The following is a 281,769-nucleotide window of genomic DNA, read 5'->3' on the forward strand; positions in this document are numbered from 1 at the left end:
GTGCTGGTGTTGGGAACACGTGATAAATAAAACAAGGCCTTTCCTTGATGAGCTGACAGGCTGCACCCCAGACGTCACAGCCAGCATCACAGGGGGTTTCTCTCTGCACCCAGCCATGACTGCTGAACACTTTCAATTTCTTGAAAGAAAAATCTTAGAGTCCTTAGAAGACAAGAACCCCCCCAAATAAGACTGTGATCTTTCAATATATTTTGTTACTTTATCTTTAAATATGTAATTACAGTCACATGGTTCAAATACAAAAACAACATTAAAAACCTCAGTGGGAAGTCTTCCTTCTAATTTTTTTCTAACAGTTCTCATCCCCTGATATAAAAAAAATGCTTCTCCTTCTAGTATTTCTTTGTGTAAATATATTTCCTTCATTTTCCTCATTATTATTCAAGAGGTAGTTTATTACAATCATAGTTTTTCTTGACACTACGTGTTAGGGATTGTTCCATATCCACACATGGAAGGTTCTCCGTTTTCTCTTACACTTAACAAAGTGTCCTTTGTTCTAAGCCAGTCCTCCACTGACAGCACTAGATAGTCAGTCTCTAATGTCTTGCTGCCAGACAGAGCAGGATCTGTCCTTTCCCATACGCAGAGGTACACAGGGTCCAAGGGTTGGGACACTTGTAACTTAGAGAGACTTGCAAACTGTCTTCTAGAGATTGTGCCACAGTCATTCCCACCAGCAATATGTGAAAAGGCCTGTTTTCCCACCAGACTGAGATTTTGAAAGAGAAAAGAAGGAGGCAATGTCTAGGCTCCAAAGAAGCAAGGGAAGAAGAAGGCCAAGTCCAGAGCGGAAGCCCAGAGCACTCAGCTTGGCAGATGACGTGCACAGATAGCAGAGGACTGTGTGGTCCAGGCCATGGTGTTTCATTTGTGTTTAAGCCTCAGGACTGATAATCGGAGTGCTATTCCCTAGAAGAGCAAGGGACTCCAGGAAGAGAATCCGTGAAGAAAGCCCAAGGGAAGAGAGCTCAGCTGGTATATGGGGTGCATGGTACATGAACAAGGATCATGAGACCCAGCAGAAAAAGAAAATAATGACAACTATAATATTGTGGGTTTTCACTTTCTGATAGTCATGTATGGAAGTGAGAGAGTTGGACTATAAAGAAAGCTGAGCACTGAAGAATTGATGCTTTTAAACTGTGGTGTTGGAGAAGACTCTTGAGAGTCCCTTGGACTGCGAGAAGATCCAACTAGTCTATCCTAAAGGAAATCAGTCCTGAATATTCACTGCAAGGACTGATGCTGAGCTGAAACTCCAATACTCTGGCCACCTGATGCAAAGAACCAATTCATTGGAAAAGACCCTGATGCTGGGAAAGATTGCAGACAGGAGGAGAAGGGGATGACAGAGGATGTGAAGGTGGGATGCAATCACCGACGCAAGGGACATGAGTTTAAGTAAGCTCCGGGAGATGGTGATGGACAGGGAGGCCTGGAGTGCTGCAGTCCATGGGGTCGCAAAGAGTCAGACATGACCGAGCGACTGAACTGAACTGAGGGAAGAGCTTGTAACTTTGAAGGTGTCTCATCCTGTTTACGGAGAAGGCAATGGCACCCCACTCCAGTACTCTTGCCTGGAAAATCCCATGGACGGAGAAGCCTGGTGGGCTGCAGTCCATGGGGTCACTAAGAGTCGGACACGACTGAAAGACTTCACTTTCACTTTTCACTTTCATGCACTGGAGAAGGAAATGGCAACCCACTCCAGAGTTCTTGCCTGGAGACTCCCAGGGATGGGGGAGCCTGGTGGGCTGCCATCTATGGGGTCACACAGAGTCGGACACAACTGAAGCGACTTAGCAGCAGCAGCAGCAGCATCCTGTTTAAGGAGGTGGAAGGAATTTTGGAAATTCCTCAGTGGGACTTCCTGGAAGCACCATCCAATCATTGGTGCAGCAAATGTCAAGCCCTAACTTGGCACCCAGAACTACCCTGTGTGCTGAAGATACAAACGTTAACAGGACAAAAACCTCCGCTCTAGGGCACTACCTAGGCAGTCCAGTGGTTAAGATCCCACACTTCCACTGCAGGAGGTGCAGGTTTGACCCTAATCACGGCCGTAAGATCCCACATGCTGCACAGTATGTCCAAAAAAACACTCAGAGTTGGACAAGTCAATAAAGGATGAAATTAAAAACCAAAAACAGCTCTGTGCTACAGAGGTCTACAGGGGCTAAAGAGGTAAACAAATAAATATTTCAGATTGTTAGAGATTGCAGATGAGATGGAAAAGAGGGAAATCCTCTCTGAGGAAGTGACATTAGGACAGACACAAGTCCAGAGAAGTGGCCCATTCACAGATCTGAGAAAGAGAGTCCAGGACGGATGAGGGGGAGAGCAAGGTCGGGGTCCTGAGCGTGAAGGAGTGAGACTGCTCACAGCACAGAGGCATCGAGTGAGGCTGGAGGAGGCAGCCAACGAGACAGGCGGCAAGCTGGGGAGCCTCCGGTGGGTGCTGGACCATGGCAAGAAGTTTGGGTCTCATTTTAAGAATAACAGGAAACAGAAACTGGTCACAAAGACATATAGACATGGTTCTCGTTATGGGAAATATCTAAAATAGGCAAATCCATAGAAAGAAAAAGTAGGTTAGTCTCTAAAGTAGGTTCACCCAGGGCTGGGAGAGTTGGGAGGAAATGGGTCAGTGACTACTAATGGATACAACGCAGGGGGCAGTTGATGAAAATGTTCTAATACTGATTACAGCCATGGTCATTCACACGATCCTGTGAATATACTAAAAATAAAACCCCACTAAATTGTATACTTTAAATGGGTGAATTACATGGTATATGGATTATATCTCAATAAAGCTGTTATACAATAAAGCTGTTATAAAAAATGATAATGGGAAGTTATTGGAGGCCTGCATTAATCAGGGAGTAACATTGTCATGCAGTGAGCTGCGGGAGGATAAACTATAAGGGAGCACAAGCAGAAGCAGAGATAGCTGGGAGGCTGCTGCCCTGATGGAGAAGGCAATGTACTCTTGCCTGGAAAATCCCATGGACGGAGGAGCCTGGTCGGCTGCAGTCTGTGGGGTTGCGAAGAGTCAGACACAACTGAGCGACTTCCCTTTCACTTTTCACTTTCATGCATTGGAGAAGGAAATGGCAACCCACTCCAGTGTTCTTGCCTGGAGAATCCCGGGGACAGAGGAGCCTGGTAGGCTGCTGTCTATAGGGTCGCTCAGAGTCGGACACGACTGAAGCGACTTAGCAGCAGCAGCAGCAGCTACTGCCCTGGGCCAGGCTCAAGGGGTGAGGGGTACATGGGGGAATGGTCACTTGGCCTGGGCTGGTCACTTTGTGATAGAAATTAATGAAGAGGTCAGACTGGGGTATTTAGAAACTAGAATTTGATAATGGATTGGATGCAAAGGGAGGGGAAGAGAGATGAATCCAGGCTCTTAAACTACAATGGGGAAAACTGGAGGAAGAGTTGGGTTGGGGGAGGGACAGGGCTCAGAGCTCAGTTTTGAACATGACAGGCCTCTGAGATGTCCACTAGGTAAGGGAGATGTCAGAATCAGAGTCACCACCATGCCAACCGTCACAAGCTGCGGGTTAGCAGTCCAGTGAGGAGAGCTCTACAGTTAGCCCATCAGGACTGGACACAAGGCTTCCCAGGTGGCTCAGTGGGAAAGAATCCACCTGTCAATGCAGGAGACACTGGAGATGTTGGTTTGATCCCTGGGTCAGGAAGATTCCCTGGAGGAGGAAATGGCAAGCCATTCCAATATTCTTGCTAGGATAATCCCACGGACAGAAGAGTCTGGTGGGCTGCAGTCCAGGGGGTTGCGAAGAGCTGGACATGACTGAGCAACCGAGCACACACTGAGCACATGCTAGGCACATTGTGTGCACTACTCCAGATTCCCTCGGCCTCCCTTCTGAAGAGTTGACCCCACTGTGGTAAACAGCTTTGCACAGGCCTTGACCAGCATCAGGGCACAAAAGCACCAACAGCGTCCTGCTGCTTTCATCTTAAAGCCCCCTGACACCCTGGTGTGGTGGACATCCACGGAATCCATTTGGTGTTGACCCATGAGCCACCCAGCAGGGCAGGTAGTTAATATCCCTGGGGTAACTTCACAGGAGCTGATGTACAAGTGACCCCCCCTTTCTTCTGGGAGGTTCTGAAGTACATTTCATAAAGCTTCTCAGAAGATCCTGCCGGATGGAACAGCAGTCACACATAGAGACAGCCAACTAATTTCATGTCTAGACCAGCAACCGTCTATCTGTGATTCTCTCTTCCTCTCCCTCACTCCTGTTCCCTGGGTCATGTTCCCAAATACACTGAAGCCTCTGTCTCAGACTCTGTTTGGGGAGATCCCATTTAAGATACCATCCATTGAGACACAGAAGATTAAGGTCACACAGTTCATCGGGGTGGAGCAGGACTCATATCTAGACAGGAGGTCCTGAGCTGGAGCTGCTGTTTCATCCTCTGCCCTGTTCCTCATTGCTTCTTCTTCTTTTTTTTTTTTTTTAAGTATTATTGATTTATTTCTTTGGCTGCGCCTGGTCTTAGTTGCGGCACATGGGATTTTCGATCTTTGTTGTGGCATGTAGGATCGAGTTTCCCAACCAGGGCCCCCCGCACTGGGAGAACGGAGTCTTAGCCACCGGACCCCCAGGGAAGTCCTCCCCTCATCCTTGCTTCTTAAAGACTCCAACTTCTAGATGGCATTGAAAGTCACAGGCCAAGATGGGATCTGAGCAGGAGACACTATAAGTAGGAGAGAAGTCCCCACACCATGCTAACAATTAAAGGTCAAGAAGAGTAAGGGCCAGTGAAGAAACTCAGGAAAGAGCTGCTATGCAGGTAGGAGGAAACCAGAGCAATTTGTCTACTAAGCAAATGCAGTTGAGAGGTGGGATAAAATGACAGGCAACTGATCGTTGGCTATGCCAAAAAGGAAATCATTGGTGACTTGAACAAGTGCAGCTTCAGTGGAGTGGTAGAGACAAATCTTGGCTGGAGTAGGCCAAGAGGGCATAGGGGTGAGAATGCGGGGTGGGAGGAGACAGGGCAGAGCTGGAGCGATCACAGGGTCAAGGGAGGGTTTGCTTTTAGGATGAGAGTGATGACAGCACATTTATCTGCAGAAGGGAACGATCTGGTGGAGAAAGGCAGTTGGATATGCAGAAAAGAGAAGGATGATTGGGGGCAAAGTCCTGGAGGGAACGAAGGGATTGGAATCTGGTGAACAAGAAGAGGGGCTGGCTGGGAATCAGAGTGGAGGCCATTCATTGGAAGAAAAGAAGGCAGTGACTAGAATATAGTTGCAGGCACCTTGGGAGAGCTGATAGTGAGAAGACAAATACTTTTCATATGATTGCATCTATTTTCTTAGAAAATAAGGAGCAAGGCTGTTAGCTAACAAGGCTGTTGTTTGTTAGGAACAAACAGGAGGTGTTGAGGACTGGAGAAGAGAGATGTGAAACACTCATCCGGAAAGTGGGGCAGTGAATCTAAAAGAGAAACACAATAGGATTACTGGGCAAGCTGAGTGCCCACTTGAGGTTTGTGGTCAGAGATGTAGAGTGGAGCTAGTCGGCATGGCTGTGAATTCTTCCCCACGCTGTTCAGCTACTCAGCACAGGTGCAGAGTAGGTAGGGTGTTGGGGTTAAGTAGGGTCAAGGTGTGTCAGGAGAGTCCAACTGAAGGGAAAGGGCCAAGAGAGTGGAGGGCTTATGCAAAAAGGTGATTACTGTCAGACCACAGACTCAAGCTGGAAAAGGAGGTTAATGGGAGATCAAGGGGCTAACGGACAGCAAAAGAGGGTGAGTTCAGTGGCATGGTGGTCCCAAAGGGGACAAAGTATAGAACAGAGGTGATAGACTAGATGAGCTAAAAACACAGGAAGTGGTGATCAGGAAGTGGGGCCTTCAGAAGTGTAGAGTTCAGGTTATGGGCATGGGAGTGTGTGGCAGAGGTGGGAAGAAGTCTGGTGCAGAGAGGACGTCAAAGACCATCAAGGCTAGGTGTTGGGTTGGTTATCTATGTAGAAGTCCTTCCCTGCCCGTTGTGTCTAAGACAACTCCTCATCACCTGCATTAACCCTCTACCTGCCGTTTTCCCTTTCATCGTACCTCTGCCTAACATTATTTTGCGTGCTCAGTTGCTCAGTCACATCCAGCTCTTTGCAACCCCATGGACTGCAGCCCACCAGGCTCCTCTGTCAATGGGACTTTCCTGACAAGAATATTGGAGTGGGTTGCCATTTTCTCCTCCAAGAGATCTTCCCAGCCCAGGGAGTGAACTTGGCGTCTCCTGCGGCTCCTGCATTGCAGGTAGTTTCTTTGCCACTGAGCCACCAGGGACATTCTTTTATGTAGCACTTACTTGTTAATTGTCCTTACTCCCATGGGAATGTAAAAACCTTGAAGGCTGGGACATTTTCTCTCTAGTTTACTTCTATATCCTCAATTCTAAGAATGCTTCCTGGGCACATAGTAAATGCTCAAAAATATTTATTGAATGAAAGGATGATTGTTAGGTTCTCAAAAAATAATGAAGGAGTGGTGGTGGAGGGGAAGATCATGAGCCAGGCACTAAAATATTCCGGGATTGAGTGGAATGGCCTAGAGTATGGTAAACTTCCTCAAAGGGGAGGTGGCTGATTTGGTCTGATGGCACTATCTTGCCCTCCTGAAATTCACCTGGAGGAGACAGCATTTCTGATGCCTTCAAAGAAGATGAAGTTTTAGGGTGAGAGGGAAGGAGAAGAATCCTAGAAATCCCCAACAGGAGCAAGGAGGACAACTTCCCACCTCCAGACTCACTGGTATGAGGGATGTAGAAGAAAGAGCAACCACAAGAGGTGGCTACAAGGGAGTTGTGTTTTGGGGATTAGGGAGGTTTCCGTTAAGAGCAGGAAGGTGAAGAAATGCTCAAAGAGAAGGTTGAGTATATGGGGAGATTTTGCTGATGATAAAGCATGAGTTCCAGAGAGTAAAGTTAAAGTATTTGGGGGATTGATCTTATTAGGATGATTACAGAGCTTTATGAAAGTAAAAGTCTGGGGTAAGAGGATGACCAAGATTCTCAGACTTCAGGAGGTGACAGGCAAGGGAGCAAGGCATGAATGGGATTGTCCTGATGGTCTTTCAGAGGGAGATGTGTAAGAGGTCTCATCCCAGCCTGGTCCCTTGGGTGGTATGTGACCCTGAGGTAGCTATGTTGGGGTTAGGGGAGGGGAAGTCTTCCCAGACACCAACTGCTCAGAATGGAAAATGAGGGCAGCTTTGGTACTGGAAGGGAAACTGAGTGGGCACTCAAGAGGCTAGAATATCAATATCACCCCAACCTTTCTCACAAACAGTTGTGTAACTGTACAAAATGGACAGCATTTTCCTTACCTATAAAATGGAGAAGAGACAAGGTGAGTCCCAGCTCTGTAAGTTTTGGTCTCTCTCTCTTTCTCCTTTCCCTGACCACCTGCCTTCTCAGACTCCCCACCATTTGGCCCAGGCTTTATTTTCCTTGGGGCCCTTACTTTATATTAACCACATTCCCACTGTCAGGAGAGCTCTCTTTCTCCTCCCTGGCTCTAAAATGCCCCTTGCATGCACTATCCCATGCCACTCTGATCCTGAGCAATCAAGAAGGTAGGCATGCCTTCCCTTGGGCACTGGAGGGAACTTCAGGCATGAGTGAGGAGCCAGAACTTCCCACAGGCCATGGGGAAGGCGAGCAGGGACAAGTGGCAAAGCCACAGACTGACATGGAGAGGCTCCCCAGACTCTCCGAAAAGGAGCGGAGCCAGTAGCCCTGGCTCGGGGATGGGCTGGTCACTATTCAGTAACTCTGGGCACCTGGGGCCCAGCCCAGGGAAACAGCCAGAACAAGGCTTCAGCCAGGGGGCTTGATTTGAAGCTAGTATGTGAGGGAGCCATATTCTCATCCAGGCTTCCCCAAAAGCAAGTGTGATCCTCCCTGACCCACCGGGCAGAGAGAGTTATATCCACCTTGCTTACTTCACTTGTAGGAAAGGCCAACATGCACGAGGCACTCTCCGTGCATCAGCCATTAAGTACTCCTCACAGCGCCCTGTCTGATTCCCCCTTTAGGGATGGAGTGGCAGGGACTCAGAATATCTATGTTACTCATCTGAACTCCAACAGCCAATAAGTGGCAGAGTGAGAAACACACAGTTTAGTTCCCTGGGAAGCAGGTATCATTGTCCATTTTACAAATCTGGAAATGGACATGGAGGGGTTGAGTTATTTGCTCAGGGCTACTGGGCTTGCTGATGGCAGGACCAGGACTTGAACCCAGGCCTGACTCCATAGCTCATCCTCTTCTCACTGGTCCACACAGCATCCCCAGCATTAGCATGTGGGGCAGGGGTCTTCAGGCTGCCCTGCCCAAGGCGTCATCTGTGCAAATACAGAAACTGTACTCTCACTCAGGCAGGTTCTGCAGGGTGGAGGAGGTGGCTAGCCAGATGCTGGCAGGAAGCATTTTGCTAGGATACATCTCCATCATTCAGAGAAGGAAATGGCAACCCACTCCACTATTCTTGCCTGGGAAGTCCCATGAACAAAGGAGCCTGGTGGGCTACAGTCCATGGGGTTGCAAAGAGCTGGACACAACTTAGTGACTAAACAATAACAACAAAATCTCCATCACTTCAGAACTCAGGCAGCAATACCGATCATTTTTTTTTTTTTTTTTTTTTGGCTACACTGGGTCTCCTTTGTTGCTGGGAGGGTTTCTCTTGTGGAGCACAGGCTCTCAAGTGTGCAGGCTCAGTGGTTGTAGCCTGTGGGCTTAGTTGCTCCAAGGCTTGTGGGATCACAATTCCCCGACCAGGGATTGAACCCACATCCCCTGCACTGAAAGGCCGATTCTTAGCTACTGGACCACCAGGGAAGTCCAATATTTATTCCTCTTGAAACTCACCAGGAGGAGGTAGATTTTCTGATGCATAGGAAGAGTCAGACTGGCCCCTATCTTGGTCTTCTCTGCAGACTTCTTTGAGAATCTCTGGAGACTTTGGAGTCATGGTCAGCTGGTAAAGATTCACCTCCCCATCTCTCAGGTTGGATAATTGAGGCATGAAACGGCAGACTCCTTCACCGAGTCCTTTTCTGGTGTATTTTATACGTAACCTGAGGCAGGAGGTGGAGACAGGATGTGTCAGGCTGCTAATGCGCTTCAGAATCCACAGGTTAGGAGTGGGACGAGGGATTATTGGGCCGTACACTACAGGCCTGCAAGCCTTGTAGTGACTAGTTGCACAGCTTTGAGACCAAAGAAAGAGTCTGGAGACAGTGACAGAAGCATTAATGGATTATTGGATAGGGGGATCCTACACAAAGCTTCCTGGAGCAACACCCCTTCGCAGATAGCGGGCAGGACATGGAAGGAGACTTCTTTGCAGGAGAGAAGGAAGCTACCATGTCTAGAGGGAACTGACATCAGATGAACTCATCAGTTACCAGGGACAAATTAAGCTCTATAATTAAGCAGATTGGATAGCCACATGAGGAAAACAGGCACTGGTCAGGCAGGGGATGTACAGAAAGCAAGAGAATAGCCATCTTGAGTGGCCTAACCACACAGGGGGATCTACAGCATCTGTTGCTGAGGAACGCATGCTGATGATGACAAAGCCTCCATTGCCAGCCATGTAGTTCAGAGACCTTAAACTTGTTGTAGCCACACGTTCCGGGAAACAAACTCACTCAGAAGGACAATGCAGATAGTGGAGTGCAGTTTATTACACCGGCGGGCCCAAGGCAGAGTCTCCTCTTAGCCAAGGACCCTGACCAGCATTTGTGAAAATCTTTTATACCCCATGTGTATGTGTCTGAACCCACCACTCCAAATTCCTTGAGACTTACATAAACCAAGGAAAATACAATCCCAATAACCCCATCATTCACGTGCTATGTGCTCATGTGCTCTAACAGTCAAACAATTAGCCAATAATGAATAAACCTGACGTTACACTCCGATTGATACAGAAAAATGTATGGCCTGTCTGGAGGAAGGGATACTAGTGTATGTTTTCTCTTAGGCGATGAGTAACCTAGATAGGATCATCAAGGTTCCCCTGTCTGGAGGGGGTCTTATCCTTCTGTTGTTGTTTTCATAGGCACTAAACACAGAGTTCAGAGTTCATTGGAAACGTGGCTGAGCATGATCAGCATGAACAGGCCTAAGGGAGTCCAGGCCCTGTGAATTCCTTCTTCATTACCACTCACACTGAAAATCTGAGGGCTCCTGTTTCATCTTGTGGCCACAGGACCACATTCCACCATCCATGCCCACCTATAACACACACAATATGTGCTCAATAAATATTAATCAGCTTCATACAGGGCTCAAGAAAGGCTGTGGGGAGAAAGGAGGCAGTGTTTCACCTGGGCCTTGAAAAGTGCAGAGGACCAACGCTGACAAAACAGCACAAGCAAGGTCATGTGATACACTGACGGACGAGGATCGTGTGAGAGGAGATAAGGCCATAACTCAGAGCTCCCGAGTGGGAACCTGGTTACCACATGGTAATTTACATTTCTTGTTCTTGAGATGTGGACTTCTCTTGGGCCCAGAACCATAAACCAGCATAGAGCTGCACCTCCCTACACAGAAAATCCTACAAATTGCCCCTGAGGCACTGGATCAGCTGATAAGGATCCTACATGATAATCTGGCTCATCTCATTCATTGCAGTGACCATACTTCATGCTTCAGAGTCGTCTGCAATGATGGGAACGTTCTCTCTCTGTGCTTACAATATGGTAGTACCAGTCACCTGTGGCTATCAAGCACTTGAAATGTAGCTAGTAACACTGAAGCTGCATTTTACATGTATTTAATTTTAATTAATTTAAACAGCCATATGTGACTAGTATTTACTGTATTGGGCAATGCAGGTGTATTTTGCTGCCTGGTCATGGACCATCAGCTCCATAAGACACAGAGGTGCCCCGTTTTACTTACAGGCTTCTCCCCAGCACCTACTCAGGGCCTGGAATGTGACTGGCCTTCCTTAATGAAGGGTTGTCACATAAACTAATGAGCAAATTCTGTTTCCTGTCACTGTTCTATAATCTCTATAAGAGTAGATACCACCTTTTTTGTGTACAGAAAAACCCATATAAAATGTCCCATCTTCATCATTTTTAAGTGTACAATGCAGTACTGTTACTATACTCACACTGTTGCACAACAAAAGGGCATATCACTTTGTGTTCTCAGACACCAGCACAGCACCTGGCATGTACTCTTAGGAAACACTGGCTGAAGGACTGAAAAACACCATGCTTTTGAGAAGCCAGAGCAGAAATTCCAGTGCCACCTCCTAGCCCAGCCCCACACGCTCCCTGGGGCTTTGAGGATACCTCAGAGTGAAAGCTCTAGAGCACTGGGTTACAAAGAAGCGTGGGGACTAAAACAAATTTCATGTTTTTGATTTCTAAAATAAAATGTAATCCACATAATGTAGGGACTGACAGCCGTATATGTACATAACTTGTTTATCTGAGAATGCTGCCTCTTAGCTTTTGCCAATTGTCTGGAAACCGCTTCTCTAGGACCCTGAGATAGATTGATGCTTCTAATTGATGAAGGTCTCTCTCAGCCTCCAGCCACTTTATTCCCTCAGTTCAGGGAACCCTTGATAAATAATGCTGATAAATAGCAGGTTTCAGGTGGAAGCCTGAGGAAGGCTGGACTAGAGGGAGATGAGCTCTGCTAAGGGTAGTCTGAGGGCTGTGAATATAACAGGGAAGAATCTTTGTATTCTATTAGGCGTCAATTACTAAGGGTATGCTACCCATCAGTTTAAATTGTACAGATTGGCCCATTTCTGGGAACCCTGTCTCCCACGTAATGAGTGTTAAGCTAAAATACCATTGTTAACAGGAAACATCTTAACCAGACCCACCTGTGAATGGCTGCAGGAAGGAAGAAATTAACACATCCCCTACCAAATATGGGGAACCTGGACTTTATTCCCTCCCCTTTTAGTATAAAAGAAGCCTAAATTCTAACTTCAGGGAAGATGCTTTTTCAGGACCTAAGTCTGCCTTCTTCTCAGTCTGCTATTCCTTGCCCCAACACCTCATCTCTCAATGAGTGGCCTATAGTGAGGTGAGCAGTAGGCGCCTGGACTTGGTAACATGAACGAGAGCTTTGGCCACAAGTATCTGTGTGTTTAAATCATGTCTGGAGCTCCTAGCAGAAGAGTCAGATATTAAGCATATAACTTGGAAGAAGTTCAAAGAATTGAATGTCATTCCTGTAACAAAACTCATTGGTTTCCATTTATTTACTTATTTAGGTGAACAATGTTTAAATCCACAAAAATAAAACATGGAATGAAATAGATGCTGAACTTTCAGTTTAGCAGTAAATCATAGTTATTTACATATAGATGCACTAATTAGGAAGAAAACTTGCCCCTGCCACCTCATTAAGAGATATATTTCCAAAAAAAATTTACTTTTTATGTTTAATAGTTTATCAAATTGTGTAATTATTTACATGGCTATGATCAATCAATTAGTATTAATCACTGTGACAACTAAAACCATAACAAAAATTGTTAGCTAAGGAAGTTGTAACTTAAAACCTTTTATTGATATTACTCAAAAGAAGATTTTCAATCATAAAAAATATATTAGGATAAAATGTATAACAGGAGTAGAATGGAAATAAAAGCTCATGGAGACAAAAAACAACGTAAATTTCCAACTGTTGAAAAATTTGTCAATTTTTCTATTTCTTAATGAATAATGGAGGATATCAAATTGCTATGATATTTAGATTCCATTGAACATTTAAAATAGATTTTAAATTTTTTATTTTGAGGTGTCATTCATTTCTCTTTGACTTTTCATGACTATAATATATAATCAAATAAAGGCACATATTAAGTGAAAAAAAATCAATGTTCATAGGATGTGAGAAAGGATATCCTTTGGAATTATTTAAACTTGAGATGAAAAATTTTAAATGTGACCTTAAAAAATACAAGAGGGTACGTAATGTTAAAAATTCTTTTAGAGGATTTGGAGGCCACTGTCTGGAGTTAAGAATTCGGTGTCTACAGCGCCTGCTCCCACCCTACGGTACCGATCAACTTCTGGAAATACATCTGTACTGCTCCGCTTCTACAGGGAATCTTTGATGTGGCCAAAAAAAAAAAAAAAAGACTAAAAAATAAACCAAACCCTCCCCCGCGTGCCCTGCCCTGGGGCTCTGGACGCCGGGCCAAGAGGGCTCAGCCAGCCCTCCGCCCCTCCCCGCGAGCAGCCACCGAGCCCCACTCTCCCCCTCAGCCCCGCCCGGCCCGCCAGCCCGGGCCACCTCCTCCCCGCCCCCGCCGTCCAGCCCCGGAGTAAATAAACCACCGGGCTGGGACCCAGACAATGGGCTTTGGCGAGGAGTTAATGGGCTGGGCCTCTGGCGTTAGCCGAGTGTGACCGGAGCTGGCAGGGGGCCTGGCCTGGCGCCAGCATCGATTACGACTAGACGGAGCCAGGGCAGACTTGGCACGGGCGGGCCCCACAGCTGGCAGATTCAGTCACCCTGGCCACGAGGGCATGAGGCCTGCCCCGGGGGCTGCTGCCACCCGCTGGCCGGGCCCCAGCCAGCTGCAGGCGTCACTGTCAGTGGGGAAGGGCCGCCTGTTGAGGCTCCAGACCCCCGGCTCTGACCTTTGGTCCTCCCCAGGGGACTGCCCTGATAGAGCCTCTTCCTGTCCCTGGCTGCCTTCGAGGCTGCTCTGTGGCCCGGCTGATGGGGGTGGAGGTGGGGGTGGGGTGGGGAGTCGGGGATGGGACGGTGAGAGCAGGAGGACCACAGGAGGTTTCTAAGCTTGGCTGGTGTCTGTCAGCAGGAAGAGCAGGTGAAGCAGCCCCCCTTCTGCTCTCCGGATTGAGGCTTGCTTTTCCTGTCCCTCGAAAACCCTGCAGGGCCACTTGGCTCAGCTCCACCTCAGCTCCCCCACCCTGAACAGGGAGTGGGAGGGGTGGCAGGGAAGCCGACCTGAGGGCTCGCTCTCAAGCCTGGCTGCTGTGAAGCTGTTCGCATTGCAGTTTATGAGTGGGGGCTCGGCTGGGTGGAAGGGAAATTCTTTGCTTTCTTAAGTTTACTTCTAGCTCCCAGACTCCCCTGGAGGCTGTCCCCTGGGCAGTGAAGTATAGTATAACCCTTCACCACCACACATGTCTCCATCTCAAGCGGACTCTTCAGTCTGTTCAGAGGAGATCTATGGTCTCAGTCTTGCTGATTGGGTCTGACATCAGGGAGATCATCCTGCCAGGCAGAGTCTCTAAATTTTAGGGAGTGGTCAGTCCATCTCTCCCCTGAGATGTTCAGAAAAATAAACCTGGGGGAGAGAAAACACCTGACTATGTGCCCAGAGTGACAGTCCCTGCTCCCTGAGGCCTGGGGTGGAAAGCAGGGAGGCCAGGTCCTGCAACAGCGTGATGGTCCCACATCCTCAGAGATGCAGGTGCACGAGTGCATCCCAGCCCAGGAGGCAGTGATAGGCACCCTAACCCCACTGTGACCCAGAGAGGGAGGTTGAAACAGGGAGTGAGAGAGGCATTTGAAACAGCCCTCCGAGAGCAGAGGAAGAACAGCGAGCTCTCATGCCATCTTAAGATCTCTTTCTAACCCTCAGTTTCCCCCGCTTTGCTCTTCAGGCTCTGGGACCGGATCCTCCTGCTTTTCTGTGACCTGTTCTCAGAGGGATCTGATAGTGGAATGACTGACTAGCTGAGGGTGGATAGGTTGGGATGGGGTGGGGATGGGGGGTGGGGGATTGGGAGGGGGATGTGCTGTTCACCCAGTGACTCTCACAACACTGGGGACTTGCAGCCCCTGGACTGTGAAAACCAGATGCGGTGACAAGTAAGAGACACGCTGGTCTGCACTCAGGATAAGTGTCCATGCATTTCGGACAAAGGGAGGAGTGGTGGGAGAGATGACTTTCCTTTAAAACAAGTTTGGATATTTGATGGAGAAGTAGAAATACATACAATTCATCCCCTCCTCAACCACTGCACTGACTTTTTTAGTGTCCTATGAGGACCTACAAAAATCACTTAGGTCATTTAGGAACATAAAATGTGCTGTGTATAACTTGGCTCATAAAATTGTCACCTTTGTTATATGGTTTTAGAGATGAGAAGGCCTGTTAAAAAGTTAAAAACGTGTTGTTAATGGAGAGTCTTTATTTTTCCCCAGTATTTTTTAAAAACCAAAAGACTCCTTAGGGAGTCTGATTTTTTTTTTTTTTCCCCACTCTGCCCTTCACTTCTACAGTCTGGACTCATCCTTTTGGCCCAGGAGCTTGCAGGCCTTTCACAATGGATAACCTCCACATCCAGGGCCAGTTTCACAGATGTGTGACATGAGGAGCCACACAGGGCCCCATGCGTGCTTAGAAGGGACTGCCCTTGGTTTAATAGTCTGCTGTCACCATCTTAAACTTTTTCATCCCATTTTAACAATGGGCCTGCATTTTCATTTTGCACTGGCTCCCACAAATCACATAGTAAGTTCTGCTCACATCCTGCCAGTCCCCCAGCCTGAGGCCAGTGCTGACCGTCCCAATCCCTCACGGCTGGGCCTCATCAGCACAGTATCTCCCCCAGGGCCTGGATGACCTTGCCCTTGCTTAACTCTCCTTCTGTGCCGGCCCCAGCATTCCTTGCCAGATCCCCCGCTGTCCCTGGCCAGCTCTTTGGCATCTACATCTTACACCCCCCTTTCCTCTGGCTCTGGTGATGCCAGGAACCCGACAGCCCCATGAGCCTGTTTCCAGCCTGGGGTCAGTCTGAGCAGCCAGGCTTGCTTACCGCACCAGCTGGGATTCCCCTCCAGAAGCATGCCTCGCGCAGAGCGGGCAACCTTCAAAGGAGCCACGTCTTCCTGGTTGCTGCCTTTGCATCCTGATCCAGTCTGATGGTGTTTTTGCAGTTTTCCTGTCAGCTTGGAGGGGAGAAGTTCAAAGAGACTCTGTCTTCCTTTCTGACTTCCTTTGCAGACAGAGCAGCTTTCTCTCTGCAGCTCCCCTGCCCCACCTCTCTCAAGGAAATTGATGTCTTTCCCACTCCTTCCCTCCCCCGCAAAAGGTTCATTCCTAAGGGTTATACTGAAAGCAGGTATGTTGGCAGGGGGTCTGAAGCACAAAGCAGCTCAGAGTTCAGTCAATACCCTGGCTTGGGGGTCTGTTTGCCAGTACTCTCCTATAGAGTTAGACACTTGGAGGCATGGAGAGAAAGGAGGGAAAGAGAGAGCTCCTGGGGCTAGGAGAGCCTTAGCTCCTCTCACTAGAAGCTCCTGCATCGCCAGTTCTGAAAGGAGGTAATAGATTGTTTATAACTTGCTTCTCCTGTTCACACTTTGTAGGGACCAGTGACAAACAGGAGTTTGCCTCGCCTGCCTCCTTCCTGCGGGAGAAGCTTTGCAAAGAAGTTATTCACTGGGAAGAACCTTGGATCCCAGGGGTCTTGGAAGGGGCTTCTGGGCTCAGAATGTGTGGCAGGCACTCCCAGCCCAGATTGGGAGTTCCCTGGTTCTTTCAAGGTATATGTGCTGCTCAGCACTGAACTTGGCCAATCTAACTCAGAAGACGTAGCACAGTGCTCAGGACCTGCACAAGTGCAGTTAACACTGTGCCCCCTTCCCTGTTCTCCCTCCCTTCTCCTCTGTCTATTAAGATGGTCAGCAGGACCTGGGGGTAGAAGTGCCTTGGCTGCTGTTCCCATGCCAGCCATAACCACTCATCGAAGGAGAGCCTGCCAGGCCCAGGGACGAGCCCAGGGCTTCAAGTCTACCCTTCCAGATCACCACTGAAGCCAGCCAGACGCAAACTGTGTGCTGTCTCTGGAGACAGGAACAGGACTAAATCAGTAGGACTGCAAGCAGGCCAGGAGATGAGGTGAACGGTAGGCCCACATCAGCAGGAACACTCTCTGAAAATCAAAATCCTAGGAGTTGAGGGAACTGGTTTCCAGAGAGGTTCCAAGGGAGAAGAAGCCTCATGGAGAAGACTCAAACGGTAGAGGAATAGCTGCTGGAGCTCCGGGGAGAGAAGGGCAGCACCAAGGGCAGGAGAAGGACAGAGGAGCAAACCAGGGCATTCAGCAAGTTACTTGCCTGAAAGGGAAGAAGAGTAAGGTGGGAACTTCCCTCTAAGCGAGACTGTCAAGCTGCCGGGTAAAAGAGGAAGGGGAAGAAGGTCCAGAGAATAGGAAAATCACACCATGGAATCAAAGTGATTCACTCTGAGCCTAATGAGGAGAGGAGGGGAATAGAGTATTAGGGAGAGGGTGGGGGAGAATTTTAGCCACTTTAGTCAATCGTGTGACCCAGCAGTGCTGGGGACTTTCCTCACTGAATTAATGCAGATTAACTTGGAATACCCTTTGTGGCCAGAAATGGTTAGCTGTGCACAAATTATGTCCCCTTCTATATCATGCAGGCTGAGACCATAAAGAATCTGCCTGCATCGCCGTAGACCTGGGTTCGATTCCTGGGTCAGGAAGATCCTCTGGAGAAGGGAATGGCTACCCACTCCAGTATTCTTGCCTGGAGAATTCCATGGACAGCAGAGCCTGGCGGGCTACAGTCCATAGGGTCACAAAGAGTGGGACACAAAGGAGCAACTAACCCTTTCACTTTCACTTTCCACAGCATGCAGGTGACGCTGGGAAGTGCCCACCCAGCCGGGAGCTCTATCCCTCAGTTTTCCTGGCATAAGTACAGTACCATGTGACTAGAGCTCACTAATGGAAAATGAACGGAGCTGGTATGTATCATTGCCAAGCTGATGTGGTGAAGAAGCAGACGTGCCTTCTTCACCCTCTCTTTACCCATCAGTAGGGGATTTTAAAGGTACTTGCTAAAGCTAGATGAGTGACAAGCTAGAAGGAGTCTGGATCCCTGAATCACCGATCGAGTACCCACATTAGACAGCTGTGTATGAGAAATAAACTTTTGTGTGTTAAGCCCTGGAGATTTGGCCAGGGGGTTGCTATATAATATAGCAGTTAGCATTCCTAATATCTCTGACCTAGATATTACACTTATAGAAATCATCAGAGATGCGAAGATTTAGAGAGCCGAAGAAGAATGAGCAGAACCTTAAATGGTTATGATCTCAGTGATCACTGCATTGGACTTGGAGATATGGGAATGAGAAGTGGGCACCTGAGGAGAAAAAATTAGTTTGGGCAATTGCACTGTAGTACAAATCCTAATAGCTCTGGTGGGAAGAAGGAAGAATAGCAGCTGATAAGAAAATAAGAAAACTGATCAACAAGGCTGGTGGTTATTAATAACAAGTGCATAAACTGAACCATCTGTGCAAACATTTTGGAAGAAGTTGGTGAACAGATCTTGGCATGGGAATACTTTGTTAATTGTGATGAGCAGTAATCAGCATTTTTTCCTAAGAAATCCTTTGGCATATAATTAAATTACCTTTTATATCTTTTATCTTTTATATCTAGAAATTTCCCAGCTCAAGTACCCCAACACTAGTGTTTTCAGGAATCTGAAATCTTTTCTTCTCCTTCCTACAAGTGATCCTTCTCACCATCCTCTGTGGCCCCAGGCAGTGATGGTAGTACGGGTAGAGTAAGCACTAGTCCTGGAAGTTATGTCTAAAATATACTTTATTTGTATATTGCTTATATTGGGTTGGCCAAAAAAAGATCATTTGGGTTTCTCTGTCACATCTTATGGGAAAAACCCCGATGAACTTCTTGGCCAACCCAGTACTTTCAAGTTACTTTCAAATGCATTTTCACTATTTTGTAGAATTGTAATCCCTACTGTAGACAGTATCTTCCAGATTGGTGACACTCATATACACCAGAGTTGATATCCAAAGTTCTATCATGTCATGTTTTTGAAATAGTAACTTCAAATATGGGCAGAGAATGAAAAAAATAAATAAAAAATTGTTCCCCCTTGTTAACTCTGTTAGGCAGGATACGCTAGGGTGTGCTGCAGCAATAAAGTAACTCTGAACACAGTGGACACAACAAGTCTTCTTTCTTTCCTATGTTATGTGTTCATTCCATGTGGCCAGGGGCTTTGCTCCACATAGTCCTCAGGCACCTAGGATAACATAGGTTATACCATGTGGTAGCGGCACTACCTGAGTAAGAGCCCTCCTCAGTCACTGGAACAAGGGAAGAGAGTTAAAAAATGGCTCACAGATATTTTTGCTCCAACCTGGAGGTGGCGCGCAGCATTCCTCCTTCTATTTCACTGCTTAGACATTGTGACATGGCCTGCCTACAATGCAGGACTAAATACAATGTTAGTGAGCACCAATGTCTCTGCCATAATTACTATGTCTTCTCCCATCTCGTCTGCCGTTTCCTCTCTGGGACTGCCTGTTTTCTACTCATCTTTATGTGCGTACAATACTCCTAACTTTCTGAGACTGAACTATGACAGAGACAGCAAACGTGCTATCCTTTCCTCCTCATGCCCAGCAGACAGCACTGGTTAATCGAGGCACTCTTTTCTGCTCCGTCTAGATACACCATCAGAATCCTTCCCTAGACAGGTGGCTGCCAGTTTGTCAGTATTATCACTTGAGATGAAACTTACTTGCCATTCCCTGTCTATGGAATTTCACTGACTCCTTGAACACAGAACTGGTTTTCTTGGCTCCGCCCCCACTGCTTTCTTTGGAGATGGACATGAGACCAACAGACACTCATTTCTGATTTCTATACTGTTTACAGATATCGAATATGGGGCCTCCTATGTTACCAGCGATCTCAGGCTCTGCTATTTTTCTCTTCAACTTCTACCACTTTGATCAGGGTAAAAAACAATCAAAGGAAATTTGACTTCCTTCACAGCTAACATGGGCTAACACAAAGAGAAAGAAAAGAAATCTTTAGGGAAAAAACAGAAACTCAGGTCCTTCTGACCCAGAACTTTGAAATGGATAGGTCCAGACCTCCTCTCCAACAGCCTCTGAAGTTCCACAAGTCACTCCCTTAGACCAAGAAAGGGAATTTTTCTTTCCTATTTTCAGTAGCATGGAGTGAAGAGAACATCTTTTGTTTAAAAAAAAATTATAAATTTAAAAATAAAGATAATATTCCTTTCCTTAAGAGGTTGTGGTTTTTTTTTTTTTTTTTAAGAAAAAGCAGGATCACAATAAGAAAATTCAGAATGTCCTTCCCCTCAACCATTAAAACTCGGCTCACCATTTTCTGTTTCTTGCAAGCTTTGTCCTGAGCCCCTGGGGTCTCTGGTAAGAGACACTTCAGAAAATAGAGAAGTTGGGGCAGGCTGCCGGCTTCCTTGTGTTTTGTTTTGTTTTGTTTTGTCCCCCTCTAAGCTGTTTCCCAAAACTTCTTGAAGTCCTTACATTGTACAAAGTGAAGATTTGCTCTCTTACACCAAGTAGTCGAGAAGTCTCTCCCGACCGAAGTTTCACTACCGTTGCTGTTTGGAATTGGCTCAGCAGACGTAAACAGGGTCATCCGGGGCCAAAGAGGGTGGGTGTTTAGTTTTAAAGCTCTGGGGTTAAGAGTGAAAGCATGTGACTCCAGCCTGGCCAGAAACAGAGAAGCCTTTGTGTGCAAGAAGCAAGCAATAGGCAGTCCTGAGGCTAAACACAGGGGGAACGGGAAAGAGAGAGCTGACACGGGTTTCAGGGGTCTGACAGGATGCCACTGGAGGGAGATTAACTCTTTGTGTCAGGCTCCAAGGCTTCCGTGGGGAGAGCTTCTATTTGTGGCTCATGGTAGAGCAGAGGACCTCAAAAATAAAAATAGAGCTTCTTTGGCTTGCAAAGGGACACAAGTACTCCTATAGCCAGTATGGGGAACAGGCAAGCTAAAGCAACTGAAAGCAAGAGCAATGACCAGGGGGAGAGTTTTTGATAAATTAGGCAACAGAACTTCCTTGGAATCCTAACATCTAAACACTGCAGGCTGTTCCTGGGCCAGTGCTTCCCCCAACTCCTCCCCATCCTTGTTGTGGATGGCTGGGACGAACCAGAGAAGACAACAGGGCAGCCTGGACCACATCTCCCCCTCAAGGCCCCCCTCCAGGGGAGGAGAGTTGGCACTGCCAGAGGAAGGCTGGCAGGTTGCTGATTCAGCCCACCCTGGCTGTACCCTCAGGCACTTGCAGCCCATGGCAGCATCATTCACCATGGGCTTGGGTGGGCTTGGGTGAACTTGGGTTCTGCTCACAACCAGTACTGAGCCTGACCCACCATCCTATACTGCTCATAGCCCGTCTGCCCCAGTGCCAGCATGCCCTTTCCCTGACCCCACCTCTGCCCAGAAATCACTGCATCCAATCTTACTAAAGTGAGCAAGTCAAGTTTCCTGAAAGTCTGCAAAAATTTGACTTCTAGACTTCGGCAGGGGAGGAAAAGGAAACAAGATTCATTTTGCCACTTAATGCCTGTACCCATGGGACTCCAGAGGAGTTCAGAAATACATATGGCGGAGAATGGCCCATCTAGCTAAATATCACATTGGTACTCATTCCATTCCTCCCATTCTCATTCATCACTCCTTCCTTCCACAGAGGTTTCTGAGCAGCGTACAAGTGTCAGGTTCTTTGCTGGATGGTGGGGATAGAGTGGCGAATGAGACAGACCAGTTCCTGCCACCAGAAGTCTGTCTGCAGAGACACACAGTCATTCACATGCTAATCAAGGAAACGCAGGTTCTCATTCTGGGTAAATGGTGGCTGCCAGTGGCGAGAGGCGGTCCTGATGGTATGACAGTCATTCTTACAGGTGAATTTCAGTTTCCTCAGTAGATGAAATATCACCAGCTCTTCTCTACATTTCAGAAGGGAATCACTGAGGTTAGGTCTACAGCAACAGCAGCAGCACATTGAGCAGTATCCAGCCTTAGGGCTCCAGCAAAAGGCTCACTGAATGCAGGTTTGATCTACCAGACCCTGGGCTGATCTATCAGACTGTTGTCGCTGTTTAAACCAGTACTCAGCCCACTTGATTGTGTGTGTGTGTGTGTGTGTGTGTGTGTGTGTATGGACATGTACAGTCCCTGTAAAGTTTGTACCTGGCGTTCAAGGGCACTCTGGGCAAATGTAATGATGTGTTAGAAATGAGGTTGTTGCCAGGCACTGAACCCTCTCCACTTCAAAGGCAGAATCACCAGGCAGAACCCTGAACTCACTCAGGTGTAAAGCAAGAACCTTTTATCAAGGGTGCCCAGAGTTCCCAGGCCTTTCACCTTGGCAGCTCCTGGGTCTCCCATGGCCACAGGCCATGCTCTCCTTCATCGTCAGCATCCAGGTGCTTCCTGCCAGCTCCTTCAGCACGATCCTCCAAGACACCTTCATCAGAAGCCCCTTTCCTCCCTGAGTTTATAGGAAGGTACCCAGATCTCACTGCCCCGCTTCAAGCTGGATGAGTTCGAAGAGCTACAACACTGTCACAGCTTCAGTCCCCTGTGCACTGATGGAGAAGTGGGTGTCTCTGAAATCAAGAATGCAGTAAACGCAGGCCCTCCAGAGATGATGCCACTCTCCCTCGCAGTGGACACAAGGGTGAAGTGTCTGGGAGAGAGGATCACTTCCTGTGGGATAAGCAAAGGCAGGGGAAGAATGAAGAAAGAGCTTGCTTTGGTTTCTGAGTTTTTGCATTACTCCTCCTTTTGCTTTTGTCCTTAGAGTCCTTAAATCTGGAAACCAAGAGACCAAATAACCTGCCTGGGATCTGATACAAAAATCCTTGAGTCTGTGCATTCTCCTGAGGAGAGGATTGGTATATAGTTCCAGCAGAATCTCTTTTAAAAGAGCTTAAAACCCAACAAAGAAATTGCAGAAGAAAATGCTGGGCAGGTCACAGACAGGCAGTCTGGTTCCACCCTAATGTCCAGATGAGGACACCAAGGACCAGAGAGGGGATGTCACTTCCCTGCCCCAAGTCATTCAGCTAGTTAGTGACAGAGTCAGCTTAAAAACCCGTCTCCCTAATCCCAGCCAAGTGAACTTCCCACTGCTTCAGAGTAACTGGTTTTCTTTGGGACCTAATGTTGTGGACAGGGATCACGCGTTTCTTTGAAATCTATGCATGAACTTCCAGTGGCGTCATGCAGAAGGGCTCCTGGCAAAGGGCTCAGCCAGGGCCGTCAACTTGTTCAGTGAACCTTGTTGTCTCACGGGCAGAGCTCGGCATTAGTTCAAACGCTAGAGAGAGATCTGCCTGCAGGGTAGCATGGAGCCAGGGCATCTTTGGATGGTAGCAAAGCCACAGCCAGACTGAATACCACTTACATCACGTACTCTCTACCCTCCCTTCAGGGCAGTTGAAATTCTAATTCCATTCAGACCCTTCCCACTTAAGGCAAAAACTTCTCTAGGAAAGCAGGGGATTAAGGGCAGAATGACTGGTTTCAGGGTCCAGTGGAGTCTCAATTTCCACAGGGACTGCTTCTAAGGCTTCCTGCAAGACCAAAATCACAGGAAGTGAAAATTGCCCTTGAAAATCCTGTCAGACACCCATGAAGTACAACAGGATCACTGCTCAGGAAACCCCAGACAGCCAGCTTTCCTTCAGGTTGGAAAAGGGTCCTCTTGCCTCAGTTGAGCAGCTGAGGAAACCACTGACATTTAGGGCCAGACTGGACCAGAAAAAAAGCATCTTTGAGGGATAAGACGCTGGTGCGATAAGAGGTCGTGCATGCTCCTGTCACATACTATGTTCTATGTTACACTCACTCCAGGTACCACATGTTCCCTGAGTGCAGGGCCAGGGACCCGTCTGCTGCACTACCTTAGTGAATGCATTTCTCTCTCTCCCCGTTCCCCCTGTCTCACTGAACTTGTATAGTGTAAACTGAATGGGTGTTCCAGGAATCTCCACCTTTATACTAGCCTCTCAACATACTGCCTCCTTGGGCTGCCACTTCTGACCCATAGAAACTGAGGTGATAATAAATAATTGAGATGACTGGTGGTTTTAAGAGGTTTATGTGCGTGCATGCTCAATCGCTCAGTTGTGTCTGACTCTCTGTGACCCCATGAACTGTAGCCCACCAGGCTCCTCTGTCCATGGGATTTCCCAGGCAAGAACACTGGAGTAGGGTGCCCTTTCCTCTTCCAGGGGATCTTCCCGACCTAGGGATTGAACCCACATCTCCTGCATTGGCAGCTGGACTCTACCATTTGACCCACCTGGGAAACCCTTTAATCAGCTACATTTAGGGGTAATTTATCATGTATAATACACATATAAGAATACACATACAGTGGAGAAGGAAATGGCAACTCATTCTATTCTGATCCTAGTTTCTATGGGTCAGAATACTCATACAAGGAGGACTGGAGGGGCAGGCTAAGAAATGAATGTGGACTGGATAGAGTAGAATAAGTTTGCCAGTGGAGAGGGGTGGAATGGAGTCTGTCTTTTAGAAAGGTCCCCTGGCAGCAGAGAAGGCACTGGGGGTGTGGCAAGGCAGGGAAAGAGAACAGGTAGGGGCTTGCAGTTGTCCAGGGAAAAAACTGACCCTGAAACAATGTAGCAGAGATAGAGAGAAGACAGGTGCAGGGGCTATTTCCAGATAAGAATGGTCAGAGCTTATTGGTCATCTGCCTACAAATCACAATAATAAAAGCAATAATATTAACAGCTAATATATATTTTTAAATGAACATGTAACAAGCACTATTCTAAGTCCCTTACACAGAGTCACACATTTAATGCTCACAACAAACTTATGAGATTATTATCATCTCATTTTACAGATGAGGAAACCGAGGCACAGAGAGACTATGTGACCTGCCCAGTGTGGCTCTGCTGACGAACAGCAGGGCCTGGGTTCAAGCTTGGGCAGCTGAGCCTTTAACTTCTCACTGGATTCCTGCAGGGATCGGAGAGAGAATGGAGGGCCTGGCTGGGACAGGTGAGCCATCAGGTTTCTAGCTGGGCACGAGTGCAGCCTCACCTGAAGCAGGCATAGATGACTTGAAAGAAAGTCACTTCTGTCACAATCACCTAATACCCCACGAACCTCAGAGGAGCTGCTTTAAGGGCTCAACTGCAACCCCGCACGTGAAACGTAGAATAACATCCGGATATGGCACCAGGCCCCACTTCTACCACATTCCAGTAAAAATAAACCTTGCTGTCCAAATATAGAGTGGTTAGAAGTGCCATGTTTTACAGGAGAAGAGGCAGTTATTTGGCATTAAAAATAGAAGAGTTTTGGCTTCCCTGCAGATCTGGGCAAGAGCACTGCAATTTCCAAATGGAAACCAAGATGGATGGGGTGAGCCCCACTCTGACTGACTCAGCTGTTTAAAAAGTCCCAAAAGAAAACTGCATCCCTTTTCTGGGCCTCAGTTTTCTCCTCCTTAAAATGAAGAGGTTAGACAAGACAACTGACATCACTTCAAGCACTCACTTTCTACCAGGCTAGGAACCCGAGTCCAAGGCTGATCCTGAGAGAGCCAACAGCTTCCCAGGTCACGGGGGCACAGCACAGGCCAAGTGAGTCGGCCCTTCGGTTCACAGCTTACTGCTGTGAGCGGTTTTTCCCAAGGATTTTTATTTTTTTATTTTTTTTATTTTTTTTTTTAATTTTAGTTTTTTATTTTTTAAATTTTAAAATCTTTAATTCTTACATGCATTCCCAAACATGAACCCCCCTCCCACCTCCCTCCCCATAACATCTTTCTGGGTCATCCCCATGCACCAGCCCCAAGCATGCTGCATCCTGCGTCAGACATAGACTGGCGATTCAATTCACATGATAGTATACATGTTAGAATGTCATTCTCCCAAATCATCCCACCCTCTCCCTCTCCCTCTGAGTCCAAAAGTCCGTTATACACATCTGTGTCTCTTTCCCTGTCTTGCATACAGGGTCGTCATTGCCATCTTCCTAAATTCCATATATATGTGTTAGTATACTGTATTGGTGTTTTTCTTTCTGGCTTACTTCACTCTGTATAATCGGCTCCAGTTTCATCCATCTCATCAGAACTGATTCAAATGAATTCTTTTTAACAGCTGAGTAATACTCCATTGTGTATATGTACCACAGCTTTCTTATCCATTCATCTGCTGATGGACATCTAGGTTGTTTCCATGTCCTGGCTATTATAAACAGTGCTGCGATGAACATTGGGGTACATGTGTCTCTTTCAATTCTGGTTTCCTCGGTGTGTATGCCCAGAAGTGGGATTGCTGGGTCATAAGGTAGTTCTATTTGCAATTTTTTAAGGAATCTCCACACCGTTCTCCATAGTGGCTGTACTAGTTTGCATTCCCACCAACAGTGTAGGAGGGTTCCCTTTTCTCCACACCCTCTCCAGCATTTATTGCTTGCAGATTTTTGGATCGCAGACATTCTGACTGGTGTGAAGTGGTACCTCATTGTGGTTTTGATTTGCATTTCGACCCAATCAAAAAATGGGCCAAAGAACTAAATAGACATTTCTCCAAAGAAGACATACGGATGGCTAACAAACACATGAAAAGATGCTCAACATCACTCATTATTAGAGAAATGCAAATCAAAACCAAGGATTTTTAGAACTCTATCAAGCGCTTTAAACTACCCCTTTGAGTCAAACACATTGTTAATACTCAAAGACAAGCCAGGAAGTACTCCTACAACTAGCCTACCTTTTGAGATACTACCTTGATAAAAGGAAAGCCAGGCCTAGGATGACAGGGGTGAGCAGTTGTGTGGAGGGGCCACCAGGGCACTTCTGGTCACTAAGGCTGCCATTGCCAAGGGCTGGCCCCAGGGCAGGTCCTTTGTCCACATTCCCTTTAATCCTGCAGGGCAGGCATACCAGTAATTTACACACAGAAAAACTGAAGGCTCAGAGAGGTTATTCGACTTGCCTATGATCATTCAGCTGGTGGAGGCTGGAACCGAATCCAAATCCAGGTCTGGATCCAAAGTCTGTGTTTTTCCACTTCATGGGGCCTCTGCTGTGCTTCTTGTGTGATCAGAATGTCTCTTCACTAGCCCCAAGAGGGAAAAGAAGTCCTGACAAAAGCTGGGGTCCTGGGCGGGGGTGGGGTGGTGGGGGTGGGGTGTCACTCATGAGGGCAGCGAGAAGCAAGTTGGGAGAAGCAAGTTGGGAATCTCTAATCCCTTAACAAAATCACTGCAGATGGTGATTGCAGCCATGAAATTAAGACGCTTACTCCTTGGAAGAAAAGTTATGACCAACCTAGATAGCATATTCAAAAGCAGAGACATTACTTTGGCGACTAAGATACGTCTAGTCAAGGCTATGGTTTTTCCTGTGGTCATGTATGGATGTGAGAGTTGGACTGTGAAGAAGGCTGAGCACTGAGGAATTGATGCTTTTGAACTGTGGTGTTGGAGAAGACTCTTGAGAGTCCCTTGGACTGCAAGGAGATCCGACCAGTCCATTCTGAAGGAGATCAGCCCTGGGATTTCTTTGGAAGGAATGATGCTAAAGCTGAAACTCCAGTACTTTGGCCACCTCCTGTGAAGAGGTGACTCATTGGAAAAGACTCTGATGCTGGGAGGGATTGGGGGCAGTAGGAGAAGGGGACGACAGAGGATAAGATGGCTGGATGGCATCACTGACTCGATGGATGTGAGTCTGAGTGAACTCCGAGAATTGGTGATGGACAGGGAGGCCTGGTGTGCTGCGATTCACGGAGTCGCAAAGAGTCGGACATGACTGAGCGACTGAACTGAACTGAAGTGAATCCCTTAACAGACCCCCTTGCATTTTTATTACACCTTGGAAAAGACCAGCTTTGCTTTAAATGGTTTTATTAAAAACTGTACCAATTGATGAGGGCAAAGATATATACACATATATGCATGTGAAGAACACAAAGCCAAATATTCTGTACAGGTTTAGAAACAATGAGTTCCCATCCCCTCCCTCTCTTCTCTTGTCTCTCTCCCAGAGGCAGAGCACAGTGAACCCAGGACAGCTAACCTGGGAGGGACAAAATGCTACATTCTCACTAGGTCTCCCCCACAGCCCTTGTGGACCCAGGGATGGAGCAACCTGCTGGGCAATGCTCACGGAGCAGGGAGAGGTGCTGGTCTGCTGTGCAGAGAGAAGGGCAGCACGGACTAGGAGCCTGCAGAGCTCCAAGCACCTTCAGCCTGAGTGGCTGACGCATCTATGGCTTGCTCTGCTGTTCCCTCAAGGCTCAAAGTGCCCACCAGCCTTGGACACCCACTGTTCAGTGTCCCCAGGAGGCTTCACAGGCTAATGAGTTAAGGAGTCAGCCTGAGTAGTCTCTCACCAAGGTGTCCCCACCCACACACAGAGGGACCCTGCAGGACCAATGTGCAGAAGCCCCCACAGAGCCGATGTGCCTGCTTCTGCTATCCCTCACTTGCCCCACCCCACTTCATCAGAACTCTCTGCATGCTAACCAGGACAATCACAGTGGCTCCTCAGCCCCCAAGTGGAGGAGGCCCTGGCTGGACTATGTCCCTCCTTGCCACGTCCAACCCATCCTTGGATGAGGCTTGGCCACTGGGGACAGAGAGACACGTCAGCTGGGCCCCTCTGAGCATTCAGGACATGCCTGTCACATAAGCCCCTTGCTCTGGGGGCTTGAGGGAGGTGATCCTTGGACAGAGCAAGAAAAGGCCCCAGGGGTAGCCTTCTACCAGTCCAGGCTTTGAGGCAGCCAAAGAGAGAGAGGCCCAGCTGAGTCCTAGAACTGTCTGAGGGAGTCAGACAGCTGGCCTGAGGGGGTTCCCTCCCTAGTCCTGCCACTTTCCAGAAGCCCCTACTCTGGGGTTCTTAATGAGAAGAGTTGTTTTGACCCTGAACATCAGGCTTCCCTTCCCTCCAGGGCAATTCCTACCAGGGAAGTTTCCAGTCCCTCTCCCGAACCCCACCCTCAGCAAACCACAAAAGCTCCACAAGTCTTCTGTCGGTTACAGGTCAGGAGCCAGGTCAGACTCTCCCTCCAGTTGATTCTCCACCCCCTAACTGGAGACAGCCAAGCTCCTGGGGGTGGGAGCTGGGGAGAGGGAGCCCAGGGGAGGGATGGGTCTCCTGAGGTTGAACTTGAGGAATGTTCAGACCAAGTCACCAGGCAGAGGGGGAAAAGGCCAGTCTAGATCACTACACCAATTAAAAACAGCCAGCCAGGAGGAACCTCTTCCTCCTGGGACTATTCTACCTGCTGAGTTCTGGCGGGAAGGGAAGGAGGGATGTTTCACATTTGGTCCTGGCTTGCTTAGGATAGTGAATTAGCTTCTGGCTTCATGGAATATGGAGATAGTACAGTCAGACGACCCTCTACCCAGCCCCAGATGCAATGTTCAACTGAGCTTCTCATACTGTGGGCTCAGTTCTCAGGATAGGCCACTGGACATCCTCCTCGGCCCGGCAAGGTCTCTGAGGCTGATGGCTTTGCCTAGGCACCAAGGCCTGGGCCATTTATTTCCACTCTCACTCAGCTCACATGGAAAGTCTGCTAAGAGGAGGTAAAAGTGGCTGGTAAAAATAATCCTGTTTCCTTATGTGTGCCACTCGAGGTATACCGGCACTCTGTCAGTCACAGCCTTGGTCCAGGAGAGGGAAAAATAACACACGTCCCATGCAATTCAAAAAAATGGTGTGAAGACCCACAGGGAAGGCTGGACTTCACAATGGTCAGCCTATCCCAGCACCAGTCTCCATGCCTGTTCCCTGGGTTCCAGAAGGAACCTATCTTCTTAGCAGACAAACCATGGTATACACCCTGAGAATACAATTCTGACCAAGAATAGGTAGGCAATACCTCTAGAATATCCAAGCAGAACAAAACCAAGGCTGATGCACAGTTTGAAGTCCTTCTTCAAGCCATTGTGAGCTCATAGGGTACCTTTGTGCAAATTAGGAAAGGCATCCTTCCTGTAAGTGGACACAGCCCGACACTAGGGCATACAACTTAGTGAGCAGAGCATGGGCTAGATTCTAGCTCCCATCACCTTCTGCTGCTGGTGCCCTTGTGCAGTGAACAACCTGCCTGACCGTACATCCAGATCAGTGTGTCCTTCAACAGGAACGAAGACCTCCTCTCTACACAATCAGAGGAGCGGGGACTTGTTCAGATATGAGAGTCTGCTCTGGACTCCTCCAGCTTCCTTGGGTAGCCCTGGCGCCTTCTCTGCCCAGGGAAGCCGTCTTTTCTTCGGGCCTTGCTTCACCGTTAGCACCAATGTTAACTTTTCTCACATATCCAAAAATGATAATTTAATTTCTAGGTGTCTGGTTAACAGATTCCCTGCATCTTTTTCAGATTCCCTGTGTCTGCTCTCAGAGCTGCTAGGCAGGCTGCTTTAAATTCTCTCCATTAGTGCCACAGCAGGGAGAGAAAAGGAGTTCAGAGGCAGCGGCGATCCTGCTGCATTCCAGCGCTTGCCTTTCTGGCCTGGCTGGAAGCTGAAGGAAGACGGGAAATGTGCACCCAGCTTTGATAGTTCCTCACTCTAATTACTGTCTGTTACTCTAAAAGACACATTTCAGCTGACAAAGCCACCATGCTGGCTTCTTCCTGGATCCCACTAGGTGTGAGAAAGGAATGGGGATAAGAGGGAGGAGGTAACTGGTTTCCAAGGAAACCAAGGGGTCTGGGTTCCTCTAGGGCTTACTCTCATGGGTGGGATGGCCGCCTGGTTTCTGACACCTCCACAGTCCGGTCCTGTCTCTTCTGGCCCTAGAGTGCTGCTGTTGGGGGCGGGACGCAGTCTGTTGGCTGGCTCTTTCAAAAGAAGACCTGACAAAGGCACAAGCTGCTGGCTACAGCACGTTGACTGGCTATTTGGCTCCTCCGTGGTTGACACCCAGCCAGTCCCGGGCAGCCAGAGTGGGCAGTGGTTCTGCACCTCAGGACCAATCCTGGGCTTCTAAGTGGGACCAAGGCAGACGTGAGGCCTACCCAGAAGTTTGGTTCATTTTTGCGGCACCTTTTGAGGGTCCATGGAGAAACCCAACCCTCCCTGAGGTCTGCTGGAGATGACAGGGGCTGGGCAAGAATCCTTTAGCCCTTGGGGCGGGCGATGGCTGGGCCCAATGAGAGCCCAGACATGGAGCTGGCTGACCGACCTAGTGTAGCTGCCATGCACAGCTGGAAAGCCCCTGGCTGAGGCCCTGGGGGGGTTAAAGTGTGACCCGTCAGATAGGGGCTCCATTCACGGTGGAAGGCTGATAGGTTTGGTGGAACCACAAGTCTAATCCAGCCTTCTATCTCTTAAGTTCCTGTGGGAAAACTACAGTCCACTCATGGGAGATCACTACCTGCTCGTCTTCAACAACTGATGACAGAAGGATCTACTCGTCCGAGCCCTTAGGAGGTTCCAGGGAGACACACCAGCCTCTACTTCAACAGTGTTTGACAAAGGCCCCCACTCCTGGTCGAGGCCCTGAACGGGGAAAGAGGTCCTGCTTGGGTATGTCTTATGTACACAGAGAAATTTTTAAAATAAAAACACAAAACAAAACTTCACAAGACGCAGTGTCAGTCCTCATCGATGTTGTTCCATGGTGCCCGTGCAAAGGGGGCAGCCCAGCCTCACCTGGGGCCTGCCCCATTCCTGTTCTCATCTCCATTCAAAGCCACGTTGTGTAGGAAGAGGAGGATCTGCCACCACATGCGATTTCGGTTCTGCTGGTGCTAAAAGAAAAAAAAAAAAAGGTGATGCAACTCCTAAATGCAGCCTGAGACGACAGCTTATTATTTTCAATGCAAAAGTTCAGATCCACACATCCCAGGGCAGCACCTTAATCCCATCAGGACAGCAAACTCGGGGGCATGGGGGATCTGGGGGAGTGATGAGAAAAGTGGCGATGAGGGGGAGATAGCAGAGCTCTCCATATACAATTGCAGTGTGAATGTTAAAAAGAAAAGACCAGGCTCTTTATGCACTGTGCACAAGAGGATTAAACTTTTTCCCCTGCTTGCAGGATTTTCCAGAGTTTAGCCAAGTGCTGCTTTTAATCAGATTGGCTCCTGAGCCCCTCAAACCTCAGCTGCACGAACAACAAACTTTCTTCAGAAAGAAAGAGAAGAAGTGCCCCCCTCTCTCCCCCAACTCCAAAGTAACACAGAGAACAAGGGGGAAAGGGGGGGAGCCTCCATCTGCAAGTGATTTGACACTGTGAAGGTCAAAGGGTTAATCTTCCATTTAAACCACACTGCTGAGGCAGCAAAAATCTGATTTCATCCAGTGCAAACACGCACACACACAGACACACACAGACACACACACAGACACACTCACACACACACACACACTTGGGCGCCTGCCCTCTCTCCCTTCCCAGCATCTTCAGCTCCGTGCTGCCCTTTTTATAGCTGCTCTTGACAGTAAGCCATAAATAATCCCTCTTGGAGCGCTTTCCTACTGACTGGAGCCAATTAAACGTTAAGCAAGAACATACTTGAAAACAAAACAAAAACAAAGAATGCACACTACTCTCTGGAGGTTATCCCAGGTCCTACTGTCAGGCAGGGAAGCTTGGGGCAAAGGTCAGGGGTCAGTGACTCACAGGACTGTGGCTGGTGCCCCACCCACACAGGTATCAGCAGAGGCCCGGAGGGAACTGAGGGGTGCTGGGAGAGGCGGTCTTTGTTCTCTCTTTATCTGCCAGGGCAGGAGGACGAGGCTGGGGCCCTCTCCACGGGGTTCTCAGTGGACAGGGGAATAAAAACCGAGTGTGCAAAAAAAAGGAGCCAGCACAGAGGCTGGACTTGGACTGCTGCAGCAGCCTGGGCAGCAATCACGTTTACGTGAGGTGTGCGTGTGTAGGGGGAGCTGGAGCCCCTGCAGTCTTTAACCACAGCCCCGGCCCCCACCAGGCAACTCCCAGTCAGCTGAGCAGAGGCTAGAGTAAGTCAGTGGCAGAGCTGCAAAGTGAGCCCCCAGAGCTCCTGGATTCCCAGAGCTTCCTAGGGACGTCAGGCCCTGACCCCCTGACCTGTCCCCAGGCAACTGGCCAGGTTGCTGGGTTCCCTGTCATCCTGCCTGAGGCCACAGAGAGAGAGGAGAGGTGAGATGTCAACTGAGGCTGACCTCAGGGCCCTGTCATGTATCCGTGTCCCCCCACAGCCGCACCCCCTATCTGTAGCAATAGCATTGCTCTTTTCCCTGCAGAAGGGGAGACTGGAAAACCCAGAAAGTTGGAGGCACGGCTCCTGCTAGGAAGGGGAGGGAAGTCAGGGTGTGCCACAGAGGAGGCCTGGCAGACTGCGACTGGAGAGACTGATGGCTTCCTTGTGTTTTGTAAACAAAGACGAGTAAAAAGAGGAAACACACCAGGCTTAACAAAATCTGGTTAGAGTAAAGCAGCGTGAAAACGGACTCAGCTGCAAACCTGAAGACTCAGGCTTGCCTGCAGCAGCTGGACAGAGCACCCCCTCCTCCTGTCTCCCCTCCCCAGCTGCTACCCAGGACAGGTGCAAAGGTCATGGGTGGAATAGGAGGAAAATCCAGGAAAAGACTGGTCTCTAGGGAGGCCAGTCTGCTGGAATTTAGAGGCTCCTCAGGTGCCTCTTTGAAAAGGCCAAGTAACAATAACAACCAAAATCCAAATAGTCACTGTAAACTGAGTGTCAGGTTCTGGTTTATGTCCTTGGTTCTCAAAGTGTGGTCCACAGACCAGCAGCTTCAGCCTCAGCTGGGAGCGTATAAGAAATGTAGACGTAATGAATCAGAATGCATTTTTTAAATATTTTTTTAATATGGGCCATTTTTAAAGTCTTTATTGAGTTTGTTACAAGATCCCCAGGTAACTTTAAGACACATCAGAGTATAAGAAGAACTGCTCTACACACATTAAGCTCATTTGATCCTCTCAACAACCCTATGACACATGTATATATTATCATGCCCATTTTACAGATGAGATCATTCAAAGAGCTAGGAAACCTGGCCACACAGCTAGTAAGCAGCAGGGACTGGGTTAAATCCAGACCACCTGGCCCCAATGTCCTTACTCATTACACTGTGCTCCAAGTGCCACCGCACACCTTTCTTTATACCAGAGCAGGCCCTCCATCTTCCCGTTCTCTAAATCATCTCAAAACAGCTCAAGGGCCAAGGAAGGGAGATCACAGCTCTACAGTTTGGGGCCTGAACCAATCCCATCTCTGTAGGCCTCAATCTCTCCCCACATTCCCCTAATGGAGGCCACTTGCCACTCTGGGTAACTTTCTGGGCCCGCAGTCTTTGCGAATAAGGCAAGAGAGAATCCTCACTCCAATCATGGTGGGTTCTAGGGACCCAAAAGACAGTGGTATTAGACTGGAAGGTGGAGACATTGCTGGGAGACACAGACTGGCCTAGCTCCACAAGGGACCAGCCTTAGGAAGGACCTAGGTTCTGTGCCTCTCCCTGGGACAGGCCTTGGGGCTCCTGAATCAGGAAGGAGGCACTCTAGGCAGCGGGTAACTCCCCGGAGCCAGGAATCAGAGGAACTGGGAGGCTGGGGTCTCTCACCAGCCAGCCTGAGTCTTCCCTCTCCTCATAGGTGAAGTGGAGGTATGGTATTAGTGGTTCCCATACCTGCTGTGTCACAGAATCCACTGAGGAGCTATTGTAAATAGAGTCCTCAAGTCCCGCCCAGAACAACTGGGGCAGAATCTTCAGGGAAGGGCCCAAGAATCTGTATACTGAAATGCTCCCCTGAGTGATATTTTTTGAAATCAGAAGTAACATCTATTGTCTACTTTAGTCATAAAAATGATACATCTTAACTGTAGAAAAACTGGAATACAAGAAATTAGAAAGGAGAAAATAAAATCACTCATGATTCTATAGCCTAGAAGAAAACATTTCATGATTTGGTATTTTCTTTAGTCTCTTTCAATCTCCTCCCACCAGAGTAATGACTTGGCGAAGCTGGAGGTTAATCCTGCCCAGGTGCTTCTAAGGCAGCCAGGCCACACAGGCATTTAGAAACCACCGAGGTGATTTCCAACCATAAAGCTTGGTGATTCGGAGTTTGTCACCCACAATCACCTTCAGGATTATAACTCAGAGCTCCAACAACTAAATTCAGCCTGGTGGAGGGTCTGGGTGGGCTTGGAGAACAAGCTGCCTAGTACAGGGTCAAGCTGGCTGCCCCGGCAGCCATAAGACACAGCAAGACCAGGGCCTGGGAAACCACCTATTGCCCCAGCAACCCTTTCTGCAAGCACGAGCAATGCCACGCATACCCCACCCAGCCTTCTCGGGCCACAGGGCGAGCTCCAGAAGGCCCTTTCCTGAAAGGACATCAAATCGCCACACAGTAAGAGAACCAGAAGGCCTTGATTATGAAGAACAATGATAAATAAAATGTTTTTTCTAAATTTTTAAAAAGGACATTACTAGAAAGGAAAGAAAAAGGACATGAAGGGAGGCCAGGGAGAGAAAGAGTAAGAAGAAAGGCAGTCAACATTCACTGAACAGGATGAGGTACACGAAGACACTGAAACATCAGAGCACATGGATCCTTCCAGGAGAGGGTGTCCGGGAGAAAGGGAGAAGGAAAGGGGAACCAGGAAAGAGTGCGCTTGGCCCCTGACTCATCACCTGAGATCAGTGAGTGCTGACCCCTGGCACAAGGTTCAGCTCTCCCAAGCTGCTTGGGACCCCTCAAGTTTGGGAATCTACAAAGAATGGGGGTTCCCAGAATGCATAGCCAGGGTATCCTCAGGGCTAGAAGACGGGCTCAGAAGATGAGAAGCTGATGGGAATTTAAGTGTACACCAGAGCTCTCAAATTTGGTCCAGAAGGTAGGACCAAGGCACGGAAGGCAAGAATCGAGGTAAATGCCCCAAAGGAAGGGGTCCTCACATGGTGGATAAAAATGCTCTCTTCAGTTAAGACAGCACAACCAGGATGACACACCTGGGGTTCTCCTTTCAGCCCCACTTTCCTTCTGTGGGCAGGGGATAAAGGCAGTCAGCTGACAAGTGTTGGAGTCATTCCCACTGTGTGCAGGCACTGTGACTGAATACCCAGTCATTCATCCTGGATGATGGGGAACACGTAGGGCACACAGTAGGTATTCAACAAGCACACTGCCCTGACTATAGAAAAATCAGCGTTCCAAGATAACCTGCTTGTCTGAAGCCAGGAACAACTGATGTCTGGCCAGGTCTGAAGATGTACTTGATGCGATAGGATCAGCCTCTTGCCTAGAGAGAGGCCCAACTATTAAAGGCTTTTTTATTTTTTTTAAGAGCTGGCTGCAGTGTCTGACAAGGTTGTATTACACATATCAAACTCTGTTTCATTCCACATGGCCTCTGCTCTAAGCACAAAGAGGGTTCCCTGCTCTCCCCTGATAAGAATCTCCCTCTGTCTCTCCTGCTTCGTATCCAGTTCACACCCTCTGGGGACTCTGTGTGTCACCGGTGTACCAGATGCTCCAGCAGGAGCCAGTTCACCCTCAAAGAATTTGGGTAAAGAGCAAAGCTACGCTGTAGCCCTGATTTCGAAAAACCAAACACACAAAATGCAAATTGACCAAACAGATCAGTTTATAACAATCTCATACCTGAAATGATTTCTTATCATCTCTTTTGCTCCTCACAAAAATCTGGGCCATAAGAAAGGCTGCTGCTGCTGCTGCTGCTAAGTCGCTTCGGTCGTGTCCGACTCTATGCGACCCCATAGACGGCGGCCCACCAGGCTCCCCTGTCCCTGGGATTCTCCAGGCAAGAATACTGGAATGGGTTGCCATTTCGTTCTCCAATAAGAAGGGCAGGTATTATTTTCAATCCCATTTTACAGATGGGAAAGCAAAGGCTCAGAAAAGTTACCCCTAATGTTAGTTGGGAGGGGGTGATTCAGATCCCTGACTCCAGAGCTGTGTTCTTTCTCTAAAATATTACAGTGTATTTATTCATATTATGAAAATGATATTAACTGTTCAAAGAGAATCACCACCTAACTGCTCCCTCCCCCCAGTACATTTAAAGAAATTGTTTCCAGATCATTAACTAATCTAGTAAGGATGCTATGGACTAGAAAGACAATAAACCTTTCCGAGGCAGAGCTAACTGAAGATCAAACAGAAATAAAGCTAAAACTGGTCTGAAATGTTAACTTCAGATGTTTCTCTGAAACCATGCTCAGTTTCTTTTAAAATATAGGGCAATACACTCTCTATAAAATGTCGTTTTCCTACCGCACTTCTTTCCTTTCCCCATCAACTCTAAACCGACCACAGCAAGGCTGAAGCACAAAGCCTTGCTGTTGACAACAGGTATACAGAGCTAAGGAAGACTTCAGGAAAATTCCACATACCAGAAGTCGGGAAGATGTTTCTGTTTGATTCAGCAACCTTTTATCAGGTATCCAACTGAGCTAAGAGTTACGAAGGACACAAAGATAAGCAAGCTGTAAGCCTTGTCTTCAATTATTTTACAGTCTGAAGGGGAGGAAAGCAAGAACTCAGTTTCACAGGAGGCAAAGGTGGGCCAGGGTGCAGAGTGGGACCTCCATCAGATTCTCACCTTCTGGGCTGCACCTGCTGAGGAGCTGGGGTAAGTGATGGGAAGACCATGGTTTTAGGATCAACAGTGTCACATGGGCATGTAATCCCACTTCTCGGAGCCCTGGCTTCCAATAAAATGGGGGTAATGAGGTGTCGAAGTACCAGGTTGCTGTGGTGCTTAAATGAGAGAAGTATCTGAAAAGCACTGGGCCGTGGCTACCTGGAGCAGCTCCCCAGTCCCTGGTGAGGTCCAGGTTCGACTTTGTGGAGCAACTCCCTTGACACCCTCAGCTGAGAGCAAGTGCCCCAGGAGCACCACCTTCTGGGCAGGCTCATGAAGCCCTGGGGGAATGCCTGACTTTTCACTCTGAGAGGGACCAGGGCAGCCAGGGGCAGCCGGGTTCAGGATCCCAGGCTGCCAGGCCGGGCGAGGAATTCTAAGACCCCCGGGGCCGCCCCACGGGCCCTGTGGGCCTACCGTCCCAAACTGCTTTTGTCCGAGACACCAAGGAATGAGCAATGTGGCAAAATGGAAAAGGAAAAAAATTCGCGCCAAGAGCTTCCTCAGCCCAGCCAGCAGCACTAACAGACGTTGAAGCTATCAGTCACCACCATGGCAACACCAACTGCTTCTCCCAGAAAGGCAGCCTGGGCCCAACTCAGTCCAAGATTGGAGGCCTTCCTCTAACATAAGTGGAGGCCACCGGCTTCAGTCCCTGGGGGTGGGAGATCGGGCTGTGCTTGCCACCCATGCCCCAGAAACTTGGGTTGCCCCTCCGCGGCCTGGAGACAGGAAGTACTGAGGCCCTGACCCAGCTGCCCCTGTCTCCCCCAGTCTGAGAGCAGCTCCTTCAAACTACTGAGCAGCTCCTTAGGAACTCAGGAAGAGGGGTATGTGCGCTCTGGTCACAAGAGAGGGAGACACATATGGCTGATTCACATTGTTATATAGCAGAACTAACATCATGTTGTAAAGCAACTATACTCCAATTAAAAAATAAACAATTATTTTTAAAAAGTGAGGGAGAGAGGGGAGTGAGGAGGGAGCAGGTCCGTTGTGGATCTACAAGGAGGGGGAGAAGGAACCCCCAAGGCTCTACTTCCCGACCTGATGCCTTTGCAGCTGACTGTTCTCATCCCGCCTGGGGCCACTCCCTGGACGGGACGGTCAAGTCGAGCACCGAAGGCCAGACTTTCCTCCTCACCCCACACACTGGCTGTTTCTGTACTGGTCATGGAACATGCCCTCTTGGTTGCCAGACACAGATCAAAAGGCAAACCAGACTTTTTTCTTTGTCCTTCTTTTCTAATGCCTCCTCCAAATCCCTCCCTCCCATCACCCTCCCTGCCCTGGCGGGGAGGAGGGGGGAAACCCAAAGTCAACCCTATCCCCATGGCTTGCCTTGGTGGGGAGGGAATGGCCTGTCCGGAACTACGAGGCCCTTCTCCTGGAAGAGAGAGTAGTCAGGTGCAGAGTTGTGTGGGGAACTCGGCTCTAGTCAGCCACGCTGATGACTCAGAAGCTAAATATAGCGAGCGATATAAACAGAGCCAGCCACAGAGCAAACACAGGGCCCCCAAGCCCCAGCACTGACTCTCACGCACAGCACTCTCCAGAGCCCCTCCCCCAGCCTCACTCTTCCCCAGGCACTGTCCGAGGGGTACCTCCCACTCTGAAGCTGGCTCCTAGGGACCCTTCTTACCCTAGAGAGAATCTCTGGGGCTCTTGCCCCGGGCTTCCCCATCTAGAGCCTGAACAGCTTTATTAGGCATAGTCTGAACTCCAGAAAACCACTCACCAACAAGGACAGCATCCCAAAGGGTCAGGAAGCAGTGAGGGGCTCCCTGAACAAAAGATCCAGGCTGCTGGCAGAGAAGCCACTAGTTAATAAACCAAGAAAACACCAGCTCACGTACAACTTCCAAAAGAGCTCCCCAAGAACTCCAAAACCAGGTCCAAACAAAATCCTAAAACCCATTTTCAAAAGTGTTAAATTGTCGAGGCATTAATAGTTACTGTGTGTTAGTCGCTCAATCGTGGCTGACTCTTTGCGACCCCCTGGACTGTAGCCCACCAGGCTCCTCTGTCCATGGGATTCTCCAGGCAAGAATACTGGAGTGGGTTGCCATTCCCTTCTCCAGAGGATCTTCCCAACCCAGGGATCGAACCTGGGTCTTCTGCATTGTGGGCAGATTCTTTACTACTGAGCCACCAGGGAATTAATAGTTAAACATATTACAATTTCCAAAGGGCTTTCACATCAACTCTGCAAGGTGTGTATGAGAAACTGAGGCTCAGATAAGTTAGTTACATGATTTGCCTATGAACACAGGACTCATAAGGGACAGAGCTGGGATTTGAACCAGACTTTGTGTCTAACCCCAGGATCCTTTCTCTGACCTTACAACTAAAGATGGTTTCCACTGAGTGGCTGAAATTTTTCTCAGATCTCATTTTCCATAAAGTCTAATTACTATTCAGGGAATTTCCAAATCTGACTCTTCTGAATCTGACTCTTCTGAGCTACTCCTGGTCCAAGCGAAAAAGCCATTTCCAACAAGAATTTCAATTCTCCTGTAGCTTTACTCACTCAATGGTCTCCAGTAGCCACTTTTTTTTTTTTTAATGATTCTTGGCTTCTTAACACTGCCCAGAAATACCCCACAAAGTTCAAGAGGGTGCCACTGGGACAGGAGACTTTCCTAAGGGGAGAGGACACCAGCTTTTTCCCATTTTTTGACTCATGTTGGAGGAGACCACGGCAAGGGGAATGGAAAGAAGCTGGGACTCACCTTCTGGGCCAGAGCAGCCCCTGAGCGCAGGGAGGAAGCAATCCTGTACTGCCATGTTCCCTGAAGAAGCTGGACAGACAAGAAACACCAAGGCACCATCACAGAGCCAAGGTCAAGGTAGGCTAAGGTCACCAGACCACCACAGATCATGTGTTGCAGCTCAGCTAAGTTCACAAAGGAGCAAAGAGGGGAATCTTTTACTCCTGACCCAGCCAGAGGAAGTTAGGGGTGTGTGACCAGGTTTGGAAAGGCTTTTTATCTCCACTCACTCTGCCACCAACTCCCTTGCTGCTTTGGAGACCCAAAGCATTGACAGCAAGCACAGCTTGTCTCCAATCCTTGCCCATTGGTCCAGAGAAGCCATCCTGGAGAGATCACTTGGGTAGCCAGGCTAGACCTCCATCCAGCAAGCTCCTCGAGAAACATGCTGGGAGGGTTTACAGCCCACAATAAGCAGCACCAGGGGGAGTTTGGAGCATGTTGCCTTTAGGGTCATGCTGACATACTCACTTTGCCATAATGCCATCCTATAAGGCACTACCATCATCACACCCTTCCCTGTGCTCCACATCTCCTGGGGCTTCCCCTCATATAGAAAAACAATAACTGGAAATGACTGACAGTCCAGTGATTAAGACTCCATGCTTTCACTGCTGAGGGCATGAGTTCAATCCCTGGTTAGGGAACTAAGATCCCACAAGCCTGATGTGGCCAAAAAAAAAAAGAATAGCTGAGATCCCTAACCAGGGACAAAAGGCAGAAGCTTCACCTTCCCTACAGGATTCGGGGACCCATGGCCATTGTCTGGCTCTGGGACACCATCCCAGACCTAAGAAGAAAGGAGATGGCCAGGCCCCTTCAACCTTCTTACTGTGTCTTGAGTTGTCTTCCCTGGTTATCTAAACTCAACCCACAGTGATGGAGACTGATCATCATTCCCCCAGGAGAAATGTACAAGGACAAGGCCCATAAGTGAATAGCTTGGAAGCCAATTTCTCTGAACAGGGCAGGTGGAAGGGAGCCCACAGGAGGCAGCTCTACTTAGGGACTAGCTGGACAGGTGGGCTGGAAGATGCACTGTGAACTGACAAGAACAAATGTGGGGGATGATCAGGATTATAGAGACAAAGGAAACAAGCATTAAAGAATACCTACTGTGTGCCTGGAACTCAGATAGGTGTTTTCTCACTGAATCTTCATGATCAAATTCTGTGACATTAGGTCTAATTTACAGAAGAGGAAATAGGCTCTGCCAGATCAAGTGTCTTCCCAGTAGCTGGTAGATGGCAGAGCTGGCATTCAAACCTGAGCCTTCAGACTTTGTATCTGAAGCCTCAAGACTTAACCCTAAATTACTTCTACCCCTGTGCCTCAGTGTCCTGCTTGCAGAGATGAAGGGAAGTAATAGGGAAAGAAGATGAAGGATAAGAATGTAAGAGTGACGACAGTTTTGTGTGGATATGAAATATCTAGACGTTAGTTTATATTGTAATCAAGTTCAGAAAATGACTCACTTCTTAAAACTAGCTGCTAAAAGGCCCTACACATGCCAGCACTCCATCTGCCCATGGCCATGATCCCAGTCCTTCCCACAGGATGGGCTCCCAGTGAAGTGAGCAGGGTGAGTGGGGAGGAGGGTGATAAAAGTAAGACTCCCATGGACAAAAAGCCTGGCTCTTTGAGATGGAAAATTTGGGAAATCCAGCTCTCGGCCTCATTGGCCGGCCTCCTGCCACTGCACGGTAGGAGAAGGTAGCTGGCAAGATGGTGAGGGGCACAGGGAAGTCAGGAGCCAGCAGTGGAGGAGGTGCAGAGCTGGGGAGACTCTCCTCTAGTTCTCCTCCCACTCTGTGGCTCTGCCCCTCCTGCTCCCAAGCTGAACCAGGCCCTCGAAGAGACAGCTCTGCACTGGGGTCAGTGATGCCAAACAGCAAAGGGCAGGGTCAGACCTTGGGATCAGGGCCAGCTTCTCCTGTGAGGGACTGAGTTGGGAAGAAATGGCCCTGGGCTGAGTTCTAGTCCTGTGCCAGGGCTCGACTGGGCAGAGGAGGCCTCCCAGCCTGCTCCCAAGCCTAGAAGGGCTCACCAGTGAATGGTGGAACATTCTGGGAAACAGCTGTCGAGAGAGATCAGGTCTAATGCGAATGCAGAAAACTGCCTTCCAGGCAGTCCCCCAGGTGAGTCCAGGAGACCCAGAGCCACTGTGTTCTCCATCAGCTACAGCACTGGGGCTAGGAGCTGCGAGCTCAGGCCAACCACAGGCCTACACAACCAGCGTAAAGTGAATGGGTAGAAAGGAGGCCAAGAGGCAGAAATCAAGAACCAGAGTGGACTGAAGGGAAAACCCTAAGCCAAGTTTCCACAGAGCTATCAAAGGAGGGAATAGGAGCTGGAACTTGGAGCCAGAGGAGACAGCCAGGCTGCCTTATCTAAGCATAGGGCCACCCTCTCTTCCTGAGGGACTGGGGGACCCACCAGGACCAGGTCTAACCCCACATTTCCCTCAGAACCCCTTGGCAGAGACTCTCACCTTGGCAGAGAATAACCCCTTCTGTCTGGATCTCAGGAAACTTAAACTCAATTTCTGTCTCCCCACCCCACCTCCCGCCAGGTGCTGGCCATATTTTGGTCCTCAAGCCAAACCTATTATCAATAGCTCTCCTCCGGTCACCTGAATTTCCCCACCTAACCTCAGGGTCTGCCCAATCGTGGTGGATTAATTATTCTCTTGATTTCCTAATATACAGTCATATATAGACACGCATATACACACACACACAGCCGACTAGGCAAGGACACTGTCTCAGAGGCAGGGAATGTGTTCATTTCCAGGTGGCATGACTTTGCTTCAGTGGTGGTTGTACTAGCAGGGATCCAGCCTCAGGCTCCTCTCCCCGCCTTGGCAGCCATCCAGAAAGTCAGCCCAGGGAGGAAGAGTTAAGTGCCCAGGGGCTGGGCCAGACTGCCGCTGCAGAGCCAGGCAGCCTCCAGCCCAAGGCACAGAGGGCTCCTCCACACGAGCCCGCCAGCCGCCGCCTTTGTTGATGGGCTCTGCCACAAGCTCCAGTGACACGCGATGCTCCGCCCTGGCGGGCTGGTGCCAGGCTGCCCGCTGAGCACCCGGTCGCTGGTCTGGAGAGACTGTGAGGTACACAGTCTCCAGAGTCCTGGCCCTGGTTTCCAGACAGAGACAATGAGGAGCGGCCTCCCCAGCTGGAAAGTGTCAGGTTACAACCGGTTCCACCACTTTTCCCAACTCAGACCCGTCCAGGCCTCGGTTACCCATTTCCCACTGCACCACAGCCAGGTACCTCCGACTGTCCAGTTTTCCTCAGCACCATGAAAATCTTCCCCTTAGGTCTGCAAGGGACCATCTCCCACTGATGAACTCAATAAGATACAGTGTGTCAATCAAGGCTGCAAGAAGCTATGCCATTCTCCAGAAGAGATCGGAGCATTTCCCAGGGGCCTGAGCTGAAAGCAGGCAGATAAACAACTTGGATCTCATAGGTGAGAGCAAAAGCACTCATCCAGCCAGGCCCATTCTCGATTTCCAGTTCAAGAGAATCACGGTAACGTGGGGCCTGGCAGAGACAGAGTTGCTGAGGCAGGCCCCAGCCCCACAGACCCAGCAGATGCACACCACCTCCCCCCACCAAGCCCCAGTGCCTACTTGCTGCATATGAAGCCGATGGAACTGGTCTGCAATGCACTGGAGTTTTCGGGCAATCTGTATCTCTGCTCGATGTTGCCACTGCCCTTCAGGGGGTTGCTCACCAAGGGGCAAGCCTGCAGGGAAACTGGCAGGAAGGGGGAGCCGGTAGCCAGCATTGCCTGCAAAGACAGAGGGCCCACATCTCAGCAAGCTCCACCACTGCCCCATCTTCCCCATGCCTGCCACCCCTGGTCAAGACCCGGGGTCAAGGGTAGACTCTAGTATGGGAAGGAGAGGAACTGAGCCTGTCTTTCTCAGGGCACTCTGCCAAATGTGGACAGCCTGACTTGCCTGCTGACCAAGAGTATGAAAGCTGATGCCAGGCTTTCCTCCCTTCACTGGCAGCGCCATGGCAAAGGTAATAAGTATGGCTGAACTTGCCAACCTTCTGTCCTTATTTACACAGCTACGCTTGACCACAATTTATTATTCATTATTCATACAGTAGTAGCAGGCTGAAGCTCTTCTCTAGAAAAACATTGGAGGCAGCTCTCCAGAGATCCTCAGTTGAGCAAAGCAAGGGACAGAGAATGAAAATCAGAAAGTAACCTCACTTTTTGGTGTAGCAGAGAAAGGCTGGTTTCAGGCCCTGAAGCTCTGGGCAGTGGCACAGAAACATAGGGAGAGAAGACTCCTCTGAACCACAGAGTAGCCAAGTTCCTCTCTGCAGCCAGCCCCAGGCCAGACATCTAGACCTGCTCTCACTGACCAAGTGCTGGTCACCGAGCTGCCGCTAGGGGCGCCCGCTTGCTCCCGTCTTTCCCTCCTTCCTGCCCGCCTGCCTTATCCATCTTCTCAGATTCCTGCCAGAACTTTGCCTGAATTGTCCTACAGTGCAGCTCCTTCTGGGAATAACTGCAGCGTCTCCTCAATCCGCTCCATTGGACCCAGCAAGATAGCCTCTGAACCACCCTTCCCTCCATAAGCTTTGTGCTAAATGAAGAACACTGGCTATCTAACCTTGCCCTTTTGCCAGAGGAGGGCAAATTGCTAATAAAACCAACCACTGAAGCCCACAAATGAAAGGGTCTTATCTGACTGAGCCTTGGAAACAGCCCCTTTGTTGGCAATGAGCCTAGGGAGGCCCAACTTCTTTCTCCAGTTCCCCTTCCAAACACAGAAAGTCCCAAGTGACAACCGGGGCGGGGGACCTTCTGCCTCCAGGAAACTTCTCTCCCAGAACAAGCTGGGTTTTCCCCTTCAGTGTCAACAGCGAGTCACAGATCCCCCAGCCTTCTCCAGGGCAACACTAGCCACTTTACGGAAGGTACATCACTATTACGACACAAAAGCCTGGGCCAGTCAACAGGCCATAATATGTAAAAGCCAAGACCCAGGTACCCTTCTTCCAACCCAAGGAGATACCATGGACCCAAGGATCCCTCCAGAAAGGGACAAATGAGCAGAAAAGAATGGCAAGGCAATCTGTCCTGCTTGTGGCCTGAGGAGCACAGACAAGAAGCAGTATATGAGCAGAGAGGCAGCAGGTGAACAGCTGAGGGATCAATAGCCCCTGCTGCTCAATTTGGGGAAGGAAATAGCAAAGAGCAGGTTCGGGGAGGGAAAGTCCCCTCTTTTCCCCCATCTCTAAGGGAGGAGTCCTAAGGCTAAGAGCACTCACCATAAAAGAGTCGCTGGGGCTCCTCAGTCACCCCACAAGGCAGCATGACACCCTGGCTCGGGGAAGCTGGGCTGAGAGTCTGGGTAGCCTTGTCTTCCTGGCTGGTGGGTCGAAGCCCAGGGCCACAGCAGTGCGTGAGAGGGAAGAGCTGCAGACGGCTGAGGGGGCAGTCCAGCTGGCTCTGGGCAAACAGGTCAGCAGAGAGCAACCTCCTGGGCTGGGCCCCTGGCTCCCCATCCTCTGGCTGGAATACGTCATCCTCCAGCTCCTCCACACACTGGGGTGGCTCCATCTCCCCTGTGAGGGTGCAATGCAGGCATCCGGGAGGCTGCCCCCACCCAGGCTCTACCTGGAAGGACTTCCCTCCCTTTCCTTCTTTCCTGCTCCCCCTTCTTTTGTGGAGAAGTGGGCTCAGGCACTGATGACAGTCAATCCTACAGATAAAGCATTGCCAAGGGTGACAACCCACCCCCAAATGTGGGCTGCCTTGCAGTTCCAGGATTCTCCATGTTTCTTCCCTGCGCCCACTTGGAGCCACCTTCCCCTCAGCATCCTCTTCTGACCCAGGCTGGTCACAGTCACACAGTTGGACTGCTACTGACTCATAGCCATAGCAGGGGTATGGTCAGCTGCTACAAGTACGGAGGGTACCTGGAGAAATGTCAACAAGACTAGCCTCTGTGAGTGGCTGTGGGAGGGCAGAGGGTGCTGTGACTGGCTGTACCCACAGTGCTCACCACACACAGACCCCCTTGCTGGCCTGAGGAGTAACCATCAAGTTCTCATCTCAGTCTGAGCGGAGCTCCAGGCTGGGCAGCAAAAACAAAAGCCAGCGATCCTAGCCCTGCCAGGTTCCCTCCAAACCTGCTAAGCCCCGCCCAAGACTCTAGTCTCCACCCGCTGCTTGCTCAACACAACAAACAGGCTCAACGATGTGGTAAGAGTGTGTCCTGGGAGAGAGAGGGGGAGAAAAACCCAAGTTAGTCATTGCAGCTGCCCTCTCAGCAGACTGGAGCTATCTGTCTACCACAGCTTAGCCGAGAGGAGAGGTACGGCATGCAGCAAAGTGCCCAGAGTTCCCCAGCTCAGTGTGGAGTCACTAATCTCCACAACTTCAAATCCTTCCCCACAGCCTACCATTCCTGCCAGCACCGAACCTGAGATGGGTACAACCTGCCTCATAGAAGGAAGTGAAATTCAGCCCTCTCTCTGTGACCTCACTTGCTGCCTGAACTCAGGTTGTTGATATGAGTTTCTTGGTGATAAAGAAGTTCCACTTGCTCCACTTGATGGCTCTTGGAAGTACGAGCTTGCAGTCACCCAGCTTCTTGTGCTCAAAGTTAGTCCCCTATACACACACCAGGAACCCCTCAGGGTCCCTGGGGCAGTCAGAAAAGCAACCACCTGAGTGGTTAAGGATACGGAGAGATGGTGTTTGTCACTGCCAGAATCAATTAGAGGTCCCCTGGGAATTCTGTCTTCCACTCTCTTGCCCTTGAAGAACAAGCCAAATGGTCTGTGGGTTGGTAAAGTACTTAGAGGAATCTCAGTTAATTCAAGAATCTTGGCTTTCTCAAATGCAAGCTTTCTTTAAGGCGCCTGCTTCAACTCTCCCTCCATCCCATCCTGTCCTTGAGCTATCTATGGTCCCTATCCTGCCTGTCCTCTTCCCTGTCCACTTGGATGGCAAAAAAAAGGCACGTGGTGTTCTTGGGACAGTGTTTTCCTAAAAGGTGTGAGAGGACTAGTTTATCAGTGCCAGGAAACAAGGCATCCTGCAGAAAGGACCAAGCGCTGTCCTACCAGTTACCTGGCAGGGGCTCCCCTCCAGCCCTTCCACCTCCTCTAGGCAAGCTGGCAATCCCAACCTAAGATGGGGCCCTCCAAAGCCAATAGCAAGCAACAGTCATTGTCTTGGCTTTTCCTTTGAAGCTTATCACCTCTCCCACCCTCTCCCAGCAAAGCCCCAAAGTTCAGCCCTTGCCTGCACTGGACAGTGGGGGAGGTGCAGCCAGAGAGTGTGGGTCTGCCAGCCTAGGGGGACCCTTCCCACTCTACACAGGAACTACGATGGCTCTTCTGCAGGTGGGAGCCTTCAGAGGGGTGCTGGGCAAGATCAAGCGCAAACTGGGATACAGTAAAAAGACTTCTCCCCTTCCCCTGAGCTGAAGAGGTGGTGTCCAAACAGGCAGCAGGAGGGCACTTCCTAAGTGCACTACCAGAGAAGCAGTCCTATCAAGGAGACCTAAAACCTGCTGGAGCCATCCCAGCCCTTAGGACGCTAACAGGGATGCTGAACTCAGACTCCTCCTCCTCCTGGGAGAAGGCAGTAGCCAGACATTCTGAACCTCTTCGAGGGCTAAAATCTGGGAACGCACACATACACACACACACACACACACACACACACACACACTCACGCACTCACACAACACACAGCAGACCTGGGTGGCTCCAGGGGAGAATCTCGGCCTCCGAGTCGTGATGCCAGGGTTCCGTGCCAGGGTCCAGCGTGACGAGCACTCGGGGGCTTGGCGCCCAAACTCAATTGGGAAGGAGGGGGGAAAACCCAGCTGTTAAGGAGAGGAGCCTTCAGACTCCGCAGGGATGTAGGAGGTCCCACAACTCCCTGCCGTACCCCAATGTCAGATCCAGAGACCGGGCCATTCTCGGGCACCCAGATCTGCTCAGCGGGGAAGCGCAGGTTCCCCTGCCCACCTGGACCCAAGTCATTAGAGACTCAAATGCCACTAGCCCCGCATTCCTTTGTGGAGCCGCGCACCTACATGTGGGTTCGGTACCCCGTTCCCACACCCCAGTGCCCCAGTCCATGATCACTCCAGACGCCCGCAGCCCAACCCTTCCCGGGCCCCCACGCGCAGCGCGATCCTATCCCCACTTCCTCAAGGAGGTGAGATCCAACTCCGCCCGGCCCTTGGCCGCCCAGGCGCTCACCCGGCAGCAGCGGGCGGCGGGAGGCGCGGGCAGGGGCGGCGGCGGCAGGAGGCGGTCAGGCTCGGGTGGAGGCCACTCTGCACCGCGCGGTATTGTTTCCAAAATACGCCCGCTCGGGGCATCCCGCAAACAGCTGATGAGGCCCCTCCTCCGGAGCGTCACACGGATGGCTAGCCAATGGAGAGTGGAGCCCGAAGTCCCGGGCTGGGCGGCTGCCAGGGACTGTCACGATTGTACTAACCTTCCCTTGGAAACATTGCAAGGGACCGAGCCAAATTCCGACCTCCGCCAGAAACGCAATTGGAGCGCCGTCGCCCAAGCAGATTCGGTTCCTAACACGGACTTTGGAAGCACTCGAGAGCCTTTTAGTCCTCCCTGTTAGGAGGGAGATAGGGGGCGCCAAAGTGATTTTTGTCTTCCTTTTCACGAGTATGGTCTGAATAATTTCGGCGCGTCCAGAAAGGGAGACGAAGAGAAGGAAGCGGGGAGATTTTAGATGATGAGGCTGGCAGCATCCAGAGGGCCCAAGATATGGGTGCCTGTGGATCCCGGCCACCTGGTGGCAAAGCATCTTCCCTGGCTGCTGGGCAGGTCAGAAGCAAACTCCAGCCCTCAAAGCTGTAGGAAGCTTGAAAACGTGTGACTGACACTGTTATCTCGAGTGACATTCAGATCAAACATCCAAAGGGACCCACAGGCTCTCTTATTGACTGGGAATGGACAGTCAAACAAAATTAACATCTGGCTGAGGAGAGGAGAGATCAGGAATGCAGGGGCTGCTCGGGCAGTTGACACATCCTGCTTATGGCAACGCTGAGAGATGGAGCTAGGGTTGCAAGGAAAGCAACGTGTCCTGCAGACCACCTACTATCGGCAGGGGAATCTATGGGCTAGTTCACAAACATTTCTTAAACACCCTCGTTGTGCCAGGTACTGGGCTAGGTACCAAAAACCTGGTGCCTGCCCTCAGGGAGCTTACAACCTACTTAGAGAAGTAGACCAGAAGATAATGGAAAGCGACATGAAATGTGGTAATGCCAGGGATAATGACTGCTGGGAAAGCAGAAGAATTCAGAATGCTAAGACTGGGGAAGGCTTTAGGGAGGTCGCTTTTGAATTGGACCTTGAAGGATGGGGCAATTTTTCAATCAGGAATACCAGATAAAATAGCCAAGGCCTAGCTTTAGCACAATCAAGTGCTGAACTGGAGAATTTGTCAAGAGATCAAGGGCAGGGGGACGTATAGGATCATTGGGTGCACACCTGGACTGAGGAAGGGTGAGCATGGGCAGGGAGGTTCAGATCAGATTACAGAGGTGTCCCTGGAATGGCAGCTGAGGAATCTGCACTTTATTCCAGAGGCATAGGTCAGCCAGCAAAGATTTCATAGAAGATGACTGACTTGACCAAGCCTGGATTTTAGGGAAAATAAATGAAGAGGCCAGAAATCAGTGAAAGGGAGCCAGTCCCTGCAACAGATTAGGTGAGGGATGATGGGGCTTGACCCAGGGGACAGTGGGGACTGGTAGTGGGGACCACCAAGCTGCTCTCTCTGAGTTTGTAAACTCAAATTTAAGCTAAGTGGGGCTGGGACTCTTAGCCTAGTGGAGCCTAAAGCCTCCTTGTCCCTTTTTCCTGCTCATTCTGTCCCTAACTCCTTCAAAGGGTACCTAAGAAAGTGGACCAGGCATAATGAGGGCTGTGGTTGCTAGAATAGGAAAATGCTATCCCCAAAAGTTGGAGAAGAGGGAAAAGGGAAAGGGGCAAGAGTCAAGCTTGGTCATCAGCCCGGTCCCCACATAAGTTGACAGATGTCCAGAAAGAGGTGCTGGAGCCAAAAGGAGGTATATTATTTTGCCAGGAGGCTTGGCCAAGAAGGAGTGTCAGAACTGGTCAGGGTGATGTAGCAGTCATGCCATATGTGAGCAGACGAGAAGGCCAAGACCAGCCTCCGTGCGGGGCACCAAGGAGCCCTCACCACATTTGCTTAGGTCTACACACACCTCCTGAGGTCCATCCGTCTCTTCTGACTGGCTCTCCTCCTGGGCCCGTATCTCAGGTGGGCCAGTTGGGCCTAAGGGCATGACTTAGGGTCAAGAGTAGAACTAAAGAACAAACCAGGTCTGAGTCTGTCCTCTGGGGCAACACAGCCCAGGGTACATGGGTCATCCTGACCCACTTGAGCTGCTAAAGCTCTGTCTGCCTTGCCACAGCCCTGCAAGGCAGAATTGGGTCCATGAGGCAAGGAATCTGGTAGAGAAAGCTTATAACCTGGGGTCCATGTATTCACCAGGCTCACCAGGGGCTCCTCAGCTTTAGGAGAGAAACTTGCTAGATTGTATTTGTGAGTTCACACAAGCATTTTTATGTGGGTGTGGTGGCTCTGTAGCTTAGAACAGTTTCCCAAAGGGGTCTGCGACCCTGTAAAAGTTTTAAACTCACATTGTAGGGGAATGGGGCTAAGGAGCAAAGGGGATCATTTTAGTGGGTCTGAGCAGGTTGGAAGACAGAAGAAGGGTCATACCCTGTGGTAACATTTCTTCACAGGCCTCTCTACCAGGCCTTCCCAGCTTGCCCCCCTGGGCTCCCTGTGAAGGACACCCATAACTTGGCCTCCTTTGCTCTCAGCCTCTAAGGTCAAGCAGCAGGGGCCCAGCCTTATGAGCTAGAGGAACCAGAAAAAGACTGTCAGGGATAAAGGGGTCAGGGAGGTCAGAAGCCTCACTCCCACTTCTCATCACTGTCAAAGCAGACCCCTCCCCATGCCCTTTCTCCCCTCCAGCACAGGATAGACTCTGCAGCCCGAAGAGTCAGGACCTGCTGGGCTGGAGGTCTTGGCTCCAAGTCTGCTACCAACAGCAGCACCCTGGGAACAGAAGAACCCTGGACTTGTGGTTCAGAGCACATGCATCTTACATCCGCAACAGAATCTCTTTTCCCTCTTTCTCTGTTGAAACCATTCTTTGCCCATTTTTTTTTGTTTGTTTGTTTTTTATTTTTCCCTCTGCTAACTGATGCTGGCTCTGGGAAGACGTATTTTGCCGCAAAAAAAAGTCAAGTTACTCCGAAAGGCATCAGCTGGGCACTTGAGAGGGAGGCACAGAAGACTGGGGAGGAAATGCAAAGAGTTAAGGGGAGGCTGCTTTCAGCAGAAGAGAAAACCCAGCTCCCTGTAGAAAGCTGCCGAGCTCTCTCCATTGTTTCACCTGGCTATAGGGTTTCTCTCTGAGACAAGGAATGGGCTCTAAAACTCTAGTAACTGGATCACTGGGAAGGGAGGTTTTTAAAAAACACCAGCTGACAGCTGAATAATAGGAATTACCAGGCAGGCTGCCCTGGGGTTACTGAGGTTTGTAACTCAACCCCTAGGGAGGGGTTAGATTGGAAACTGATTTATGTGTAAGGTGGGGGTCTTGGTGGAAAAGCCCATACTGCTCAACTCTCTTGCCTCTTAACTCCCTCTGGGAGGGATCGTGTGTGTTAGAAAGGCCGGGAACCTGGAAGCCATGGTGTCCTTCCTCGGTGGACTTGCTCTAACAGAGTGAATTTATCTCTCTGTGCATTATTCCATCTGTGTGCAAAGGAATAGTCTCTTCTGAGTTGCAGAGAGGTGTTTGTGTGTGTGTGTGTGTGTGCACATGGCACAGAAGAGGGGCAGGGGGTTAGGGAGGGAGGGGAACCTACCAGAACTGACAGAGTGGCTTCTTCTAATCGAGTGAGCAAGTGGAGAGACTTGATTTCCTAGTCACTGAACTTCCTCCTTACCAATCACTGGAGAGTGGGGTTCAAATAGAAAAAGCGTTGCTAAAGAGAAAATACTTAGGAATTCCAAGACCTGGATGTAAAGGGAAATGCAGAGACTGAGGCTACCATGGGAAAGCTGAATGGAACCTAAAAGATTAGGTGAAGTTTGGGATCACATGCATTATGACAGTCAGTACACAGTTTTGTTTTGGGGAATACTCAAAAAATATTTGCTGAATGAGTGAATGAATGTGCCTCTCCACATTTAGAAAATAGGAATAGTCCTGTGTTTGAAGAGTGGAGAAAACAGCTGCAGTGGAAGATTTTCCGTGAATGCCCTAACTACATTGTCTTGGCTTACATGTTTCTTCTCACCAGCAGAGCCTCCCCCTAAGAGGCATAGCTGATGCCATCAACATCTTGATACCTTCAGACTACCCTCCTCCAGGTCTGGCACATGACAGAATTTACTAAGCTTATGGAGACAAATTTACAGAAAAACTATAAGCATGGCCCTCAGGAAGTGTTCTCGCCTCTTGCCTAGTCCAGCACTCAGCCTGCTCAGCCCATGGAAAAGAAGTTGGCTTTAACCTGCCAAGGAATGAAGAAATCCAATCAAAATACTCTGCCTTTTACTCTACTCCTCCCTCGATGCATCCTCTTTCCTGGGCAAAGTTACATCAGTACATTAGTCTCCTTGGGACTGGCATGAACATCTCAGAAATTTCCAGCTGAGGCCAGAGTACAATCAGTTGCTATCAAGGAAACCTGCCACCAGAAGCACCAGGGACCTGTGCTTTTCAAGCTCAGAGCCTCTCAGTTTTTGAATCTGGTGTTCAAGAGGTGCTGGGCCAAGAAATGAGTTGGATCAGCTGTTTCCCAGCCAAACGCTCAACTCCCTGCTGTCCTGGAGTGGGAGAGGGCCACTATCTGAAAACGAGCCAGCTGTTCACTTACCCACGTGTGAGTTCACCAGACATTTGCTGAGCACCTGCCACGTGCTAGGCTCCATGCCAAGAGCTGGAGGTGCAGATAAATCCCTGCGGGGATCACTGAATATATCCGCACCCTTTCATCCCAAACATGAACCCTCATCTGCACACCTATACACAAGCTCAAAAAGAAACTGGGGATAGGAGGAGGGTACGGCAGGAAGAGCTGCAAATGCACGAGGTAAGGGAAACCGGCCTTTCCAGGAGGGTTGAGCATCCCCACAAGTGGTCTTGCCTTTCCTTGCACAGAGTGTCTGGGAAATGCCTGATGCCCCGCTATCATCAGGCCAAGTAGAAAGAATTCAGTTCCCAGCTCTGCCATCAACAAGTGACCTTCCAGCACTCACATTTACATCTTTGCCCCTACAGATTCAGAGGTGGCATAATTTAGGTAAATAGGAAGGCTGGGTAGGGGTTAGGACTTTGGGGCAGCACCAGCCTCTTATCTCAATCCTGCCTGAGGTCCCTGGGCTATAATTAAAACAACTCTCACCTGTTGAGCACCTACTGAATGCCAGGCACAGTTCATTTAATCCTAAACAATCCCAAGAGGGATTTATCAACATCGGAGCCATTTTACATTCAAGGAAGCTAAGGTCACTTCTCCAAAGACAGGCAACAGAACCCTGATTTAAGGTCACATCTGTCTGGCATGAAAGTCAGTGCTCACATCCCCTACATCTACTGCCCCAAAGACACGCCCAGGCCCTCCCGACAGGCAGGATTCATCCCTGTTCCCCCTCAATAACACAGTGTCCCCAGTGCCCCCAGAACTGGAAGGCCAAGCCAGAGGCAGCCTAGCGAGGTGAATTCCAGCCTCTCAGTCGCAGACACTCCCACCACCGCCGCCACCTGCGGCAGAAGCGATTGCATCACCCGCAGGAAGCGGTCCAGCAGCCCAGCCTCAGCTCTGGGGCACGTTTTCAGTTCCTGCTTCTATCCTTGCGTACATTGAGCACACTACCTTATCTTTTACTCCTGCGCTGGCCCTGTGGGTTCAGGCTAATGTGCATGTCTGGACAAGGGACTGTGGTTTGTTATTCCGGTGGGTTTGTAGGGACCTACTGGGGCCACTCACCCTTTTTCTGAACGCTGCTGGATGAGGGAGAGTAAGTCAGGCTGAAGGGGCTTTCCCAGCCAAGAAACAATCAGAGATCCTGTAAGCTCAAAGAAAAAGTCCTCTTGGATGCAGGAGACTAGTCCCAGGAGCCACCATTACCTCACCTCTGACTTTCTGTCTGGTCCACGTGAGCTTCTCAGGTGGGCCAGAGAGGAAGGGGCTGTAGAGCCTGCCAACACAGCTAGGATGTCTCAGGCCCATTAAACAGGCAGACACATGGCTCTGGGCTTTGCTGCGTTCTCTAAATGGTTATGGAATTTTCTGGAACTAAGGATAGATCTTTGCCCCCAAAGTTCCTCTTCTGCCCATCCTGGACTTCCTTTCCCTCTCTGCCAGCTTCCTTTTCTCTATCTGCCATGCAGATTCTGTCTCCTCAATCTCTCTTCCTACCCTGCTTTCTTTCTGCATTTGTCACCTCTCTCTGGCCTCACCTTGGGCCACAGCCACAGCAGTCAGCCTTCATGAGCTCATAAAGTGCTCAGCGTTTTAGTGGAGTCATCCTGTGTGGAGGATGTGTGCTGCTTTCTTTAAATTTATTTTTACTTTATGTTGTTTTACTTTTAATCATATATTGTTTAATTATGTTCATAACCAGTCATTAAAGACAAAAAAGCAGAAAATACAGCAATGTTGAAATAAAAATTAATGAAAATTAATCTGTTGTTTCACTTTAAGATACTCTTTACCATAGGTATAAGCTGCATTCATCCAAAGTCCTCATGTAGACCAATGAGTTGTCTCCAGTTCTAAGATGCTGGTCTCAGAGAAGGAATGGAAAAGGCTAGAGGCTGCTTCCTTTAATGTTATCATCCCCATGTGAAAATGATTTGCCTCCATCTGGGTGACATTTTAAACAGCTCTACAAGTGGGGTTATTACTGTCTCTTTACCCAGAGAGGTAGCTATGCTAAACCAGTGACCACTATATGGATCTTTCCCAGCTTTCAGATGTTCTCTGTACACAAACCTGACTTACTCCTTGGCAGGTGTAAGGACACAGAAATCAGTGATTTGAGTAAGTAGCAGGTTGTTCTCTTAGGACCAGCCCAGCCTTAAATTACCAACACTGGTTAACTTTTTTAAAGAAATGTCAAACTGCGACATGAAATTAGGTAACGATAGGGCCATTTCAGTCTCTTTCCTAAGGATTCAGGGTCATTGAACCTGTTCTAGATGTGATGACCTCTAAGGGATAAAGGGAGAAGCCAAAGACCCTCATCTCTTTCCCCGGATCAGACCAGATTATGGAGCCTCTTCCAGGTTTGACAAACTTCTAAGCATTATCATCTGAGACTATGTAAACTTGTGATGAAGAAACTTAAGTATTGGGGTCAATCCTGGTTTTCACAACTAGAGAAAAATATCAAAAATTCCCAGATACTTCAGAGTAGAATTATTTTTTCCATCCTGATTGCTCTCACAATGAGGATATACAATATACAAAACTGACCTCTGTATAAAGCCCCAGGCATAAATTCTTATTGACTTTAGGGAGAAACTACTTCCCAGCCTAATTCAGCTCCAAGACAGGATCATAGGCTATGACCTTCACTGTGCCTTTGGACTAGGTAAGCTCCCAGAAGAGGATAATAAAACAACGTTGGGTTTAGAATGTAGTTCCTCTAAAAGGATCCCTGGAGTTTACTAGTTTCCTTGTCTGCAGGAAGGAAGTTTTTGCTCGAATGTTTGTTATTCAAATATTCCCTGTAGGCAGAGAGCTTCTGTATTCCATTTCTTTGTACTTGAAATAAAGTTTGTGTCATTATCTTTGAAATATCATTTTTTAAAAAATTAGTCTTATGTTTTGGAGCTCATGTTTTATTTGATCTCTTTTGATTCTTTGTTATTGAAGGGAGATCTCTTCCTATTTCTACACTTCCCCAATAGGTTTAACGGAAATCATTATTCTCTGCAAAGAAATTATCTCCTTTATATTGAATATTTATTGAACACAGACTGTGTGCCTCTAACTATATGAGGGTTACAGAGGCTATGAGGAATAAGACACATTTCCTGACTGCCTTCTCATTGCCTGAGCTAAATAGTCTTTACTGAGATATAATTGAGTTATAATCACCTACCTCAAAATTCATTCATTTAAAGCAGCAGTTCCCAACCAGGGACTGGTTTCACGGAAGAAAATTTTTCCACGGACAAGGCAGTGGGGCGGATGGTTTCGAGATGATTCAAGCACATTACATTTACTGTGTACTTTATTTCTATTATTATTACATCAGCTCCACCTCAGATCATCAGGCATTAGATCCCAGAAGTTGGGGATCCCTGATTTAAAGTATACAACCTAATGTTTTTTTAAATACTCACAATTTTACAACATTTTCATTACCCTCAGAATAAACCCTGTACGCTGATACCCTGTATCAGTCACTCCCCAGCCCAAGTAACCAAGTAGCCACTGATCTACTTTCCATCTCTATAAACTGGCCTATTCCTGAGACTTTGACAATGGAATCATATTCTATGTTGTCTTTTGTAACTGGCCTATTTCACTTACAGTCCTCTCTAGATTTATCCATGCTGTAGCGTGTATCAGTACTTCATTCTTTTTGATGGCTGAATACTGTTCCATTGCATGAATTTATCACATTTTGTTTATCTGTTCATTAGTTGGTATACATTTGTGTTGTATCCACCATTTGATATTATTAACATTCATGTAGAAGTTTTTGTTTAAATACCTGTTTTCCATCCTTTTGAGTGTATACCTAGAGTGTGCAATTGCTGAGTCAAGTGGTAAATTTATGTTTAATCTTTTGAAGAATCACTAGGGGTTTAATTGCATTTATGTAATAACTAATGCTTCATTGGAAGGTCTGATGCTGAAGCTGAAACTCCAATATTTTGGTCACCTGATGTGAAGAACTGAATCACTCGAAAAGACCCTGATGCTGGGAAAGATTGAAGGCAGGAGGAGAAGGGAATGAGGATGAGATGGTTGGATGGCATCACGGACCTGATGGACATGAGTTTGAGCAAGTTCCGGAAGTTGGTGATGGACAGGGAAGCCTGGCATGCTGCAGTTCATGGGGTCACAAAAAGTCGGACACTGAGTGACTGAACTGAACTGAACTGAATGCTGTTAAATATGTGTTCATGGGCTTTGGGCTTATTGGCCATTTGCATATCTTCCTTAAAGAAATGTCTGTTCAAATCTTTTGCCCATTTAAAAACTGGGTTATGTGTCTTTTTATTGGCTGGCTTCCCTGGTAGCTCAGACAGTAAAGAATTCGCCTGTAACGTAGGAGACCCAGGTTTGATCTCTGGATTGGGAAGATCCTCTCGAGAAGGCAATGACAACCCACTCTGGTATTCTTGCTTGGAAAATCCCATGGACAGAGCAGCCTGGTGGGCTACAGTGCACGGGGTTGCAAAGAGTCTTGCATGACTGAGCAACTAACTCTAACTTTCTGTAAGAATTCTTTATATATTTTGGATACAAGTCCCTTATCAGATATATGATTTGCATATGTTTTTTCCTATTCTGTTATCTTTTTACTTCTTGTTTTGATGATGTCATTTGCAGCACAAACATTTTTAATTTTGATGTAGTTCAATTTGTCTATTCTTTCTATATTGCTTATGCTTTGGGGGTCATATCCAAGAAACCATTACCTAACCCAAGGCCATAATGATTTACTCATATGTTTTCTTCCAAGAGTTTTATAAGTTTTAGCTCTTACATTTAGGGCTATGCTCCATTACTAACTTTTGTATATAGTGTTAAAAAGGGGATTTAAGTTCATTTTTTAATGCATGGATATCCAGTGGTCCCAGCATCATTTGTTGAAAAGATTATTCTTTCTCCCATTGAATGGTGTTGGTCACTAAGTTGTATTTCTCTTCCTTTCATGTATGTGTCTATCCTTTATTCCATTACCATACTATCTGAATTACTGTTGCTGTATAGTAACTTCTAAAATTGGGAGGTGTCAATCTTCCAACTTTTCTGCTGTTTTTCAAGATCATTTGGATATTCTTAGTCCCTTGTATTTCCATGTGAATTTCAGGATACACTTGTCAATTTCTGCAAAAGAGCCATCTGGGATTTTGATTGGAGATTGCATTGATCTGTAAATCAATTAGGAAGTATGGCTGTTTTAACAATATTAAGTCTTCTGATCGATTCATGACAAGGGGTATCTTTCCTTTCATTTAGATCTTTTTAAATTTCTTTCAACAATGTCTAATAGCTTTCAGTGTACACTTTTGCACATTAAATTACTCCTGAGTATTTTACTTTTTTGCTGCTGCTATAAATACAATTGTTTTCTTAAGTTTATTTTTATATTGTTTATTTCTGGTGCATTGAAATACAATTAATTTTTCTATATTGATCTTGTATTCTACAATCTTACTGAATTCATTTACTTAGTCCAATAGTTTTTTTTTTTTTTTTAATTTTTGAGGAATCAGGCTTTTCCATGTACGATATTGATTAGGTCATCTGTGAGTAAAGATAGTCTTACTTTTTTAAGGTCTGTATGTCTTTTATTTCTTTTTCTTGCCTAACTTCCCTGGCTAAAACTTCCAGTAAAATGTTGCACAGAAGTGACAAGAGTGAACATCTTTGTCATGTCGCTGATCTTAGGGCAAAAGCTCTCAGTCTTTCACTATTATGTGTGATGTTAGCTGTGGGGTTTTTGTAGGTGCCCTTTATCGGGTTGAGGAAGTTCCCTTTCATCCCTAGTTTATTGAGTGTCTTTATCACAAAAATTTTTTAGATTTTACCAAATGCTTCTTTGTTTCTACTGAGATGTTCATGTGATTTTGTTATTTATTTTATTGATATTGAGTTAGTTATTGATTGATTTTGTGTATAAAACCAACCTTGCAACCTTACAAATTCCACTTCACGTATAATCATTTCTATACGTCACTAATATTAGTTTGCCTGTCTTTTGCTCTGTTATAGGCTTTTGAGGAGATAAAATTTATACAGAAGAAGAAATAGAGGACATTAGCACCAACAGTATGTAACCAAGTACTATAAGGTAGACAGCATCAGTACTATTCTAGTAAATATTTATTGTGTACCAACTACGTGGCAGGTATTGTGGTTTGGGGAGATAAAAGCTACAGGGGCCGAGGGGCCTTGGTCAGTGTGCCTCCCTGCCATTCTAGCCAGCATCTTCGAAGTCATCAAGACCCCTGCTCCTACCCCTTCTCCACTCCAGTCATTCCCACGGTCCATTGAAAAGAGAACCAGGACTCCTTGGGGATTTAATTAGGTGGCCAGAGATAATGCTGTGACTCAGTTAAGAAGCCAAAATAACAGGGTAAGAACAAAGCTTTGGAGTCAGACAAATGGGGATTCAAATTCCAGCAAAGGCACCTACTGGTGATTTGGAACGAGTATATTAATCTCTCTGAACTTAGTTCCAGATGGAGTTCTGTCTGTCAGATGGAGATAATTATAGCACTCATCCTCAGGTAGTTGTTGGGAAGTAGAAATTATAATAAATTATATGAAAAACCTAGCAGAGAGCTTTTGGTACATGATAGATGCTCAGCAAATCATAGCTATTACTATGTGTTCAGTACTGTGTGACAACCATAGACCAGGAAAATAAAGTCCAGAAGAAGAATGAAAAAGTCATCAACTCTATTTTCAGAAGGTGCATGTTCCAGTTAGGGAGTCCAACTTAGCGCATATAAAATAACTGTAGCATTATAAAAACAGCATATAAGGTACCTAAAAAAATCATTGTATAGAATATGACTACTATAGGAATAAATGAGGCTATAATATGTAAAATGCTTAATACCAAAGTGTTAAGTGACATATAATAAGTACTCAATACATGGTATTAGTTATTATTATTAACAGTTGCCTTTACCTAACCTCTCTAGAACAGTGATTTTTCAAATTGTGGTCTCTGGTTCAGCAGCATCAGCATCACCTGGAACTTGTTAGAAATGCTAATAATTCTTTTTTAAAAAAAACATTTATTTATTTACTTTTTGATTGTGCTGGGTCTTCGTTGCTGCACGGGCTTTTCTCTAGTTGTGGCAAGTGGGGACTACTCTATAGTTGCGACGCAAGGACATCTCATTGCAGCGGCTTCACTTGTTATGGATCACAGGCTGTAGGGTACATGGGCTTCAATAGTTGCAGCTTCTGGGCTCTAGACACAGGCTCAATAATTGTGGTGCATGGGCTCAGCTGCTCAGGCATGTGGGATCTTTCCGGATCAGGGATTGAAACTGTGTCTCCTGCATTGGCAGGTGGATTCTTTACCACTGAGCCACCAGGGAAGCCCAGCTAATAATCTTTGATCTTCTCAGACTCACTGACTAAGAAACTCAGAGTGTGGGCCCCGCAGTCTGTGGTTTAATAAAGCCTCCAAGTGATTTGGATGCAGTGGTTTTAAATGCTAGGATTACCTGGGGAGCTTGAAAAAATCCCTATGCCTCTGCTCACCTGGGCATCCCAGATAGTGCTAGTGGTAAAGAACCTGTCTGCCAATGCAGGAGATGCAGGTCTGATCCCTGGGTCAGGAAGATCCCCTGGAGAAGGGCATGGCAACCCACTCCAGTATTCTTGCCTTGGAAATCCCATGGACAGAGGAACTTGGCGGGCTACAGTCCATGGGATCACAAAGAGACAGACACAACTAAAGCAACTTAGCACGCATGCATACTCCCCTCAGACCATCCCCCCTAGGGAGGAGATCCAGGCCTTGGAATTTTGTAAAACTCTCTAGGTTATTCAAACGGACATCTGAAATTTAGGGCTACAACTCTAGATAGAGACTTGCATTAAAAAGGAAAAAAGAAGATTCAGCCTTTAAAATTAATAAATTTACTAATGCAGGTTGTAGATAAAGTCCTAAAATGCCCCTTTTCCATCTATGCCCCCTCCTCCCAAATATGCCCTTCGAGAAGGGAAAAACAAGAGAAAACAGAGCCACTTCTCTAACCTAAGTTTGAGCTAGTGGATGTGGAACAATTGTCCTGCCCCTTTCCCTTAGGGTGACTGCCATCCTGGAGAACAGACACTGCAAGTTTGAGCCTGATGTTCATTTTTAATCACCTGTGTTATTTCTCTCTGGAGGACTAGCAGCATCTCCCTTGAACACAGAGGGTCTCACGTCATTCAAATCCTTACCTTATTCATGAAACCAGAAAAATCCTTCATCAGCCCCAATCGTGCACCACAGAAGCCTGATCCAGATTGTTCCAGCATGTAGCCTGTTCACTGCATGTACGCAGCATGTACACCTTGCCTGATCTGGTGTATTTTTGATGCCTCCAAAGTCCAAGACTACTTCTCAGACAGAAAGAAAACTTGGTATGGAGGTCAGCCTATGAGAGTGAAATGGAAGCCAGGATGGCCTAGAGCTCATTTATCAACCTATATAAATGGTTGTGCAAGATATGGCCTCTGGAGGCAGCAGATATTTGCCCCTAGCTTTGCCAGCAATTATGAGGATAGCCACCAGTCTTGGTCGGGCTTGCCAGTAAAGCAAAAGCTTCCTCTGCTACAGGCAGTTTTAGAGAAGTAGCTAGTTAGTAAAAGAAGGGTGGGGTTTGGAATCTCAGACAGGAAGAAATCCTGCTCTGTCCCTTATAAGTTACTTAACATTTTTTCATCCTAGTTTCTTCATCTGTTTTTAAAAACGGGATTAAAAATGAGATGACGCACATGCTCATCCTTAGCCTGGTGCCAATCACATAGATGCTCAGGAAATGTTAGTTTCCCTTCCCTTTCCCAGAAAAGGGAAGGAGCAGCAGGGGTATGATAGGCCAGCTGCCTGAGTCTGCTCTGTGACCTCCCAGAACCACCAGTGTCCCTGTAACTCAGCATCTGTGTCTTTCAGAGCTACTGCTCATTAAAAACAGGGTAAGATTTACATGTTAAATACCTCTTCAGTAACTACCCAGCCAGGGCTGCAGCAAACCTGTGGTTTAATCCACTTTCAGTTACAATCTACATTCTCAGCACATAATTTAGAGACTCAAATAGCTGGGTATAAACTTTGTTTTAATTCCAAAATGATTATGACATTATTCAAAAAATAATATGACAATCTTATGACCCTATTTCTTTAATGGAGAGACAGTACTTCCAGGCTGTACCCATTCCCATGAAAACTTGGGCTTTTTTTTTCTGGACTTTCAATTTTGGGTTTGGGTTCACATTTCTCCTTTCCCTCACTGAGTCTAAGGCTGAATTTCTACTAGAAAGAAGAAAAGGAAGTAGAGGGAGAAAAGACTGTTTTAAAAAGGAAACAGTTCTGTCCTTTAAATGCCCCCAGCCCACATGAACCCCACATGAACCCTGCATTTCCAGCCCAGGAACCTGAACAAAAATAACACTAAGATTCTTGGGATAGTCCAGATGTTGTTCTTATTTGCATATATTTGCATACACTTGCACAGTGAATTAATTAGGGTGCCCAGTGATGACTGCAATCAACCCTAATATTACAAACTGGTCTGTGAAACAGGTGGCATGACCACAGGCCAGGGCAGGACAGTGCCACAGCCCAGAAGCTCCTACTGTGCTGGGGGGAGCTCCCTGAAGTGAGGCCAGAAACCCAGTGCCACAGAAACTGAGTGTTCTCTATTAACCTCTCACCCTCTTTACTTCCTCCTTTGCCCTGCTCCAGATCCAGATCCATCTGCCCTTCCTTCTTCTCCCTCCAGATCCAGGGAAGGCCATGGCTCAGTGACTCCCTCCTGAAAGCACTGAGTAAAGGCAGGCCTGAGCCCCCATGGAGCCTCAGACTGCAGGGAGTGCCCCAGTCTGGGAAGAGAGAACCTGCCAAGCACACATCCCTTTGGCAGTGCCTACTTCCCCCCAAGAGAATACACACAGCAGTTAGAGCAGGGCAGACATGTAGCAGCATGCCAGTAGTGTGGAGCCTTGTAGGGAAATCTCCTGGAAGGTAGGCAGAGGAGCAGACCCTGAGGGGGCTGGAGGGTGGGGGGTCGGGGCCGGATTTGGCCCTGATCCGTTACACCTGCCCTTAAGGTACACCATTAAAGTGGCATGCTGTTTTCTCCTGCAGAATCCTTCATTCTCTGGCCATTGACCAGCCTGGCTCCAGACAAAGCCAGAGAGATTGTTCTAAAGTTTGAACTTCCATAGACTCTCTGCATCTAATGAGCTGTCACTCAGAACTCTGTCCTAGAAGCCTGGTGGTGCCTGGAGGAAGTAAGAGGGGACAGCATGTGTGGCTGCATCCACAGCTGGGACTGAGCCTCCCGCGGTGAGGAGGAAGTCTGAACTCTGGCCCCAAATTTCACTCTCAAGGAGCTCTGTGCCCTTAAGCTGTTGAGCTACCTGGTTTCCTGAGGGCAGAGCCCAACCATGACTCATGTCTCTAGATCCTACGTGACCCTCAGGCCAGAGCCACCCACACAGCATTGCAAAAGTTACCTTCTCTCGTCACAGGATTGTCCATACTTAGGTCAAGAAGGTAGGTGTTCATGCGGAATGACCTGAGGAGGGTCCCAAACCTCTCAGTTCCCACAGCCTGCTCTGAGGCCTACAAATCCCACAGCTGGGATCCTTTTGGAGTATCGGAAGGTCTTGGTAAGATGCAGCGGTTGCTAGAAGAAAGGCTTGGAGAAAGGAGCTGAGGCCTCCCCTATAGAAGGTGCTCCAGTTTATCTGGGGTAAAGTTCAGCCACAACCTCCTCCTCAGGGCTAAGGGGTTTGTTCCCTCCTTTGACAAAAGCCACAGACCCAAATTTCCCGTTTTACTTCCCTCCACTTCCACATGGGGCTTCACACCCGATGTGTTCAGTTGGCCATCCTTGGACAAACTGCTTTAGTGCAGTGCGCCTCGTAAGTGATTAAGAGGAATCAGCAAGTGGGGTGTGAAGCCTGCTAAGAAGGATGGTCCACTCTAAAGGAGATCAGTCCTGGGTGTTCATTGGAAGGACTGATGCTAAAGCTGAAGCTCCAATACTTTGGCCACCTCATGTGAAGAGTTGACTCATTGGAAAAGACTCTGATGCTGGGAGGGATTGGGGGCAGGAGGAGAAGGGGACAACAGAGGATGAGATGGCTGGATGGCATCACTGACTCGATGGGCATGAGTTTAGGTGAGCTCCGGGATTTGGTGATGGACAGGGAGGCCTGGCATGCTGCGATTCATGGGGTCACAAATAGTAGGACACGACTGAGCGACTGAACTGAACTGAAGGATGGTTGTTACAGCCACAAAGAGGAGAATGACAGGTTCATGTTCACAACCCCTCATCCAAAATTCTGAAATGCTCCAAAATCTTAAAGAAACAAGCAAAAAACCACTTGGCATCAAAGCCTATTAAAATGATGTGAAGCTATTCATAATTTCTATTCCACTTAGGGTGATTAATACTATATTTTTTTCTGCCAAATTAGCAAAGTATTTACAAATGCAGTGCTGGCGCAGACCCTGCTGGAGGTGGTAAAAAAAAACCCATGGTATATGCACCATATTATCTGGCCCCATGGGTACAGATAAGAGATTGAAAAACACATATAGAAAGCTATTACAGGTGGAAAGAAACAGGAGCCTATATAGACTATGTTAAGAAAGTAGGCTGTTCATTACATTTCAAAAAAAAAAAGAAAGAAAGCAGACTGTGACTCTGACCTGCTGAATTCAAATTTCTAGCAGTGAAAGTACAGAGTCCTAACCACTGGACCTCGGGGGCGTTCCTGATTTCACTGGTTTCAATCAAAAAGTGCAGTATATCAAACCTCAAGCTACTGGACAGATTTAATGCCTAAGAAGATTTGACAAGAGAGAGAGCTGGGAGGCATGAGAACATGGAGAAATATGGATGAAACTGACATCTGTGTGATCCAGAGGAACATGCTGCTGGGGTCCTCACTTTTCTTCTCTCCCTTCTAATGGAATTTGCTGGAGAGGAAGAAACCACCATTGTGTCATGGCCTGCGTAGATGTTTTCCCATAGTCAAAGAGGGCCCAGGATGGGCCTTGGGGAGGCTTGGAGAAATGAGTTAGGAAAAGGGGACTGGAGGGTGGCGCGCGAAGACTCAGATGTGGACCCTTCTTGTAAAGGGAGACGCAAGCAGAGAGGACCCAGAGAGGGGTCCCGTGTGACTCATTATGCATTGGTCTTGGATTTTTGCCATTTCTAAACATGGAGCCCTGCTTACTTCTTTCAGATCAGACCTGCTCCAAGGGGTATACAGATTTTGGTGCAATCTTAAATCTCACCCATACCCTGATGATGCAAGGGTAAGACCATCAGTCTCGTCACTCAGTATCTGTGCAGGGTGGGAACCACCACAGAATCATGGGCTTTTAGATATGGAAGTTCCTTCCTTGGACCCGACACCTTCCCTTTAACGTGAACACACACCAAACTCAAATCCAGTCCCGGTGTTCTCTGGAAGAGTCCGTGGTGCTTCTCTTTCCCTGGAAGAGACAGCCTGAACAAGGACAGCTCCACAGTCCTCACAGAATCATCCCTGTACCCCCTCTGCAGGGCACGAAAGGCAAAGAGAAGAAAAGCAAATCCTCTGCCTGGGGTGGAGGGCAACAGGGTCGGTTTATCAGCTTTTGGGGGACCCTTTGAGGCCGGCAGGCAGGATTGTATTCCTGGTGATTCAGTTTCAAGCACGATAGAGGGCCTGCAGGAGGGAGGTCCAAAAGGTACCACCACAAAGTTAGGAAGGACATGTGTTCAGGTTTGCCTAGGATAGTCCAAACACGTAATATATAACTGCTGCCCAGGCATAACTATTAAAAATGTCCCCTTTCACTACCTTGGGGCTTCCCTGGTGGCTCAGAGGTTAAAGCATCTGCACCTAGGTTCCATCCCTGGGTCGGGAAAATCCCCTGAAGAAGGAAATGGCAAACCAATCCAGTATTCTTGCCTGGAGAATCCCATAGACAGAGGAGCCTGGTAGGCTACAGTCCACGGGGTTGCAAAGAGTCCGACACGACTGAGCGACTCCACTTTCACCACCTATCACTGTTATTATTTTAGACAGTCATTTCTCTGGTCATCCTGGAGTAGCTCTGAGTTTCTGTCTGGTGTCTAAGTCTCCACTTTGGTGAGAGTTATGGAGAGACACCCTTGGTGTGGTCAGAAAATTGCTCTGCCAAGTTTTCCTCAGAATTTTTCTCCTTCTCCACATGTCCAAGCTGCATATGCTACTTCTGCTGAATCACTGACCCCACTGTACGGCAATTTTCTTTCCCACTAGGCTGGGGGTGACTTGGAACAAAGATCCCATCTTATTTGTGACCCCCTTGCCCAGTTAGTGCCTGGCATGTAATAGTAAATGCCCAATAAGGATTTGCTGACTGAGTAACTGAATAAAGAAATGGGAGTTGGACTGTGCCCTCAAATTTGCCCCCATTACATGCTATGTGACCTTCTAGCAGATAACTTCTCTGAACCTTGGTTTTCTCATCTGTCAATTGAGAGAGTTGCTTTAGAAGACCTCCAAGATCTCTTCTCATTTTGACATTTGGTGATTTTTTAACTCCCACCACAGACCAAAAAACTCCCGCTTCTGCAGGTGTTTCTTTGGTTTGAGATGTAGCTACTCACATGCATGAATGCGTGCTAAGTTGCCTTAGTCATGTCCAACTCTTTGCTCTCCCATGGACTGTAGCCTGCTAGGCTCCTCGGTCCGTGGGATTTTCCAAGCAAGAATACTGGAGTGGGTTGCCACGCCCTCCTCCAGGGGATCTTCTCAACCCAGGGATTGAACCTGCGTCTCTTATGTCTCCTGCATTGGCAGGTGGGTTCTTTATCACTAGCGTCACATGGGAAGCCAGCTATTCAGATATCCTCTGTTAAAATGCACATCCACCACATGAGGAAGTTATAATAAAAAGCGCATCAACGTCACTGAGGAAAATTCTCTGGTGTTTATAATTATATGGTCTCAGAGACAGGCGTCTGGAGGGAGGGACCATAGGAAAGGTATGTGTTGACGTGGATAGGAAAGAAAGTCTGAAGCAAGGTGAACTGTGTATTCTGGGGCTAACTGAGATTCTGCAAGAACAGGAGGCTAGGAGCCTGGGTAACTGGAACATAGGGGTCATAAAGACAGTGGGGAATTGTGGGCGCATGGAAAGTTGCCAGAGAAAACACCATCAACTGCCTGTGTCTGTCTAGCAAAATAGCTGAACACGACGAGTCAGGCAGTGGAACAGACAGGCTGTGGATCTCAGAGGAGGCAAGGGCTGATAGCTTCCTCCTGGAAGGCAGACCAGGGAACTTGATGGGAGGCATCTCTGGGTGGCAGGCTTTGACCTTCCAGTGCAACACTTCATGGGACAGTCCTGACATGGCTAAAACTGAGCAGAAGATAAAAAAACCTGTCTCCCTCACCTTCCAGATTCCCCTCCACTCTGCACATGCGAGGGAAGAGTCAGACCCGAGGCAAGTGGCATCTTCCCAGGGTGCCTACTTTTGTCATTTGCATAACCTGTCACGTTCTCTCCTCGCAGATAATTTTGCCCATCAATATAATGGCATCATTTTATTATTAGTCAGTTGCCCTGTGTAAATCACCTTTTTTTTTTTTTAACCCCAGGTACACTGGATTAATCATAATCCTTGGTCTATAGCCCCCTTTCTTCACTGATCCATGCATGGTCCATCTTTGTGTTTATTTATGTTTAACTGTTTATTTCAAACTAATATAAGAAACTGTCATGAACACTCAGTGCTAGAACCAAAATATGGACTCCTGCCACCTCTACCTGTGTGCTCCTCCTTCATCCTGCCCCCCTCCTTGCCACCCACTACCCTCCACAGTTGTCGTTGCTTTCTTTTTTATTTGCTCTCCAAGGCTGATGAAGTGTAATACCCACTACCAAGCTTACTCATTAGGACCACAACCCAGTGCTTCTGATGTCTAACTGGCTGGATGTGATCATGCTTAGAAGAGCCCCAGTCTCAGTGGATAACGGGTTCACAGCATCGTGGCTGCAGTCACTAATGCAATGAAGTCGCAATGAAGTCAGATTCCCCACAAATATAGTTCCCATTGTTTAAAAATTTTATCCAAGCCAGGGTTTCTCAGCCTTGGCAATACTGACATTTGGGGCTGGCTCATTGTTGTAAAGGGCTGTCCTATCCATTGGTGGATGTTCAGCGGTATACCTGGCCTCCACCTGCTATAGACGTCAGTAGCACCCAAGCCCCTCTCCCCCACACCCCCAACTCCCCTAGTTGTGACAGTCAAAGTCAAAAATGTCCCCTGAAGGAGGAGGCAAAATCACTAGCTATGGAAAACCACCAACCTAAGCAAATATTTGGCAATATTCAGTTCAACAAATTCGGCAGGTAAAATGTCCTTCCCTAAAAGAAAAGACATGCACATTTGTGCTGTAAAGCCTTGCTTTGAAAAGTGTGTGTGGTCTTGAACCAGAAGCATGAACACCTGGGAGCTCATTAGAAATGCAGATGCTCGGGCCCCTCCCCAGATCCTACTGAGTCAAGATCTGCATTTTAACAAGATCCCCAGGTGGTTTGTGTGCAATGAAGTGTGAGGAGGAACACTGCTGCAGAGATTACGCAAACTGCACCCTGTGAATAAAGTGGGCTCCGATGCAATATTTCCCAACTAGGGAAGTTACTGCCATTTGAGGGGACAATTCATTGTTCTATTGGGTTGTCCCCTGCTTTGCAGGACATCCCTGCCCCATCCCCATTAAATGCACACACGGAGCTCGGTCTCCTAGGTGATCACAGTTACCCTCACCCTCCAGATGCCCTCTGGGGACCAGAACTACCCCGTGGTACAAACCCCCCGAGTGGAATGTTTCTTGAAGCATGGACAGTTTGTCCAACAGCAGGCTGCCTCAGTCTACAGATGAATCCAGGAGGCAAGGAAAGGCAGAAGTTAAAACATCACAACTCTCCACCACAGCCCCAGCTGGGGGAGGATACCAGCTGCTGAGCACTGGCCGGGAGAAGCCACTCCAACCAATGGGAACACGTCAGAGCTGGGGGTGGAGGGAGGAGCTGGAGGAGGGGAAGCAGGGGAGACACAGGAGCCCTCTGGGAGAGACAGAGCTGCAACTGCAGCCCAACCAGTCAGACCAGCTGGGGCAGTCCCTCCTGGTCCTGGCAGCCTCGGCAACCTAGTCGGGATAGAGCAAATAAATGACAACAGTTTGGCATCCGAGAGCTGTGTCTGAGGTGAGGAAGGGAATGCATCCAGGTAGGCGAGGTGCTCATTCTGTGCTCTGTGCTGCCCCCTTCTCACCTGGGATGGAGGAGAGGGATCTTCAGGCCCTTCCCAGAGCCGGCTGGAATACATAGTTCCATAGCTGGGAAACCCGAGAGCTCCATGGAAGAGCTCCAGCTTCTAGACTACAGCTGGACGCCTGCCCTAAACAGGAGCTGAGAGGGCTGGGTTTGCCCTCCAACCTTGCCATTTGCCAGGCATAGGGGGCGGGGGCATCCATAGCCAGATCTCCACCTCACCTCTAAGTTCCTACCTTTGTAACACCCAGCGCACTCTCTGTTGCCTAGGATGACACGTTAGCTATGCTGTTCCTTCTGCCTTGAAGTCACTTCCTCTTCTTCCAATATCTTTTACTCATTTTCCAGGACCCCTCTTCTGACTTCCCCTTCCCTCAGCTCCCAGGAGGGGAAGGAGCTGCATTCTCTTTTGAGTTCCCCTAACTCCAGGCTCATAAGCTGCCATATTATAGAATTTTTTTTTAAGCACAGGACTTATGCAATTTTTCATATTTATATGAAAATGTGTCCATACCTGTCAGGTATGGCACCTGACATGAAATACTTAGGCAGTGTTTGTTGCGTGAATGAAGGACATCCCAGAGGGTTTGGTCACCAAGGTCATGTCCTCGTGCTCATGCTGAGTCGCTCAGAAGTGTCCCACTCTTTGCAACCCCATGGACTGTAGCCTACCAGGCTTTTCTGACCATGGCATTCTCCAGGCAAGAATACTGGAGTGGGTACCCATTCCCTTCTCCTGGGGATCTTCTCAACCCAGGGATCGAAGCTGGGTCTCCTGCATTTCAGGCAGGTTCTTTACCATCTGAGCCATGTTCACTTCCATCAGTCTGGGAATTCAGTGAAGAGCCAGAACCGTGACACCCCACATCATGGTTCTCTTTTTAAAAATATTTGTGTTATTATTATTTTTGGCAGCATTGGGGTTTAGTTGCATCATTCAGGATCTTCCACTGTGGCCAGTGGGCTTCTCTTGAGTTGAGGCACACGGGCTCAGCAGTGGTAGTGCATGCGCTTAGTTGCCTCGCAGTAGGTGGGATCTTAATTCCCCTACCAGGGATCAAACTCATGTGCCCTGCATTGGAAGGCAGATTCTCAACCACTGGACCACCAGGGAAGCCCCACCTCGTGGCTTTCACACCCCACTGAGGGACACAATGTAGAATGCAGAGCCTTTGACTGCTTAGAGGAGCCAGCTGGTCCAATTTCTTTGTTTGCAGTTGAGGAAGAAACTGTCTCCCACAGATGGGAGGGCTGAGCCTCTTTCACACCTGTCTGTGAGGCGTCGTCTTCCCCATGACAGCCACCATAAGTAATACGTATCCAGGGTCTATCTGTCCCAGACACAAGGCTCTCAGTTGGTAGAAGCCAGCCTCTCAAATACCACAGCTCCCCTGGTGAAGTTACAAGGACCACAGCTGGCAGATGTCCCTGGGTCAGTTTTCCTGGAATGCTCACCGTCTTCTCTAACTCCTTATGAAGGGTCGGGATGGAAAATCAGAAACAAGATCAGATTGATCTACTCTTGTCTTTAGCTGTTAGGAGATGATGTTTTTCTAACTCTGCCTGTTTCTGGATTCTTTCTCCCTCTTTCAGTTTGGGAACCTGTGTTGAAAGAAAGACATAGGAACTTCCCAGAGGCAACATGTCCTGAAGACCTCCATGGAAAAAGGAAGTTTGTATGGTTCTGATCCAGCTCAAGAGCTTAGGGTTCTCATCACTGATATGTTCAAGCCCAGGAGTGAGCCTGGGACTCTGAAATGTGAAGAATTTCCCTAGTGTTGCTCTAGAAGTGGCCCAAGTTCAGGTTTCCCACTGGCTCTCAGTCTCAGAACTGACTTAAGAAAGAACAATGTTGACCAGTCCTGTGAGGACCCACCCTTCCAGGCAATGATCAGAAAAGGACAGCCTTTAGAGGAGCAGGAGGAGGTGGGAGCAGAGGTCAAGTAACTTGTCACATCGCTTAATTCTCTGAATCATCTCCTATCTAGCCATGGCCAGCTTTTACTGTGCAATCCAAATATTTCCATGCTTGGCTCCCACATTCAGCCAAACTGAGTTGTTTCCAATCATCTTATCCTGTCCCAGCCTGGTGGCCTCTGACCTCTGGTCATTTCTTGGAAAAGCATAGCATAACCCAGATCCACAGAATGTCTCCCACAGCTGGGCCCCTCAGAATGTCAGAAGCAAACTTTCCAGTCTGCACCACGCCCCAGGAGGCAACAACTGAGAAAGGGAGTGAGGAAGCCTCCCAGGTGGATAAGTAATGGGAGGTGGGGTACCCATGCCCTACACACTCCATCCTCCTGTCAGTTTTCCCACACTGGTTGGCTCTGCCAAGAGCCATCCCAGTTGTTGTCCACCTAGCATGGCATCACTACCACCTTGAATAAGGACAGACCAGTATGAAATTCATTTTTCAGGTCTCAATGCTATAGAGCCACCTGAACATGAATAATGAAAATTCCACTGGCTCTTCCATAGGATCTCTAGACCCAAGGTCACGGTTAACACATACATTGCTTTGGATGAATTAGAGAAAGGAGATCCCTCTGGGCATATTCCTTTTTAAAGTGCCTACTCTGAGTGAATGAAGCAGGAAAAAGCTTCTCCATCCATGCCTCTGGCCAGGCACTCTTGGGCATAGCATAATTTGGACAATTATATAAGAGGGCCTGACTCAACCTCCCTTTCAAAGCCTCCCCCAGGTCATCTGAGTGTTTCCCAGAGATCTGGCACTCAGCAACCTGTCCATTCCCCACTGTCGCCATCCAGTATTTGCCATGCTTTTCCCTTCCTGCTCTAGCTCCCTGGTTGAAGGCCTCTACCTCTGAGACCACTGGAGGATATTTCCCCTCTGCTGGAGCCTGCAGCAAGGGTGCTGATGTGGCACTAGCATGGGGTCCAGGAATGGCCTCCCAGTGCTCTCAGAATGGCCAGAAATTGAGATGTTGGAGCTGGGTTGTGCCCTTGGCAACTGGGCCTGAAGACAGTGCTGCTGGAGGCCAGCATTACACAGTACCAGTTTCTACAGCCTCTGCCTATCAGTCCTTTCTCTACAAAGCCAGGGTCCTTGGGGCCAGGTCAAGAAAGGTCACTGCCCAAGACAGACATCAAGTGGCCCTTCCCATTCCAGTTCTCCCCAAGCCTATGGTTCCACCATTCTTCTTCCTCAGAAACAAAAAAACTGCCTGCCAGGCACCCCATTCCTCTTTTTTTTCTTCAAATATCCAATATGTTGGAATAAGTGGAGGTTCCCACTCTTCATGATACTAGTTTCCTCCCCAAGAATTTGGCACCCAGAAGCTGAAGTTAATTAAACATAAACTTGGGTTGAAAGAATTCAACATAAATTAAGGTTGAATCCCTTAATTTAGAACTGAGGTTTGTGGCACCCAGAGCACCAGTCTAGAAGTAGGACGCTGGCAGCATTCAGATCCTGTTCTGTTCTTCCTATAATGGGTGACTCTCATTGCCACTTACTTCCTTGAGGTTGGCTCACCTCCTGTATAAACTGAGTACAATAATGAATATTTGGCAACTCTAAATTCTCCAAGACCTTCCTGTAGGGTAAAACTCTGGCACTCTGGTCGGGCTAATTCCAGATCAAAACAGCCTGCTTTTGCACTTCTTATTGATGACAAACTTGTAACTTACCTGGTATCTTAATGGCCCTGCCATATGAATGCTTCTGTTCTTAGCTTGTGATCCATTCTGACCTTTTGGCTCTTTTCTGTTGATACCAGTTGATAACTGGCATCTTCTTATTCAGTATGTCTATTTTTTGCATTCATCAGTGTGGAAATTCAGGGTCAGGCAATTTCCAGTGATTTGAGAAGACCCATGAAAAGTAGGGTAGTTCTTCCGAAAAGCAGAAGTAGAGTCCAGAAAGTTTTCATGGAATTGGAGAGAAACCCAGCTCCTAGGAGAGTTCCCTAATACCTTGTCACAACAGCTACTGTGAGATGCAACTAGGTAGCAGCCAGTAGCTGCCAGCCCTGGGGTTAATGCCTCTTCTCTCCCTTCCTCCTGGCAACACAAAGATGGTTTGGATTATTATGGCTCCTCCTCATTGGTTCTTCTACCTCAGGACAACTCATCACTGGTTAATACAAGATGCAACCATTGCCCTGATTGGCTGATCTGTTGCTGGGGTAAAGGGCAGCATGGTGATGCTGCTTTGCCAGATGTGGTTTCCTTCAGGTCCTGAACACACACACCCTCATTCAGCCTCTCTTGACCTTCCTCCCATCCTCAGAAAGTCCCTCTATCCTCCTGTGGTTGCACGGTAAACAAGCAGTTTGTCCAGGGATCCCTGGAGACCCAGAGGTTTTCAACTTTGCAGTGTTTAGCCTGCTAAAGTAGGGTTTTGTATAATTCAAGAAGGCAAAATTGGGGAAAATCAGCCTTTGACAATCAAGAACACACACATCCCCCCATGACCAAGCAAGAGCTCATAGATTTTCTGACAACTAAACTACCACTGATGCAGATAGGTATGGCTTTGCACGTAAATGGGTGAAAATGAGAGGCTTGCTAGTCCCCAACTCCTACCAGTTGCCACTGAACCTGAAATTCCATCATTAAGATTTATTCTGCTATGAATTTTCTTCCCCTGGGACCTACTGTTAGAATACAAAGAGCCAAAATCTGTTCTGAAAGATGTGTGAAAAGGCTTCTTTATGGTCAAATAAGTCTAGAGATGCCAACATATTTTAGTGTCCCCTGTGGTAGGCAGAATAACGGTCCCCAAAGATGAGTATGTCCTAATCCATGGAACCTGTGAGTATGTCACCTTATGTGGCAAAAGAAACTAGGCAGATGTGACTAAAGGTTAGGACCTTGAGACAGAAAGGTCATCCTGGATAATATCAATGGGTCTGTTATAATTACATGAGTCCTTCAAAGCAGAGAGATTTTCCTGACTGTGATCAGAGAAAGAGATGTGGCGACAGATACTGGGTCCAGGAGAGTGATGCTGCTGGCTTTGAAGGTGGAGGAAAGGGGCCACAAGCTAGGGAATACTGGCGAATGTCCAAACACAAGAAAACAGGAAACAAATTCTCCTGAAGGGCCTCCAGAAACACAGTCCTGCCAACACCTTGTTTAGTGTGAGATTTGAGTCAAATTTCTGACTTAACAAATTGTAAGGTAATAAATTTGTGATGTTTTAAGCTGCTAAGTTTATGGAAGTTTGTTAGAGAGCATTAGAAGACAGAATATACTCCCTCCTTCAGAGATTCATGAGTGTGCATTAGCTATTAAGGGCTCTAGTGAATCTTTCAGGACGGCTGTGCAGCTGCTGCTGCTGCTAAGTTGCTTCAGTCGTGTCCGACTCCGTGCAACCCCATAGATGGCAGCCCACCAGGCTCCTCTGTCCCTGGGATTCTCCAAGCAAGAACACTGGAGTGGGTTGCCATTTCCTTCTCCAGTGCATGAAAGTGAAAAGTGAAAGTGAGGATGCTCAGTTGTCTCCGACTCTTCAGCTAGGCTTGTTCAAAAACGCTGCTCCCTAGCCACATCTGAACTTACCATGGTTTCTTCCTCAAGAAATCAGAACTGGGACTAAAGAATGTCAGTAAAGGCTGGTCTGCTGAAGGGGAAAAGAGGCAAAACCTCCGGAGCTGTAGCATAGCTGTATTTTCTACCTGGGACTACAACAGAGAAGCAAGGCGGTGTCATTACCACATTACAGATGAGTTAAAACTTAAGGTCAGAGAGAATATGTCGCTTGCCTAAGGTTACACATTTGGTACGATTTCTACAGAATTAGAATCTAGTTTTCTTCAATTCAAGTGCGGGGCAGGAAACAGCTGGGTCAGAGCCGCCTAAGAACTCTGGACACTTGTGACACTCGGGGCAGACAGCAGGAGGTGGTCATAGCCTGGCCAGCCAGTCCAGAAATCAGGTCAAGCGCAAGCACTCAGAGATATCTCACTATGCTCATTATATCAGAGAATTCTGATGCTTAAAATGTTCCTCGCTTGGCTCAAATATTAGCTCTAAGGCCTGGAGGCAGAAAGCACCTGTTGAGAATTTACACCTCCTGAATTTACACCCGCTAAGCCTGCGGCACCTGGACAGCCACAGTCCCCGGAAACTACCACTCCCACTATGCACCGCGACAGCATTGACTAAACCCGGGATAAACTACAAGTCCCAGGATTCCTTGGGAACGAGCGGGGAGGAGCGGAGGGGCGTAGCACGTTGTCCGCGCGGGACCGTTAAATTTGAAACTTGGCGGCTGGGCGTGAGAGCTTGGGGTGGCTGGTTCGTGAGGGAATTAGGTGCGTGCTTTTTCGGGGAGCACCCTCCGGTTGCTTCAGTGCCTCGAAGGGCAGGTTGCAGAAGGAGGCCCAGGCGGTCTGAGGCTCTGAAGAAAGGCCCGCGGGAGGACGAAGCCCTAAGCCGGGAATGCAGGATGGCGGCGATGCAGAAGCAAAGGGGTGCTCCGAGGTAGGTACCGGAGAAGGGCGGCCGGGAGCTGGGCCTGCGAGCTTCTAGGGTGCCTGGCAGTGACAGAGGCTCCGCTGAGAGCAGTCCAGGAGAAGAGCAGGCCCGACCGAATCGTCCTCCCTGCTGGAACTGGACGTGAGGAGTGGAGGTGAAGGCACTGGGTTAGCACTGACCTCAGTGCGCTGAGGGCGCGTGAGAATCCTGCTGCATCCAGTTGCAAAGCCAAGGAGGCTGTGGGACCCCAAGGGTCCAAAGGGCTTGGAATTTGTGGTCTGTGTTTGTGTCTCAGCCCAGCCATTCGCTAACTCTGTGACTTTGGATACGTCTTTAAATGGAAGATGCTGCTGTTAACGCTACCTACCATTCCGAGTTCTGGGAGAATTCAGGGTATTTGTAAAGTAACTGCCTCCAAATAAGTGCTTAGCACATGGTAGGTGCTGTCTTTAAGTTAGCATAGTTAGAAATCTAAAAAGCCCATTTCTGCATGCTTGCTGCTCTTCCTTATTTATCCATATATAAGCTCTTCTGTGGAGAAGGCAATGGCACCCCACTCCAGTATTCTTGCCTGGAAAATCCCATGGATGGAGGAGCCTGGTGGGCTGCAGTCCATGGAGTCGCTAAGAGTCGGACATGACTGAGCGGCTTCACTTTCACGTTTCACTTTCATGCACTTTCATGGAGAAGGAAATGGCAACCCACTCCAATGTTCTTGCCTGGAGAATCCCAGGGACGGAGGAGCCTGGTGGGCTGCCGTCTGTGGGGTCGCACAGAGTCGGACACGACTGAAGCGACTTAGCAGCAGCAGCAAGCTCTTCTGGATTGAAATTCTATGTGCGTTCTCATTAGGGGGTACACGGTATTTATGAGCTTCCTAGGTGTCACAGTGGTAAAGAATCTGCCTGCCAATACAAGAGACACAAGAGAGACTCGGTTCCATTCCTGGGTTGGGACGATCCCCTGAAGCAATAAATGGCAGCTCCAGTATTCTTGCTTGGAAAATTCCATGGATGAGGAGCCTGGTAGGCTACACACCATAGGGTCACAGAGAATCAGACACCACTGAGCACTACCACAACCACACAGTACTTAGATAAATGTCATTTTACGAGCTCTTTAATTCATGCAAAAGATATATATACTTTTTAAATTTTATATTGGAGTATAGCCAATTAACACTGTTGTAATAGTTTCAGGTGAACAGCCAAAGGACTCAGCCATACATGTATCCATTCCCCCCCCAAACTCCCCTCCTATCCAGAGTGCCACCTAACATTAAGCAGAGTTCCCTGTGCAATAGGATAGGACCTTATTGGTTATCCATTTTAAATATAGTGATGTCATGCGAGATATATTTATTAACCACCTACAAAGTACTAGGTGTAACAAAAACACAAAAATCCCTATCCTTATGAAGCTTAAGTTCTGGGTGGAATGAGGGTAGGGAAAACAAGATAAATAAACCAAAAGGTAGACAGTGGTTGGTACAAAACAAACAAAACTGGGGAGGAGGACGGTTGGTGCAATTTTTGATAGTTTTGAACAGAGGGCCTCACTGAAAAGGTGTCATTTAGGTCAAGACTGGAAGGAAACTCAAGAGTTAGTCATGCATTGATCTGGGGGGAAGTACAAAGGCTGGAGGGTGAGAGTTGGGCGAGGCAGGGGCACTGGCTGAGTAATTGGAGCAGAATGAACCAGAGAATAAAAGGAAATGAAGTAAAAAAGGTGAAGATGCAGGCATTGTAAGGACTTGGCTTTTACTCTGTAGTTGAAAGTTATTGGAGGGTTTTGAGCAAAAGAAAGACATGATCTGACATGGGTTTAAACAGGATCACTTTGGCTGCAGTATCGAAAAGACTAAAGGTAGAAAAGGATGGAAGCAGAGAGACCAGTTTAGACGTTATTGAAATAGTCCTGGCAGGAGAAGATGGTGGCTTGAGCCAGGCTGAAAACAGTGGAGATGCTGAGAAGAAGGTTCATTTCTGGATACGTTCTAGAGGTGGAACCAACAGGACTTGCTGGATGACTGGGGGATGTGAGAGGGATGTCTAGGTTGGCATTAAGATTTTTTACTTGAGAGCTGGATAAATGAAATTGTCGTTTATTTGAGATGAGGGAAGAAGCAGGTCTTTGAGGAGGCAAGAGGAGGAGAAGGGAGGGAGGAAGCAATCCCAGCTCAATTTTGGACATTTAACAGATATTTTAATTGCTATTTTAAGAGAAGAAATCTAGAAACCTCAATAAATATTTATTCACTGCTTACTACTGTTAGATCCTGTGTTAGATTATGAGAATAGAAAAATAAATGACATGGCCCTTACATTTACACAAAATAGTTAAAAAGATAAGAGTAGTTACAACTTGCATTATTAATCACTTACAGTTTGTTTTCCTGAAGGGAGTTTTTAGCTCTCGTCTAGACTGAGGTCACACAAAACTTTCACTTTATTTTTGAAGAATAGTGCCTGTCTGTCTCTGTTTTAAACACAGAAATAGCATCTCTTAGCCAGAAGTAAGCTTCTCTTCGAGAATTGTAGAGCTCTGAAGTTCACAGTATATACCCTTTGTGGTGATTACCTCCAAAAAGCTTTTGCGGATTCCCCCCATAGAATTGACATAATTGGAGGAGGCATTTATGACCAGTAAACTGTATTTTTGTCTGCTTCTACTCTGGGCTACCTATATATATAAACTTCAGTTTTAAGTAATCAGTTGAAACATGGGGTTAGTATGGTAAACACTTTGCTAATTTTAAATTAAACAAGTGATAGGTATCAATCTGACTTTTGTCTGCTTTGCCAAATTTATAATATTTTTTTCCCTTCTTTCTTCCTGTCATAAACTTTCTTCTTAGGATATTGCTCACAATACTGTAGCCATGTTCTCTCTTCCATTAGGTAATACTGCAGCCTTGAACTTGGAAACAAATAGACTCAGAAGGTTAGGAGTATAACATTAATAACACTACTAATGTGCCAGCCCACTGTTTTTAACCCAGAGATCATGAATTATCACTTTTCTGAAAACATTTACAATAATCCAATGTTATAACAATTCAGTGTTAGTATGAGATTTACTTTTGTTTCTCTCTCCACAGTGAAGTCATGTCCTTGGAGGGAGATGAATGGGAGCTGAGTAAAGAAAATGTCCAACCTTTAAGGCAGGGGCGGATCATGTCCACACTTCAGGGAGCACTGGCGCAGCAAGAATCTGCCTGTAACACTACTCTTCAGCAACAAAAACGGTGTGTAGAATGGCTGGGGCTCCACCAGTCATCCCCAGCTGTGGTAGTTAATGTGGGCATAGACCCATGCAGGATGGCATAAGAAGTACTAAACTACTCTTCAAAAATTGGTAAAACTGGTAGTCTGAGAATCTGTTCCTCTCCTGCATTCTTATCACACAACAGCTATCTAAAGATCCCCTCGAGTGCACTTAAGAACAAGAGCTATAGGATTTCATTTCACTGTGGAGCAGCCAAACTCTTGTATCAACAGAAATATTTCTTATACAGGGGGAACTGATAAGTAAAGCAAGTATCATATTATAGTATTTACCAAAAGAATTATGTCATTCTGAATCCTGAAACAGAATTAACTCTTTGAGACTAATCAATTAATGAAATTGCTTCTTTGTGTTCTGAATACTGAGGGAGAGTGCATCTGTTTATCCTTTGTACTCAATTATTAATGTTCTAGGAACATATTTTTGAGAATGTATGCAAAAGAAATAGTGGTCTCCAAAGAAAATGTAAGCCTTGGAGAAACTGAATTTAAGGAACTCAGGGTGATGAAAAGCTGAAAAATACCACTCTATTGTTCAGTATAGTGAACAATAAAACTTGCTGTCCTTTGACAAATGTTTTGATAAATACACTTCTTTTCAAAAAGGTAAACCAAAGTATTGGTTTCTACCTGCAGTTTCGTGACCAAAGAATTCTTGTATTATCAGAAAATTATCATAACTTTGATCTAATGTAATGAATACCCTTGATCATCTCTTTGACTCTTTAAAAGCACTGGATTTTATGGTTTTGTTTCACAGATGGTGTTCTATTATTAAATCTTTTTGATGACATTCTGTGACATTGTACTAGTTTTTCCACTTCACTAACTATTCTTCCTTTTTGCTTGTTGGCTTCCTACTTGATTTTACCTAAGTTTCTGTTCTTTGCCCTCTGTTCTCATTCCATATTCAGATTTTCCAGCATTATTTAACTACTGTCTACATCTCTTACTTGCTTTCTAAATGTCTTTTTATCTACCTGTAACATATGATGAGATAAATATTTCACTAGTGTATTAAATACTGGATCTTTTCTCATGTAGGACCTTCCTTTTTCTACTCCATTTTGATTAATGATATGAATTAATCTGAATGATCTTACCTCACTGCTCTCTCATACTCATTGATTTAGTCGATTGCTAGGGATTGGTGATTTTTTTTTTTAATCTATTTTTTATTATTTTAAACTTTTGACTGTGCTGGGTCTTCGTGGCTGTGTGCAGGCTTTCTGTAGTTGTGAGCAGGGAGTACTTTTTGTTGCAGTGTGCAGGCTTCTTACTGAGGTGGCTTCTCTTGTTGAGCACAAGCTCTAGGCCATGGGCTTTAATAATTGTGACTCTCGGTCTCAGTAGTTGTGGCACACGGGCTTAGTTGCTGCAAGGCATGTAGGATCTTCCCAGAGCAGGGATCGAACTTGTGTCCCCTGTGTTGGCAAGCAGATTCTTACCAGGGAAGCCCCTAATTTTTTTAAGTATAATTTGCATGCAGTGAAAGGCTCAGATTTTTAAGTATGCTTAGGTGATTTTGATACACATTTCAAGACAGAACATTTTTATTTCCTCCGAAGGTTCTCTCCTGCACCTTCCCAATCAATCTTCCCCTCCTCCATGAAGAAACCAGTGATCACATTTTTATCACCATAGGTTAGTTTTATTTTACTATTTTATATAAATGGAATCATATAGTACTTTCAATATGTTTTTAAGGCATTTTCATGTTGCATGTATTAGTAGATTGTTCCTTTTTAAATTTTAACTGAGTAGTATTTCATTTGTTTATCCCTTTATCAATTATGGACAAATGGATTCTTTCCAGTTATGTGTTTTGTGGGTAAAGCTGCTATTTACATTCTGAATAAGACTTTTTGTGGACATAGATTGTCATTTCTCTTGGAATAACATTGCTAGGTCAGAGAATAAGTGTTTGTTTTCCAAAAAGGTTGTAACATGTTACACTCCTATCAGAAACAGATTAGAATCAATTTGCTCCAGATCCATTCCCATATTTAGTGTGATGTTGTTGTTGTTGTTGTTGTTTTTTCATTTTAGCCATTCTGGTGGATGTATAATAGTATCTCATGATGGTTATACTTCCCATCTCCCAAGTGACTACTGAAGTGAGCACTTATTTACTTGTTTATGGGCCATTTATATATCTTCTTTTGTGATGCATTTGTTCAGATATTTTGCCTTATTTTACAATTGGAAGATCCCCTGGAAGAGGGCATGGCGACCCACTCCAGTATTCTTGCCTGAAGAATCCCCATGGACAGAGGAGCCTGGTGGGCTACAGTTCATGGGGTCGCAAAGAGTTGGACATGACTGAGCATCTAAGCATAGGACTGCAAGAGTTCTTTATGTAGTCTGTATACAAGTCCCTTATCAAATATATGTGTTAAAATATTTTCTCCCAGTTCATGGCTATCTATTTTCTTGGTGGTACTTTTTGACAAGCCGAAGTGTTTAATTTTGGTGTCTGATTAACTAGTGTTTTTCTTTTAGTACCTTTTGTGTCTCCTCTAGGAAATCTTTGCCTGCCTAAAAGGTCCTTTTTTTTGAAAAAAGGAAAAAATCCTGTAGTTCTTTTTTTTTTTTTCTAGTAGCTATGTTTTAGCTTTTATATTTAAGTCTGTGATTCATCTTAAATTTATCCTTGTGCATGGTGTGAGGTTAGAATAAAAGGTCTTATGCCTCCGTCCCTACCCTCGTATGCCTATCTAGTTGTTCTGCCTTCATTTGTTGAAGAGAGTTTTTTGTCTTTCCCCATTAAATTGCTTTGGGGCTTTTGTCAAAAATCATTTGGTTGTGCATGTGTGGATCATTTCTGGACTCTATGCTGTTCCATTGATCTGTTTACCTTTTCATCAGGTTGTATGAAAGACAACTTGTATGTTGTCTTGATTAGCTTTATATAATAAGACTTGAAGTCAGGTAGAATTCAAAATTCTTTTAGCTATTATTAGTCCTTTGCTTTTCCAGATTTTAAAATCATTGTGTCAGTTTCTAGAAAAGAGACTGCTAGAATTTGAATTGGATTGCATTGAATCCATAGATAAATTTGGAGGTTTGCTGATTTTTATCAGTATTGTCTTGAATTTTATTTTTCATTTATTTCGTTATCTCATACTTAAATCACCATTTTAGTCACACAATTGTGGCCCCTTTTCTAATTTCTCCTGTTATTATACTGTTGTTATCAAACAGGGTTCTTGGATTCTTTAATCAGTAGAAATTGATAAGAGTCCAGACAAGACATTCAAGCAAGGCTTTACTGGGACTAGAGCTGCAGGGATCAAAAACAAGTAACAGGTTCCCTTGCTTGCTTCCTGAACGTGGGGCCAGCTTGTTCCCTAAAGGGAGTGAGGGTAGGGGCAGGTCCAAGGTTTGGGCTGGAGGGGTGGCTTGGGTGATCTGCCCACCCCCTTGCTTTTGCTGTATGCAGGGATTATACTGCAGTACCCTGCTTTTGCTCTGGACACCTTAGAAGTAGCAGTTGGGTTTTTGGTCTTTTTATATCTTGTTCAAAATTTGTTCCAACTGCTCATGTACACAGTTATTTTTTACTCCCTTATAGTTTCTTTATATTCTGTTGCTCCAGAAAACATTTGTCCAGGTGCAAGCACTGTCGCCAAGGGTCCCAGGTCTCAGCCTTTTTCAGTGTTACCTGATTAATCTTTTTGAAATCTTTACTTAGCATATTCAAGATACTCTCCAACTGAAGAACCACTACTGGCTGAACAGCCAGAATCCAAGCTCTTAAAATTTGCATTTAAAGCATTCTCTTACCTCTTCAGATATCTCCATTTATTCCCAATACTGACTTTATGTTATAGCTGGATAAGCTCTCCGACTTTGACAACTTTATTCAATACTGATTTCCCTCTCTCTTGTAAAACTCTTTTTTTCTTTGAAATCTTATGTTTCCTTCAAAGTCCCACCTTCTACGACTGCTTCTATAACACCTCCTTTTGACATTATAAAGCCTTTACTATCAATTCTTGACAGTTGTAATATACTGCTCTGTATTGTTAGTTAATTTTTCATTTATGTACTGTCTTTCTTATTAGAGTTTAAGGGTCTTTTGTGTCAGGGACTATTCTTATTCTTTATGTTAAACATAACCCCTTATACAGTTATTATTGATACACTGTTTATTTAAATTGTGGTTTATTACATAATACTTCCCCTCTATTCTGACTGGTCAATCTTTAACTTCATCTTAGCCCTCTGCCTTTGTAAGCACTTTATAAAGTCATATTTCACACTTTCTCTGAAACATTCCTCCAATTTTTATATGGTCTAATTCTTCTTTGACTAATGTTATCCATGGAATTCTTCTTTAAGAGTCTTATTTCTGGATATATATTTATGTGTGTGTGTGTATATTTAGCTTCTTCAGTACTATCATATGCATATAAAGGTAATGGGTGTCATTTATTGAGTACTTAACTACTTACTTTGTCTAAATACTTTACAGTTAAGACTAATCAACCTAATAAGATAGATCGTATTATTATTCCCATTTTACAGATGAGGTAACTGAAAGCAGAGTTTAAATAGCTTTTCTAATGTCACTCAGTTAGTGATTAGTGGAGCTGCACTGGAACCTTGGGAGTCTTGTTCCAGAGCTTTAAATGCTGTGTAATAGTTTTCTATAAGTTGTCTTGAAATTTCTCTTAATTTCTTCATATTTTGTCTCTCCAGTTATGTTATCAAACAGAATCCTCATTATTTCTATTCTTTTTCTTTCTGTTTAACAAGCTCTCAAACTCCAGTACAGTTATCTAGATTGATATTAAATACTTAATAATGAATAAAAATAAAGGTGACACTCGTTCATTTGGCTGTTATCACTATTGCCTATGCTAACATTTTCTGTTTAAATTTCAGGGCATTTGAATCTGAAATTCGATTTTATGCTGGAAATGACCCTCTAGATGTTTGGGATAGGTGAGTCTTTTTTATTTAACAGGGCAATAGAAACTTAATAGATGGAGTTCTTATAGCTATGCCTCTCAAACTGAGTTGTGTGAAGCAGTGTGTTAGAGTAGAGAGTAGTGTTTTTGAGACACAAAGAAGCAGAATAATTATAGTGTATCTTCCTAAGGTGTGACTGTGAGCTATACCCATCTGCCACCATCCTCATTTTTTCCCACAGGTACATGTTAGCAATATTTAGAAAAGTCTGAGAGATACAGGTTTAGGACATGTCACTGAAAACCTCTAAATAAACATTGTCAACATATTAGATATTTCTGCTTTGAAAAGTCCAGAATGGATCTTGGAACAAGACATGTTAAACTTGAAAAATAATTCATTTCCTCTCTTCCTATTCAGATATATTAACTGGACAGAGCAAAACTATCCTCAGGGTGGGAAGGAAAGCAATATGTCAACATTATTAGAAAGAGCTGTAGAAGCGCTACAAGGAGAAAAGAGATATTATAATGATCCCCGATTTCTTAGTCTCTGGCTTAAGCTGGTAAGTCTTTCTGAAGTGCCATCTGAGTTTATTAAATTAAGAGATTTTTCTCAATAGGTATCTTATACATTCAAAAACTGAGCTGTTCAGTAGATATTAAACATTCCATAAATACTCAAAATTGTTTCCATCTAGAGATGCATTTTACAAGAATTTTTTTAACCCATTAAAAGTGACCATAAGGCCTGTATATCTCTCTCTAGGAATGGGTTATTTATTGGTTTTAATCATCATTAGGCCGTGCAGCTGTACTCGGGGAGGACATATAGGAACCAGCACATGGTGGTAGTACAATTGTTTGGGAAAATCTTTTGTAGGTGATTCTGCTGTTCCTTTCTCCCTTTTTGTGAATCATCACCATAAAAAACAGTGTTGTTTATATTTTATCTCTTTCATTTTTTTTTCATTTAGTATGTTGCTATAATTAAAACTATTGACCTGACCACTTTGTACTGTCTTACTTGACATGTAGTTCTTTTAAGAACACTTTTGAGGATTTTTTATGAAAACATCTTCTTTATAAAAATGATGACCAGAGTTTCTTAGACATTAACTCTTCTCTTTTATCCTAAAAGAGATTAGAGAAAAGCAACTGGGGACTTGGTGGTGGTCCAGTGGTTAAGAATCTATCCTCCAATGCAGGGGACACAGTTTCAGTCCTTGGTTGGAGAACTAAGATCCCACATGCCATGGGGCAACAAACCCCACAAACGACAACTACTGAGCCTGCACACCACAACTAGAGAGAAGCCCACACATCTGAAAAAAAGATCACCTGATGCAGCCAAAACTAAATAAATAAGTAATTTTTTTTTTTAAAGAAAAAAGGCAAGTGGTAAATATTTAGAATAGAATTTTAGGTAATAGAATTAGATTTTGGATAAAAACTTTAAATAAAATATATAAAAAATTAAAAATAAGTAGTCAAGTAATTCTAAATAATAGACTATTTTCAACAATCATTGTAATATGATAAAATACCAACACTGGAAATTAATAAGCTTTCTGGCTAAAATATACCTCTATATTTATGGCTAAAATATGATAAAATAATTATTAATATCGTTAAATGAATCTTGAAGACATAATTATCTTGATTTCTGCAGGCCATTTGACATATCTTGGCATCCTTATGTAAGCTGGTGACATTACCTTAGGGATAGTAGTTATGGGAATTTATAAGAAAGGATGGCACACGAAGAATGCTAACCAGATTTGTTAGTGAGACTATGGTTCCTGATGGTGAACTAATAGATTTTGTTGTTCATTGTATTTTATATAATATTCTTATACGTGACTTACTAGAAGATTGAACTAAATAAACCTCTAAAGCGACATTTAATCCCAGGTTTCTATGATTATAGTTAGTTGAAGCTATTAAAAGTAGTAATTGGAATAATTTCTCTGTTCACTTGTGTTAATACAATGTTTGTAGTGAAGAGTAATGATTATCGTAGAGTAAAAAGCATAATCTAAGCCAGTGCTCCTGAAAGAATGATCTGTAGACTGTTCAAGGTAAATACAAAAATTGAGAGTAAGCGTTTAGAAATTTTATTGACATTTGATGTTGTGCATCTATGTGCATCATTTTTCTTATAACTTCTATTTTTATTGTCTTTTAAAAAAATATCAGTCCACAACGCAATGGAAACTTTTAAACACACACGCCTAAAATTGTCCCCTTCACTACAGGTAATTGGAGAGGCACTGGTCTAGGTAACCCTCAAATTCAACATTAAAAAAAAAAAAACCCTCAAATTCAAATTATTAGCCCTAGAGTGATCAGCAGTAATCTAAACTTTGTACCTGGGAAACAAGGTGCCTATTAAATTATTTTGCTTTCTTTCTTAGTCAAAAGGAGTAAAGATGGGCTCCTGACACTACTCTTTTGCTTTGCAGAAAGTTTTCTCCAGTCCTTTTTATAAAGGATAACTAAAATCTAGCTAAGGAAAAACTTGTTCTTAGAAAATATCCAGTATTTTTAGTTAAAAGTTTAAAATGGTTTTAATTTGGCTTTTTAAGAGTTACCAGAAAGATATGTTTAACTTTTGAATTGATTAATCTAACCATCTTATCCTTTTATATATTTCTTAAGTGATCTTATTCAGCACTCTGGAATAACCCAAACTGTATTCACTGCCCCATGCTGCACCACAGCTGTTCAGAAAACCATTATTGAAGTGCAGTCAATTTTAAACTTTATTTATGTAGTAATAGATATCAAGGACTTGCTCTTACAGTGATAAACATTGAGAATTATTACTTTGCTTGAAATATCGTCACATGTGGGAAAACATCTCTAATTTGAATAAGCAGAAAAACTCTGTTACTGAATTACTATGAAATTAAACTATAAGATACTAATGGATTTTGTTAAACATAAAAATGGAACATTTCATTTTCTTCTACTAGACCGTGGGTAGGGACTAGAATGTAGTAGAGAGCAATGTTTTCTGCCTTTGTGGAACTTACTTTATTGAGGAAGACAGATGGTAAGCAATTAATTGTAAGTGTAATAGAAGAGAAAGAGGGAAAGTGTTGAGATGTATGGTAAAACATACAAGGTGGACTAAACCAAGGCTAGACAATCAGGAACAGAAAGATATGAATGAAAATACATGTGGTAAATGAACAGGAGAACATGTTATCCTCTGCAGTAGTAAAAGAACTCTTAATGAGAACACTGAAATGCTATTTTTATATGAAAGTAGAAACTTTTAAAAATAAATATTAGCTATGAAATTATATTTGGAAATAACTACTAACATTTTAAATTTGTATAACCATTTAGAAAGCAATTTACTTTTTAACATAGTTCCACTTATAGGAATTTATCTTAAGGGAATAATGTAAAATGTGAAAGGCAATATGCTTAAAGGTATTCATTACACAATTATTTACAATTGGGAAAAAGTAGAAGTGGTTTGTCCAGAAAATAAGGGAATAGTTAAACGATGAAAGATCTACTAGATGGAACATTGTTCACCCATTCAAACATATTAATTAAGTAGCAGCATGGAAAAATGAATGATGCACAGTTAAATGGAATAAAAATATTTAATTATGATTAAAACTATGAAATGACAAAAATCTTTTTATCCCATGGAAAAATGATACATGTTCCTTTTTTTTCCTCAAGAGAAAAATAAAGACTGAAAAAATATATCAAACTTGTTAGTGGTGTGGGATTTTTACCGATCCCTTCCCTTTCCCTTTTTGCTGCTAGAATTATCTGTATTGTGGCTGGTCTTAATAAGGTCCCTTTTAAAATACAGATTTGACCATGTCATTTCTTTGCTTATAGCTCTCCTACCCCAACACATATAACATTGACTATCAGGTATATTTACAATTGATGAGCTTGACTTTCAAGCCCGGTCACACCTTTTTTCCCCAAACTTCTATCTCGCCTACACCTCCACAATCTTAGTCTTCAGTGTCTTTGCTTATGCTTTTTTCTCTGCCTAGAGTGCACTTCATTTCCCACTCTTTACCTTATATAAGTTTATTTCTCCTTAAGGGCCACACTCAAATGTCATGTATTCTTGAAAGCTTTCTTCCCCATTTTTTTTTCTTACAAATTAATTCCTTAATTTTGTCAGGTAAGGGATTAGTGTAAATGTGTTTTAGGTCCTCCCAATATATTCCTTATAATCTTGTGTTATAATAGATAATATTTTTTTCAGTGCAGAAACTACGTATTGTATCTCCAGTGACCGGCACATAACAGACAATATGTGAAGAAAAATTGGTTAACTGCTAATGTTTTTAATTTGTTACAGGGGCATTTATGCAATGAACCTTTGGATATGTACAGTTATTTACATAACCAAGGAATTGGCATTTCACTTGCTCAGTTTTATATCTCATGGGCTGAAGAATATGAAGCTAGAGAAAACTTTAAGAAAGCAGATCTGATATTTCAGGAAGGTATTGAACAGAAGGCTGAACCACTGGAAAGACTGCAGTCCCAGCACAGGTAAACTTCCTCTCTGGAGCTTTTCTTAACTCTTTAATAGGTACAGAAAGTTGTTTTGCATCTGAATAAAGTGCTCTCTGTGGATTGGCAAGTTAATTTCATTACTATTCAGTTTTTTAAAAGACATACTTTAAGTATTTTCTATTTAACATACAGTAAAATCTAGTCTTTGATGTACAGAAACATGTAACCATTATCATCATTAAGATATATTTGAATTATTTCATCACTCCATAAAATTCCCACATTCTATCCCTTTGTGGTCAACACCTATTCACAGTCCCAACCTCTAGCAACCACTGATCTATTCTCCAGCCCTATAGTTTAGACTTTTCCATAATGTCATGTCAGTGGAATCATATAGTATATAGTCTTTTAATTTGGGCTGCTTTCATTTAGCATAATGCATTTGAGTTGTAAGAGTTCTTTAATCTGAATACAAGTCTTTTGTCAGATGAGTGATTTGTAAACCTTTTCTCCCAGCTTTTCTCCCACTTTTCTAGAAGTGACTTTTACAGTACAGAAGTTTTTAATTTTGAAGAAGTTTAATTTGTCAATTATTTCTTAAATGGGTTGTGCTTTTGGTATATCTAAGAATTCCATCTAGCTGAAGGTCACAGAGATTTTTCTCCTGTGTTTTTATCCTGAAGTGTTATAGTTTTTGTTTTTAAATTTGTGATCCATTTTGAGTTAATTTTTGTAGAAGGTATTAAGGTTCTTTTTTTGCCTATGAGCCTTATTTATTCATGTGCCTTTTGTTGAAAAGATTTTCTCCATTGAAGTACCTTTGCATTTTTGTCAAAAATCAGGTGATCATATTTGTGTAGGTTTATTTCTGTTGCTCTGTTTTCTCTTTTGATCTTAATGTCTATCACTGGTATATATTACCCTTATCTAGATTGCTGAAGAGTTATAGTAAGTCTGGAAATCAGTTAATTGTTCTTTTTAACTCTTCTAGTTCATTTGACGTTCTGTATAAATTCTAGAATCAGCTTTCTAGGATTTTGATTAGTATTATGCATGAAGAAGATGTATTTCTCCATTTATTTAGATCTTTTATTTCTTTGAATAGGCTTTGGTAGTTTTTATCTTTCAAGGACTTGGTCCACTTCATCTAAGTGATGAGTTAATAGGCATAGAGTTGTTCATAGTATTCCTTTATTATCTTTTTAATGTCCATAGGTTAGGTAGTGACCTTCCTTCTTTGTTTTTTCATATTGATAATCCTGATATTTGGTCCTCTAGTTTATCAAATTCTATTGATCTTTTTAGGAAATCAACTTTTGCTTCCATTGATTTTTAAATCTTAATTGATACTCTGCTCCTAATTTTATTAATTTCTGCTCTTTATTATTTCCTTCTTTGTGCTTACTTTGGGTTTAACTTGCTCCTTTTCTAATTTAAGGTGACACTTAGAGCACTGTTTTCTAGAGCTTTTTTTCCTAATATAAAAGATTTCTGTCTAAGCACTGCTTTAGCTGTATCCCACAGATTTTGATAATAATACTATATTTTCATTTTCATTCAGTTCAAAATATTTTCTAATTTTCCTTATGTCTTCCTTTTGATCCGTGGGGTATATAGAAGTGTATTATTAGGAAGTGTTTGCAGATTTTTCAGGTATCTCCCTGCTACTGATTTCTAGTTTAATTCCATTATGGTTAGAGAACATAATTTGTATGGTTTCAAGTCTTTCTAATTTATTAAAGTTCATTTTATGGCCCAGAATATGTGAATGTTTTGTGTACACCTGAAAAATGTGTTTTCTGCTGTTTTGGAATAAAATGTTTTATAAATGTCACTTTTAGGTCAAGTAGATTGGTAGTCAGTTCTGGTCTTCTGTATCCTTGCTGACTTTCTGTTTACTTATTCTGTCAGTTACTGAGAGAGGAATCTTGAAGTCTCTTTTATTGTGGTCTTTTTGTGGGATTTTCTTTTTCATTTTTTTTGCCACACAGCTTGTGGGATCTTTGTTCCCCTTCCAAGAACTGAACCTGGGCCTTCGGAAATAAGAGTTCAGAGTCCTAACCACTGGACCACCAGGGTATTCCCTCTTTTATTGTGAATTTATCTCTTCCTTCTTTGAGCTCCTATCAGCCTTGCTACATATATTTTGAAGTTCTATTAAGTATATACACATTTAGAATTGATCCCTTTATCATTATATAATGTTCATCTTTATCCCTGATCATACTTTTTCTGACGTCAGCTTGATCTGATATTAATATAGCCAGTCCAGCTTTCTTTAGTTTTCATGGTACATCTTTTCCTTTCTTTACTTTTTTTCCCAACAGTTTTAAAGGTATGCAACCATATCCACAATCTAATTTTAAACATTTTTAACACCACAAAATGAATTCCATACTTGTTATTATTCCACAGAACTGGAAAAGGTCAGTTTTCATTCCAATCCCAAAGAAAGGCAATCCCAAAGAATGTTCAAACTATCACACAATTGCACTCATCTCACATGCTAACAAAGTAATACTCAAATTTCTCCAAGCTAGGCTTCAACAGTATGTGAACTGAGAACTTCCAGATGTTCAAGCTGGATTTAGAAAAGCAGAGGAACCAGAGATCAAATTGCCAACATCTGTTGGATCATAGAAAAAGCAAGAGAATTCCAGAAAAACATCTACTTATGCTTCATTGTGCTAAAGCCTTTTGACTCTGGATCACAACAAACTGGAAAATTCTGAAAGAGATGGGAATACCAGATCACCTTACCTGCCTCCTGAGAAATCTGAATGCAGGTCAAAAAGCAACAGTTAGAACCAGACATGGAACAACAGACTGGTTCCAAATTGGGAAAGGAGTATGTCAAGGCTGTATATTGTCACGCTGCTTATTTAACTTATATGCAGAGTACATCATGTGAAATGTCAGGCTGGATGAAGCACAGGCTGGAATCAAGATTGCCAGGAGAAATAGCAGTAACCTCAAATATGCAGATGACACCACCCTCATGGCAGAAAGTGAAGAAGAACTAAAGAGGCTCTTGATGAAAGTGAAAGAGGAGAGTGAAAAAGCTGGCTTAAAACTCAACAGTCAGAAAACTAAGATCGTGGCACCCAGTCCCATCACTTCATGGCAAATAGATGAGGAAACCATGGAAACAGTGACAGACTTTATTTTCTTGGGCTCCAGAATCACTGCAGATGGTGACTGCAGCCATGAAATTAAAAGACACTTGCTCCAAAGAAAAGCTATGACCAACCTAGACAGTATATTAAAAAGCAGAGACATTACTTTGCCAACAAAGATCCATATAGTCAAAGCTATGGTTTTTCTAGTAGTCATGTATGGATGTGAGAGTTGGACTATAAAGAAAGCTGAGGACTGAAGAACTGATGCTCTTGAACTGTGGTGTTGGAGAAGACTCTTGAAAGTCCCTTGGACTGCAAAGAGATCAAACCAGTCAATCCTAAAGGAGACCAGTCCTGAATATTAATTGGAAAAACTGATACTGAAGTTCCAATACTCGGGCCACCTGATACAAAGAAATGATTCGTTGGAAAAGACCTGATGCTAGGAAAGATTGAAGGCAGGTGAAGGGGATGACAGCAGATGAAATGGTTGGATGGCATCACCGACTTGATGGACATGAGTTTGAGCATGCTTCCGGAGTTGGTGATGGACAGGGAAGCCTGGCCTGGTACAGTCCATGGGGTTCCAAAGAGTCAGATACAACTGAGCAACTGAACTGAACTGATTAGCAGTGACTCTCCATTCCCTCTCAATCCAGTTCCAGGCAACCATTAATCTTCTCTCTCTGGATTTCCCTATTCTGGACATTGCACATAAATGGAATCCTACATTATGTGGTCTTTTGTGACTGGCTTCTTTCACTTAGCATGTTTTCAAGGTTCATTATAGATGAACGTAGTTGTGGCATATATCAGTATTTCATTTTTATTGCTGACTAATATGTCATTCTATAGATATAGTGCATGATTTATCCATTCATCAGTTATTGGGCATTAGGTTGTTTTCAATTTTTGGCAATTATGAAATAATGCTGCTACAAACATTCATATTACAGGATTTTGTGTGGATTTCCTTTTATTAACAAAGGGGTTTCTTTTTATTGAAGGGTAGTTGATTGTACAGTGCTGTAGAAGTTAAAGGTACACAATGTAGTAATCCACAATGTTTAAAGGTTATACTCCGGGTGGTGCTAGTGGTAAAGAACCCACCTGCCATTGCAGTAGGCATAAGAAATGTGGATTTGATCCCTAGATCAGGAAGATCCTGCATGGCAACCACCAAAGTATTCTTGCCTGGAGAATCCAATTGGCAGAGGAGCCTGGCTGGTCACAGTCCATAGGGTCACAGAGTTGGGCACGACTGAAGTGACTTACTTAGTAAGTGACTTACTGAGCGTACACACTCCATCTATAGTTACTATAAAATATCAACTATATTCCCTGTGTTGTACAATATGTCCTCGTAGCTTAGTTTATACCTAATAGTTTGTACCTTCCTATCCCCTACCCCTATTTTGCCTCTCCCCACTAGTAACCACTAGTTTGTTCTCTATATCTGTAAGTTTCTTTTTTGTTTATTCACTAGTTTGTTATATTTCTTAGATTCCACATTTAAGTAATATTATGCAGTATTTGTCTCTTTGTCTGACTTATTTCACTTAACATAATCCCCTCCAAGTCCATCCATGTTGTTCCAAATGGCAAAATTTCATTCTTTTTTATGACTGAATATTATTCTACTATATATTTATACCACATCTTGTTTTTCCATTCATTTGTTGGTGACACTTAGGTTGCTTCCATATCTTGGCAGTTGTAAATAATGCTGCTCTGAACACTGGGGTGCATGTATCTTTTCATATTAGTGTTTTTGTTTTTTTCAGATATATACCCAGGAATGGAATTGCTGGGTCATATGATAGTTCTATTTTTAGTTTTTTGAGAAACCTCTATGATCTTGTCCACACTGGCTGCAGCAATTTACATTCCCACTAACACAGTACAAGGATTCTCTTTTCTCCACATCCTCGATAACATTTGTGATTTGTGATGTGTTCTTTCTGATAATTGTCATTCTGACAGGTGTGAGGTAATACCTTATTGTGGTTTTGACTTGCATTTCCCTGAAGATTATTAATGTCAAACATCTTTTCATGTGCCTTTTAGCTCTCTGCCTTTCCTCTTTGGAAAAAGTCTGTTAAGGTCTTCTCTCCATTTTTAAATCAGGTTTCTCTTTTCTCTTTTAACCTGACAGTGTCTTTTTATTAAAAGTGGTTCTTATACACAGCAAAGAGTTGGATGTTGTGTTTTTCTCAACTGTCACAATATTTTTTATGTGGTTTACTTAGAACATTTTGATGGAATTACCAACTCTGTGGGATTTAGATATGTTATTTTAGTATTTGTTTTCAGTTTCTGTGTCTTTTGTTCCTTTGTTGCCCCTTTCCTGTCTTCTTTTGGATTGTTGGTTTGTTTTTTCTTTTTTTTTTAGTATTTCACTTTAATTTATTTTATTGACTTTTTGTTTGTTATTTTTTTAGTGGTTTCTCTAGGGTATATAATACATATACCTAACCTTTCACAATCTACTTAGAGTTAATATTTTACCACTTCAAGTAAAATAATAGAAGGCATAGAACCTTTATAACCATATAGGTTCTATATTTTCCCGACTTTCTTGATATACTGGTGTTAAGTATTACATTTACATACATTGAAAATCCCATCAGACAATGTTATAATTTTTGCTTTCAAAAGCCATATGTATTTTAAAGAACTTAGGAGAAAAATAGTCTGTTATATTAGCATTTTTGTTCTCCTTGTTCCTGAAGTTCCAAGTTTTCCTCTGATATTTCCTGTCAGACAAGAGGTTTTTTCTAGCCATTCACTTAGAGTGAATCTTTTCCAATAAATTCTCTTAGTTTTTCTTCATCTGAGAATGTCCCCCCGCCCCCACCCCACCAGCCTCACTGCATGCAGAATCTTGATTTCCTAACCAGGGATCAAACCCATGCCTCCTGTTTTGGAAGTGTGGAATTTTAACAACTGGACCCCTGGGGAAGCCCCTGAGAGTGTCTTTATCCATCTTTGTTTCTGAAGGATATTTTCACTGGATGTAGAATTCTGGTCCAACCATTCATTTAGCATGTTTCTGTCTCCTAAACTCACTGATATCTAATGGGGCATCTACAGGCATTTGAATGGTTCATCCTCCTTTTTGTAATGAGTTTATTTTCTCTGGCTAAGTGTTTTTTTTCTTTAACATTGCTTTTTAGCAATTTGATAATGATGTATCTAGGTATGATTGCCTTTATATTTAATCCATTTGGGGTTTACTGGGCTTTTTGAATTTGTAAAGACGTGCCTTTCACAAAATTTGAAAAGTTTTCAGCCATTATTTTTAAAATGCTTTTCTGTACCTTTTCTTCTGGGACTTCAGTTCCACATATATTAGACTCTCTGATACTGTCCCACAGGTCCATGAAGCTTTGTTCATTTAAAACAAAATTTTAACTATTCTTTCTGTTCTTTAAGGTGAGCAATTTTTATTGATTTGTCTTCAGGTTCATTTACTCTTTTTTCAGCTTTCTCCATTCTGATAATGAATATATCCAGTAAATTGTTTATTTCAGATATTGTGTTTTTCTAAATTTCTAAAATTTCCATTTGATTCTTTTTCATAGTTTCTGTGTGTCAGTTGAGAATTTCTATCTTTCCACTCATTTTATATTATGGAGCATCATTGTGTTAGCTGCTTTAAAATCTGAAAACTCAACACCCGGGTCATTTGATGTTTTTATTAATTTCTTATTAATTAGTTAATTTTAATTGGAGGATGATTGCTTTACAATATTGTGATTTTTTTCTATTATTCTTTGAACCACATATAAAATTTCTACATGAGTACCAATCGTGGTTGTGCTGTGATTTCCATATTTGTATTTTTGGTCACTGTGCTGTAATGTGCTTAGTCCCTCAGTTGTGTCCAGCTCTTTGCGACCTGACAGACTGTAGCCCTCCAGACTCCTCTGTCCTTGGGGGTTCTCCAGGCAAGAATACTGGGCTGGGTTTTTATGCCTGCCTCCAGGGGATCTTCCCAACCCAGGAATCAAACCCAGTTCTCCCACATTGCAGGCAGATTCTTTACTGTCTGAGCCACCAGGGAAGCTGTCATTTGATGTTTGTATTTCTGTTTTTCCTTTGAGAATGGTCACATTTTCCTGGTTTTTTATATGTCAGGTGATTTTGGATTATATACTAGACATTTATACTGGTATTATTAGACTCTAGGTCCTGTTAGTTAATGTTGATGTTTTTGTCTAATTAGGTAACCAGCCTTCAGATATAATTTCTTTTTCAACTTATGTGAGTAGTGGTTCTAATGTCAGTTCAATTTTCAGAGACCTTTAGGTCTATCCCATTTGTCTGTTGCTCCAGGGTTAGTCTAGGGCTTGGACAGTGGTTTATATTATAGTTCAGTTCTTAAAGCCTTTTCTGTGCTGTTTTGGGTCTGCTTTGTGTATGCATAGCTCAAGGGTGGTCCAGGGCTTGTGCCAATTCATGTACAGAATCAGGAGATTCTCTTCTTCAGCTCATCCCCTCCCAATATTTCTCCCATACTCATTGCCCCTCACAGTCCGCTTTTTCCTTTCCTCTGGACAAAAAGATGAGGTTTCTTTAGGAGTTTTAGCTTCCTGCACTGCTAATGTAACAATTCAAAACCAAATGGAAAAGAGAAGGGGAAAAAAAACAGGAAACAGCCTTGAGTGGGTTGTTTCTTTGACTCCTCTCCACAGTCCACTTGCTTTTGTTTACTTTTTAGAGACCTCAGCTGCTTTTTTGTATTTTGTCTGGAGTTTTTAATTCTTTTTTTTTAAGTTTTTTTTTTTTTTAGAGTTTTTAATTCTAATCAGTGAGAAAGAGACTAATATGAGCTTATTCCATCTTGGCCAGCATTTGCAGTTTATTTAGTTTCTTTACCCTTTTGATAATACTTAAAACTTTGGCAACAGCACAGAAGTTTAGTCTTCAAACTTCTACCAGCTTTACTAAAAAGTAAAATGTCATGTTTAGTGCAACTTCATTCATCTGATTCAGGGAAAATGTTGGGGTAGGGAGTTGGGTGGGGATTCTTTGTAGCAAGAGAGACAATAAAATAGATGTGTCAAGATGTTAACAATTAGTTAATCTAGGTAAAGAAGATATGGGTGCTCACTCTTTCAACTATTTTGTGAGTTTGAAAAGTCAAAATAAAAAGTTGATGGGAAACTCTGATCTTAATATATTCTATAATCTTAATCTAAGACACTGATCTAATCCTGAGGTCAACCTGCTGGTGCTCTTCAGAGTATTTTTGATTGGTCAAATTTGGATATATAAATTTGGACCTTCTCTGATTTCAAGGTGGCTTTCTTTGTTTCTGACAGAATAAACACTTTCTTTTGGCTATTTCTATATATTTCTTCCCTTACATCCCACTCTTTTTCCCTGTTTAGCAAATTAGGAAATTGACTCTGGACAGTAGTGTTCATCTCACCAACTGTTAATTGTCCCTTCTCTTACTTTAGACAATTCCAAGCTCGAGTGTCTCGGCAAACTCTGTTGGCACTTGAGAAAGAAGAGGAGGAGGAAGTTGTGGGATCTTCTGTACCACAACGAAGCACACTGGCTGAACTAAAAAGCAAAGGGAAAAAGACAGCAAGAGCTCCAATCAGCCGTGTAGGGGGTGCTCTCAAGGGTAAGTTTGTTAGGTGTTATTATGGGAAGCTTTTAGTTTCGGGTGATAGGCAAATTATGTAAGGAAATCATGTATAAATATATATATGAACATTGTCCTGCTGTTCTGACTACTAGGAAGCAAAAAAAGAAGTCTAAGGAGAAGCTGAGATCAGTGTGCAGTAACACGAAAACATGTCAGCATTTTGTGTCTTTAGTTAAGAAAAACCTATTCTGGGACCCTTATAATGCAAAGAAAGAGGGAAAGACAGAGAAGGAAGGAAAAGAAAAAAGAAAAACTTAATCTAATATGTATCTAGAGTAATAAGCAACTAGAGTTTCTGAGTTTCAGTTACTAGTCGACAGATATGCAGTAATATAGCAAGTATTATCAAAGTAAAGCTTAACGTGTACCAAATTCACAAAGAATGTATTAATTTGGTCTTCAGTTTTGGAGGGTCAGGAATTGGGCTCTCTGTATACTTAAAGATGATCAGCAATAGCTGTTTTTTAAATCTACTATTTTTTAAGGTAAATTTTAGGTTCCCAGCAAAATTGAGCAGAAGGTACAGAGAGCAGTAAGCTTTTATTAACCACATTTATAGCAGTTAGACACGAAGACCAGATATTTAGATCTCTTATCCCTATCCTGATATCAACTTTGTAATACTCAGAATGTTCCTTGGAGATCTGAGAATTAGAGTATAGAGAATATAGTCCTAAAAAGTATTTTATCCAGATCATGATGAAGCTTGACTCTAATAAGCAGCCCCACTAAAGAGAATACCAATAATAAGTGGGCTGCATTGGGTTGTTTTTTTTTTTAGATTCAATACATTTCAGCTGAGAGAAAAATGTTACCTGAAAAATAAATATTAAGATTTCAGTTAATCCTGATAAAATTAGACAATGTTAGAATGATGACTGAAGGAAGATACAGAATTTGTTTTTTGGATATCTATATGTAAAAGATTATAGGTGAGGGAAAAAAGGGAGGGTATAAGTAACAAATACAGAATAGACTTAAAAATTAATAATTTGATGCATTAAGGTTTTTTAAAATTTTTATTTAAAAAAATCTCTGATTCTATGGTAGTAGAAGTAATCTTGATTTGGGAAAGGTTCAAGTATACCTTATTGGGCATCTAAATTGGTAAAGATTTTTAAATTTAGATTTTGAAAGTTTAATATTTTTCTCTTAGCTCCAAGCCAGAACAGAGGTCTCCAAAATCCAGTTCCTCAACAGATGCAAAGTAATACTAGAATTATTGTTTTTGATGAAAATGCTGATGAGGCTTCTAGAGCAGAGTCATCTAAACCTACAGTCCAGCCATGGATAGCACCTCCTGTGTCCAGGGGCAAAGAGAATGAGCTGCAAGCCGGCCCTTGGAACGCAGGCAGGCCTTTGGAATACAGGGTAAGGACTCTAAGATCCAGTTTATTTGCTGACATAACAAAGGCTTCAGAGTTCAAACAGAGGAGTATTTTTAGCATCTCTTTTAATTCCTCTTGAATAATTAGGCATGGTCTGCATATGGTGTGTCAGAATGTAAAACCATGGTAATTTTAGTTTTCTTCTTCATCGCCAGCCTCGTGGCAATACAGCGTCTATGACAGCTGTACCCTCTATGCTTCCAAGTTTTACTCCATATGTGGAAGAGACTGCACAACAGCCAGTTATGTGAGTTTGATTTCCAGATATTTTTAGGTGGTAATTATTAAGGATGGACAGGGGCATCTATCTAACTCCTAAAGCATTTTCTTCTTTGTGGAAATGAAAGTAAACAAAAGTTTTATTTCCTTTATGTCTTTCTTTTTTTTTTTTTAGTGTTTTAGGGCTAAAAGACCACTTGTTTTCTTATTAAGGAATAAAAATAGGTTTATATTTAAATTGGTGTAGTCAAAGATAGTCACTGTTATTTAAGGGAGATGTTCTACCTTTATTATTGACAGTAGTGAGGAGTTATGGCAGTTTTTGCTCATAACCTGCTTTTTCTTTCTGAATGTCTTTTTCTTGGCATTTCTATGAAATATAATAAATGATTAAATAATCAGGTAGTCTAAGATTCAGTCTAATATATAACATTGTGGAGTGGTAATATTAGGTCATATTTTGTGTCCCATTGCAAGAGTTTCTTCATATATAATTTGTAACCCCTCATTATATGCTAGGTGTGATGTTTGTGTAGGTTTTTTCATAGTCTTTTTATCAGTTGAGCAAATTGAGGAAGCCTTTTAAGCATGTAGATGCTTGGACCATTAAAATTTCTGATCCAGTGTATCTGAGGTGAGGACCAGATATCTTTAGTTGTAAAAAGATACACAAAAAAATAAAAAATATATAAGTGATTCTGATCCATAGTCCAGATCCTAGTTGAGGTATGCTCCATTTTTACGCCTGTATTACCACTCTCTACTCTTCCCCTTCAGCTGATAATGTTGAATTTTACATCATCAGTTCCCTAAATGCTGTATTTCTAATTCTTCTGGGTTCAGAACAGTGATAAATGGGCATAAGTTAGCTTCATTTTGTACACTGGGCTCTATTTAGATTTGGTTATTCACCACAGCCATAGAAAACAAACTTATGGTTACCAAAGGCCAAAATGTTAGTGTTAGTCACTCAGTCATGTCCAACGCTTTGCGACCCATGGACTATAACCCACCAGGCTCCTCTGTCCATGGAATTCTCCAGGCAAGAATACTGGAGTGGGTAGCCTTTCCCTTCTCCAGGGGATCTTCCCGACTCCGAGATAGAACCCAGGTCTCCCTCATTGCAGGTGGATTCTTTACCGTTTGAGCCACCAGGGAAACCCACCAAAGGGGAAAGGTATGGGATAAGTTAGGGGATTGGGATTAACATATACACATAACTATATATAAAATAGATAACCAACAAGGACCTACTGTATAGCACAGAGAACAATACTCAGTATTTTGTAATAACCTATAAGGGAAAAAATCTGAAAAGGAATATATACATATATATAATATATAACTGAATCACTGCTGTACATGTGAAACTAACACATTATAAATCAACTATACTTCAATAAAAATATTACCTGCTTTGAAAAAAAGATATGTTATTCAGATTTATTTTTACCTATAAGTAATATAAGCTATTTGATGACTCAACTTATAGCTAATTCCTTCCTCATCATAGTAGTACTTAGAACATAATTGTTGATGGACTATGTAAATTATTTTTAGCCTCTTAATCATTTTTGTTTTTTGGAATCCATCATATATAGCCTTACAACTGACATCATCCCTGTGTTTTGTCAAAACATAAGAAACAGCTCATTTGATCTATATGATAAATAATAATTATCTTGTTTCTTTTAGGACACCATGTAAAATTGAACCCAGTATAAACCACATTCTAAGCACAAGAAAGCCTGGAAAGGAAGAAGGAGATCTCCTGCAGAGAGTTCAAAGTCTTCAGCAAGAGTCTGAGAGGAAGGAGAAGATGATGTATTGTAAGGAGAAGATTTATGCAGGAGTGGGGGAGTTCTCCTTTGAAGAGATCCGGGCTGAGGTTTTCCGGAAGAAATTAAAAGAGCGAAGAGAAGGTATGTGTATTTATCTAGCTCAAGTTTGTAAAAATAACTTAGTTGTAGGAAGACTGAGTTGCTATTTTAAGCCTGAGGAAAGTTACTGCTGTTGTGTGTACCTTTGTGTGATGCTTCTGTGGTTTCTGTATTTCTCTATATAAGCTGAACTTCCATTGCTGCTTTCTATGTAACCCATGAGGGAAAATTTTAAACAACTAAGTTTGTGTTCAAAAGTAAAGAAACTGCATGACCAGTTCATATTTCTCCACAATAGGCAGACAGAAAAGTGCTTTTCCTAATATTTCCTAAATATTTCACTTTACTTTTGATACTGTGCCTGAAATTTCTCCCAGGGCTAATTTAGATTAATGGACTCTGTCATTTAGATGATAGTTGTATGTCCTGATTATTAAAGAATTCTTTCTGAGTTAAGGGAGGCTTATACATTGAAAAACTGGAAATTTGGGAAAAGTAGGAAGTGGTTCTGATTCTGAAGCTTAGAAGTGCTTGGGGGCAAAATGTGCCCCAAACAGGCTGAAAGTAGGGAAGTTTAGCAGTTTAGCATTTGGAATTTAAGGCATTAGAAGATGAGTGAGAGTATAGAAAAGTAGGTTATGGGGGGTGGGGGGAATCCAAAAATAAATTTTATTCATTTAGGCATTTTGCCTAGGATATACCAAGAATGAAGAAATAATTTTTTTTTTTTAACGCAATCATCCAGAGTAACCTGCAGTTTAGCTCACCTAAAGAGATGTGACATTCATAGGGCTAGCTGGGAAACTTAACCGTCACTTATAATTTGTTTGAGAAAAAAAATCATTTCAGAGTTTCAGGTGACAAGTTAGAAGCAAAGGTCTGTAAAGCAGCCTGTTAGTAAGTTTGGAATTGCCTTGTTGCATGAACTAGGGCCTTCCAAAATTGACAGAAGTGCTTTGGTCTCAAATAATATATGGAAAAATGGAATCTGTGTGTCTAGGTAGGAGAGAGGGAATGCGTAAAAGATAAGGAACTAGTTGTGTGAAGCTTTTTAAAAGTGGAAACCACCACAACAAAGAAGTAGGCTAGCAGAATAGCCAAATATGAGCTGGGAAAGGAGCAAGGCACTTAGGTTGAAACTACCGCTTCCTAAAGGGAAGGCTCTAGCTACACCAAGTATATAAAAGTAAAATAGTACATTTTATTCTCAACTAGCTAAAGAAGAACCTGAGCTAGGGTTAGTTGGGATTTGAGTACTGAAAGAAGTATTGACCTCTGAGGATATTGTAATACTCTTTTCCTAATCTTGTCTCTGATTCTAGTTTGTACTCTTAAAATCCTCATGCCTATAAGAAAGTGGTTTCTTGTTATATTCAAAACTGGCTTCAAAGATTGTTGCTGACATTCAACTCTCAGGTAGGGACATGAGAAATGAGGAAGCCACAGGCTGGGTCTAAAGACAAGGCTGTTATCTTTTCTTCCCGTTACTACTTCTAAAGCATTTTCCCCCTTCTCCTTCAAAAAGTTTCTTTCCAATTCAGTTTTTTTCCTACCCATTGAACCTCCTTAGTATTCTACATACCTGGCTCATTTCTTATTTCTACCCTTACACCATCCACTCTATTGTATTCACCTGGCAAAACCTCAGCCCTAGTTAAATCCAGCTATCTCCTCACACTCTGTACCTGCATCCAAGTATAATAGTTTAATGTAGCTGGAAAAAAATGCAGCTGTGAATTGGTCTCATTTTAAATACTTTTTATTGTTTATTTTAGCTATGCTGGATCTTCATTGCTGTGCATGGGCTTTCTCTAATTGTGTTGCACCAGCTTCTCATTATGCTGGCTTCTCTTGCTGCAGAGCGTGGGCTCTAGGGCACATGAGCTTTCCTGGACCAGGGATCAAACTTGTGTCTCCTGCATTGGCAGGCGGATTCTTAACCACTGGACCACATAGGAAGTCCTCATTTTAAATTCTTGACCACAACATTTACCAGTGCCTAACAGTCTTACTAGTTACCTGATAGGTGAATTTCTTCTTTCTGCTAAACAACTAATTTAATTTTGTTTGACTTTCAAATATATATCCCTGTCCCTCCTGACCTAGAATCTCCTTTGTAACCTCATTGAGAAAATAGAAGGAATGTAATGGTAACTCTATTTTCTTCCACCAAATCTGCCATCTCTGCTATCTGTACACTCATTCTTTTTGTTAAAATTAGCATTTCTCTGTTCCTATCAAAGGAATGGTCCTTATTTCTTCCCCCTCTAGCGTTTTCCCTTTCTACTAAACCATTCTTACTAATTTAGGCAAATATAATGTCTCCATCTTTTTAAAAAGAAAGAAAATCTTCATTACCCTTATTCATCTCCAACTACAACCCCATTTTTATACTCCCTTTCACAGCAAGATTTGGGGGGAATTGTAATCTTTTGCTGCCTACTATTTCCTCAACTGAAAAAGAGTAGTCATCTACAGAAGTGAATTGAACCATACAGAAACCTGAGTACCGAAGAATTGATCCTTTCAAATTGTGGTATTGGAGAAGACTCTTGAAAGTCCCTTGGACAGCAAGAAGATCAAACCAGTCCATCCTAAAGGAAATCAACTCTGAATATTCATTGGAAGGACTGATACTGAAGCTCCAATACTTTGGCCACCTGATGCAAGGAGTCAACTCATTGGAAAGACCCCAATGCTTGTAAAGGTTGAGGGCAGGAGGAGAATGGGGCAAAGGAGGATGAAATGGTTGGATAACATCATCAACTCGGTGGACATGAGTTTGAGCAAACTTTGGAAGATAGAGAAGGACAGGGAAGCCTGGCATGCTGCAACCCATGAGGTCGCCAGGAGTCAGACATGACTTACCGACTGAACATTTCCTCAAGCATCTTTTCTATTCCAATGATCACAGTAACCAGAAACTTCCTTTTTGCCGAATCCAATGGCTGTTTCTGAGTCTTGATCTTTATTGACCTCTTGGCTTCATTGAGTACAGTTGATGAAATGCTTTATGAAATGCTTCTCTTTGGCTTCTTCCTTGATGGTGTATTCTTGCCCCATTTCCTTTACTGTTCTTCCCATCCAGGGCCTCTTCGTGAGGCCCAGGAGAGTTCTGAAATATCCCAATTATATCTTCTTTCAACAGCCATCTTTAAGTAATGGATTAAATACTGTTTACAAGCTATTGACTCTCAAATTCATATCCCCATCCCTGACATTTCACCTGATCCCCAGACTGATATTTAGTTGCCTGAATTTATTGGCTGTCCTAATAGGCATCTTTTAAAATTTATATGTATTTATTTGGCTGTGCTGGGTCTTAGTTGCAGTGCACAGCATCTTCAGTCTTCATTGAGCATTATGGGGGTCTTTAGTTGAGGTATGTGGAATCTAGTTCCCTGACCAGGGATTGAACTCAGGCCCCCTGCATTGGGAGCTCAGAGTCTTAGCCACTGGACCACCAGAGAAATCTCTCCAATAGACATTTTAAGCTCTACATAACCAAAAACAGTTACGGATTTATGTCACAAACCACACCCCAATATACAAATGTACCACAGGCTTCCCTATTTCAACAAAAGGCATCACCGTGCACCAAGTTGGTTCAGTTCAGTTCAGTCGTTCAGTCGTGTCCGACTCTGCGACCCCATGAACTACAGCACGCCAGGCCTACCTGTCCATCACCAACTCACAGAGTCCACCTAAACCCATGCCCATTGAGTCGGTGATGCCATCCAACCATCTCATCCTCTGTCGTCCCCTTCTCCTCCTGCCCTCAGTCTTTCCCAGCATCGGGGTCTTTTCCAATGAATTAGCTCTTCGCATCAGGTGGCCAAAGTATTGGAGTTTGATCCTCAACATCAGTCTTTACAATGAACACCCAGGACTGATCTCCTTTAGGATGGACTGGTTGGATCTCCTTACAGTCCAAGGGACTCTCAAGAGTCTTCTCCAACACCACAGTTCAAAAGCATCAATTCTTTGGTGCTCAGCTTTCTTTATAGTTCAACTCTCACATCCATACATGACCACTGAAAAAACCATAGCCTTGACTAGACAGACCTTTGGGGACAAAGTAATGTCTCTGCTTTTGAATATGCTATCTAGGTTGGTCATAACTTTCCTTCCAAGGAGTAAGCATCTTTTAATTTCATGGCTACAATCACTATCTGCAGTGATTACGGAGCCCAGAAAAATAAAGTCTTCCACTGTTTCCCCATCTATTTGCCATGAAGTGATGAGACTGGATGCCATGATCTTCGTTTTCTGAATGTTGAGCTTTAAGCCAACTTTTTCACTCTCCTCTTTCCCTTTCATCAAGAGCCTCTTTAGTTCTTCTTCACTTTCTGCCATAAGGGTGGTGTCATCTGCATATCTGAGGTTATTGATATTTCTCCTGGCAGTCTTGATTCCAGCTTGTGCTTCCTCCAGCCCAGCGTTTCTCATGATGTACTCTGCATAGAAGTTAAATAAGCAGGGTGACAATATACAGCCTTGACGTACTCCTTTTCCTATTTGGAACCAGTCTGTTGTTCCATGTCCAGTTCTTTAACTATTGCTTCCTGACCTGCATACAGATTTCTCAAGAGGCAGGTCAGGTGGTCTGGTATTCCCATCTCTTTCAGAATTTTCCACAGTTTATTGTGATCCACACAGTCAAAGGCTTTGGCATAGTCAATAAAGCAGAAATAGATGTTTTTCTGGAACTCTCTTGCTTTTTCCATGATCCAGCAGATGTTAGCAATTTGATCTCTGGTTCCTCTGCCTTTTCTAAAACCAGCTTGAACATCAGGAAGTTCACGGTTCACGTATTGCTGAAGCCTGGCTTGGAGAATTTTGAGCATTACTTTACTAGCATGTGAGATGAGTGCAATTGTGCAGTTGTTTAAGCATTCTTTGGCATTGCCTTTCTTTGGGATTGCAATGAAAACTGATCTTTTCCAGTCCTGTGGCCACTGCTGAGTTTTCCAAATTTGCTGGCATATTGAGTGCAGCACTTTCACAGCATCATCTTTCAGGATTTGAAATAGCTCTACTGGAATTCCATCACCTCCACTAGCTTTGTTCGTAGTGATGCTTTCTAAGGCCCACTTGACTTCACATTCCAGGATGTCTGGCTCTAGGTGAGTTGATAACACCATCATGATTATCCGGGTCGTGAAGATCTTTTTTGTACAGTTCTTCTGTGTATTCTTGCCACCTCTTCTTAATATATTCTGCTCCCCACAAAAAACTCTGAAAGGTATATTTTATCCCTCTTTCCTTACCATTCCCCCACATCTAATGAATAAACCAACCTTGCCACCAAAAACTTTCATACATCTTTCATTTATCGCCAGTCCCATTATTGCCTCAGTCCAAAGCACAGTCTTTTAGCTGGACTACTGCAGTTAGACTTTCTGCCCTCTTTCTGGCCTTCCCAAAATTCACTGTGTTCACAGCACATTATCATTTTTAGAAAGTCAGGTCATGTCCCTCCTTTATTTAAAATTCTCCCGGGTTTTTTCATTGTCTTAGAATGCAGTACAAATTCTTACAAACCCTACATGATTCGGCCCTCGCCTACCTTTCCAATCTCATCTTTTACTTTGCTCCCTATTTCTATGCTACAACCACGTTGGCCTTCTTTTGAGTCCTTGTACCAATGATCTGTTCCTCCGTTAGGGCCTTTATGCCATCTAGTCCCTTTCCTCAGATCTTTATATGACTGGCCTCTTGTTATCCAGGTTACAGCTTTATAATGTAACTGCCTTAGATGATCTCCCCTGATCACTGGTTTAGTAGCTCCTGACCTCCATTCCCCTACCCAGTAACACATTTCCACATCACCTAATTTTTAGTTTTAACACTGATTATCTTGTTAATTTCTGTGTGTTTGTTTTTGCCAAATTGAACATTAGCATCACATGACCAAGGACTTTGTATTATGTGCCACTAAAACCTAAATACCTTGTTGTGCTTGGCACATAATAGACTTCTGTTTTTTACTAAGTAAATAATAGAGACCGAGACCTCAAGTTGAGGGCTTTGCTCCATCTGTGTCATTCTTATCTGTAATATTGACTGTCCCAAAGACAAGCTTTGACAGGATAAATTGCTATGAGGAGTAATGCCTCAGCCAACTTTACTATTTCTAGCTGAGCTGCTGACCAGTGCAGAGAAGAGAGCAGAAATGCAGAAACAGATTGAAGAGATGGAGAAGAAGCTAAAAGAAATCCAAACTACTCAGCAAGAAAGATCAAATGAGCAGGTCATTTTCTCTTTTCAGTGCATAACAACTAATGCTTATTGAAACAAATTTAAACAGTATGAAAATGTAGAAGGTAAAAGTCCTGCCAGTGCCCACTCTGTTTTTGGTAGTTTCTTAGCTACTAGTATAAGCAAAGTTGAGCAGAAAAGTAATTTTAACAGGTGACTTTAAATGGAATTTGTGGCATATAAGTGATACAATTTATTGACGTCTTAGTTATACTCTAAATCACTATTCTGTTACTTCTGACTTTAGTTTTTTATTCTAGTCATGTTCCATTAAAATGAGATTAGCTAAAGAAATTTAGTGTGTATTTGCTTGCCACTACTTAGTTAAGTACAGCAGTATCAGTTTATACTGGGAACATAAATTTGAGAACTTCTGTGGGACAGACATTCTATATGGTTAGTAAATATCTTGGGAAAGTGTAATATATATAGTAAAGCTAATTTTGGCACTAAAACTTGAAAATAGGTAGCATTTTCTAGATAAAAGGGGCATACTAATTTTGTTTGTTGAATGCAAATAGCAAGAAGAGAAGATCTCTACAAAGGAGACAGCTGAACTGCGAATTGCTTCAGAGTCTCAGGAAATAACAGGAATGGCTCTGTCCAATTTTGTTTGCCCGGTAAACTCTTATGCCAGGTAGGACCACATTGGTGGAAGGAATGATGCTTATAGGAAGGAGGACTCTCTAGACTTGAAGTTTCCTTAACGTTTATAGTATTGAGACATGATTTTTGCAAGTCTTTATCATAACGTCAGCTTTGATGCTAATGAGGGAGGTCTAGGTACTGGCTTTTTTCCATTTAAAAAAGATAACGTATTTCTTATAACAACCAAATAATTTTTTAAGTGATAAAACCACTCATTTCTACCACCAAAAGATGACTAGCATTAACATTGCTTTATTTCTTCTTTATGTGTTGTTTTGGATTTGTTTATAAAAATGAAGGTTTATCATTTTGTAATCTGCTTATATTGTTAATGTAACTTGATGTCTGCTATCAAATATATTTCTGTAACAATTCTAATGATTGAAGGTTCTATCTTAAAGAATTTGGTTTAATGGTATTAGAATATTTTCTTTATCTTAGAATGAAGATTATATTTAATTTTTTAAAAAGCCTCTTGGACTTCTGAGAATTAAATAATTTGTTCCATGGGTAGTAAGCCACATATTTAAAAACAAGTTTCTTCACAGGGAAACATCACTTGCAGAAAACGTTTGGCAAGAACAACCTCATTCTAAAAGTAAGTTGTATTTGACAATCTCATGAAGACCTTACTGATAACAAATGCATTATGTAACAAGTATAAATAATTTTATTGATTGTAGTAAAAGGAGGTGAAAGAAAGCAAAGAGGGGAACTCAGGTTTATAATCTTTGAGTCATGGAATTCAATTTATTAGCATATGATTCAAGATAGGATAGACATTTGAAAGAATATTTTTGTAAAATAACTCATTTCTTAAAAGTATTTCATTTTAAATGTAATTTAAATTTATACTAACTATAAAATAATATTTCGCTTTAGTTAGTGCACTCTAGCTAAACATAGCAGTAGCACCCAGGAGCCAAGACTGGAAAGTGGTTTTTTGATGGAAAGAGAGGGGAAAAAACTTAAAATTAAAGCTATTTTATATTCAAATTTGGTCTTTTTGGAAACGTGTTAAAAGTGGTAGAAACATGAATATCCACCTAGTAGTTTAAAAAATTCAGTAGAATCTGATTAAACCTTTAAGTCTAACCATCAGTGTATAGGAAATGTAAGGCATAGAAGAACATTTGAAGCAAGAATATAATTGGCCAAAAATCCAGCATTATGGGGTAAACAACCCAGTTTCTAAAACAAAAAATTAATAGTAAAAACAAAAACCCTATAAAATAAAAGCAATTTAAGAGGCAATTTCAACTGGTCACAGTGTTTGAATCTACTTTACATTCCTAATTCAAACTTTCTAAAAAGTTTTGGTAAAATGTGATACTTCTGACTGGATGTGTGAATTCAGAAATGGTTAATTCTGTAGATATGATCATGTTTTGAGATTATGCTTTTTAAAAAGATGCTATCTCTAAGAAATGTGTACTGAAATATTTACATATGCGATGATATGGTGTTTTGTATTTGCTTCAAAAATAATTCAGAGTTGGGTTAGATTTGGGGAGTAGTGATGGGGAATAAAGATGAAACAAGATCATCCATGTTTAGATCACTTTTATTAAATGATCTTTACTTTTGTAGTTTGGAAATTATTTATTATAAAAGATAAAACTGTTTTTCTGCTTTCAAACAGCAAAAATGTTAATTGACCTAACTGTCGAAGAGTAGGGCATTTACTCTAAAAAGAGTGTAAATTTAGTCTCTCTTTCTATAGGTTCCAGTGTACCTTTCTCCATTTTTGATGAATCTCTTCTTTCAGAAAAAAAGCCTGTCAGGTTTGAGGGTTTTTTTAATTTGTTTTGTTCCAACAATGAAAAGTTTTCTATTATTATAAATAAGGGTGAAATAGGAGGTTACTGTTATCTGTGTTAAAAGAAGAATTGCTAAGTGGGATATGTCTTTTTCTAGTCCTGCTGCAGCTCCCTCACGGGTTCTAGCCCAGCGAAGACCTCTTGCAATTCTCAAAACTTCAGAAAGCATCACCTCAAATGAGGATGTATCTCCAGATGTTTGTGTAAGAAACAGTATCCCTAAGTTTATATAAATGGGCTAGTGTATAGTTTCATTCATTTCTCATGGAAGTTTAAAGTGAAAATCATTGGCTTGAAATAAGCACATGAAAAGATGCTCAACACTATTATCAGAGAATGGAAATCAAAATCATGGTGAAATACTATACACATCCACTTGGATGGCTATAATCAAAGAGACAAAATAACAGCTGTTGGTGAGGTTGTGAAGTAACTAGAACCCTCATACGTTACTGATGAGGATGTACAGTGGTACAACCTGTTTGGAAAACAATCTGGCAATTCCTCAAAATGTTGACAATAGGGTTACCATATGATCCAGCAGTTCCCTCCTAGGTAAATATATCCAAAAGAATTTTTTAGTTAATTTATTTTCAATTGAAGGATAACCAAAAGAATTTAAAACTTATCATTACACAAAAACTACATAAATGTTCATAGCAGCATTGTTCGTAAGAGCCAATAACAGGAAACAACCAAACATTCATCACCTGATGCTTGGATAAACAACATGTGTATCTGTAAAGTGGAATAGTGTTCAGCCATAAGAAGGAATGGAATATTGACATACCCTACAACATGGGTGACTCTTTAAAACACTTGCCTAAAATGAAAGCACACCTAAAAGAACACAAATTGTATTATTCCTTTCATGTGAAATAAACAGAAGTCTTCTCATAAAGGCAGAAAATAGATTAGGATTTCTGTGGGATTAGGGATAGAGTGGGTTGGAAAGTGACCACAAATTGATATAGTGTGTCTTTTTAAGGTGATGAAAATGTTCTGAAGTTAGATAGTGGTGATGATTGCAAAGCCTTATGAATGTGTGATACTAAAAACCACTGAAATGCACATTATAAGAGTGTATTTTTTGGTATATTAATTATATCTCAATTTTTTTTTAAGTAGGGAAAAATCACTGTCTTCAAAGCCCAGGATCTTTTTTCCTTATAAAAAAAATTTTGTAGCAATGAAAGTTATGTGAACCAACCTTTTTTTTTGTAGTAATGTTCTGTTTTAACCACTGTGGACTAGTGACCCTGCACACATTCAAGTCAAAGTAAATAAACTTTATCAATGACATTTTATTGAAGTTTTAAACCAGCATCTGGAAATTTGTCTTAATATTTAAAGAGAACTGAGTATGTTTAATCTAAAGCTTATAAGGGGAGACATGATCAGTATCTATAGTGATTTAAAACAGTGTTAAATCAGTGTATTCCAATGAATCAAACATGTTTTTCTTTTTTACTTATTTATTGAGGTATATCTTATATCCATGGACCTCCCTCAGTAGCTCAGCTGGTATAAAGAATCAGCCTGCAATGCAGGAGACCCAGGTTTGATCCCTAGGTTGGGAAGATCCCCTGGAGAAGGAAATGGCAACTCACTCCAGTATGCTTGCCTGAGAATCCCATGGACAGAGGAGCCTGGCAGGCTACAGTCCATGGAGTCACAAGAGTTGGACACGACTTAGCAGCTAAAGAGAGAGAGCTCTTATATAGATACATTGCACAAATATTAATTGTACAGCTAGGTAAAATTTTAAATATGTGAATATCCATGCAGCCTTCACATATATCAAGATACAGAAAATTTGTAGCAACCCAGAAGAACCTTGGGAGCCATGTATGACTGAAGGTGCTGAGGCCCCATTCCAACTGGAATTTCAATTGCAATTCCAGTTGGAATTCCCGGAGATAAAATCCAAGCATGTATTTTTGTCTGTTTTAAATACTTGCCCAGGTAATTCTAATGTAGGTAATAGAGATGATGATGTAGAAGAGTAATTTTTACATACTGGATTCTGGAGAATACCACCAGAGAATAAGGCTGGATTTGGAGGTAGTGGTTCTAGGTTCAGATGTTCAAGGATGGACCAAATTATTAAGAGGATATCTTAGGTTTTTTTGTCTTAAACCTTTTACTTGAATTTTGTTAATAGGTACCTACCAGCATTTTTTTCCCTAAAAAAGAAAATCATATTTAAAGTGTCTAAACTAACAGGGCCATAAATAGTATTTGCATAAATATATCCATAGACTACAGACATCTATTTTACTCCAATCTTACGATTCTTCAGTTTCATCTATTCTTTCTTCTAGATGTATCTCTCACCTCTACTTAATTATGTTGAGCCAGAAATTCAGAGTATATGTCATATTGGTAATGATCTAGAAAGTTAATATCTAGTATCAAAGAGGGTTAAATGAAATAGGCACTTTTGTGTATTCAGGTAAATGTATAAAGTGGTACAATATTTCTGAGGGAAGTTGGGCAGTATGAATAAATACCCTTAATGTCCATTACCTTTTTGACCTGATAGCTCTATTTTTATGAACTATTCCTGAGAAAACTAACATATTCCTAAAGATTTAAAATCTATAAGAATATTTAAAATAGTTCCATGATAGTAAAATACAGGGAATAGCCTAAAACAGTTGGTCAACTTCTGATAGACCCACAGTGTTACCAACATGTTTTTAAAGAATTTTTAATAGCACAGAAAATAAACTAAAAAATATAATAACGAATAATATGGACTAGCATATATGCTGTAATTTCACTTGTTTTAAAACCTCTTTTTAAAATGCATAAAATATGCTTGTGCATGTATCCTACCAGACGTATGTGGTCATAGCAGTTGTCTTTGGATAGTGATAACGGGACTTCCCAGGTGGCGCGAGCGGTAAAGAACCTGTCTGCCAGTTCAGGAGATATGAGACGCAGGTTTGACCCCTGGGTCCAGACCCCCCTGGAGGAGGGCATGGCAACCCACTCCAGTATTCTTGCCTGGTAAATCCCAGGGACAGAGAAGCCTGGTGGGCTACAGTTCATAGGGTCGCAAAGAGTCAACACAGCTGAAGTGGCTTAGCACGCACACACCAGTAGTAACTGTAGTGGAGAAGTGGGAGGATCAAGTGTGGGAGGGAGACTTTTTTACTACAGATTCTTTTAAACTAGTTGACTTTTTAAAACTATACACTTGTATTACTTTTTAAAACAAAGGCATATTTTAAGTGTTTTCCATTATTTTATACTTTTTTCCCCATATTTTCTATCATCATGAATTGTTGTTTAGTCGCTAATTCATGTCTGACTGTTTGTGACTCCATGGACTGTAGCCCACCAGGCGCCTCTGTCCATGAGCTTTTCCTGGCAAGAATACTGGAGTGGATTGCCATTTCTTTTTCCAGGGGATCTTTCTGGCCCAGGGATTGAACCAATGTTTCCTGCATTGGCAGGCAGATTCCTTACCATTGAGCCACCAGGGAAGCCCATGATCATGAGTTACCTTTAAGAAATAAAATAAAATATTTAATTATTTGTCATAGAATAAGACCTAAAAGCTAGGAGAATAGTCGATTACCAGAATGTATTCTAGGCCAAAGCCAGAAGAAAAATGGTATTGGTTCTTTGGTTCCTAGGTGAAATTGATTGAGGAGAAAACATTGTCCAGTATTTTTCCTTTGTGTGGAGAATCTTCACAGTGTATTTTCGATGAAATATAGTTTGCTGTTTTCATAATACAGAACCTTTTTCCTCAGATGTAAAAATGTACTTTTAAAAATTGTCTTTCTCTAGAGATTCTGTGTTAAAAATCACTTATCTAATGTCTCTTTCAGTAAAAAAGATAGGCCATTCATATGCTCATTGAAATGTTTCAGCTAAATTTTATGTGGTTTTTATTTCAGGATGAATTTACAGGAATTGAGCCCTTGAGTGAGGATGCTATTATCACAGGTTTCAGGAATGTAACTATTTGTCCTAACCCAGAAGACACTTGTGACTTCGCTAGAGCAGCTCATTTTGCATCCACTCCTTTTCATGAAATAATATCCTTGAAGGATCTCCCTTCTGATCCTGAGAGACTGTTGCAGGAAGAGGATCTAGATATGAAGACCTCTGAGGACCAGCAAACTGCTTGTGGCACTATCTACAATCCACCTCTCAGCATCAAGAAGCTGAGGTGAGTGGTAATTGTAGGTTGCACAAACCAAACTGTTTGAGGGCTCTTACTCTGTGTGTGCTTGTCAATTATAGCCATCAATTATCAAGCTTTTACTACCTGCCGAGTACTGTGCTAAGTGCTTTACGTGACAATTAAGCTCCTTCAGATAAAATGTTAATGGGATTTAGTAATTTATTTGAATATGAGGGTTAGAAGTAAATTTTTCAAAATATTTATTTATTTATTTATTTAGCTGCTCCAGGTCTTAGTTGCATCACGTAGGATCTTCCGTCTTTGTTGCAGCATATGGGATCTGTAGTTGCAGCAGGCAGGATCTTTTAGCTGTGGCATGAGAACTCTTAGTTGCAGCATGTGGGACCTAGTTCCCTGACCAGGGATCAAACCCAGGCCCCCTACATTGGAACCATGGAATCTTAGCCTCTAGACCACCAGGGAGGTCCCATGGAAGAAGTAACTGGGTTTGATTATGGTATCTTTGAGAAAACTCTGAAAGGGTACCTGAGTGGTAGAGAAGAGGCATATATTTTTCCTTTAATATTGAGTTTAAAATAATGATAGAGTAGCTTGATGCTAATTTTAAATAGGCTGTCAGAGATATACTTTTCAAAAGTATCTTGTGATAGAGAGAGAGAAATGAAGACAGTAATAGCGGGAATGGCATCGAGAGCCAGGGACTAATAAGCCTTGTGATCTATCCATACTTAAAAGTCACCTAATTTAAACGAGTTCCAGTTTTAGGAATATTCCTTAATTTGCCAGTTTGTGCTTTTAAAGCTGTATTTTCAAACTTTCCCCCTAACAAACTTTTCTCAGTTTCTAGCCCATAGTCACCTTGATTAGTTTCCTGTTTTCTTTCTTGACCTTTGCTTATTGAAGAGTTAAAAAGTCCAAAGAAGAGATAAAGAGGAAGAAAGCTAGTGTCTTAATCAGTTTTTCTCGGTCTAGTTTAGAATAGATGTAGAATAAGGCATTTGCTATAGATTAGGTTGTTGTTTAGTTGCTAAGTTGTGTCCAGCTCTCTGGCAATCCCATGGACTCTAGCCCTCCAGGCACCTCTGTCCATAGGATTTCCCTGGCAAAAATACTGGAATGGGTTGCCATTTCCTTCTCCATGATAGGTTAGGTTGATAAAGCACAAATTTAATAGTTGGCATTGCTCATCAACCAAAGTAGGTAAAGTTACCTAGATTCTGATTATGAATCTTTTTTTTTTTCCAGGAAAATAATAGACTTTAAAGTGAGATTTGAATAGTGGATACTTTTTTTTTTTTACTTTTGTTTACATTTTTTGTGGCATTTATTCCCAGGCCAAAAGTTTTTGTTTCTTTGGTTTCTTCTAGGGTATCTTTTTCTTCTATGCAACCTCCTTTTCTGGTTTAGGACCGATTTGTTCTTTTTCAGTGAGAATTGATCATCTCAGTGTGGCAAGGAGAGCTCATATATGGGTTGATCTGACCATGAACTCTCTCAAGTCCTGTGCCACATCTTGAGGACCTTGTTCACCTGGAATGTGCTCAGTAACTAGAGAATCTATATCTAAGCCCTTAGGTTCAGAATTACTCTCTGCATTTTTGAGCATGTGCGGTAAAAATTCAGCACTCTTTTTGGGCCACTGACCCTGCATCCAGCCCCAGTGTTTAGCCTGTGCCCACATTACCAACTCTACCATTATAATGACAGAATGGTACACGCTGCTGCTTTAAGGTGACACCCTTTAGACACTTGGCTGCTTTCGGATATGCATACCCTTAATGGCCTGGACAGTTTCACGAATGTTCTTAAAGTGAACTCGAAGATTTGAGCCTCTTGATTTACATGATTTTGTGGGGTTTTCTGGGTCAAATGAATAGCACACAATTTTTAGAGGTCATCTCAGGCCACTTAGGCTTCCCAGGTGGCCCAGTGGTAAAGAATCTGCCTGCCAGTGCAAGAGACCCAAGAGACTTGGGTTTGATTCCTGGGTCAGGAAGATTCCCTGGAATAGGAAATGGCAACCCACTGCAGTAGTCTTGCCTGGAAAATTCCATAGACTGAGGAGCCTGGCGGGATACAGAGGTCGCAAAGAATTGAACTTGACTTAGCATGCATGCAGGTCACTTACTAGAAAAGAGCAAATAAAATTAGAACAAAGATAAGTTGATATAAATTATCCATTTGAAGACTGATTCATTTGTGGTTCTTTCAGCCCAATTATTGAAGACAGCCGTGAAGCCACACACTCCTCTGGGTTCTCTGGATCTTCTGCCTCAGTTACAAGCACCTCCTCCATCAAAAGTCTTCAAATTCCTGAGAAACTGGAGCTCACTAGTGATGCTGCAGGTAGGTTCATATATACCATTTGTGAGGAAATATCTACATCTGTATCCAGTGAGCACTTTTTATCAGAGCAAACTGAGGCATATGTATTTCTTCTCTGGAGAAGTTGCCATAAATTGTGAAATCACTAGACTAAATGACTACAAACTGAATTCAGTATCATAAAGACCTGAGATAGATGAGTGTTGTTAGATTAACAGTTTTGATCATGCAGTCTTGGGGGGGGTTTTGCCCTCCTTTGTTAAAATACCCATTTTGGTTTTAGGGTAATTTTTTTTTTCAACTTTTTTTACCCAGACAGCCCTACTCAGTCACCCTGGTGTTCACAGTATCGCAGACAACTGGTAAAATCGCTACCAGAGCTGAGTGTCTCTACAGAGTTTTTTGTAGAAGATAGACCAATGCCTAATTTGGAAATAGAGAAGGAAATTGAATTAGGTAAGTATCATTGAATGCATGGCCTTTTGTGTGTGACAGTATATAAATAAGTGACTATTAATACTTGAACTTGATGCTTAAGCACAATCAATATTTCTAGAACGTAAGAAACAGCATTATAGAAGTTGACACATTCATAAGTTTATGTCCCAGTAACAATAGGAATTCTGTCTTCCCCTCTTTCAATTTTTCCCCCTTTTCAATTTTTAACAAATGATTTTGAAAAGTGTTTTAGATGCTACTAACTGTCAAATATAAAGTTCCTTTAGCCCTTAAACCAGGAAATAAAACCTAGGGGGCTGTCCATATTCATAGTGATTTTTAAATGGAATCAAACCTTCTCAACAGATAATGAGGAATATTGCATTAGACAAGAATACCTGGTATGTGAAGATTACAAGTTATTCTGGGTGACACCAAGAAACACTGCCGAGTTAAGCATAATAAAGGTAGGACTGATTCTTTGTCATTTCATTTACTTCATAACTAACATCAGTTGAAGCAGTAATTGTGACTCCATGGCACCATCAAATCCCTCTGATAGTCTAGGAGCTGCCTTATATGAGTCAGTGATGCATCAAGAAATCGCTCACCATTATATGCCAAGGGCTGATGTGAAAAATGACAAGGTATTGTGTAAATGTCTTAAATACAACATGTTCAAACATGTTAGGTATTCTATCAGTTTTATCTTCTTGAGGACATCTTCTGAAATTTCCTGGCTTCCTTCAATCTGGAAGGAACACACACACACACACACAATATTACTTTGAAATTTCCATTCACCATCATCCCAGGGATTCATATTACCTCTTCTTTATATTGACTGCCTAGTTACCTTGGATCCCTGTTTTTTTCCTTCTTTCTTGATTTAACTTAGGCACTTGATGGCCTTTCAACCTGGAAACTTCTTTAGTTCTGAGAAATTATCTTCAAAGAAAAAATTATTTCTCCTCTCAGTCTTTGCTGTTCTTGTATCCTAGAATTCCTTTTGTTGGGATTAGGGTTTCCTGAACAGATTTCTTTAAAAATCTTACCTTTTTTTCTGCTGTTTTCTCTTTATATTTTTGCTTTATTTTCTGGAATGTTTTATCAACTTTATTTTCAGCCTTTTTACTGGGTTTTTCATTTCTTTTATCATGTATTAAATTTGTAAACTTTCTTTTTTATACTCAAATTTTTTCATCTTCATAGAATTCTTTCTTCATTTCAAAGATGAACTATTCCTTACCTCTCTGACTATATTAACAGTGCTTTAATTTTGCTTTCTCCCTGCTTCATCTATTTTCTTTTGTCTGTTTTGATCTCCATCTTTCATATTTGAGGCTTTCTTCAAGTCTTTGGTTCTCTCTTCATATTTAAGTATGGGTCTCTAGAAAACCAGTTAAAACTATGTATATTGACAGCTGTAGGCCTCACTGTACAATGATCTCATTTGACCTTGATATTGGAAAAAACCCCAGTCTTTAGGTCTTTTCTCTTGAGCTTATCAGATACCTCAGAGAAAAGTTCTGGTTTCTTACCTAAGGTATATAATCCTGGCTGCTAGTCTCCTAAAAGCTTCGTGGGGAAATTAGTCTGGAAAGTAGAAGGGCAGGAAGGTACATCTTAACATTTGACATATAATAAACTTTTTCTTCTTTTCCTTATGGCATTCCCACCCTCAACAGTGCGTAAGTGTCCTTTAGTCTAGAGCCCTTCTGTTCTCTAGGGAACAGCCCTTATATTCTCTAGGGAACCCTTCTGTTCTAGGGAGCCCTTCTGTTCTCTAGGGAACAGCCCTTATATTCTCTAGGGAAAAAAGTGGTCTTCAAGAATGAAAGAGAGGCAGTTGTTAGGCTGGGCTACAGGAGCTGGAGGGGTAGTCTGGGGTCTAACTTTCTCTTTAACAGAGTTCAACCCCTCCAGTTTTAGCTCCACATTGACCCTTACCTCTGTAGATAATTAGTGCTACCAGTTTTATATTACAGAAAGATGGGCTTGTGATACAAATTTGGTTGCTGTCAGCCTTCTCTACTGCTAGAATCAGCTTTCTTGGGTCTGTTAAGTGGATTGTTACCTCTTAATATTCTGTTTCCAGCTCCCAGAATATCCTACTGCTCTGTTCTTTCCTAAAGGTTTATGCCTTTTCAAATATCCCTCTTCTATTATTATTTCTGTCAGGATATCAGAAGGGCTGGAGGGAATGTTTTCAGTCTGCCAACCATTACCATAGATTCTAATGGCTTTTATTTTTAAAATATATTTTCTTACAGGTATCTTTTCAACCTGTCCCGTGGGACTTTTATATCAACTTCAAGTTAAAGGAACGTTTAAATGAGGAGTGTGATAATTTGTGTAGCTGTTATCAATACCAAGATGGCTGTATCGTTTGGCATCAATATATAAACTGCTTCACCCTTCAGGTTTGCAATAATATGAAAACATACCATTTAAAATCCTTAAGTAGAGAGATTTGTATGACACTTGGCAAAGGAATTTAGTACACAATTCCTATTAATCTTCTAGAAATAGATTAATTAATTTATTTTCCGAAGTTATTTTGACCAAGAACACATTTTAACTCTTTATTATGTCAATTTTCAAACATATAAAATGAGGCAGAATTGTGTAATGACCCGGTCATTTATGATCATCACCAGCTCATGGCCACTTTTGTTTTAAATTCCTGGTCTGATAATTCCAATATCCCTGCCATGTCTGGCTTTGATGATTGTTAAAATTGTGTTTTTTGCCTCTTAGTATGCCTTGTAATTTTTTCTTGATAGCCAGACATGATGTACTAGATAAAAGAAATTGCCCTTTAGTAATGTGATGATAACGTACGTGTGAGGGGAAGGAAAGTGTCGTACAGTGCTATTATTTATCATCTTTTGTAATGCACGTATGCCTTTGGACTGTGAACTTCACAACTTTCTGTTTCCTAAATTGCCCCCCATACCTCCCACCTGCCCAGCTTAGGTGGGACAAAATAGCTGGAGTGGGCTGGAATTGGGTATTTCATTTATCCAGGGTCAAGTAGACTCTGATAATATCCCAGTATGTTAGGCTCTGGTTAACTAGTTTCCCCTGAAGGCAGGCCTTATTAAAAAGAACAGAGTGCTCTGGCCTGTTTCAAATGTTTCTTTTTCCCCTCCCCCTGCTGGAAACAGTAGGGGGATTTTTCTACAATATTTACTGTGAAAACCTGATCTCCTAGAGGTAAAATTCACAAAAATGTGGGTGCTTCCCCTATACTTACAGATACTAGAAGAGTTGTTGATTTTTTAGTTTGTTCAGCTTTTTACATGTTCGGACAGAGTAGCAACTTCCAAGTTCCCTACATGAGGAATGGAAACCAGAGTCTATTTTTGCCATTCTTGTTTTATCTGTACTACCCCTCTGGATTATTTTTAGTACCCATACACATATATCTCTTTTTTGACCATGCTGCAAGGCTTGTGGGAATCTCAGTTCCCCAGCTAGGGATTGAACCAGGACCCTTGGGAGTGAAAGCCTGGAATCGTAACCGCTTAGGCCACCAGAGAACTCCCTACAATATGTGATTTTATTCTTTGGACTAGTCTTAAGACAATTTTATGGCTTTTTTTTTTTTTTGAGATTATTTCTCCTATCATTTTTATTTTATTTTTTTTAATGTCTCTGAAATTATTTCATTTCTCATCTCTTTTTTTAAATTGAAGTATAGTTGATATACAATGTTATATTAGTTTCAGGTATACAACATAATGATGATTTTGCTGCAATTGTGATGGTAATATGAATTCTCCAAAATTGTTGGCATGAGGATAATTTTAAACTACCATTTATATAGAGATCCTACTATGGGCCAGCCTCACCCTGTATGAACAGTCTTACTGGAGAGCAGCATTGTTAAAAATGGGACAAAAACCAACCTACAAAGGAGCCCACATTCTAACAGAGAACCAGGAAGAGTACAGAGCAGCAGTAAGCAAGGTATTGACTATGTCACCCCAATTTAAATAATTTTCTGTCCTTCTATTTCCAGGATCTTCTTCAACACAGTGAATTTATTACCCATGAAATGACAGTATTGATTATTTATAACCTTTTGACAATGGTGGAGAAACTACACAGAGCAGAAATAGTCCATGGTGACTTGAGTCCAAGGAGCCTGATTCTTAGAAACAGGTTGGTCCTTTTCATTCTCTTATAATTCTATCAGCTTTGGCTTAAAACATGGGTAGTTTCCATTTTCTCTTGCCTTTTGATAAATACTATATTAAAGAATACTGTATGTTAAGAGGATATTTGCTTCCTAAAAGTCAGTAGTCACTGAGAATAGTTTAAAAGTATTCAAAGGAAAAAAAAACACACACACATTGAGGAAATAATCCAGAAAAAACAATATCACTCTATTGTGATGATTCCTGTTTAGAGAGATGTAAAAGATAAATACTTGTGGAGTGTGAAGTGGGCTGTCTAGTGTTCCTTTGTGTGGGGCCAGTGCAGTACTAGGTAGATTGCTAGCAAAGCTGAGGCACTGCTCAGTTTCAAAGACCAAAGTTTAAATCATACCAAGCTGAGGTAATTGCTGAGAGGAGTAAGTAAAACCAGAGTGCGAATGCAAACCATGCCAAGAAAAGGGGCTTAGTGTTGAAATCCAGTTTAGCCATCAAGTTCAAGGAAGGAAATTTCAGAGCAGGAAATAAGAGATGAAACCCAGATACTCAATTAAGAAAATATAGAAAACATTGAGGCATAAACAAGGCAAAAATGGTCAACAATTTTTGTTTTATGGAAAGGACTAGAAGACCAGCACACCCTTCTAGTGATCATTGATCTCATGATGTTTGAGTAAGCAGTGTAGTTTAAAGATGCTTTTTCTGTCCCAAGCTTGTGACTTGGGTAAGCAGTTAATTTTCTCTTTGAGGTCTTTGGTGAACACTAAAAGCTGGAATCATTCTCTACATTTCTCCTGACTACTTACTCTGTTAGAAGAAACTGAATTAGACTCCAGATCATAGTTGGCATGGAAATTAAATAAAAGAATCTCCAATGTATTCCTGCAGTCATAACCAAAAGAACTAGAGCTTCCTACCTTCTTTCCTGAGATGGTGGAGTCTTAAAGGCTTCCCCAAGCATAATACAGCAGCATTTCTCATCCAGAGTACCACAGGTACTTAGTGTGAGTCTGGTCCAAGCATTTCAGGATTTTTATATCTATTCCCCTATAATTACCTCCCACCCAATTAAATACAAGTTACAGTCAACCAGTCATTGTGATCACCAAAAATCTCCCCATATGTTTCTAAATGTGAAAAACCCCGGTACAGTTTTTATTTTGATTCTGTTTCACAGCACTGAAATTTCAGAGGGATAGTACTAGAGTTCACAGGGCTTTTCTCAGGAATTGTAGGCAAAGAGATTTTCTAAGCCTTTTTAGGATTGGGCATTTGTATTCTGTATATTTAGATATCCTCTCAGTCCCCCGAGGACTCTAGAAAACCACATAGTGTTCAAGGGACATTGCCTTTTAATATGTCACAACTTTTCAAATTTGATAGGAAATGTTGTATAGATTCACAAGGAATTGAAAGAGCCTTTTGAAGTCACTTAATGCAGTTTCTACATTGTGTGTGGGTAAAATGAGATCCAAGAAAGTGGAATGTCTTGCCCAGGGTAACAGTGAATGGAAGATTAGAGAGTTAGGAGACCTTTCTGCTTTTCATTATTCTAAGAAACATTTTCCTACCTCTCCCAAGTTTTGAAAATATTTGGGGATTACAGTTTTATGGCCAAAACAAAATTGTAAAGAAAAATGGGAACAGTTGTAAATTTTAAAGTAAAATAGATAAGCTGGTGCTGTGGAGGTATATGTGATAGGATTAATCAAAGCCTCTATTTAGAAATATAGGACCTGCCATTGATATCAATCAGGAACTGAGAAAGCAGAGAAAGAAAAGGAACACATAAAAAATAATCCATGTTTTCCTCATATAAATAATTCCTATATCTCTTTGGAGAACAGCTTTATTACATGGAATAGGTAATTCCAAGGAAAATCAGTAGTGATTTAGTGCTATGAAGTTGTGTGTGTGTGTGTATTTTTTAAGGAAATAAGGGTTGGAATTACAGATAAGTATAAGATAGAGTATGGTATTAGTTTACTGTAAACAGGATAGTTTACAGTATTTTGTAAAGGTGTCACTTTACCAAAAAACAGTCTTATGTTGTTTTTGATTAAACTCAATGAAGGAGTCTGAATGACATTCAGAAAGCCTAATCTATAATAGTAAACAAGAAAGGCTATGCCACCTATAAAAGCTTAATTTCCTCCATCGTAATCCTTGGTAGTGTATGAATTATTGCTATTATATATGTTAATATCTATAGTACAAGGCCCAGGCCTGCATTCTGCTTCTGGTACTTAGTTTATATAATATGAAAACTCGGGAAGTGTTCTGTTGTGACCATACACTTTGGCTTCTATAGCTTAGGCCAGTAAACCACTCTTGACATTCCCCAGTTGGGTGGATACAGGCACTTCTCTTACAGGTGCATTTTCACAACTAACCACTTGAGGGAGCTATTGGCATAGCTAAAGCACACCTGCAGTACCTCCTCTTTTTCTTTGCTTTTTTTCTTTAAAAGACCAGCTATGCAGCTTCTTTCGTGGCCTGTTTTTTTAATCTCCTTCTCTTAAATTTGGGCTTAGAATCCACGATCCCTATGATTTTAATAAGAACAATCAAGCTTTGAAGATAGTGGACTTCTCCTACAGTGTTGACCTTAGGGCACAGCTAGACGTTTTTAACCTCAGTGGCTTTCGGACTGTACAGACCCTGGAAGGACAAAAGATCCTGGCTAACTGTTCTTCTGCCTACCAGGTAAGTGTAAAATAAGCCAGAGCAAATATGGAGAGGGTTTCTTAATCTCTTTCTTACCTAAATAAGCCATGAAAGCTAATGTTTGCTGATACTGTCTCTCCTGAAACAGATGACCTAGTTTTCATATATCACCAAGTCAAGCAAAATGTACCATTTTTCTGTCACAACACTGAAGAATATACACATACACGTGCAGACACATGACTAACTCAGTAGCCTAAGTGTCAGGGCCGTTTCTACCACTTATCTGTGTTGTATTTTGTAAATCATTTTCTGTGATCCTCTCTGTAAAATAAAGATAATAGTTTGCTATATGTACATTAGAACTCTTGTGAGGAATAAATGAAATAAAGTATATAAAAAGAACATTAGGACAAATGTAAACTGTTTTATATGGTGGCATTATATGCAAAAATCCCTTTTGACTCAGCTCTGGATATATGGCATTTGCTGATTGAATATATAGCATAACCGTGAACTAGTCACGTGCAACACATTTAGATCACAGCTGGAGTCCATGCATATTTAGTAGGTATACAAATTTGCATTTGACAGTCCAGATATTTTTGTTCTTAAGGATAATTCCTAGAGTTGGCTCTGCTGCTCACTTCTTTGGGGAGTTTCTCCCTTCACTGTAAGGATAAGAACAGTCTACTAAAATGTATGTCATAAAATAAACTGAGCTAAGCACTGTAATGCCTGTCAACTTCCTGTATAAATAAACTGGCATCATAGTGGCAGAGAGTGATTTTAGCTGATAGTGCTCTTTGTGATTTCAGGTAGATCTGTTTGGTATAGCAGATTTAGCGCATTTATTATTGTTCAAGGAGCACCTACAGGTCTTCTGGGATGGGTCCCTCTGGAAACTTAGCCAAAATATTTCTGAGTAAGTATTGCTGATTTCAGGATCTTTGCCTGTCCAAATGATCTTCTCTTTCTCTCCGGTGCTCTCTCAGCTTTGACAGCTTGGTTTCTTAATCCAAATGCCATGATTTCATTAATTTTAACCAGTTTTCATTAGATCTTCAGTGGAGTACCTTGTGTAGGACAAAGGAATTATTAATAAAAAGGGAATCAAACTATTCAGCTTCAGGACATTATTTTGAACCTAGATATATAAATACGACATATAGGTTGACTATGGAAGTCTCTCAGTTTAGACGTCTTAATAGAAACATTTTGTGAGAATAATTTCTAACCAATTGGTGTTAGTCTTATACCCCTTTTTAATTGCTTTTATGAAAAGGTAATAAGCATCTCTTGAAGAGAGTTAAATTTCTAAATTACACAATTTTAGGCTATTATTTATTTAGTGAATAAATAAAACCAAAGCAGAGAATTGAATCTCCTTGGTGAGGAAGTAAATGCTCTCTTAGTAAGAGTTGCTCGGTCTTAGAACCTTAGTATTCCCTCAAGCCTGCTCGTAATACTTGATAAATATCCCATCTTCCATCTTACCTTATCATAGCTGTTAACTTCCCAGAATAAGTATAACAATCTATCACCTACTAATAGATTCTTTAGTTAAAAGAAAAATCAGTATTGATACTTTAATACCACTTTACTTCCATTTTCCCCTCCCAACAATTGAATTGTTGTTTTTCTTTACTCAGAATTGGCCAGTCTTATTTGTCTCTAACATATACTTTCAAAATGGGTTTGAAATATAATTAAGGCATAACATAGGATAGAGTTAGGTATCTCCAGTTGGTTATGGTCCTAGATGAGTCTTACACAAGTGGAAGCAGGTAGGGGCGGGTGGGATTTTCTAACAACCTTGCCTTATACAATAATAGAAGCTTATCTGTTTAAAAAAAATTTTTTTTTTAATACAAACATCATAGACTTAAGCAGTAGTTTCTTCAGTCAAGCTTAAGATTCTTCGAAGGTTGTAAAGATAATGAACTACTGGGCAAGGGGAGAGAGGAAGCTGTCATCTTTTTAATGACCTAGACATTAGGAAAGTTAGAGGAGAGGAGAGAAATTTTGTTTTTCTTCTAGTTGTAGAAGTGCTGCATCTCAGTACATGGAGGAAATTTATAGATTCAAATGAAAGATTTTCTTTCCCTTTAGGTGTGTTCATTGTATTATAACTTTTCCCACTGTGGTAGTCTTTTTTTTTTTTTTTGTAGTTTCACCTTGCGCTTTCAAAGGACACTACTTGAGTGATCTCTAACCCTAGAGTTAGGTATTACCTTAAACCATGTTGGTGCATAAATGTACCATTGAGTTAAACACAGAAAGAATTCAAACTCCTATATGCCTAATCTTGATGAAAATGGTTTTATATATTTTTAGGCTAAAAGATGGTGAATTGTGGAATAAATTCTTTTTGCGGATTCTGAATGCCAGTGACGAGTCCACAGTGTCTGTTCTGGGGGAACTTGCAGCAGAAATGAATGGGGTGTTTGACACCACATTCCAAAGTCACCTGAACAAAGCTCTTTGGAAAGTGGGGAAGTTAATCAGTCCTGGGGCTTTCCTCTTGCAGCAAGATAGGCAGTCAAGCCTCTCACAGATTCCTGCCTAAAATCAACGGTTGTACTGTGGAATGCTGGATCTGTGTATGCTGTGGTTTAATTTAGGTACACTACTAATACTTTTCTACTTTTTGATAGAAGTATATTTCTAGGTAACTGGCATTTTCTTCTCAACAATGTACCTACTCTTGGCCTTGACTAAGCTTAACAAAGAACAGTTTTATTCTAAATGGACTCAATATTAATGGGTACCTTGCTGTCATTTAACACATTTGCCTCAACTTTTCCTTGTACTCTTCCCATTTGTAATTTGTAACATGTATCCTTATGATCACTATGTATTTTGTAAATAATAAACCAGTATTTGTTAAATTTGTGCTTCTAACATCTCATCTACTTTTTGCCAACTAAGATAATAAATAGCCTTATTTTGCAGACAGGAGCTACTTTACCATGGAAATTTGTGTATTCTAGACTTGCAACTGGTATTATAGGATCATAATAATATAGAATAGCCAACCATTCCTGAAGGTGTTCGGGACTTTCCATTAAATGGTCTAGATTGAAAAGTAGATTAAATGGTTTATACAAGGCCAAATTTTCTTAAGTTTCAAGTGGTAAAGTTGTTTTTATTATGTCTTAATGTTTTCATTTTTTTATCCACCGTGCCCCTTGGTCTACTTATATAATCTAGTGGTGCTGCTGCTGCTGGGCCTCTTGATAAGGGCTGTGTGAGTTAGGGGGAAAAAGGTTTTGAATGGACTTATAGCAACCTTTCAGAAATGGAATGATCATCATTCTGTTACATGCAAAATGACTTGTTAGGAGCAAGGTTAATGAAGGATTAGAAGAAGGTTTTTCATCTGAAAAATTTGAAGGGGCAGAATGTTAGAATAAAAAGATGACTTTGACACATGGACTCATTTGGGAGTGCATAGGTCTAGATAAAGTATTAGACCACTAAACAGAAGCTTGAATTACATCAGGTTTGGAGATAGGGAAGAAAATCAGTAGAAAGGGCAGTGAAAACTATTTCATATCTAAATATCAAAATTATCAAATGTGCCTCTTATGTTGGTGCCTTTTTTTTTTTTTCTTTTTAACTCTAGTTGTCACTGTTACTGCTCTAAAATTGCTGGAAAGCAGAAGATTCTAAGTATATCTTAACTAAAAATATTTAAGCATATATACTTGAAGCACTGAAACATGACTTGCATCTGAAGGATAATCAACTTAGAAATTTTTGCTCTTAACCAAAATATGACTTTTGATACATTTTCATGTTTGTTTCTTGTACAACTAAAGATATAAAATTATATACTGTATCTTTTATGTAACTGAACCCATCTATCCCTCTGCTGTTCTTTGATTTCTCAATCCACCGCTTTGACATGTAAAGTCATTACTCTGAGGCTGGATGGTAAATTTAGATTCTTTCTTAACATAGGCTTAGCTTCCATCTAGTGAATTTTTCAGCAGCCTTGACAGCCTGACTGACAAAGCACTGCTTTATGGATAAAGCTTTATTTCTGAAAGTCTGCTCTGAGGAGAGGGAGGGAAATCTGAGGAAGTTAATTTATTAGGGAACTTGGAACTGTTTTGCTGCCTCTTCCTGCATTCCCCATCCCTTCCAATCCTTTGTTTGTAGAGGGAAGAAAATATTACCTGGTCAGTTAGAACCTGTGATGTCTTCATTTTCTCTTGAAGTGACCCGAAGTGACGTCGCTCAGTTGTGCCCGACTCTTTGCGACCCCGTGGACTGTAGTTTACAAGGCTCCTCTGTCCATGGAATTTTCCAGGCAAGAGTACTGGAGTGGGTTGCCATTTCCTTCTCCAGGGGATCTTCCCGACCCAGGGATCAAACCCAGGTCTCCCTCATTGCGGGCAGACGCTTTACCGTCTGAGCCATCAGGGAAGCCCTCATTTTCTCTTAGCCTGAGCATAAAACTATAAAGTGGGCATGTTTGCCTCTTCCTTATAGTTTATGCTGTTTGTCTTGGGAGAAGGAAGCCTCTATTTGGCTTCCTTCAAATGGTTATTTCTTGTCTCACTAAGGCAGTGATAGTGTAATGATGGACCTGAGGAAAAGAACACAGTTGAAAAGATTTTCACTTTTGTTTGAAAAGAAACCATGGAAATACAGTGCCTCACCATTCACAAAGTGTACATCCACTGATTTTCTTCCACTGTTAGAGTCTTCACCCCCTGTGACAGTTGCACAAGAAAGCTTCCACCCAAGTCATGGTGCTCTGCTGCCAAACTTGAATCTGGAAATAAAAGAGCTCCTATAGCATTAGGACTTTGACTGTTAGCTGGGCTGTTATCTCAAGATAGATAAGAAAGCCTTTCAGAGGGTTAGCAAAAAGCTTTTTGAAATGACTCTTGTATTTAGGCTAAAATCTTTAAGCAAAGACAGCTTCTATTGCTTTGGAAAAAGAGGAATTCTTCCTCCAGCCTCACCAACTTTTACACCAAATTTGCTTCCAATCTGGCTTCTAAAATTAAGACTTCCCTAGTGAGGAAAATGCATTAAAAAAATATATTTAGTATGGCAAACTTCAATCTTAATGAGGTTCTTGGTTCCACCAAAGATATAAGAAGCTACAAATATTTAATAGGATAAAGGTGGCAGTTCAGGTAACTGGTATTGAAGCATGGATTAGAGTTTGAACTTAATCAGAGGATGAACCAGTACCAGCACTAGTTCATAAAGTGTGCACGCAAGCTCAGCTGTGTCCTACTCTTTGCGACTCCATGGACTGTCGCCCGCCAGGCTTCTCTGTCCCTGGTATTTCCCAAATAAGAGTACCAGAGTGGGTTGCCATTTTCTCCTCCAGGAAATCTTCCTGACCCCGGGAGTGAACCCAGATCTCCTTGGCAGGTGGATTCTTTACCGCTGAGTCACCTGGGAATCCCTAACTCATACAGCACCCTTGTGCACATTAGAAAAAGGCTGCTCCTCCTAGTGGATTCAGTCCCTTCCTACGCAGCATAGCTTGACTGGACTGCAGTCCCCACTTACCCGCTCAGGCTGGTACGCTTGTGCAGTGAATACATTGCCCTGCCATATGCAGTAGTCTTTCCTGTTTCACAGCTACCTACAAAAAAAAAAGTTAGATCAAAAACATTAATGTAAAAAGCTGAAACTATACTAGATGACTTTGTAATTTTTTGTCTGTGATATAAAACCAAGAATAAACTAAGAAGATTGCTATTTATTACTATAATAGATAAAAAAACAAAACCTAACATAGTCACCTATCTCCCCTCGCCCCCACCAAAAAAAGAAACTCTAAGCTCAAACTAGGAATAATCACTGGCCACATGTTTGTGGCATTTTTTCACTTGCATTATCTCAAGGTCTTATGACTAGTCTCTCTGCTCCCCGCCCGGCCCCACCTCCAGTCAAAGCAGAACACTCCAGTGGCTTTCAGTGTCACGTAGCTCAGAATGGGAAGACTTCTCACAGCCTGCAAGACCCTGCCAGGTCTAACCTGGCCATTCCCTCACCTCTTCCCTGACTCCTTTTCCTTCCTCACTCCACTGTACCATGCCCACCTCCTTTCTCTTCCTTAAACATGCCAACTAGTTTCCTTTATGAACTTTTAGCTTTCCATCTCTTCTGCTTGGAATATTCTCTCCCATAACTTCACATGCATTACTCCCCTACTCCCCTTCAGGTGTCTTCTCAGATCGCCACCTTATCAGAGGCCTTCCTAGCTGTTCTGTACAAAATACCACGCCTACCCTTATACACACTGCTGTTCTGCTGTTACTCTATCGTTCTTTACCCTGCTTTATTTTTTCCATAACACCTATCACCTACCTTTTCCATGGCGTATATAGAAATGTATTTTATCCTTTCCCCCTGTATCCCACTACTAGAATTTAAGCTCCTTAAGGGCAGGGATTTCCTTTGTTTTAACCCCAGTGCCTAGAGCACAGTCAAAACACTATTTTATACCTAAGATACAAAGAACTCTTGAAAAAATGAAAACCAGTAGAAATAGACAAAGGTTATGAACAATTCACTAAAAACACTTCAATGGCCAACATATGAGTTGTTCACTCTCATTTCTAATTAAAACGCAAAACAAATGGGAAATTTTCATCATTCACATCGTAAATGGTTGAACATTGTATTTGTGAGGGTGAGTGAAAATAAGCACTCAGATGTTATTAGTGGGAGTGCAGATTGGTACACTACTAGGAGGTGATTTGGCAATATTTAATTTAAATCGGAGAAGTTTTTCCTAAGATTTTACCTTAAAGAAGCGTTGGCACAGATGCTCAAAGATGAAGCACTGTGTGAAATAGCTGTCCTTCCTGCCTCCAAGTCTCATGAGTCCCACAGGGGTAATCAGTGCAACCAACCCTGGGAGAAGAGGCGCCTGAGACTAATGCAGAGGTAAAATCAGACCATTTCTGTAGGTGGCGGTGGCGCTTGGGCATTGGTGCTGAAGCCCAAGTCTTCCAATTTGGCATGAGCCTGTAGAGATGGCAGAACCTGAGTTAGACTTTGAAAGTAGAATTCCACACATTTCAGCTTATGTTTAAAAAAAAAAACTGAGGGGGAGAAGGTGGTTGTCTTTGAGGAGAGGGGCAGCGAGAGGAATGAATAAAGGCTTGTACTTTTCAATTGTTCATTTCTGAGCACTTTGAACATTCTGATCACTTCTTTTATGTCTGTGGGATAATCTAGGCTAAGAAATTATGGGCTATGGTTTTGTCATTTTTTCCCTTCTCTACATTAAAAAAACAAAAGCCCTAATAAATGTTGGGTTTCTTTTTTTTAAGCAGGAAATTTAGGAGACTTTATCATCCAAATATTAAAAAAAGATTAATTTGTAATTAAAATGAGAGAGTAAAAGCAGTTTTACATTACTGAAGATAATACATCTAAACTTCCATCTTTGGTATGTTAAAAATCCATACATGTTCAAATATTTTATAATTTTCTATTCAAAATGCTCTTTCTAAAATTAGCATCTTCCTACTATTGCAACTTCCTATGTCTGAACTGGGGTTTGTATGACAAAATTTGACTTTTTTCAAAACAAAAAACATAGGTTTCATATAAAAGGTCATTGAATTTCCACAGACTGACATAGCATGATTAAGAAAAGAACAAACTAATAAACTCAGGCTAAATGTCTGTAAACATACTTTTTTCCATCAAAGCATACTACTTCCAATAGTCTTGCTCTTTAGAGGTTCCTACAGCAAAGTCTCAGCTCCCTAGCAGTGTTGACCCCTAATTCAAATTGACTTCTCCATGGGAAGCAGTGGTTGCCCAATCACACTGCTAGTTCTCAAACCCCTTGTGAGCGACGGACTGTCTATTAATCTTATATAGTCGTAGACATTAGGAGTGAATTAAATATGTAGAGAGTTTAAACAAAAATAGTGAATTAAAATGTGAAAAATGTGGCCACAAGTTCAAAAACTAGTTATATCAGAGTCTTGGTGAGGAGGAAAAATCTCTCCTGGGCTGCAGATGTGTCTGGAATCCTCTCGCTTTCATTTCTAGTATGTCACTTTGTGTCTGTTTCTTTAATCTTACCAGCCTGGTCATGTGATACATTTAATTGCTTCAGTCCTACAATTAGCAAAGTGAAGATGGCATTTCATAAAAACAAATACCCATTAAAATCTGTGAACAGGAAGATGAATATACATTTGCCTTTGCATTTTTAAAACAGAATTGAAAAAACCTGGTGATTCTAGAATGAAGTGATAAAAATACTGAAAAGGATGACACATGAAGCTTCAGTGAGACTGGCTCATTCCAGGAAATGAGACAGCTAAAGGTGAGTGAGTGTGTGGTACAGCAAGTCAAGGAGTCCCAGAGAATTGAAGGAATCAGGCAGGCAGAAATATGAGCTGGGCAGAGCAGACAGAAGTTAACTGGCATTGCTAGGAGAGACCTTCCAGATCACCTACCCTGTCACTGAACAGATAAGGAAGCCACTCGCTCAGAACTCACCCAGGCAGGCACATCCAGTTCCCTACCTAGCATGTGGACAAGTAGGGTAGGCAGCTGGGGTAGCCCCGTAGCTCCTGGCTACATTACACCATTAGTTGCCTTGGATAGGTGCGTGTACATGTATCTTTTTATAGTAGAGTTACAACTTATATGTGGTGCTCACGTTATAGGGGGTCAGCTTCACAGGGGTAATAAGACCTACCAGAATCTCCTCAATATTGAGGTGGCCCCCTGCCTATGGTGCCACTGCTTGGAGGTTAGAGATGCTGCCTCTGTGGCCAGAATGCCTGGGTTTAAATCCTGGCTGTGTGGCAATGAACAAGTTACTTATCCTCTCTGAGCCAGTGTTGTCCTCTATAAAGTGAAGATAACCTGAGCGCCTACTTTACGGAGTATTTAGAACTAAATAAAGCTTTTAGTACAGATGCTTGTAGATGTTTATATTGGTTTAGTTCTAACGTGGTCCAAAGTCCTCTGGAAACTTCTCGAGTAAATTGGAACCTCAGCTAGATTAGGGCCTTACTATAATTTACTGTACAGAGTACAGCTAAATCTGTAATAGAATAAAGGCAGTTGAAAGAAACATGATGTTCTGTATTCTAAAGGAGAAATAGTTATTTCTGTTGGGAGCGACCTTCAGGAAACCAAATAATTGTACTTAAAGAAAACAGTCTCAAGATCAGCCAAGTTCTAAGCTTTCAGGAAGGTCCATCTAGTCTCATCTTCACCCCACAGGGCTGTTTCAGTCCTGTCTGCCCTGGTGGTACATATCAGAAAGGGTCTTGCTGCCCACACTGGTGGGAAGCCGGATGCAGATTCCCTCTTCTTTAACCATCTGTAGATGTATCTCACTCTTCTGCCCTCGCCTCTCGTTCACCAGGGGAAACCCCTTCTGGCTTAGGCACAGGGGCTACTCACCCCATTTAAGGCCAAGATATTTAGTCTCTTCCTGAGACTCTTGCTGCTAGAGCTTAGGCTTTCAGAACCATTTCTATATTACCTTCTGCTGCATCCCTCCCCTGAGCCAGTGGATGAAAAGTGACCACTTGCTTGCTAGGAAAAAGGAAAGCTAGAACGCAAGACGTCCTATGAGTTCGATTCATGAACTGGAAAACCTGGGCTGCAACCCCAGGTCTCCGCACTGGCTGCTTGATCAGGGTGGGTCAGTCTGTCATCTGTAAACTAGTGCTAAGCGCTATTGTGAGAATTAACACAATACGGTTGCTAACCTTGAAAGTCCCATGGCTCCTGGTAAGCAGTGGATTCATCTCTGTCTGCCCAGCAGTCAGCCCAGAGCTGGGTACAGGAGGCAGCCAGAGCCAGTGTAACCCGTCGTGGACTCTACAGCACAGTGGAGATACCTGACATTCCTATTCACTCAGGTTTCGAGCTGCAACCTGTTGACTCCTGTTCTGCTCTTTGTTGGAACATGTTCATTTACCCTCTTCAGGACAGCAAATACTCTCTTGGAATGTGGCAAAAATGATTAGCCAATAAATATAAACTCTACTGAGGATCCACTTTTAATGTCAGGTGCCATGAAGGATATAAAGAAATAGAGGCATGCTCTCCCCCTTCAGAGAGTTTATAATTTAATTAGTGGAACAGGATATTATAGGTTAAAGGCTAAGAGAATATAGAGGGGAATATGTCAAAGGACATCTCAAGGTAAGGCTTGACCAAGAGCTAAGGAGTTGAGCAGATGTGTTGGGACACTTCGAAGAAGGCAGGGCCAGCATGGGTGTCCCGGGGTCATCAGGGCATGGCAGGGATTGGAGCTTGTATCAGGTAGTTTTCAGCTGCAAAACTCAGAAAATCTGAACTAGCATAAGGGGTAAGAATATCTGTTATCTCACATACCAGCCTGAAGCCCAGCAGTTCACAGAAGACCCACGCTCCTCCCTATTCCTCCATTCTCTGCATGTTGGCTTTTGTCCTCAAGGCTGGTCCCCTTCTGGAACCCAGTTGGCTCCCACAGCAAGCCAGACAGCTTGGAGCAGCGCAAGGAAATTCTTCCCAAAAACTCTTCAGCAAACTTGCACTCCTGTCTGGATTGTCACATGCCTAGGGTCTAAACCAGTCCCTGACAAAAAGAAGGGAATTACCAAGATTGGTTCAAACTAATTGAGATTACCCCCAGGGCTGGTGCCAGGGAGGAGCCCTTCCCTGAGCACACAGGAAGGGGAAGAGGGTACATGCAAATAAGCTGGGCTTCTTCCAGCAAATCAGAAGGGGGATATGAGATAGATTTAGAGAGGCGACTGGTAGTGTCTTGTGCATGGGTGGTGTTGGGAAGGAAAAAAAGACAGAATTTGGTAGGAAAACACCACCCTGTACTCTGAAATGTTGCCTGGGTTCAAACCCCTGCCCTGTCACTTAGAGACCAAGCAAGAACTTCAGGAGGCCTCAGATTCATCACCTCTAAAATGAGATAGTTAATAGTTCCCAGCTAGATTGTAAATTTCATGAGGACAGGGACTTCTCCACAAAGTTATCCCTAGCGCCTAGCGCAGAGCTTAGCACCTAGCAAGTACTCAATAGCTATTTATTGAAAGGACTCATTAATTGGATTGTTGGGAGGATTTAATGAGTTAATGTGTGGCAAGGGCTTAGCACTGTGCATAGCCTCTAACGTGTGCTCAAGAAAATGAGTGTTTTGGCAGTCACTGAGGCAGTAGGAACCCTCCATGTGTGTGCTTCAGCTGCTGTCCTTTCCCCTGTGCTGCCAGGCTTATCACTAGCCCTTGCTCATTGAGCAGAAGCTCAGGTGTGTCTGGAAGGCTCTCCTGGGGCAATGGGCCTGGGATGGCAGAGGCCATCACTGTGCACTTGGGACTCTGCGGTTTGCAACTTTGCTCTGACCAGTTTCTGAGCCAGCCCCCATGTTACCATTAACGCTTCAGGGTTAATCCCCTAAAGCCTCCAGAGACCAGCCTTACTCACCTCTAAAGCTGTATGTGCCCGAGTGGAGAAGGGGTGCCCATGTCACCGACAGAAGGCTTTTCTTTTTAGCTGTGTCTCAAGTGAAGTTTCCTCTAGTCCCTCTTCCCTGCTCTGACAGAGGGGGTCCAGCCCCTCCCATCGAGGCTGCTCCCAGGAAGTTTCATTTCTGGGAAATGCCACTGCTGGACCTGCTGCCAGCCACTGAACTGGGAACTAGGGGTGGCCCCTCCTGAATTCTAAGTCTGTGTCCTTGCCACATAGCAGTGAAAGTCAGCCAGAGGCAGCAATCAGCCCAGTCAGAGCAGGTTGTGGCCAGACCTTGACTGAGTGGCCCCCTTCAGCCGAAGGGTGCAGTGTCCCCCGGAAACAGTCACGCCAAAGCTTCCTGCCTTGGCACAGGGTGTCACAGCTGGGGCCAGGGCTTGCATGCCGACTCTGGCTTTGCCGCCACCTAGCTGATTCAAGGAAAGTTATTTTAACACTCTGAGCTGTAGACTCCTCATCTGTATGAATTGGGATAATGATACCTCCCCCTTGGTGCTTTAAGGATTCAGTGATCTAACAAGCAGGGAGAACCGAGCCTTCCTACTTTACTTCTAGTCAGAGGGCCGGTGCAGGGCCTTCTGTCAAGGCCAGAAGGGCAGTGGCCAGGCAGCAAGGCTGTCAGCCAGCAGCAATAGTAATTCCTGCTGCTGCTGCTAAGTCGCTTCAGTCGTGTCCAACTCTGTGCGATCCCATAGACGGCAGCCCACCAGGCTCCCCCGTCGCTGAGCTTCTCCAGGCAAGAACACTGGAGTGGGTTGCCATTTCCTTCTCCAATGCATGAAAGTGAAAAGTGAAAGTAAAGTCGCTCAGTTGTATCTGACTCTTAGTGACCCCATGGACTGCAGCCCACCAGGCTCCTCCGTCCATGGGATTTACCAGGCAAGAGTACTGGAGTGGGGTGCCATTGCCTTCTCCGGATAGTAATTCCTATTGGAGTCAAATTGAGTTTTTCCAATTTCCTTTTTTATTTTTAACTTTACTTTACTTTACAATACTATATTGGTTTTGCCATACATCAACATGAATCCGCCACGGGTGTACATGAGTTCCCAATCCTGAACCCCCTCCCACCTCCCTCCCAATACCATCTCTCTGAGTCATCCCAGTGCACCAGCCCCAAGCATCCTGTATCCTGCATCGAACCTTTGTTGAAGAAGCATTCCTAGAGAAAGTCCCTAACAGCAGGCACTCCTACTCCAGGAGCACGGTGGAGAGTCCCACCAGTCACACTCACAGCCCCCGGCCAGGCATTCTCCACACACCTTGCTCCACCACCAGGGCATGCCCGTTACCCTGGGCTTCTCGCCCCACTCCACCCCCACAGGAGGGAAACGGGGTGGAGCGGGAGGAGAGGCACAGTAGGGGCCCAAGCACCCTTATATGACAAGGCCTTTTAAGCTCCGTTCCACTCAGCACCCCCAGGACTTGGCTGGTCCTTCTCCCTTTTGCTACCAGCACCTTGGAAGGTGGGTGGGGGCTCTGGAGGCATCTGCTACGAGAACCCCACCTGCCCTGTGGGAAGCCATTTGGGAAAATCTCTTGAAGGTGGGGCCCCTACTTCTGACCTGGAGGCTGCGGGCTGAGGGCTACCTCTGAGGCGACACCAACCCTGGAATGCAGGACACGGACCTCCAGTGATGACAGCTGCTCGTTCGTCCCAGCCCTTCCTTTCCAGAGCCTGCCCCAGCTTGGGACGGCAGTGGGGCAGGCAGATCTGTTCCTCCCTTCCTGGCCCTTTGGCAAGAGGTGCTGACGAGTGTAGGCAGGTGGAGACAGGCCCGCACAACCGTCAGGAAGGCCTATGTGAAGCACCCTCTATACACACAGCTAAAGGAGGCGGGAAGTGTAGGAAAGAAGCTGAAGAGCTAGAAAAAGCTGGCAGTAAAAGGGCATTTTTTCCCACACGTTAGAACCCTAGACTTTGTTTCTGAAACTTGTTATTCTTAAGGAAAGCCTGGGAAGCATTTGTCTACGAAAATGTGAGGGCTTTGCTATTACAGGGCCTTTCCAAACCAGTTCCCAGATGATTTGTTTAAAGCCATTCGGTGGGATATTTCGGTGTAAGCTTTCAATCCAGTGGAACCTGACTCACCAAAATGGTGCCTACCAGACAAGTTGCTTTTGAGGCTTTAAGAATATCACCATTTTCAACAGTAAAATGGAGAGAAGTGAAAGACTGTATTAATTAGTTGTAAGGACACCATCTAGGCCGATTCACACGCTGCCACTCCCTGAGAGCCAAGAGTAAAAGACAGAAAAACCCACAGAGACAGCACCGCTGCTGCCTTGGACTGAACGACAGATACCTCACTCTTGGGGCTTCAGCAGAACGGGCCTGCGGGGGCAGCAAAGGGAGCATCACCGGCCTGTGAGGAGGAAGGCTGAGTTCCAGTCCCGACTGCCTCCAATATCCTGTGTGGCTTTGCTGAGTCACCTCATCTCTGGGGGCTGCAGTTTCCTCACCTGCGGAAGGCGGGGCAGGGCTGATGATTTGAGAGTCCCCTGCAACTCCATGACTCACTGTGTTCCAAGTACACGGGGGGCCAGAGCACAGAACCTCCTCACGCTTTCGTTCACTCAACGAAGTATGCGTGAGCATCTACTGTGTGCCGGGCACCATGCTAGGGCTCCTGCCCCCAAGAGCTCAGCCTGCTGGGATCAGCAGAGGTGACCCGCTGGGCTAACAAAGCGTGCAGAGCACCCAAGCAATGGCCCAAGAATGCAGGCGTCTGCCCGGCTGCCCCCTACAGGCTGCAGCCAAGCCTTTGAAGGGTTTCTTCCAATGGCTGACAGATTTCCGCTTTTCTACAACCTGTGAGGACAGGGGTCTCAGTTGGCAGCAATTCTCACCAAATCAAGAGTCCCTGTCAAAAAAAAAAGAATCCATGCAACATTACGTAGAGGAATGAATGAGTTCTACTCTGTGCAGGCGTCAGCTTCCCAAAGTCCCTGAAGACGAGACTAACAGAATCAACAATGTCTATCAATGATTATCACTCTCAGAAATTTGGAAGGATGAGCAAAAGTGGCCAAGACCCATGGTGACCCTTGACTGGTCTCTGAACTCCAGTACCCTTTCCTTTGGGGCTTCCCAGGTGGCTCAGTGGTGAAAAGTCCACCTGCCACTGCAGGAGCCACGGGAGACGTGGGTCTGGTCCCTGGGTCAGGAAGACTCCCTGGAGGAGGAAACGGTAGCCCACTCCAGTATTCTTTCCTGGAGAATCCCAGAGGAGCCCGGTGGGCTGCAGTCCATGGGGTCGCAGAGAGTCGGACATAGCTAAGTAACCGTGCACTCATGCACGCACCGTTTCCTTCAGCGCCTGCACCCTACTCTTCTTTCCCACCTCATGTGGGTAATGGGAACCCTTGACTAGGCTACCCTCTGCTCCACCAGACCAGAGACGCACCAGGTGGAGCACACGGTGGGAGCACCTTCCATCCAGGTGGGGGAGGCATGGAATCTGCAGAGTCAGGTCTGATGCCTAGAGACCTCTGCACTGCCTGGCCTCTGTCCCGGACTTGATTCTCCAGATTTCTCATCAGTGCTGGGAGCTAGTTACCTGATGCCTGTCCAAAAAAATCCCTTTTCTGCTCAAGATGACTAGTAATTAGAAATCCTAATTGAGTTTTTATGACTAAACAGGCCACGTGGTCCCACACCGCACAGCTCAATCAAAATGTCTATGTGTGCAGCCTGAGACCTTCACACAGAAGGTGACTGGGGTCATTGCTTTGAAGATTAATCTGACGCCATTTGGTGGGTGGATAAGAATGAGCCCCAAACAGCACAGTCATGAAGCGGAAAGCTGAGAACCTTCATGTTTTCTGAGCTCTCAGGATGAGCAGCTCCTGTGCCAGGAGCTTTGTTCATTTATTTCCCACAACCCTGTAGGCAGGTGAAATCATCCCCATTTTACACATGAGGAAATCAAGGTCCAGGTGGTTATATAACATGCCAAAATTCACTCAGCTGATGAACGGTAAAGCTGGGATGTGAACTCGGGACGGAAAGCTCAGAACCTGGGCTTTTAACCAAATACCACACTGTTTCTTTATGGAAGAAAATTCATGAAGTTTTCAAAAATAACATGAGCAGCCTAGTGCCACCTTGGATGTAAGGGGCGGGGGTGGGGAAGCATCGAGGGGAATGGTGGGTTTCCATCTGGCCATCAGCAGCAGCAGTGGGCACTGGGGTGGGAACTGGCTGGTGAAGGTGGTGCCCATGTTGGCAGCTGTGACTTGGGCTCTGGAATGAGCATTTCCAGGTTGATGGTCAAAACCATGGATAGGATGGTTTTCCAACAGGACCGTGGGCGAGTTTGGGAGAGAGGAGCAGGGGGCCAAGATTGGGCTTGGACACTGGGAGAAGATAAAGAACCAGTAAGTGGATGGGTAGGTTCAGGGACCTGGAGGGCATTGTGCAAGATTGAGCTCTCCCTGGCCCCAGGGGAGCTCAAGCACCTACCTGCAAAGGCAGATACTTCAGATCAGGGGCTGGGAAACAAAGGGTCTTTGCCAAGCCCTGAAGCTGATGCCCCTGCTGCCCAGCACCCTCTATGTGCCGCTTTCTCGCTCTTCACAGCAAAACCAACCGAGACCCCAAAAGGGGCTCAGCCAGCTGTGGCCCAGTAGCCAGGTCTTGCAGCCCTGGGTGCGGGAAGCCCAGCAGGTCTGGGGCTGCAGAGGGGAGGCTCGCTCGGAGAGCACAGGCAGCCCTTCCCCCTCGCCTCCCCCTCAGTAAAGGAAGGCAGGAAAAAACGTGTTTTTATAAATAGCTCCAGCCCCAGCTGATTTGTAAATTCAGTGGGGTTTTTTTGTGTCAATGACATCACCCTCCTCCCCATGGCAACCCCCGACGATATCAAAATTGCCAAGCAACGTTGGAGCAGCTCGGCGCCCCAAACGAGCAGGTCGCTGCCTGAGGATTTAATGGAGAAATCCCAAAGTGAGCCGGGGTGCTCGGTGGAGGAGGGACAGGCGGCCAGGGAGGAAGCTGGAGCCCGCCTGCCGGGAGCCCTGGGCCAGCTGGGGCCCCGTGGCCGCACTCCCTTTGACAGCCTGCTGCTGCCGGCTGCAGGGGGCAGGGCATTGCTCCCAGCCTGAGGTGCTGGGAGCCAGGAGCAGCTATCCAGGTGACTAAGCCGGCCCACGGGCACTGAGTCACCCGCTGGCCTGGAGATTTCTTCCTTCCCTTTTGCATCTGATTATTTTGGGAGCTGGAAACTTGGAGCTGCACCTGGGTCCCGCCCCTTCCAGCTCTCCCCTCCCTACCTGGGGCTCCACGGAAGATGGGACCTGCCACAAGCCTGCCGCCACCCCCTAAGGATATGGAAGATGCTGTGAGGGCCCGAGGTGCCCAGGGAGAGACGTCAGTCGGCAAAGTGCAATAGCGGATAAGGTGATGAGGCGGCCTGTCCTCTGGAGGTGTCGGGAGAGAAGGGGAGTCTGGTCCAGCCGACCAGAGTCCTCCTGCCCGGCTTTGAACACACCTCCTACAAGATATTTCCATAAATGAGTGGCTCCTAGGGTCAGAGTGGCACTTGGAGATCGAGGCTGGATTGGCTTAGGCTGGCCTGGGGAAGGTAGGTGGCTCTGCTGGGTGTGGCCCCACGTGTATGTGTGTGTGAGAGGGAGAGAGAGAGAGGAGCAAGTGTGTGAGAGCAGACCACAGAGGGGCCAGTGAGAGTTGGGGGTGGGGGATCCGGCATCCATTCACCCTGACCGATGCTGGGCCTGCCCAAGACGCGTGCTGTTGAAAAGGATGCCAGGCACCTGGCCTGAGCAGGTGAGGTGCAGTTCCAGCTCAGATGGGCCCAGGACCCACTGAGTCCATGGGGCAGAGACACACAGGGTGCCAGGGCAGGGAGTGGTCCAAGGTTGGAAACAAACCCCCCAGAGTGCTGGACAGCACTTGGGCTGCCCCTCTTCTGGCAGCCCTGGGCAGTCAGCTTCCTACAGGAATTCAGTCCCTCTCCACCAGTGCCAGTCGGCACCCATGTGTGTCTCCCACCGAGCTCGTTTGGGGACATCCCTGGGGAAGATGTTGCTCGGGGCTCCGGTCCCCCATACTCAGGACCCAGAGGGCCAGCCCCTCGGGCCCTCGACCCCACGCGGCACGCTCCGGTGTGTGTCAGGCCGAGGGGCGTGGGCCCCCCGCCTCCCCCACACAGCTGGCAGCCTCACAAGTACACCGGTGAGTAAGCCGCCGGGAGGGAGGAGGCTGTGTGCCCACAGAGGCAGGACGACACCAACCAGGAGCCTTCGGGAGAAGCAGCTGAGTGAGAAAAGCACTGAGGTTTTCTTTTTCTTTTTCCTTTTTTTTTTTGCCTGAAGGGAGTGCCGCTTCCTGAGCTAGAGACAAGCAGCGGCCTGCGGTGGGGAGCCCGGGGCCCAGCTGCCCAAGGACAGCTCAGGTAAGGTCCCTGCGGCTCGGGGCCCCCCGGGCAGGGTGGGGGTGCCCAGGTGTTCAGGTTGCCCACCATCTGGGACAGGAGCGGCAGCTGTGGGTTTCTGGGCTCAGGAGCCCCACGCCCACACCCCACCCCATCTGCCCCCCTTCCCGTGGATTTGGAAGCAACCCTGTCCAAGCTGGCCCCTGGCTCCCCAGCCAGAGAGAGAAATGCTTGTTTCTGCTGCTCCTGCCTTCACCTCCCCTTCCTGCTGGGCGGCGCACTGCCACCAGGACGCCCTTCCAGGAGGCCCCACCACCTCTGGGACACTCCCCTCATGTGTTCATCCCACAAATATTTATGGAGCATCCACTGGGGCCTGGGATCCAAGTCACACCCTCATGCTGAGCTTGACTTGGCACAGATTCTGACCCTGAAACTCGGCATCAACCCAGTTCAGGGGACTGCTGGGCTGAGAGCAGGCCCCAGACCGCATGCAGGGTTAATGACCTAGTCGGCTTCAGGGACACCAAGCCCATTGAGCTCCAGTTTATAAAGCACTGGGGCCACCCCCTCCATCCTGCCCCCACCCCACCTCGCAAGAAGCAAAGCTCATATGGTGTAGTTTGCTTTTTCCCTGGTATCACACACCAAGGTCAGAGGGTCCTGCTTGGGGTCTCTCCTTCAGTGATTTTGGTGGGAACCAGGTTTCTGAAGTAGAGAATGAGCTCTGGACTGCGTGGTCCCCAGGCCTGGTGGGCCTGGGACTGAGCCTCACAGAAGCTCACCTGGCCAAGAATAAGGCCTTTGGGCCAAGCAAGGGGTGACAAACCTGGGAGCCCTGGTGACCAGGGTGCCTTGTGAAGAGGACTTGGCCCCAGGAGCAGGCCTGGGAGCCCCTGATTTGGGTGGAAAGCTCTGTGCACCTTGCAGTGGCTACAGGGGAGGAAGATGGGGGCTGCATGGACCTTTCAGTCCCCCAGGGACAGACATTCTTGGTGAGCTGAGCAATCTGGAACATGCCAGGCTCAGGGAGAGGTGCAGGTCAGTGGCCTCCAACCAGGGCAAACCCGCTCTGCGCACAATCCCCCAAAACGACCAGGAAGGCCCCTATCCCGGAGGAGCTCAAGGGACCAGAGTCAGGATGAACACCAGTGTCTCCCACTCATTTAATCCCCATACGTGGCTCCAGGGCAAGGAAAAAGGGAGTCTTTACGAGCTGTGGCATTACCAGCTGAGGGGTATTCCCACTGCCTGGGAAAAGGCCGCTCCACGCCTGGCAGTACCCTACGTATGCAGAGCTGAGCAGCAGCTGGTGTCTGGCTGGGGGCAGAGAGGCAGCAGCTGGGGAGCACCAGACAAACAGCAGGCCAGCAGGGTGGTAGCTGGCTGGGCCCAGTGGGAGGGCCAGACAGGGAGGAGGCACAGACCCTGAGACACTGCACTGCTCACCCAAATGGCCCCAGAGCCCTCTGTGCACTCTGTCCTGGGTTCAGAAGGCCAGAAGGACTTGGGGGAAGCTGACCTGTGGCCGGAAGCAGAGTCTTTCCTGATGGATGCTCCCCACACCTGAGTGGGAAGGAGACTCAGGCGGTAGGAAGCGTGCTAGCAAACTTCATAACGGGCCCTCAGCAGCCTGTCCCTAAAAGAAGAACTAGCCGACAGGTTGGACTAGATCATGGAAAATGGAAGCTTCGGAAGCCGAAGAGCTCTGACTTCCTCAAGGCAGGCTGGCCCTCCTGTCTGGGATTAACAGGCCCACTGGTCCTGGAAGCAGCCCTTTCCAAGCTCAGTCTGAGGGCCTGTGGGCGGCTAAGGTGAGAGGTGTGAGGATGGGATAAAGGAGGGGACTTGTCTTTTCTGGGGAGCTTACAGCCCTTCAACAGGGGAGAGGAAAGCTGAACCGGATGGATTTTCATACCCTGGGGGTAGTTAGCACAGGACAGGGTGGGGGCGGGGGGCAGGGGACAAGTTCCCTTACAACTCCATGGCACCATACCCACCCTAACAAAGGGACACTCACGCTGGCCAGCATTTTCTATAAAACCTCATCACAACTCACCAGGCAGGGCAGAGACTTTACAGAGGGACAATGATGGCTTTTTGTACATCCATGGGCTCTCTGTGGTGACCTTTCACCCTTGAAGTGCTCGGTCAGCGATGCTGACACCTTTCTGCTTGGCTCTGGTTTTCCCAAGTTCACCAAGAACTTGGGGGGCCTCAGGCCTGTGGCTAATGGGGGTGGGTAGGCAGGGCTGTGTTCTCTTGCACACTCAGGCTGCCCAGGATTGGGGACGGGGAGGGGCTCCACGTGCTCAAAGAAGCCTGACTAGGAAGCTCAGGTCTGCTGGTTCCCAATTCTGGTCTCTGAATCCCATGCAGCAGGAACCCAGCCCACTCACCCACTGCAGGGCAAATAGCAAGGAACCAGTCACCTTGCTCAAGGCCCCCACTGCCTGTTCGCCACCCCGCCCCTGAGTGCTGCTGCCGCAGCAGGGTTAAAACCTTAAAACCGGGAGGACTAGTTCTCTGGTTCAGTCCTGGCCTGGTGCCTCCAACATCCATTTCCTTTCGGCTTCGAATGAGGTTCCCTAGGGAGTTGTGCAAGACACAGACGGTGCAGGGAGACAGGGACCAGCTGTGCATGCAGAGCGCACTCCCAGGCCAGTGGACAGGAGCGCAGAGGAGGGAAGGGCTGGGCCAGACAGAAGCTGGCCGCCCTGGATGGACCGCTGTAGAGCATCAAGCCAAAGGGAAGCCCCAAGACTGTGACGCAGCCCTCATCGTTTCGCAGAGTGAAACAGAACCCAGAGAAGAAAAGTGGGGTCCTGAGATCACAGAACTGACTGGCAGCAGAGTCAGTTTCGGGCCTGGGGGTCCCAGCCTTTCCATTAGGAGCATCAGTAAAGGCGCCCCCAAGCAGGGCCAAATGAGAGCTGCCAGGTAACACAATGGTTGGGAGAGGCAGCCGGCCTGACATAGTAGGAGGCCGGACAGGTTCCCTTGCTCCTTTGTGCTTCCAGCCCTAACAGGGCTGGGCCCTGCCCTTCCCCAGCCCCTACTTCTCACTTGACCTGGAGCCCCAGCTCAGCCCGTGCTCTTTCACCAGGTCCCCACAAGGAGACAGGCTTGACCCCTTCCTGGGACCAAGCCACTCTCTGATAAACAGATCCAGCTAACTTGTAAATAGATAGACTCAGCTCTACTTGTCCCAGGAAACATTTTCTATTTTAAACATAAGCCTGTTAATGTCTGAAGCCAAAGGACGGGGTAATGGTGATAGCATCTAGGAAGGAAAGAGATTCTGGAGCTGACTCTGTGACCGGGAGGCACACAGGAGATCCTCTGCCTCAGGTGGTCTTTTCCCTGGTTATATGCCATGACCCCGAGCAGGAATTTAAGTGTCCACCATCAAAGGTCAGATTCCAGGAGCAGGCGGCCTGTCATCTGTCATTTGTCTCCCTGACACCAGGCCCAAGCTGGCTTTTATATCCCATGATAGTGGGTTTTTCTGGGAGATGGTATGTCAGGGATCAGGAAAGGTGGAGGTCTCAGACCCTGAGGAGGGATGGAGCCAGACCCAGGGACATGAATGCAAGGCCAGGAGTTAACAAGCATGCAGGCCTCCTATAGAGAAGAGGTTGGTCAGACAGGAGGTGGAGCTGCCTCTCAGCAAGAACCACTGCGAGGAGAGGCGGGTAGGGCAGTGCACACCAGGACCCTTCTTGTCAGTGTTCACATAAAGGTCCCACAGGCCCACCTAGGACGGCTGAGGTGTGGTCCGGAGATTAAAGAATGAAACACCCTGAGAACAGATGATGGAAGCTGTCTGCCCACACCCCATCCTAGCACCCTCTAAGCATAGCCCAGCCCAGCCAAGTGGCAAGTCATGTCTTCTCACACTGACCCAAGGCGGATGCAGAAGGTGGATTGCCACAAGCTTTATAGCAAGATGGTTAATGCTCCCAAGAGGCCACATGGGCCAGAGTCTGTGAACTTCGTGCATTTAGAGCTAAGGTATCCCCCAGAAGGTTGTAGATGTGCCTTAGGCAGCCAACATCATGCTTCCTTACTCTTTCCTTCCCTGGATTCTGGCCAGAGTTCATACCTACTCAGAGCACAAGCCTTCTGCTGCTCCAGCTCACTTGTCCTTCCTGAAAGTCAGGCCCTGGGCTCCAGGACATGGGTGCCCATCAGAACCCTGCCCCGACCTTACACTGGGGGCAGCTGCTGGAGGTTCCTGGGAGAGAGGAAATGACAATGAAGGGTTTCCATTCAGGAAGCTTCCAGCTGTTAGTTCTGCCAGCAAAAATGCCAGCTAGAGAACTAAACTGCCAACAACAGACATTTGGATGGAACTTTGGAGCCCATTAAGAGCAGGGGCTGCAAAGTGATCATAGTGAGAAGATATTAAAGGAATTCATCATGTCTCTAAAATGAGTGTCCTTAGCATAGAGGTAGCTCTTTCTGGTGCCACCCTCCCCAGTGTAGCTCATGCCCCCATGTACCCAGGAAGGGTGCTGCAGTCTGCCCTGCTCCTGCTCCAGCCCCTTGAGGTGGGTGGACAGTGGCCCCTGCATCTGGGTGGTTCGTCCAGGTCACCAGGTCCCTTTGGGACTCTCAGGCAAGCTCAGCCGCAGTGTCAACTTTCATTTAGAGAAGATGGGCCTATGTATTCTAGTTGGCAAAGGAAGCCCAGTACAGATGCATGCTTGAGGAAAAGGCAGGGTGTGGTCATTTCCTTCAGCTGAGGTTCAGAGTGGCAGTGACCAGGCAGGGGAGAATATGGACTTTCCCCAAACCTAACTGGGCCCAGGTGGCGCTGCCAGATGGGGCTGGGGTTCTCTCTCTGGAATTTGGAGCGATTTAGTATCAAGGTCTCCTGGAAGAACCTGGGATTCTGCCCTGATGGTGCACTAAACTGGGCTCCATTGCTCCCAGTGGCAGCTTGTGCATACATGATGTGTGAGAGGGGTGTTTTCTCCTTGGACCCTTCAGCAGCTGTGAGGGCCAAGAGCCAAGAACTCTCACCCTGTTTGGGGGTGCTGGTCCTTTGGGGGCCCTGTACCCCAATGCTCTAGACCTCATCATTCCACCATCTTCCCAAGGAAGAAGGGCACATGTATGCATGCTCAGTTGCTCAGCTATGTCAGACTCTTTGCTCCCCTATGGACTGTAGGCCTCCAGACTTCTCTGTCCATGGCATTTCCCAGGCAAGAATACTGGAGTGGGTGGCCATTTCCTACTTCAGGGGATCTTCCTGACCCAGGGATCTAACCCACGTCTCCTGCGTCTCCTGCATTGCAAGCATATTCTTTACCCACTGAGACATCAGGAAATCTCCCCTGAGAAGGGAACCCTTTCCCCCTTTATACATATCAAGAAACTAATGCTGAGACTAGCTGAAGTCTAGAAAGGCAGAAGGGCTCCGATCTTGTAGGAACTCATGGTCTCTGTGGCTAGATTCGACCTCCCTCCTGCCTGAAGACCCCAAGGGTTTGGCAATCTCAGCTTTCTCAATTCATTCTCCCAAACCCTCAGAGGTTGCCTCCCAAGCCCATCAGGAGAGGATGGATAGTTCTATCAGGGTGAGGGGCACTGATCCAGGCCACCCCAAGAGCAGGAAGGGACAGGCGTGGACAGCCTGCAAGCAAAGGGGAGGAAGGGATCTTCTCCAAAGAATGCCTCCTCTCCTCAGACTAGGGGCTCAGGGTAAACGGGCTGCTACTCCTCCTAGTGCCCGGCCCCAAGGGGTTTCTCCAGCCAAGTAGCTAGCAGGTGCAAGGCCCCACCTCCCCATGTGGCCTGAGGGTACCTGGCACATTCTGGGTCTGTGAGGGACAGACGGCTTGATGCAGGGATTTCAAGCAGAGTGCTGGCTCATGACTCAGTGAGAGATGGCAGAAACTGAGGCCCTCTCTGCCCCTCATACCCAGGGCCATGTGGGGTTCCTCATCCCCTCACCAGAAATGGAGGAGAGGTCACCCCCGCACTTCTCTGTCTCACATGACTTACCCTTCCTGGGTGGTAGTCAGGGCCGGCACCAAGAGGCAAATTACCAGTGCGTCCCCCAAAGACTGCTGCCATGGACCTGACCCCGCATGGTCAATCATACCTGACAGCCTCTGCAACCAGGGAACTCTGAGCAGTACTGAGTTATAAGAATGGACTGGGGACAGATACTCTTGGGTTGAAATTCTGGCTCCACCGCTCAGTAACTACAAGACCCTGAACCGGCTGCTTAACCAGTCTGGGCCTCATCTGTTTCCTCATCCGTAAAATGAGAATAACAACAGTATAGTCCTTCTGTCTCAGGGTTGTTGTGAAGACTTGAGTGATGATATGTGTAAATAGCTTAGCATGGGGCCTGGCCCATCGGAAGCATTCAAGATTCAGTAGGCATTATTCTTACTATTATTACAGAAGGGCAGTTATCCAGAGAAAGGACCCTGCGGAAGTTGTTCGAGTCACGGAGCAGAAAGGTGCTGGGAAAAGATAATGTGTTTGTGTTTCCAAACCACGTATCGATCTGTATCTCTCCTCCTTGGCCCTAACCCGGGCTCTTGGCTCAGATGTTACAACAGGCCCCGACAGCCACAGGCTGAGAGCCAGGGAGTGCCTGCCCTGCCCATGTGCCCTCCCTGACACCCTCCCAGACCAGGCTGGTTGACCAGTGCCCCAGAGCTGGTAGGGCTCTGAGAACCACAGCCCATGGTGAAATGCCAGCTTTCAGTGCCCCAGTCCAGCACTCCTGCCCAATTTATGGAATGGCAGTGCATGGACAACCCCCTCAACCAGAAGGCCTATGCCAGCTGCCAAGGCTCTTCAGAGGAGGGTGTGCCTGGTCCCTCTCCCTGTGCTTGGGGTGGCAACCTGGCAATAGGCCCGAAGAAGGCTTGTAGATGCTGGAGAAGAAGCTGTCCCTAGACTGTCCCCACCACTTCCGGCACTGCTATTCTGCCTCCTCCTCCTGGGCAGGGCTGAGTTGGGAGTGGATGAGAGGAAGATGGGGAAGGGGAGAGAGTCACACACAGAAGTTACTCACTCAGGATCTATTCTGCGCCTCCCAGCCATCCAGATATGCAGAGGCTCATCCAACCCACCGCAGCCGACCCATCTGTACCCTGCCTGGAAGTGCAGAAACGTGTAGCTATGATGGGCCCAAGAGGCCCCCTAGTCCAGTTTGGTATTCACTATGGGAACCTTTACTCTAGCCCATCTGACAGATAGTTATCTGCTTCTTGAATACCTCCAGAGATGGGGGATTCATTACTTCCTCAGTCAGTCTTACTTAGGTAGGAGTCCTGTCTCTCTTAAGGCCCCAAACCCCACAGCAGCTCTCAAAGATGAGAGGCCCCCCAAGTTTCCCTAGACTTTCTCCCTATGGGGTAAGGATGGGACTTGGCTTGTAGCCTTTCTGGGATACCCAAGCCTGGATCCAACCAAATTAAATACCAGTTCATTTCTGATAATACTGTAATGTTCCCACTTTAGTGTAGCTTAACAGTTCAAAAGTCCTGCTTGGATCTGTGGTTTTGGCATATAAGGTATTTTAATTAAAAGAAAATAATTCACGTGTGTCAATTAAAAAAATGGTTTAGGGTGTTGATTCTAGGTTCAATGGTGTAATGCATTTCATTCTAGCTTTGGTTCCTGCTTCATTTCAAATCCTCAACAACCATTTTCCCCCTCCCTCCTTCTCCTTCTCCTTCTCCTCTTCCTTCTCCCACCCAGCACAACCAGCTTCCCATAGCCAGCCTGTCCATCTGGCATCACCATGCCTTCCCCAGGGAGGCTGAGGACAGACATCAGGGCTTTGTGATGCAGCCAGACAGGGTGCAGGCCTGTTTGGGGTGATGAATTCCCACTGGCAATCTCAGCTCTGTTTGGTGGGAGCCTACAGTAAACTGTGCATAGCAACTGAGCCTAAAATGCAAATTCTTTATCCATAAATTGCACAATGTCTAAAGAATCAGTGAGCAAAAATGTACATGGCAACAGTGACCTCAGTGATAAAGTTTGAGGTGCTCAAAGTGATGAAAATCCCTGCATTGTCCCCAGTGCCTGCCACTGCTTTGGGGGCAGCCATCTGGGGTCCAGATATACTGAATTTCTAAGCTAGAATCCCCTGGATACTCAGTTGGACACAGCCCTCTCTCTGGACCCAAGGACAGCAGGAGTCTGCTCACTTCCTTGTTTGGGGAAGAGACAGATGGTCCGTGCCCCTCTCCCACACATATAAACACAGGACAAACCATCCTCCAATCCAGGGGCAGGGCAAAGAGCAGCCCAGAGTGAGCCACTTGGGATTGCCATCCTAACCCTCGGCCAGGGCGCTGCTGGGGACAACTAGGAGATACTGGCTCTAGAACCATATCTTCTCCTCTGTTTGGCGGGGGTGGGGCTGGGGGTAGGGTGGGGGTCCAGGGCTCCTGGAAGCTTTCTTTCCCCAGAGGTCCCCTACAATCCTGAGACCAGAGGGTTCTCAAAACTGAGCAAGATCTGACAAAGGCGTTGGGGTCTATAATTTCCGCTTTCCTGCCCACACAAGGGGGCCACCCCAAGGCAGTCGTGGGACCTTGTCCCTGTGGGACAGGACAGGCCAAGGTGGCAGGTTTCAGGGCTCCAGCTGCGCTCTCCCCGGTGTGAGGTGGGCACGCGCCGCCCGGGCGTGCGTCTTCAATGCAAATCAGGGAGTTAATTACAAAGAGGCGCTCGGGGGACAGTCCAGGTCAGGCCTCTACGCGGCAGCCCAGGGTCCGAAGGGCCACGTATAGGTCACGGTAGGCAGCGGCCGGGACCAGTACCGGAAGGCAAAGGGCTGGCTGCCGCTGGAGCGGAGCGGCCAGAGAAAATGGGTTGAGCAGAAGGGCGCTCCTCGGGAGAAGAAGCCCCCTGGCCGCTGCCCCTGCGCGCCTCGGCGACTTCTCCCGGGCTCTGCGTTCGCCGCGTCCTACCTGAGGCCACACCCCGAAATCAAACTCCGGGCAGGTGAAGCCGGCGCGGCACAAACATGTAAGCGCGGCCTCTCCTCGCCGTTCCCGGCGCCTCCCGGCGGAGGGTGGGCCGGACTGCCGCGGCCTCTCGGAGAGCTCTGGGGGCTTCCCGCTCGGCAGGTGGGTGTCCCGACCGCCGAGGGGCTGTGAGCTCCGCCGGGGCGGGGACCGGCCTCCCCGCGCGCGAGGCTCCGGGTCCCCGGGTTTTCCTTCCCCAAAGTGCGGGGCCGCCGGCGCGGGCAGAGGGGACTCGGCTGCGCCGGGAGCCGACCTCCCTCGGCGTGTGCGCCCGGCGCTCGCGCCCAGGCTGGCGGGGGCGGGCTTCGTCCAGAGAGCGCCTCGCCCGGGCTGGCGAGGCGGGGCCGGCGGCCGCGCTGGGTCGGAGCGAGGCGGCCAGAGGGAACGCTGAGCCTACCGCCCCCTATCCCCGTGCGCTCCCCTCGCACCTGAGAAGGTGGCTCAGTCGGAGGCCGGGCGGAGGGGGATGGGTGGCGGTTCCGAAGCCTCTGGATTCCGGCCAGTCGCAAAATCCGCGGGGATACTTACTACCTCGGTCACAATGAATTTCTGATCTGTTTCCACCCAGGCCTCGGAGGACTGGCCCTGGAAGGTGCCAGGCCTTCCCTTTCCTCGGTGCCTGAAAGCTCTGCCCTCTAAAGAGTGAGGAGTTGGGAGAAAGAAGAGGCCGGGAAGGCGGCCCAGAGGTGAGTGAGCCCCGGGAGGGTGTCCAGGGGACTTCTCGGACCTGCGTGAGGCACAGGCTGGGACAGTGGCAGGCAGGTGGCCCTCCTGTGCTGGCCCGTTTTCGGTACTGTTAGGCAGGGGTCCCTCCCAGTCCTTAGTGGGCGTCCATTGTTACTTCAACTGCCTGCACCCACAGCAGGCGCAGGGCTTCAAATGGCCCGCCCTTGTTCCTGGCCCAGGTCTGATGCCTGTCTGGGGAGAGGCAGTGTCGCCAAGGCCAGTGCACTGAATTCTTGTTTGGGAAAGAGGTTCCCAAACAGGAAGGAGGGAAGCAGGCCCAGCCTTTGGGCTGAGCAGGTCAGGCAGGAGCTCCAGCCAAAGGTGCTGGTCCGCATATCCCAGCCTACCAGCTCACTCCCCAGCTCTCCAACCTGCTAAAATCTCTCCAACTTTACCTGCACCCAGTGAGTGGATTCCAGTTGGGAGGGAGATGCCGCTGAGGACACCAAGGGCCAAGACATGAAGATTTCCGGTGTGTAGGCTGCATTTTCTCTACCTTGCCCCATTCTGGTGTGTGTGTTTTTTAAAAAGATGTATGTATTTATTTGTTGACTTTGTTGCTGCACTCAGGCTTTTTCTACCTACAGAAAGCAGGGGCTACTCTTTATCGTGGTGTGTGGGTTTCTCGCTGCGGTGGCTCCGCTCGTCGCCAAGCACAGGCTCAAGGGCGTGTGGGCTTCAGTAGTTGTGGCTTGAGGGCTCTAGAATATGGGTTTAGTAGTTGTGACACATGGGCTTAGTTTCTCCGTGACATGTGGGTCTTCCCAGGTCAGGGATTGAACCTGAGTCTCCTGCATTGCAAGGTGGATTCCCAGGCGCTGGACCACCGGGGAAGCCCATGGTGTGAGTTCTGCTGTGAGCTCTTCCCAGTCATACGTAGGACAGTGGTGGCGGGCACAGCATTTGGAACCCAGAACCCAGAAAGACCTGGGTTCGAATTCTGACTCTTTGCCTTTGATTCCTTAGGCAAGTTGCTTTGTTTTCTCTCCTAACTTTAATGAAGTTATCTATAACATGGGGGTGATCATGCCTTCCTTGCAAGGCACGTGGTGAAGTGACAATAATAACTGATGAAGGAGGACAGCCCCAGCAGGAGCCTACCTGCCTCGCCTCCAGTTTTGGAAAACGTCAAGCCACCTGAGCCCTCTCTTGGAGAACTTGAAGAATGGTCTGGCTGTGTGACAAGAGATTGTGGAGGATGTTAGAGCCAAGCAGCGGGAATAAAGTCAAGGCCGAGGGTCTGTGGAGGGTGGGTAGTGAGGCGCCTCTGGGCAGAGGCCATTTCTGGAAGGGAATTGGCTTTGGAGGCAGAAACAACAGCATGCTCTGGGGAGCTTTGCAGGGCTTCACCTGTTCATAGGTGACCCTGGACATGTTGTTACCACCAGTGCAGACTGGGCCAGAGAGAAACTCTGGCTTGAGGCTTCTGGTCCTACCTCTGCCCAGAGGAGCTGTGTGATCTGGGGCAGGTCAGTTAGCTTTTCCATGTGTATCCATCGTGGAAGAGCTTGGGAGTTGGGCTTGAATCCTAGCTGCACACTCACCATCTCAGACAATGACTTCCCTCTGAGCCTGTTTTTCCACCTGTAGACTTAAGCTCTTAAAATCTACCTTGTAGAGTTGTCACTGTCATGACCACAGTGTCTGACACGTGCTGGGCACGTAATACACGTGTATATGTAGGTTCCCTTTTTCAGCTCTGCCTTCCTCTCCTTGGTCACCGGTCCTCCTAAAAAATACACTCAAACAGGTTTGGCCCATCTCACTGCAGTTTTGTGAACTTGGAGTGAGGAGGCGAGCAACGTACAAACGATAACTGTAAAAACAGTCTTTTTGTGACTAGGGGACTCTGGAGGTTCTTTGGCCGAGGCACCAAGGGCTCTGTGATGAGGATTTGGACCTCTCTATCTATGTGGAAGCTGGTGAAAATTGAATAGCAAAGAGGGGCCAGGACTGCAGCCCTGCCATGCTTCCCTCTGCCCTTGGAGATAATCCTGTGCCCAGGAAATCCCAGCGCTGCCGACTGGGGAAGCAGTTGAGATTCTAAGTATGGTGAACAGAAGAGGTCAGAGGGCTGCTCTGGCTTGAGCTGTGGCTGGACCGCAGCACGGCACTTGCAAGCTGGAGCTGGGCCCAGGAGGCAGGCCTGAGTCAATATTGACCTTCCCTGGCTGACCAGCCTGACTCTTCGGCCTCTCATTCAGCTGGAGTGTTGACACAAGTGATTGAATGAGACTTATTATCATATTCTTTTCAACAGCAGCCCCATTATCTTTCCCTTGGGGATTCACTAAGACCTGTAGTGTGGGTAGGATGCCAGGGGTGGGGAACCCAGACATTCTGGTGCATTCTGTGCCCAGGCCCTCTGTCCTGCACACTGGGCTTCTCTCTGGGCCGCTCTGGTAGGGCAGAAGAACCTCAGGGTACTGCTTTGCATCCTGGGGATGCTCCATCCACATTTCCACACAGCACCCTGGGCAGATCTTACGGAGCCTGTGGGCAGGGGCAGTAAGGGGTACAGCCTGGGTCTAGGACCCACCTACACTGCAGGGGACAACTGGGCAGAAGAGCAGATGAAATTGTCTTCAGGCCCTTTGCCTGGTGCATTTCTAGGGGCCAGGAAGGGTGCTGGGGTGCCACCTCTCTTGTCACGTGCAGAGGGCAGTTTGAGGCCCAGATCTCGGTGAGCTGAGGGGGGACAGAGCTCAGCCCTACACGAAGGACGACAAGCTCTGAGGGGACAGAGGGCAGGGGCCTTAGGAAGGGGCACATCCCCATCACTGAATGCATTGGCACTGGCCAGCAGGATGTGGGCGAGCTCCTACAGAGAATGCCACCAAGGGATGGAAAATGAGGCAGGGACTCAGGGGAAGCCAGACCCCAGCAAGTCCTACAGGCAGGCTGTGCAGGTCAGGGGACCAACAACATCTATTTGGAAAAGCCAGCTAAACGCACAAGAGCAAGGATTCTGTTTTGTTCACCACGATCCCCAGAGCCTTGAGCAGAGCAGATGCCCAACAAATGAAATTTATTGAATAAATGAACGAATAATACAATTTTATAAAACTTTGAGAATAATCTTGCTGACGGATGAGAATACTCCAGTGAAAGACTGGCCTCTGTCCAGGGTATTCTCAACCAGGGGGCTGGTGAGGCACATTCCTTGTCATGGAAGGGTGGGGGGTGGGGGTGTTAGCTCATCCTAACAGAGAGCTTACAACATCTCGGAGCTTATGAAGCCAAACAAATCCTATTCCCTATGAGTGGCTGCAAACTCCTTCAGGCTCGCTTTCTGGAAAGCACCTTCCCAGCCTGTAGTGTGCTGTTGTGAATCCCTTCAGTGGGGTAGTGTCCTTTCCTTGAAAAGAATTCAACATGTGGGAACAGCCAGAGCCCACTGGAAGCCAAGTCTGGGGGTGAGGCAGCCACATTGGACACCAGCTCTTCTGGTGAACAGCAGAGACCACAGGTTAAGAAAACAGTTGGCACTGGCTCTAGATGGGCCCCAGAGTTACGTCCCAAGAGGACTTCTGGCAGGAAGGCAGTCTGGGAGCACGTCTGGAGCGGGCAGTTTCACTTCCCAGGGTCTACCTCAAATGGCAGTGCACCCTGGGAAGCCTGTGCTCTGCTTTGAGGTTTAAGCGCAGACACATGCCTTCGGGGCTCTGCCTTGGGTTGGTGGGGTCCCACAACTGGGTGGTCCTGGCACCTCAGGCCTGGCAGATGGGTGTCTCCTCACTCAGAGGAAGAGCAGCTTGAGGGAGTGACCCACCCAGTGCAGCTGTCTGCCGTCCCTGTTATGGACCCTGGACCAGCTGAGCCACAGCACCTAGTCCAGGGGCTCCACCGCCCAAACCCCACACACACACCTGTCACTGTAGAACCTTAGCATCAGCTACAAAGCTCTGCCCACCCTCCTTGAGCCAGGCCTGCCAGTTGCCTGACTTTAGGCTGAGACCCTACTGAGGGGACGTGACCTGTGCTGGAGAAAATACTCTCCCGCTATTTCTGTGGTCTTTCTGTATGTGCCAGGCCCTGCATCACAGCTGCCAAGGCGAGCTCTTTAGAACACCCGCACCACCACCATTGCAAGGCAAAATACAAACAAATCCTGGTTCCAAAGTAAGGGTCAGCTTACAAGTCAGCACCCGTCTCCGTTGGCCTCTGACTCACAGATCAGAACAGGAAAGAACCCAGCAATCTTGGTTGAGAGAGCGGGCCCTGGCCCACCCCCTTTTACACAGGCTGCGCAGCCCCTCCCTGTTCACAGATACCTCTGGGAAAGAGACCAACAACAGCCCGAGTCCTTCCAAGTGGGCATGGTGGATGGAGCAGGACTTGGGAATCAGATCTGCGTTCAAACCTCAACTTGGTCATTTCCTGGTTCTGTGACCCTGGGCAAGTTATTCAGCCTCCCTGAACCCATCTGGATTTGCAGATGATGATAATAATGCCTACCTCCCAGGGTTGTTGTGAGGATTAAATTAGTTGGTGCTTGAAAAGTGGCTAACACATAGTAGGTGTTCAAGAAAAGTTACTTCCCTTTCTCTCTGGAGTCTCCTGCTCCTCTGACAGGAGAGTCCCGCCCCTCAGTGACCCCGGGCTCCCTGAACTCTCCCACCAGCTCCACCCTCAGTGTTACTGGGTGTGGCAGCTCTTCCTCCAGAAGGCTCTGCCAGGAGCTGACCGGCTCCCCAAGTGCCAGGCTCAGCTCGCACTGGAGGGAGCAGCCTCGGCAGGAGCTGTGCCCGGAGCTTCCTCCTCAGACTGGTTGGGGCAGGGCTCTCCCCTCCTCTCCCTTCCTCTCCCACCCAGTCATGGGCCAGCCTGCTGGCTGGAAGGTGACTTCCTTGGCCATTCAGAAGAGGAATGTGCAAAGCATTCCTCAGGCGTAGAGACGCATCCCAGCCTACGGAAGACTCCTAACCCCTCCCTCCTCTGGTCTGGCGAGGTGTCAGACCAGAAGGGAGGGGCTGGGGCAGCAGAGTTCACCGTGAACCAGAGCGGGCACCCTGCCTCTGCCCACTTTCTTCCGCCACTGAAGCCCACATATTTTCTGTCAGGCTGGGCAGAAGGCAAGGCCGGGACTGGCTCTCTGAGGGGACAGCAGCCCTCTTCCTGCTTCCTGCTCCAGAGTATCTTCTTTAAGGAGAGCTCTTCCACTAGGTGAATGAGGTGTGGACTCAAAGAGCTGGAGCTTCTGGGTGACAGTTTTAAACGTGGGCGTGGCCTGATTTGATTTAACCTCAAGGCTGACTCAGCACCCGCTCTCCCTCAGCCCAGGGACTCCTGGGCTTGTCAGAAGGTGGGAAATTGCGTGGAAGATGGAGACCTAGGAATGGCAAGGGAGGGCCCCTGTCTGGGCATTAGTGTGTGTGTCTAGGACACAGAACTGGAGAGAGGCACTCAGGTGATTGATACCCAGTGACCTGGCAACAGAGAAAGCAATGGCACCCCACTCCAGTATTCTTGCCTGGAAAATCCCATAGACAGAGCAGCCTGGTGGGCTACAGTCCATGGGGTAGCTAAGAGTCAGATACAACTGACTGACTTCACTTTCACTTTTCACTTTCATGCATTGGAGAAGGAAATGGCAACCCACTCCAGTGTTCTTGCCTGGAGAATCCCAGGGACGGGGGAGCCTGGTGGGCTGTCATCTATGGGGTTGCACAGAGTCGGACACGACTGAAGCGACTTAGCAGCAACAGTAGACCTGGCAACATCAGAGACTTAAGTGGGTGCATATCTCTTAGGAACTCAGTCCTCATGGATCACTCTTTTCTTTATTTAAAAATATGTTGTTTTCTTTTGGAGAAGGCAATGGCACCCCACTCCAGTACTCTTTCCTGGAAAATCCCATGGACGGAGAAGCCCGGTAGGCTGCAGTCCATGAGGTCGCTAAGAGTCAGACACAACTAAGCAACTTCACTTTGACTTTTCACTTTCATGCATTGGAGAAGGAAATGACAACCCACTCCAGTATTCTTGCCTGGAGAATCCCAGAGACGGGGGAGCCTGGTGGGCTGCCATCTATGGGGTTGCACAGAGTTGGACACGACTGAAGTGACTTAGAAAAGCAGCCCGTTGTCTTCAAGGAAAATTCAGAAGAGTACAAAGATGGAGTAGGAGGAAGTCACCTGGGGCCCCACCAGTCAAACACGAGGATAATGAATATTTTGCTATATTTCCCTTCAGATAGTCATTGTGTTCATACTGCATTTACAAATTAATCTTTGTAAAATATTTACAAAGACCTTTGTGAAATCTTTAGAAAGAAATTACTATTGCTAACCTAGGCCTGCTTTGGACAGAGAAGACCTTGGTAGTTTAATTTGTCCTTGGGACCCATGGGTATGGACAGGTTTGGGCCCCAGCAGGTCAGGGCCTCCAGAAGAGGCCCCGATAGTCACTCACAGCAGACCTAGGGCAGGGGATGGCCAGACTATGGGTTTCCCCTTCCAACCCTCCACCATCACTTTATTATTTTGCCTTTCACAATTAGAGCCAATTAGTTTGAGGTTATGATATGAATTCATTTTTCCAGATTCTTTTTTTTTTCATATGAAGATCTAATTGCTTCAGCTACGTTTATGGAAAAGATCATCAGTTCCCTGCCATATTGCAGTGTCACCTTTGCCATAAATTAAAGGACCTTATGTGAGTGAGTCTATTTCTGGATTCTCTCTTCTGTTCCACTGGTCTGCTCATCAATCTGTGTGCCAATTCCACCCTGCATTAATTATGGTAGCTTTATAATCCGTCTTGATGTCTATTAACGTAACTCTCCAGCTTCGTTCTTGTTCAAGACTGTCTTGGCTATTCCTGATTCTTTGTTTCTCTGTACATTTTAGAATTGGTTTGTCAATTTCTTTTTTTATTGAAGGATAATTGCTTTACAGAATTTTGTTGTTTTCTGTCAAACCTCAACCTGAATCAGCCATAGGTATATACATGTATCCCCTCCCTTTGGACTTCCCTCCCATCTCCCTTTCCATCCCACCCTTCTAGATTGATACAGAGCCCCTGTTTGAGTTTCTTAGCCGTACAGCAAATTCCCATTGGCTATATATTTTACATATGGTAATGTAAGTTTCCATGTTACTCTCTCCACACATCTCACCCCCACCTCCCCTCTCCCCATGTCTGTAAGTCTCCCCATTGCTGCCCTGTAAGTAAATTCTTCAGTACCATTTTCCTAGATTCCATATATATGCGTTAGAACAATATTTATCTTTCTGTTTCTGACTCACTTCACTCTGTTTAATAGGTTCTAGTTTCATCCACCCCGTTAGAACTGACTCAAAGGTGTTCCTTTTTATGGCTGATATTCCATTGTGTATATGTACCACAACTTCTTTATCCATTCATCTGGTGATGGACACCTAGGTTGCTTCCATGTTCTAGCAATTGTAAATAGTGCTGCAAGGAACAATGGGATACATATGTCTTTTTCAGTTTTGGTTTTCTTAGGGTATATGCCTAGGAGTGGGATTGCTGGGTCATATGGTGGCTTTATTCCTAGTTTTTTTTTAAGGAATCTCCATACCGTCTTCTATTGTGGCTCTATCAATTTACATTCCCACCAATAGTGCAAGAGCATTCCCTTTTCTCCACACCCTCTCCAGCATTTACTGTTTGTAGACTTTTTGATGATGGCCATTCTGACCAGTGTGAGGTGATATCTCATTGTGGTTTTGATTTGCATTTCTCTAATAATGAGTGATGTTGAGCATCTTTTCATGTGTTTGTTAGCCATTTGTATGTCTTCTTTGGAGAAATATCTGTTTAGGCCTTTTCCCCACTTTTTGATTGGGTTGTTTGTTTTTCTGGTATTCAGTTGCATGAGCTGCTTGTGTATTTTGGAAATTAAACCTTTGTCAGTTGTTTCATTTGCTATTATTTTCTCCCATTCTGAGGGTTGTCTTTTCACCTTGCTTATAGTTTCCTTTGCTGTGCAAAAGCTTTTAAGTTTAATCAGGTCCCACTTGTTTACTTTTGTTTTTATTTCCATTGCTCTAGGAGGTGGACCATAAAGGATCTTGCTTTATGTCATTGAGTGTTCTGCCTGTGTTTTCCTCTAAGAGTTTTATAGTTTCTGGTCTTACAGTTAGGTCTTTAATCCATTTTGAGTTTATCTTTGTGCATGGTGTTAGGAAGTGTTCTAATTTCATTCTTTGACATGTAGCTGTCCAGTTTTCCCAGCATCATCTATTGAAGAGGCTGTGTTTGCCCCATTGTATATTCTTGCCTCCTTTGTCAAATATAAGGTACCCATAGGTGCATGGATTTATTTCTGGGCTTTCTATCTCATTCCATTGGTCTATATTTCTGTTTTTGTGCCAGTACCATAGTGTCTTGATGACTGTAGCTTTGTAGTATAATCTGAAGTCAGGAAGGTTGATTCCTCCAGCTCCATCCTTTCTCAAGACTACTTTGGCTATTCAGGGTCTTCTGTGTTTCCATATGAATTGTGAAATTTTTTGTTCTAGTTCTGTGAAAAACACCATTGGTAATTTGATAGGGATCGCATTGAATCTGTAGATTGCATTTGGTAGTATAGTCATTTTCACAATATTGATTCTTCCTACCCAAGAACATAGAATATCTCTCCATCTATTTATGTCATCTTTGATTTCTTTCATTAGTGTCTTATAATTTTCTGTGTACAGTTCTTTTGTCTCCTTAAGTAAGTTTATTCCTAGATACTTAACTGTTTTTGTTGCAGTGGTGAATGGGATTGATTCCTTAATTTCTCTTTCTGATTTTTCATTGGTAGAATATAGAACAGTTTGTCAATTTCTATCAACAGAATTATGCTGTGATTTTGATTGATATTGTAATAACTCTGTAGGTTAATTTGGGAATAATTGATAATTTTATAATATTGAGTTTTCTAACCTATGAACATTCTTTATTATCTTTAATGTTTGATATTTTTCCATGTAGAGACCTTGCATCTCTTCAATTAGATTTATTCATAAAAATCTGATATTTTTAATGTAAAGTGGGAAAGGATGGCTGAAGGGTTTTACCTAATAACACTTCTGACATCAAATGAGAAGGTTTTTTTTCCTCCTAAGATCACTTCTCCAACTCTCTGGGATCAACTGGGTGTTCCACAATGCAGTTTGATTCTGACACTAACTACCTGGAATAGCACAGACCCCTCAAGCTCAACCTTACTAACTGCCCCCTATTTTGGACTCCCGCTCCAAAGCCAGTACTTCTGACCACCTGGCTATAAATTAAGTTTCCCACAACCCTCTTCTCACATTTGATAATTTGCTGAGATGGCTGGTGGAAGTCAGGAAAGCACGTTACTATGACTAGTTTACTAGAAAAGAGACAACTCAGGAACAGCCAAAGGGAAGAAGAAATTCTGGGCAGGAGAAGGGAAGGGCATAGAGCTTCCATGCCCTCCCCAGACACGTCACCCTTTTGGCACCTGGGTTCACCAGCCCTGAAACCTATCCCGGAGGGGTTGAATGGCGGTTCCATTAAGTAGGCACAATTGATTAAATCATTGGCTATCGATGGCTTTGGTGGGGGTTGCTGTGCTAGGTCTTCCTTGCGGTGTGCACACTTCCCAGTTGTGGCTAGTTGCCCTGTGGCATGTGGGATCTTGTTTTCCCTCCCAGGGATCACACCCACATCCCCTACATTGGAAGGCAGATTCTTTACCACTGGACCTGAGGATTAACTCAGTCTCCAGCCCCCTCTTCCCTTTGCAGAAGTAGGAGAGGGTGAGGCTGAACGTTTCAACTGTTTTATCACTCTGGGGATTCCAAGAGTTTTAAGAGCTCTGTACCAGGGGTGGGGGCTGGGGGAAGGGTTGGGGGACAAAGCCCAAAGGTCTATTTCCCATGGTACCATAGAATTTTTTTTTATTTCATTTTCTATTTGTTTGTTGCAGGTGTGCAGAAATACAGTCGATTTTTTTTTATACCGATCTTAAATTAGGGACTTTTAAAATTCACATTTAATCCCAAAAGATTATGTGTAGATTTTTCTCTGTGCAAAATCATGTTGTCTCAAGCAGTGTTGGCCTTACTATCATTTTGGATGAGTCCTGGAAGCCTCCCTTTAGGTGTGGATCTCCCACTCACTAAGTGACTGGCTCAGATTCCTAAATCTCTACTTCCCCTCCCCTGAAGCCTGAGCTCAGTTCATTGCTTCTGTCAGCTCCTGACCTCCCACCCCAACTCCTGGGCCCTAGGACCCTGCACTGTCTTCCTTTCTCCTCAGGCCCTTCCTGATACCTGTGGGAAGAACTTGATCCTGGAATAGTTGTTAGGGTGATTTTGGAGTCACATAGACCATTTACTGAAGATGCTGTCTCCGCACATTCCTGCAGCAAATGCTGGGCCCTTGAGTGGGGCCAAGAAGTTAGCGTGGAGGTTGTTCTGGGTGGGGTTGGGGGGAGTATTGTTGTTGTTAAGTCGTTGTCTGACTCTTTGTGACCCCATGGACTGCAACACACCAGGCTTCCCTGTCCTTCACCATCTCCCGGAGCTTGTTCAAACTCATGTCCATCAAGTTGGTGATGCCATCCAACCATCTAGTCCTCTGTGGTCCCCTTCTCCTCCTGCCTTCAATCTTTCCCAGAGGGCCTTTTCTAACGAGTCGGCTCTTCCCATCAGGCGGCCAAAGTATTGCAGCTTCAGCTTCAGCATCAATCCTTCCAATAAATATTCAGTTAATTTCCTTTAGGATTGACTGATTTGATCTCCTTGCAGGAGGGAGTATTAGCCAGCTCTTTTTCAACTCTTGGCTGTTCCCTGCACCCTCTAGAGGAGTTCACAGAGTAGGGAGGAGAGTGAAACTGTCAGCTGAGCTAATCCAGAGATGTCTGGACAGATCCAGAGGGTCTGAGATGCTCTGAGAACAGAATTGCAGAACTGAGATTCTTCTGTAGCCAAAGACCACCAGGAGGAGGTCAAGTAGTACCAAACCATGAAGAGTCTACATTGTGGAGAAGTAGCAAGGGCCCTAGTACCGGAAATCACACATAACCCGTGCCAGGTGACTTTGAAGGATTGGGGCTGAGCATCAATTCCAGACTTGTATCTGCTCATGTTCTGCTGTCTGCAGAGCCCTGAACTGAGAGGATGCTCAGAGAGGTAACAGAGCAAGAGAAAAAGCCCCTGTTTCGTGGGAATCTGCTCATTCAACACTCCCTAAACCTGTGTGTTATCTTTTATTAACCCCACTTTATAGATGAAGAGTGCTGGGGGTTACAGCATTTATGTAACTCACTCAGAATCTCCCCAAATTAGTGGCAGACTTCCTGCCACTCTCCTATAACTCAAAGGTATATTTCATTCTAAAGTCCTTGGTTCTTGGAGCTTCTGCACATGTGGCTTTGCCTGGTGGGAATGTTTGATAGATTACTGAATTTCAAGGTCCCCAAAGTAATGGCCATTCCAAGAGGTATGACCTGGATTCAGATTGATTCATGCTTGGTGAATGTGGAGAGGCTGTGGCTGTTTGAGCCCCCTTCCCTCCAAGTGGGCACCAGCTCCCTCCTAGATCTGTGACCTATTCCAGAACCTGTGAAAGTAACCAGGTTACTGGTTAACCTCCAGAGCAGAAGCAAAAAGAGAATGCCATGTTCTGATGCCATGAACATATTCAGTTCTGTGGATAAATGAAAGACCCAAGCATTCAATTCAAGACACATGTCTTGTTGAAAGTGACCTTTCTATCTGACACAAGCGCCTACTGAGTGTCTTTTGCACACATACCCCCCCCACCCACATACACACACAAACCCATTGAGCTATTTTGAGCCACATCAGACATAAAAGTATTTGAGTGGGTACCCCAACTGTGTCTTCCATCACATGTGGTCCCAGCCTAGGGCTCCCTGAAAGCAAAGCCAGAGCAGCACTTGGAAGGGTCAGTCTCCCTTGCTCAGATCTGCATGCCCATGTCACTCAGAGCTGTTGATGGAGCTTAGTAGGGCCTTAGGTGGTGGTGGTTTAGTCACTAAGTTGTGTCTGACTCTTGCGATCCCATGAACTGTAGCCTGCCAGGCTCCTCTGTCTATGGGATTCGCCAGGTGACAATACTGGAATGGGTTGCCATTTCCTTCTCCAGAGCATCTTCCCAACCCAGGAATCGAACCCAGACCTCCTACATTGCAGGCAGATTCTTTACTGACTGAGCTATGAGGGAAGCCCCTTAACACCTTAGGCAAACCCCTAACTGCAAAGTAAGGGATGGAGGTTTGACTGCAGGGGATGTTTTGTATAGTCAGAGTTGTGAGACCAGAGAGAAAGGAGCCCAGGCAGAAGTGGGCTATCTTTTCCCCCTAAGATAGTGGCCCTCACCCTCCCCAGCAGTGCCCTTGGCTCAGGGCCTTTCCAGAATTAGGGCCGAGCACCTGGGGACCACAAGGGTCCTTTTAGTTTGGCCCCTGACTGGGCAGCATGCCTGTGAATCAGCAGCTTGCCTTTTTGTGAGGGTGCATGTCACATTGACAGGTTTTGTTTTAGAACCATCCTGGGACAAACCCGAGTTGACTGTGATATAAAAGAAAAAACAAAAACCTTTAATGCGCAGTTGGATTCAATTTGCTAATTTTATTTAGGATTTTCTTTTATGTTCATAAGTGAAGTTGGCTCACATTTTCCTTTTCTTGTACTAGTCTTATCTGCTTTAAGAATCAAGATCATCCTCACGTCATACAATGAGTTTGCGGGCTTTCCTCCCTCTTCCCCACCCCCCTTTTAGCTCTTTGACGGTGGAATGATATTTGTCATGTCTTTGGATCTTATAAAAACACACCCCCAGAGTCTGCGTGCTCGGCAGGGGACTTGGCTCAGACAAGAAAGCAGACACCCCTTTTCCATGTTTGTAGTCTGTGTTGGCTTGTTTATGGGGTTCTTGCTACTTCTGGGACTGCTCTGTGGGGAGCTAGCCCATTCCCCCAAGGAAGAGGCCTGCGAGGTGGGGGAGGGGAAGCCTGGGCTGGTACAGGGGGGCTGTGCCCGGGAAGGGAGCCTGGGGCCCCAGCACACGCTGCAGCCCCCTGTGCTTCCCTGGGGCCAGGCCCCTGTGGAGCCGGAGCTCAGCCTAAGCCTCCCCATGCAGGCGCCATGTTCCGCAAGAAAAAGAAGAAACGCCCCGAGATCTCGGCCCCACAGAACTTCCAGCACCGCGTGCACACCTCCTTCGACCCCAAAGAAGGCAAGTTCGTGGGCCTCCCCCCACAATGGCAGAACATCCTGGACACGCTGCGGCGACCCAAGCCCGTGGTGGACCCTTCACGCATCACCCGGGTGCAGCTCCAGCCCATGAAGGTGAGGTGCGGGGCGGGGAGGGCGGAGGGTGGGGTTCAGACCATCCCTCTCCACAGAGGGCAGCTGGCAGGACCACCCAGGCACCGGAGGAAACCGTGACAACCAGTTATCAATTAGTTACCTTGTTTTCTTTCCCAGCTAATCAGCCTCTTCTCTCCCTAGGGAGAAGGAGTCTGGTTTGAAGGGGGAGGGTTATCCCAACCCACAGGGTGGGAGGGTTGCCAGATTAAGCAAATAAAGATACAGGAGGCCCAATAAAATTTGAGTTTCAGATAACAATGAACAATCTTTAGGTATGTCCCAAAGCGATATTTGGACCTGGGGCTCTCACAGACCAGGGGGATTATGTTGTGTAGGTCGGGACACAACGTGATAAAAGCCCCGTGATAAAGGGGTTGGGGTCAGGGCTCTGGTGGGGTTTGGAGGCCACAAAGCCCATGTGTGTGGAGGAGAGCCTTGGCCTGGAGCCTCTCCCCCCAGAGAGCCCTGCATGCCCCCCCAGAAGACCACAGATAGAGCTGGAGAACGGCAGCGAGCCCCAGGCAGGGTCTGAAGTCCCACCAGCTCCCCAGGCTCAGCCACCCACACCATCAGGCATGCTGGATAAAACAGTGTAGTTACTCACCTGCCCTGCCAGTCTGCGGAGCTCTTGAGCCCATGAGAATGAACCTTCTTCCTGTATGCCCACCCCGGCACAGGCCTGGCCCTCTGTGAGCCCTGGTAAGGGACTGAAAAATTAAGGAACAGGTAGATGATGCACCAAGCAAGGTCCTCAGGTGATCCTCCTCCTCCAGGCCCCGCTCTCTGACCTGACCCCCGCCCTCCACCATGAACAGGAGGCTCACCACACTCTTCCTCCACCCCTCCTGCAGACGGTGGTGCGGGGCAGCTCGGTGCCTACGGACGGCTACATCTCCGGGCTGCTCAACGACATCCAGAAGTTGTCGGTCATCAGTTCCAACACCCTGCGTGGCCGCAGCCCCACCAGCCGGCGGCGGGCACAGTCCCTGGGGCTGCTGGGGGATGAGCAGTGGGCCACTGACCCGGACATGTACCTTCAGAGCCCCCAGTCTGAACGCAGCGACCCCCACGGACTCTACCTCAGCTGCAACGGGGGTGCACCAGCAGGACGCAGGCAGGTGCCGTGGCCCGAGCTGCAGAGCCCACGGGTCCTTCCCAATGGACTGGCCGCCAAAGCACAGTCCCTGGGCCCTGCTGAGTTCCAGGGTGCCACACAGCGCTGCCTGCAGCTGGGCACCTGTCTGCAGAGTTCCCCAACCGGGACCTCACCCCCCACGGCCACGGGCAGGCGTGGGACCAAGACTGCCAGGCATGGCCCCGAGGAGGCCCGGCCACAGTCCTGCCTGGTGGGCTCGGCGGCGAGCAGGCCCGGCGGGGAGGGCAGCCCCAGCCCTAAGACCCAGGAGAGCAGCCTGAAGGGCAGGCTGTTCCGAAGCATGTTCCTGTCTGCTCCTGCCACGGCCCCTCCAAGCAGCAGCAAGCCAGGCCCTCCAGCGCAGAGCAAGGTAGGTCAGGCCGGGGTCCCCACTCTCACCAGGGTAGGCAGCTGGGCCCACTGCATCCGCTGGGGACACAGGCCCTGCCCGCCTTTCCTGCTTACATGGTCAGGTTGGGGGAAGGCAACAGATCATCAGCTGCAGATTCTACCCTGAACCAGCTGAGCACTCCTCCTCCAAAGGCTTAGCACGTGTGAGTCAGAGGTTGCAAGCCAGGTCACTTTGCAGGGGTTTCTGAGGGGCTCCAGTATGACCCAGCTGACACTCCTGCTCTCTGGGGTGTGTCTAGGCAGACCACACAGGGAGGCAGGTACGCCCCCTGAAAAAGCAGCACTTTTAACCGCAAGCCCAGACTCTTGCCTGCCCCCAGTGACCGGCAACCCCCACCCAGGCCCCAGCAGAAGTAGGGGCTCTAGGACTTAGGGGGCAGGGTCTCTCTGACTCCCTCTTCTCAGATCTTCTTTTGGCCTCAACCCCCTGCTTATCCCAGGGCTCTCCTGAGGTCAGGCACAGCCTCCCTGCACTGCTTCTCCCATAGACATTCAGAATGCCCTTCTCTAGTGAGGATTTCTTCCTCCTCACTCCCTCCCTTCCTCCTCTCCTTCCTGCCTACCCTTTTCCTAGTGGTTGTTGCTCTGTTTAACATTTCTATAATTATTTTTTTCTCATATTGTGTGCCATATGAAAAGCTAGAGGACTGAATTTGCCTGGGGTCTGGGAGCATCGGGAGAACCGACTTTCAGCATGTGTGACAGTATCAAATGCACACATTTTTCTTGTTAAAAAGGAACCAGTGAATGGAGCCCTAATGGTGACATTTCTTGGCAGGCAGAGGAGAAAGCTTTGCCTTCTTCCATACCCTATGACACCCCGTCCGTAGTGACAGTAACATCCTTTCCCATTTGGCAGATGAGAAGACTGACTCAAACAGTCAGCCAGGGGTGGGGGGCCCTCTGGGCTCACACCTCCTCCTCATGAAGGCCTTTTCACAAAGGCATCTTTTAGCTCCTTCCTAAGGGACAGGCAGAAATAAGCTTAGGCCACAGCACAAGCTTGTTGCTGTTTAGTTGCTAAGTCGTGTCCGACTCTTGGCGACCCTGTGGACTGCAGTCCACCAGGCTCCTCTGTCCATGGGATTTCCCAGGCAAGAATACTGGAGTGGGTTGCCATTTCCTTCTCCAGGGAATCTTCCAGACCCAGGGATCGACATGTCTCCTGCTTGGCAGGCAGGTTCATTAGCACTGAGCCACTAGAGAAGCCCACGAGGGTTCTAGGTCAGATCTAAGAAATAACCACCACAGCAGCGTGAGTGACAGAGTCTCCCCTCCCAGATGGCGCCTCTGTGTCCCGCCTGAGCGTGGAGGACAGTGGGGTTGGGAGTGACCTGGACCCTCAACCCCTTCTAAGTCGCTGCCAGCCAGAGGAGGTCTGGGCTCTATGCCCTCCAGCCCCCACTGGGACAAAGGACAGTGGGCTAGGATCCTCTGCAGGGGTTGGTTTTGGAGAGGAATAGATGAGATGTGGCTTGATATGTCATGTGAGAAAACATGAGTGCCTGTGAGCATGTGGAGGGGTTTGGAAGGCTGTCCCTGGGGAGACATTCCCCAGAAAACTAAGGATGGAGCAGGACAATGCATACCACCAGAAAGTGCACGTAGAGGGTCCTGATGGAGCAGGGAGGTGGTTTCAGGGATTTGGAGAAAGATGGTGTCAAAACTGGCATGCATGGCCCAGGGCTCCCTCCTCCATCCCACAGCAGGGGGCCAGGCCATCCCCCATCTCTGCACACTTCACCAGGCGCCTACTGTGGGCTGCTGCTGCAGGCGGTGCAGCATCTCCCCTATACCTATGGAGGCAGGTGGCGCTTGTCCACAGTTCCCAGTCTGGCCCCCTGGGCACACCCTTCTGGACAGATGTTCTCAAGCCAGGCCCCTAAAAGGCAGGACCAAGACTGCCCCTTAGCCACTCTGGGTCCAGGCTTCTCAAGCTTGTACCGCTGATGTTTGTAGATAATCCTTTGTGGTAAGGACACTTCTGTGTATTGAAGGATATTCAGAAGCATCTCTGACCGCTACCCTCTAGATGCTAGTAGCACCCCTCAGATGGGACAACCCCAAATTCCTCCAGACATTGCCGAGTGTTCCTCAAGGGAAAAAATCACCCCCAGTTAAGAACTACTGCCCTCAGCTCTTGTACCACTTGGCCTGCAGTCACTCACTTTGACCAAAGAGCAAAAGAGGACCTCAAGGAGGGACAGGAAGGCCAAGGAGGTAAGACAGAGCTTGAGGGATTTAGAAGTGGTCCCACTTAGTGGCAGAAGGCCAAGTCAGAAAGACCTCAGCAATCTGCAAACCTGGGTTAAATACCTGCTGTGTATCATGTACTCCATTATATGCCAAGGACCCCCAGTCAGACCACTGCATAGAGGTCAGAGATTAGGCTGACCAGGGCTGAAGTCTGCTTCCTACTGAGTGACTCTAAGCAAGTTACTTAACCTCTCTGAGCCTATTTCCTCATCTACAAATGTAGATAATAATATTACCCATGGCTTAATAAAACAAGCCACAGGGCCATGAGCATTAAATGAGATAAGGCACTTAATGCCCTTGTTAAAGTGGTAAGCCCTCTGAAAACGGCTTTATTATTTCTTAAATATCATGAGATGGCCTCTGCCTGTGCAGCCCCAACAGAACAGCCTCCTGAGCCCGTAGCTGGAGAGCCCGGCCCTGTCCCCACAGCCCAGGAAGGGGACATGCGGCAGCGTTGTAACTCCACGAACGACTCTTTCTAGTGGCTTCCTGCCCTGCAAGAGGCCTCAGTCACACAAGTAACTCCAGAATTAATCCAGAGTCCTTAATTAATTCCACGTTTTGTTGCCCTTTCGCTTTCTTGGAATGGTTTAACAAGCTTCACCCAGTCCTTTCTGGTGGCTCTGTGAGGTAGAAGCTCCCTCCTTGTGGAGACAGGCAGCAAAGCCCACAAAGGGACACTTGGGACCAGACCCCGCAGAGGTGAAGACCAAGCCTGGCCCACCACCCCCATGTCCTAGACCACATGGGTGCTGGCCTCTCCACCAGGTCCATCTACTGCTTCCATCCGCCCCCTGTAACCTTGGGCCCTAAGCTCAGGGTCTCCATGGGGGCCTTGATGGCAGAGAAAGATGAAGCCCCCTCCTCAGCCCCTCTGCATGGCCTGTCCCCACCCTCCCCATGTCCACACATCCTCAGAGCAGAGAGCTCATGCAAGAAGCTGAGAGGCTGGAAGGAATGGGAAATAGTCTGACTTCCTTAGAGATCCACGGTGGAGAGAGGTCAAGGGCTGAGAGGATGAGGTTGAGGGCAACATGAGCTTTTCATGTCCCCAAGCTCCGCCCAGCCCCACACCAGCGCTGCTCAGAGAGCACATTTTCTGTACTAAATCCGCCTTGGCCAGCAGGCAGCCTTTTTACAGAGCCTTGGGCGCTGCTTCTGGGTGACAGCGTGTGATACTTCTGTTCCTGGTTGTGGCCCCACAGCCTCAGTGGTGGCCACGCTCCCTCTACCCCTAGTCCCCGCCCTCCCATGGGCTCCCTGCAGCCATGGAATCAGAGCAGCTCAAATTGCGGTTCGAGGTTCCTCCCACCTCAAAACCCAGTGCTGGTGTGTTAGTTGCTCAGTTATGTCTGACTCAATGTGACCCCAGGGATCAAGCTTCTCTGTTCATGGAATTCTCCAGGCAAGAATACTGGAGTGGATTGCCATTTCCTCCTCTAGGAGATCTTCCTTACCCAGGGATCGAACCTGGGTCTCCAGGGCCTTGTTAAAATGCAGAGTCCCTTCCCTCAGAAACCTACTGAGGCCATTCCCAAGGCCCAGGATTCTGCATTTTATCCAGCTCCCCAGATCAGAGGAAACTGGGGCTCAGAGAGGGGGACTGGCCTACGATTCATGGCAAGTCAGAGCAGAGCAAGACCAGAATCCGGGTCCTTTCCTGACCCTCAGCTGGAGGTCCCACTGCTTCACCACAATAGACTAGGGAAGGGCAGGTGAGGGTTGGGTACTGGCGGGGACATGGGACAGTCTACCTGCTGCACGGAAGTGCTCCCCAGGCAGGAGTGGAGTGGTCTCAGCGGTCCCAGGAGGCGTTCCTGCTCCTTCCCCTCGAGGACTGAGCTGGAGCCAGGCACAGCCTGCCTGAGGCTGCAGCACGCCCAGCGTGCACACGGGGCTGGGGCTGGCAGAGCGGCCACGGCAGTGGCACTGTGCACCTGCTCAGCCCTAGGCCAGCCCAGGCCGGGGATTGGGGTGGGGGCTCTGAAGTCCAGGGGGAAGGGCTGCTGAAGAGGTTGAGAAGGCTCTGGCTGAGCCTGGTAGGACCCAAGGCCCAGACTGACGCAGTCCAGCCCAAGCTGAGTGCTTGAGCAGATTCTCTGGATGCTGACTCAGTTGTGAGGATAAGGGAGGGCCAGCACCCTCTAGGCACCTAGACAAACCGTCTATGAAATGGGCTCTGAGACATTCTCAGAAGGTCCCCTTGCAGCTCCTCAAGTGTCCCCCAGTAGGTCACTTTGGGGGATGGCCCTCTCCAGGTGCCCCTGGGAGGTGTTGTGTGGTACTTTACCAGCTTCTTGGGGAAAACCCAAGGATGGGACCCTTTCTTACGGGGGCTGCCAGGAGGGCTGGAGCTGTGCAGGGCTTACTGGGGGCCCAGTCTGCACTCAGTTCCACCTTCTCTCCCTCACTCCCCACCAGGAATCAGAAACATGGGCTCCCTGCCCTCTCTTCCTTGTTGGGGGATACATGGGGGTTGCATGTATCACCCAGAGGGGCTGCTCCAGGGAGCCCTTAGGAAACCCTTTCACCCCAGCCCCAAGGCTTATGTTTGGCCGGACCTACCCTCCTGACTCCACATCTCTCTAGCACCAAATCCCCAGTCTAGGGGACACCCAAGGATCACCCCCCCACACACCCCTAGGTAACATGGCTGTGTGGCTCACAGCACAGACACACAGACTCCCCATTGTCAGGAACGAGCAGGACTATCAGACCTCAACTGGGGTTTTCCTTCCCTGCCCTAGGAGTCAGTCACAGCTGTGCTGCTGCGTTTGCCACCCCCCCACCCGATGCCCAGGGCCTCTTCTGCCCACCTGAGCCCTTGGATGGGAGAGACACAGCTGTGAATCCCTGTGACCCAGATTCCCTGTGCAGCCCCACAGCACAGAGTGGGGATCGCCTCCTGGTGGCCTCCCTGGGGCCTGACTGTCCATCACCCAGGGAAGAAACACCGAGCTAGGACACTCCAGGGACCTGGCTTTGTCTTCCCAGGAGGGGCAGAGTAGATATAAACAGCTGTTATTTTTTTCTGCTCACTTGGGAACACTGAGGGTTGGCTTCTCAAGCAGGACTGTGGTTTGACTTCAGTTCCATTTGAAAATCTTTGCTTGAGGCATCTCCCACATTCATCTGATGCCCTGCCTGACCCTACCCTTGTCCAGAGGTCACAGAGGCCACCCCCTGTCCCTGGGAAGGGTGCTCCAAGTGCTCTCACAGCCAACCTTCTTTCTGTTTCTTTCTACAGCCCAGCTCCTCCTTCAGACCGGCACTGAAAGGCGGCCCCCCCAGCCTGGTGGCCAAGGCCCAGTCCTTGCCCTCAGACCAGCCCGTGGGCCCTTTCAGCCCTCTGACCGCCTCGGATACCAGCAGCCCCCAGAAGTCCCTCCGCGCGGCCCCAGCCGCCGGCGCTCCTCCAGGCCGGTCTTCCCCGGCGGGGTCCCCCCGCACCCGGCATGCCCAGATCAGCACCAGCAACCTGTACCTGCCCCAAGACCCCGCGGTGGCCAAGGGCGCCCTGGCTGGCGAGGACACGGGCGTCGTGACGCACGAGCAGTTCAAGGCTGCGCTCAGGATGGTGGTGGACCAGGGTGACCCGCGGCTGCTGCTGGACAGCTACGTGAAGATTGGCGAGGGCTCCACGGGCATCGTCTGCCTGGCCCGGGAGAAGCACTCGGGCCGCCAGGTGGCCGTCAAGATGATGGACCTCAGGAAGCAGCAGCGCAGGGAGCTGCTGTTCAACGAGGTGGGAGGAGAGGGTGTGGCGGCCAGTGGCGGGCCTCCGGGCGCAGGGGCGCCGGGAGCGTGCTGGCACTCAGGCATCCCCTCCTGCCCCCAGGTGGTGATCATGCGGGACTACCAGCACCTCAACGTGGTGGAGATGTACAAGAGCTACCTGGTGGGCGAGGAGCTGTGGGTGCTTATGGAGTTCCTGCAGGGCGGTGCCCTCACGGACATCGTCTCCCAAGTCAGGTGGGCAGCTGGAAGAGCAGGGCCCTGGCACTGGCTGCCCCACTACTGTCCTGGCAGGGCTATCAGATAGCCTGAGTCCCAGATGATTGAGGTACCACCTGTTGCATTGTCCTGAGCCATCCTCCCCACGCCCATCGGCTTGGGTAAACCAACCTGGGGGTCTTAGGGGAGTGAGGAAGATACTGGGTCTCCAGCCTAGGCCCAGGCCCTTTTCCACCAGGGCTCTGACCTGACTTGGCTCCTCCACACATTGCCCAGGAAGCTATGGGGCCCAGTATTGGGGCACCCACTCTGCCCAGCCCCTCTGCCCGGCCGCCCTGCCAAAGCTAACATTCTCTTTTGCTGGTGGCCGTGTGTTCTACATCCAGGCTGAATGAGGAGCAGATCGCCACCGTGTGCGAGGCTGTGCTGCAGGCCCTGGCTTACCTTCACGCCCAGGGTGTCATCCACCGGGACATCAAGAGCGACTCCATCCTGCTGACTCTCGACGGCAGGGTAAGCCCTGCCCATCCTGGCACACCCACCACCCCCTTCGCAGCTCCCTCACCTCTCATTTCCTTTCCTCCCCTTTGCCCTAACTCCAGGTGAAACTCTCGGACTTCGGGTTCTGTGCACAGATCAGCAAAGATGTCCCTAAGAGGAAGTCCCTGGTGGGAACCCCGTATTGGATGGCTCCAGAAGTGATCTCCAGGTCTCTGTATGCAACTGAGGTAACCACTGTCTCCACCCCCCAGTCCTCCCAGAAGGGGCTTGGAGACACATGGTTCTACTTGTGGTCCTCCCCAGAGCTTCCCACCAAACATTGCCCCCAGTTCTTAGGTTCCCGCTTAGTCAGTCCTGTCCACTGGCCCCTTTTGGATGGTTCTTCTCTGGCCTGTGAGTTTGCTGCCATAAGCTGGCCCCCCAAATGCTCTCCCCCAAGCCCAAGGGCAGGTCAGGGTGTGGCCAGGCTTTCCTGTGTGTGATGGCCTTTCTAAGAGAGTGGCTGACAGCTGTGACCCTGCAGCCAGTGGTCACTTAAGCAGGGCACTGGGCGGGTGGCCAGGAAGGAAGCCAACTCACCAGGGAGACCTGGGACCAGCTGCTCCTCTCCGCCTGCAGCACGCTGCTCACTATCAAGAGGCCAGACTCTGGCCAGTGGAGTCAGGGACATTCTCCTCTTGCAGGTAGATATCTGGTCTCTGGGCATCATGGTGATTGAGATGGTGGATGGAGAGCCACCCTACTTCAGTGACTCCCCAGTGCAAGCCATGAAGAGGCTCCGGGACAGCCCCCCACCCAAGCTGAAGAACTCTCACAAGGTCAGTCAGCACACAGGCGTGAGCCTGCAGGCCCCGTTCTTCCTGAGGCTTCAAGGATCAGAGCCTGGCTCTCAGGCCCAGCTGCACCTGGGTGTGGAGCCTAGTCACAAACTCTTACGGTCACTCTGACAATGACAGGAGGCAATGACAGGAGCCGAAGAGAACAGAAGCAAGGCTGTGGGGAACCCTGACGTCCTGGAAAAGAATCTAGAGAAGCTAACTGAACAGGACCCCCCTCTACACCATGCGTTGGGGAGCTATACCACAGCACATGTTCCCAGTCCATCCCAGAGAACTGGCTTGCCCTCCTTGGCAGTGTATATGCTAACCACATCTAAGCCAGTTTCCCCTTAAAACCAGTGTTCGTGTGTATGTGTGTGTGTGTGTGTGTGTTGAACCTTTTTCTGCCAAATCCACCCAAACCAGTGTTCGTGTGTGTGTGTGTGTGTGTTGAACCTTTTTCTGCCAAATCCACCCAAACCCCCAGTCTTACCTGTGGGTACCCCCTGCTGGTGGCCAGCTCAGCACAGAGCTGCAAAATGGCACTGCCATCTGGTGGCCAGAGTAAGAAATGTCCCAGAGGATTGAAGCTGGGTGCCTAAATGGCAAAATAGTTTCGTAGCCCAGCTGGATGAGAGGACAGACAGGAAACACTTTGAGACAAATGGTCCTTAGAGCCTGCACTCCTGACCCCTAGACTAGCAGATAGTTCTAATTAGCTAATTCCCCAGAGGATGCAGCTTTCTGTAACAGCCTAAGACTCATCCTTATCCTAAAATATTTCTCAGAATGAACTGAGGCAAGCCCTTGACTTAGACTCCAAGGCATCGAGCAACAAAAGAATCTTCTTTTCAGGTCTCACTTTTCTAGTTTTCAAAACACTTCTTCATCCCTGACCTCTTTTTTTTTTTTTTTAATCTTCACTAAAGCCCTGTGTGAAAGACAAGGCAAGCAGATATTATCATTAGCCCATTCTACAGATGAGAAAACTGAGCTGTAGATAAACGTGCAACTTGTCAAGGGATCAGGGATAGACCCAGAACTCAATCACTGGCACCTTTCCACAGAGTCTGAACACAGAGCCCTGAGAAGCAGCATGGTAGATGGGCTGTACTAGGAGCCCAGCTCTCCAGGTACCCTAATTCCATTGCTCAACAGCCCCCTGTGGTGAACTGGCCACTTTTCCTGGACTGATGCGGACTTTCCTTGGTGGTTGTTTAGTTGCTAAGTTGTGTCCCACTCTTTTGTGATCCCATGGACTGTAGCTTGCCAGGCTTACCTACCTGATAATCCAAAAAGTGCAGAGCCTGGGAGGAACCAGGAATAAGAAACAAGAGAATATAAGGCTTTCATATGATGGTGGAGCCAGGCAGATTGGGTCACCCGAAAGTGGCTACCAGCTATGGCTTCCTCTCACTGCCCTGCCTCCACAGGTCTCCCCCGTGCTGCGAGACTTCCTGGACCGGATGCTGGTGCGGGACCCCCAGGAGAGAGCCACAGCCCAGGAGCTCCTGGACCACCCCTTCCTGCTACAGACCGGGCTGCCCGAGTGCCTGGTGCCCTTGATCCAGCTCTACCGCAAGCAGACCTCCACCTGCTGAGCCTGGCCCCAGAACGCGCCTGCCACCTGTGCCCACAGGCAGGGGACACTGGGCCGCCAGCTTGCCAACAGGCCTGCCTGCCTGCCTGCCTCACTCTCTCAGTATTCTCTCCAAAGATTGAATGTGAAGCCCCCAACCTACCCTCCTGCCCCTCAGCCCACTGGGCCAGGCCGGACCTGCCCCTCGGTCACTCTCCCTCCCAGGAGTCCCCAGTTGCCTTTGGGATGATGGAGACCCCTTCTGCGGGATGACCCTTTGTTATTTGCACAGGGATATTTCTATGAAACATGGAGACCAGCGCTTCTGGCCACGGCGGCCAACACAGCAGAAAAGGCTGCTGTGGTTCTTTTTTATATATATATAACGATAGTTGTAAACGAGCATCCCAGGTCACCCAAGAGGCAGACTGCCTGTCTTCACTAGGATGCTTGCTGTTCTCAGCTCCAGCTCCAAACCCTGGGGTCTGAGAGGGCCACAGGGAAGGCGTTTATTGCCCAAATCCATCTTCCTCCCTTTGTGTCTGACTTCCTGAAGTTGCAGTTCCACCTACACTGGCTTCCTGTCCCACCTGTGATGACAACATGCCCCTAGCACAGCCAGCACCTGAGTGTGAACAGCCTGCTCGAAGGACATGGGTGAGGGAGGGGCATTTTCTGGGTGAAAGAGGAAGGAGGCAACTAGCAGTGAAGGTGGTCTCCCTTGACAGGGTATGCGTGTGGTTGGGGGGGAAGGCCACCCACAGCTGGCTTCGGTTAGGCTTCTCCATCTTTTCTCCCACTGAGTTCTGCTCTGAAGGCAACCTGCCTGGCTTCCTATCACTTAAGTCCCAGGTTTCTACCTGACCAATGAAGAGGTCTATATTGTCAAACATATCCCAGGTGCTTGGCAGTTTTCTCCTGTACCGTGGAGTCTGAGAGCCAGGGACCAGTATGGTGAGAGAACAGGCTTTGTGAGCTTCATCTCAACAACCAAGTCATCAGGGACCCGCTCCTTTTGTGTATGCACGGGGGACCGGTTCATTTCAAAATCCTGGTCTGGGGGAGGTGAACCAACTCCCAGGGTCCATCATGTCACTGGAGTGGGCACCCCACCTGTGCAGACCACCCACCCCTAACTCCTCCTCATACACCTGTCTCCTTGTCCTCCCAGCCTTCAGGGCTGTTGTGAGACAGGGAATCCCAGGGAAGAACTCCAGGTGTCTGGACCCTGTCTAAATAGTATTTTTAGATTCCTCTGTCCCTAGAGCCCTGCTTTGGGGCAAAAAGAAAAAATTGCAAGAACTTTTTTTTAAGGGTCAGAGTTTTAAAAAACAAAGCATCTTCCCTTTTGTGAATTGTTTGCACTTGTGCCTGTTTTAAATTAAACTGAGTGTTCAAAACCTCTGGCCTCCCTGTTGTCTCTGGGAATGTAGCCAGGCTGTCTTCAAACTAGACACACTCTAGTGGGTGTCCAGGGTGGTCCCCCTTCCTCCCTGATGTGAGTCCCCCATGGCCATTCTGAGTCACAGAAAACCCAACTCTCTGGTGGCAATGAGGGCCGAGAAGGAGGGAAACAGGAAGTGAAAGGCCCTTGGGACTGAATGAGCTGAAAAATAGACAAGGCTCCTTCCCAGGGGAGAAGAACTCAACCAGAAAGCCAGAGCCATGGGCCGTGCTTGCTGCCTCCACGGGGGCTCTGGGGCAGCCGCCAGGGATAGGGACAACTTTCTGGAGCAGCGTCTCCCTTTCCCCGTTTGCTTCTCCCACCCCCAGAAAGCTGCGGCTCTCCTCAACATGTCTACAGGAAGTGGCCTGGAAATGCCTCTAGTGAGAAAGCGGTCTCTGTTTCGGTTCTCAGAAAGGAAGGAGACCATGAGGAGCTGTGAAGAGCACAACTGGAAATCAAGAAACCCGGGTCTTTAAACTTCTAGCTCTGACACTGATTCCAGCACTTCCTTCCTGAGGTCTCATCCTGCCCTCTCTCTGTCGGGGTCACTGAAACCTCTAACCTAGGAGGAGCAAGGAGTCCCACAGACTTTCTCCCCACAGCTCCTTACCACAACCCCACCCAGACAGCTGCCCTGGTCTGAGGGTCCCAGTCCCAACCACTCAGCAGCACCTGATTCTTACCTCCAGGAGGCAGCCACAGTGGGCTGGGCAGAGAAGGAGGCTGAGAGAAGGTGGGACCTGCCCCCTCCCAACGGGAGCCCACAGTCAGGAGTGGTTGGCAAGGCAAAAAGACACCAGTTCTCTTAACTGAAGAACACTGGATTTATTAACTGTTCTGAGTTCTAAGAGTCCTTCCACTGCAGTGTCATTGCAAGCCTGTGCTTTGTGTCATTTAGCTTCACACACAGACCAGTTCTTAGCTTACATCAGCTCCAGTGGCACAGGTGACTTCACAATGATGAAAGCAACAAGAATTTGGAAAAGCAAAATGTTTCGAAAAGTCTCTGCTGGACCAGAGTGAGCTCAAGAGGACCGCAGCCTCAATGTTCTGGGGCTAACAATGAGAGGAAGTTCAGGAGAGCGAATTGTGGTGAAACGTCAAAGTTTTGCACAGAGCTGGGCCAGGTAAGTCTGCAAGAACAGCAAGGCAGTCACAATACACAATTTAGTTCAGACAGGAAAGATCTGCTGTGGTTTTTTAGAAACAGCACTTTCAACCATCAAACCCTTGGCAACTCCACAGAGAGGAGCCCTTGAAGTTGTTTACCCAATAAAGAGGACCTAAGGTGACCTTCAACCAGAAATCCCCATGTTAGTGACACTTAAAACATGACAGCACCTTCAACACAACATGCAACCCCAGACCCACGTCTTCAATGTGGTATTTTGAAGAAGCCAAAATACTTATATTCTTACACCATTAAAAACTTCATAAAAGTTAAACACAGTTGGAAAAGGATAAGCGAGCAAGCAAGGATCAGGATAAAAAGGAGTTTGCAGTTGGCACATCCAATTACCACCCGCATCCCACCCCAGATCCTCTCCCTCTGGCTTTTCAGGTGCTTTTTCAGAACTTTTCAGTTCACCCACCACTCAGACAGTGGGATATTTAGGGAGAGAAGAGTGGGGAAAGGGCAAAACACCCCAGAAACGAAAGCAAATCTCATCAGAAGAAAACAGTGCAGAATCAGTAGGCCCCACAGTTCAGAAATCACAAAGGACCGGTTGGAAGCTCCCAGTCTCTCAGAAGTCAGCCGGAGCTCTCCACATGCAGCCTTGGAAGATCTTGGGGTCCTAAGTGAAGGGTCTGGGCTCCTGCTACTCCACATGCGAGTTTTTTGTTCATTGTCCCTCACTTCACTGCTGTGAAATGACTTCAAGTATCCGGATTTAACATACTACAAGAGGAAGAGGATTCCATGGGTAAGTGCACAGGAACGGAGAAGTACACAGCGGTGATTTCAAGCAAAACCAGAAGTCTGAACTCCGAGCCAGGAGGCAACTAGAGCGCAGTGTTGCCACCAGGGGGCACCAGAGATCACGTCCAGAGTCTGGGCCCTGGCGGCCTCGCGGACCCTGGAGGGGTGGAAGCCCTGCGCAACCGTCTGACAACTACCTATACGAGGCCGGCCTCTGATCACCCACCCCTCACCGCAGGCCCTATTTCTCATCACAGGTTATTCTCGCTCTGGGCAGTTTCCTTAGAGTTACTGGCGAGAACCCCTCCGTTCTGCAAAGATGAACACATCGACGTCTTGAAAGGACCCCACTGCCGGCTCCTGAAGCGGCTGCAAACTCAACCTCTGGGGTTCACAAAAAACCCCCACGCACCGCTACCGCAACCGCTGGGCGCGCGGGTTCGTGTGCTGGCGCTTCCGCAGGGCACGCGATTCGCCGGACCCTCCGGACCCCTCCTGCTTGGCTGACACAAAGAAGAGGGCGGGGGAGAGGAAGGAGGGGACCAAAGGCCAGGCCAGGAAAGGGCCTTTAACCACCTCTCCATGGTTGCCTCTGACTCACTAATCTGCCCAGTATTGAAGCTGGGCCGAGCCTGAGTCCCACGCGTTGGGGCAGAGGCAGGGGTCCTTGGTCTCGACCTCTAGCATCCATCATCTGCCCTGCCCTCCATTAACGGCCCAGCAAGAAGCAGGAACCGTTTAACAGCCCCCTTCTAGCTCTCGCCAGTTTGATATAATTTAAACCCGGACCTGAGGCTCGTGTGGGCTTCAGACTCCCTCGCGCCGCAGCCGTTTACCGTGGCAAACACTTCAGTCAATTATCCCCCTCGCGGAGCTTCTATTTAAAGAGACATTGTCAGGTTCTTAAGCCTCGGATCAGACCCGCTGCTTTCTGCTTCACATACAAAGACTTAAAACATGAGTTCTTTGAGGATTGGAAGAAATACAATTAAGCAAAGCCTTCGCAACCGTTCCACCCTGCGGGAGCACCCACGTACGGGACGGAGGAGCTGGGAGGCGGTGGGGACGGGGGAAGGGCTACGTTCTTTTCCTTTCAGGTCTCTGAAAGTGAGAGGAAATCACTCAAGAGCCCAGAACTGGGCTGGGCAAGGGGAGGGGGGCGGAAGACCCCACATTGTCAATGAAGTTGAATCTTTGGATCAGGCAGAGGGAGCTAGAATTACTCAGCTGCTGGTTCAAGGGACAACTGGCATTCCTGCCACACACCCCCCCCCCCAAAGCTGCTTTCAGTGTACTAAGGCAGGAGTTTCTCCCCAGAAAAACTAAACTTCCAGATTTCTTCCCTCCTGTCCAGAAGGGCTCCCCTTCTCCAACACTCCAACGTGTAAGGGGAAGGAAGATTTAGGTGGTGTGGGGCATTATTGTCAGCATCACTGGAGTTGGACGGGGGAGACTAGGCCTTTGTTCTACAGGTCAACTCTTTCTGCCTGGCTGATGAGGGTGTGAGAAAACCCTCCAAGGGGAAGGAAACCCTGCGGGGGCCAGAACGACTCTGGACTACACCTTAGCAAGGAGAGAGAAGGAAGTCCAGCTGGAAGGTTGTAGCCTATGCAGCTTTCACAACAGGAACAGCAAGCCTTCAGAGAATGTGAGACTTAGGGAGTATCAACAAGCACAAAAAAGAAATAAGATAGGGGTCCCTTTCAGAGAGAGGGCTGAGGGAGTGAGATCTCATCTCAGCAGTAGGGGCAAGTTCTAGTCTCAGGGTGAGAAACTGCCAGGAAAGTGAGGGGCCTAGGAAAAAGAAATCCCAGTAGAGCAGAGATTGGAAGGTGGGGAGAGCAGGACTCAGCCTCGAGGCTGTTTACCGCTGAGCGTGCAGCACCACGGCCTCCGTGCCCCCCTGCCAAGGCTGAGGCCCGGGCACCGAAAGTGGCAGAGCATTGGGCTCTAATTCCTGGCCGCTCTCGGGCCCAGACGCCTCCCCGACCAGGCTGGGGATGTCTGGAGCTGTGGAGCGTCGGCGCAAACCCAAGCGGCCAGAGCCGGGATCACCTTCGGGGTGGGGGCTAAGACCAATGGGGGCTTGCACTAAGGTTGGGGGTGCTCCCTCCAGCACCTCCTGCGACAGCCACCGTCCAGCCCCCGAAGACTGGGGCGAATGCGGTAGGGCCATCAGGGCTCCCGCTCGCAGTCGCGCCGCCTCCTCCTCGGTCACGGCACCCAGCGCCAGGCTCATGCTCCGGCCCAGCTCCGGCCGCTCGCAGCCCTGTGCCCGGTGCCGACCGAAGCTCTTACCCCCCGAGCCAGCCTCGCCGCCGTGACCATGGCCGCCCGCCGCTCGGGCAAAGCGCGCCAGGAGAGGCCGCGGTAGGCGGCGGGGGCTGGGTCGTCGGCGCTCCGGGCTGGGAGCGGGGACTGGACGGCCAGGGGGGCTGTCAGAGTTGGAGCCCCGGGCCGCGGCGGCGGCGGCTGCGCGGCCCCACGGCCCTGTGAGGGCCTGCACACAGGTCCCGTGGCCGCGGGCGGCCGCCAGCTGTAGGGCCGTGAGGCCCGCCCGATTAGTGCGGTCGAGGCGTAGGCCGAGGCGGCGGAAAGAGCGCACCAGGAACTCGAGCACCGCCCCGTGGCCGCACGCGGCCGCCCACATCACCGGGCTGTTGCCTGCCGAGTCGGCCGCCTCGGGGTCGCCGCTGAACTGCACCAGCAGTTGCACGGCGTCCAGGTGGCCGCGCTCGCACGCCAAGCTGAGCGCTGTGCGGCCGCGCTCGTCCCGCAGATTCACTGCCGCACCCTGCTCCAGCAGTAGTCGCACAAAGCGCGCGCGCAGCGCGGGGTCTGGTAAGCCCACGGCCACCATTAGCGGCGTGCGGCCCTGCTCCGCCCGGCAGTCGATGATGCTACGGTCCAGCGCATCCAGGACAAAGCGAGCCAGGTGCACTTTGCCCGCCTGCATGGCCTCCAGGAAGGTGCGCGTACCCGCTCGGGGGCACAGGTCCTTGGGCTTAAGCATGGCCTCGGCCGCCGCGCCCAGGAGGCCCGGCAGCTCCGCGCGGGGGCGCCCCTGTTCCCGCGCCCCGCCGGGCTCGGGGGCGCTCCGGTATAGCCCCCTCCTTGCGTGGGCAGCTGCAGCTGAGGGTCCTGAGGTCCCGGCTCGGTCCCCAGTTGCCCCGCCGCTCCTGGGGTGCACCCCTGGTGTCTCGCTGCTCCTTTCTTGAGCTTCCCGCCTGAAGGTGTAGATTGCTTGCTACTCCGGGCTCCGCGCCTGGCCCGCCACAAGACGACGGGAACCGAAACTCAGGCCCCTCCTGACTCTCCGGCTGCTTTCCCGGTGTCCGGCGCCTCTCAGTCCCTCGTGGCTGGGAGCCGCGCCACTCACCCGCACCCGGGGCAGCCCCGCTCCCCCGATGAGACGGTGGCGCCCGCCGTGCGCGCCTGCCTCTAGCCCTGGCGGGGCGCGCCGCTCCTCATCTGCTGGCGCCGCTCCTCCGCCTCCTCCCCTCTCGCGGGGGCCGGGCCACGCCAGGGCGCTTGCTCCTTACTTGGGGGGCTCGGCGGCGCGGGAGCTGCCGCCCGCCTGGATACCTGGTTTTATAGCCTCGGGGGTCTCCATGACAATGGCTGCCCTAGAAGCGGGCTGAGCTGTCTGGGCCAAAACGGACCCGGCGGGGGAGACCGCCTCTGACCGCCACCCACCCCTTCGTGGGCCACGATGTCGGGGAGCAGCTCCTCCTCCGCGCTTCCCTGGGACTGCGGCAGCGGGGATGGGGCGGGGGCTGCTCGCCGAGGACTATGTGTACCCAACCCGGCCAATCCCAGTGTCACAGTCTGCTATCCCCACCCTCCGCCCCCACCGGAGTTGGTTCCCTGGGCTCCTTAGAAACTGGCGGGACCCCGAGCCCGTCGGGGAAGAAGAGAGCTACCCCCAGAAGTGTGGGTGGAAGGAAATGGAACCCCATGAGGGCAGAACTCGACCATAAGCGAGCTGGGGGTGGCGGCGAAAGGCGGACTGGGAGTAAATCACTCCCCAAATCCGGGGAGGGGGTACCTGCGCTACGCGGGGCTGGGGCCGCTCAATCTGGCTGGGAACGGCCCCTGGAAGTGTAGCGAATCACGCGCGCACACACATTCGTTCCTCCCGCACACACTCATTCGGCGCGGGGGTGGGAGGGGGAGTGCGCTCTCCAATCTCAGACGTTTCAACCCCGACAAAGCGCCCGCCCGCCAGCTCCCGGCGGCTGAGACGCTGGCGGAGCTGAGACGCGGCGACCGGAGCGGGCGTCTTAAGATCCGAGAGTGTGGCAGCCGCGTTAGCAACTCCTCGGCACTGCTCCCCGCTGCTTCAGGACCCGTCGCTACCCCAGAAAGAGCAAGGGACATGCAAGCCTCGCCCCAGGGTCCCCTTCTCCCTCTTGAGCACAAAACCACCCCCAGACCACAGGACTCTGACCTTTACCACTAGCTGACCTCTTCCGAGAGGAAGACAGCACGCGTCAGTGTGGGAAAACCACCACTGCCTCTCTCCCTCTGGCCCGCTGCTCCACCCTGGGCAGGGAAGGAGGGGTGTGCAGGCCTCGGCGGGGAGTCCGAGCGCCCAAGAGCTGCTGGGGGTGGCGGTGTATGGGGTGGAATGAATATTTGTGAAGAAGTGAGTCAGGAATCCACTACAGAATTCACTGAGACTTTTAGTGAGCCAGGTATTGTGTGTTCCCAGGTGTGGGAAATACAAAGGCGGAAATTTGGTCCAGGATGGAAGAGACCTCCCCTCTCAAGATGGAAGACAAGACCAGGACATAAAAAGCCGAGTTTATGGCCTGGGGGCTGAATAGGTCTGTAAAATACAAAACCGAGACAGTCCCTGAAGGAGAAAAGGGAATTGTGAAGCAGGGGTGGGCCCTAGGATCTTCCCAGGATAGGCCTTCCAAGATGGAATCTGGCTGCTAAGAAGCAAGGTAGACATCCTTATGGGGTTGCTGAGGCCAGGGCATGGAGACAGGAAAAACACCTTTAGGGGACAGTATTGAGGGCTGCTTTTCGGGGTCCTTTTATATGAAAGACAGGAAAATACAGGAAGAATGAAGTCCAGGCTGAGGTCCTCAGCCTGGGCAAAGCAGTGACCAGAAGCTTTGCAGCAGAATCTGCCTGGGGAAAGGTATGGGCAGGGAGATTTGTCTCTGGGAAAACCCAGTGGGCCCAGATGGCAGAGAGGCAAAGTGGATGCCTGGCCCTGCACCCTAAGCATCTCACCTCTCTCCAGCTCCCAGGCTTCCGAGATGTCCACCTGGCATCAGGGCCAGTCATGGAGCTGCTGCTGTTGCTGTTGCTAAGTCGCTTCAGTTGTGTCTGACTCTATGCAACCCCATAGACGGCAGCATGGAGCAGGGGCTCCCAACTCCCCTCTTGCCTGCGGGGAGCATGTGATGTATAGCTGCACACACCATGAAGCCTCCCCTTTTACTTTTTGCATTTTTTAATCCCCCTACTCTGGGATCTGCCGATTTTCTCTCAAGGTGTCACAGAAAGGGCACAGTATTTGACAGTAAAGTCCTAGCTTGAAGGCATTCACTAGCAGTGTGGCTCCAGGCCGGAATACTCTCATCTGAAAAAGAAAGCCGATAACACCAGCCCTGCCTGCTGCAAGCAACAACAGCAAGCTAGAGAGTGTCAAGGAAAGAGCTGCTCAGTTAGAGGGCAGAAAGTCCAAACCCACCCCCAGACTGGGGCAGGTGGCGGTGGGGGGAGGCATCCTGGGGTCGGAATAGACTCTAACCCTAGCAAGAATGCAGGAATTATCTCCCTGTTTTCTCAGGCTGCAGAAGAAAGGTATTCCTCTCTTCATGACTCAATTTCCCTTTTCTGCAGCATGAAGGAAATTGCTGTCTTCTCTTTCTCTGTTTCCAAGACTAAGGGAGGGGGTATCCCAGAAGTCTGTGTGGCAGGCCGGCCTGACAAGCCAGGACCTGACACCCCCAGGTGGAGGAGAGAAGCAGCTATAACACAGAAGGGGCACTAGTCCCAAAGAGCCACGCCGTGCCTCTCCTCCCTGGGCCACCCAACCTTGTTTACATCCTTTTTCTCTGTGGTGGATGAAGAGTTCGAAGGAAGGAAGGGAGTTGAGGCAAGGCCTCTCTCTGGCCTGTCAGGGTGTGCTGAGCTGTGTGCGCTAAGGGAGGAGCAGCAGTTCCATTGCTTCAGCCCGTGCTACCAGCCCAGCAAGGCCTATGGCAGGACGGTGTAGAGGTGGGGTAGGATGGGGTGGAGGGGGGTGGGATGGGGTGGGGAGGGCAATGCCAGGTCTCATGCCCTAAAGCCTTTGCTCTGACTTCCCTTGGGCTCAGCATGTTCTGAGCAGAAAAGAAATAGCAACGATGAAAAAAAGCCGAGACTTTGCTTTGGAGCACAGAGGCACCAACAGCCGGAATTAGAAGCTGTCGCTTAGGGAGCTGAAGGCTGACAGGCGATGGAGCTGAAGCAGGCAGGGGGCAGGCAGGCACGCCACACTCCCCTCCCCTCCCACCTGCTGAGCCTCCCCCATTGCAGGCCCCAGGCTGGCAAAGGGCTTCCTCCCAGAGGCGGCTGGGGTCTGCAGTCTGTCACTCTGTCTGCAGCTGCCCCCCTCTGCAGGCTCCCTTCTTTCTTCCTCAAGTGTCACCAGCCCCCTCATCCAGTCACGTTGCACCAGCTCAGCAGGGTTGGGCCTGGTGGCACGTGGCTGGGAGATCCAGAGAGCTGGGGGGAGGGGGGTATAGGGGATGGGGTGAGTCAGCAGGGGACTCTGGCAGTGAGTCAGCAGTGGGACTGGGAAGGGGGTAGGGACCTTTCTCTTTGTGAAAAAGGTGAAACTGAGGCATGCCGCTGATGGGGAATCTGGCCCCAGCCCCCTAGATCTGCAACAGGAGTGGAACTTAGGTGCTCTTCCCTGGCCCAGAGCCCTGAGAGAGGGCATCAGTTCTTCCTCTGCACATCCCTGGGGGCCAGAAACTAATGCACCCCCAGGGTCCGAGGACTATGGCATATTCCCAGGGGCACCCTGCCATTTTTCCAGAGGACAGAAAGCAGGAAGGTGGATATTTGCCCCCTCCTTCTGGGAAGCCCCAGCCTCTCCAGGAAGCAGGACTGCATCCTCTCCCCCATTCCTGGGCATCTTAGCCCCAGGCTGGAGGCCTAGGGATGTTGCCCCAAAGTGACTGAGAGGCAGAGAGAAGGAAGTCTACTTCCAGTGAGCGGCCATTGACCAAAGCTGGGAACTGCCCAGGGGGCCTTATTTGGTGCTGGCTCTGGCTAGGTCAGTGAGTTCCTTTAGGCCTGGATGCTCATCCCTGTGAAGTTCTACCCCTGGGCTGAGGAGGAGAGGGGGCAGCTGAGTGCTCAGCTGGAGGGCTGAAGACAGAACACTGGCCTGGGATGTAGATGTCCCAGGCTTAGCTGCCTCCAGCGTGTATGCAGGTTGATCAATGACAGGACTTACTTCTGTGAATGAGCAGGGCCCCAGCCTCATCGTGCCATGAGAGACTGCTAGCATCCCAGAGATCGGCCCCCAGAGGAATGGGGGGAGGGGCTCCTGTTTATTTTCCAAAGGCACAGGTGCTCATAGCTAATGGCATTTGCTATAATTCTCTGATAAGAAAACAACCTCTTCCCAGAATCTACCCCCCCCCCCCCCCCCCCCCCCCCCCCGCACCCTGCCTCTTCCAAGCCAGGGCCTGTCTTCATGTGGGATTTGAGACTGTGTCAATAGGTGTTAGGGAAATCCCTGGTGGCTCAGAGGTTAAAGTGTCTGCCTGGAATTCAGAAGACCCGGTTTGATCCCTGGGTCCAGAAGATCCCCTGGAGAAGGAAATGGCAACCCATTCCAGTACTCTTGCTTGAAGAATCCCATGGCGGGAGGAGCCTGGTGGGCTACAGTCCATGGGGTCTCAAAGAGTCGGACATGACTGAGCTACTTCACTTTCACTTTTCTTTCACTTTCAATAGGTGTTAGGCTTCCCCGGTGGGTCAGGGGCCGCAGAGACCCGGGTTCAATCCCTGGGTGCGGAAGATCCCCTGGAGAAGGGCATGGCAACCCACTCCAGTATTCTTGTGTGGAGAATCCCTGTGAATCCCCATGGACAGAGGAGCCTGGCGAGCTACAGTCCATAGGGTCACAGAGTCAGAGACAATTGAGCCACTTGGCAGATGCAAGCACAAAGCCTCCTACAGCATATGGTGGGGTCAGCCCTAACTGCCACAAGAGTCTAAAAATCTGACCACTAAGTCTGTCTCAAGGGGCCCAGTTGGCCTGAAATATTCTGATTCCCCAAGAGGGTGGGGGACACCTTTGCTCTTTGCCCCAACCCTGAGGGCAGAGCCAAGGAGGCCACATTTGGGTGGGGAGTGGAGCAGAAGGGTGATGTCATTTTCCAGTGGTTATGGCATCAGGGCTGGCAGAAGGCGAAGTGAATCCTCTTCAAACCCAGAGGCAGGGCTTTCCCACTGTGCTCTGGAAGGGACCTCGCACCCCTAACCCCAGTGCACTTCAGTTGAGGGGCACTCTACTCTGCTGCCTGCCTCCCATTTCTCAGCCAGAGAACAGAGGCCAGACTTAGGCAGAAAATCTTGGGACAGGGTTCTTTAGTAGGAGTTAGAGAAAAATAAATAAACCTCATACAGTCAGGAGAGAAAATGGTGCTGACTTTGTCAGACAGTCTGAGTCGGGGGCATATGCTGGGAAATGCCCCCAGGTCTTGGAAAAGGGGTGATTGGGCTTTGGGTGGGAGAGAGCACAACAGACCGTCTTTCTCCCCTCTCCCCCAGCCCCGGTTGTCTCAGTGGCCTGAGGGTCATACAGCTGAGGCAGCTTTTCCACATCAGCCTCCCATCCCCCACAGGCAGGAGGCAGCCATCCATCCCCAAAGAACTGGAAGGAAGTGCCAGACTCTGTATCTGGGAACTGACAATGAGGTCAACACAGGGCAAGCCGGAGATGGGGCCTAGGAGCCAGGCTAAGCCGTCCGCCTTAGGTTTGGGAGTTTGGCCCTGCTTGAACTACAGGGGCAGGAGTGGAGGTTCCAGGTGGCCAGGTCTAACCCTCCAGGAGAGGAAACTGAGTCCAGAGTGGCTCACTAGGAAAGGCAAGAGTGGGGGGCCAGAACACCATTTCCTGCCTCCCCGGTCGTATTTTTCCCCTCCACAAATATGTGACACTTATTCAGAGAGGAGGGGAGGAGGAGCAGGATGTTGGCTTGGAGAGGGCCTCAAGGCCCCAGAGAGGCCCCACATGGTTCCAGCCTCCACCTTTGCCTGCAGCTGAGGGAGGAGCTCCAGTGTCCAAGGGAGCTCCAGCTTCCTGCACCTCAGAACGCAAGGGGCCCTCTCCTCCAGGGGTTGGAGCCATGTCCCAGAAAAGAATGAATGTCCTCGCAGGATGTCCCCATGGGATGGGAGCATCAGAGGTGGCTCTCCTGGGTCTCTGCCTGCTCTGTGAGTGTGTCCTGCTCACACAGCTCCCTGGAGACCACACAGGATCTCTCAGGCTTGTCCTCCTCCTCAGAGGAAAAGCAGGCCCGGAGGCAGGTCCTCACTGATTCCTTCACTTCCATCTCCAGGCCCTTCATCTTGACCTCGTACTCTGCCATCGCCTCCTGCTGGAACTGTGGGGACAGTGAAGAATACCCACTGTCTCAGGATGGGCCACCTGCCCCCCTCTCCCTCCCCAGGACAGTGGAACTGAACCCGGAGATGCCTGGTTTGTTCAGACTGCCCAGGAGATCAGGGTGGGAAATGGAGCCCATCAGGCAGGTTTCCCAGGGGAGGGTCGGCCAACCAAGCGAAGAGATCTGCAGAAATGCCTCATGACCCCCTGGGAACCAGAGCCCTGACCCCTCAGGAGAGGGGCCAGTTCCTCTCCTCCCACCTCCTGACTGGTAGCTCCCCAGAGCCCGGTCCCTTTACACCCTGGAGCCAGGCCAGCTCTGCTGTGGGCCTGGGTAGTGGTCCCCCCAGCCCCTCTACACCCACCTGTTTTTCCATCTCCTGGATCTGTTCCAGGCAGGCTGCTTGCTTCTCCTCCAACTTCTCCTGGTGCCTCTCCAGGTTCTCCTTCATCTGGGCAGGAGTAAGTGGCAGATACAGACCCCTTTAGGCTGGTGTCCCAACCTCTGTACAAATACTAGAACCCCAGATGGCCAAGGGGCAGCCCCTCCCCCACTGGCTCCTGCGCCATCCCTAGCTGCCTGGGCCAACCGAGACAGTGCATCTCCTAAGGGCAGAGTAAAGGCCTGGGACCACCTCTTCCCTCAGAGAGAGTGTGTTTGGGAAGAACATAGCTCTAACACACCTGGTTGATCACCTGCACCACCTCCTGGATGTGGGAGTTGTTAATCTCTCTCTTCAACCTGTTGGGGTGATCAGAATCTCAGATGAGGTAAGAGGCCGCTGAGAAGAGCTGGGTAGGACAAAGTCTCCACAGGGTGTAGGCAAAATGAGAACTTCATCATAGAATCATCTGTGGTTGGAAGATCTATGTCTGGTCTGGGAACCAGCTAGAGGGGTAAGCAGACAGACCCACGGAGGACCTGAGGAGCCTTTGGGAGCCCTGGGGGCCTTCTGAGGGAAGGGGCTTCCTCACTAAAATGCACTGTTCCTCAAGGCATGCATGGGAAAGTGTAGGTGGAAATCAGTTGTCCCAAGGTTTCGCTTCCCTCTTGGCATGTTTAATTTCCCCTTAAATTCTCCTCTCTGCTCAAACAGTGGTGGCATCTGCTTTTTGCCTAAGGAGGACATTCTTTGATTCAGAGGCAACAGAAGTGGAATCGCCTTTCAAGAACCAGCAGACCGAGAAGCAAGTCAGGATCCCCTTGTAGGGAGGCCCCTTCCCACTGGAGTGGTTCCTGTTCAGCACCAGGCCCGGAGTTAAGTCCTGTGCCTCCCCTCCAGGGCTCACCTCTCCTGAGCCATCTTGTCTGTGGTGACCTTCATCATGGCCTGGATCCGCTCCAGCCTCTTGGCCTCCAGCTTCTTCTTCATCTCTTTGGTGTCACTGCAGAGAAACAGGCATCAGGAAGACGTTTCCTGCAGCCTGGGCCTTCCTAGGAGGTAAGAGTCAGGAGTAGAAGGGAGGCAGGCATACGTCTCCAAGGTCTCCTTGAGGGTCTTCCGCTCTGCAGCCTGTTTCTCCCTGGCCAGCTCCATCATCTTGGTCATTTGCTGAGGGAGAGGAAGAACCGGCTAAGCCAAGCAGAAGAGAAGCCCTTCGATGTGCAATGCGCGGAAGATGTGCAATGCGCGGAAGGTGTGGGGTCTGGCCGTCGCTTCCTCTCCTTCCCCTCCCCTCCCGGACTCTGGCACCTGGGCCGCGTGCTGCTCCTTGAGCTTCAGGACACACTCGCATTGCTCCTCGCCCAGCTGCAGTAGCTCCAGCTCCAGCCTGTCCCTCATCTCTCGAAGGCGCACGTCCTCGCCCTCGGGGCCTTCGGCCGACGCCGCCCCGGCGGTGTCCTCGCCTGGCAAGGTCCTGAGACCGCCACGTGGGAACAGGCTGTGAGCCCCAGGCCATCCGCGCCGCCGAGGGCAGGGTGCCGCCGCCGTGGCCACCGCCACCGCCCTTACCTCTTTTTGCGGGATCCCTTGCCCGGGCCGAGCTTGCGGCCCCTGCACCCGCCGCTGACCCCCGCGCCCGGCGGCCGGAGCCCGGCCAGCTGCGCCGCGCCCCTCTGCAGCAGCTCCTCCCAGCGCCGCACGCCGCGCCGCCCCAGTTCCCGCAGCTCCTTCTCCTGGCGTCGCTGCAGCTTCACGACGCCCTTCAGCTCCCGCAGCTCCTCCAGGCTGGCGGTCTGCGGTTCTGTGGGGGCCAGGGTGAGGCGTGCGCCCCCCCGGGAACCGCCCCGGGGAATCGCCCCCCGCCACAGAGTCCCCGACCCTCCCCAAACTCGACCCCAACGTCTCTCTCGGACTCAGCAGGCCTTACCCGCAACTTCTTTCGTGGCCTCCTCCCTGGCCTTGGCCCCGGCTGCTGCAAGAGCCAAAGGCGAGGCTCTTGGGGTGCCCTGCGGGCCCCCGGGTTCGGCTGCACCCCGCCCAGTCCCTTGACCATGTGGGCCGCCGGCTGAGCACTGCCCAGCCCGAGGCTTCACACGCAGCTGTTCCCTCCCCAGGTCTTGCCTTTTTATTTTTATTTTTAATGAAAAGCTGCCCCCAGGCTGGGATGTGCCTATGCCCTTCGGATGGGTGGGAGGACACCGAGCGCGTACCTGCTGACCCGTTGCTTGTTGGAGCCGATGCCCCGTTGACCTGGCTGGCAGGGTGATTCCCAAGAGGGAAGGGACCCTGTTGCAAGAGTGGGTTGGGAAGGTGCCTCTCACTCTGAGCCCTGGAGTCCGCCCCCACCCTCATCATCCTGCAGATGGGGCAGGCCTGTGGGGGGCCCTGGCAGGAGACCTGGTGACACAGACCTCGGGCTGGCCTCCCATGGCTTCCTTGAGCTTCACAGCCTTCTTATCATGGGCACTGAAGAACTTGATAGGATTGGCGAGGGCCACCGTGAGATCTGGGTGCACAGGGATATGGTAGGCCTGGTAAGGAGATGTGCCTCGGAGTCTCTCCTGTCCTCGCCTGCCCCAGGACGCCCTGTTCTACCTTCCTCTGGAGGCTGGCTTGAGGAGAAAGGAGAGAGGATGGATAGCCTGGGGCTCCCGGCATTCCATGGGCCTCCTACCTGCCCAGGTGTCAGGCACATAGTCCTTCATCTCCAGGAAGACAAAGAGCGCAGGCATGGTGAGCGGCATGTTGCTCTCGTTGTGCAGACAAAGATGGTGGTATCCTGTGGGACATACCAAATGGCCAGTGAGCCAGAGCCCACTGCTTCCAGCGCTGCTCGCCAGCAGCCCAGTACTCAACACTCCTGCCTTTAGTCTGGTTCCTGGCTGTGTGATCTTGAGTAGATTACTTTAAATCTCTGAGACTTTCCCCATCTGTGAAATGGGGTAACAGTGTCTACCTCATGTGGTTGCATGCATGCTAAGTGGAGTCAGTCATGTCCAACTTTGCGACCCTATGGACAGTAGTCCATCAGGATCCTCTGTCCATGGGATACTCCCAGGCAAGGCTACTGGAGTGGATTGCGATACCCTCCTCCAGGGGATCTTCCTGACCTAAGGATCGAACCTGTGCTTCCTGCAGCTCCTGCATTGCAAGCAGATTCTTTACCACTGAGCCACTGGGGAAGCCCACTTCATGTAGTTATTCTCAAAATAAAGTGAGAATGTGTTATAAGCCATTAAAGCATTTTAAGTGCCCAGTGAGTGTTAGCTGCTTGGGAAACTGCGCCAGTAATTCCGGAAAATTAGAGACATTCAGTTGGGTGGGCAGAGGTCTCAACCTCTGTCAGTTTCCTGGAGAGGTACTATTCCTGCCCCACTTTCTTGGGCTGATAACATGACAGGGCTACCTTCCTGAAGCTGCCCCATCCTGTGGACAGGATCCTAATACTGGTCTTGGTCTCAGACCCATTGGGAACAGCAAAGAAGGACCCCTGTCCTCACCAGAATTCAGGGCACTGATGGGGATGATGCGGTGTCCAAGAAACTTGTTGCCTTCCTCCATCACAGCGACTCTGAGGGAAGCCAGCTCAGGCATCAAGATCTGGGGAGAGTTCAGGACAGGCTGGAGTGGGGAGGGGGCAGCCAGGCTTTCCCCCTTCCTGGCTCCAGAAATCTAGGGTCAGTGTAAGAACTTTACCAGGTTTGCTGAGGACAAAAGGCCCACTCTAAGCCATGCACACAGCCATCCTAGCAGCTCCTGTCACGGCTGGTCCACACAGGGCAGAGAGCTGGGTATATGGCCTGGGCTCCGGGGGCCTGCTGCAGACAGCCCTTGGCAGCTTTGTCAACAAGTATCCAGTGGGCGCAAAAGACCCCCATGATTCCTTGGGCCCCCACACCCTGGTCTGAGAGGGCACATTTCTGCCTCTAATCCTAACATGAACAAGCATGGGCATACACACCTGGACACACACACAAAACCTGCCCACCAAGTAAATTTCTGTAAACTTGGTTTTTGAACTCTTGAAACTCAGGAGGCACAGGTGAGGGGTGGGGAGAGGAGGAGGTTCAAAGAACTCCCTTTATGTATATCCTCTTCTACAAGTAGAGACCAAGGAGGAGGGGCAGGTCCCAGCCCCTGCCTGCCCTAGGCCCCGCCCCCACCTTCTCAAAGACAAAGGGCTCCTCCTTCCAGACCGGATTGATGGAGTTGGTACTGGGTGACAGCTTGGTGCGATAGCGCCTCTTGGGATCCCCCGGAAGGCCAAACAGCTCCACTTCCACATAGGTGCGCACGCTGCGTTCTGACAGGAACTGCCCAGAGATCACCTGGAGGGGTGGGCCGTAGCACGGGAGATCAGTATCAGTTTCCTACTCAGGCCATGCCCAGAACCTAAGTCCTCCAGCCCCTTGGCTGAAACATCCATTCTTGGGTACTGGGAAGAGCCCCGTTCAATTTTGGCCACAGAGTAGAGGCTGTGTGGCTCAAAGGTTACGGCTAAGCTCTGGCATCCAGGGTGTTTCCAGCATTCAGGGAAGAGGTGTGGGCTTCCCCACCTCCTTCCCCAGTGAGGAAGGAACAGGGCCCTCCCCCAGGGCCTGGGGCTCCTGCTGCCCCACTCTGCCCACTCTTCTCCCCTCCCCCAACCCAGCCTCAGCCCTTCCCCTTGGTTTCCATGGGGACCAAGAGGCAGCCTCCAGTGCAGAGGAGGAGGCAGTTTCCAAGGCAACTTGCTACTGCGCTAAACTGGCTGGGGCTGAAGTTTTCAGGATATCAGGGAAGGGGGTTGGGAATGGAGGGGTGGGGCTCCTGTGTCTTTTTACTCAAGACCCCAGCCCTCCCGGCTACTTGTCCACCTCAGGGCCTTGCCGTAATGGAAAGGGTGGTGGCTACCACCACGTCGATGCGGTCCACTGAGAAGGGATTGAACTGCTTGTCCAACCGACGCATGAACTCATGCTTGAGGAGGTAGCCACTCTGCCCGTTGAACTCGAAAAGCGCCATGTTCTGCTGCATGGGCAGGTCTGGGGGGACAGGGACAGTCAGGCAGGGAGCCCCAGCTCTGAGTCTGCACACAGCCTCTCCACATTTCCCCGCCTTTCCCATCTTGTGAGCAGGGAGGTTGGGAGGGCTGTAAGGATGAGGGTTTCTCATATCCCATATTGGTTCCTTAGGGTCTCATCTCTCAGGAAGGGCCCCCAGCCCGAAGTCAGCAGGAGCAAAACCACGACCAGACCTCACACTCAGAGTGGGAGCTGAGACCAGTGGAGCAGGGGTTCCCACAGCCCCACTCAGGCTGAGCGGCCAGAACGCCAGAACCCTTGCCAGCACTCTGGCATCACCACATACACACTGGTGTACCTGCAGTCACACAGGTATGAGCCGAGGCACTAAACGCTCACACACCTGCAGGTGCACCCACCCAACTGCATCAGCCTAACTGAACATCAGCTCCCCCAAGTCTGTTTCAAAGACCACCTCCTCCTCCCCAGGGAAGGGGTAAAGGTGGGAGGGGTAGGGGAAGGTTCTTAAGGGCCTGATCATGCCCTTACCCATCGTCTGGAAGTTGAGGGCAACCATCTGACAACCGGCATTCCAGAACATCTGGGGCATGTAGTTGGAGGAGTCCATGCGGGTACCCTTGGGGTAGATGCGGCTCATTTGGCGCTTGTTGTAGCTGCCATGGAGTATAGGAACCGGGAGGACCACAGACCCAACGAGCCTCGTCCCAGGACCCCCGCCTCTCCACCCCACCAGGGACCCTGGCTACAGAGATCTCGAGGATACTCCACAAACTGCACGGAGGACTTGGAGAGCAGGTCGTAAGCCTTGAGCTCCGTGAAGGAGGAGATAACATAACTTCGGTTCTTCTCTGCATAGAGAATGATGGAGAGTCCACATCAGGCTGTCCCCTCCCATAAACCTGTCCTCCCCTTTGGTATGCTTGAGGGTTGAGGGGCCAGTCCCAGGGCAGGAAATGTGCAGATCTCTGTGGGTAGCGGTGTGTCCTGGGATAAAGGGTATGCACAGTGGATACACAACAGGGGTGGATTGTGAATGCCAGAGCCCTGGAGGGTGGGATGCATGCCCTGGGCACACACAGGGACTGTGGGGAACACACCGAGATGACCCCAGAGGTCAGGAACGTGCCATGAAATACAGGGCACAGAGGTTAGGGGCCCACAGCAAGAGTGGTGCACAGGAAAGGGCGCAGGCTGGGGGTTCAGGGATGAGAAGCATCGCAGAGTGGACACAGAAACAGGTGTTGGTGATGGGGACGTGCATAGAGGGTGAGAGGAACTCGCTGTGAGCATGTCCAGAGAAGATAAAGGTAAACAGCACGGGTGCGCTCAGAAAGGGAAGGGGACAGGCACTGTGCTCTGGCTGGTGTCTTTGCCATCCACCCCCTCCCAGGAGTTCTCATGCCCCAGAGACCACAGGAGCCCCCGGACGCCCAGCTGAGGTGGCCTGCTGTAAATGACCTGCCTGTCACCGACACATTCCAGAGCATTCTGCTTGCTGCCAAGTTCCCAGTACAGTGACAGCACACTGGGAGCCACTGCCACTTAGACATGCCCTTTGCCTGGCTCCTCTGCTGGGTATTTATAGACAGGGCTCCCAGCCCAAGGGAGGGGAGGACCTGCCTGGCTCTCACCCCCACCCATCAGGCTGCTCTGGTGTCAGGACACACGTCCAAAGGGCCTTCTCCTGCATCAAATCTTGACTTCCAGCTTCCCACCACCCCGTGCTAACTCACGGGCAGAGAACTCGAAGGAGATGAACTTGGTGGGCTGGATGTAATTGACTAGGCTGGACATCTCCTTGTAGGCCGTCACCTCCAGGCCCGCTGTGCCCTAGGGAGGAGGGGGAGGGTAGAGAAGAGGCCAGAACAGAGCCCGGCCCCACACCCCCGCTTGGAGGACTCCCCACACACCTCATCTGATTGCATCTTCTTTATCTCTTCTTCATCCAGGTTCCCTGACTCCTCCTCTTCCTCTTCTACCTCCTCCTCTTCCAACTCAGCCCCTTCCTCACCAGCCCACACTGCCACATACAGCTCCGTCAGTACTGGGGGCACCAGGAGACCCCACACCAGGCTGGCTCTCCCCTTCAGGCCCAGCCCCTCTCTCCCATTCCAGATGCTCCCCCATGCCCATGCCCACCCCCACTCCTCCCAGGCCAGCTCACCTGTATCCTCACCCACAGGGCCATTGGGTGGGCTGCTACCCTCAGCCTCCCCATCCGGCTCCGTGCTGGGGGATGCAGGGCCAGAAAACTGGTTCTTCTTGTTCTTTATTAGGATCTTGCCTCGGAGATCCTCAGGGCTGGGCAGGGGGATGCCAGGTTTCAGCTGTGGGAGAAGAGAGAGAGGCCTCAGCCATCTCCTCACCTTCAGGGTATAGCCTAAGCTCCTTCAGGCCAGGCTGCCCTCCACTTGCGCCCTGCCTACTTCTCCAGCCTCGTGTCTCCTCACTCCACCTAGGGCACCAGTCCTCTGTCTGACCCAACTTATCCCAGCTCCTCAGTGATGTTTTCTCACCTTATTCAGTCTGCCTGGAACACCGTTGCCCACTGTCATCAAGATAAATCCATTATCTCCCTTAAGTTACAGCTTAATAATCACCTTCTCCAGGAAGCCTTCCCTAATCCCCAGGACCAGATCTGGAGCCCCAAGTACTCCTAAAGCAGCCACTGGTTATAATGGCATGGTTACTTGTCTGCCTCCCAACTAGAGGGTAAGCAGTCTGAGCGCTGGGACTGGCCCCTTTGCCACTGACATGTCCCTCAAGCCCAGCATGGTCTGACATGTGGTAGACAATAGGACCCAACAATCCTTGAGGGGAGTCCCAGCATCCTGGCACCCTGCCCTGGGTCCCCAGCCCTTAGCCCCAGATGCCCCACAGTGAAGTCTTCTCACCGGGAACTTCTCCAGGGGTTCTGTGAGCAGCATATCCCCAAACATCGTCCGGCAGTACTCGGCCATCTTAGCCTGTTGGCGGGGTCTGCAGGGAGCAGATGTGGGTCGTGTTCAGCTGCTCCTCTCTACCCTCTTATCCATCTTTTTGTGCCCCCTGATGACCCAGATCAGGGGCTCAGGAATTTGGGGAGGTAGGGACAGAGGCAGGAGAGCCCGCAGTCCCAAGGAGATTGTGAGGAGACCTGGGAGGGAGCTGGAAGGCATGGCTAAGAGGCTGGGGAATGACTGTGGAGAGGGTAGCAGCAGGTGGGAGACAGGGCCAGGGAAGAGAACAAGGCTGGGTGGCCGGGATACACACGAGTCCACGTGGTTTTCAAATGACAGGATGACCGGATAAGGGGAGGTCTTAAAGGCACTTTCTGCAATGGCTTCGATTGCTTCCTGGAGGAGAAAGGGACCCCGTGGGGAAGAAGGAGGTCAGTGCTGTGCTTCCACTCCCCAAAAGGCACCGTTGTCCACTCTCCAGTTTCAACACACGTATAGAACTGGAGGGCGACTCTTGGCCCCTGTCCCTTCTGGTCCCTTCTGGTCCCTTCTATTCCCCACACTGGTCCAAGGCCTCCCAGCCATCCCTCCTCTCCTGCTTCACCACCCCCAACCCCCAGAGGCTCTTGGCCCAGGGCCCTTCAATAGTGCCCCTGTCACCAGCCTCTGCACACCGAGTCTCACCTTGAAATAGATGTCTGTGGTCATGGTGAAACCGTGGGTGATGATGGGCTCCTCATCGGGGGGCTTCCCCTTCCAGCAGTCCAGCTCCACGCAGCGGCAGCCTGCCAGCAGCACTTGGCGGTACATCTCAGCAGAGGAGAGGCCTGAGAACTGGCCAGCTGAGCCAGAGGAGGGGTGAGAGGCAGGGGCTTCACTCCAGGGCAGTCCTGCTCTGCCCCGCCCCTCTCCATCACGGGGGGCTGTCCTGTGGGCAACCCCTGCAGGGGATTCAGGGGACAGGAACAGGGCCCAGAAGAAGAGAGGTTGGCTGTGAGGTCGCCAGGGCCCACCTGTCAGGTAGGTGTTGTGGGAGGAGTTGATGAAGTAATGGTTGAGTGGCTGGGTCATGTCGTGGTGCAGCAGCAGCTTGTCCTGGGCCAGCACACTGTTCTCTGGCCCGCAGAGAAACCACACCATGCCCTCGGGGGACAGCTGGCCTGGGGGATGGGGTGGTTGTCAGGGTTGCAGCCTAGTTACGGGGACGGGAAAGGTCCATGGAAGGCCCAAGTTTCCCTCAGTCCTCACCCCGCTGCACATTGATGCCGCTGGGCTCATACTTGTCGATGAGGCCCTGCACCTGGTCAGGCCGCGCTGGCGGAAACAGCAGGGAATTGAGCCTGGAGTCACGCTGTTTCTGGTTGATGAATTTGGCCAGGTGCTCCTTAGTCATATACGGTTTGGCCTTGGAGTGGCTGCAGGCCAGAGAGAGGAGCACAGGTCCCCCTCTAGATCCCCTGGGCTGGGGTGAGAGGGGACTCAGACAACCCCCTTCTCCAGCAACATCACCTAATTATCAGCATGGCAGGTGGGAATTTCAGCCAGCACCCCTTCCCCAAGCCCAGCCCAGCCCAAGAAGCTCACTAGGAAGTGAAGATCTCATCTATTTCTGGACGAGGACAGAGGCTCATGAGGAAGCTCTTGTACACGGACTCTGGGAAGTCCTCGGGATTGATGGCATCGTTCTGGGAGATAGAGAGTCACTGATGACTCCTGGGTCCACCTCCCAACACCAGGAACCTCAGACTAGGCCCAGCCCTGTGCAAGGGGACCTGGGGAGAGGGATGGCTCAGGGCAGACAGAAGAGCATCAAGGGTACCCTGAGCCCCTACTTTTCAAGGCCCTTGTTGCTGAGCAGAGAGCATCTTAGCTAGTTTGATTTGCCCCTGAATTGACCTCAGCTAGTCACTTCCCAGGTGGCTCAGTGGTAAAAGAATCCGCCTGCAATGCAGGAAACACAGGTTCAATCTCTGGGTCAGGAAGATCCCCTGGAGGAGGAAATGGCAACTCACTCCATTCTTGCCTGAAAAATCCCATGGACAGAGAAGCCTGGAGGGCTATAGTCTGTGGGGTCACGAAGAGTCAAACACGATTGAGTGAATGAGCACGAGTCTCTTGGCTAAGACAGAATTTGAACTAAGAATGACCAGAACAGGAAAGGAAAGAGGTGAGAAGCAAGTGGGGCTGTTTGTCAAAGCTGTGGGCTATCTTTTTCTTTTTAAGTGAAGGATAAATTTTCAAAAGAAAGCAATTTGCATATAAACAATGTACCTAACAACAGAACCTCAAAATGCATGAAGCAAAATTGACAGAATTGAAGGGAGAAATAGACAGTTCAACAACAATAGTTGGAGACACAAAAAAAGCACAAGGAATGATAATGAAACATAGACAGATTGGACTTCATCCAAATTTAAAATTTTTATATTCCTTCAGAGAAGGTTAGCATGGCCCCTGTGCAAGGATGACACATAAATTCATGAAGTACTCCATATTTTTAAAAAAATTGTATTCCAAAGGACACTGTCAATAAAGTAAAAAGACAGACCACAGAATGGAAGAAAATATTTGCAAATCAATATTTGACCAATAACTGATATCCAGTAACTGACCATGCCACAGTAAAAGACAGTCCAATTGAAAGATGGGCAATGGATTTGAATAGATGTTTCTCCAGAGAAGATATGAAAATGACCAATAAGCATATGAAGAGATGCTCAACATCATTAGCCTTGTGTTCTGTGCTTAGTTGCTCAGTCGTGTCCAACTCTTTGCGACCCCATGGACTGCAGTCCTGCAGGCTCCTCTGTCCATGGGATTCTCCAGGCAAGAACACTGGAGTGGGTTGCCATGCCCTCCTCCAGAAGATCTTCCCAACCCAGGGATCAAACTCAGGTCTCCCGCATTTGCCATCTGAGCCACAAGGGAAGGGGATTCTGCTGGGCCAGTTTCTGAAAATCATCAGGACAAGGAACTCCTTTCTATGTCTGTTCCATTTTCTTCCTTCTGGAATAAGAATGTCTATGACTATTATCATATGCCTATCACACCACTGCATTTTGGAAGCACAAGCCCTGTTGTCTTTTTCACTGATTCACAGATGTAATAGGGCTTCCCTGGTGGCACAGAGGTTAAAGCGTCTGCCTCCAATGTGAGAGACCTGGGTTTGATCCCTGGGTCGGGAAAATCCCCTGGAGAAGGAAATGGTAACCCACTCCAGTATTCTTGCCTGGAGAATCCCATGGACAGAGGAGCCTGGTGGGCTACAGTCCACGGGGTCCCAAAGAGTCGGACACAACTGAGCGACTTCACTTTCACAGATGTAATGGAATTTTGCCCCAGGATTTTGACCTGTTGCTGATTTAGCTGATCTAGATGAGATTTGCCTGGAAAACCCCATGGACGGAGGAGCCTCATAGGCTACAGTCCATGGGTCACAAAGAGTCAGACACAACTGAGCGACAACACACACAGATGAGATTTAGGAATTTCGAACTGATGATGTTTGGATGAGAGTTTAAACTTCAGGTTTGAGACTTTGGGGAATATTAGGGTGGGGTGAATATATTTTGCACAGGGGACAGACATAAATTTGGGGATCCAGAAGGCAGACTGTAGTGGGCTAAAGGTCACCTCCAAAAAAGATATGTCCATATCTTAATCCCCAGAACCTTTGAATGTCTCCTTATTTGGAAAAAGGGTCTTACAGATGTAATTAAGTTTGGGCTTTTCATATGAAATTATCCTGGATTGTCTCAGTGGACTTGAAATTACAACAAAAGTGTCCTTATAAGACAGAGGCATAGGGAGATTACACAGAGCAGAAGGCAATGTGAACACAGAGCAGAAAGAGAGATGCGGCCATAACCCAAAGAATGCCAACAGCCGCCCAGAGCTGGGAGAGGCGAGGGGAGAGTTTCCTGCAGAGCCTCTGGAGGGAGCGCAGCCCTCGATTGTGGACATCTGGCCACAACAACCAAGAGAGAATACATTTCTGATATGTCAGGTCACCTAGTTTGTGGAAATTTATTGCAGCAGCCAGGGAAACCAATACAACTAGTAAACATTTTAAAGGGTTTTGCACTTTTAAAAGACATTCTGAAGAAAATCTGGATAAACTGTGTGTACGTGCTTAGTCGCTCAGTCATGCCTGACTCTCTGTGACCCCCATGGACTGTAGCCCGCCAGGCTCCTCTGTCCATGGGATTTTCTAGGTAAGAATGCTGAAGTGGGTAGCCATTGCCTTCTCCAAGCTAATGCCTTCTCATTATCCTTAGGTAATTGCAAATCAAAACCACAGTGAAGGGCAGTCCAGTGGTTAAGATTCCACTCTTCCACTGCAGGGAGCACAGGTTCTATCCCTGGTCAGGGAACTAAGATCCCACAAGCCAGGGGGTGTAGCCAAGTGGAAAAAGAGCATAAAACCACAATGAGATACTGTACACACAGAATGACTAAAGTAAAAAATAAAAAAAGAGAGTAACAAGTGTTGGTGAAGATGTGGAAAAATTGGGACACTTGTGCAATGCAAGTGGGATTATAAAATGGTATGGTCGTTTTGGAAAACAGTCTAGCATTTCCTCAAAATATTAAGTATGCTGCTGCTGCTAAGTCGCTTCAGTTGTGTCTGACTCTGTGTGACCCCAGAGACAGCAGCCCACCAGGCTCTCCCGTCCCTGGGATTCTCCAGGCAAGAACACTGGAGTGGGTTGCCATTTCCTTCTCCAGTGCGTGAAAGTGAAGTCACTCAGTCGTGTCTGACTCTAGCGACCCGTGGACTGCAGCCCACCAGGCTCCTCCGTCCATGGGATTTTCCAGGCAAGAGTACTGGAGTAGGGTGCCATTGCCTTCTCTGAATATTAATGAACGATTTTGTCTGGACATATGTTTTCAGGTCACTTGGGTACATACGTAGGGGTGGAATTTTGGGGTCATACTTAATATTAAGTATAGAGTTACTATATAACCCCCAAATTCCACCCCTAGGTATGTACCCAAGTGACTTGAAAACATATGTCCAGACAAAATCATTCATAGAAGCATTATTCAGAATTGCCAAAAAGTGGAAATGACCCAAATGTCCATCAACTGTTGAACAGACATCTACACCATGGAATATTATTCCACAATAAAAAGGAATGAAGTGCTGATAGATGCTACAACATGGATGAAGCTTGAAAACATTGTGCTAAATGAATGAAGCTTGATATCAAAAATCACATATTGTATGATTCCATTTACATGAATTGTCCAGAAGAGACAAATCTATAGAAACAGAAACGAAAAGTAGATTTGGTGGCATTCAAGAATTCTGTGCCTTTGCTTTTCATTCCAGAAAAACCCATCAATTGTTTTCCAGGTTCACTCTGAAAAGCCAATATCGGTCTCAGTTTGGAGCAGAGGCTCTGAGCAGACGAGCTAGACTTGAATCTTGGACCCACCGATTACAAGCACAGATGGCTCAGGGGCTCCTACTGCGACGCTGGAGAACTGATCAATAAGGAGGATGTGGTCAAGGTGGGAGCTCAGGAGGTGGGAGTAAAGAAGCATGGATGTTACTGACAGCAGCCATGGTGCCCTAGCAGGAGCCCACTCACACCTTCTCCCCAACCCCCAGCTTGCATCCTCTGTGACTCATGGCACCAAGGGGTCCCCAGCTCCATAGAGCTGACCGCAGGGAAGGATTCCTCCTGGGATTCATGTGGACAGGTGGTCAGTGAGGCCTGAGTTTTATTTATTTATAACATTCCAAATTCTTATCAGGAGACAAGACTCCATGGATTCCGGGTGGTACTCTATACTGAGGCACTGACCAAGGGAGAATGGGGGCCTGAGATCCACCCCCGCCAGGCAGGAACCCTGGCTCAGAGCTGTGTTTGCCCAGACAGCTCCTTTCTGTAAGTCACCTAAGGGTGACCCCGCATACAACTTGTAATTCAAAAGTAATTACTTAAGTAAAAAGAAGGGGCTTCCCTGATGGCTCAAGTGGTAAAGCATCTGCCCGCAATGCAGGAGACACAGAAGACCTGGGTTCAATCACTGGGTTGGAAAGATCCCCTGGAGAAGGAAATGGCAACTCACTCTAGTATTCTTGCCTGGAAAGTTCCATGGACAGAGGAACCTGATGCGCTATAGTCCATGGGGTTGCAAAGAGTCAGACATGACTGAGCATGCAAGCACACCAGTGGAAAGAAAGATGTTTTCATGTGTTGAGCTGAAGGAATGTAGACCAACCTACTCTGAACTTGGGCACCTCAGCCCCCTGCCCTGGTTCTGTCACTGCTCCTGATGTCAGGAGTCGGTGGCTCCAGACTTACCTGGTTTTTCAGGCTGTTGGCCAGGACTGTACCATCATTTCTGCCCTCCCCACTCCCATGAGGCCTGCCTAAGTTGCCCTCCAGCCAGAGGCAACTCAGGTGAGGAGGAGAATGCCAGGAGTGGGCTGAGAAAGGAGAACCACTCACCTTGCCTTTGGGGAGGTGGCAGGCGCTGAGGGCAGCTTCCACCCGCTTGCGGTCAGCAGGGAACATCTGGAAAAAACTGAGAGCAGAGAAAGTGAAAGTGAAAAGTGTAAGTTTCTCAGTTGTGTCTGACTCTTTGCGACCCCAAGGACTATACAGTCCATGGAATTCTCCAGGCCAGAATACTGGAGTGGGTGGCCTTTCCCTTCTCCAGGGGATCTTCCCAACCCAGGGATAGAACCCAGGTTTCCTACATTGCAGGCAGATTCTTTACCAGCTGAGAAAGGCATCAGGCAAAGAAGGGGTGTCGGGCCTGGAGAGGGAAGGCTTTGAAGAGCTTGGAGGAGGGGAGGGGAGGACATGGGGAGGGAATAGGGGAGACTCACTTCTTCACGGGAATCTTCCCCTCAGGGTTAAGCTGCATCTTGAGCTTCACAAGGCTGGTGGGCAGAAAGCAGCCTGTCAAGGCTCAGTCCCGCACACTTAACCCTGAAGGCCAGGCAGGTGGGCACTTACATCTTGTCCAGGAAGGTGCTGCGGGAGGCATTGGCTGTCAGCGGGTGCTTGGCCAAAGCCAGTACTTCTTCAGCCCAGTCCTGCAGGACCCCAAACACAGCAGTCAGGTCCCCGACCCCAGAGGTGCCACCACACCCCACAGCCCAGGCCCATCCCTTGGGATTTCCGGGCAGTCCCCAGGGCCCTGACCTGTGCTCCCCACACACCTTGCCCACGTTCTCCTTGTAGGAGACGAAGTTATGGAAGGTGAGGTCCACCATGTCAGGGCCGGATACCACTGTGAGCGTCTTCAGCAGGAAGTTGTCAGGGGTGTTCATGTTGAAGACTTCCCGGAGCTTCTGACTCTGCAGCGGGTGGTGACACAGTGGGGATCAGCAGTGTGCCCCTGGCCCTCTGCACCGTGGATCCCCTGTCTCTCCTTCTCAGCCACGTGAAATCTGGCTCACTGGAGGGCATCTCATCTGTGCCCATCGTGGGAGCCACGGAAGGAGAGGCCCACAGGAAGAGACAAACCAAGGCCGTGGGGCTTGCAAGTTCTGTGTATTTTGTTTGCCATTTCTCATTTGAAGACAGATTCTTCGTCCCCAGGTTCAGGGAATCTTGCTTCCCACCAATCCCTTCCTCCAACTTCCTTACCAGCATTAGGCAAAAACAGGCAAAGCGTTTGGAGGGCAGGGGAGAGGGGGCTAGCCACACCTCCCAGACAGCCTGGGGTGCTCTAGGGGCAAGAGCTTGCCGTGCAACATCTCCATTCACTGTGTCCTGATACCAAAGCCCCAGCAAGCCAGGGGGCAGTCACACCCCTTCATGGCTGAGGGAGAGACCCTTGGCTCGCTCCAGAGATCAGGCTCCCCGCCCCCACAGGGACCCCTACCCTATGGAGCTGATGGCTGTGCTGAGCCTGGTCTCCTCTGGGCCCACTTACCTTGGGCATCTTGGCAAACTTCCCAAAGCGGGTGTCCCGGATGCTGGTGATATCCAGAAGCTCCATCTCCTAGTAGCAGCAAAGACGGGATGTGGACCAAGACATCAGATTGAGGATGAAGGGCAGGAAGCTTTACACCCCTTCACATCTTGGCCAACTGCCTTTTCTAGATGCCAAGACTGTGGGGTCTCCCAGACTGCAAACTTCCCTTCTCAGCAAGTGGTTCGCCTTCCTCATACGACCCTCCTCCCTTCCTCTATAGCCATGCCTCTCCTGGCCACTCAAATTACTGGGCAGCTGTGACCTCATCTCCCCACCTCCATCCCAGATGCACTCTCTCCAGACTCCCCCACCCTTCTTTCTGCCCATGTGCTGAGACTTCTCTGATCTCTCTGGACCCTCAAGGTTACCCAGAACCATAGACAGGGAATCAGCCTTTGGCAGCAATTCTAATTCCATTCTCTCTCTCCAAGAGATGCTAAGGGTGGAGCACTGGGGCCCAAGGCAGTCGTGGTCCTCACTGGGGTCCTCCCTCCCAAAGCAGCCAGACCCACCCACAGGGGGTCCCATGGAGCCACCCCTTCAGGTCACTCTATACTGCTGGCATCCACACCTTCACCCCTGTGTCAAGAGGCTGCTTGGATTCGATGGGTCGGCAGGAGTTCGGGGCCATGGTAGACAGGGGCTGCCTCACCTTACTCTGATATGTCCAGTACAAGTAGTAGCCCTTGGGATCCACACGGAGGATAACCGGAGAGGCTATCGTCGTTTCCTACAGAAAGAAGGAGTCAGCCCCCTGCTCTGAAACTTCAGGCTGAGCACTCCTGGCTCTAGCCAGGGGTTTCAGAATTCACCATCTGCCTAGGAGGTGGCTGTCCCAGGGGTCTGTGGGTATTTCTCTTTGTTCTCCAGAGCTAAGGGCGGGGTATAAGCCTTAAAAGCTCTGAACCAGGGCTGGGAAGGGGTAGAGGGTTGGAAATGACATTTCTGGAAGAGAAGAGGGTTTCCCCTCTAAATCTCAAATAGAAGTTCTCCCTCTAGATCCCAAGCAAGAGTCTTGGCCCCCACCTTACCCTGTTTTCAAGGCCCACAACTCAACCACTGGAGTAGAATGTTCCTCACCAAGACTCCATGCTACCTCCAGGAGAACTAAACACAGTGAGAGCCGAGAACCCAATCCCTGCAAAGCAGCCTAGCTCCTGCCTGCCCAGTCCTCCCATCCGTGGATCCCAACCACCCAACTGTCCCACATGCCTTCCCACCTCCCAACACAAGCACCCAAACTTTCTTGCCTAAAATATCATCAAAGACGAGGTTCTGGAAAGCCTTTCCTGAGACACGCTGCAGCAACAGGGTAAGAGCCGGTTCTCAGATGTAGAACCCTATCTAAGAAATCCCCAGGGGCTCACAGACTCCCAGGAAACAAGCCTCTCCTAGACCATGAGCTCTGTGCACCGCGTTTGCTGAAGGAGTGAGTGAATGAAGAATGAACTCCCTTCTGAACTCCTGTTCCACTCACAGAGCACACAGGCTGCCTTTTATCTTAACGGTCTTTGCATGCACAAATAACAAGATACGAAAGTTGAAGTTTCCAACAAGGCATGGTAGTTGCTACACACCAAACCAGAACAAATGCAAAACTTACAAAGGAAATGGTCCAGAAAAATGTTCTCAAATCCGGGGTGGTTAGGATATGAGAGGGAAGAGAACACTGCTAATTCTGAAAAAAGCTATGTTGTGAACTCCGTTCCCTTGCCTCCCCAAGGGAGGGTTGGGGGGCCTGACCCCTCACCTTAAACCTCCTGCACTTGGAAAGCTTTTGTCACCCCTGAGGTTGTGGGGTCTGACACCTACCTAGGTGACATACGGGCTGACTATTGGAGAGAGAGAGTCATAGTGGTGTGATAGTGAGCCCAAACCCCCAGAGTCTGTAGGGCAATAAATCCGTATTTTCTGGGTCCAAAATGGGCCTGTGTGGGAGAGGGGCAAAGCCAAAGTTGCAAGAAACTGAAAGTGGTAACTGGATTCTGAGGGGCTGAAGAAGTAATTTCAAGTGACCTCCTGAAATAGAAATGATAGGAGGACCTTGGGCTTCCCTGGTGGCTCAAGGGTGAAGAATCCATCTGCAATGAAGGAGCTGCAGGAGACATGGGTTCAATTCCTAGGTAGGGAAGATCCCCTAGAGGAGGTTATGGTAACCCATTTCACTATTCTTGCCTGGAGAATCCCATGGACAAAGAAGCCTGGCAGGCTACAGTCCATGGGGTCGCAAAGAGTCATTCACGACTGAAGTACTTAGCACAAACCCAGGAGGCCCCTAAGTAAGAGATCCCCAGGGTTTTCCCTGGAAGGTCTGGTGATTAAGATTCTGCACTTTCTTCGCAGGGTGGGGGTGCAGAGGTTCCTTCCTTGCTCAAGGAATTAAGACCCCCACATGCTGTGTGGTACGGGCCAAAAAAAATTTTTTTAATTAAGGAAAAAGATTCCCCAGTTTGGGGAAGGTGGTTGGTGGGTCTCCTAAGAATCCTCAAAAATATGCATGAGAAAAAAAAGAAGTCTTGACCTTTTTGCCAGGCCCAATCCATGATAGCAGCTGCTCCGTTAAGAGCATCAGTACCTCTTTGCCCCATCCCTCTGTGCACCCCACTCCTAGTAGGCATAGAGGAGGAGCAGGGGATCCCCCCACAGGCCTTCGCAGAACGTCTGCAGCTCACCTGAAACCATTCTTGGAGGTGGGGTAGAAGATGTCATTCTAAGTCAGGTTGGAGTTTTGAGATAACTAGTCTCTGAAGTTAGACTGGGCTTCGTGAGGAAAAGAGTCCATAGGCTTGTTTATTCCCCAAGAGCAGATGAAATGTCTCATGACTGGCTGAGTGTCCTTCGGGGGTCATAGGGGAGCTTCTCCCACAGAATACATTGTAAAGGGGCTCTGGGACACGAAATTAAGTTGAGAGCTCATTACACGCACTGTACTTATCCAATACCCAGGTTATCTGCCAGCTGGACCAAAGGCAGTCTGAGAGCAGAGCCTCATCTGGCAGGTGCATGTGCCTGAGACCGGGAGCTTCCTGCTCGTGGGAGGCAGGGTCCGGGACCCTGCAGTGCCCTGCCTCAGGGAGGGCAGCGGGCCCGCTGGGTACACGGAGGCTGGCTTGCAAAGAAGGCCACATGGCACATCCCCGTCCATAATGACGCTAAGGTTACACACATTTCCCGGAGGAACTGAGAGAGGCCACTTCACTTTTCATTCTGAGCCACTTCCCTCGTCCCGCAGACTCCTGGGACATACCTCCACCATGCCGCAGTGGCTACACCACTCCTGTCAAAGCAGAAGGCCCCTTACCACGGGCCACTCCCCACAGTCATGGCCACCGGATTACTCAGCCGAGCCCAGTCCCAAAGGCCTGAGAGCCGTAACTCATGGCCCCCCTCATCCCACCTGCGAGGAGGAGGAACCAGCCCTAAGGGCCCACCCCTCCTGCCCCACCACCCAGCCTTCAGATTCCCTCCCTGGGACCAGCCAGCTCTGACTCTCACACCAGGCCAGCCCAGCAGCCTCCCCTCCCTGAGGAGGACCCCAAATCCTTCCCCTTCCCTGCCCAGAGAATGCCTGGCCTGTGGCCACACACACATTTTCAGGGTCCAGGAGAACCAGAAGCTAGGAAGGAGGCCCAGTTTGAGAAGGAGCAGACACATGGAGACAGAGGTGCAGGACAAAGCGTGGTTTCCCCATTCCCTGCAGACAGGCAGGCGTCAGGGAGCCAGGCAGAGAGCAGCCGGCAAAAGCAGAAGTCTATAAGTTCCCTCCCAGGGCCGGGGAGCAGAGCCTCCAGGTCTCACTCGCTCAGGGTCATCCCACAGCCGCTGGCAGGGAGCGGGACATCCCCAGGACAGGCCGGGGTGGGTGCAGAGGAGCAGGTGCTTATGCTGGGAGCAGAGGCCTGGCTCACCTCTGCTTCTGGTCCGGCCTTGGCTCTGGGGCACCTTTCCTCTCTCCCTCACTGAGACCAGGAGAAACACACCCTACTCTTCTTGGGGGTTAGGGAGAAGGGGAGACCCAGACCCAAAGAGGCTTCCTCCTGCGACCACCCGAGCAGCCATCCTCCTCTCACATCCACACACAGAGCCTTAGCCCCTGGCCGCCGAGGGACACAGGCTTGGGCACATACCCTCACCCCCAGGTTTGTTTATCTGGGCAGCTGTATCAGCTGCCTGGCCAAGCCACACGGGCGCCTGAATCCTGGCAGACATAAACCAACCCAGTCCCCCTGGCAAAGCCCGCAGCAGCCCATCCGCCACCCCATCACCGCATCAGCCCTCTCCAGCCCCACTCACATCATCCCATTTGATGAAGCGCTCCCCTTGGCTCAGATAGGCCTTCACTGTGGGGGGCAGCAGGACAGGGTTGAGAAGAGACATGGTGCCAAGAGTCCCTCTTTGGAGAGGCTGGGCAGGCAGAGAGCTCGGGAGGAGGGGAGGAAAGAGGGCGGGCAGGAGGGGAGCCTAGCCGGGCTCACATAGCACCCGCCCCAGCTAGTCCGGAAGTCTGGTGCTCTTACAGCCCACAGGGTGCAGGACGAAGTGTTTCGGCCAGAGGCCCATCTGCCTTTTAAATCAGCCTCCTCCCGCCAGCCTGCAGCGGGGGGCTGTGGTCACCGCTCCTGCCCATGGAGGCCGGGCTCCCCTCCCCAAAGCCCCCGCCCTCACCCGGCGCCTCAGCACTTCCTGCTCAGGGCTTCCTTCTCTGTGCTGCTCGGCACTGAGAGACAGGTCATGAGGTCTGGTCGCCTCAGAGCAGGGGCCTCTTGGTCCCAGATGAGATGCAGCAGGGGCATGAGCTAGGGGTACTGTTCCCCAAGTGGACACTTTGGGGGAAGGGGCCCCCACAGAGGTGGGGTCCTGAGCGCCAGAGTCTGTCTCTCAGAGGCTGAAGAGAAAGCTGGGACCACCCTGAAGATGGGAGTTGAGGGTGGGGCAGGGTCCAGCTGGGATTGAGTGCTTTGAATAAGCAAAGTTTGCTGAACACCCAGCTCCTCTTTCTCAACCCTTCCTCCCCATGAAAATGAGGTGCAAGTGAGGCAACTGCACCCCTCACCTGTCACATGACTCCCTCCTCTCAGCCCTCCAGAGTGGCCAAGGCCTGGACCCTCACTGACTAGCCGCCACTCAGCACACAACTGCCCTGAGCACCCTTCAGCCACCGCCCTCCACTGTGATCTCCTGCAGGCCTCCTACTCTGCCCTGCACTGGGGCCTGTCAGAGGGAACACTTAGGGCAAGGGGTGCTGTTCAGAGAGGCCTCTGCTTGGTCCACTCAGGACGCATGACCCTAACTCTACTCCAGCCCAGGCCCAGGCCCTGGGAGCTGTCATAGCCCAGGGCAGTCCAGCCCACTTCCTCTTGCCCAACCTGCTCTTATCACCCTTCTTAACCCAGCTGGGGGAGCCAGAGCTCTGACCAGGACTTCCTTCCCCTCTCAGGGCCCCACTTTCTGCCCCAGGTCCCATCATGGTGCCACCCCCTGGTCACCACGGGACCCTTGCCCAGGCCCTAGAACTGCCTCCGATGGCCAGTCTGGCCCAGGGCAGGAAGAGGGGGGCCCTTTGGGGGCTGGAGCTGAGGGGATTCCTAGCACAAAAATAACTCTCAGAAAAACAATTGTAAGACCACTGGGGTGGAGTAAGGCCTGACAGCCTATGAAATCAGCTTGGGAATCCTCCATGCTGACCTGCCCTCTGCCAAAGCACTCAGCCAGGCTCCCTTCCCTCTGAGTCCTGCTGTCTCTCGCCTCTCCTCCCCCATGCCTCCAGCCCGGGCCCATCTGTGGGCCCCTCTGGTGTCTCCTGCTCTTCCGATGAGTCCCTCCCTGGGATCAGGTTCCCTCTCTGTCTGTTTGAATGCATTTTGCAAGGGAAATCCTTGTCCCTTCCCAAAGCCCCTGCACCTGTCACCTGCAGCCACCCTGTTCCTGCACCCAAGTTCCTCCCTCTTGTCCACCTTGCTGAAGCCTTCTCTCCGAATCTGGAAAGACAATCCCCACCCTGTACAGACCTCCCCCCGCCACACCCGCCATTTTATGGGACTGAGGCAGGGATTTCAGGGCTCTTTACTCTTTTACCCTTTCTATCTCAGCCTCTGAATGTTGAAGGTCTGAATCCACAGAATAAAGTTTCACTCATCTTTACCCAGTGATGACATTCACTACCTGGACCCAGTTCTTTTTTTTTTTTTTTAATTGTAGGATAATTGCTTTACCATGTTGTGGTGGTCTCTGCTGTACATCAACTTGAATCAGTTATAATTATATATTTCCCCTCCCTCCTTACCCTCCCTCCCCACCACACACCCAGTTCTTGAGGCTCCCAGCTATAGCTTCAACTGTCCTCTCCTGCTCACATCTTGCAAAGCAGCCCCCAGAATGCAGGAGACCCATGCAGTGAAGGGAGGGGGGAAAACGTTCATCAAAGAAGGTTTGAAAGTGAAAGTGTTAGATGCTCAGTCATATTTGACTCTTTGCAACCTCCTTGGACTGTAGCCCGCCAGGCCCTTCTGTGCATGGAATTTTCCAGGCAAGAATATTGCAGCAGGTTGCCATTTCCTTCTCCAGGGGATCTTCCTGACCCAGGGGCTGAACCCGGGTCTCCTGCACTGCAGGCAGATTCTTTACAGTCTGCGTCACCAGGGAAGCCCAAAAAGGGCTTCTTTTCCTTCAAAAATATTTAGGTATTTTAAAATATGAACGACAAAAATATTGTGTAAATAATGGTAGAGTGGATATAGAGAAAATCAGAGAGGTCACATGAATACCCAGTTTGACAAACTGACTCCTGGGCTGAGCTGAGTAGAGAGTGCCTCACACCAGCTCCCAATCTCACCCCCAGGGCAGAAGGAGGAAGGGTGAGGATGCCCCCTGCTGGGCGCACTAGAAAGCACGGGCCTCCTGGGGAAAGGCTGGGAATCTGAGCAGGGCAGATCCTCAGGGAAGTCTCTGGAGGGTCTGTCAGTCGTGGCGATGGGTATGCTGGAGAGTTTGGCATGGCCGAGCTTTGGGTGGTAGCAGACTGTGAGAAGTTAGCTGCAACAGGGGGCTATCTCCCAGGGAGATCCAGGTGGCCTGGAGCCCCATAGGCAGGTCCTGAGGTCACTTGCTCACCTGGCAGCTCTGTGTGAGGACCCCATGCTTTTGGTTTTTCAACCTGTTTATCAGAGAAGTTTAGTGCTGGAAGTCGAACTTAGGTCTTTGGGTGGCCCAGTTACCAGACAAATGAGAGAGTCAGATTAGGTGGGTTTCTCACCTGCTGCCATGACTTACCTGATGAAGCAGTGGGGTTCAGGAGCCCGGAGGCCTGTGGTGAGTCTTGGGCCAGTGGCCAGCCTACTTTTGAAATGAAAATGGCTCAGATGTTGCATCCTTGAAGATCGGTTTCCTAGTCAGGCACGGGGAGCCAGGCTGGGATCACTGCTCTATGAACCCAGCCACCTACTAGCTGGTTTGTCTTGTGATAGCTAACCTTCCTGTGCCTCAGCTTTCTCACCTGTAAAATGGGGATCGTTATGCCTCACAGGACTCTATAAGAGTTAAATTATACAATGGATGTAAAGTACTTCATACATGGCCTGCACATGAGCACAATAGTATTATCATTATTTTTGTTGTTTTGTTGTTAATATTATTACTTGTTAGCAGACACAGACAGGAGAAAATCAGTTTCTCATTACTATCTCCTCAGTATATATTGCTATCGTTTCCACAAGCATCTTTACTGACTTGCTCTTTGGATTCTTTTTTGGCAGTTTGTGAGGATCAGGGGCTGATGCCAAGGTATGATCCTACCCTTCCCAGGGCAGATTGAGTTAGGGGTGCTCCTGGTTTAGACCTGAAGGAGACTGTCCCCCAAGCAGCCTGAACTCCTGACATCATAAGCACAAGGGCTCACATCATGGACAAGCACCAACCGCCCACCACCTTATCATCATCACAGCCCCCACAGCTGATGAGGCAGGCATGACAGTAAGGACCAGGGGCTGTCCATTAGTCTGGCTGTATGTCCAGCTGTGGCTCCAGACCCAGCCACCAAAGGCATGCTGAGAGCTGGGTATGAATGGAGGCAGGGACAAGGCTGGGTAAGCAGGTGCTGAGCTGCTAATCCCTTAGGGACGAAAGCAGGTGATCAAGAGTTCTCTGCAGAAACCCAGAAGGAAGGTATTGCCTGTCCTCCCATGCCAATCCCTGCTAGAATCATAGAAGAAACCATCTGGGACTTCAAAGTGGAAAAGAAGCAGTCCCGTGTGTGTTTCCCTTTGAAGTGTCATTTTGAATCAAACTTACATGGAGGTATAGCTAGGGGAAGCCTGGATCCATCCTCAAGAAACGTTGATTTCAATCTCAACTGGAGAAAAGGTTTGCTATGAGATTGTAACAAGTTACCTAAGCTCTCTGATCTTTAAACTTTTGATCATTTCCAAGATTCATTCCGCTCTAAAAATCTTTCCATTCAGAAGGGCCAACCTTGTCACTTTCCTCTGAGAGATGACAAACCTAGAGATGAGAGCTGAAGACAGCAGGAGAAGGATAGCCTCTTCCTCCTATGGGCTGTTCTTGGACACATTTCTCGTTTTCTCTGCCGCAGTTCATCTGTCTGTGAAAAGGACCTGTTTTCATAAGTGTGATGGAAATGAGTTAGACACATTCTTCTCCAGGCAGGCATGGTGACTTGTGCATAAGGAATGCCCTCAGAACTGATTGATTGCTTCCATCCTTACTCCTATCCTGGTCCATCTTTTTATCAGGACCTGGGCAAAGTCACAGTGAACCAGCCCTTCAACTTTGCAAGTAGCAGGAAGCCAGTAAGGACAGGGAAGTTGTTGAGAGACATACTCAGGATCCCCAAACATCCTAACCCGCTGGAGCAATAGCCTGAACCTCACAAGGTAAAATGAACAGGGCTTAACTGAGAGATCTGGGCTTGGCTCCAAGGCACCGAGTGTACAAGGACAGGGTGGGGAAGTAGCGGCTTAGCAGAAGCATGTGTGAATAAAACTGAGGGTTTTCGCTGACAGGTTTTCATTTCATGAGTCAAATGAAAAGGCTGCCAAAAAAGCGGACAGACTCTTAGGCTGCTGAATTAAAGTAGAATACTGAGCCCAGTGACTCTCCATTTTGATATCAATCAGAATCGCCTGGGAAGCTCTGGAAACGCTGCCTATTCCTTGCTGTACCCAGACCTTCTGAATCAGGACCTGGGATGTGTGGGTGGGGAAGGGGAAATGAGGAGTTTGGATATCTGAAGAGCTTCAGCCTTGGTTCCAATGTGTAGCCAGGGCTCTAGAACCAAGGAAGACTCACGCCTATGCTCATTCTTGGTACGTCAGACCACATTGACTGCACTCTGGGACTTCAGTCTTGGTGGCTTTATGATGGGGGAAAGCAAGCTGGAGGACATTTGGTGGAAGGTGGCCAGGGTGTAGGATGCACCCGACGCTCTGTGAGGGCTGGCAGAGGGAGCCATGGCATAGAAGAAGATGGTGAGTTCCACCTTCAAATGGATGAGACTTGTTCACCTTTGGGTCCCAAAGATTGGAATTTTAGGTGGTTTAGGTGATTGTCTTAGATCAAGTTCCTCATGAAATATTATGAAACGAAGATTTGCTTGTAGGAAGTTTATTGGGAGTTATTTAGTTATTTAGTGCTCTCAGAAACAACATATCTGAGGGAGTGAAGGAAACAAGATTGAGCAGAGGAAGAAAAGGATCAAGGATGTGGTCACAATCAAGGACTCCTCCACAGGCAGCTTGAAGGTGGGGAGGACCTTTCAGAGTTGGTCCTGACTGAGGTTGAAAGCCCTTCCTGCAGCACTGACCTGGTAGCTTATCCTTCATGAAGTCAGGAAAGACAGCTCACTTTGGCAGTTGAAGGAAATACCTAGAGAGAAACTCAGCTGTGAGCCATCAGCAGCAACACTCCTACCAACTTGGGGATAAGCTTATTGGTCCCAGAGGCAAGATCTGGGTGGTGCACCCTACCAACCAGGACAGTATTCCCCTTTGCACAGCTCAGAAATATTTGCATCATATGGTAAGCACCCTCTGCCTGGGAAGAGCCACTCCAGAATTCTGGTGATTGTTTCCTTTCGGGAACTTACAGGGAGGCAAGTAGGATGAAATATAGTCCTCACTACTGAAGCTTGTCTTGGTGTCAGGCTGATATTCAGCGTCCCTCCAATACCCCCTTCTAGATTATCTTTCCCTTCAGTTGGTATCTCTCATGATCTAAGTGGCCCACCTGGCTCAGGAGTCTGAGCTCCTAATCACCATGCCCTTTTCAAGCCATGCTGCCAAACTTATCAAAACTGGGCAAAAGAGTATCAAGAGACACCCTAGAGGATCACCTGGGTGCCAAACATATCCTTCCCTGGCCCCATGATAGAGCAGCAGCCATCGTATTCCCAAGGATCAAGGTCAAGTACCCCCAGCAGGAAGTGACTCCTTTTTCTTGCCTGCTGGTCTCTTGACACAAGGAAACTAAGAGGCGGGAAGCAGCCACACTTAAAGTCCATGAGTTTTTTTTCCTGTGCCCTCATGGGAATGTTCCACCTCTAGGAACGAGATTCTCTAAACCCAGAGATCCTAGAACTGTAGGAATAAGAACCATAAATTCTCCCAAAGTATCATTGGGAGCGGTGGTGAGTGGGGCTGCTCCAACTTCAACCCCATGTTTATTAGGCTTCTGTATCCTACTGCTGGGCCATATTATAATTAAACAGGGTGCATACTTCATCCTGTAGCATGATGTCCCACCATCTCTAAAATAGTGCTTCAGCTGCACCTTTGAAAGACTGTTCCTTCACTCTATCAGCTCTTTTCACCAGTAGATAGGTAGCAAAGAATGTGGTAAGACCAGAAGATTCTATGTGCCCAGAAGATTCTTCCATGACTATGTGCTCATTGTTTTGCTGTGAAGTAGGACTCTTGGTCTGATGTAATGTTGTGTGAGATCCCATGTCTATGAATCAAACACTCTTTAAGCTCTCAGAGAGCAGTGCTACTTGAGGCCTTTAGCAAGAAAGAGAAAACGATCCAGAATACATGCCGATTCAAGTCGGGATAAATCACCAACCCTTCTACATTAAAACCAGTACAATGTACTGGTACATTTCAATGTACAATTCATCACCAAGTAGCTGGTTGGTTGTCAGATGTTGGCAGGTTGGAGATTTGGCAAGAACAATAAAAAGTCAGCCTTGGTGAATGAGAGCCCATTCTGTTAGGCCTATCCCTGCCACCATACACTAAGTGTAGCCTCCATCTATGCCAACATGGCCACTTTATCCGTGTACCCATTGGGCCAACACAAGTGGTCAGTGACAGAGACTGACTGATGTCAACTAGCCAAACCATTATATCTGCTTGACTATTTAGCCTCTCCTCCACGGTGGGTCCCCTCCGGTGGCCATTAACATACAATGTGTGGGTCTTCACACTTTGTGTCCACTCCTATAGCTACAGCCGTGTGCCTCTTCTTGTTTCCAGTTTCCCATTGCTTCTCTTTCTAGGCCAACTCATCAAGCCATTTGCTACAGCCCGTGGGCCTGCACATATTTTTATGTAGGGCTACTCTACCAGGCAGCCATGAAGATAATTCAGGTCTCCAGATATCAGTGTCAACTCAGACACTGTATGACCTTAAAAAGTTTGGCTATTCCACTTTCCCCCCTGTACAGTTACCCAGTAAACGGCCATGGTCCCTTCGGGGAAGGAGTAGAACAATCATTACTGTATTGCCACAGTATTACGGAGGCCTTCCTCCTGGGACCCAGTCTCTTCTTCAGTCAAAGGGTTTTGGATCTGAAAATGGAGTCAGGTCTAGAAACCAGATAAGGTATTGTGCCTTTTTTTTTTTTAAGTTGATATTTCTAATTCTTTTATTGATTGACTGATTTAAGTTGTACTTATGTACTGTGGCTGTGCTGGCTCTTGGTTGCTGTGCAGGCTTTTCTTCAGCTGTGTGAGCAGTGGCTACTCGCTCGGTGTGATGTGTGGGGTTCTCTCTGCAGCCACTTCCCTTGGTGTGGAGCACAGCCTCTCAGTGCATGGGCTTCTGCAGCTGAGGCCCGTGGGCTCAGTAGTCCCAGTTCCCAGGCTCTAGAGCACAAGCTCAGTAGTTGTGGGTCATGGGTTTAGTTGCTCTACAGCATGTGGGACCTTTCAGAATCAGGGATTCAACCTGTGTCTCCTGCTTTGGCTGGTGGATTCTTTACCACTGAGCCACCAGTGAAGCCTGGTATTGGGATTTTTTATTGGAGCAACCATCACCAGTCTCCTGGTCTTTCATTCTTGATTTCTTTTCATTGTACAACTCAGCAATTCTGTGTGTGGTCTGTAGATCCCTGGGAGTTCCTGAAACCACTTCAGGTATTTCACAAGGTCAAAATATTTGCATGTAAGACATTATTTATCTTTTTAACTGTGTTGACATTTGCACTGAAAGCAATGTTGCGCCTTATCAAACCAAGGCAGTGGAACCAAACTGTTCTGGTAGTGACCAGGGAGGGAGGAAAGGGAAGGAAGGAAGAGAAGAAAACAATCAGTTTTAGTTAAGAATGTCCTTAATGAAGCAATGAAATTTGTTAAATGTTATTAAATCATAACTTGTAAATACATGTCTTTTTAATTTTCTCTGTAATTAAATAGCACTGTATTGCACACAGAAATAGAATGGTTCTCTCAAAAAAAGTACTTGCACAATTGAGAATAACCTAAACTAGCCTTTTTTTTTTTCATGAAACATCACTTTCACTTGAAAAAATAACTGACAGATAAACTATGGTCATTGGACTTGGTTATTTGGCAGATATTTTCTCAAATTCAAGCCAAGTAAGCCTGTAACTCTGAGGAAAACAACTGATAGTATCTATTGTCAATGATACAATTTGAGCTTTCAAATGAAAATTAGAATTTTAGGAAACTTGTATGCACTATCATCAAGTTGACAGATTCCCAATATTTCTGATGATAATAACAAATTTGAATTTTAGTATTATATAATGAATTGTATCAATATATGAAAGATCTGTATAAGTCAATGACCTAATATTTTCCAAATGACCAAAGGATGTAACAAAATCATGCACAGGTTAGAAAAGTCATTCAGAATGCACGATATTTTTTTTATCGAGTATATATTACCTTCTAAAATAAAAATAAAGCTGATGAATGCTGAAAAAAAAAAGAATACAAGATAGATCAATAGACTTTAATGTGATTGAGTACAAAAGTTCACTGAAAGAGTTTTATAATCTACATTATAACTACCATTTAAGAAAATACCACTTGTTGAGTTTGGTGTAGTATCAAAGAAAAATACCCACAATTAGTTGAAAAGACTATTAAAATGCTCCTTTTCCAACTACATATCTTTGTGAGGCCAGATTTTCTTCACATATTTTAAACAAAATAACATATAGCCAACCATAGCTGATATGAGAATCCAGCTGTTGTCTATAAAACCACATTTAAAAGACTTGCAAAATTGTGAAAAGGGAACTCTTTGCACTAATTTGCCCCAGTAATGTTACATCCTATGCACTAATAGGATGTAATGTTACATCCTATTTTATTAACCATCTGCATGGCTCTACCGTCAGGACCCCCCCCCCCATTGCCAGTCCAACTTGCTGCTCCTCACAATGGTGTGACAACCTCTGGTCTCCATCATTTTGTGGTCCCGTCAACCCCGCTGTTATTAGGGAGCCAGTTCTGTGTTGGTCTCTTGCTGTCGGCCCTGACCTGCAGAGGACAGCCAAAACTCAGCTTCTCAGTAAGTGCACTCCTTCTTGCTCTGATAACAAGAGTATCCTCTGGGCCTTCCTGCAGAACTGAAGTGGATTTCTGGCCTTACACAGAACATCCACTAGAGCATGACCACTTCTCTGGGTTTTTTGAACCCTCCTTCCACATTCTGCCATGGTACTTCTGGCATTTCCGTTTCAGTTGGTAGCCTATCTCCCAGGATCCTTGTCAGGATATGAAATTCTGTTTCACGGGAGAGTGCTCCTAAATCAATAAACTCCCCCTCATTCAACTTAATAGTATTCAGCTCCCCCTTGATTCAGCCTATACATTCTCTCCTGGCTCCTGTCAATACATACTGGCTACTTCTGCAGCATTTTGGAGATGGAGCCCTCCTCCTTCTCTTCCCAGGTTTGTTGCAACTTGGCTCTGTGTTTTGGTCTTGTGAGCCAAGAGAAAGATGCAGCTTCCTTTGGTGCCTACGGGCAATGCCCAGAGACAGTGGCAGCTGTGAGCCATCAGAAGTCAACATCCCTAATAGCTAGAGGAATGAGTGCCTTGATCCTGAGGGTGATGTGGGCGGTACTCCCAACATTCATTACAGAGACAACTTTCAGCTCTACCTGTGAGGCAGAGAGAGATCAGGATCTAAGGTCCTAGAGTCAGAAAGACTCAGGTTTGAATTCTCTCTAGTTATGAGACTTTGGGTAAGTTGTTGAACTTTTATGGAGGCAATTTATTCATCTCTAAAATGAAGGTAAATAACAACTACCTGGTAGATTATTGTGAGACAAATGAGACAAGGAATGTAAGTGCTTAGTATAGTGCCGGCTGCATGCATGTCAGTTGTGTCCAACTCTTTGCGACCCCATGGACTGTAGCCCACCAGACTCCTCTGTCCATGGGATTTTCCAGGCAAAAATACTGGAGTGGGTTGCCATTTTCCCCTCAAAGGGATCTTCCTGACCCAGGGATCAAACCCGAGTCTCCTGAAGCTCTTACATTGGCAGGTGGGTTCTTTACCACTGAGCCACCTGGGAAGCCCTAGCATAATGCTGAGCATATAATACAGATGTGGATGTCGCTGCTGCTACAATTGGTCAGAACTTTCCAAACCCCAAAAGGGCTGCCTTAGGGAGCAGACAATAAGGTACACCAACATGGAGGGTCTTTTAGCTGATTCTGGAGGGTGCTCCATAGGATGCTGTGGGCAAGATTCTAGGGTATTTACAAAAGAGGACCTTTGGGGCCTATTCTGTCCCCAGGCTGTTTTGATTCTCTGCTCTGACTGCCTACCCTTAGTCCAAGAGAGGCTCTTAAAGAAGCATATTCACTTTCAGGCCACTAGGGGGCCATTTAGTTGCCTGCAATAGGAATACGCTAATGGTTTCTTAATGGCTCAGGCACCGCAGAGATCAGGCTCAATTATATCTGAAAGCATTTTGAGTTCCTAGGGTAAAAGACACTGTGTAAATCCAGATAATAAATAGAGCTTATTGATGACAGGTTAAAGAAGCTGGCACTGTTTAGTTTGGAGAAGAATAGGGTGAGAGGATTTGAATAGGGGCTGCAAGTATATTTATTTTTCGGTATGGAAAAAAGTGACAGGCTGTTTTCCTACTTCACTGGGAGCCAAACAAGAAGAAAGAAGTTTAATTTGCAACAGAAGAAACTGAGTGCATTCAAGGAAGCAGTTGGAAGGAGGCTTTGGGTTGGATGGACTCACTTGGAACCTTTACTAATAATTCACCTTGGTATAGCTGGTACAAATAGTCCTACCAGGAAGGTCAGAGAGTAAGGGAGAGAAGAGAGTTCAACATCCAGAGACAATCCGGGAGGTTTGACTTAACAGGTCATCCTGCATGATAGGCTCTGGCCACCTTGGGAGCAGAATGGGGAAGGAGTGGTTGTCTTTTCCCCATCAGCCTGCAGAAGGCAATAAGCACTCCACACGTTCAATGTCCTTAAAATTTCTCAGAAAAGTAAAGGGAATGCTGTTCTTGGAATAAGTCCGGTTGGCCAATGCTAGCGGCAGACTCGCACCTGAGCTTCAGGAATCACCTGGCTATGGTGTTGCAGTTCCAGGCACTCATCAGCACACTCAACTCTGGTAGCCACTTGACTTTTGTGCTGCTGAGGAGGCAGGGAAGCAGCGTTGAGGTGGGACTTCGTAAGGGGGCATGGTGTCTTGAAACTAAGAAGCTGGAGAAATGGAAAAGATAAAGATGGCGGGGAGGGGCGGTTGGACCGCGGAGCTGTCAACTCTGGCGCCTCCCCTCTGTGTTCAGACTGCCCGAAGTGACAGGTTATGTAGCAGCAGCGGCTCCCGCTCCCAGGCCTCAGTTTACCTCCAGAGGCGGGGGTGATTTCACCTTGGTGCTCTCGACTCGCGCCCGGTCCCACGTACCCTCCGGGCGGGTCTTTCAGACCCCTTTACTTCTAGCGAGCCTGGCCCACAGAATCTGAAGCCAGGAGCCAGGAGGAAAGATTCACCCACAGAACCCCATGAGGACTGTCTTCTCCCCACCCCACCCCCACCACTCCAAGGCAGTTCTCCCATACCCATTGAGATACCCAGGCGGTCCATAGACCCAGCTCTGGGAACAAAGGAAGCAGAACTCAAGGAGGAGAGAACCAGAAATTTTAGAAAATCTCACAAACGGAATGCAGTCGGGGGCGGAGAGAAGGCAAAAGAGAGAAGTGGCTACTGAGAGTGTGAGCTTGGAGACAGACTCTCCAAGGGATGACAAGCCCCACGTACGAAGGGTGGCAAGGGATCACCGCCCAGGCTGAGACCTGAATTGGGTCAGAGAAGGAGAAAACTCTGTAAGCCGCTCCACCGGTTCAGTGGAGCCTCTTGAGTCCATGGATCAAGCCTAAACCCGGGAGCCAGAATCCCCCTAAAGCGGGATCTGGGACCTGTTGCGAACTTCAGGACTAAGGCGGGGGGAGAGTCTGGAGAACCAGCTCAGCACGTGTACTCTCCCGACTCGGGAAAGGACAGAGAATCGGGAGAGCGCCTGAAGTCCGGGGCGGGATGCGGCTGCGGGTGGGAGTGAGGGCTAGGAAAGAAACCGACCAGCTGCAACCTCAGTGCATTCTCCAGGTTCCTGGGCTGCCTACGCCAGACGTGGGCCAGGCTCGCTAGAAGTAAAGGGGTCTGAAAGACCCGCCCGGAGGGTACGAGGGACCGGGCGCGAGTCGAGAGCACCAAGGTGAAATCACCCCCGCCTCTGGAGGTAAACTGAGGCCTGGGAGCGGAAGCCGCTGCTGCTACATAACCTGTCACTTCGGGCAGTCTGAACACAGAGGGGAGGCGCCAGAGTTGACAGCTCCGCGGTCCGACCGCCCCTCCCCGCCCAGCTTCTAGTTCACCACTCCGCCCCAAAAGACGCTGTTCCCCTTTTAAAGAAGCGCCGGAGGCTCCCACCCTCGCCGAGTCAGCCCATGCGGGGCTGCGGCGACGTTGCCCTTTTAAGAGACAGCCTCTGTTAACCCTCTCTTAACGGGGCGTCCCGGCGGGGGGCTCCCGGCTCCCGCCAACAGCCAGCCTCCTCCCCGCGCGGCACTTCCGGACCCCCGCCGTTGCCCTTTTAAGAGGCAGCCCCCAGCAGCTCTTTCCCCCGCCCCTTGTTGCCGGCGCGCGAGGCGGGGGAGCCCGGCTGGAGCGGAGAGCGCTGTCCGCGCGGCCACTGGAGACCGGGCGGCCGGCCGGGCAGGCGGCGGCGGCGGCGGATGGGGACTTGGAGTCGGGCGACTGTGGCGGCTGTGGCTGTGGCGGCAGCGAGGAAGCAACTGACGGGCCGGCGGCGGCGGCGGCGCTGGCGGCGGTGACTGGTCCAGGCCCCGGCGGCGGCTGCAGCGACGCAGTGGCGGGCTGCGGGCTGGCGGCGTGAGGAGCGGCTGCGGAGAGCCGAGCGGCCGGGAACCGAGGGCGCCGGGCCGCCCCTTGCCCAGTCCTTGCAGGCCGCCAGGCCCCCTCCAACCGGGGCCGTGGAGCACCGGGGCAAAGGCCGGGGCCCCCCCATGAAGGAGCGCGACGCGGCCCCGGCCGAGCGGGGCAAGCCGGCCACCTACACCGGGGACAAGAAGGCGAAGATGGCGGCCAAGACCAACAAGAAGTGGGTCCGGCTCGCCACCGTGTTCGCCTACGTGCTCTCCGTGTCGCTGGCCGCCATCGTGCTCGCCGTCTACTACAGCCTCATCTGGCAGCCGGTGGGCGCCGGGACCTCGGGGGGAGCCGCCGGCCCGCCCCCCGGCGGCTCCAACGCCACCGGCCCGTCCGGGACTTCGGGGGCGGCGGCGGGGCCCAACAGCACGGGATTGTCCCGCCGCGAGGCGCCGCGCGACGCGCCCCCGCTGCAGGCGGCGCGGCCCGTATCTCCGGAACCCTCTGCCGACAGCCCCCAAGCCGGGCCGCTGGAGCAGCCGCGGGGGGCCGAGGAGGACGAGGAGGAAGCGGCGGCGGCGCCGGGGAGTCGTTGAACCCCTCGGTGGCAGGGGCGGCCGGAAACCATCCTCCCCAAGCCCGGAGGCAGGACTTTGCAGCAGGACCGGGCGGGGAGCCCGCGGAAGTGACCCCCACAGGAGTGAACGCCTCTCTTACCCCGATGATCGCCGGCTCGCCCCAGGGGTGAGGGCCCTGCAGCTCATCTTCAGCCAAGGGACCACTATGCCCCGGGGGTTCCGGGTTTGGTCTTCCTACGGACGGTGCTGCGCCAGGGCCCTGAGCCATAAGGGGGTGGGGGAGGGGTGGGGAGATCCCAGCACTGAACCCTTCTGCGCCGCTAGCTCTTATGTATCCTACGTGGAGGGGTGACTCGGGCTCTCCCCCAAGACTTAAAGAAAGGAGGGAGCTGTAGGGGCTCTTCTTTAATAAGCCGAAGCTCTTGCAAGGAGGCGGGCACCGAAAGTAGTGGAGCTCAGGTACGTCAACCTAGTTGCAGTGGCCACAGATGCATTTAATTTATAGATCCCTGTATATAGTTGTTGACATATGCACTAGAAGCTATAATTACATAGAACTACATGTATCCTCCCACACCCTGGGTAGCTACTGACTGGTGGGGTTAAGCAAGGGCTATTTGCTGGCCCCCAAAGTGCAGCTAGCCAGAAGGGCACAAACACTTTTTCATTACCCACTTTTTTACCTTTTCCCCCTCCTATTCCAGAAAGATAGGTTTATGACACAAAAGAATATAATCGTTCTCAAACCTGTTGAAAGGACGATGGAAAACCTTTGGAGAAGTAGAAGCAGTTTGGGGAGGGTGAGGAATGTACCAGTCTCCTCCTCTTCCCACCCTAGTGCCCCCACCTAAGAGGCTTTCTATTGCAGCCCCAAGTATCTGGATACCCGCCAGGGAAGAAAGGAAGGGAAAGAGCAATGTCTCTGTGCTTCAACCCTTGGCCTTCTCACAGAGGTTAGGAAGAGCAAGCTTTTGTAAGTAGAATGGCTCACAAGTGTTTTATCCTTTTTTTTCCCCTGCTCTTCAAGGTCAGGTCTTGTTCTGTAATCACCTTCACCTTCCCTCTTGCCCTGAGCCTGTAGTGACAGTGTAGCCCTGTGATTAGAATGAAATCTGTTGTAAATCCAGAGCTTTGAGCACATCCTCTGGTTTTGAGTTCTACTGTGGAACTCGAAAGGCTGAAAGATGGGCTTCAAACTCAGTATTGTGTTTTGATAGCCAGATAATAGACCACCCATGGGAAAGCTAAACTGCCTAGTCTTTACCTCTCCTGATAAGCCCTACTTATATGCAGCCTATACTTTCTTTGAGATGAGAAGCAGCAAGTGAAATGACAGATGGAAAGCTAGCTCTGGGGCCACAAGAATTCTACATCCTCAATTTGGATTCCATTTCCTTCCGCCACTTGCTTTTAGGCAATTGAGTGTGGGTAGTGACAAGATATCAAACCCGTTCGTGTTTCCTTTTTGGGAAATGAGGCACTTTAAAACAACGACAACAACAACTTATCCACCTGAGTCCTGAAACAATTTGTCTCTCCAGTTTTCTGGCCTATACTCCAGTTAGCTCTGATCCAGGTTTACAGGACCACAGCCTCGATTTCAGCCATGTCCTGCTGTGGGCAAGATAAAAGCAGCTGAGCTGTCATTGCCTAGGGGCAGGCTGGTAGCACCCCCAAGGTGTCTTGGCTGAAGGAGATTTCCGAGCACTTGACTTTGGTCATTAGGAAGCCTTTGAGACCTTTTTAAATTTTTGGTGAGGGCCTGGGGGAAGAAACATAGAATGCCACTTTATAACTTCAATAATAGCCTGTAATTTATATTTATTGTGTGAATTTTTAGTCCTATATTTTAATAATTTGTAAATCGATCTCTTATTCCAAGAATCCTTTGAACTGGCAGGAGAACATCTGGGAGTCCAGTCCCCTGTCCCCATTCTGACCCCTGCATTCTGGACTGTTGAATCCACTTTGGGATGGATCGGCATCTAGAGAGACCACTTGTGGGTTCAGCTGTTGGCCTCCTGACTCTAACGCCTTCACTGGAATTGGGACATCAACTCCAGCCCCAGCTGTGAGCATGCCCAGAGACATTATTTATAATTCAGCCATTTAAGATATACCTGTACTCAAAAAGTCCTGTATATTTTTTAAAAGTTTTATTTTTCAGGTGAACAAAAATACATTCTAAGAACTCTACGTCAGGCTGTGTAAGTTGATCGTTTCTCTTTTCACACTTCTTGGGGAAGGAGTTAGAGTTTGGAAGAGGTAATGGTCTAAGGTGTGGTGGATGGGTGATGATAAATAAGTGTAGGAGGGAAAAGAAATTGCTCTAATGTTCTCTGTGCCTGATGGTTTGACCAAATGGATCAGTGAAGGGAGGCAGGAATCCATCTTAGTCCAGAGCAATCACGGGGTGGGAAGAACAGTGATATCTAGTTGGGCTACCTTTGGCTGACCTCCAAATGGTTGGAAAAAGTTCTTCTTTTAAAGGACTCTGAGCAGATGCCCAACTGAGGAAATTAAGGGACCAGTAAGCATGCATTTAAGAATTATTACAAACACTGAGCTGGCTGAGACCTAGAGGATCAGCTGCCTGATAGAATCACTGTTCTCACCTTTAGACCATTGGCCCCTAGAAAGCTCAAGAAGCACTAATACTGGGGGAGACAAATGGATGCATCTGCAGTGGTTGGTCAGAGCGTTGTCTACAACAGAGGAGGAGGTGAGAGAGCCACAGGGCAGAGAGAAGGTGTGGGTTGCTTCAAAGGTGAGGCTTTTTCTTCCCTAGAGCAAACAATAAAAGACTTGTGGGTGAAAAGCACAAATATGAGGGATTAGTTGTGCGGCAAAATACACAGCAAGCAATTGAGCTCAGCTCATTATTAGACAATGCTGCCCTGCGCAAACCAGAGTGAGAAGCCAGTGTCGGTGGAGCCCCCTGAGGCCTGCACTTCTCCAGAGCTGTTGGGGGTGGCTGCTGTGCTTTTACATGGCCGTGTAGTCCGCAGGGGAGCCAGGAAAAGTCCGCCCTTCTTTTCTTTCTTTCTTGAACCTACACAATGGCTTTCTGTGAGAGGGCTTGGTAAGGCAGAGCAGAAGGGGAGTGAAAGAGTTTCCAAGGTTCTAGCGAGCCCCTCCTTTCTGGAGCCAGGAACATGTGGCTTCTGCAGTTGCACACGGCTTCACACTTTGGGCGCGTATAGCAGTGTGTGCAGCAGGACCCTGCTGACCAAAGTGAAGGGCACTGCTCCACCAGAGCAGGGCCTGGTGGTGGGAGCAGCGGCCAGAATCGTTTTATTGTCAAGGGTTAGAAATTAGCTGCAAAATTGCCCATCAGGTTTTGAGCCAGGAAGAAGTCTGGGCAAGATTTCTTTTCTTTTAACTGTTTTGCACCAGGACTACCTGGACCATTTCTAGGTATTTGCTTATATTACAAGTGACTGTATGATTTATTTCCTGACAGCCTGAATTTGATGAAATAACCACTTCTTATGAAAGTGTATTTTGGAGAATGAAGGCTGAGGGGTTTGCCGAGCCGTTTAGACTGGGCTTGTGTGGGTATCATTTCTGTCCCCCATTGTGCTGAAGAAGGGTTTCTCTGAAGTTTCCAGTATAAGAAACATTTTTCTTCCTAACAGCCCTAGATTTCCACACATATGAGACCACAGCTTTGGAATTTTTTTCTGTCTACCTTGTTTTTTGCTTTTCACTAGGGAGTCCTAAGATAGTGTGTTCTTGCATTGAGTATTTATATCCTGTTTTGAAATGCTGAGTGGAGAGCATCAACTTGTTTCTACATGTTTCTTTAAGGGGAACTGAAAGGTCAGGTCCCAAGCTTTAGGGCTACCAGAGCTATTTAAAAGAGGTAGTAACTGTCCCCACCCCCCTTCCTGTCTGCAGAAAATGGAGGGATTTCTGGAATTGCAGGGCAGTTACAGAAGGGCCACCACTGTACTCTTTGTTGGTCTCCCTCAGCAGAGGGAGGGACCACAGTGGCCTTGTTCGTCTCAAAGACCAGCACTAAGCTCAGGGCCTGGCACACATGAGGAGGCACTCAGGTTTGTTGATCCTCTGCCTGATCTGTGCTGGATAGAGCTGGTCCTAGTCTCACTGTGGAGTCACCATCATGGTCCACTTGTGTACCTGCATCCACAGTCGATCACCTGGGTTCGGGGGTGAACTGCTAGATGGCAGCCTCACTGGCCACTCCAGTCAGTTTCTTCACTGCCAAGCTGAGGGGCTTGGGCTTGGCCGCCTGTTCTGGCCAGGTGCCGGAAGTACACAGTTGGGTTCCACGTGGTGCTCTTAACAGAGCAGCATGGGCTATGTAACCGCTCCATTGTCCCCTTTGTTCTGGCTCTGTGGCCTAATCGTGAGTTATAAAAATATCTGCTCTACAGACAGTTTTTTGGTCACATTATGTCCCACAGGACATAGCCTGTGGGTTTCTACTACCAGAGAACCTGTGTTATGCTCTTTTTTCCCTCCAGTAAAAGACAAAGAAAAAATTCTTTTTTTCAGCCACACACCCAGACTCTACCAGGCCCTCTATCCTGAGTGCAGAAACAGCCACGGCTCCCAGCAGCACACTGAGCACGGGAACCACCGGAGCCCAAGCGGCTTCCCTGTGCCCATGCCATTCTGTAGACAGTTGTTAAACTACTGTCGGACCGGAAAATGACTGTGCAGTGTTTGCCCACAAGGAATGTATAGTCATTCCAACAGGAATCTACTCTTGTTACTTCTCTGTTTTCTTAACTTCAGTAATCTGTTTTTGCAATAGCCTATCCGTTAATCAATGACAAGATTCTCTTTTAAAAAAATATTGATTTGGCTTCACTGGGTCTTTAGTTGCAGCTTGCCAGATCTTTGGTCTTCATTGCAGCATAAGGGATCTTTAACTGTGGCATGTAGGACCTAGTTCCCTGACCAGGGGTCAAACCTGGGCCCCCTGCATTGGGAGTATGGAGTTTTAGTCATTGGACCACCAGGGAAGTCCCAGCAATAAGATTCTAACTTTCCTTGGAACATTTTCCATAAACTGCTACCATTATTTCAAGAACTCTTTATTTACCACTTATAGTGTGCCAAGCGAGCCTCAGAAGTCCCCAAACCAACTTGTTAAAAAAAAGTGGTTATTGGTTACCAAGGATTTCCTTTTGGCCATCCCTCTCTGCTAGCTCAGTGTTCAGAGGATGAATTGAGGTCTCCTCTCACTTCGTCCTCGAGGCCACTTGTCCCCTTAAGCTCCCTGCTAGTAGTCTAGGTGTCTGGGCAGTGTTGAGTCACAGCCAGTCTCTGAGCTGTAGGCAACTCACAATATCACCAGGACCCAGGCTGACCCGGCAGCGGGCTATGGGTAGGGACCCCTGAACTGGAAGAGACACAACCTACAGACTCAACATTGCATTAGTTATCACCCTTGACCCCTCTCTTTCCTTCTCAGCAAATGGGAATTCATGAAGCTGCTAAGTCGCTTCAGTCGTGTCCAACTCTGTGCGACCCCATAGACTGCAGCGTACCAGGCTCCCCCATCCCTGGGATTCTCCAGGCAAGAACACTGGAGTGGGTTGCCATTTCCTTCTCCAATGCATGAAAGTGAAAAGTGAAAGTGAAGTCAGTCAGTCGTATCCAACTCTTAGCGACCCCATGGACTGCAGCCTACCAGGCTCCTCTGCCCATGGGATTTTTCAGGCAAGAGTACTGGAGTGGGGTGCCATTGCCTTCTCCGAGTCACGAGGGCAGATGGAGCTAATAGATATGACAGGGCTTGGAGATCTTGGGAATAAAAGTACAGTATATCCATATGAGATAATATATTTTCAAGGGAGTGTCTGTCCCTTTGGGCAAAAATGCTGCGTAGAAAGAAATGTGAAGGAGCAAGGAGTAAACATTACGCTAGAGCCCAGACCATCAACATCAGCATCACCTGGGAACTTATAAGAAATCCCATGGCTTAGATCCCATCCCACAACTACTGAATGAGAAAGTCAGGAGATGGAGCTGGGCAGGGTGTTAACTAGGCTTCCAGGTGATTCGGATGCACACTAACATGTGAGAAGCACTGGCCCAGTCTTTCCCTCTGATTCAGTAAGTTGGGGTTAGGGTATTACTGTTTGGACAGATGGTTATCAAAGGTGACTTTTGACCTTCCTTCTTGCTTGAAGCCAGCTGCCCTGCTGGGGGAAGAGGAAGCACTGTGTCCCTAGAGTTTTAAAAGGGAAAAGGCCTTCATTGTTGGTTCTTTTTGAAGGTTGCAGGAGAACTTGCCCTGGAAAGCTTGTTAAGAAGGAGGAGGCAGGCCCGAAAGAGTCCTCTCTCCCTGTCCCACAAAGATACTGATGTGTTTGCCTGACCTCCTGCCTTGGGGCCTGCTGTTCCTCGAACCAGTCCTTAAAAGGAGCAGTGGGTGCCACATTTGTTCTTTCTGGTGCCAGGTCTGTGCTATTTCACTTCGCTGGCGTCAAGTGGATGCTTAATGAGAGGCTGTGACGTAGGCCAGCAGACTCGTTGAGAGAAAGCAGCCTCGGACTGTGCTTTCTGCAGCTTCTCTCACTGCCTTCCCCAGCCTCACATTCTCCCCCCACCTCCTGTGGGGCTGTGGTCACCTTCTGTCTGCTCTTCCGCATAAGCCCTGATAGCCCTCGCTCAGGACAAGATGCTTGTAGGGTCTGTGGACACTGATAAATGACTCAAGAGGCAGAAGTAAAGCGGTGCCTTTCATTTCTCCTATTCCCTTGAACTCCCTGCCTGGGACTTAATCCCCCAGTTAAGAAGATATGGCCATATTGGGATTTTTGGCATTTCCTTTATTATTTTCTGGGGCCAGTGCCATCTTTTCCTTTTATTCCTGTCCCTGAGGCTAGGGTTTGGGGCTGGAACTGATTGGTGGTCAAACCTTCCAAACTTGGACTTTGATAGCTGGGGATCCTCCACTTCCAGGGATCCCTTGATTATATGAAAATACAGGCATGCTACTCCTTCGGGTGGTAAAACTTCAGGAGGCGTGAAGGCAACTCCACAGAGGAGTCTGTTTCTGGGGAGTGAGTTTGTGAGATTGCGGCTGATGTAAACAGAAGAAAAAAGGAAATGCCTGAACTGCAAAAGCCAGTGTCAAAGTTAGGGGGAAATGTTTAGGACATCCTTGTGATCCAGTGGGTGGATGAGGGCAAAGAACATTTCCTGTAAGAGGAGAGTCGCTTCATGATGCTTTTAACTCACCAAGACCACCCCAGGGAAGTAAAAGCAGCTTACTGTCCTAGAAGGTTGAGTACCCTTTCAGACCTTCCCTCCTTTTGAGAGTGTGTTGACCCCAGTGAAGACGAGACCAGAAGAGAAGGCAATGGAAAAGATAGAAAACAAAGTAGACCAAGATCACACCAAATCACTACTTCATTTATTCAACAAATATTTACTAAGTGTTGTCTTCATGCCAGGCTACTGTTAATAGAGTGCCTACTGTGTGCCAGGGGTATTTTGCATATTTTCATCTTTAATTTTCTTAACAATCCTTCAACATAGGTATTACTAGCTCCATTTTGCAAACAAAACTGAGGCTTTTAGACATTAAAATTTACCAGAGTTGTCCAGCTAGCAGGTGACAGACCTAGAATTCAGATTCAGTCTCTTGGGATTCCAAGGCCCATGTTTGTTCCGCTCTACCATGCTGCCTGTCATCCCCCAAATACCTCCCTCACAGTGTGGTCTGCCGTGCCCCTCTGTAAGGTGATCGGCGCCAGGATAGAGATGCTTTCCACCTCTTCTGCCTTGTTTTGAGGCCTTGGGTAAAGCTTTCATGTCCCTGCTGGCCCCTTACTGCCCTGTGCACTTTCCCTCATCAATTCCTCCAACTCTGTGCTTGGGCTCCTGAAGCCATGTCCCATGAAGAACTTCCCACCTTTGAGAAGCAGTCTTGTCTGTTGGTTGGAGAGGAGAAGGACATCCAAGAAGGCTCCCAGCCAGGCCTTTAACGAAAGGATCCAGGAAGAAACAGAGCAGCCTTCCATGGCCCTGAGCTTTGTGGAGGGATGTTTACCCTTCCCTCCTGCCCCTTAGCTGGTTTCATCCTGGAGCAGGGTTTGTGGCCACCAGAAGTGCTAGCTCATTGGTCCTGAAGAAGGGCTCCCCTTTTCTAAGGAAAGCTCAGTGATACTTGCCTTGTGCTACAGTTCTTCCTATGATGAAGATACTCTATGCCAGACTCCATTCTCTCCAACTGCTAGTGACTCACTCCCATGACATCCCTTTCTCCTAACACCCAGAAGAGAGAGAAGCCCATTTTTCCTTAGCCCTTTAGCCCAGCTTCCTCTCCCGCTTAGGTCTTGTCATAAGGCCTCAAGCAGACCTCTGCCCAAACTACATCTCCAGCCCACAGTCAAACATGACTTGGCACATACCCTTTAATGAAGGCACATCTGTATAGTTGGCAGCATTGGCAGTTGGGGGAAGTTTGTAATTCTTAGAATCCAAATTCTGGTTCACAATTTGGGAGACATCTGAATTCAAGGGCTCTGCTTGAACCTGCTCTACTCCAGCTCCATACTTGGGAGTCATGGGTTCCAGAACTAGTTTTATGCTCTGAAGTCACAAATGTGTGACCGGATGGCAAGAGGAAAACTTAAGCTTGGAATCTTTCACCCTTGCCTTTTCGTATCTCACAGGGGTCTTCTCCCTACATGCACAGAATGTTCCCAAGCCTTTCCAGAATTCCTCTGATCAATCCTCACCTCTTCCAACCACCTTCACCTCACCCCATTCCCAATCAACTTTCTCACTCCCCACTACAGGAAGTTGGCACCACCAGCTCTCAAGCCTTTAACCCAAAGCCTCAGCTTCCCACCTGACTCTGAGACCAGGAAGCTCTCACCTGGCAGGGGCAGCCTGCCACCACCCCATGTAGAGCCAGCAGCCAGCCCTTAAGAGTCTAGAGTCTGTCTCTGTCCTCAGCCCTCCATATATTCTAATCCAAATCCTTCCTCTCAAAGTGTGGTCCAGGAACCTGCAGTAAAGACAGCACCTGGAGCCTATGAGAAATGCAGGTTCCCAGGCCCAGCCCACAGTTAAGAGTCTGCATTCGTCTGCACCTTTATGTGTAAGAAGCACTACTCAAAACAATCTGATCTGCTGAAAAGTCATCCCCTCCACCCTCCTCCTCAATAGAGGGGGTGGCTCGTAGAGTAAGAGCCAGTGAGGAAGCCTGGCCTCACAGTTGAGCCACAATTCAGACCTCTCTTTGACAGTGGAGAGAAATGCTGGGGATGATCTGGACACTCCAGAGAGAACCCAGAGAAGCCACTGAAGCCTGGGACTTTCAGCAGAGAGGAACAGCCACGGCCTGGCTATGTGGGGAGATCCAAGCAGGGGTTTGGGGGCAAAGGGGACACCCAATGAGAAAGAGAGGCGTGCCCACCTTTGCACACAGCAGTGGGATGGTTCCCTCTGGGCTCCTACCACCATCTTCAACACCTGTCAGGCACCTACAGCCAAGAACAGCTCCTGCTGTGCAGCCTGGATCTGCCGGATGACGAGGCTTCTTCCCTCCCTCTTGCTGGCAAAGTCACCATCGCCCACCGGCTGCATTGCTGGTAGTGGGTGCTCAGGAAATGTTTGTTGAATTGAGAGGAAGCCACAGCTTGTGCGGAGTCTGGATAATTCACCAGACGTGGGTCTCAGTGGTGGGGGGTGGGGGGAACAGAGACTAAGTAGGAAAGACGAGTCCTGATGTCGTACTTAGCTGGAGTTGCTGTTTCTCTGCCTCTTGAGTCCCTGCCTGAGACCTCGCTTTGGCATGACACAGTGCAGGGAGGCGGTGGGAAGAGGAAGTTGGAGATGGCAGAAAACGACCCCGGGTGGCAGGCTCCCCCTCCCCCATTCAGGATGCACTCAGGTCTAACCTAGGGGTGGGGGAGGAGGTCCCTGAATATGAGCTCCCCAACCCTGCTGTGGGGAGAGACAGCCATCTGTCCCCTCTTCACCCCACCCTGCTTCAGAGACTTTCTCGAGATCCTTCCTTTCTTCTGTCCCTAGCTCCGTCCCTGCCGGCTGTGGCCTCCCTTCCTCTGGGCCTCAGCCTGCTCTTCCCGAAAGGTAGCAGGCAGCCCGGTAATTGTGAGATTCCCTCGTTGGTCATCCAGTGATTCTGGGACTAAGAGTCACATGGGTGCAAGACAGGGGAAAGCGTAGGAAAGGGACCCAGGCCTGGGCTAGCCATGCCAGCTGCTGAGGCTGGCAGCAGTTGACGAGCTGGCAGTACCTGACGAGCCAGGAGCCAGCAGCTGGAGGGAGTGGCCAGGCCCTGGGGGTGACGGGAGCTAGGTGAGCCGGCTGCTGAGTACTTCCAAGCCTTGTCCTCTTGTCATGGCAGGGAGCCTGTGGCCTGGGCAGCAGTAGGCTTGGGACAGAGTTCACCAGCCTCACAGACCAGGCGTGGCGTGGGCATGCACCAGGGGCTGTACCTGCAGGTGAGAGCACACGTGTGCGCAGGGGGTGCCTGTGAAGGCAGGTGCTGGCTCCTGGCCTTCAGGGTCTCACTCCCCTGGAGAGTTTGCCAAACTGCTCAGCCAGGCCGCCACAGCCACCAGCCACCACACACCCATGGCGCAGACTCTGGACAGCGCCTTCCCTCCTCTCCCCAGCCTGGCCTCCTGCTCCCATGAACTTTGCTCAGCATCTTCCTGCAGGGCCAGGACCCCCTGTCCTGCTCCTCACACCTCCTGCACCCCTCACCCTTTGGCTGCCTCCTCTAGGGGCCCTGCTCCGAGGTGTCAGGCCCTGCTGGGCCCCAGCCTTGCCAGGCCTGTCTTCTCTGGACTCCAGGGGCTCTGCCCCTTTGGGGGGCCCAGAACAAGTCTGGGCTTCTGGCATGGCCTGGGGCTCGGTTGACCCAAGGGGCTGCTCCTGGCCCTCCAGCCGGGATGCAGGGCTCTCCTGGGCCCCAGGCTTTGAACTGAGCACACAGGCACTCTCCTGAGACCCAGAGCTACTGGCGCCTCCTAGGGAGAGATCGAGGGGAACCAAGTCTAAGTTTGGTGGAGAGCCCGGACTGGCTGGACTGGCTGCCAAATCTCCCGACTCCTCTTTCAGCCCCTCTGGTGATGCCGATGCTGGCGTGGGGGTGGTTCCCGGGGCACTGGTGGGTCCGCCCGGCTCCATCCTGCTCTGAGTCTGCTCATGTTCCTTCCCATTCGGAGTCTTTCTGGTGCTCTGGCTTCCCTGAAAACAAGAGGTTGGCTCTACTGGTTGGCGAATTTAGGGCTCATGTCCCTAGCCCACCCCATCCTATGTCCAAGTACCCACCTCCTGGCTCTCCGGCTCCTCCCTGTCTTCCTTCATTTCCCACCTGCAGAAACACAGCATGTGGCAGGCCCCACTCCTAACCCAACCCACCCCACCTCACTCCACCTGCTCCGTAGCTGGCAGCCCACATCCCCCAGGGAGAAACAAGAGCCCAGGGGTCTCAGAGGAAGGTCAGAGCCACAACGAGGCTCCAGGATGTTTCCCTTCCAGCCTGACCTTCCGCCCCAAACCCAGCCATTTCCTCTGAACACTGCCCACTATAGCGGGTCCCCAGCTGCTGTTTATGGCCAAGCCCGCAGCACCTTGAGTTCTGTGGGGACGATGGGCGTGTCCCAGCCTGTGCTGCCTGGGAAAGGCGCGCCTGACTTCCCCCGGGAAAGGAACTGCTGTAATTACCGCCGGCCTCCCAGGGCACCCGGCTCTTGCTGCAGCTGCTGTTGCTGATGGCCTCTCCCCGCATCTCATTAACCCGCCACCAGGCAGCAGTCAGCCAAGAGGCAGAGGCCCTGGGGGCTAGAGCAGGCACCTGGGCCAGGCGGCCTGACCTCCCAGAGGCCAGGAAATCCAGGAGCCCAGAACCTCCCCCGATTTTGCTCCCTGTCTCATGTTACCTGCGGGCCCTGCCAGTCAGCCTCTCTGTCCCTCGAGCCTTGCTGCGGGTGGCCAGCGCCACCACGGGTCTGCCCTGTTGCCCACCCCGAGTAGCACTGCCTGCAAGAGATGGTACACATCAAGAGAGAAGGGGGTCATGGCAGCCTGGTTCCCTCACCAGCTCCTGGGACCTGATCCTCCTCCTCTCTCAACTCACCTTTGCCTTCAGGGGGCAGTGGTGGGGGCTGTAGCTTTCGGTGACTCCTGGGACCTAAGAGGGAAGAGGAAATTGGGAAAGGGTGGGATCACAAAAGAGCCAAAGCAGCAACATCAGCTCTTTCAGGACCAGGAAGTTGTCAGTCCTTCTCTTGGTCCAGTTGTAAGTGTTCTGGTTCCCAGAAAGATGTCTGGCCTGGGTGCTGGGGTTGGGGGGTGCGGTTAGGGCCGCATCAGGGGAGCTGCGTCCCTGTACTTGCTTTGCCACTTCTGGCTAGGTGACCAGCAGAGCAGCCTCTCCAGCCTTGGCTTCCTCATGTGTAAAATGAGGGGCCTGCGATGCAGTGGAATTATCCCTATAATAGATAAGGATCAGCTGTCACCCAGGAGGGTGCAGCACCTCAAAAGGACCCCAGTACTGACTTCCTAGTGAGCCTTCTCTCCAGACCTTCTGGGGTCAAAACCCAGGACAAGGGTTGTGGGTTTAGAGGATGCAAAGGAAGGTCTGATAGGGAGCAGAGGAGAGAAGACGTTCTTTCATGCTTCTTTCCAGCTCTGAAAATAGGTGGTAATCCAAGAGACAGAGGACAGAGAGGGAGCAAGGGGTGAAAAACTCCAGGAGGGGTGGGGGTCGTGGGGTTTTGGCTCACCCCTCGTGCTGCCCACCCTGGCTGGGCCCTCTTCCCGAGGCTTGCTGGAGCCCTGTCGCCTGCATTGCAGAAAGAGGGAGTCAGGCTGGCTGGTGGCGGGAAGGACAGAGACTGCAGAGCTGCTGGTGGGCCAACACCCCCTCCCCCACTCTAGCCCTAGGCCTAAGGACAGCAGGGAGAGGGTGGGCCCAAGAAAGATGGGAAACTCAGCGCCTGCACAGAGCCCTTAGCCCAGGGCTCAATCGGAGGGCCAGGGAGATCCTCACCACCCTGAGGGGGCCCAGCCACCCTCCAAGAGGTGCCCACAGTTAGCCTGACACAGCCCCACAGCACGTCAACCCAGCAGCTGCCGGGCCCTGCCACCCACGTGGGCTTGGCCTTGTCCACGTCCCACGGGCGGCGCCAGTCACCCTGTGCGTCTCTGTGCCGCGCCAGGCGGGCCTGGTCTATCTGCTCCCGCTCCTGCTTCCACTGGGCATAGTCCCAGCCCACCTCCAGGGGGCCCCCCAGTGCCCGGCGGGGAGCTGGGCCTGGGACCGGGGCTGGACTCCGGGGCTCCTGGACACCCTGAAGGGAAAAGACACTAAGCACCATGGGGTGGAAGCAGAAACAGCCCTGGGTTTGGGATGGGGATCCAGGGAGTCTGCTAACCCCTTCCTCTCTGAAGGTTTTGACGACCCCACCCCCAAATTAGATCCATTCCATGTCGGTTAAATCCTGTTTGCCATAGGCATAGTTTCCATCCAAGGTTAGCTGTGTCTTTGGGGGAAGATGACCTCTTCGTTGGTCATTTCCTCATCTGTGAAATGGGGATAATAAAAGTGCTATCCACGGGGTTGTTGCTGGGGTGTGTGGTCAGGTGGAGGGTGGAGGGACACCCAGCTGCTGGGAGCAAGAGCCAAGACTAGGGACTGCTGCCATCTAGAGGTCACACCTGGCACGCGGCCAGTCTCTCACACCCTAGACCCACCTCCAGACCCCACCAGATTGCACCAGAGGTCCAGGAGGGGTTAGGGGCTGGGACACGTCTCTCGCTTGCACTGTTTCTCACTGCATGACCCACCCGCTGTGGAGACTGGTCAGAGAAGGGAAGAAGGAGTGGGAATTCTTGCAGGTGCTGCCTGGGTCACGTCTCCCCAGATGGGGACATATGCGACTCAGCTTCCATGCCTCTCCCAAATGGGGACCACCACGTTCATGTCCCCACCCCTTCTTGGGGAGGTACCCTCCGTGCAGAATCTGAGCTGACGGCCGGTGGCACGGAGGGGCTCCGGCCCATGCCTGCTCCAGGTGATGCTTCTGCTCCCTGGTTCCGTGCCCTGGTGGGCTTCTCACTTACGATCCGCTTGGCCTGGGGAGGAAAGGTTGGGCAGGGTGGCGCAGGCAGGGAAGAAGCGGAGGCTTCCTGGCTCACAGGCTTCCCCTACCCGCCCTGCTCACCTCGGCTTTGTTTTCCATGGTCACGGCCAGATCCACCCGCTCCCCCAAGCAGAAGGTGCCAGTGTGGGCCTCTGCCTGCTCATCCTCAAGCGTCTCACTGGCTGCTCCAGGTCCAAGGGCACTCCTCGCCCAGTTCCGGCTGACCACCCGCTTCCCCTGCAGAATGAGGTGCCATGCCGTGAGACCACATGGGCAGCACTAGGCAGAAGTTGGGGGTTGGGTCCTTTGGGTGCTTCCCCAGGCTGGGTTCCAGCCCTGGCCCTCCCTGGAATGCCCACTGAGGAGCTGCCTCTGTGAGGCGTTCACATACCAGTGGCATTAGGTTATCCAGGCCTGGGGCCACCCAGGGGCCCAAGACGCCACAGTGGCCCATCTCTGAGCTGGGAAATCCAAAGCGCTCAGACAACGAGGCTCTGTTCTCAGACGCTGTTCCTGGCATTCAGCCCCAACGTCCCTGTGCCCTGGGACTTGGGGTTTAGGGGCAGCCTGTGCGTGGGGGCACAGGTGCAGAGCTCTGGGGCTGGAAAAGGGCATGGTCACCTTCCAACTGTGGCTCTTTGGGGTGGGGGCCAGCAGTGGCCTGGGCTGCATGAGGTTGGTAGGTGCGCCGCTGAAGAGAAGTGGGAGAGGCAGAGGAGCAGGGGCGGCTGTGCTCCCCCGGCACAAGCTGGGCCGCCACCTCCCTGCCACCCCACCCTGTCTCCCGGGTGGGTCTTCCTCCAGGAACCTGGCTGATGGTGACAATGAGGCCGTCAGGACGAAGGGGCTCCGGTGTGGCCGCAGCCATGCCCCCCTGCTCTGCCTGCCGCCGGTCTTCCTGGATCTCCTGTGGGAGGGCCCCGGGGTCAGCACAGGCCACGGCCCCTCAGAGGCACAGACACACAGGCGCCGGCAGGCCTGCACAGAGAGACACCAGTGGGGCACCAGGGGGCAGACACACCACATCGCAGAGTCCCCAAGACCCCCGCAGAGCCTCTGAGATGGAAGACACCCACCCTCACCCCGGTCTCAGACCCATGCCTGCAGGGAGAGACCACCACGCCGGAGTCTGCAGGTCAGCCTAGGAGTGCTGGCCCAGTCGGTCCTCCCGCCTGGCTCAGCCCACTCACCTGGTACCTGCGCAGCAGGGCCTGGTTCTTCTTGCGAAGGGCGACTATCCTCCGGTCCAGCTCTGCGTCCTTCTCTTCCTGCTTGCTCATCGGGGACTCAGCCCCGTGAGGCCCCTGCAGAGGGCAGGGGCCCAAGCTCCTGACTGCTGGGCCCATCCCTTACCAGTTCCTCAACTTTTATATCCGCCCATTCTACCCTATTCTTACCACCCAAGGAACAGCCCCAGACCCAGAGCTAGGGCCGCGTGGGGAGTCAGCTCATGGAAGGCCGTAAGCCCCCACCCTGCTAGGCCCATCTGCCATCTCCCTGCGTCCTCTCGTGGGGCTCAGGTCAGAGCCTCATGCCCAGGCCCGCAGCTCCCAGCAGTGGCTGCCCCTCCCCCCGGCTCTCCAGGGAGCTCAGCTGCGGAGCAGAGCCCGGAATGGGAGTTATAAATGGCTCTGGCAGCGGAACCTGCCGTGACTGGGAAGTTGCCAGGGGATTCAGGAGGTCGAGGGGGGAGCTGTTGGGCTCCCAGGCCGAGAACCACAGTGAAAGGAGAGGACCCTGCTCTGTCCTGGGCTCCTAGGCCATGGACCCCACTTCTCAGGCCTGCGCCCAGCCTGTGGGAAACAGCCGCTCCCACAGGCCCAGCCTTTCCAGGCTGAGAGCAAGAGCTGCCGGCAAGAGTCAGCTCCATGGGTGGGCCCCACTGCGGAGCCCCCCAGGCACACAGTGATCCCTGGGTCCCTCCTTGTCTGGCTGCAGGGACTCCTTCGTGGCCGACACCCCTGCCCAGCACCCTCCCCTCCCGCCTAGGCACAGCCCTCTTCCTCCCGGGCCCAGCTGTCCCTAGCTGCCCTCAGAGTGTGGCCGCCTGGCGTCCCAGCCCCAAGAAGCCCCCCGCCAAAGGCAAGGTGCCACTCACAGCTGAGTGCATGGCAACAGCGGGCACGGAGAGAATTCCAGAGCAGTCCTGGGGGGAGCTAGAGCGGGAGGGAAGCCGGAGCCACCGGAGCTGGGCCTCCCTCCGCCGGCCTCTCCCTGCCGGCTTCACTGCTCAGCACACGAGATCATGTTGTGATTACAAAAGGCTTCTCTGGGCTCCCAGCCAGGAACGCCGCGGCCACCGCCCCCACCATCCACTCTCAGAGGGCGAGGACCAGGGCACCGGCAGGCAGCTGGCCCTGCCCAGCACCTCTCCGTGCCCCGCCCCAGTGTCCCCAGGCAGACTGGCAGGGACTTCTGCCTGGCAGGGCGAGCCCACACAGGGGGCCTCATGCTCCAGTAGGACCCCAGCCTGGGCCTGCCTGCAGACAGATGGGCAGCCGAGTAGGTCTCTGTCCCTCCCATTAGTGGAGAGAGGCCTATAGTCCAGTCCATTGCCCTCCCTGGTCCGAAGGCCTCTGCTCAAATGAGTGTCCCCTGGCCCCTCATTCTCCTCATCAGTTCTGGTTTAAGTAATGCGAAGGGATCAAAGAGTTCATCTCCCCTAGGCCATCAGGTACTACCGCATACCTAAAATAACACCATTAGTCATTCATTCCTTTGGGTTCAGCGTTGTCTTCCCTGTACTTTCAAGTACAGTTACTCCTGGGATGCTCAACTGTCCAGGTCACCGCTTGGTGCGGGGCACCTCCCTCAGGGCCCATGCCGCCACAGCTCAAGCCTGGACAACAGCCTTTCCCCTTGGCTCCTACTTGGGAGCCCTTCCTGGCCTTGCTTTCCAGGGCTGGCCCTCTCAGCCTCTCTGACCCTCAGACTGGAAGCAGCCTTTTCTGGGAAAGTCTCCCCCCAGATCTTGCCGGTACACCCGAGGCTGCTGTCTCTGCCCTGGACAGCAGCTTGCCTGGCAATGCCACCCCTAGTGCCTCTGAGACCAGGAGTTTGGGGGTGCCAGGGGGAGAGGTGGTCTCTGTATCAGGAGCACCTGGGATCTGGTTCTCTAGTAACAGGTCCCCGACCTCCAGGCCCTGAAGGATAGGTCAGAGGTTCCTGCATTCCCCCTCAGCCCTGACTGACCGGGATCTATTTCCCTAATCCCGTGGACAACTTGTCCCTTCTGTCTCCAAAGCAGAAAGCCCTGCTGCCCTCTCCTTCCTACCCAGACCAGCCCAGGCAGCCAGAGATCCAACCCTGCTGCCCTTGAACCACCCCTTCCTATCTGCCCTCCCCTGCGCACCACACTGAGCCTCTTTCCAGGCCAGGCCTTGGAGCAGCGCCGCTGACCCGGCAGCCGATCTCCGCCACCCTAGAGTTCCCATCCTGCTTGGAAATGCCACTGCGCTCTCTCTTCCTTTCGTGCCGGATGTTCCCACTGAGTCAGACTCTGCATTCCCAGCTACAGTGACGCACCCAGGCTACACACACACACACACACACACACTTCTTCTCCTACCCTCTCCACGTGCTGCCTACTGAGTTCCAGTCTAGTCTCTGACAGCTGGAGCACGGCCCTGGTGGGGTGGCAGTCAGGCCTCCTGTCACCTGGCCCATGCCCTGTGTTTGGAGCTGGAAGGCCCTTAGAGCACCAGCCTGGGAGTGAAGGATGCAGCTGAGACCTAATGTTCCTCATGATCTTTGGAACCCAGGTCTGGGGAGGAGGAATGGAGGTAGAGGAGACGAGGTCTGCTTTCCCCATTGCGCCTGTTCCCAGCCAGGGTGGGGGCCAGACAGCAGTGAGGAGCAGCAGGCTGGGTAGAAATCCAGTCATCCTGCAGGGTGGGCAACCCAGATCTCTAGAAGGGCCTGCAGGAAAAGATTCCCCTAACCTCATGGCAAAGGCCTCTGCATCTAGCAGGCTGAAGGCCCATGTGACCAGGACGGACCAATAGTCAGACAGCCCCACGGCTGCGGGCCACTTGTGTCCCAAGTGTTACTCACACAATGTCAGCCTCAGAGCAGCCCCCATATTCTCCTATTTTCTCCAGAGTCTGTGGTGTGCCTGTCTGCTCCCTACTGGAGAGAGGCTCTCTAAGGGCAGGAATGGTGTACTGAGGGCCTCTAAATCCCCAGGGCCTGGCACAGTGTCCCTGAAAACTACAGTGCCTTCCTGGGGGCCTGCAGAATGAATATATGAGTGAGTAACCCACGCCGTCCTGCGCATGGCTCTGGGTACCTGTGCTTCGACTGGGGCTGCTGTTCCCTGCACCCAGAATACTCGCAGCCCTGAGGGAGGAGGTGGCCGGTAACGTCGCTAACTGTGCATTTCCTTTCCCTGTCTGGAGAAGGTAGGGCGTGACCAGCCTAATGGTCCCCGGTATAGGGGATCGGGACCACGCCGCTATTAGTCTGTGTGACCACTAGGGGGCAGCAGGCCTTCAAAAAGCCTGGTTGGAGGTGGGGAATGGCTCTTCCCCGGCTTCTGCTGCCCCCTCCTCTCCAGCAAGTCTGAATCAACCCCGCCTCCCAGCTCCATCAAGCTAGCGAAGTCACACAGGCTGTAGAAGCCGCATTTTATTGGTGATGAGACGGGAGAGGTAGCACCCAATACCTGGGCTGCTCAGCCTGTTTGTGGCTCAGAAGAAACCAGCTGCTAGACATCCGCCTCCTGCCCGTTGTTCTTCTGGCTGCTACAACAACATTGTTTCTGCTGACCCCTCCTGCTGTGCCCTCCCTTTCTTTGCCCAGGAATAGGCCCATTGTCCCAATACCTCAACCACAGGTCTAGGTCATGTCTCTTCTGTGGCTGGTTCACCACCGTCTCAGGCAGCCTGCCAACTGGGCCCATAGCCATAACTACCCACCTCCAGCACCTTCTTGGATCAAGAAACTGCTGTTACAATTCCTACTGACTAGAGATTTAGTTTAGGCCTCTCAGCTCAGGCCAGGCCTGGCCCTGGGTAAGGAGGACTCAGAGGGCGTGATGTAGGGGCAGATGGATGAGCTCTTGTCAGGCTCCCGCTGCCAGGGACAGTCTGGGCCCCATGGCTCCAAGAACACACATGCCAGAGCAGTTGTTGTTGTTGTTGTGTCTGATTCTTTGTGACCCCATGAACTGCAGTACACTAGGCTTCCCTGTCCTTTACCATCTCCTGGAGTTGGCCCAAACTCATATCTATTGAGTCGGTGATGCCATCCAACCATCTCACCCTCTGTTGCCCCACTTCTCCTCCTGCCTTCAATCTTTCCCAGCATCAGGGTCCTTTCCAATGAGTTGGCTCTTTTCATCAGGTGGCCGAAGTATTGGAGCTTCAGCTTCAGCATCAGTCCTTCCAATGAATATTCAGGATTGATTTCCTTCCGGATTGACTGGTTTGATCTCTTTGCTGTCCAAGGGATTTCGAGCGTGTTCTCCAACATCACAGTTCAAAAGCATCAGTTCTTCGGTGCTCAGCCTTCTTTATGGTCAAGTCTCATATCCATATACAACTACTGGAAAAATTATAGCTTTGACTAGATGGCCCTTTGTCAGCAAAGTAATGTCTCTGCTTTTAAACATGCTGTCTAGCTTTGTCATAACTTTTCTTCCAAGGAGCAAGCATCCTTTAATTTCATGGCTGCAGTCACTGTTCGCAGTGATTTTGGAGCCCAAGGAAATAAAGTCTGTCACTATTTGCATTCTTCCCCCATCTATTTGCTATGAAATGATGGGAACGGATGCCGTGATCTTAGGTTTTTGAATGTGAAGTTTGAAGCCAGCTTTTTCACTCTCCTCTTTCACCCTCATCTAAAGGCTCTTTAGTTCCTCTTCGCTTTCTACCATAAGGGTGGTGTAATCTACATATCTGAGGTTATTGATATTTCTCCCAGCAATGTTGGTGCCAGAGCAAGATGGAGCCGAAGTCCTTTGAAGCAGCGGGTGGCAGAAAGATGGTCCAAGGACCCCTCTTCCATTCTGCTCTCCAAGGCACACCCTGGGCTGGGGTATCCTGAGCTTTACAGCTCCAGACCAGCAGTGGGAGGAGAGCTCTGATATGGACCGAACTCCTGATCTACTTCACTCGGCCCCTTCAACACAAGGGAACAAAAAGTGACGATCCAGGCTCCACCTCAGAGGTGTTTGAGGATACCAGGCCACCTTAGCCTGAGGCCGGGGCCACATGGGACCCAGGCCAACTGAGGAGTTTTCCAGAAGATAAGCTTCCAGGGGATGAGCAAGACTCAGCAAGGGGCTGGCAGTGAGAATGTTGCACGGATGCAGCCTGAGAAGCGGGAGTGGCTTCTTACCAGTGAGGGAACATCAGCTTAGGAGGGTGCAGTCCTAAAGGGGAGGTCACTGAAGGGCAGACCCAGGGGCAGAGGAGTCCAGAGGGGCTCACTGGAGGTTTCACAGTGGGGGCCAAGGAGTCCATGCAGCGGTTCAGGAAGCCAGGGAGGAGGCCGAGTCCAGATCCTGCAGGGCAAGGTCTGCACCAGGCAGGGCAGGGGACTTTACAGGGAAGAGTGAGCAGAAGCACCTCAGAACATCAGTGTGTGACAGGGGTGGGGTGGGGGTGGGGTGCGTGCATTCAGTGAGAGATGGGGCAGGGCAGCCAAGACAGTGTCAAGGTCTGGAGCCTGGGGCCCTCGTGGCTGTAGGGAGGCAGGCGGGCTTGCCATGCATGTGCCCGGGTGCTCCTTCCTCCCAGTAGGCAGAGAGGCTGGAAGTCCCTTCACACCTTGACACTTACCACGGAGGGCTGGCTCTCAGGGGGGTGAGATATGGGTGGGTTCACACCCTCCAGGGATGAGGAAAAGATCTGGCCCAGTTCTGAGAGCAGGCCACCTGTCCCACTGAGAAGATGACAGGGCCTTTGGAATGGTGGGGCGTGGCATGGGCGGCGTCACCCAGCCTAGAGGCTTCAAGGCTGGAGAGGGCAACTGGATGAGAGAAAACATGCTGCCGTGCCTGGAACACCAGTCACCACGGGGAAGAAAAAGCAGCCTGGGGGTGGGAGGGCAGTAGGGTGACCTGTTGTCCAGGTTTGCCTAGAATAGAGCCCAACTCAGCACCAGAAGTCCTGTGTCCAGAGCTCCCTTGGTCCTAGGTGAGCCTGGCTGTTTGGTCTCTTTCTGGGGAAGGAGGCTGCGGCAAGTGGCTGGAGCCGGCTCTCAGGAGCCTGTGAGTGAAATATTCTGAGTGAAGCTGGAGGCCAAAGGTAGGGATGTGTCCTGAAGAAAGATCCCAATGTGAGCAAGGGGAAGAACAGTGAGGCCAGGAAGACACCTGGGTCATCAGTGCTGATACTACCGATCATCACAGTAACACCTTGCTCTTACACCCAGCACTGCCAAAGCCCTCACACACAGTGTCATTTGATCTCATCAGGCTTCGAAATCTGTGAATTAGTCAGTGCTTGTGTTTTTCACTTTTTGGAGATCAGGGTCAGTGACCTGCCCAGAGGTCTCTGCAGTGAGGTGGAGATCTCCCACCAAACCTGCCTGGTCCCCAAGGCACTCTCTCCAGCCCAAGCCAGAGCCAGCCACCTATGCCCTCCTGCCATGGGAAACTTGTCCACCCCCGCTTCCCCAAACCCTGCAAATGTGCCTGGCTCTGTCTCCCTCCCTACCCTATAGGACAGTCCAGGAGCAGAGGCCTTGCTGGCTCTGCTGAAAGGGATTGGGGGGTCACAGAAAGGGCCGATATCCTGCCTTTTGGCCTTCACTGTCCATCCACATACTCCCTAGGACCGCCACCCTTGGCCTCTCAGCTTCTCCTCTCCCTGAGCCAAGAAATGTCTCTTCTTGTCCCCTGAGTGCCTTTATTCTCCACTTGGTGCCTTTCTGGCAGGGAAGGGCCACCTCTCTCTGCCAGGCAATAAACCCAAGCACTTGGTGAGCGCTTAGTATCTGTCGACTAAAAAGACACACAACGTTAAGAGTTGCAAGTTAAGTTTTATTTGGGGCAAAATGAAGGCTGCAGCCCGGGAGACAGCAGCTCAGATAGCTCTGAGAAACTGTTCCAAAGAGGAAGTGGGGGAAAAAAAAAAAAACAAAGAGGAAGTGGGGGAAGGTCAGTATATATGATTTTGGTGAAGGCGGAAAAGTAAAACTGTTAGTTGCTCAGTTGTGTACAACTCTTTGTGACCCCAAGGACTGTAGCCTACCAGGCTCCTCTGTCCATGGAATTCTCCAAGCAAGACTACTGGAGTGGGTTGTCATGTTCTTCTCCAGGGGATCTTCCTGACCCAGGGATCAAACCTGGGTCTTCTACATTGCAGGCCGATTCTTTACCATCTGAGCCACAAAAGGCGGAGTTTAGTGCAGTCAAGGCTTACTTTACAAAAGGTTTTCTTAGTCCTAGGGCTTCCCTGGTGGCTCAGAGGTTAAAGCGTTCCTGAGGAGCTGATGTCACCATGAAGGGATTTAGTGATTTTCTAGATATGAGGAGATGCAAGGGTTGGGATCTTACATCAGTTCCTGCAAATATCTACCTATGTAAAGACCTGTTCCACCAGTTTGTCTGGAGCACAGAGTGCTTCAGTCTCCACCCTGAATCCTCCTCGGGGTGTTGAAGGTCAGCGGCTGCACAGGGTTCAATCTTCTCTGAAGAGCAGACGGCAAACGCCCTTGCTATTGTTCAGTCACTGGCAAACGCTCTTGGCTAGTGCCAGTTTGTAGCTGACCTATCTATAGTGCACAGTGCCAGAGGGTGGGGACTCACACGTGGTCTAGGCTCTGCTCACCCACAATATCTTAGGACTGGGTAGGGGGATCCCATGAACATCGTGCATGCTCAGTTGCTCAGTCGTGTCTGACTCTTTGTGACCCTGTGGACTGTAGCCCGCCAGGCTCCTCTGTCCATGGGATTCTCCAGGCAAGAATACTGGAGTGGGTTGCCACGCCCCCCTTCAGGAGATCTTCCCAACCCAGTGATCGAACCCATGTCTCTTACATCTCCTGCATTGATAGGAAAGTTCTTTACCCCTAGCACCACCTGGGAAGCCCCGCATCATGCTCTGCTATAAATTAACTACAATGTGCCCACCACTGCTATGGGCACTCTCCTCGCTTCCCAAAGGCCTGCACGCCACCTGTCTGAGGACCCACTCAGACCATCCTCACTTCTCTGTCCACCCCGTCAAGATGGGTCACCCTCCTCAGCCCGAGACCTCAGTACTGCCTACTACCTGCCTGCCTGTCATGACCCAGACCCCGACTCCAGAGACACAGAGAACTGGGGTACTGAACTTCGAGCCCAGAGCCTCTACTGCCCTCCTCAGCCCTGCAGCCCCTCTCCCCTTGGGGGTCCATGAAGTCATAGGCCTCTTTTTTCAGCTTCCAGCTAAAGGCCGGGGCTGGAGGTGACAGTTCATGTCATCAGGGTCCTGGAAGGGGAAAAGGATGGTTCCTGAAAGAGGCATCTGGGAGGACTGGGGAGGACGGGGTGTGGTGGCCACAGGTGGTGCCATTCAGGCAGCCCAGGCTACAGGGTGGAGCATTTTGAGCCCTGCCTTTGTGAGCTTCTGCCCGCCCTCCATGCCCTGGCTCCCTGAAGGCTCACAGCAAATGTGCGCATGATGGATTAATAACTCCCCACCCAGCCGTAAACCAAAGCCCTTTGTCCACAGTGTTACCAAAGCAGGCTGGAATTTTTCAGAAAAGCATTCCTGAAAAGAGAGACAACATAATGTGGGAAAGGGGCCCAGGCTCTAAACTCAGATGGTCCCCAACTGGGACCAACTACACACTGGCTAGGTGACCTCAAGCACGTGTCTTAACTTCTCTGAATCCTGGCTTTTTCTAATCTAGAAAAGAGAAGATATAACACATATCCCCAAGACCTGATATGAGATAATTGGTATTTTAAAAGAAGCTGACACACAAAATACTTTCCATTCCTGCCCACCATGGAAATAAAGGAGAATCACTATTTTCCGCCTCTCTATTTTTCAAATTGTTTTCTGATGTGGTTATGTTGCTTCTGTTTTTACGGCTCTGATGGAAGCCAAGATGATATACCAGAAATGGCACAAACTGTACAGTTTAATAAGTTTCCTCCATGAAAACATCACTACAATCAAGATAATGAACACATCCATGAACCCCAAAACTCTCCTTGTGTGCCTTCCTAATGGCTCCCTCCAGCCCTTCCCCTTCCCACCACGTTTTCCCTGAGCAACCGCTGATCTGCTGTCATTATCAATTAGCTCACATTTTCTAGAATTTTACACCATTCTAGAATTTCATAGACCATTATATAGTGTGGATTCTTTTTGTCTTACCTTCTTCACCAGCAGTGATTCTGAGGTTCCGCCATGTTCTCTTGTGTAGCAACAGTCCATTCCCTTTTATGCTGGTGTTCCATGGAGTTCATGTGCCGTGACCCATTTGTTCATTCACGTACTGATGGATGTTTGAGAAGTTCTGCCATTTTAATTATTTCAAACAAAGTTACTATGAACATTCAAGTATAAACTCTAGTGAGGCCCAGGTTTTCCTTTCTTACTTTTGTTAGTATTTATTTATTTTTTTGGCTGCATCAGGTCTCAGCTGCTGTACTCTGGATACTTAGGTCATATGGAATCTTTCACTATGGCATGTGAGATCTTAGTGTCCTAACCAGGGATCAAACCCATGTCCCCTGCATTGAAAGGTGGATACTTAACCCCTGGACCACCAGGGGAGTCCTAGGCTACTTTTAAAAAATGAATTTAATGCAGCTCAGGTGCATCCAGTTCAGTCAGGCTTTTTCCAGGCCAGCCTGGAGACAGCAGCTGCTTTAACCTCTTTGCTTCCTCCTGTGTGTTCTAGATTTCACATGATCATTGTTCTCCTGGATTGAAGCAGCGCGAGACCGAGCCCCTTGGCCTGTCTGAGGATGGGAGTGTCAGTGGGCCTATTTCATCCAGCACAGTGAGCCCACGTGTAGGCAGCCTGAACTCAGGTCTGCCGAGGAGCTGCCTTTCTGGGAGAGATCCTCCTGCTCCTTTCTCTAGGAAAAAAAAAAAAAAGCTTAAATTTGTAGAAGAGAGAAAAATAAGCACAGAAATCGAGACCAGTTATAACCCAACAGTAACTACATAAAACAGATTCAAGTGATGGGTGTGTATTGATGAACACAAAGATGGCTTCCAGGATTATAGAGTGGACACTTTTCCCTCATGTGTTAAGCTTTTAAATTATCAGCTGTATTGATTTAGTGGCTTCCCAGGTGAAAGTGGTAAAGAATCCACCTGCCAATGCAGGAAATTCAGGAGAAGAAGTTTCCATCCCTGAGTCAGGATGATCCCCAGGAGGAGAAAATAGCAACCCATTCCAGTATCCTTGCCTGGGAAATCCCATGGACAGAGGAACCCGGCAGGCTACACAATCCAGGGGTCGCAAAGAGTCGGACGTGACTAAGCAACTGAGCACACAGCACACAACTACACTTGAACCTTGCCTTCATTCACCAGATTGTTACTGGACACCTGCTGAGGGCCGGGAGATTGGCTCAAGGCCAGTCCCTGGGAATACAAAGGTGAGCAGACAGTCCTGTGGAGCAGGAGACAGAAGACAGAACCCAGGGAGAGAGGGAGCTTGTAACAGGGCCACCCGGTCTGTCTGCAAGGGCCTAAGGGAGGTCAAGGGGTGTGGCACACAGCAGAGGCCAGAGGGCTCAGGGAGCCCAGGCCCCAGGGACTTACAGAGCACAGACAGCTGGCAAGCTGGCAGCCTGGACTGCAAAGCCCCTTCCTGCTTGTCCATATTCCATCTCCAAAGTCCTGCCTTTGTTTTTTTTTTTTTTCTTCTCTTCAATATCCTGGCAAGTGATTAATCTTATCCCTAGTCCTGCTTTAAAACACTTTTTTAAGTTGAAATGTAGTTGATTTACAATTATTTTTGTAGATTATATTCCATTAGAGGTTATTACAAGATGATAAGTATAGCTGCTTATCTTTGTCGCTTATCTATTTTATATATGGTACTTTGTATCTGTTACTCCCATACCCCTGATGTGTCCCTCCCCTCGTTGACAACCGCAAGCTTTGTTTTGTTTTGTTTTTTTCCTGACTCATTCATTTTTCACTCCCAGGCAGCTCCCTGAGCTGGGGTGGCACAAGCGAGAGTTCAGGCCTGGGGTTTGCTGTGCAGGGCAAAGGTTCCACAGGCCCCTCCACGAGGTGCATTGTTTCTTCCTCCACCCATGGGAACAGGCGATAATCTCACTGTTTTGTGTGAGTCAGTGGGTTAACTAAAGAGTGTGAAGCACCTCGTGGCCTGACATTCAGTAGGAGCTCTGAAAGTGTTCAGAGATGGCCCCTGGGTGATAAACAGCCTTGCCATGGTGTGGGCCCCCGGCCTCCTTGGTTCTGTGGCATCTTGTTACCACACTGATGGGGTACTGGGTTCTTCCCTGCTCCCTCCCACCCAGCCTCCTTACACACACACACCCCCACACACATACCCCCCCACACACACACCCACACACACACCCACACACACACCCCACACACACCCACACACACCCTGCTTCCGACCACTCTTTGCCCTGTTTAAGTTTAGCCCAGCCCTGTTCATTCCTCCACACCCTCTGTGGACCTGACCATGCCAGCCCCTCCCCATCCTTTACAAATACTCCTGAGGACAGATAGCGCCTTAGATTGCCTATTGCCCCCTGTTCTGCACTCCCAGGTAAGCGTCCAGCTCTGCGGGCTGTGGGAGGGGACAGGAGGGGCTCTGTGAGCTTGTGTCTTTGTGATCATGGTCTTCCTGGGTATGTGTGTCTGTGTGCTGAACTGGTATCTGTGTCACTGTGTCTTTGTGTGGGTGTCGTGTGTGTGTGTGTGTTGGTCTGTATCTCTCATAAATGCAATGTAGGTCTGTGTGCTATGTGCCTAGGTGCCTGCCCCCTGCCCGGCCCTGCCCCGACTCCTGGGTCTGCTCTCTACTTGAGTTAGAATTGAATTTACAGCCTCTAATGTGCCAGGCACAGGGGCTTAGCTGGTCGAAGGGATTGTATTCGTTTCCTTCCAGAGCCACAAACTCCTATCCCCCAAGCACCTTAGTCTGAACTGGGGAGGGACAGTCTAAGGCCTGTCTTTTTTTTTTTAATTGAGGTATAATTATCAATAATATTAATTATCAATATCAATATCTATATCAGGTGTACAACAGCTTGTACCATTTGACCCCCTTCACCCATTTCACCCAAGCTCTACTCACCACCTCTGGCAACCACCAATCTGTTCTCTGATTCTATGAGCTCAAAGTTTTGTTTGTTTGTGGGTTGTTTTAGATCCCACATATTATTGAGGTTACATAGTACTTGTCTTTCTCTGACTTACTTCATTCGGCATAATGCCCTCAAGATCCATCTATGCTGTCACAAATGGCATGATTTCATTCTTTCTTATGGCTAAATAATATTCATTGTGTATAATACACATTTTATTTATCCATTCCTCTGTTGATGGACACTTAGATTGTTTCCATGTCTTGGCTGTTGTAAATAATGCTGCAATGAATATATGAGGGTGCATATATTTTTTCAAGTTAGGGTTTTTGTTTTCTTTGGATGAATACCCAACAGTGGAATTACTGGATCATATGGCAGTTCTATTTTTAATTTTTTGAGGAACCTCATAGTGTTTTCAGTAGTGGCTATACCAATTTATATCCCCTTTTCTCCACATCCTTGCCAACATCTTTCTTGTTTTTTGGATAATAGCCATTCTAACGAGTGTGAGGTGATATCTCATTGTGGTCTTGGCTTCCATTTCCCTGATGATTACTGATGTTGAGCACCTTTTCATGTACCTGCTGGCCATCTGTTTGTCATCTCTGGAAAAAAATGTCAAGTTCTCTGCCCATTTCTTAATGGGATGGGTTTTTTTTTCCAAAGTCAGTCTTTTCTCTTTCTTCCAAGTCAGATCCTGGCTGGCCCTAACATTTTCTTTAGCACTCCCTCTCCCAGAACTAGTCCCACGAATCTCTTCCAGACTCATCACTCATTAAGGGGAAGGAGGAGGGGCCAAGAAGGATCATAGCATAGCTCAGAGGCTGACCTCAGCTCAACATTTGTGGCCCAAGTAAAAGCCAACGAAACAGATGACTCAAAAGGTGCCAGGGTCCTGTCTTGCAAGAGGCTTGGGCTGTTGTAGTACAGATGTGTGTGCTTGTATGTGGTGCGTGAACATTTGTGCTTCTGTGTTCAACAACCAGAGTACCCTGATGTTAGGCATTTGGTCTGTATGTTACATATTATATTCTGAGTTGTGGGTCAGAAACAAAAATGAATATACCGCATTTGCACTGGGTCCATTCTGGAATTGCCCATTATGACTTATGCACCAGCCCCATGCAAGACAATGCCAGCCTTGGCACCAGAGCACCTCAGAAGCCCAGAAGCTCCATCCTGTGATAGCACACTTGTTGGCATACAACAAATTGGCTCAGATCACCAAGCCAGCTTCCACTCCTAGTGGGAAGAGGCGGGAACAGGCAGCTTGGATCAGGGAAGGTTTCCATTCATTTGTGGCTTGGAGGCACAGGTCTTAGGGTCCCCTGCATCCCCCAGAAGCACCCACCCACTAACCCAGTCCTCCCAGCTCTGAGTGAACTGATCTCCAAGCTTCCCCGCACCACTTCCTCCCTTCCCCCACCTTTATGCCAGACATCACACAGGGACAAAAGTCTCTAGGGACTATGAAACTCATAGGGACTATGAGTACTATGGCCTGACACATAGCAGGCACGCTACACAAATAACTAACATGATTGAAACTGGCCCAAGTAGAAATGAGTTCATTCATGATTGTGAGTCTGAGGGTGGATCTTGAGGGGTCACATGTAAGGGTATATGGTTCAGGGATGCATAATGTTCTCATGTCTCTGTCTACATACCATATGGATAAACCCACTGCATTCACTCAACACCCATGCCTGGCACCTACTCAGTGCCCAGCTCCATACTGAGTCCCAAGCTAAGCTAGAGGGAGCAGTTTATCCCTTTCATCTCTTAAGGGGCTATGTGTGTACATCCCTGGGGGGAAGAAGGAGAGACTGAGGTTTAGATTACAGTAAACTAAACTTTACCCATTGACTCATAGGTGTTCCTTTTGTCATTCCCTGTGCCTGCTCCAAAAACATGGAGCCACGTAAGTACTGTGGTGGGAGACCGCAGCGTGGAAGAAGGAATAAGGAGGGAGGGAAGGTCATGAAGTCAGGGGCAGTCAGTCACATCTAATGCAAGCCGTGTGTGTGTGTGTGTGTGTGTGGTGGTAGGGTTCCAAAATGAAAACAAGCCTCATGTTCTTAATACACTCTACAGTTTAAGAAACATGCCCACACATCCTTCATGTCACTAGGTCTTCGACTTCAGGAATGAAACAGACAGGGGCTCCCTCCACTGTTCACGTGAGCTCCAGGGAAGTTATCAGTCTTTCTCAGGGTGAGGCCCTGGAGGTGTGGCAGGATCTGGGGCTCAGAACTCAGCTCTCGGCAGCTATGCCAATGGCTCCCCTCAAAAGGAACAAAAGACCATGATGGCCCTCAATATAAATCTCATCAAGTAGATGATTCCCACCAACAGAGCACTACAAAATACTCAGGACCAGTCAGATAGGCTATGGCAGAAATGAGCCCACTGGACCCGAAGCTTGGCAGACAAGGCAGGCAGGACGGTCCAACCCAAGTGAACTTCCTGCAGGAACGTAACATAGAGTGAAGCAAGACAGATTTCCAAGTGGCAGGAGATAAGAGCAAAGTCTGAGAGCGGGAACCAGAAGGTTATAAGCATGAGCAAAGAAACAGCTGAGGATCTGAGCAGAGATCAGCCTGAGAAAGGTGGAATCTGGGGGGAAGGGGCAGAGGGGGAAGCTATGTGGGGCCCACCTGGAGGTGGAAATAAAAGAACCAGGGCGCCTCCTTTAGTGTCATGGACTTTGACGTAGGTTGGGAGGGTGCACTTTGTGCAGTTTCTGTGCTGCAGAAATTAACACAACATTGTAAAATAATTCTACTCCAACAATAAAATTAAATCTTTTTTAAAAAAAAGGTTGAGGGACTTCCCTGGTGGGCCAGGTGGCTAAGACTCTGTGCTCCCAGTGCAGGAAGTCAAGGTTTGATCCCTGTTCAGAGAACTAGACCCCACATGCCACAACTCAGAGTCCACACGTTGCAACCATGACCTAGTGCAGTTAAATATATAAAAAAATTTAAAGAAAAACAAAAAGTCAAGGAGGCAGACAGCTAACAGAGTGAGCACTAGAACCCACACTTCCTAACCAGCCCCACCCCACCCAGGAGAACTCAGCCAGCTCTTGAGCAAACAGGGACACACCACTGAGATTGCATTCACACACGCACACACATATACATGTATGTGTTGAGTGAATGAATGAATGAAGGAATGATGGTCAGGCAACTGGTCAAGTCTGAGGAGCCTTGTTGGGGGAGGACAGTGGAAGGTGGGCACAAAATCAGCGCTAGGAAGAAGACAGGATTCTCACTGCAGAACCAAATAACCAAAGCTCTTTGTTTTTTTTTCTCCTTCCTCTCCTACAGGCCCACAGGTAGGAAAGTTCCTTAGCCATCTCCCTTTTCCCTCCCTGCTGTCAGTCCCCTTCCTAGACAGTCTGGTGGCAGCCACAGACATCCCCCAAATGTACAGTAGGGAGGCCTCAGCCCCACGGGTGGGGGGGTGGGGAGGGAAGGAGCATCACAGTACAAGTCCAACCCTGGCGGCAGCCTTCTCTACTCCTCCCCAGTTTTCCCATCTGTCCCTCTTCTTTTCTCACATCCCCTCCCTGCCTCAGCAGCTCATCCTCTCCCCTGCTGCTTCCCCTCCTGTTCCATGCTTCTCTGCTTCCCTGGCTACCCACAGCCCTCTCAGATGGCTGGCTTGCTCCCAAATCCCAACCACACTGCAGGGACCCGTGACCTGCCTGTCTGCCCTCCTCCCTGCTTCCCCTCCACCAGCCCCCCACCACTAACAGACCCAACTCCTAGGCCTGGAATGCCCCCACCACAAAAGAGACATCGAAGAGGCAAGCAGGGTGGGAGGTGGAAATTTCCAGGCGTCACTGAGCCTGGATGGGGCAGCGGCTGCCTTAATATTGTCACCGAAAGACTCCTAACCCTGGAGCCTGTCTCTTTCCCACAGGTTATAAGCCATTATCAGGCCCTAGGAAGCAGCAGACTGGGGAGTTATCCAACCCCTAGGGACTTCCCAGGTGGTGCTAGTGGTAAAGAATCTGCCTGCCCATGCAGGAGACTTAAGAGACATGGTTTGATCCCCGGGTCAGGAAGATCCCCTGGAGGAGGGCATGGCAACCCACTCCAGTATTCTTGGCAAAAGAAGTGTCAGGTCGCAGAGTCAGATACACCTGAAGCGACTTATGCACACACACAGAGTAGGGCCATAACCCTCCACTTCCTGCTCCCTTGGGGGTCCCAGGCCCCCAGTGCCCAGCACCAGAAGCAAAATTGTGTCTCCTCTCTTCCCTGGGCCTGTGCTAAGAGGCAAAGAAACTCCTCTGGCCTTGGGGCCTCAAGAGTGGTTCCAGCCAAGACAGAAAGGTAAACCACCCATTCCAGGACTCTTCTGCCTCAAGAAATAAAACCTTGATTTTACTCTCTGTTCTTCCTGATTTCATGAGTCTGGCACCTGCTCAGGGACAGGCATGGGCTCACATGTACTTCTGTTGACATGTATGCACATAGCCAGGCACATGCACCCATAGGCATGTACCTGTGTACACAGAAGGTCTTTATAGGTTCATGTATATAGACATAACTATTTTTATGTAGAGGTAGTACAGATCTTTACCTGCACACGTGTACTGCCTACATAGAGAACAAGCACATCCTTACCTTTGTCTCCTCCCACCCTTCAGCTGACTCCTCCTTCCCCTTGGCTCCTGCATCTCTCCTCTCTGTGCCTCCTGTCTCTTCCGTGCCCCTGGTCCTCACTGAGTTCTTCTGTAGCCTCCCCCAGCCCTACCTTCATTTCTAAGTAGTCAACATGGCAAAACCTCTAATCACTCTTCATGGGTTCTTGGGTGAAGGAAGGGAGAAGATGAGATACTTCAGCTTCTTAGTCACAGATAAAATAAACCAAGGTCCAGAGGGTGGGAGCCATATCTCAGCTCAAGGAATAGAACTCAATTAATCTAGTTTCCTCCCATTGTGTCTGCTCTGTGCTCTAGTTTCATCAAGGCAAAAGGCCTAAAACTAGGAGCAGTCACTTGCTATCTCTGTCTCCCAGACCTCTACCATGAGCCCCTACTAGTACCCAGGAATCCTGTGTCCTCTAGAGGAGGAGCAGCAGAGAGACAAGGGGAAGGGAGAAGAGGAGTTGATCTCAGGTAAGACTGGCACTGACCTCTGACTCTAATATTGTTCATCTGATTTTCCACAGGGGCACTGCCATGGCCATGGGCACCCCCCTGGCCCTGGGCACAGCCATGGAGGCGGGCACCCCCCTGGCCCTGGGCACTGCCATGGCCATGGGCACCCCCCTGGCCCTGGGCACCCCCACCCTCCATGTCCCCACCCTGGATCAGGGCACTGTCCTGGAAGGGGCCACCCACCTGGGCCCCCTGGGCACCCCCCTGGCCCACATCACTGAGGAAGCAGAAGAAACAGGACCCAAGAATGGGGAGCGTGATCTAGCATGGGGCCTGAACCAGAATCTTCTGTTCCTAATAAACAGCCTCCTAGAGGCCATATTCTACTCTTAAAAGAGCCAATCTTCCTTCACATCCAACCTGACACTCAGGGGGCCCAGTGGTTTCTGAATTTCCTAGTTATGAAAATTGGTCCCAGTCAGGCATACTCAGTAGTTTGGTTCAGTGGTATCCACAGCACACAGCTGAATAAGGTCACCCCTCCTTTGTTTGCACTTCTGCCCCATCCCCCATTAAAGGGTCTCAAGGATGGTCTCATCACCTCTACCACATCACATACACTCAGACACAGTGGGCTGTGCATGCCTCCTTCTAGAAGGATCCACAGAAGCCTTCAGTGGATCCTGAACTAACTATTCCCTGAAAATATGTAGAACTTTCCAGACTCCTTACCTTTGCACAGTTTCTCCATCACTACCACCTCCACCTCAGCCCCGGTCAGGAAAGCCTTCCTTCCAAGCCAACCAAAGCTCTACCATCAACATGAAGCCTTCCTTAAAGCCCTTTAGGATGAGTGAGGTCCTCTCTGTCTTTGCACATTGCTCCTGTCTCTGCAGCTTATATCGACCATTGCATGGGCCCAACCACACCCTACCCAGTTGGCATCAACTAATGGGACAGCTTTTATCTCTCCAACCAAATTAAGCTACTCAGGGCAGGGCCACCACTTCTACACCTCTAGACTCTCCCACCCCCATCCCCTACTGGTCTATACCTTGCATAGAGTGGCATTTGCACACAGTTTAGGGATACCCATAGTCCAGATACTACTGGGTTCTGACTCTTCCCAGCCCTATTCTTCAGCCAAGGCATCTCCCAAACATACAGACAGCCTGCTTGCTGTAAAATCCCTTCTGCTGCTGCTGCTAAGTCACTTCAGTCGTGTTCGACTCTGTGCGACCCCATAGACGGCAGCCCGCCAGGCTCCCCTGTCCCTGGGATTCTCCAGGCAAGAACAGTGGAGTGGGCTGCCATTGCCTTCTCCAATGCATGAAAGTGCAAAGTGAAAGTGAAGTCGCTTAGTCGTGTCCGACTCTTAGCAACCCCATGGACTGCAGCCTTCCAGGCTCCTCCATCCATGGGATTTTCCCGGCAAGAGTACTGGAGTGGGGTGCCATTGCCTTCTACCCATTCAAATTCCACATTTGGGGGCCTCTCCACTTCCCAACTCCCAGGCTTCTCACAGGGACCCTACCTATTCTGGTGCTACTACAGCTCTCCAACCATGCCTCTCCACTTCCCAGCACACTGCCCCTCTCTCACAGCCATTCCCTGACGGCAGAGGCAGCAAGAACTCGGAAATGAGTGGCTAATGATTACATTTCCAGGTTGAAGTGGGGTAGTTCTAAGAAAAGGAGCTGAGGATTCTCTGAGTCGCTTCTCTCTCTTCCGGGTCATACTCGCACTTGAATAACAGAATCGAGGCTCCACATTTGAGGGGCACAGACCCAGGTCCAGACCAACTTGGAGAAAGATCCAACTTGAACAGACGCCTAGCCTCACTGGGAAGGAAATGGTGGGGGTCCGCTGAGGGAAGCTCAGAGAAATATGGGAGTAAAAGTAGCCCAAATTTTCAACCCCTCAGCATTCTGAGCAGTAAAGTGCCGGCATGGAGCTGCTTGCTCTTCTGGGCTTGAAGAATCAGCGTTACAAGTTATGAGGCTCTCGACACGGAGCCTGGGGTCGCGTTTCCTTGTCCCTCACGGAAGACCGATCCACCCCAGAAACGCCGGTGTGCGAGCTACAGCCAGATGGCCAGACTCCTAACAGCAGCTGTCAGACATGCCCTGGGTAGAGGGGCCCACAACAGCAGTTCGGGGGATCGTTTAAAGACAGGGAGCCCCCAGCTCCGACAGCCCCGCGGCGGGAAGCCTCTGTCCCCGCCCCCCAGTGACGCGCCCATTGGCCAAGCTCTTCCTCGGCCCCGCCCAGTGACCGGCCTGCTTGGCGTCGACGCATGCGCAGGAACCCGCCGCCGCCGTTGCCGCCGCCGCTTCAGCACCGGCGCCCGGACAGCGGCGCCGCCCACGGGCATGGACGGTGGTGGCGGCAGCAGCAGCAGCGATCCGGTTCCCGGCCCGGGTCCGGAAGGGAAGCAGCGGCCCGAGGGGGAGCTTTTGGCCCCAGAAGGCAGCTCCCCGGACAGGTAGGGGCGGACTGTTCCGCAGACCCAGCTTCAGTCCTTCCCAGAACCCGCGCCCCAGATATTCCCAGTAGCCGCCATATGTCGCCCCATTCATTCCCCAGACCCTCCCAGAGCCCGTTCTGGCGCCGCCAGACTCCTGGCCCCCTGGCCACGCCCTCTCTCTGCCGATTTTCATTCTCCCTGATACTCCCTAATATCAGCCCCCTTCGCCCTTGCTGCCCCCGGGACCTGCCCCACCCACTGTTTCTACCTTACCTCTAAGACCCCGAGTTCCCCCCGCCCCTCCGGCCTCCAGAACCCCTCCCTCTTGGCCCTGCCCCCACGTCTTCTGTGTAAGCCCCAAGCCTGCAGCAACCTCAGTCCGGGTTCTAGCATGTCAATGTGCTCGAGGGTGCGTGTGTGTCGTAGATGGACTCGCCAAGGTGTATGTCCTAGGGAGAGGCCAGACACTCGGCTGCCAAACTAGGGTCTGTCTTTGTCCATCACCATCGGTCTCCAGTCTGCCGCCCCGCATGGCCAGCTGCGCACGTGTGGGCTGGAGTCCCCACGTGTGGCAGCCACCTGCACCCTTTGGATGTGATGGGTTGGCTGGCTCTGAGAGTCAGGTCGTGGTCAGTACCTTCCCTGAAGGAGCACCAGGCTGGCAGGACAGAAGGAACAGCTTCCTGCTGAGGGCCCAGATCTTGGTGCCTCTCCTCGCCCTTCCTCCACCATATGTGTGAGGGAACAGCCCAGCCAGGTAACAATATGGCGCAATTTCTGTGCCCTGCCTGTTCTGCCGCCCCCAGGATCCCTCACCTGACATGACGCTGCCTCTCTCTCCTGCCTGGACTGACATAGGAAGCATTCTTTGGGGGCAAAAGCAGAGGTGAACACATTATCTCCAGACTGCCCCAGTTAAATGTATATTCTGTACCTCAGAGTGAAGAGGAGACCCCATAAGCAGAGAGAAATGTTTCCTTCCCTCTACTGTCAAACCAGCCTGGATAGATTTAGCCACCTTTCAGACTGAAAGGCACAGAACTTTCTGCGATGGGATGAGAGACAGGATTAATGTGCTCCTTGGACCAGGGGACTGCCTGGCACTATGGCCCGACCAAAGAGCCAAGGATGGCCAAGGCAGAGATAGTGACAGGGCAGGGGCCAGGAGCATCCCTAGAAGGGGCTGGAGAGTCTTTTGCTGCCTCAGATATTTTGCCCAGGATCAGCCCTATCTTGGACTACTCACTTCCCATGCACATAGGGCTGATACTTGAATACAGGAACTATTTGCTGTCTTCTAATAACTCCCTGAGACCTCTGGCCCTTCTCTGCCCCTCCCCAGAGACCCTGGACAAATCAGGCAAGGGGACTCATTTCATTCCAAGAAACAGAAATCATTCCTGCTGAACTAAGCAGCACCCTGGAGAATGAATAAGACAGCACATGCACGCGCTCACGCATGCACGCACACACACACGCGCTCACGCGTGCTTGCACACACACACATACATTTACTAATGTAAAGACAACAGGGCAAATTGAAACAGTTCATTCTTTGTGTCTTTAAAATTACTTTTTATTTTCCTAGTGGCATGAACTGGAGCTCCCTCATCTGTCCTGACCATTCTGCCTGATCACATGGATGTTCATATAGCTATATGTCCGTGGGCTTGAGGCATGGTTAATACTCCTGTATATTTGCCCGTTATGGGGCTCCCAAGTGAGGGTCTGGGGCATTATTAGCCAGGCCCTAACTTCTATGGCCATGAGTCAGACCTGTGTCTTCCCTTTTCATTAACCTTCCTATCTGCCCCAGTCACTTGGCCTACAGGCCAATGTGCCCAGGCAAGCAGCCCAGGAAACTGCTCATCCCAGTCAGAGCCATGGAACTGAGGGTGAGAATGAAAGCCCCCAGGGGAAGCAAGACAGACAGCTGATCCTAGGTTCCTGGAAAGGGATAAAAGGGATTGACAGGAAGGGGCTGGGCTAGGGAGATCCCAGTAGAAGCAAACCAATGGGGGAGACTGAAATCCCCCTTGAACAGGAGCCTGCTAAGCAAGGGAGGTGCTGATGAGATTTGGTAGGCTGGTTAAGGAGGACTGAGTTCAGTTCTCAGCCACTACCCCCTGGAATGCTGGCTTCCCTCATGAAAAAGGAACTGACACTCCAAGTGGGGACTTGACTCCTAAGACAAGCCCAAAGCTCAGTGATGCTTTAAAATCACGGGCAGCTGAAATAGGCACCCTGGCTACCCCACCCTCCTGACTCTGGAAAGCAGGCCCTACTCTAAAGAGGGAGACCAAGACTAAAATGGGTCACCTTGTGCTTCCCTGGTGTCCAGTGGTTAGGATTCCACCTTTCAAGGCAGGGGGCATGGGTTCAATCCCTGATCTGAGAACTAAGGTTCCACACCCCACAGGGTGCAACCAAAAATGTATACAAAATAAAATGGGTCACCTTCATGCCTTCAGGGTCCAACCCAGACCAAGCACAGTGCCCAGCATGTGGCAAGTGCTCAGAAAAGACCTGCAGAATAAAAATCTTAAAGAAATAGATATCCCCACTTATACATATGAAACCCAGGTCATTTTTCCAGCTTCCCTTTGGCCCATGGGGATGGATGTACAAGGGATTTATCTGCCAGGACACTGGTTGCTATATCATTAACTTTATGGGGTCATCTGAGGTCTTGCTTGAAAACAACTTCAGTCAAATTCCTATTTTTCTAAATGTAGAGTTAGTAAAAAAAAAAAAAAAAAGAAGAAGAAGAAGAAGAAGAAGAAGAAATAGTGGTTTAAACCATGAGATACTGTGGTGGATTCATGTCAATGTATGGCAAAACCAATACAGTATTGTAAAGTAAAATAAAGTAAAAATAAAAATTAAAAAATAAATAAACCATGAGATAAATTCTAATGCAGCTTTTGATAACAAAAAGAAAAGTACTGGGACTTCCCTGGTGGTCCAGTGACTAAGGCTCCATGCCCCTGATGCAGGGGGACTGGATTCTGGATCCTGGTCAGGGAACTAGATCCCACATGCTGCAGGTAAGACCCAGCACAACCAAAAACAAATAAATATTTTAAAAAGAAAAGTAATTATAATTATATATGTAGAGAGATTCTTAAGGTGTGAGAAGTTTTCAAATGGAGACATATTATCTGAAGTGCCTAAAGAGTTCAAATTGTAAATATAAATATACTTCTTAATCTACACACTTCCTGCAGCACTGAGTGTGAAGAGGCAGGAAAGCAAATCTCTTCCACATGCCAGGCTCCATGCCAGGCACCTCACAGATCTTACCTCAGTTAATTCCCATACTAACTTGAGCTGCTGCTAAGCTGCTAAGTCGCTTTAGTTGTGTCCAACTCTGTGCGACCTCATAGACAACAGCCCACCAGGCTCCCCCGTCCCTGGGATTCAAGAATACTGGAGTGGGTTGCCATTTCCTTCTCCAATGCATGAAAGTGAAAAGTGAAAGTGAAGTCACTCAGTTGTATCTGATTCTTAGCGACCCCATGGACTGTAGCTTACCAGGCTCCTCCATACATGGGATTTTCCAGGCAAGAGTACTGGAGTGGGGTGCCATTGCCTTCTCCAACTAACTTGAGAGGGAGACCTTATTCTCATACTCTCACTCAACAGACAAGGATGTCCATGTTCCAAGAACTGTGTATCTTTCCCAAGACCCCAGAGCTAAAGGATGATGGGGCCAGGATCCCACCTCCACTGCTCCCTCATTTTAGTTTCAGCATGAGGGTTATCCCCTGCCCCACGACTGCCTGCCACCCAGCTTTCTGGCAGAAAGAGAAGGAGCTTACTTTTTTTCAGTTCCTCTACTTGATTTCTGGGCAGAACCCAGCCTCTGTGGGCAATGTCCACTTGCCATCACAGCCAGGGCCCTGGCCCATGGCCCCTTCAGCAGTGCAGCAGGCAAGACTGGAAGCCAGGGTTGGATCAGCAGACACCTGGCTGTTCCATGGGAGCTATGCAAATTCTAGCAGGCCAGGTGAGCCAGGAGGATGGAAGGAAGGAGACTCACTGTTGGGCCCAGAACCCTCTGGGAATCACCCATGGCCCTCAGGCACTTGGTTCTGTGACCATCTTCTGTCCTAGGTCTAGCAATCCTGCCACTGGGGTAGGACAACTCCCCCTGCACCCAAGGAGTGGGGCTGGGTCCATGCACAGAATACTGCCCCCATGAGTAATTTGGAAAGACAAATCTATTGCTGACTCCTTCCTGGCAAGTCTCTTGGGGGTCCTAACTCCCTCTCCCAGCTGTGCACACCCTTGCAGAGCAAACCTCTTCCTGAAGTCCTAGGGTTGGTGAAAAAGACAATAATTGCTTATGCCAAACTTTTCCTGACTTTCCTTGGCTTTTAAGGTGGGAACAAAAGTGCAGCAGGTGCTTAATTAGTGTCTGACAAGAGAATGAAGAGACGATTGCAGCAGACAGAGCTGGGCTCAAGGCCTGGCTCTTCAGGGCTCACTGAACCTCAGTTCTCAACTCTATAAAAGGAAAGTACTTCCCCTGTATGGTTTTTAAAGGTGCAAATTAATCATATGTGTTTAGGGGTGCAGAGACTGATGAGGGAATGAGACAAGAAACCCCAAGAAGTAGGCTGGAGGTGTAGACCCAGAGGCCCTATCCTCGTCGCCTCCTGCCAGAACCAGTAACAGTAAAACCCAAGCCCCACCCGTCTCAGCTCACTGAACACTGCAGGGGCATGGTATGGACCACCACTGTCTCACCCCCATTTTCCCTGCCTCCTCCTCCCCCAGGTCCCAGAGCAAGGCTGTGGCCCCAGAGGCCAGCCCAGAGAGGAGCTGCTCCCTCCACAGCTGCCCCCTTGAGGACCCTTCCAGTTCTTCTGGACCACCACCAGCAACTTCCACCCTCCAGCCTGTGGGCCCGTCCAGCCCCTTGGCCCCTGCTCACTTTACCTATCCCCGAGCACCACAGGAGCACCGGGGGGCAAGCTCCCTGCCAGGGCTTGGGGACCGGGCAGGACTGTGCTCCCATGGCTCTAGCCTCAGCCCTTCCCCAGCCCCCTCACAGCGTGATGGGACCTGGAAGCCAGCATCTGTGCAGCACCACGTGGTCAGCGTCAGGTAAGGAGGGGTCCAGCAGCTGGCCAGCTGCCCTGGAAGGTAGGGCAGGGCTGCAAAGTGGGGCCAACTCCCGGAGGTCTAGATTCCTTCACTAGGAGGCAGCCCAAGTGTCTCCTGTCTCTGATGGAGGAGGCAGCCTGGAGGGAAGAGGAAGGAAGGGTTGGAACTCGGGAGTGGGGAGGCTTGCAAGGGTCGATGCCAACTTCCTCTACCCTCTACCCCTACTCCAACCTCCCACCTTACAAGAGGACTACAGCAAGCAAGCGTCTTTTCTTCTCTCCCATAGGCAGGAACGGGCCTTCCGGATGCCAAAGAGGTAGGCCTGGGCCTTCTCTGGACCCATGGGGTGACCAGGCCCAGTTTAGCTCCACCATCCCTCCTTGGTGGCTTCTAAGCTCATCTATTCCCTGCTACCATGCCCAACGCCAACTCATGTGTGATCTCTTCCTCTTTCCCAGCTATTCCCAGCTGATTGCGGAGTGCCCAGTGGCCGTGCTGCTGCTGTGTCTGGCTTTCATCCTCCTCTGCACCCTGGCTGGACTGCTGGGGGGCCAGCTACCTGACTTCTCCAAGCCTTTACTGGTGAGGGGCCATGGAGGGATGGGGCCCCCATGCCTGACCACCTTGGCTCGGTCTGGGGCAGAACTTTGGAGTGGCCCTGCTGGGAGTGGACTCTCCAGTGAGAGCTCAGAAAGGGTACAGAGGTGATCCTTGGGTCCAACCATCCAGGCATCCAGGCAGGCAGGCTCAGGTCCCCTGCTCAGGGACCCAAAGAAGCAGAACTGAGAAGGAAGAAGAACTCCCCCTCTTTGTGGTCTGATCTTCTCTGCCCTCCTCCCTGCAGGGCTTTGAGCCTCGGGACACGGACCTTGGGCGCAAGCTAGTTGTCTGGAGAGCACTGCAGGCCCTCACAGGCCCCAAGAAGCTGCTTTCCCTTTCCCCAGACCTTGAGCTGAACAGGTAATGGCTTCCCATCTTTCCACTTTTGGGGGCAACCAGAGATAGAACGAGGTCTCCAGAGAGGAGCCAAAGACATGTCAGGGGACTTCCCTGGCTATCCAGCAGTCGGGACTCTGCACTTCCACTGCAGGGGACACAGGTTTGATCCCTGGTCAGGGAACTAAGATTCCACATGCCATGTAGTGCCGTCAAAACAAAGTTTAAAAAAAAAATCAGGTCAGAGGGCCTTGCTGGAACCCCCTGGGCAATGGTATCTGGCCTTTTCTGAGCCCCTCACCTTCTGGACAGTGCCTGGTATAGATTTTTTCTCTACCTTAGCTCAAACCCCCACACCACTCTGAGCCCCGCCACACCCTGGAGCAGTGCCCAAGAGGGGATGGTCCGGCCTCGGAGGATGGTGGAGTCCTTGGAGGACAGAGGGCAGGAGAGCTTCTTCTGTGGCCCCCCTGGTAAGCTGCAGCCTGGCCAGTTCCTAGCTTTAATGGTGGTTCTCCCTCTCCCCACCTACTAGAACTGGAGGGCCCAGGAGAACAAATCTGGGCAGACAGAAGCGGAAGGAGACTGGCCAGTCACATTCAAACCAAGGAAGTAAGGGTTATAGCTGGGAGGATGAGGCAGGTCTCAGTTGCTCCAGCCAGGAAGGGTCAAGCTGGACGGGGGTGTGGCACAGGGGAGGGATGCAGGCCCAGCATCAGGCAGCCAGGCACAGGTTTGAGGCTCCTGAGAATCTGAGCCTCTTATGGCCCAGAGTAAGCATCTTCCCTTTGGTGGGCCCAGGATCTGGGGCCAAAGCACTGAGCTCTGGGCCGTGTGTTGCAGAGAAGAGCTATGCCCAGCTGGTGTTCATGTCCACCTCAGCGGGCAGCCTGTGGAACCTGCACGCCATTCATTCTATGTGTCGCATGGAACATGACCAGGTGAGCTGGCTGAGGATGTGCTGGGGCTTGGTGGGGGTGGGGAGAGCTAGGGACACCAGGGACCTGATCATAAGGAAATAGAGTTGAACCAAGGTTGCCAGGCTGGGCTAGGAAAGAGCATTCCCTGCTTAGAAAATTATTGCAACCCTGCTAAGAGGCTCTAGGTTGTGGGGGAGAGGAAAGCGAAGGGTCAGCTGCTTCCAGAAGTGCCAAGACATAGCTGCTGGGAGACAGACCCTCAGAGCCCGGGGATTTTCAAAAGGTCCTGAGGCTCCTCCTTGAAGGAGTCAAGATGTAGCTGCTAGAACAGGGGCCTGACCAGTCAGGTCAAGATACCCCTCTGCCTCTGCCCTGCTGCCTCAAAGGAGGTGAGAGAGCCTGGGACAGTGCTTAGAAACCTGGACCCCAGCAGTTCCCCTGAGCTCTCTCCTGCTGTGTGTGCCCTGCAGATCCGCTCCCATCCCAGCTTTGGGGCTCTGTGCCAGCGTACAGCAGCCAACGAGTGCTGCCCAAGTTGGTCCCTGGGCAACTATGTGGCTGTGCTCTCCAATCGCTCCTCCTGCCTAGACATTACTCAAGCCGATACAACCCGCACGCTGGCCCTGCTGCGGGCCTGTGCCCTCTACTATCACCGTGGTGCCCTGGTGCCCTCCTGTCTGGGACCCGGAAAGGACAAACCCCCACGCTGTACCCAGGTTCCCACCAAGTGCTCCCGGAGCAGTGCTGTCTACCAACTCCTGCACTTCCTGCTGGACAGGGACTTTCTGAGTCCCCAGACTGCAGACTACCAGGTGCCCTCCCTCAAGTACAGCCTGCTCTTCCTGCCCACCCTCAAGGGTGCCTCCATGATGGGCATCTACCTGGACCGCCTCGCTATGCCCTGGGGGCTCTCCGACAACTACACGTCAGTCACCGGCATGGACCTGGGCCTCAAGCAGGAACTGCTGAGGCACTACCTGGCCCAGGACACGGTGTACCCCTTGCTGGCCCTGGCCGCCATTTTCCTCAGCATCGCCCTCTACCTGCGCTCGCTCTTCCTCACGCTCATGGTGCTGCTGGGGGTGCTGGGCTCTCTGCTGGTTGCCTATTTTCTCTACCGAGTGGCCTTCCGGATGGCCTACTTCCCCTTCGTCAATCTGGCAGCCCTCGTCCTGCTGAGCAGCGTCTGCGCTAACCACACCCTCATCTTCTTCGACCTCTGGCGCCTCAGCAAGAGCCAGCTGCCCTCCGGGGGGCTGGCGCAGCGCGTGGGCCGCACCATGCACCACTTCGGCTACCTGCTGCTGGTCTCGGGCCTCACCACGGGCGCGGCCTTCTACGCCAGCTACCTGAGCCGCCTCCCGGCCGTGCGCTGCTTCGCGCTCTACATGGGCACGGCTGTGCTGGCGCACCTGGCGCTCACGCTGGCCTGGCTGCCCTCCTCCGCGGTGCTGCACGAGCGCTACCTGGCGCGCGGCTGTGCGTCCCAGGCGCGTGGTCCGTGGGCCGGCAGCGCGCCCCGGCGACTGGCACTGGCACTCCACCGACGGCTCCGCGGCCTCCGGAGGGCGGCCGCCAGCACCTCGCGCCTGCTCTTCCAGCGCCTCCTGCCCTGCGGTGTCATCAAGTTCCGCTACATTTGGATCTGCTGGTTCGCCGCGCTGGCGGCTGGGGGCGCCTACATCGCCGGCGTCAGCCCCCGCCTGCGGCTGCCCACGCTACCGCCGCCCCGCGGCCAGGTCTTCCGGCCCAGCCACCCCTTCGAGCGCTTCGACGCCGAGTACCGTCAGCAGTTTCTGTTTGAGCGGCTGCCTCAGGGCGAAGGCGGCCACATGCCTGTGGTCTTGGTGTGGGGCATCCTGCCCGTGGACACGGGAGACCCTCTGGACCCTCGCAGCAACAGCTCACTGGTGAGCGACCCTGCCTTCTCAGCCAGCGGTCCTGAGGCCCAGCGCTGGCTGCTGGCCCTCTGCCGCGGAGCTCGGAATCAAAGCTTCTTCGGGGCCCAGCCGGAGGGCTGGCCCACATTGTGCTTCGTGGAGGCCCTCCAGCGCTGGATGGAGAGCCCCGGCTGTGCCCGCCTGGGGCCGGGCCTCTGCTGTGGCCACCTGGGCTTTCCCTGGGCCCCGCAGCTTTTCCTACACTGCCTCAAGATGATGGCTCTGGAGCAAGGCCCGGAGAGCCCCCGGGACCTGGGACCCCGCTTCAATACCCAGGGCGGCTTGGCTGCCCTGGTCCTGCAGTTCCAGACCAACTGCCCCTACAGTCCAGACTACAGCCAGGCTCACCACTTCTACACTGAGGTCAACCACTGGCTGGCAGCAGAGTTGGGCAGGGCACCCCCTGGCCTGCGCCGGGGTTGGTTCACCAGCCATCTGGAGTTGTACAGCCTGCAGCACAGCCTGAGCACCGAGCCTGCAGTGGTGCTGGGCCTGGCGCTGGCGCTGGCCTTTGCCACACTGCTGCTGGGCACCTGGAATGTTCCACTTAGCCTGTTCTCAGTGGCAGCTGTGGCAGGCACTGTGCTGCTCACCGTGGGGCTCCTGGTTCTGCTCGAGTGGCAGCTCAACACTGCCGAGGCCCTCTTTCTCTCTGCCTCGGTGGGCCTCTCTGTGGACTTCACTGTCAACTACTGCATCTCCTACCACCTATGCCCACACCCTGACCGCCTGAGTCGAGTGGCCTTCTCACTGCGCCAGACCAGCTGCGCCACAGCAGTGGGGGCTGCAGCCCTGTTTGCAGCCGGTGTGCTCATGCTGCCTGCCACGGTGCTGCTCTATCGCAAGCTGGGCATCATCCTCATGATGGTGAAGTGCGTCAGCTGCGGCTTCGCCAGCTTCTTCTTCCAATCTCTCTGCTGTTTCTTTGGACCAGAGAAGAACTGTGGGCAGATCCTCTGGCCTTGTGCACACCTGCCGTGGGATGCTGGAACTGGGGAGCCTGGTGGGGAGAAGGCAGGTCGCCCACGACCAGGGCCGGTGGGAGGGGTGCCCGGGTCCTGCTCAGAGCAGTACGAGCTACAGCCGCTGGCACGACGCCGGAGTCCCAGCTTTGACACCAGTACAGCCACCAGCAAGCTGTCTCACCGGCCCTCAGTGCTCTCTGAAGATCTACAGCTGCATGATGGCCCCTACTGCTCCCGGCCCCCGCCAGGCCCTGCATCCCCAAGGGAGCTGTTCCTGGACCACCAGGCAGTTTTCAGCCAGTGCCCAGCCTTGCAGACTTCCTCTCCCTACAAGCAAGCCGGACCCAGCCCCAAAACCCGGGCCATGCAGGGCTCCCCAGGGAAGAAGGCTGAGCTGGTGCAGGCCTCACTAGAAGCCCCAGCCCACCCTCCCAGGCCCAAGCCCCAGGTCGTGGAGCCCCCTGATTGCCTCTGCTCCTCAGCCAGCACCCTGGAGGGGCTCAGCGTCTCTGATGAGACCTGCTTAAGCACCTCCGAGCCCAGTGCCCGTGTGCCAGATTCCGTGGGTGCCTCCCCAGAGGATCTGGATGAAGCCGAGCAGACAGTACCTGAACGGGGCCAGCTCAATGAGAAGCGGGACACACTGTGGCTGGCGCTCAAAGAGACTGTTTACGACCCATCTCTGCCCCCCTCACACCAGAGCAGCTTGTCCTGGAAGGGCCGTGGTGGGCCGGGGGATGGCAGTCCTGTGGTGCTGCCCAACAGCCAGCCAGATCTGCCAGATGTTTGGGTCCGCAGGCCCAGCACCCACACTTCAGGCTACAGTAGCTGAGGGAGGCCCAGGGAGGCCCGACTGGGGCACAGAGCCTGTGGGGATGACAAGCCCAGAGCAGCACCAGGCTAGAGCCTGATAGTGTTTCCCACATCAGCGTGGGGAGGTCTCACTCTCCAGCTGTGGATTTTAAACCCTGCCAGATGTTCTGGCCCTGGTCTGGGCTGCTGCTTACTCCCCACACCTGGAGGATTCGGTTTGGGGGTGGTCTTTGGAGTGAAATGCCAAGCTCTCCTTGTGACCTGCGAAGGGCTCATCTGTTCCCACAGTGCCAACCAGGACCCACCCTCTGGAAGGGCGAAGGTCATGTGTGCAGCTCCATGTATTGGGGGAGGCTGACTTGGCCCCCATGACAAGGGGCATGAAATTCAGTGGGACTAAGGGACCCAGTCCTTGGGATCCTGTGGGCCCCTTCATCAACCAAGAGCCCTGGGAAACTTCAGCAGCCTCCTGGGCCTCTCACCTTTCAGAGGCTTTTTTATCAGGACACTTCCTTTTCTTTGGGGGAGGCTCTTGGAGTCATAATTGGGCTGGGGTCTCTGTCCTGAATGGTCTACTCCCCTCACATTACCCAGTCTGTCAAGAAATTTGTCCCAGCCAAGCAAAGATGGCTTCTGGGAGTAAAGTAGGTGGTGGAGAGATGGTGAGTCCCAGAGCATCCCTGAATTGCTAACAGTCCCTCATGGAAAGCTGCTCTGGCATGGAAGTGTCCTCTCCCCTGTTAACACCAGTAAGAATTCTTTACATCCCGCCTATTTTGGTTTGCAGAACACTTCCATGCCCATTGTGTCCTGGGAATCTCATCACTTCTGTGTGAGGTAGCCTGTAGTTGGTTGGGTCCCAGGTTACAGGTAAAGACAATGCAACTAAGGTTACCTGTTTTCACAAAGTCCCATAGTGAGCGGGTGGCAGAGCAGGTTTCCTGACTGACTCCACTGCTGCTCCCACTCTCCTCCTGTTTACCTGCCCCAGGGACATTGACCTACGGCTGTCTTGATCTTTGCTCTGGCACCTTTTAACAACCTGTCTTCACAGGTGCCTCTGGGTACCACTTTAGGCCTCCGTCTCCAGAAGAAGCTGCACTCTGAGCAAGCCTGGAGTTCCTCCCCATAGCCCCTGGACTTCCTTCCAGCTCCAGCTGAGATGTCTTCATCCATGAGGCACCTAAGCTGATCTGATTCCCAAGTTCAGGGTCAGGGGAAGGCCTTGTCCATGGCTTCGGTGTGCAGAGAGCCCCTGCCAGGAGAGGCACTGAGGGCAGTCGAGGCTGGGCAGAATCCAGTTAAGGCAGGAACTCAGGCCTGCCCTCTTTGGAGGTATGGCAGTCTGATGCTGTTTCGCAGGTCAGGGTTCTGGTTCCCAAAGGACAGGTCTCTCTAGGGGCACTCAGCAGACAAAAGTCTGACACTCCTTCCCCAAAGCAAAGGGTCTCTCTGGAAGGTTTTATCTCACATGAGAGCTCATGACACCTGGAGCATCAACAAATTTACTGAGCACCACTCCACCTATGGCACTATAAGAGGACAGAGACATGGAGGGAAAATCAGACATCTGCCCTCAAGGATCTCACCCTCTAGCTGGGGAAACAGCCCCCACCCCCATACATGCAGGCATCAGTGGGTCACTGATGGCACCATACGGCACTTGCTGAGCGCCATATGCCTGTCACCATGAGCACTGCTGGAGCTCAAGCACCCAGGACTGGTAACCAGGAAGGATTCCTGAGCTGGGCTTCAGTATCTCAGCCTGGAAGTGACCTTAACAATCATTTGTTTCAGCAGTTCTCAAACTTTGGAGCCTCAGGACCCTTTGTTCAAAGAATCCTTGTGTGGAAACACTGCATATAAAGCTGAGAAAAAGCAACTACACTGTTGAATGCTGGGGGTGGGGAAGTCCAGAGCCAGGTCAGCCTCCTTTTCTACTGTGCCTCTCAGGGGATCCTGGGGAACCCTGAAAGCTCTTGATGGCTCTGAAGAATGTGTCTTGAAAACCACTGATCCAGGTCATTTTACAGATGAGCATCACAGAGGGGAAGGATTTTTCTGGGGCCAAAGAGACAGAACTGGAGGCAAATTAGGGGGTTTGGGCTTTATATATATATATATATATATATATATATATATATATATATATATATATATATGGTTGAGACTTACCTCCCACGCCAACTTATAAGAAGTGGGATATGGAGATATCAATGAGATATGGGAGTTGTGGAAGTGACAGAAGACCATGGGCAGGAATGACAGGTTACATCGGCTTTGCAAGATAAAGATACCCATCTGACTCCTGGTGTCAGGAAGGAGAGACAGTAACTAGGACTAACTTGGACCATCTCCCTGGAGTTCTAAGGGACCTCTCTCTCTTCATGTCAGAGGGGAATTCAGCCTCTCTGGCCTAGGGCTGCTCATCAGCCTCTGAGTCCTGGCTTCTCTGCACTATGGACTTTCTCCTGTTATCACACAGCCAGGTCGGTAGAGCTCTGGTCACCTGGGATCATCACCCAGAGGGAGGACAAGGTGAGCCCTTCCTCCTGAACATGAGCAGAAGTCTGGCCTTGACTCCATCATTGTAGCTGCCTCTCAGGGCCACACAACCCTTCAGGAAGGCAGATGAGCTGGAGCAGCCAAAGTACCAACTAGATTTGTTCTTTACACCAGCGTGCCCTAAGGACTGGAAGAACTCAGTGTAATCCCAGTCAGCGCCTCGAACCTGGAGTGGCCCAAACCAACAGCAGGCATCACAGTAGTGGGTAATCCCACCTGCATCTCTAGCTCCAACTTTGGTGTTGTTTTTTTTTTTTTTTTTTTTGACAGGGTCTTAGTTCCCCAACAAGGGATCAAACCCGTGTCCCCTGTAGGGGAAGTGCAGAGTCTTAACCACTGGACTCCCAGGAAAGTCCCCCTTGCCCCAGCTTTGGAAAGCAAGATTTGAAGTATTTTCAGCAGACTTACTATCATCATTATGGTGGTTACAAAGAGTGTATGGCCCTGGATACACATGGAGAGAAGCTTAGAAGCATTCTGTGAGGCTCTGGTAAATTCAAGAAATGGCTCCTTAACACTGAGACACTGTATTAAAACTGATTTGGGACTTGCAGTCATTTCTCCTATTTGTGCCACAGATCCTTGAACTCATACCCAGAGCATGAGTATGTGTTATTGTATGTTTTAAAAATGTAACTTGGTATAGTTTGTTACTATGGGCAAACCCATCCTTCCATGGCTGTGGCACTTTGGTGGCAATGTCAGAGACTGAGTTGACTGGTAAATCTTAGATTTTACAGGCACAAGGCCTACCCTATACCGTGATATTTAGGCGGTATCTCAGCTTGAGCCTGATTCTGAAAGAGACATCTCACGAGAGATTTATAAGCCAAATGCCCTTAGCCCCCTCAAACTCATTCCTCTCCTTCCAGTCCATGACAAGGCAAGTGAGGGGATCAGAAAAGAAGATACATCGGAGAGTTTCTGGTCTTTTCTTTCGTGGTGGCCTTATCTTGGCCTTTGATAATACATGTGGGCAATTATGAGCTCTCTGGCATCCATGACATGCATCAAGATTTGCTTGGGAATGGGAAAAAACAGACATTCCTTACCCTTTCTACCCTCACCCTTGTTCACAGGGATGACAGTAGCTCAAGGTGGTGTAGAGGTATTTATGCTTAGGAGAAGTTGTCACTCAATTCAGGAAAATAAGAAACAAAAGAAAGCCACCATGTGCTATGTAAATGGTGGGCTGTCCCAAGCCACTTTGTGCTGAAGAGCCCTGGAAGGACCTTGATAAACTTATCATGATCATCAGGCCTCTGTGTGGTTATTCATGTTATACCTCAACATAAGGGGAGATCAACAGTTTACCAAATTCACAAACAACAAATTAGAGCTTCAAGATCGCTAAAGAGAATCCCTCAGCTGGGCAGACTGATGTGGATTTGAATTCATGACCACAGCCTCACCTGTAACCTCAGCTCTGCCTAGCCTCCTTGCATTCTAGTTACTGGTTTCAGTTCTTCGCAGCAGTCATTTCATACTTTCTCCACTTGCTTCCAACATCAGATGCCCTTCACCTCTCTGCACACTTACTTTCAGTAGTCAAAAAACTCATTATTCATAATGAAAGCTGGAGGCATCAGATAGAAATTTCCTCACCTTCAAGGCACCCAGTCCCCAGCTTACCTACCCTGCTCCTACTGGCTTCTCTCCTCATCCCTTCTGTTACAAAGAAGGAAGCAGTTAATGTCCCCACCAATGGTTTATAGCAGATAGGTGGATACAGATGGCTTGGAAGTCAATTTCAAGAGCTTCCTTCATAAGTTCCCTCTCCGCATATTGATCAGCCTAAGAAGGAGTCTTTGGCCAGTGCTCTCTCCTCCCCAGCAGTGACCCTTCCTTCATTCTGACTCCTACTACTCTGGCACCATTTTCTGCACTATAAACGAACAAATAAATAAGAGGACTACTTGAGAATGTTTTGCTTGAGTAAGTCTTTGAGAGAGCAAAGCCAAGAACATATGAACATTATCATAACTGTATTCCCTATGGTCACATAGCTTAAGTAGAGACTTGGAGAATATATATATATATAGAAAATGGGGCAGCAGGTAAAGAATCTGCAGGAGTTACAGGAGATATGGGTTTGGTCCCTGGGTCAGGAAGATCCCCTGGAAGAGGGCATGGCAACCCACTCTAGTATTCTTTCTGGGAAAACCCCATGGACAGAGGAGCCTGGTGGACTATGGTCCATGGGGTCACAAAGAGTCTGAAGCAACTTAGCACATATTTTAAATACCCACATTGAACTTGTAGAGATGAAAACTAAAATGTCTGTGATTAAAAAAAAAATCCCTGGATGGAATCAATACTTTCAAGGTTTTAGACCAAAAGGATCAGTGGACTTGAAGACACAGAAATAGAAATTATCTAAAATGAAACATCAAGGGAAAAAATAAGCTTAGAAATAAATACAGAGCATATACAACAGGCAGAAAAATTGTCCTTTACAGTTATTCAAAATTATGAAATAATTTAGGCAATAACCAAAAATGAAGAGGATACATTTTAAAAATAAATATTTTGTGAGGGAGTATGAACAAAGGAGTCTGAAGATGCTGCTCTAGGTACCATCTCCCTTGCCCCTTTCTCTCTGACTTTGCTCCTTTGATCATCCCATTTCCTTCTGAAGCATCCTTTTCTTTCAGCTGGCTCATTCCCATAAGCACATGTATCCACTAGTATCTACATCTTTGAGAAAGTTCTACCTTGACCACCACAACCCACCTCCAGTTACTGCCCAATTGCTCTACCCCATTCGCAAACTCTCTGACACCTGCCGTCTCTGCCTCCTCATCTCTCATGTACTCTTCAGTGTGCTCCAGTGTAGCTTCCGCTCCAGCCTCTCCACCAGAATTCCTCTTCCTGATACTCCCCAGTGACTTCCGTGTGTGTGTATGAGAAAACATATGCATGAGTTTATTCATTGCAGGATTTTATACTCACCAATGACTTCTTTGTTGCTAAATTAAATGGATCCATTTAAATTCTCATCTTGCTCGCCCTTTCATTTATTTTTTTAATAGCTATTTTATTTTTATTTGACTGCACTAGGTCTTTTGTAGCATGCGGGATCTTTTTAGTTGAGGCATGTGAATTCTTAGTTGCAGCATGTAGGATATCTAGTTCCCCAACCAGGGATGGAACCCAGGGCCTCTGCATCCGGAGCTTGGAGTCTTAGCCACGGGACCACCTGTGAAGTCTCAAGTTATTTTCAATAGTTTATCACTTCCTTCCTCAGCAGTTTACCACTTCCTCCTTCCTAGCTTCTAGGACCCCACTCTGTTTTCTTCTCACTTCTCTGGCACCTCTTTATCAGATTTCTTGGCTTGGCACCTTCTTGTCATTGCAACTTCTGAGTACCGGCATCAATGTCCTAGGTCCTAAGGCTCTCTGTACATTTCTTCCCTTGGTAATCTCATCCAATACTGCAGTTTTAAATACGTGTGTGTGTGTGTGTGTGTGTGTGTGTGTTAGTCCCTCAGTCATGTCCAACTCTTTGCGACCCCATGAACTATAGCTTTCCAGGATCCTCTGTCCATGGAATACTCCAGGCAAGAACACTGGATTTAGTAGCCATTCCCTTCTCCAGGGAATCTTCCCAACCCAGGGACTGAACCCAGGTCTCTTGTATTGCAGACAGATTCTTTAATGTCTGAGTCACCAGGGAAGCCTTAAATACATATATATGTATGTATATATGTATGTACATATATGTATTTGTGTGTATATATATATATATATATGCCCATAACCAATCCAGGCTCTCCTCTGGGCTCAAAGGGTACGTTTTCATTCAACTGCCTACTTGACAGCTCCACTTGAATGTCTCAAAGGCATTTCAGGTTTGTCATGTTCAAAACTGAACTCTTAATCTCTCCCCAACACAAAATAATGACTCTGATAGCTTACAGTGAATGATGTCAGATTCATGATCTCTGAAGAAGAAGATTTAGTTTTGGGACCAGGAACCAGGCTTGATCACTCAGAGCTTTTGTGTGGCAGAAGTTCTACTGTGACACAGACATCAGAAGGGAGACAGAGAGTGCCCCACTCCTAGTCTTCTCAAGGCCTTATATACTTTCCCCAGACCCACTCCTACAACATACATCTTAAATTAACAAGATTAGAACTAACAACAGAAAAGTATTACCGCACCCATCCTCACAACATACACTTAGGATAACAGAATGTTTTTGTTAGGAAGGAGAAACATGCCCTTGAGCAAGATACATAGTGTTTCATAATCATTCAGTTCAGTTCAGTTCAGTTGCTCATTCGTGTCCGACTCTTTGCAATCCCATGGACTGCAGCACACCAGGCCTTCCTGTCCATCACCAACTCCCAGAGTTTACTCAGATTCATGTCCATTGAGTCAGTGATGCCATCCAACCATCTCATCCTCTATTGTCCCCTTCTACCTTCAGTCTTCCCCAGCATCAGAGTCTTTTCAAATGAGTCAGCTCTTTACATCAGGTGGCCAAAGTATTGAAGTTTCAGCTTCAACATCAGTCCTTCCAGTGAATATTCAGGACTGATTTCCTTTAGGACAGACTGGTTAGATCTCCTTGCAGTCCAAGGGACTCTCAAGAGTCTTCTCCAACACCATAGTTCAAAAGCATCAATTCTTCAGTGCTCAGTTTTCTTAATAGTCCAACTCTCACATCAATACATGACCACTGGAAAAGCCATAGCCTTGGGTAGATGGACCTTTGTTGGCAAAGTAATGTCTCTGCTTGTTAATATGTTGTCTAGGTTGGTCATAACTTTTCTCCCAGTGAGTAAGCATCTTTCAATTTCATGGCTGCAGTCACCATCCATAGTGATTTTGAAGCCCAAAGAAATAAAATCTGCCACTGTTCCCACTGTTTCTCCATCTATTTAACATGAAGTGATGGGACCAGATGCCATGATCTTTGTTTTCTGAATGTTGAGTTTTAAGCCAACTTTTTCACTCTCCTCTTTCAATTTCATCAAGAGGCTTTTTAGTTCTTCACTTTCTGCCATAGGGTGGTGTCATTTGCATATATGAGATTACTGATATTTCTCCCAACAATCTTGATTCCAGCTTGTGCTTCATCCAGCCCAGCATTTTTCATGATGTCCTCTGCATATAAGTTAAATAAGCAGGGTGAAAACACACAGCCTTGACATACTCCTTTTCCAATTTGGAACCAGTCTGTTGTTCCATGTCCAGTTCTAACTATTGCTTCCTGACCTGCATACAGATTTCTCAGGAGGCAGGTCAGGTGGTCTGATATTCCCATCTCTTTCAGAATTTTCCACAGTTTTTTGTGCTCCACACAGTCAAAGGCTTTGGCATAGTCAATAAAGCAGAAATAGATGTTTTGCTGGAACTCTGTTGCTTTTTCGATGATCCAGTGGATGTTGGCAATTTGATCTCTGGTTCCTCTGTCTTTTCTAAATCATATAATCACTAGTACAGAGCTTATGGGAAAATATACCTTTGAACAGGATGAGTCGTTTTGTTATTTAATCACTGAAATGACAGTGAAAGTCGTTCAGTCCTGTCCAACTCTTTGCAACCCCATGGACTATACAGTCCATGGAATTCTCCAGGCCAGAATACTGAAATAGGTAGCCTTTCCCTTCTCTGACTCCCCTGGTGGCTCAGACGGTAAAGCATCTGCCTACAACGCAGGAGACCTGGGTTCAATCCCTGGGTCGGGAAGATCTCCTGAAGAAGGAAATGGCAACCCACTCCAGTATTCTTGCCTGGAAAATCCCACAGACAGAGGAGCCTGGTAAGCTAAAGTCCATGGGGTCGCAAAGAGTTGGACACGACTGTGCGACTTCACTTTCACTTCTCCAGGGGATCTTTCTAACCCAGGGATCAAACTGTCGACTGAAAAAAGATGTACAACTTGAGAGTTGCAAGTTAAGTTGTACTTGGGACAAAATGAGGACTGCAGCCCAGGAGGCAGCATCTTAGATAGCTCTGAGAGACTGCTCCAAAGTGGCAGAGGGGAAAGGTCAATATATAAGGTTTTGGTGAAGGAGGAGTTCAATACCATTTTTACGAAAGGTTTTTTGTAATTCATGAGGATCTGATGTCACCATGAAGGGATTTAGTGCATTTCTAGATATGAGGAGATTGAGGATTGAGATCATAAAATCTGTTCCTAAAAACATCCAACTATCTAAAGACCTGTCCCAGCAGATTCCCTGGAGCACAGAGTGCCTCACTCCACCCTGAATTCCCTCAGGGGTTTTTGAAGGTCCACAGCTACAGCAGCATGGGGTTCACTCTCCACAGAGGCAGATGGCAAATGCCTTTGTTGTTTAGTCATTGGCAATGCTCTTGGTAAGTGCCAGTTTGTAGTTGACAGAACCCAGGTCTCCAGCATTGTGGGTGGAATCCTTACCAGCTGAACCACAAGGGAAGCCCAAGAATACTGGAGTGGCTAGCCTATTCCTTCTCCAGTGGATCTTCCTGACCTAGGAATCAAACTGGGGTCTCTTGCACTGCAGGCAAATTCTTTACCGACTGAGTTATCAAGGAAGCTAATAACCATTAACTTTAATCATAAGCTAATAATCATTAGCTCTGAGCTTCAAGAAAGTTAGTCTTAAAGATTGTTGTCGTAACAACTCAGAGTTCAAGAAAAAAATGTATTATGTGACTAAGACAAAGCAATGAAGAAAAAAAAAAGTTTGTGCTTTTCTCCTCCTCCAGAGCCCTGGACCCCTTTCTCCTCCTTGAGGGCCCCAGACCCCTTCTTCCTTAAGGACCTTGGACTCTTTATCAACCTACCTAAGAATTAACTCTCTCAACTCCACCCACAAGATTATTCAAGCCTGGGAGTCATCCTTAAGATCTCTCTACCCCTCAGCCCTCCTTCTCCCACATGCAATCTAGCACTGAGTCTTGAGATTCTGCCTCCAAAAATGGTCTTAAATGTCTGCCTCTCGCCATCCAAGCCACCATAATCTCTCACTTGAATGATTAGAGTAGCCTCCCAACTGTCTCTCCGATTCCTCTCTTGCTCCCCTTCAATTCATTGTCCATGGAGTAACCAGAGGAAACCTTTAAAAATATAAATATATTTAAAGTATTATATTTTAAAGTATAAACTGGGGGATTCCCTGGCAGTCCAGTGGTTAGGACTCTGGGCTCCTACTGCCAGCAGCTCAGGTTTGACCCCTGGTTGGGGAACTAAGATCCCACAAGCCACACAGTGTGCCAGAATAATATTTATATATCGAATGACACTCTCCTCTAATATTTCAATGACTTCTAATTAGTCTTAAGAAATCTCTCTACTTTTGGTCTACAAAGACTTTGATTTTCATTTGATTTCCTATCTCTCCAGCTTTATCCCCAAGAAAAATAAATGTAAAAAGGCAAAATGGTTTTCTGAGGAGGACTTAACAAATATCTGAGAAAAGAAGAGAAGTTAAAGGCAAAGGAGAAAAGGAAAGATATACCCATTTGAATGCAGAGTTCCAAAGAATAGCAAGGAGAGATAAGAAAGCCTTCCTCAATGATCAATACGAAGAAATAGAGGAAAACAATAGAATGGGAAAGACTAGAGATCTCTTCAAGAAAATTAGAGATACAAAGGGAACATTCCATGCAAATACGGGCACAATAAAGGACAGAAATGGTATGGCCCTAACAGAAGCAGAAGATATTAAGAAGAGGTGGCAAGAAGAACTATACAAAAAAGATCTTCATGACCCATATAATCACAATGGTGTGATCACTTACCTAGAGCCAGACATCCTGGAATGTGAAGTAAAGTGGGCCTTAGGAAGCATCACTATGAACAAAGCTAGTAGAGGTGATGAAATTCCAGGTGAGCTATTTCAAATCCTAAAAGGTGATGTTGTAAAATGCTGCACTCAATATGCCAGCAAATTTGGAAAACTCAGTAGTGGCCACAGGACTGGAAAAGATCAGTTTTCATTCCAATCCCAAAGAAAGGCAATGCCAAAGAATGCTCAAACTACCACACGATTGCACTCATCTCACATGCTAGCAAAGTAGTGCTCAAAATTTTCCAAGCCAGGCTTCAACAGTATGGGAACCGAGAACTTCCAGATGTTCAAGCTGGATTTAGAAAAGGCAGAAGAACCAGAGATCAAATTGCCAAACATCTGTTGGATCACAGAAAAAGTAAGAAAGTTCCAGAAAAACATCTACTGCTTTATTGATTATGCCAAAGCCTTTGACTATGTGGATCACAATAAGCTGTGGAAAATTCTTCAAGACATGGGAATACCAGACCATCTTACCTGCCTCCTGAGAAATCTGTATGCAGGTGTTATGCCCAAGTCATGAAATCTCCCAATGACCACTAGGGAGCCGATGCAAAAGCAAGAGAGTTTTTATTACCAAGCTCGAGCTGGGGCTCCCACCATTACCGACACAGCGGCTAAGGAGAGGAGCCCTGAGTTTTGGGTTACACTGCTTACATAGGGAATATTCAGGTGAAAGGGTAACAAAGGGGGTGTTCAGGCTGAAGGACTATTGATTGGTTACCCTCTTCTACAGGGTTGTGTGTGGATTTCTGATTGGTTTTTTTACTTCCGTGGTAAATCATTACTTCCAAGGTAAATCACAAATTCTTGAACTTAAAGTCAGGAGGTTTAACCTAAGGGCCCATTGGCTCGTGAGCAGTGGGGCAAGGTTAGGTAATATCCAAAGTCTAAGTCTGTTTGCCCGGAACCTTTGCAAAATGGAGTTCTTTTACAAGATGGGGTAGCTTAAGCTCTTCACAGGTCAAGAAGCAACAGTTAGAATTGGACATGGAAAAAAATAAATAAATACGTAAAAATATATTAAAAAAAAAAAAAGAATTGGACATGGAACAACAGACAGGTTCCAAATTGGGAAAGGAGTACATAAAGGCCGTATATTGTCACTCTACTTATTATATACAGAGTACATCATGCGAAACGCCAGGCTGGATGAAGCACAAGCTGGAATCAAGATTGCAGGGAGAAATATCAATAATTTCATATATGCAGATGACACCACCTTTATGGTAGAAAGTGAATTAGAACTAAAGAGCCTCTTGATGAAAGTGAAGAGGAGAGTGAAAAAGTTGGCTTAAAACTGTTGAAAGTGAAACTGAAGTCGCTCAGTTGTGTCCAACTCTTTGCAGCCTGTGGACTGTAGCCCACCAAGCTCCTCCGTCCATGGGATTCTCCAGGCAAGAATACTGGAGTGCCATTTCCTTCTCCAGGGGATCTTCCCGACCCAGGGATCAAACCCAGGTCTCCCACATTGCAGGCTAACGCTTTAACCTCTGTGCCACCAGGGAAGCCCTTAAATACAAGAATACAGTCTCTCAGAAAACCTCCTATAGAGACACAGAACTTCAGATCTAAGTACTAACATCAAAGATTTCAAGGGAGGAAAGGAAGCCAGGTTGAAAGAAGAAGGGGGAGGAGGTAGGAGAGGGGGATGAAAGGGGTGGACTTACAGACGTCTCCTGCCACCTACAGATACCCAGGCGTTATGGGACTTTTCCCTGGGCCTCCAGAGAAGGGAGGACTGGAACTCAGCCTTACCAGAAATCAGACCAGACCAGAAACAGAATTCGAGTTCTTTGCCAAGAGGAGGTGATCAGTCTCCAATCATCAGCTCAGGCTGAGGGCCCTTCAACCAGATTCCTGTGTCCAGGACCAGGGGACTAGAAAAACGGGGAAGGATAGGAAGGGTTAAGGAGAGGAAAAAGAGAGGGAAAGGGAGAGAGGTCAATAAAGTCTCTTGTTCCTTACGGGTCAGGGCACTCTGGCCAGTTGTCCGCGTCAGGAGGAGACCAGGGACAAAAGGGACCCAGTTGCAGCCGCTGGGTCTGCTCCATTGGCAGGCAAGCTGGCCCCTGAATACCCTGAGTGGTCAGGATGTCAGTCTCAGTGAAGAAGAGTCCCCGCCAGAGTTGCCATTTGTTGCAGGAAGGCAGACCCCTTCCAGGGCCCGAAACTGGGCTCTTGTCTAACACTCAGAAATGAATTTTCCAAGGAGACACATCTGCTGACAAAGCAAGAGATTTTACTGGGAAAGGGCACCCGGGTGGAGAGCAGTAGGGTAAGGGTCCCCTGATCCCCACTTTATTTCTGAGTCTTATTTTTCCTTATTCTTCTGCGGTACTGCTCCCTCAGGTCGGTTCGTTGTTGAGCTGGTCCTGACACTTGTCCATCACCAACTCCCAGAGTTTACTGAAACTCATGTCTATCAAGTCAGTGATGCCATTCAACCGTCTCATCCTCTGTCGTCCCCTTCTCCTCCCGCCTTCAATATTTCCCAGCATCAGGGTCTTTTCAAATGAGTCAGTTCTTCGCCTCAGGTGGCCAAAGTATTGGAGTTTCCGCTTCAGCATCAGTCCTTCCAATAAATATTCAGGACTGATTTCCTTTAGGATGAACTGATTGGATCTCCTTGCAGTCCAAGGGGCTCTCAAGAGTCTCCAACACCACATTTCAAAAGCGCAATTCTTCGGCGCTCAGCTTTCTGAGACAGTCCCATCACTTCATGGCAAATAGATGGGGAAACAATGGAAACAGTGACAGACTTTATTTTGGGGGGCTCCAAAATCACTGCATATGGTGACTGAAGCCATGAAATTAAAAGATGCTTGTTCCTTGGAAGAAAAGCTATGACCAACCTAGACAGCATATTAAAAAGCAGAGACATTACTTTGCCAACAAAGGTCCATCTACCCAAGGCTATGGTTTTGCCAGTAGTCATGTATGGATGTCAGAGTTGGACTATAAAGAAAACTGAGCGCCCGAGAATTGATGCTTTCAAACTATGGTGTTGGAGAAGACTCTTGAGAATCCCTTAGACAGCAAGGAGATCAAACCAGTCAATCTAAAGGAAATCAGTCCTGAATATTCATTGGAAGGGCTGATGTTGAAGCCGAAAGTCCAATACTTTGGC

At 48.5% G+C, this 281,769-nt stretch overlaps 8 protein-coding genes, 2 long non-coding RNA genes and 1 other non-coding gene across 32 annotated transcripts; 5 read left to right on the top strand and 6 right to left on the bottom strand.

Moving 5' to 3' along the window:
• Window positions 1-27,781: 27,781 nt before the first annotated feature.
• On the bottom strand, window positions 27,782-48,717 carry BMF (Bcl2 modifying factor). Of its 5 annotated transcripts, none has more exons than XM_069597792.1 (5): window positions 48,556-48,717; window positions 48,045-48,173; window positions 45,601-45,897; window positions 43,938-44,098; window positions 27,782-31,658 (listed from the first exon to the last, which is right to left on the bottom strand). In XM_069597792.1, exons 3-5 carry the CDS (start codon window positions 45,890-45,892, stop codon window positions 31,557-31,559), a joined length of 555 nt encoding a protein of 184 aa, XP_069453893.1. In that variant the 5' UTR covers window positions 45,893-45,897; window positions 48,045-48,173; window positions 48,556-48,717; the 3' UTR covers window positions 27,782-31,556. The 5 variants fall into 5 exon arrangements, with proteins under 5 accessions (XP_069453893.1, XP_069453895.1, XP_069453896.1 ...); XM_069597794.1 differs by having other exon boundaries at window positions 48,045-48,143; window positions 48,556-48,690; XM_069597795.1 differs by lacking the exon at window positions 48,045-48,173 and having other exon boundaries at window positions 48,556-48,631.
• Window positions 48,718-75,852: 27,135 nt separating this feature from the next.
• BUB1B (BUB1 mitotic checkpoint serine/threonine kinase B) lies at window positions 75,853-126,440 on the top strand. The gene is made up of 23 exons (XM_069596029.1): window positions 75,853-76,085; window positions 79,180-79,326; window positions 84,257-84,316; window positions 84,704-84,848; window positions 88,631-88,827; window positions 97,382-97,551; window positions 98,732-98,946; window positions 99,119-99,210; window positions 100,878-101,104; window positions 107,203-107,315; window positions 107,845-107,960; window positions 108,520-108,569; window positions 109,695-109,755; window positions 109,889-109,994; window positions 113,706-113,980; window positions 116,169-116,302; window positions 116,597-116,737; window positions 117,086-117,186; window positions 118,993-119,142; window positions 120,747-120,889; window positions 123,417-123,588; window positions 124,368-124,474; window positions 125,887-126,440. Exons 1-23 carry the CDS (start codon window positions 76,051-76,053, stop codon window positions 126,116-126,118), a joined length of 3,189 nt encoding a protein of 1,062 aa, XP_069452130.1. The 5' UTR covers window positions 75,853-76,050; the 3' UTR covers window positions 126,119-126,440.
• Window positions 124,387-135,359, bottom strand: LOC138443503 (uncharacterized). 2 transcript variants are annotated; one of them, XR_011258182.1, is made up of 7 exons: window positions 134,998-135,205; window positions 133,915-134,137; window positions 130,334-130,557; window positions 129,091-129,166; window positions 128,220-128,335; window positions 127,734-128,146; window positions 124,387-124,625 (listed from the first exon to the last, which is right to left on the bottom strand). It is a non-coding gene; the product is annotated as an uncharacterized lncRNA (long non-coding RNA). The 2 variants fall into 2 exon arrangements; XR_011258181.1 differs by lacking the exon at window positions 133,915-134,137 and having other exon boundaries at window positions 134,998-135,359.
• A 4,565-nt stretch (window positions 135,360-139,924) lies between these two features.
• On the top strand, window positions 139,925-176,553 carry PAK6 (p21 (RAC1) activated kinase 6). 5 transcript variants are annotated; one of them, XM_069596036.1, is made up of 11 exons: window positions 139,925-140,624; window positions 141,376-141,455; window positions 151,014-151,131; window positions 164,267-164,475; window positions 165,348-166,001; window positions 171,549-172,046; window positions 172,140-172,273; window positions 172,642-172,768; window positions 172,858-172,983; window positions 173,440-173,574; window positions 175,008-176,553. In XM_069596036.1, the coding sequence occupies exons 4-11, from the start codon at window positions 164,272-164,274 to the stop codon at window positions 175,173-175,175; spliced, it is 2,046 nt and encodes a 681-aa protein (XP_069452137.1). In that variant the 5' UTR covers window positions 139,925-140,624; window positions 141,376-141,455; window positions 151,014-151,131; window positions 164,267-164,271; the 3' UTR covers window positions 175,176-176,553. The 5 variants fall into 5 exon arrangements, with proteins under 5 accessions (XP_069452137.1, XP_069452135.1, XP_069452136.1 ...); XM_069596034.1 differs by lacking the exon at window positions 139,925-140,624 and adding an exon at window positions 140,662-140,827; XM_069596035.1 differs by lacking the exon at window positions 139,925-140,624 and having other exon boundaries at window positions 141,267-141,455.
• An 847-nt stretch (window positions 176,554-177,400) lies between these two features.
• Window positions 177,401-182,232, bottom strand: ANKRD63 (ankyrin repeat domain 63). Its single transcript, XM_069596038.1, has one exon. The coding sequence runs from the start codon at window positions 181,532-181,534 to the stop codon at window positions 180,386-180,388; it is 1,149 nt and encodes a 382-aa protein (XP_069452139.1). The 5' UTR covers window positions 181,535-182,232; the 3' UTR covers window positions 177,401-180,385.
• Window positions 182,233-187,114: 4,882 nt separating this feature from the next.
• On the bottom strand, window positions 187,115-209,070 carry PLCB2 (phospholipase C beta 2). 5 transcript variants are annotated; one of them, XR_011258183.1, is made up of 33 exons: window positions 208,739-209,070; window positions 205,098-205,175; window positions 204,404-204,472; window positions 203,685-203,822; window positions 203,479-203,558; window positions 203,349-203,402; window positions 202,966-203,041; window positions 198,086-198,186; window positions 197,750-197,916; window positions 197,515-197,661; window positions 197,186-197,343; window positions 196,815-196,897; window positions 196,457-196,541; window positions 195,727-195,889; window positions 195,473-195,582; window positions 195,296-195,392; window positions 194,326-194,410; window positions 194,091-194,215; window positions 193,408-193,562; window positions 192,702-192,866; window positions 192,235-192,356; window positions 192,039-192,138; window positions 191,213-191,317; window positions 190,950-191,044; window positions 190,749-190,824; window positions 190,466-190,507; window positions 190,108-190,339; window positions 189,847-190,012; window positions 189,629-189,705; window positions 189,443-189,538; window positions 188,837-188,894; window positions 188,518-188,604; window positions 187,115-188,150 (listed from the first exon to the last, which is right to left on the bottom strand). XR_011258183.1 is itself a non-coding variant. In XM_069596031.1 (32 exons), the coding sequence occupies exons 1-32, from the start codon at window positions 208,820-208,822 to the stop codon at window positions 187,947-187,949; spliced, it is 3,558 nt and encodes a 1,185-aa protein (XP_069452132.1). In that variant the 5' UTR covers window positions 208,823-209,070; the 3' UTR covers window positions 187,115-187,946. The 5 variants fall into 5 exon arrangements, 3 of the variants coding, with proteins under 3 accessions (XP_069452132.1, XP_069452131.1, XP_069452133.1); XM_069596031.1 differs by lacking the exon at window positions 192,235-192,356; XM_069596030.1 differs by lacking the exon at window positions 192,235-192,356 and having other exon boundaries at window positions 190,466-190,510.
• Window positions 198,898-199,000, top strand: LOC138444441 (U6 spliceosomal RNA). The gene has a single exon (XR_011258470.1). It is a non-coding gene; the product is annotated as a U6 spliceosomal RNA (small nuclear RNA).
• A 12,513-nt stretch (window positions 209,071-221,583) lies between the features above and the next one.
• Window positions 221,584-224,853, top strand: INAFM2 (InaF motif containing 2). Of its 2 annotated transcripts, none has more exons than XM_069597804.1 (2): window positions 221,584-223,116; window positions 224,540-224,853. In XM_069597804.1, exon 1 carries the CDS (start codon window positions 222,217-222,219, stop codon window positions 222,673-222,675), a length of 459 nt encoding a protein of 152 aa, XP_069453905.1. In that variant the 5' UTR covers window positions 221,584-222,216; the 3' UTR covers window positions 222,676-223,116; window positions 224,540-224,853. The 2 variants fall into 2 exon arrangements, with proteins under 2 accessions (XP_069453905.1, XP_069453904.1); XM_069597803.1 differs by having other exon boundaries at window positions 221,591-222,823.
• Window positions 224,854-230,031: 5,178 nt separating this feature from the next.
• On the bottom strand, window positions 230,032-239,107 carry CCDC9B (coiled-coil domain containing 9B). 8 transcript variants are annotated; one of them, XR_011258437.1, is made up of 13 exons: window positions 238,867-239,000; window positions 237,959-238,072; window positions 237,160-237,675; window positions 236,850-237,005; window positions 236,635-236,760; window positions 235,777-235,976; window positions 235,410-235,468; window positions 234,761-234,814; window positions 234,564-234,663; window positions 233,953-233,995; window positions 232,910-233,868; window positions 232,067-232,300; window positions 230,032-230,621 (listed from the first exon to the last, which is right to left on the bottom strand). XR_011258437.1 is itself a non-coding variant. In XM_069597797.1 (11 exons), exons 1-11 carry the CDS (start codon window positions 238,876-238,878, stop codon window positions 233,320-233,322), a joined length of 1,512 nt encoding a protein of 503 aa, XP_069453898.1. In that variant the 5' UTR covers window positions 238,879-239,107; the 3' UTR covers window positions 230,032-233,319. The 8 variants fall into 8 exon arrangements, 6 of the variants coding, with proteins under 6 accessions (XP_069453898.1, XP_069453900.1, XP_069453903.1 ...); XR_011258436.1 differs by lacking the exon at window positions 238,867-239,000 and having other exon boundaries at window positions 237,577-237,675; window positions 237,959-238,190; XM_069597797.1 differs by having other exon boundaries at window positions 230,032-233,868; window positions 237,577-237,675; window positions 238,867-239,107.
• An 18,398-nt stretch (window positions 239,108-257,505) lies between these two features.
• DISP2 (dispatched RND transporter family member 2) lies at window positions 257,506-268,305 on the top strand. The gene is made up of 8 exons (XM_069597483.1): window positions 257,506-257,618; window positions 262,383-262,712; window positions 262,999-263,028; window positions 263,171-263,294; window positions 263,557-263,672; window positions 263,991-264,121; window positions 264,492-264,589; window positions 265,039-268,305. The coding sequence occupies exons 1-8, from the start codon at window positions 257,506-257,508 to the stop codon at window positions 268,303-268,305; spliced, it is 4,209 nt and encodes a 1,402-aa protein (XP_069453584.1).
• Window positions 268,306-274,765: 6,460 nt separating this feature from the next.
• LOC138444367 (uncharacterized) lies at window positions 274,766-279,305 on the bottom strand. Its single transcript, XR_011258439.1, has 2 exons — window positions 279,117-279,305; window positions 274,766-275,964 (listed from the first exon to the last, which is right to left on the bottom strand). It is a non-coding gene; the product is annotated as an uncharacterized lncRNA (long non-coding RNA).
• Between the last annotated feature and the right edge of the window lie 2,464 nt (window positions 279,306-281,769).

This window comes from Ovis canadensis, chromosome 7 (assembly GCF_042477335.2).
Source record: "Ovis canadensis isolate MfBH-ARS-UI-01 breed Bighorn chromosome 7, ARS-UI_OviCan_v2, whole genome shotgun sequence".
NCBI lineage: Eukaryota > Metazoa > Chordata > Mammalia > Artiodactyla > Bovidae > Ovis > Ovis canadensis.

Coding starts and splice junctions, on each gene's coding strand:
- BMF (XM_069597791.1), bottom strand. CDS start 46,109: ATGGAGAATCCTGGAACTGCAAGGCAGCCCACATTTGGGG. Junction 44,099..45,600: donor GCCCCAGCGACTCTTTTATG/GTGAGTGCTCTT, acceptor CTGTCTTTGCAG/GCAATGCTGGCTACCGGCTC. Junction 31,659..43,937: donor ATCGGCTTCATATGCAGCAA/GTAGGCACTGGG, acceptor TTTTTCTTTTAG/CACCAGCAGAACCGAAATCG.
- BUB1B (XM_069596029.1), top strand. CDS start 76,051: ATGGCGGCGATGCAGAAGCAAAGGGGTGCTCCGAG. Junction 117,187..118,992: donor CCGAGTTAAGCATAATAAAG/GTAGGACTGATT, acceptor ATTTTCTTACAG/GTATCTTTTCAACCTGTCCC. Junction 124,475..125,886: donor CTTAGCCAAAATATTTCTGA/GTAAGTATTGCT, acceptor ATATATTTTTAG/GCTAAAAGATGGTGAATTGT.
- PAK6 (XM_069596036.1), top strand. CDS start 164,272: ATGTTCCGCAAGAAAAAGAAGAAACGCCCCGAGATCTCGGCCCCACAG. Junction 172,984..173,439: donor GGTCTCTGTATGCAACTGAG/GTAACCACTGTC, acceptor CTCCTCTTGCAG/GTAGATATCTGGTCTCTGGG. Junction 173,575..175,007: donor AGCTGAAGAACTCTCACAAG/GTCAGTCAGCAC, acceptor CTGCCTCCACAG/GTCTCCCCCGTGCTGCGAGA.
- ANKRD63 (XM_069596038.1), bottom strand. CDS start 181,534: ATGCTTAAGCCCAAGGACCTGTGCCCCCGAGCGGGTACGCGCACCTTC.
- PLCB2 (XM_069596030.1), bottom strand. CDS start 208,822: ATGTCTCTTCTCAACCCTGTCCTGCTGCCCCCCACAGTGAAGGCCTAT. Junction 205,176..208,738: donor GCTTCATCAAATGGGATGAT/GTGAGTGGGGCT, acceptor TTCTTTCTGTAG/GAAACGACGATAGCCTCTCC. Junction 189,539..189,628: donor CTCAAGGAGACCTTGGAGAC/GTATGCCTGCCT, acceptor GTTTCTCTGCAG/TGACACCAAAGAGATGAAGA.
- INAFM2 (XM_069597804.1), top strand. CDS start 222,217: ATGAAGGAGCGCGACGCGGCCCCGGCCGAGCGGGGCAAGCCGGCCACC.
- CCDC9B (XM_069597796.1), bottom strand. CDS start 238,114: ATGGGCCCAGCAGTCAGGAGCTTGGGCCCCTGCCCTCTGCAGGGGCCT. Junction 233,996..234,563: donor CTGACTGGCAGGGCCCGCAG/GTAACATGAGAC, acceptor GTGTTTCTGCAG/GTGGGAAATGAAGGAAGACA. Junction 233,869..233,952: donor AGGAGCCGGAGAGCCAGGAG/GTGGGTACTTGG, acceptor TCTTGTTTTCAG/GGAAGCCAGAGCACCAGAAA.
- DISP2 (XM_069597483.1), top strand. CDS start 257,506: ATGGACGGTGGTGGCGGCAGCAGCAGCAGCGATCCGGTTCCCGGCCCG. Junction 257,619..262,382: donor GAAGGCAGCTCCCCGGACAG/GTAGGGGCGGAC, acceptor CTCCTCCCCCAG/GTCCCAGAGCAAGGCTGTGG. Junction 264,590..265,038: donor GTCGCATGGAACATGACCAG/GTGAGCTGGCTG, acceptor TGTGCCCTGCAG/ATCCGCTCCCATCCCAGCTT.